The sequence below is a fragment of the Candoia aspera genome, chromosome 3 (assembly GCF_035149785.1).
Source record: "Candoia aspera isolate rCanAsp1 chromosome 3, rCanAsp1.hap2, whole genome shotgun sequence".
NCBI lineage: Eukaryota > Metazoa > Chordata > Lepidosauria > Squamata > Boidae > Candoia > Candoia aspera.
Window position 1 is genome coordinate 72,180,789 of NC_086155.1, and position 288,358 is coordinate 72,469,146.

Below are 288,358 nucleotides of genomic sequence, written 5' to 3' on the forward strand. Positions count from 1 at the left end.
GCTGTTACTGTAGGGAAAAATGTATACTTCTTTCAGCTCCTGAATGAAAGCAGGTTATAAATAAAACATAATGCTTCATACAATATACTTTATTCAGTCTGTGAAGTACTTCCTGTGTGTCACTAATTCCACAATAATCTTTAGACAGTTCTGATCATCTGGAAAATTACAGAACAGAGACTATAGCTAAAATCTCCCCTACTGCTTTCAACCCTCAAGCAGGTAATCCAGGCAGATCTATTCATTGTCATCTTTGGCAATGCTTTTTAAAAGCTCATGTGAAATCCAAAGCTCTGCTCTGAACTGCTCTGTTCAGCTCCTACTTCTAATTCAAATTGGGCTTTGCTGCATTTGTTACCATGGTGACCGTTGTGCTAGCCAACCCTGGCTATATACAAAGGCTCTTTGCCCAAACATGCCTTAAAGCTTGATTAAAAGAACCAGGAGAGACTGACAGCTCTGTTCTTTGGCTCCCACTCAGCACAGCAGCTGTTTATGGACACCCCAGGAGAAATTGGACTTTTCTGCATGGAGAGCAAATTGGTTTGCATCTGTGCACGCAGCTAGGCCTGCAACAGCAGCTCTACAGAACTGTCTTCTACAAGCTTTAACTCTCAGAATCCCTCTAAGTATTTTCTTCCCAGTACTATTTATACAATGTAAAAAGCAATCTAGTTAATAAGATGCCATATGGAGTCATTTTAGTAGGTACAATAAACTTTAAGACATCATATTCTAAGTACCATATGGAATAATTTTGGTAGGTATAACATTTTTTTAAAAAACCAACTAAAATGCAAAGAATTATCCAGGCAGCAATTTTTAAGCCTATTTTTAATACAAGCACCTATTTAAAAATTGCAACTGGCAAAAATTAGACATCTGCTCTTCTCATACAAATGATGTAAAGATTTTAATTTATATGTAACTATTAATATAATAAAATACATATAATTAACTATTAACCAGGAAGGCACATTAGGACAATGGTTAAGAAAGTGAACTCTGTTTATTGTATTTTGCCCTTGCTGCCAGTGGTGAGTACCATTTAAAATATCTCACAAATTCATTAACTCAAACTTCCCAGTTTTGTCAGTCATCTTCCTTCGCTTTGTAATTCACAGCTTCCTTAGCTTTTCACTGCAGTACCAGATTACCTTCCTAGCTCCAGCACATTCTTTTGCACCAATACAATAAATTGGGACAGATTTATGAATTTTAATCTTATTTTAAATGAAGAGTTAACCACTTTTCCACAGTAAACATCACACCTATGACATTTCAGAGAAAATATATTCTCAATTGAGCATGTTAAACACTTTCTCTTGCAGAAGGCTGTGCCTCCTATTTCTCAGTAAAAAGTAAGAATTACTGAGTTCTGTTTCTGACCACAGTGCATGCCTTTCTTTATACATTTCAACATGCCTAAGCAAATGATAATAATAGCCATTGGTACGATTCAAAACCAAGCCAACAGCAACCATTTTCAATGATTGGTTTGTAATTCTGATTGAGGTTTTCCATGCTTATAGCTTTCATGTTCCTAAGTAAAAGATGGAATTGAAGAGTACTTATATCTTTAGAAAACATTCTTTTTAGTAAAACACTGAACATCCGTTTGGAATTGCTATCAAATACTTTGCCTTTTGGTCATGTCTGCCTTTATTACACTGCATTCCAAACAGGAGACAAGTATTAAAGCAATTTTTAAATCAAGAGTTAGAATTAGATAAAAATGCATTGCAGGTAGTTTAAAAAAATCACTTTATATACTAACAACTATAGTAATCCTGTTTGAGAAGTCCAACAGTGACACCCAGAGGCTAAGAATATTTGCCTCAGCAGACAAATCCTTGACAGCTAATTTTCCTTATTAAAAAAAAACAACTCAAACTGCTCTTGCTAATCTTTATGAACTTTAGATGTGCATTAAGTTTCACACACTATATATGCATATGCATATATATAGATGCACACCATTTCATTCCATCTAGAATGTTCATGCCCCTTTGTGAAGTTTTATTCTAAACATCAATAAGCCACACCAGTTCAGCACAAGAGGCTGAATTTTTATAAATCGGGGCCTTTCCTGCCTCTTTGCTAGCTTAAGTGGCTTAACACTGGGCAAGACAAAGACTTATTAGTTACATTTTTCTACTTGTGAGTACTGTAATCAAGTAAAAACCAACAACTTACTTTATTACAAATTTTACCATTTTATAAAACACGTTTAATTATAGAGATAGCGGTATTGTAATTAATATTTTGAAACAATTGTGATTTTGAGCTTAAATTATATACAGAACTGTCATTTTTGTATGTGTTACAAAGATTGCTATATGACAAAATACTTTTCAGTTTAATTACAGTATCATTGTAAATAAGGCTGAATGAAGAATCATTTACTACTTTATGAACATAGATTGTGAATGTAATTCTATGTTTTGCAGTATACAGATTTACTGAACTTGAAAGCTGCTTCATTTTATGTGAAAAAGTACTTTAAAGCTATATTTTAAATGAATTGATTCAGTGAAATCAATTATCTTTAATTTGCACATACAGATAGTATCTTTTCCATTTTACTTTGCGTATTGACACTAACTGGTAAGGTGTATATTGTGTCTAGAATGCATTTTGCAATGCTTTATGTACATAAAAAGAATACAGGGACTCAAACAATGCTGTGCGGCGTATAGCAGAGCCATTTTCGGCTTTGATGTACTCAAATTTTTTCAGTATTTAAAAAAAGTGTTTTGAATAATATATTAAAAAGTCTATTGTATAAATAAAGTCACCTTATTGTAAACATTCTGCTTTTCAGAATAATGTATTGCAACTATTTAATTTTTGCTCACTCATAGAAAGCAAGTATCAATAATCAGCAGCAAGTCTCTTATTGGAACTTTTAAGTTTTATTTGTGCTCAGTTTCACAGACTTAGTTTTTATTTTTTTTAGGACTCCCAAGTTTATCCAAAGTACAGTTTGGAAAATAAAAGAGCAGCCTAAAGGTTACTTTTCCAGCAGCTGCCACCATAGAGAGAATATGTGCTCTCCTGGGGTTTTTGAATTGATGATCCTGTTCTAACTAATGCTCATATAGGGTGGAAAGCATCTGGCACAGCTGGGTGGGGAGTCGACAGCACTTGATGCACTAGTATATCCTTTATGCTATCCTTATCTTCCCAGCCACTAAAATAATCGATGTCTACTGCCTCACACAGGAGTACTTAAGCATACAGTACTTGCGCTGGATTAAAATGAATGCCTAGAAACACCTCTTTGATCTGTAAGAATTTCTCCCAGCATATTTAAAAACTCCAAAACATTTGTTATACAGAAAAAGCAAACAGCTAGAAGATACCATAGCACCCTCTTCACTTCTAATTGGCACGTTTTCTGTTTCTCTAAAATGAGCCTTCATTTAGTATATCAATAGCCAGCATCTAACCTCAAGACTTTGGAGAATACACCCCCTGCTGGAATAGCTGATTGGGGTAGGCAGGGGTGGTGGTGTATAGGTAGAAGCTAGAGTCAGCTCTCTTGTATTCAGTTAGGACTATCTTTCACAATCACCTTGGTTCTTGCAGGAGAAAGGAGAGTGTCCCCAGAAGCAAAGTACAGCAGCCAACAAATAAAAAATTCCACATATTACTGAACAGATAGCATTATACAAGGGATTAAAACCTCAGTCTCAACACTGGTGTTTCAACAGTAGAACTCATCAATTAACTGAACTTTTACTTAAGATTTCATGACTGGAATTTGGCAGGAACCCTCACTCAGATAGGGACTGTATATCAGAATAAAATAATCTGAAAGCAAACCAAGCAGGACACTGCAATGAAATAAGTGTATTTATCATCCCAGTTAAGAAAAAAAACGTATGAGAGGAGAGAGAACGAGGCAAGCATTTGTAGAGGGTGTTTACAATGAGGTATATGTGGGGAAAATGACGAAAAGATGGATAGAACAGAACAAAACCTCCCCAGTTTGCCTCCTACAAAACTAGTATTTGCGATTACCATTTTGCAATGATGCCTATGTCATTCCCAAATGACTACCAGACCCAAAGACTGTGGATACGGTACTGCTTCCTAAAATTTGTGATACTCTGTATTGTACATTTGTTCCATAAACATTTTTCACATTTGTAAATGTGTATAAACGCTATTTTTGAAACTGAATCTGATTTTCAAATACACATTGCATTCATGTACCAAAATAACAATGGCAACTGAATCTTTAGCTTACACTTTTATAATAGACCTAAGGCCAAGGCCTTAACATTGTATATATGAATACCAAACACCTTTTTGGTGCTCTTAAAATATATAAACAGAATTCTGAATGATCAAAAGGTAGCAAACATAAAAATAGAACACATTCATACCAACTATATTAAGTTGAAGGGGGAGGAGGCCATAGGCAACTATTTCCTTTTGCTGGGCAGGGCCATATACCACTCACCCAAATTTATGCCATACAAGTATGTACCCAAGGATAGCCTGAGTTGCTTGCAGGTAGGGTAAAATCCTTTGAGAACTTTAAAAGCAACTTCCCAGCATATGCATTTTCAAGTTATGTTTCTCAGGAACAAACGCTGCGATCTTCATTCTTCAGAAAGAAAGATGTTGCACACTTTTTAGTTCACATCATCAGCAACAGATGAAGTAGGAATCCTGCTTCTCAGATATTCAAGCACAGCAGCTGTTCCCTTAGCAAGAATAGCTGCTCGAGGAGTCCGGAAAGGATTACCTTCCAGTAAAAGTATTCTAAGAGAAAGACAGAAACCAATTATGTACTGCTGTTCATTTGGATGCAGAATTTGTAGGGATATAGAAACATGCAGAGGGAGTGGGAAAATCAGTGAAGATTGCCTGCAGAAAGCTGAATCAACATCTTCAAAATGCTTCCATTCACAAGGATTTTTCTAGATTAAACAAACATTCAACAGCAACTGAATATATGTAATCTATTTAGCTTCCAGAAATACTTTGCCACTTATTAAAATGTGTGTTTCTCCTCTGCAGGCTCACCCTTGAAATTATGTCCTCTCAGCATCTCTTTTTAAAGTGTACTTTTATCTATCTCAAAGGCAGATCGGAAATCAGCTTCATATTCTGATTACTGGTATTCCTACCAGGTTTGCTCCTAGATAGAACCTGCAGGAGGAGCCTGCTACATTAAAAGTATAAGAATTCCTAACCCATTCTAAATTCTGTAAACAAGGTCTACACATCAAAAGCATCATTTTAACCTTCTTTGGGGCTTATTTATTAGTATTTTGAGTAATAATTATCAATTTATTTAACTTAAAACTGAACAGTTGTACTTTAGCTAAGTAACTGCATAGCTATCACTTGGAACTGTCAGAAGACTGAGAGTGAGCTGTCCTCTTTTCTCCCCACAGGACAGCTATAAATTGAGTTTATTTAGACATGACATTTCCAATGAATTGATTCTGGGGGTTTTATTTGAGCTGGACAGATTTCACATTCAAAAATTTACTTATGTTTATAGGGCATAAGTCTTCTGGATTGGAGACTCTACTCTCAGTCACTCATGCCCTGAACACCTTCCGCATGGATTAACGTAATGCGCTCTACACAGGGCTGCCCTTGAAGAGCATCCATAAGCTTCAGCTGCTGCAAAATGTGGCACGGGTAGTTACGTGCAGACCTAGATCAGCACGTTACACCTCTGCTCTGCAAGCTGCATTGGTTACCAGTTGGCTTCCAGGTTCAATTCAAGCTGCTCGTAATTACCTATGAAGTCCTACATCACATGGGGCCAGGTTATTTGAGGGACCACCTCTTCCCAATTACATCCACCTACCCAATCAGATCTGGCAGAAGGAGCATGTTGCCTGGGGATCTGGCAGTGGTGGTATGGAGCCTGCAAAATGGCTATACTGTTAAGAGAGATTGATTGCACTCTCCCACAGATTATGTTTATGCTTTTTAATAGTTTCTATTGTTTCAATACGTTTTACTAGCTTTTTGGTTATTTTGGTAGTTTCTTGTGCTCTTAACTCTGTAACCTGCCCAGAGTCATGTATGTGAGATGGGTGGCTATATAAATTTAACAAATAAATAAATAAAAACAAGAGTATATGGCAGAGCATGTCTCCAACTGAAAATGTAAACTGTCCTAAGGAACAGAATATTGTCTGACAGTCCATATCCACAAATAACTAATTTTTTTTTTCAAAAGTAAAAGCAAATCAGTTGAATAGCTACAAACATAGCAATAAACCCTACTAAAGTACTAACAAACTTCTGTAATATTTCTGTACAGTATTTTTCTAAAATAAATATGCTGCTTAGAAACATTCAAAGGTCATGAAATCACCTGAGATTGACACAATTCCCAAGTTGTGGTGGAATCTGTAAGAGATCATTATTTTGAAGATCTAGAGTACTGAGCCTGTCCATCTTCTTTAACTGCTGAGGATCTAGGGATCCAATCTGATTATTTCCAAGGAGGATTACTTCAAGGGTTGGGATGTGATAGAGGACATTTGGAAATATTTTGAATCTATAAAAATCCATACACATTTCATCAGTAAATAGGGAAGCTGAAATAGTTTATGTTGACAAAAAAATCTAGTGGAAGCAGAACCAACAAATATACTGTTAAATTCTTGTGGATCACATAGTTGCTAGAAAGTAAACATGGCAAACTCTTTATTCTTTAAACACTTTATTGAAAAACATCTGGAAACAAATTATTTGCATTCAGGTAAAATTTAAACTACAATAATTGTAACTTTACGTCCTAATTATTTCAATGAGACCAAGGTGCAATTATGTATGTATCCAAACAAGTATCTTAAGGGGAGAAGGTGGAGTGTGCGTGCTTGGTAATTCGATGGACCAGCAGTGTGAAGTTGACATATAATAGCTAGAGAGCTGAACAATGATTCTCCCTTTAAATCTTATTTTTGTTGTTTTCCTAGATTTGAATCAGCCTGAAAGAATAATTACATTAGAAAATGGATTTAATTGCTCAAATATCAAGAGTCTAATACACAGGCTTCACAAAATATTCTACACTCCTTCAAACTCTACATAGTATCTTTATGAGATGAGCATATTTCCTATTACGGGGGATTCCCATTTAAATTCATAAAAATTCACAAAAGGTCTCAGTGTAGCAGAGGTACCAAATACAAACTTTAAAGGTTTTCAGTTACAAACAGTACTACTGGCTGATCTAAATTTGGCTACTGAGGCCCCAAATAGCTGTTGAAGAACTTGCTGGAAAGAAAAAGAGGTAAAGGCAATATAAAGATAGACGAGTAAGCAGCTGCAGTGAACTTCAGCTCCCAGACAGAAGACTAAAAACCATTTCAAGCTGTGCCCAAAAAACTGAACAAGGCCTTAAGTTGAACAAGTCAGTAGTAAAATGTGTACACACACTATTATTATTAGTGAGGTGAAAATTATTATTGTTAATCTTACAAATATGCAGTAGTTTATACAGATTGTAATTATCCAGGAGGTGTACTCTTGCTTTTTTGTTCAAGCCTGTTCTAAAATATTAAATACATAGTTGTTTAAATAATAGCCAATTAGTTAAGAACTATATGAAGATTATACATTTTACTACATTCCAAATTTATTCACGAATAGTGTTCTAATCTCATTTACTGGGTTCATGTATTACCAAATATACAATAAGCACCATAACAATGATTGATCATGCCCCAGTTCCATTAAATCCTTATAAACCATTTTCTTCTGGTTTTTGTTTGTTTTTTGCTTTAAAGTGTTATGAGTACTAAACAGTGAAGACATAAACAGAAGCTAGATAACATGAATTTAGAAATTATTCAAGTGTATTAGAAAAAAAATTGCTATCCTATTATAATTCACATCCCACTGACCAAGAAAAAAGATACACAGATTGTAATTTATACATGTTATTCTTTGACTCCTGAGAATACTATGGGCAGCCAAGAAAACAAACTAATGGATCATCGAATAAATCAACCCAGAGTTCTCACTCAAGGCACAAATAACCAGGTTCAAATTATCCTACTTTGGACATATTATGCAAAGACTCAGCTCTCTGGAAAAGGATCTAATGTCGGGAATTATGGAAGGAAAGAGAAGAGCAGCAGGGTGGATGGACTCAATTACAGTGGCGATGAGCACACCATTGGGAGACTTGAAAGAACAGGTTAGGATAGATCATCATGGAGAAAATATATCTTTGTGGTCACTAGGAGTCAAAAATGACTTGATGGCACATAATCAAATTATTCAATTTATATACCCAATATTCTTAAAGATAGTGAGATCACTATATAGTAAATTCTAACCTCATGATATTTATAAAAATTTTAATTATAAGGGATAAAATACATATAATTATTTTTAATGGTAAAATTCCAGCTGTGATTTCAGATGAGAAAGTCAGAGCTCCAAAGAGCTGTCCCCTCTGCTTGCAACCTTCCCTACAGACTTCCCCGCTGACTTTCTGGGGAAGCTGGCAGAGAAGATTGCAAATGGCGATTACATGATCACAGGGCACTTGGCAACCGGTTGTAAATGCGAACCGGTTGCCAAGCGCTCAAAATGCAGTCATGTGACCACGGGGGGGGGGGGTGCGATATTTCATGACAGCCATAACTGCTTTACAGGCTGTTAAGCACCCTTTCTGAGGCTGTCATAACTTTGACCAGTCATTAAGCAACTGGTTGTTAAATGAGGACTATCTGTACTCTATAAATGTGCTAAACCATTCAATTTCTATGTGAAGCAATCTTAAATGATTGTAGAATAGTGAAGAACGTAACGTAACATTTCAACATCTATGGACAGGCATTTCCACTGTCAGAAGATGGCTTTTTCGAATATGAAATCTCCTTAAAGTTTCCTGTTTCCTGTTAACTTGATACATCAGACTATTTGGGAGACCTGAATGCACAATGCTTCCAAAATATAAATAGCAGTGCTATATAATATCACAAAATGAAAACAAGAGACCATCTGTAAAAGTACTTACCTGTTAAAGGCAAGATTTATTATCTGTAGTTTTGCCAGTGCTTCCATTTCTTCTGGCAGAGATGTCAAAATGTTATTTCTAAATTGTCAAGCAGAAAAGCAACCAAATGCTCCAATTATTCCTTTTTATTATACATTAATATTTAAATTGAACCATGTAATCTAGAACATGCATAAAATGATGTTCCCCATCAAACATAAACACACCTGAGTTTGGAAGGAACATAGTTCTACTACCTGCTGGGATCAAACTACCTGCTGGGAAGAGTTGCTGTTCTCAAAACCTGCTTGTGAACTTCCAGCTAGTAGGGTTGGGAATTACTCTACTATAAATAGCCTAATTCCTCTTTCCATTCATACTTATTCTACATGGCTAGGGAAATTGATTTAAAGAGATGGGTCTCCAAATATGGCCTAGTTTCTTCTCCTGATGTTAGGGAGAGTATAGTCATCAGTATTAGCATTTTTATTTGGTATGTGCTTGTATCTAAGCATAGTACGAAACTTATATTCCCTGCCATAATAATCCTCTGTACTAGGAGAGAGTGAAACTGGCCCAAAGTCAACCAGTAGGATTCCAAGGCTGAAGGTAAACTAGAGCCAAGGTCTCTCCACTCCAGATCCAAAACCTTACACACTATAACACATTGGCTCTCATATAAGGCCAAGAGGATTAAATCCTGCATATTTCACATCTTGTAGTTCAACCATATCTCTGAGTCAACATTAGTCAGATTCACAAGGACAGGGTACAAACAGCAAATATAAACTTTGCTCAAATAAGTCTTGTCCCCATATTAAGTGGGAAAGTCCGAAGGGGACTTCTATTTATAATCATTTGAAATAGAGATTTCCATGCAACCAGTGTACTTTACTTTATCAGGAATCCCAAGACCATAATTCTGTAATCTCACTGAAGTGAATGAAGCTGAACCTTTGAAACCTTCCTGCCCGATAATATTAGCAATTTTGAGAGAAAGGCTCATTTGTAGGACCCTTTGCATCTCACCTGAATTGTTTTTATCCTACTCTGACACTTCTGACTTGAATTCTTGGTTAACACTTCAACAATTTTTGCATTTTGAAAGGAAAACCTCAGGCAGTTATAATTCAAACATACCTTAGAAAGAAAATTTTCAGAAATTGCTTACCTGAGATCCAAATGTGTCAGTCTGTGAAGCATAAAGAGCTCCACAGAAACAGAAGAGAGCTTATTGAAACTAAAATTGATATCACTCACAGATTCTTTTAGTTCCACAATTCTAGAGAAATTGTAAAAATAAATAAATAAGCAAACAAGCAATTTAATTGATCTTGTTTAGGATCTGCAGTATTTGGAGCTGTTTTAAAAAATACCGATTCTGTATTTTAACTTTTATAGTTTTATAATGGCCTATAGAGGATTTCACAGGAGAAATGTAACACCATCCAAAGTACAACGAACATATACTTGAGAAAAAAGTCAATTTATTAGCAATTTATGGGCAACTGCTAATAAATACTAGAAGCAAGCAAACAAAAATCTGAAAGCCTACATTTCACCTCACAGTGAGGTGGCCAAGTATAGAGATTGGCCACTTATCTTATAATATTAAAGGCAGTGGAGCACAGGGTGAGGAGGGCGCAGGATGGAGCGCAGGGCGGCAGAGTATGGGGTGGTGGGAATGCGGGGTGGAGCGCAGGGCGGCAGGGGCGGCAAAGTACAGGGCGGTGGAGCGCAGGGAGTCCAAAAGGGCAGAGATGGGGGAGACAGATGGGTGGGGGGAGCTGAAGCAGAGGTGAGCGTGGCAGGGCAGAAGGATGAGTCCTCGCTTAATGATGGTGTTGTTCTTGCCTAACAACCCTAACTGGGACTACTGGAACTACAATTGCTAAGTGGTGTGGTCATGTGATGTTCCTCCTAACCACCACACTGGTTAGCAATGGAAATTCCATTCCCAAATAGGGTTGTTAAGCAAGGACTATCTGCATATTTTCTTTACAGTAAGAAACAGCAATATTAAATACTACAAAAACTTAGTACCTTGCTGGAATGTCAGTCAGATTATTCTTGCTGAAGTTTACATTACTGACTGGATTGTCTCCAACTGCATTCAGAACTTCGTCCGGTATTACAGCGGCCTGTTTCTCACTAAACAGCATTTTAAAAAGTTACATTATTTGAAAGGATAAAGATGATCAGTCTTATTTGCTCTAGACATTCCTTCTTTGAAAAGTTATAAACAACACATTAAAAATTCAACATGATACCTCTATGGGGAAAACATTACATTTTTTTATCCTTATAAATATTTTCAGTGTGGGTCTTATTTGTACAATGAAACCTTGTTGTGCCAGACCAGAGTAAAATAGACTTTGCATGCAACAGACCAAATTTCTGCTGTGATTTATGTAATTTGGGCAGCAACTTCACGACCCCATAAACAAATGATGTAAATCTCCACAACATCTCACTTTCTAATTCAACTTTCCTCAATAACAGACCCTACCCACAACGGATCTGTTAAAATAAGGTTTTACTGTACTGAACTACAAAACAGATTAAGACAGGATAGCTATGTCACAAAGGGGCACTGCATATGAAAAGTGAAGCCATTTATCTAGTCTGTGCAATGAGGTCTGCTTGAGAAGGCTGCTCGTCTCAACGTACGATGATTCAAATAGAAAATACAATTCATGTCACAAAGATAAGTTGCTATGTTTCTTTCCTTCAGCTGTAATAAGAACTTTCCTAATGACCTGTTAGGGGCCACTGACTGGGCTTACACATCACAGTAAGCCACAGGTTTTGAAAACCACGTTTTTTTTTACTAAGCCATAATTACTGATTCCATAGGTCATGCTCTATAAACCACAATGGCTGGATTCATAGATAGCACCAAATTCAAACAATGTTATAGTTTATCAAGATTTGGGTACCCACCCACTCTAAAGCTGAATAGTTTCATGAATTCATTTATTTTTGAGTTTTTATACTTCTGACTAACATTTTCTTACGGTAGTTTATAGTAAAAAAAGTAACATGCAATTAATAAAAATATCAAACTAACAATTAAAAATTAAAATTAAAATAATTAACAAAGCTTGTGAATGTACTTGTACTAAGCCCATACTTATATGGAGAATCTATTTTAAAGGCTTTTTAAATTTTCAGCAAAAAGGTAAATTTCTTCAGTTTTAGGTGAAAGGCATTCCAGAGGCAAGTAGCCATAGAGAAATCTGGATCTTATAAATTGAAATATTCCTACCTATAATCTAATGTCTTCAGTGCAGTAATAGCATGCATATTAATTTTGGATTGACTTGGCAAAGTCATTGCTGTCATGGGAAATTCTCCATTTGGGTTATTTATTCCATCATCTACAAAAAAAAAATGTAGGTTCATGTAACATCTGACAAACATTAGAGATTATTTCAAATTTTACCAATTGGCTTAATCTGTATCTTAACAGAGAAGATTAAAAATATTCAACTTGAAATATGTTACATTTGCAATGCATGCTATATATGTGCATTCAAAAATCAAACTTTTTCAGTTAAATGGATTTGAAGACTCCTAATGCTGAATGGTTGTTGTAGAGATAGAACCAAATGTACAGTAAATACATTCGTTCCCAACTTTTGAGACTGTCCATCACCAAAAGTAATTGTTTCACATCAGGGATATTTTATCCCCTCGCCCAAATTTCGGCTCTGCTCTAAATACGGCATCCTTAGAAGATATTTGGAGTTGTTCTTTGCAAAACCTTCAGAACTGGTTCTTATTAGTAAAAGGATATTTCAATGTTACTTCAGTAACATTCACATTTTATTCCACCATCCAGGAAGGCAGTATGCTTATTTGGCATTCACATTTTCCAAAAAGAGTAGGCATTTCCATTAAAATTACTAAAACATTTCCAAACAAATGAGAATAGTTTATTTATTTCAAAATCTCACTTAACTCAAACTTTCTACTTTCAAATAAATTATTTACCTTGTATTTTGCTTCTAAGGTATTTCAGGATTTCTTGTGTTCCTTTCTAAAATGAAAGAATTAAAGCATAGCTAGTTTGTCTTGTGATTCTAAAGGAGCAGAAATAAGTACTATGGTATCTACATTAGGTGTACTTACTTGGAGAACATCCCTTCGGATTGCTCTTAAAGGATTTCCTTCCAGTGCTAAGAACTTCAGCTGAGAAAGGTTTCCCAGCTTACAAGGAAGACTGCCAACATAAAGGGTTTTTTTAAAGATTTCACCCATCAAACCAAGTAACAGTAGCATAATTATTTCCTTACTCATTATTTTGAACCTCATTATTAGAAAAGGTTCTCATTTCTGCAGTTTCATAGATGATAAATAACATACTTTCCAAAGGCAAAAGTATGGTTTTGGTCTTAGGTAATATATAATGAGAGCCAGCTTGGTGTAGTGATTAAGGCATCAGGCTAGAAACCTGGAAACCATGAGTCTAGTCCCACCTTAGGCACAAAGCCAGATGGGTGACCTTGGGCACTCTCTCTCAGACCTAGGAAGAAAGCAATGGTAAACCACTTCCAAACAATCCTGTCAAGAAAACTGCACAAACTAGTCCAGGCAGTCTCTGAGAATCAGATACAATTGAACAGATTTTTAAAAATCCATATAATATTTCTCCCTCAACGACAAGTAAAAATATTAAATATGCTTCCTACTTGCTAATATCATTGTTGGATAAGTCTAGTCGCTCTAACCCCTGTAGCAGAGTAATTTCATCAGGCAATGATTTCAACTTATTATCCCTTAGTTCCAACACACACAAGGAACTCAGATATTTCAGTTGTTCAGCTCTTAATACTTCAATCTGATTTTCACCAATATGCAATTCCTAGAAAAATAAAAAAGAAATCACACAGTTCTTAAGCTATTAAGATAAAATAGTCTAAGAAGCAGAATATGCCAATAAATATTTTTTGTAATTTCATATGTCTAAAAGCAGTAATATACATTAATTTATTTCAGAGTTCCTTAAATGTGAAATTGTACTGTAATTATTACAAGCAATAAAATCATAAATACTATTATGGAACTAAATCACACCTATTCCTCCACCAATGTACTTATAGTTCTGATAATCTTAGTTCTCATTTTTTTTAAAAATTCTACCCACATTCTCAAAATATGTTGCACAAAGTAACAACTTATAAGTGTATTCCTCATTTCCTTAAAACATTCTATCTGAAAACATTATGTGCATTATTATATACAGACAACTTCTAATCCTGCTGTCATCAAACAAAAATTAAATTAAAATACAATTTCAATACATAGCTATATTAACAATCAAGTTTAGCTCAGTTTCACCATTTTATATACATAGTCACTAAAATATGAGCAAGTTAACCACAAAAACTTCTAAAAATGGAAGGGATACAGAAATGCCCCTTTAATTAATACAGTGTGGTGGGGAGGGATCCTGATTATCTCCAAGACTGCCTGCTTCAAAGGGAATCTGCCCATCACTGAGAACCAGGAGAGGCCTGCTGGGGGTCCCATCTCAAAAAGACTTCCATCTACAGGGGCCTTGTATTACTCTTTTATTTCTTCTTTTCTTTAAACCAATGAACAGGAACATTCCTTTCAGTTACGATCTCAGGTATACACTCTACAAAAAAAGTGTACTTCTTGAACTAAAATAATGATTAGCAATACCTTATTCCATATTTTGTTTAGGTTCAATTGTCAAGTGCATTGGAAAGGAGGAGGATATTGCCAACTCAGTCATAATTAATTTCTTTTTCACCAACCCAGTAAATTCAGATTTATCCTCCTAGAGCTTAAGCAAACATGAGATAGCTTTAACTGTAATCTTAAACTGTAGGTTTTTAGATCACTGAATATGTTTTAATAACACTACTGTCTGCTATGGATGTCTGTAAAGAAGGCAGGTGGGGGCAAATAACAAAATGCTTGTCTGTGGCGACATCATGACACAGATTTTGTCATTTTGATAAAACCTCTGGATTCTACTGACACCTCAGTTATCTGCTAATGGGTCCAAGCATTGAAAGAAAACAAATCCTACCTTTAAATATGTACATGAAGGAAAATCTGGCAAGTAACACAATTTATTTCTCCTTAGATAAAGTTGTTCTAATGAAACCATACTGGCCAATTCAGGAGGTATAGTTTCCAGGAAGTTCTTAGTGCAGTCAAGCTGTCTTAAACCTAGAGGAATAGAGCAAATGGAGAAAGAAGTGTATCATCAGTATCAAAGTCATCATGATGGCTTATTAAAGATCACAACCATTCCAGTATTTAATCTGCTACCTCTAGAAAGCATGTAAATGTTTAAGATAGATCAGTAAGAAGTGATTCTTGAGTATATGCATGAGATGTTACCAACTTGGCTTCTTCGGTAACAGTGGTAAATGCAAGGTTATAGAAATGCTGTTGGGATTCAGTCTGATCTATATTAGTGTCTATAAAAATTATTAAGAATATTTCACTTTTGTATAGAGGTAGTCCTCACTTACCGACTGCTCATTCAGCAACTGTTCAAAGTTACGAAGGTGCAGAAAAGGGAGATCTATGACCAGTCCTTGAACTCGCAGCTGTTGCAGCATCCCCACAGTCACGTGATCACAATTTGGGTGCTTGGCAACTGACACACATTTACGACGGTTGCAGTGTCCCACGGTCAAGTGATTACCATTTGCAACCTTCATAGCCAGCTTCCAACAAGCAAAATCAATGGGGAAGCTGGCAGGAGGTCGCAACTTGCGGTCACGTGACATTGTGCTTAGCAACCGTGGGTGATTTGCTTCATGGCTGCAGCCAGAACTGACGCTGTAAGCCAGACACAGTCACGTGATGTTTCACTATGACTGCGTTACTTAGTGACAGAGCAGCCAGTCCCAGCTGCGGTCAGTAAGACTACCTACAAGCAGAAAGTATTTCTATTTACATAGCTATGCCATCATCATATATAATTACAAATAATCCCTAACACTGAGAAGTAGGGTTTTCATAATCTGCAATGAAATGTTGTGTAAGCAGACCATTTTTAAAAATTCAAGTTTTTAATTCTATTCTTAAAATCTTATTGCAAACAATCCCAGTGTGATTTACAAAAATCATAAAGGGCTATTTCAGAATAAAAACAGAATAAAGGCAGTCCGTTAAAATAACAGATGTTAGAGAGAACTTGGCAAAACATTCTGCTTCCATTTCTCCATTTACACTTGTAAGAAAATGTGTTTATGGTAAACTATTTCTACCCCTGGAATCTGTATGCATCCAGAGTCCTACTAATAACTTGGTACAAGTACACTTTGCTTGCCTGCCTAGACAACAGATTTAATCTAGTAGCTTATTTAAAATTAGCATGCCATCTTTTCACTTACAGGAAAACAAAAAGTTCCTTAAAAGAAAAGACTGATGGAAATAATGTTTCCTCTCTTAGAAGCAGGAAAATAACACAACAAAGACAAAGCAGTAATTAAATTACAACTCAATAGGTCCTTACTTTTCATTGCACTGATTTCTGCTGGTAGATTCTTTAACTGATTGGAAGCTAAATTGAGATGCACCACATTTGTAAGAAAAGCAAAACTTGTAGGGATACTAGAGATATGGTTATTAGAGATATCCTAAAAAAGAAAGGAAAGAAAACCGTTTACTTATTTTGAATAATAATTATGTGAGAAAATGTAAGCTATAATTTACAACCTATTTAAGAAACATGGACCTGGGCTAACTGAAAACAAATGGAATAGGACAATTCTACCTTCCATTTTGAGTTCTGACATCAAGGCCTTCGGCATATCCTAAAAGACTCATGTACAGGTAATCCTCGCTTAACAACTGTTTGTTTAATGACAGTCCGAAGTTACAACGGCCTCAGAAAAAGTGCTTTACAACCTGTAGTCAAACTTAGAACTGTCACAAACCATCGCACTGGCAAAAAAAGTACATTGGGAAAGCTGGATTCACTTAAAAACCACAATGATTCACTTAATTACCTGTGATTCACTTAACAACCTCAGTGATTTGTTTAACAACTGTTGTAAAAATGGTCATAAAATCAGGTCTGGTCACATGGTGACTCACTTAACGACTGCTCCTCTTAACAACCAACTTTAGGGTCCTTATTGTGGTCATTAAGTGAGGACTACCTGCAGCCAGACAGAAGCAAATTTGGTTCCTTTCATTCCAGTTCCAGCATCAGAGATCATTTTTCCCCTTCACTGTGTTGGAGAGCACGGTTGAAGAATGTGGATGCAAAGCCTTCTCTGAGCTAGTAGACACCATACCTAGCTGGAATTCAATGCTGGAGAAGTGCATCATATGGACAAAGAAGGAAATTGGTATATCCTGTATTCATTCTGTACCACCCAAATTCTCTGGTAACATTGTGCGGCTATTTCTTCCATTCATAACGACCAAGAGCCAATGGATTAATACTAATAATAATAATAATATAAACTTGTATGCCACCCAGGAGAAACAGGATGGAGATTTTTGACCCTTCCTTCTGCAACTTCCACTGCCTCCTCTTGCACTGTTACATAGGGTATCTTATCCTCTTAGGGACATTTTGGGAAACAGAAATGAAAATGACCACCTTTCCTTCAGCAAACTTTACTTGTGGGTCACCTGTTTCAAAACCAAGAAACATAAAGTACTTGTATCAATTAAAACTTCAGCAAAGGATCGTTACCTTGTCGTGGTGCTGGAGCTTGAGTACCTCAATGATGCCATGAGCTAAACCGTGAAGGGCCACCCAAGACGGGAAGGTCATGACAGAGAGGTCAGACTAAATGCGATCCCTGGGGAAGGTAATGGCAACCCACCCCAGTATTCTTGCCGTGAAAACTAAATGGATCAGTACAACCAGAGATATGTCGGTATACCATCGGAAGGTGAGACCCCCAGGTCGGAAGATGGTCAAAATGCTACTGGGGAGGAACAGAGGATGAGCTCAACTAGCCCCAGACGTGATGACGCAGCTAGTTCAAAGCCGAAAGGACGGCTAGCGGCTGACGGTGCTGGTGGTGAACGGCGAATCCGATGTTCTAAGGATCAACACACCATTGGAACCTGGAATGTAAGATCTATGAGCCAGGGCAAATTGGATGTGGTTATTGGTGAGATGTCAAGATTAAAGATAGACATTCTGGGCGTCAGTGAACTGAAATGGACTGGAATGGGCCACTTCACATCAAATGACCACCAGATCTACTACTGTGGACAAGAGGACCACAGAAGAAATGGAGTAGCCTTCATAATTAATAGTAAAGTGGCTAAAGCAGTGCTTGGATACAACCCAAAAAACGACAGAATGATCTCAATTCGAATTCAGGGCAAGCCATCTAACATCACAGTGATCCAAATATACGCCCCAACCACAAATGCTGAAGAAGCTGAAGTAGAGCAGTTCTATGAGGATCTGCAGCACCTTCTGGACAACACGCCTCAAAGAGATGTTATTTTCATCACAGGAGACTGGAATGCTAAGGTGGGCAGTCAAATGACACCTCGAATTACAGGTAAGTATGGCCTGGGAGAACAAAATGAAGCAGGACATAGGCTGATAGAATTTTGCCAAGACAATTCACTCTGCATAACAAACACTCTCTTCCAGCAACCTAAGAGACAGCTTTATACATGGACTTCACCAGATGGACAACACCGAAATCAGATTGATTACATCCTTTGCAGCCAAAGGTGGCGGACATCTGTACAGTCGGTAAAAACAAGGCCTGGAGCTGACTGTAGTTCAGATCACGAACTTCTTCTTGCACAATTTAGGATCAGACTAAAGAGATTAGGGAAGACCCACAGATCAGCTAGATATGAGCTCACTAATATTCCTAAGGAATATGCAGTGGAAGTGAAGAATAGATTTAAGGGACTGGACTTAGTAGATAGGGTCCCGGAAGAACTCTGGACAGAAGTTGGCAGCATTGTTCAGGAGGCAGCAACAAAATACATCCCAAAGAAAGAGAAAACCAAGAAGGCAAAATGGCTGTCTGCTGAGACACTAGAAGTAGCCCAAGAAAGAAGGAAAGCAAAAGGCAACAGTGATAGGGGGAGATATGCCCAATTAAATGCAAAATTCCAGAGGTTAGCCAGAAGAGATAAGGAATTATTTTTAAACAAGCAATGCGCGGAAGTGGAAGAAGACAATAGAATAGGAAGGACAAGAGACCTCTTCCAGAAAATTAGAAACATTGGAGGTAAATTCCAGGCAAAAATGGGTATGATCAAAAACAAAGATGGCAAGGACCTAACAGAAGAAAAAGAGATCAAGAAAAGGTGGCAAGAATATACAGAAGACCTGTATAGGAAGGATAACAATATCGGGGATAGCTTTGATGGTGTGGTCAGTGAGCTAGAGCCAGACATCCTGAAGAGTGAGGTCGAATGGGCCTTAAGAAGCATTGCTAATAACAAGGCAACAGGAGACGATGGCATCCCAGCTGAACTGTTCAAAATCTTGCAAGATGATGCTGTCAAGGTAATGCATGCTATATGCCAGCAAATTTGGAAAACACAAGAATGGCCATCAGACTGGAAAAAATCAACTTATATCCCCATACCAAAAAAGGGAAACACTAAAGAATGTTCAAACTATCGAACAGTGGCACTCATTTCACATGCCAGTAAGGTAATGCTCAAGATCCTGCAAGGTAGACTTCAGCAGTTCATGGAGCGAGAATTGCCAGATGTACAAGCTGGGTTTAGAAAAGGCAGAGGAACTAGAGACCAAATTGCCAATATCCGCTGGATAATGGAAAAAGCCAGGGAGTTTCAGAAAAACATCTATTTCTGTTTTATTGACTATTCTAAAGCCTTTGACTGTGTGGACCATAACAAATTGTGGCAAGTTCTTAGTGGTATGGGGATACCAAGTCATCTTGTCTGCCTCCTGAAGAATCTGTATAACGACCAAGTAGCAACAGTAAGAACAGACCACGGAACAACAGACTGGTTTAAGATTGGGAAAGGAGTACGGCAGGGCTGTATCCTCTCACCCTACCTATTCAACTTGTACGCAGAACACATCATGCGACAAGCTGGCCTTGAGGAATCCAAGGCTGGAGTTAAAATCTCTGGAAGAAACATTAACAATCTCAGATATGCAGATGATACCACTTTGATGGCTGAAAGCGAAGAGGAACTGAGGAGCCTTATGATGAAGGTGAAAGAAGAAAGTGCAAAAGCTGGTTTGCAGCTAAACCTCAAAAAAACCAAGATTATGGCAACCAGCTTGATTGATAACTGGCAAATAGAGGGAGAAAATGTAGAAGCAGTGAAAGACTTTGTATTCCTAGGTGCAAAGATTACTGCAGATGCTGACTGCAGTCAGGAAATCAGAAGACGCTTAATCCTTGGAAGAAGAGCAATGAAAAATCTCGATAAAATAGTTAAGAGCAGAGACATCACACTGACAACAAAGGTCCGCATAGTTAAAGCAATGGTGTTCCCCGTAGTAACATATGGCTGCGAGAGCTGGACCATAAGGAAGGCTGAGCGAAGGAAGATAGATGCTTTTGAACTGTGGTGTTGGAGGAAAATTCTGAGAGTGCCTTGGACTGCAAGAAGATCAAACCAGTCCATCCTCCAGGAAATAAAGCCAGACTGCTCACTTGAGGGAATGATATTAAAGGCAAAACTGAAATACTTTGGCCACATAATGAGAAGACAGGACACCCTGGAGAAGATGCTGATGCTAGGGAGAGTGGAAGGCAAAAGGAAGAGGAGCCGACCAAGGGCAAGGTGGATGGATGATATTCTAGAGGTGACAGAATCGTCCCTGAGGGAGCTGGGGGTGTTGACGACCGACAGGAAGCTCTGGCGTGGGCTGGTCCATGAAGTCACGAAGAGTCGGAAGCGACTAAACGAATAAACAACAAATCAATTAAAACAGTAGTAACTAACACCAAAAGAGAAAGCCATAAAGCTTCTACTTACCAACTCTTCCAAACTGACAAGCTGTCCAAATTCATCAGGCAAGTGATACAATTCATTGTGTTGCAAAAGCAGACTCCTCAAGTGTTTTAGCTGAGTAAGTTCTTCTGGTATATCTTTCAGTTTATTATGACTATCAGTAAAATAGGAATTGTGAAGGGCTGCATTAATATAAGATTGTTCAAAACATACTCTGCTGTCAAGTTTAATAAATAACTATGATCACGGAAAGTTTTTGCTTGTTTGAACTAACCTCAAATAATCTGCCTATAGTTTAATGATTTTTCTCTAACAGATAAGAACTGAATTAAGCACCATGTGATCCTAGAACTATTTGGTGGCTTACAATTCAGGAAGCATATTAACAGATATAATAATATTCTTTACATCCATGATTTATTTTTAATTTAAAAAATACAAATTCTCAATTAAAGTAAAATGTCAAAGCCTGTAAGTAATAATATAATAGTTTCTTAACTATGAGAAATATTCAGGATTTCAAAAACTCAACCATTTAAGAGCACAGAGTACCTCCCAAATATTGCTGTTATTACATGCTTCCGTTCCTAGGTAAAAAGAATACACTTTGATTTCTCTCCCTAACCTCTACCAGCTGCCACAGAGTTGTTTGAGATTCCAGATGAAAATTATGCCACTCCAAATTTGAATCATATTTCTTAGGGTTTGACAGTTCTTCAAATTTATTTCCAAAAAATGCTCTGGAGAGCACTAGAGCACAAATGTAGCACGTCTGCAACATTTTAAAGAAGAGGCATATTTTCCTAGATTGCACCATATGTCTTTTACCCAATTTTTCTATATGTCAGATGGCAGGTAGCAATCAACATAGATTATCCACTCAACTTACTTTTATGACCCTAGAGTGCTTATTCCAAGTTTCCATGATTTACTATGGCCAGAACACAGCCAATTCAGAACATTGTTAGAACATTACAAGCAAGGTTTTCTTCTGATGTTGAAATATACTTTTCCCATTTGGGGCACATCTCTACAGTTCAGTATACCTTCCAAAGCTGGTGCACCTTGGGAGCCATTTCACCTTCTGAACACCTTTGGTAAAGTTGTATCTCAACATAAAAACTCGAGGAGGGATGGCATTTGTTCTGACAACATAAATGATAATGGAACAGCTAACGGGAGCAGTATTTAGTCAAATTAAGTTGTGATGATTTGTGCAACAGTTTGCAGAAGTCAACAAAAGTACTGGATTCTACAGGAGCTTCTGCAAGTAACAGCAGTTGCTAGCATGCACAATATTGCTGAGCAGATTGATAGTTCAGCAACAACTAAAGGGCCACAGAGTTCTAACCTCTGCACTAGGGGAATGACATCACTAGATAGAGCCAGAGCTTTTTTTAAAAAGGTATGTAGATGCACAATTCCAGGTCATCCAAGCATGTTCCACTGTATTACTGAACACATTTTAATTATGCCAACATGTTCTTTATAAGCAAATCATCTGCATCCCTATGGTAAAGCTCATAGTAATGCCTTGAGACTAGCAAATTGAAAATAATAAGTATCTACTTTTGATTTAACATTTAACCATATGACCAATTTGAACTGATAAAGCAGCTTTTTCTATACAAAAAGCTAACTCATTTCTTTCCCAAATACACTTTAAAATTTACTTTTAAAATATCCTGTCAATAGAAAAAACACTATAGCTTGCAAAGATCTGTTAATAGATATTAAGATCTGTGTTTCAAAAAGTTCTATTTCATGAACATTCTTGTTTCATTTATAGAATGCGTTTACCTCACATTAAGTTTCTGAAGATTTTCTAATGATCCTATAGCAGAAGGGAGAGACGTAAGTTGATTATCATGCACCTAAAAGTAATAAGAAATTGTCAGAACACCTATTTTGCTAAAATATAGTATATTAAATGCTAAATTGTGCAAAAATGTAGACTTCAAAAATTACAGTAATGCTAGCCATTGTAATCTACCCTAAACTAGAAATTCTGTGCTTATTTTTGCCATTTCATCATGAAAGCAAATGGCGGGTGGGGGGGGTGGTAGAATGAAGAGCAAGGAAGAAAAGCCCTTTCACATTGAGAACAGTTTTCATATGCATGATTTGTATGTTTTGACCTGTGGTCACAATAAACTTCTTGCTTACATATATGAATGTTGGGGATATATTCAGGTTTCTGAAGAACTAGCAATGGAAATATGAGGCAAAGCCTTTTCCAAGAATTCCCCAACTTGTATTTAACAGTTTTAAAGTATAGGAACATTTTTATTTCAGGTACTAAAGTTTTCTTAATGTTCAGAATTATGAAGAAAACAGCCGACTGCATTACACAAGGACAGCAGGCCAAGGAATCCCTAGGTAGCAGGCCAGCATTCATTTTAACTTCACAACATACTGTGAATGAAATCAGTGACTGAGCTAAGATTAGGTAACAAATTGGACTTGAGCTGGGACTACTCGGTTCAAGGAAAGCTCTCTATCCTTGATTCTAGAGGCTTACCAGTGTGTATATGAGGATAAGGGAGGGAGGAAAGGAGAAATCAAGAGAGAGATCTCTATACGCCCCTCAAGATTTGGATCACTCAACGAAAACGTTTACAGTCTATAGAACAGAAGATGATTTTCCCCAAAAGTTATCAGTGCAAGATTCCTCACACAATGGCAACAGTCATTCGTCAGTTACTCACATCCAGCACAGTGAGGGCAGATAAGAGTTTGACATCATCAGAAAGACACTGCAGTTTGTTGGAAGATAAGATCAGTTTGTTGAGATCAGTTTGCTCCCACCACCGATCAGCAGCACTGAAAGAGAGATTTTGGTAGGCCTCCTCTGGAGTATCCAAATTTATCCGCCATACATGTAGAGGTACTACATACAAAAATATACGTTCATATAAACAAAGCATTCAATAACCATAATTCACACTCCACTATTGGTTTTATTCTTCTGTAAGCTAATACTGATTTTGGAATAAATTAGCAGATTTTGGATATATTCCAAAATCAGTGTTGAAGCTTTAAAAAAAATAATGTATTTCTGAAAAGAATTACATATTTTCTTAAATTTTAAAAGATGTAGTATCCCATTTTATTCATAAGTCCACCAACTACAAATGAATTACATATATTTGATTCCTAGACACTGCAGAAAAGTATGCTGGCATATTTTATGCTCTCCAACAGCTAAGCTCTAATTTGCCTCACTAACAAGGCTAGTGAGTGGTCCTGTCCTTATAACTTTACTGCATGACAATTTAAAGGAAGCAATTTGTGATTCCACTTACTATTTTCCCTCCCACCTAGCATCACAGTCAGTAGGAAAAACGAACACTAACTGTTTTCTTTAAAGTGTGGTGGGGCAGGTTTGGGAGAATGTGGATGGGTGACTGGATTGTAGGCTTTAGCCACCTTTCAAGTTGTCCAAGTGATAGTTTACTCCTCAATGGCAACTGAGGACATTAACTCAGGCCATTCCTGAACATGGGCCTACTAATCTTCTGGAAGAACAGAACCACATCAAAACATAACCCAGTTCACACGTCAGTGGGGCAGAGGAAATGTGCAATGTGATGGAGCTCACATGGCACACCGAAAGGAGCCCTTCCCACTTCCTTCAAGATTTGTCTTCCACCAACCTATCAGGCAAGGTTTTTTTGCACACAGATTTACTGGTCATGCTTACAAAGAAAAAAAAACTGTCAGCACTCTTGTGAATTTCATCCCAGCTTCCAAATATCCCTATCAATGTAATGCAAGGGAAATGCAGTACTGGCAACAAGAGGCTATGGCTGGCATCATCTGGAAGTATCCCATGAAGTGTGCAAAATGGCAGTAGGGTAGGTAAAATGGTGCCCCCCCCAAAGTAATAAAAGCAGAAAAAAGCAAAGCTACACAACATTGCCAGCAAAAGGAGTAGAAAACATGTATTCATTTGAGACAGAGCCAGCATGCAAGACACAGCTGGCAGAAATATGGCACCTTTTCCCATTTAAATTGATCTTCCAAATGGACAGCACTAGTCCAGTTTTCTGAACACAGGTCTTCCAACCTTTCAAAAGGTCACTAAGCATGTGTTTAAAAACAGATGTTAGTTTTCCAGAAAAAAATACTAGATCCATGTCTGCATAATACCTGATCAGTGCTATGCAAAGCAACAGTTCAGGCATTAGGCAGGCCAATGTCTGTAGAAGTTATGTGTCCATATTCAGCCCAAACCACAGAGGACAGTGCCCTTTGAGTAAGGGAATGGGGAATGCTCACAGCAACCAAAACTGAATCAATGGGAGCTGGGCCAATTTCAGCCATGACCACACCAGCATCAATGAGACAAAGTACAGTTTCTCTCATCTGGCAAGGCTTGTGTTGAGAGACGAGGAAAAATGAACGTAAGCTGCCTCTGTGGTGGACTGGGGATGAGACACTGAATCATGAGGACATGTCCTCTAAAAATGATTTGTAAGGCATCGTTGTTCTGTGGTTAACAGGACACGAAGATGAGCCCAATAAATCACTAATGCAGTCAGGCTTTATATTGCTCCAGCACCTGGCTCAAGAATTTCAGGAGAAGCTTTAATTCAAAAAACAGGTTTTTGTTTTTTGCTCCAGGAGCAACTAGAAACACACACTGTATCAAAACCCATAGGACAACAGCGAGTAAAGGGGAAAAAAATAGATGCAATACATGCACACGGTCATTCCTGCAGGTGGAAAAATTCCGGTGGCAGAAGAGAGGACGTGAAACACACATAACAGCGCAGCTCCGCGCGTGCAAAATGCTCTTTCCTCCGGACCGAAGGGGCAGGGAGAAAAAGACCCGCGAGCCTCCATCTTCCCCAAAGGCTGGGGCGCTGAATCCCCGCCCGTCCGGCTTGGGAACGAAACATAGGCCGTCCCTGTTTAGGTAGATATATGCTAAATGTACCTCCGCTCTTTTTTTGGGTGGGGGACCCAGGCCCTTGCCCCGCTCACCTTCGGTCAACTCCCGGCCGGACAGGTTTAACTGGCCGCTTTTCCTAGCCGCCCGAATCAAGCCCTGGGGTATGGCGGACGGGTCGGCCTCACCCTTCCCCGCGCCCCGCCTGAAGCCCGCGAGGGAATGCCCCGCGCCCCGTTTCCGCGCGCCCGACATCGCGGACGCCTCCGCTCTCCTCTTGCCGGAACTCCAGGGGCGTGGCGGGAAACCCGGCTAACCTTTGAGCCCGCCTTTGCTTGCAAAAGGAGGCTGATCACACACTAATTATATATAAATATAATATAATGTATGTAATATATAAATCCTCTTTAAACATTTTCTTTTTAGCCAAGATCTACAATGTAACAACGTTATGTGAAAATGCCACAATGTCACAATAGAAAATTAACCAGGAGTCTTTGGAAAAGCACTGCAAAGCACTTTGCATAAGATTTACAGACACCAGAAAATATCGTCAACAGAACGACCTAATGAATAAAGCATACTGCCAAGTGTAATTTCCACAGTATTCAAAAATTGCACGTTTAATTAGTCTTATGGCCAGAGGACTCCTTTTTGCTTGGAAAGGATTAGGGTTAGTTCCATTCCCTGGGCTTTGGCTCTGAGCTTCTCCAGAGCTGGTTTTCGTTTTTTTAATCGCATAGCAGTTCAGTGTTCATGCTGCTTTGCCTTGCCGGGAAATCCTTGTGAGGTCCAGCAGCCACATGTGTAGACTGTTTAGCCGTGGCAAGTCACGTTGCACCGAGTTGGGCTGAGTGACCAGCCCGAGGTCACCCAGCCGGCTTTCATGCGGAAGGCGGGACTAGAACTCACAGACTCCTGGTTTCTAGCCCAGAACCTTAGCCACTAGACCAAACTGGCTCTCGCAAGAGCTGGAGATCCAGCACGTTATACAGCAGCTAAAACATCCAAGATGTTGAGCCAGCTGCAAGAGCTGTTTTATTACAATGTAGAGAAGTTAATAAGACCACATGATTTATTTATACAACCTATGCATCGCCTCAGTTCAAATGGACTTTAGGAAGTTGATAGGCTAGTAGTATTGAGAGTTATAAGTCCCTTTGCCGAACAAAGCTAGACAAATCCATTATTCGCGGCGCCCTCAGGCACGAGCTCTTACGGAAACACGAAAAGGCCTTTATGCCTAAGCCACCGGCAGGTTGCGCGCATGCGCAGGAAGGCGTCTCAAGCAAGTGGGCATGCGCATCATACAAGTTGTGCGCGTCTCGTTTTGTCAGGCGGTCTGGTGTGAGCAGGCGTAGGCTGAGAGGTTCTTGCGTCAATCGGAGAGAGCCGCTGAGGATCTTGGGATATTGCGGCCCAGGGAGTCTGGTGGCGAAACGATCGCTCGGTGGCCGTTACTTTGCGCGCGAGGGCCTTTTTCTTGCTTGCAATAGAGCGACGGGAAGCGCTGAGGGACATACGAAGGAGGTTTCTCCCGGTTCCCCAGGGCCCTTGATCCCTTTCCCCTCGATGCGTTTGTAGTGCCGAAGCAGGAGGCAGCGTGATGGCTTCAAGCAGTGGCACCGATGTGATTCAGGTCACAAATGTCTCCCCGAGTGCCAGCTCGGAACAGATGCGGACTCTCTTCGGTTTCCTGGGCAAGATCGAAGAATTACGCCTCTTCCCTCCCGAGTAAGTTTCGCCTCTCCTTGAGAGCCGCTGGTCGGCTTTTAAAGGCCGCGGCCTAATGGAAGCTGTGGAGCCGTCGCTCGAGTACTAGGCCCTGATTGGCCGGGGTGGGGCCGGGAGCGGGCCCGAGGACAGTGCTGAAATTCACGAGCTCCCTGCTGTTGCGGCCGCATTCAAAATCTGAAGCGTTAAGCAGATCACGCGGTCCCTTCCTCGCCATCCCCCGCTCCATCTTGAGTTTCCGGAGCTGTAGCTGCTTTTCTTTGGCTCGTCACCCTCCTCTGCTTTCGAAACCGGGGGAGGGGAGGAGGCGGAAAAAAAAATCTGCGAACGGCGGATGATCCTGCTGTTCTCCTGGGCGCTGACTGACGATTTTGCGCGCAAAATTTATGTGTATGTTGTGGGGGAGATTACGGAGATTTAAAAAACGCGTTGGACGAAGTAGAGTTCGCCCTTTGCTACCTTCAGTGTGAGAGCTACATTGTGAGATGAATTGGTTTTAGTAAGAGTATTGCATGCAATAAACATCTGTTGTAAGAGGAGGTAGAGTTACGTTATGGTCGAATCCACGTAGTTGTTTCCTGTTGCCAGTAAAATAGTAATACAAAGTATTTTTTTTTCCTTGCGGCTGTAATAGAATTTGTGGTTTTTGTAATATTTTCAAGTGAATAGCTTAAATTTTCGAGGTATTTTTCAGTGAGCGTTTATGTGCATAGCAATAAGCCAAATTCTTGGGATGTGAGCCTTAATTGATTCCGAACAAGCCAGAATGATAGCCCAATAATGTGGTTTTGATTTTGAATTGATAAGGTCCACAAGAAGTAACCAGTATGAGGAAAAAGGTGTACCCTGCTCCTGGACATACATCCTCCTTTGTTGGGGGCATGTTTGGGAACTTGTGCTATGGTGGCTGAAAGATTGCTTAGCGGTGTGCATGAAATAGTAACATTGTTTTGTTATGATCCAGAACAGAGTACTGTATAAGAAGTTTTGCTGCACAGATGCAGATCAGCCACAGATAAGCAGAATGTTTTCTTTGTTTCAGACAAAATAAAATCCAGTGTGAGGAGGCAAGATTACCAGCTGCAGCCCATCTCAAGTAGATTCCAAGGCAATATAACCCATTGGCCCAACACTCTCCAATTTTCTTATCACTTGCCTCTTCTTGCCACAGCTACTGATGTCCCTGCGTAACATTTGCCACTGCCCCGACCCATCTTCCCACCACCGTTTTTTCCCTCCCTCTTCCATAGATAGAGGAAAGTGTTGGCCTTGAGAATGTACTCTCCAACAGGAAAACTCAGCAGGCTTGGCCTGTATCCCATATAAGTTGAAAGCATACTCTAGACTGGCTGTCAACAATCTGGTGCCTTCTAGATCTGTGGGACTGTAGCTCCCATCATCCCCAGCCAGGATAGCCATACTTTGGGATTTATCCTGGAACATACCTTGAGGGCTCCAGGTTAGGAAAAAAAGTCCCCCCTCAGATTGTGACTGTATGCACAAAACAACAGGAAGAACAAAGGCTTTTCCTAATATTCATATTTTCTGCATGAAGAACAAAAAGGAGCACTGCAAAATGTAATCATGTGATATTATCGAAATACAGAAGCTATCCAACTATTTATGGTTGTACCATGTATCTGTAGGCAGAAGTTTGAATAAAATTATGTATCTTGCCTAACAGATGGTTGGGATCCATCAGTCAAGGCCAACATGGCAAAAGGATTGATGACAATTATAATCTGTGATACCTAGAGTTAGGCATCATTTCAGAGTTCATAAATCACTTTACAAGGTTACATCTCAGGAAATATCTGCATATTATCATTACCTAAAACATAGCTTTGTCCCAATATAATGTTAAATTATACTAGCCGCCTTGAAATAAGGAAGTAAAATAATTTTCTTTGGAAGAGGGTTAGTGGTTAATTTCTCACCATAAGTGACTTACACAGTTCTGTCTTGGCATTTACTTTGTGGATGTAGCTGCAAATCTGGATTGTTTATTTGATTTATAGCTCTTTAATTCAGGAGCTTATGGCAGCTCACATAAAGTTACCTCATATTTTTCTCCAGAGCAAAAACCCAGTGTGGTAGGTCAGACTGAGAGTGTGGCCCAAAGTACCCAGTGAGTTTCTGTGGCTAACAGTGGATTTTCTCACCACTAATCCAACACTTCAATCATTGTACCTCACTGGATCTTATTGTTTGGTGCAAAGCTAAACCATTGGGTTCTTGGCGTTGTCTGAGCTTAGTTGTTTTCCTGCAGCCATTTTCTTACCAGGCTAGGTAACATAGCAGGAAAACAACCAGGCTCAAAGAACACCAAGAACCTGATAATTTAACTCTGTTCTCTATCATTGGAAAAGTAAAATACTCACCATTCAGAAGAATGTTTGGTTCTGGGCCATCCAAAAGTAGGTGTCTGGTGTGTGAAGTACTTTGCATATATCTCTGTAAGAGATAGAAGATGAATTGCCTGAAGGTAGATCCCTCTCTCAAAGAGAAATCCAAGCTCTCATATATTGCCTGTGATATCCTCCCAGATTTCAGTGTTAGGCTAAATCTCAAATACACATAGTAGGAACCAAGTGTAAGTTCCACATACATCTAAGTGAACACTATAGGGTTACACTCTTCATAATTTTCAAAGAGTAAGTTTATTTTACTTTTATTCACATTTATTTAAGTTTCATTGAAATTAAGTATAGTCAGTATGGCTCTTCTCCAAGCATGTGTTTAATAATTTTCCCTGTTCTATTACATTAAAAATAGTAAGAATTTTGGGAAAGTCTCTAGGGTCCACGCCCAATGCTTTTGTAGTCTGTATAGAGATATAGTTTCACTTTCAGTCAAATAATGTCTTTCTTTTGTTCATGTTACATCTAATGTTTATATTCTGATTTTTTTTCCCCAGTGACTCCCCTTTGCCTGTTTCTTCCCGTGTGTGTTTTGTAAAGTTCCAAGAACCTGACTCTGCAGTTGTGGCTCAGCATCTGACAAATACTGTATTCGTTGACAGAGCATTGATAGTCGTACCCTACGCAGAAGGTTTGTGAATTGTTTAAAGGTCTATGAAGCAATAGAACTCTGGTATTAAACCCGGATGTAGTTGAATAGCATGAAGTTTAGCATGTAAAACATTGAAGCTATTTGCATTTTTAAAACCCTTGGTATACCCTTGTCTTTGATTTCTATACAACGGAAAGCAAATGCTGTTACTCAACATTAGCTGGAACTTGCCCATCAGTCTTTTGCAAAGGCTTTTAGAATAATGTTATATTCAAGCAGCATTATTTGGTTTTTTTCACCAGACCGCCTCAAGAAATTTTTAAGCTGTCGTTTAAAAATGAAATACATAAACAAGCAATGTTGCTTTAAGTTACCTGGCATGTGTTGTCACATGATTCATTCTCCCTCGTGGAGAGTTAGTGAATACATAGTATCAATTACAAGGCAATGTTCTGCTTGTTTTAGTTGACAATTGAAAAGCAGTTACCCTCAAAATAAATTCTGGTACACCAAGGGTTTGATTATCTGTTAGTCAGAAAATACCTCCAAAGGTGCTAAATGGGCACTGGGTGTTAGATCTTATTCAACATTTTCTTGTTCAACCTTGCTATATATCCTAGAACTTCTCTAAAATAATAAACTCTTCTCTCTTATTTGTGTGTGTGATTTTTATAGTGGAGAAGGCAAATGCAAAGGCCCTTCCAGATGACTGAAACAGTGGGGTCCTCTGCAGCTACAGGGGATTCTAGACATTAACTAAAGGCCAGCAAGCACTCAAGTCCCCAAGTGTTTTCCTGGTGTAATCACTTACTTGTTAACAACATTTTTTTTCTCTTCTTTTTCTTACATTTTTAGGGTGTTACAGTAATTTGAAAAACAATGAGCAGGTTGGAAATGTAACTAAAACTCTGTCAAGAAGACTGCTCTTCTAATGAGTTCTGTTGAACTTCTGTAGACTCCAGCACAACTCTTTCAAAGGCGCTATTAACTGATAAACTAGTACTTATTTTAGATCATGGGATTACAGTAAATCACTTATGCTGCATTTCTGCATACAGAGATTACTACATCTCATTAAAATCAATGGGATTTATGCAGACTAATTGTGCTGGATTGTAGCGTATGTTTTATATGTAGTACCTCTTTTTACCCATTAACAAGGCAGTCAAATATGCCACAGGCAGACATGACTGGCAAGATCTAATTAATGTTAGGATATTCCAAACTGAAACTATAATTAAATTAAAACTTAATCCTCATTGGTTTAACTTTGCTGAATAGAACAGAATATTTTTATTGCTTACAGGTAATTCTGAGCCAAATAACATCAGATATATCTGTATCTGATTCTTACATAATTGCTGTATGTATTAGGGCCAAGCTAGATGCGACAGTAGCTGTATTTTTAAACATGGATTGGTCCCAATTTCATAGAAAGAGGAAGGGTGGGAGGCTGTCTTTTTAGAGCAAAGGGAGCACATAGGTGAAGTGTATAGAAGCCTTCCTGTGCCTGCAATTTAACCTCCTTGCAGTCTGTCTTCCTTTGTTTTTTCTTTATCTGAGTTCCAGTGCTGCAACTGTGCCAGCACCCGCAGAAAGCAACTGTGGTGAAATAAGCAGCAGGCTGGGGTAGGTTTCAGGGCCCTTGCCTCTTTGTGTTCCTTTTATTATTAAACATGGATATGCACCTTTTTATGTGATTGGGGAAGGAATACCGCTGTCATGTTCACCTTGGCTCTAATTAACTGAATCAGTAGTCTCCAATATATCTGCAAGTCAGTGTTTAAGAATAGTGTCTCACTTAAGAGCTGGAATGGTTTTTATAGGTAATATTTTTTCTCATTATAAGCATGATTTTAAACTGCTAGAATGATAGGTGACTGATACATCTGATGCTGTGATATCAGTCAAAAGAGATGACTTTTCTGAGGTTTGTTTAATGTAACTTGAGCAGCTGTTACCTATCAGGAATTCTCATTGGGTTTTTAGGATCTACACCATTTTGTAGTTGGCAGTGTATTACAATTCTGGACAAAGTGCTTTATCAGAATAATGGACCCATGGTTTTTCCTATGAACTTTGTCACTTCTGTTCTTGCAAATCTTCCTTATCTGAAAGAATATGGGTGTCACTCTTCAATTCTTCCTTTCACAAGACCCCATTTTTGCTAGTGCTTAAGCATTGCTCAGAAAGATATTTCAGGATCAGTGAAACTTTTCAGATGCATCGAGGCATATGCTTAAGTACTCTGCTGAATTGAAATCTTTACTTTTTACTATTGTGATACATTCTGATATTACCTCTCTTCAAGTATTAAAATATACATTGTGCTAATCATATCCCCTAGTATCAAGTCACATTTCTGTTCTTAGTGTGTTCATACATCTTGGTGTTGATTGTTGCTTTGTGTTCTAGACTTAACACAAAGTTCACGGTAAGGCATAGTACTATAATCTTCGTGATGAAATGGAAGGATTTGGAAGGAATGCAGATATTAACAGTGACTTTGGGTGGGTTTGTGTAGGTTCTTTGGTTAATGTTTGTTTCTTTTGTCTGTTTCTTTTTCTTCATTTCTACACATTCATGCAGTATGTCATGGTTCTAACAAAGCAGCAGTAAAAAACTCTTGACGCATGAAAATTAACTGGTGAGGGGCCTCATTGCTTTTTTAAATTGTAGTTTTATTTCTGAATAACTTTTTTCCTAAAAAATGAGAGGATCAGATGCATGACTACTTAATGGATGCAGATCTTCTGTGAGGTGTCTCAAGAGGATTTTTAGCTAGATGCCAGAAATGTTATAGTTGCACTAATTGTGTGTAAACATAAATAATATCCTCTGAGACATAATTTGCATGCAGAATTATCCCATAATCTCAATAGATATGTTTATATTGATGCATTAATGCCCTGTATCTAAATGACCTTCCCCCCTTTTCCCACCATAACTTTTGGTATTGAAATTATGACAGCTCAGTGACAGAAGAAAGATAACAGTGCTGTGTATTATACATTTGTTTATATTATCGGCACTTCTCAGTATAGGTGGAAGGAACCATTACCTTTATTTAACAGTGGTTTTTCTTTTTTGTTGTTGTGTTTTACAGTTCTTTTCCCTGGTTCAGCCTGAACTATATACCAGGCCCTGCTGAAAATACCACCCAACAGTTTTCTTCTGCAGCTTATCCAGTTTCTCTTAAGTGCCCTGTACATATTGTATGTTTTATGATGAGATGCAGTTTTTTTAATATGTATTGCAGAAACGCTTCTGGTATTTGCAAATATATAGTACAGTTGTCTTATTGAACTCTCTCACGTTGGGGGCTTGGGCACATTAACAGATTAATCCATATGTATAGGGCTTTTGCTGTTGGTTAAAATAACAACGATCAACATTACTGTTTGTCTCACGTTGGGCCTTTTGAAGGTTATTCTTTGTTCAGGGATAGGCAGTAAAAATAGACACTTAACAGGCTTCAAGCTGCAAATCAGAAGTTTCTTCTGAAAGGGCAATACACAGCAGCATTCTTGGTACAGTAAGCATGACAAAGAGTGGAGCATGTATTTTACTGCACAGGTAAGAATGTGTCACATTTTAGGTGTTTACATAAACACATACACATGGACACATATGCAGAACCTACATTTGGACCTTTGTGGAGACCTTCATATCCAAATGAGAAGTCAGCAAAAGCCCTACACTTTTTCTTACCTTCTCTTAAGTTTTACAAAATTGTATGGTAGGTGTAAAAGAAATCATAGTGAACTGTGCCATATTATTAACCCCTAAATCAAACTTTTTTTGTCTTGTGTATCTTGATTTTTCTGTGTGCTTTATAGTGAAGCAGCCGACACGAGTCGTTGTTCATAAAACAGCTTTTGAAAGTTGAGAGCACACCCCTGGAGAACCGACTGTGCTTGCTTACGTTTGGTTCATGACTTAAAAATCGAGTACAGGTGATGAAATCTTGGCAGTGTTAACAAAAAAGTAGTGTGTATTGTGCTATTTTTTATTCTAGAACTTAACCTTTTGTAGAGAAAAAGGAACAAATTTTCACACATTGAAGTTTCATTCTGACATACAAATTAATGATAAATTATTAAGAGAGCAAACATTGTATTATAGCCAACATAAGTACTCTCAGCAAACTCAGATGGTGTTTCAGGGAGACATTTTCTGGGTGTATATGTGTGTGGTTTTTTAAAAAAAAGATAATTGATGAGTATCTTCTAATGCAAAGCTGTCTCTCTGCAGGAGTTATTCCTGATGAGACTAAGGCTTTATCTCTCCTGGCACCAGCTAATGCTGTGGCAGGCCTTCTGCCGGGGGGTGGACTCCTGCCTACACCCAACCCACTTTCTCAGGTAAGAAGTACATGGTGCATAAAATACGGCACAATCATATTATTGTATTCCTTTTTTTTTTAAGGAGGTATGCTTATACCAAAATTATTGCAATATTTACAGCAGAATTATAATGAGTAAGAATTGCCCCCAAGTTATCAAAGTAACTGATCTCCTAGGCTGGCTGCCATTCTCCCTTTTAGCTTACTGGTTTGACACCTAATTCACTGCTATTTTTAAAAAGAGTTTCTGTTTCTTTCTCCATCCATAAATTAACATATGAAATGAAAACATATGAAAGACTGTGACCAGAGATGACATTTTGCCATTTCTATAGTTAGGGATGAGCCCAGTGCAAGAGGCAAGAAGAATAGGCATGCTTTCACGCAGCATAATGTTTGCAGTACTTACCCTGCTTCCATGATACTTAAAACCATTTTTCTTTGTGGAATGAAAGAATGCTTTGTAGCAATCAAGCATTTTAAAAACCATTTCTGGGTATTCCCCCCCACCCCAGTAAAGCTGCAGAGGAGAGAGTTGTGTTTGCAGCTTTCAGAAAGGTGTGTTTTTTTTAAAAAAAACTTCCAAGGTGCAGGTTTTTTAGTGTAATGTCAGTCCTATTGACTTTGGTGTGCCTAACACTGTAGAAAGTTTACCTAGATTGTAGCCTGTGAGTGAGTACTTTCACATTTGCCTTGGAACATAAGTGAGGGCCTTGGATCCAGATATTAAAATGATGAATAAAGAGCATCATGGAAACTGCATGAGAGAGAGACAACGAAGAGTATTATTCTTCTTTTCCAATATCTGAAAATATAAGAGAACACTGGTAGGGATACAAATGGGAAGCAAGACTTGCAGTGAGTATGTGAATTTCCCTTAAATGGTTTATAGTTCCAAAACTAAAGTTTAGCCAAATTTACAAATTCCCAGTAGATAAGGCAGAGGCTATTATGTGCAGATCCTCTGAAACACCTGCTTGCTTCTAATTCCTTCTCCTTTCCTGCCATGTGGAGATGAGGTGCCAGCTTAGAAGAGAGAAGAGAAATGCTTCTTCTGAGGTGCAGCCAGTTTAGTATAAATGAAATAGTTTTGAAAAATTTAATTACTGATTTCATTAATTGGGCTTTTCAGTTTTAATTAGGGTGTACATTGTGGAAATTAGGGAAAAATAAAAGCAGTGATAGTACATATTTCTTATTTGCATAAACAAACCCATATTCAGTCCTCTAATATTTGTTTTAAATAATCAGCTAGCAAATGATGATAACTATTCTTGCATGAAAACTGGATTGCTGCCACCAGCTGCTGTAGCCAGTGTGTGACTGTCCAACCTAAGGCAGCATCATTTGGCCAAACAGCTCACATTTAGTCACCAGCAGTTCTAGTTTAAGTGGACTTTAGCTGGTAGAAGATAGGAAGCCTCTGCATTGGATTCACAAGAGTTGACACCCAACTAGATGAATAGACTGAAGGTATAAAACAGCTTCCTGTATTCAGATTAATATAATATTAATAGTTCAGAAAAATGGTTACAAGCTGTTCTTGTTTTCTAGAGATTTGGAAACTGGTAGAACAGTTACAATGTGCTGTATCTGTATTTGACTTAGGAAAAATGCACAGATCATATCTAACTTTCGTTCTTACAGATTGGTGCTGTTCCTCTGGCTGCTTTAGGAGCTCCAACTCTAGATCCAGCCTTAGCTGCTCTAGGTCTTCCTGGGGCAAACTTAAACTCACAGGTATATTGCTTTTAAGTATAAACCTATCTCTAGAAAATTGTCAGTTTTAACATTTATGTAATTCAGGACCCATAGAATTTTTATTGTGGAATCCCATAGGATTCTTTTTGTTCTGTGTGGTTTTTCATATCAACATGAAACAAGTGAGTTTGTCTGAGGTTTGGTAGATTGTGACATATGATTGTGATACACAATTCTATATTTAATGCAGATAAAGCAGTTTATGTGCTGAACCAGTATCAGATTAGAATAGACTGGAAGAGGGCCAATCAGCTGAAGCTCAATACAGCTCAATATTTCTCATGGTGAAATATTTGCTCATTTGCAAAAAACACTGCATTACAATTCTCAAGCACTGATTAGGCTTTTCTTTTTGTGTCTCCTGCTTGGCTTTATCAGTTTGATGTAATATTGATGGAACAACACATGCCAGGGAAATAAACTCCTCTTCAGCATATCCTTGCCTATCTCTCAAGTATGATTCAGAGGGTTAGGGATTTCTCTGGAACATTTGGTGAATTGCTGGGTAGTGGGGATATTTCATGCTATCGACATATTGTGTAATGAGAACTCTCAGTCTTTAGGAGTTCTTTGCCAACACCATTAGAGTTCGCACTTGGATAATAGTTTCTATAATTAAGAATAGTTAGATAACCATTCTGAATCAAATGCAGTCTTCATTGTATTTGTCTGTTGATGCTTTGAATCTGGGTATATTTCCCACTGCTGTTATTTTGTGAATGGGCAACCCCTCCTCCAGTGGCAGAAACCCCAAATGATTAAGGACTCCTGTGTAATTTTAAACATAAAACCTCTTGCAAATAGTAACATAACTAACTAGGTATCAGAAATAAGCAAACAAAAAAAATTCCTGGATCTGAAAACACATTGCATTCTCAGAGAACTTACATTTACGTGAAGCCAAAGGGAGATACGATCTAAGACGTATAGTAGCTTGTGTTGTTTCATTCTGGTTAGATTTAAAGGCATTTGGATGTGATTTCCTCCTTTTGTCCAAATATCCATGTATTCAAAAGCATTTCTGGTTATTTTTCTTTACAGTCCCTTGCAGCAGATCAACTACTAAAACTTATGAGCACAGTGGATCCAAAGTAAGTATGGGCTTTTAGAATTGCACTATAGTGCAATTGTTTTTGAGAAAGAGAAGAGGAAAGGATTAAAAGGAACCATTTGTAGGGAATCTTTGGAAGTAATGCTTTTTGGTAGAATTTAGTGATTGATTATTTGGGTCTGGCATGGGCATCCTCTCTACTGCTCAGCTGCTTTTTAAAGAAGAAGCAGCTTTTCCTAGGCTTGCATGATAACTGCCTGGGCTCAAGGAAACCTATTTTTGTGCGTCCTTGGGCCACTCTAGATCCAGAGCACTTTTGTATACTTCAGATGCCAATACTGCACACCACTGATCTCCAGAATGTCTTGCTCTTTCACTTTTGCTGTAGCAAAAGCAAGGAGATGGCATCACGCAAGACTGTTTTGTTACGCTAATTTGGCTTCCTTGATTTTCTAAGAAGAGGAGACAGACAATACAGAGACAGCGCCTTCTGATCTTCTAAGCAGGACTTTTCCCTAAATGCATGCCATAATTTTATTTGCCCTTTGAATTGCAGAACAAAATTACAGAAGTAAAATGATTTCCTCTCCTTGGTAGTCTCCATGGCACTCAGTATATGCACTGAGCGCAGAGCTAACTTATTGTTGGTAGGGATGGAGAATAAGCTACTGAGGAACGGCCATCTTTAAAAAAAAAAAAAAAAAAGATGGGATTTTGGAAGATCTAGATTTTATAGGTCAGTTAACTAAGAACATTTTAAAATTACTGTTAAATTAAGGGCTGCTTTTGTAAGCTTGTATTGCCAAATATTTTTCTTTACATTCATATTTAGTTTCATGGCATTTTAATCTATATATATATATTGTTTGATTATATTATTTTGACTGTAAAATTACACATGTAAATAAAAGTTCAAAATGTGGGTGCAAATTACCAACGGCTTTTGTAGTATTACAAGAGTGGCCTTTCTCCCATTACTGTGTATGCATGAAAAGGTTCGGCTTGTTGAAAGTCTTTTCTGAAACTCATATACGTGTAGAGATAGTGGAGTCTGGACTTCGAAATTTATTTATCTATTTAGCAAGTTTATGTAACTGCCCATCTCGCATACGGAACTCTGAGCAGCATACAAAGTTAAAAAGAAAACATTCAAACAAAATAACCAAAGACGTAACAACAAAAATCATTAAAAGCAATAAAAACCAAACACAAAATCTGCAGGAGAGTTAACTCAGCGCCCCTAGCAATACAGCCATTTTGCAGGTTCCATTCCCATGTTAAATCCTAAAGCAACAAGAGACAACAGATTATTTTTACAAATTGACATAAAGTAATTTATTCATCTGTTGTGACCGGAAGAGGCCCGGATTAGTCCTGGATTGTTCTAGTTAGTTTATTGCAAAAGAGCACAAAGCCTGGTCAGCCATGGCCTTTGCTTTTCCTTTCTTTTTATATGTGTCAGTGTCGTTGGGAAATAGTGGCCTGGACTAGAATACTCCTCCCTGTCTCCTACTCTTGAAATGCAGTCTCCAGTGATTTCTAATACTTCTTAAAGAGCAGAAGCTGGAATATCCTTATTAATTTCATAATTTGGTATTATGAAAAAGATAATTACCTGAGTATTGTATGTTAAAGGACAAGAACATTCTAGACCAGTGTTTCTCGACCTTGGCAACTTTAAGATGTGTGGACTTCAACTCCCAGAATTCCCCATGCTGGCTGGGGAATTCTGGGAGTTGAAGTCCACACATTTTAAAGTTGCCAGGGTTGAGAAACACTGGTCTAGGCAGTGAGATAATCTAATAGAAATTATACACAAGGGAAAAAGAAATGGAAACAGTGGGCAAATTCAAGTATCCATTTTTGAAATTGTGTTTTAAGTAAGCTTCACATAGTCCTGAAACTAGCATGTATTTCTACATGCTTGCATTTATTTACAAAAACGTATATGTCAATGGATTCAGCAGACTCCAGGCAGCTTACAGAAAAAAATAAAAAAACTTAATAAAAATTCCTAGCATCCTACCCCAAAATGCTACTGTCCACAATCAACGCTCTGTTTTACTGAACGCCCTACAACAGGAGACCTCTGTTATTACTACTTTTCTAATGGATAACAAGAGTTAGTTAGGTGTGTATATTCTGTCTTTAATGGTCTTAAAATTCAATTTTTAATTTTTTTACTTGCTTCAGGCTAAATCACGTAGCTGCAGGCCTTGTTTCCCCAAGTCTGAAAACAGACACCTCCAGTAAAGAAATCGAAGAAGCCATGAAACGAGTACGAGAAGCACAATCCCTGATTTCTGCTGCTATTGAGCCAGGTAAAGTCACCTAAATCGTGATCTCCCAGGGAACCCCTAGTGACCTCTCACAGAACCCTGGTTGAGAAACCCTACCATAAGGTAACACTCTGAGTTCCAGGTTCTACAGCCAATCCAGAACAGTTCAGCAGAATGTCTGGAAAGTTGTGTGTGTTTGTATCAGATTCAAAATAAAACACGTTTTCCATTTCATGCACTTTCCTACTGTAAACTAATGTTTCAGTTATCAGATTTGCACTATTACATATACAAGCAGTTACTAAAGATATAGTATATACCATAACTATGGAATTTACTGCCACAAGCTGTTATAATTCAATACCATTTCCTATACCAAAGTGGTATAGGTATAGCTCAAAGTGGTTCTGGTGGGGGCCACCAACTTGGATAGTTTTAAAAGGGGGGGTTGACATATTTGTGGACATGTGGCTAACATCAGGGGCTGCTGGCCATTGTGACTAAAATGCCTTAAGGATCATGATCAGTAAGCCTTTGAATATCAATTTCTGAAAAATACAGCAATTGTGGGCTTTCTGGGAGCATATTGATGGGCACTATTGGGAATGAGATGCTGCAATTATTTTTTTTCTGATCCAAAAAAACTCTTCTTATATTTGTTCTTAGGTCTGTTCAGATGTTAATTAATATTTCAGTTGTCTCAGCTTAGAGGAAATGTGTATCATACATCCCACATCTTTTTATCATTAGCAGTATGAATTGTGATGTTCATAGTTTGAAAAATTCATTTGACCCTTAAGAATAGATCGAAATAGCAGAAAACTGCTTTTGGTACAGAAAAACTCCCTCAGTTACAGGTTATGTTTTTAAAAAAAAAAAAAAAAACTTTAAAAGCACGTACCTAATTTCTTGTGATTGTTGTGTGACTGACATTTCTGATGTTTTGATTTCAGACAAAAAGGATGATAAAAGAAGGCATTCAAGATCCAGATCACGTTCAAGGAGGAGGAGAACACCTTCTTCTTCCAGACATAGGTAAGGGTTTGAAAAATGGGACCCCTAAGTGTTCACCAAGTTTTAAGTTTGTAAGGTAAGACAGTAGTTACCATATTACATGATAATAGAAAGCAGTGCACAGTATAATCTTAAAAGAGTTGACTCAGAAATAAATTGTATTGAATAAATGGATTTGGGTTTTACTCTTAGGTAACTGGGTGGGTAGGAATACAGCCTTAATGTGTTTGAAATTTGGGTCAGAGAATGCATCCATTTTTCACTAGCCGATTTGTTGTGATGGCCCCAGTACCAGAATCTTAACTTTAGAAATTCTCCAGACAGTCCATTAGGAAGCTTAAAGAATTTATTTATTAAAATCCGATTACACAGGACAGTTGCAAAGCTCTGAATAACGTTTTGGCGCCAGAGCATTCAAATTAAATCATTCCCTCTGACATAGTCTCCCCTCCCTGTCTCACAAACAAGCCTGTTCTCACTCTTGATCTCTCCCCTCCTAGTTCCTTAGACTTAATTAGAGTTCATGGCTTGTGAAAGAATGTGATTAACAATCCTCTCTGTCTGCAAAGCTGCAAACGCTGACACAGGTTTGCTCTTGCCTTGGCTGATGCGTGTAGCAGTAGTTTCATATCACGGCAGGCGTGCAAAGTGAGCCTGACATTTGTCGGATAATACTTACAAATCATTTCTGAAACCCTGATTGTACTTTTAATATAAATAAGCTGAATATGAAATCATTAGAATGGGTGTGTAGTATTATCTTGACTAGATAGTATTGCATGGGAAAGGGGGAATCCCAGTGGGTGGCTGGTTCCATTATTGAAAAATAATGTTTCTTGCTTTAAAATGTATTAGGTTCCTTGTGTTTCATGTCTTTCAAAACTTCAAGAGAAGTTCCTGTTCTTTTGTTTTTATTATTGTGAGAACGCTAATCATATTTAAGATCTGAATCAATCATTTTGTTTTTCCATATGTTGTATTTCTGCTAGCAGTTGAATTATCTCAAGCAGTATAATACATAGCCAGCCAGTCATCAACAATGTCTAGTAGTGAAATTGCATCTTTTTCCCACACAAAGAAACCCTCAATTTGTCAGATTTCAAGAAAGCATGTACAATTTATTTATATTCTGAAGACATTTAATTCTGTGCGTGACAAGTAGTAAATTCCCCTACTGTATTTAATAGATGTGTGTCTCTCCATGTTTGCTCATTCACCAAGCTTCTTTGTTTCTGACAGCTCATACAGTATCTCTTTGGTGTGGTCTGATGCATTTTTTTAATTTGATTAATGGCTCGCTTAATAGACGGTCAAGAAGCCGGTCAAGGAGACGGTCACATTCAAAGTCAAGAAGCAGAAGGCGATCTAAAAGTCCTCGACGGCGGCGATCTCACTCCAGAGAACGTACTAGGAGGTCTAGGAGCACTTCCAAACCCAGGTACTTGAAAACTTCATATACTTCCGAATACTGTTTTGCATTGAAGGAAGTTACTATAGCTATAAAAACGATGGAAATGTGGTTTGTAGCCAGTGTTGCCTCTGGCCTGATGGAAAACTTTGATCCAGCAAAAAGCTCCATCTATGGAATGGAGAGGAGAGAACCTTCACCAATTCCCCCACACTCTGCAGTGTCCAGGGCCAGCCCTCAAGACACTGGATCACTCCACACCTGTGAAAGAGATCAGTGGTAGGAAGAGGCAGGCAAACCTACCTTCTCGCCTGATGCTGCTACCAGAAGCATCTGCTGGATCAAATGACATTGGCAGTAAATTCTGTCCTGTGACCAGGATGGCTGGCTGGATGAATATTGGGAGGGTACATGAAACAAAAACAGCTCATCCTTCCTTCATTTCGGAAGACAGTGAAAGCAACTTATCCAGGGTATGCTTTTTAATCTAAAACTGGCATTTTTTAGAGACAAAAAGAAAGAAGAAAAGGAGAAGAAACGGTCTAAAACTCCACCCAAAAGCTACAGCACGGCCAGGCGATCCAGAAGCACAAGCAGGTTTAGTATTTGGTGTAATCCTATGTTGTTCTTGAAGGCTGCCCAGCTGGGTTGTTATTCTGACTTACAGGGAATCTTAATTATTTGAATGAGGGTGCTTTCATATGACAAAAAAAGCATTTCGGTGAATTGTACTGCTTGAGATCCTAAACACTGAGATAAAATTCTTGACATTATTTGTCAGCATTTCTATCTTTGAGGGTGAGTGAACCAGCATATAGAGGTCATTTATTGGCTGGAAGTAGATCCATGCATTATAGACATCTTGCACTTTTGCCACGGTGGTTGTGCAGAATATGAAAGTTTCTCCTCCTTATGCAGGCCCTTGTCCTTTAATTTTTCAGACTAAACAAAATGTGGGTTGCTAGAAGTAGGAGTCTCGTTCTGTGTTTGCACATCTCAAGACAGTTTATCCAACACGGAATTACCAATTGAAAATCAAGGTTATATGCATTCTGCAAACTGGCAAAACCAATTTTAGCTTTATGTCTTTCTCTTGACTTTTAGTTATCATCCCTGACCTTTCACTATGCTAGCTGGGGTCACTGGGAGTTATGGTCCAAAACATGGGCTCAGAAAGTCTGATTTAATTTAACCTTCTATTTTGTATTTAGAATTTTGTCTGCTACAAAGAAGTGCTCAAGCCATTAAAATACCTTTTTTCTTGTTTAAGTATACTTTGGAGATTAAATTCATGTTTTGGGATGTTAATAAACTCAAGGAAAATGTTGATTTAGAGACACTCTCATTACAGAGAAAGACGCCGCAGAAGAAGCAGGACTGGCTCCAGATCACCTAAAAAGCCTAGGTCGCCTAAGCGAAAGGTGTCTAGATCCCCTTCACCGAAAAGGTTTGTCTGTTTAACAAATCTACTGACTTGATACATTTTTTCTTTTGGAATTCTCCTGTTCCTGTAGGAAACACCTTAGATCTTGCTCAGGCAGTATTTGTCAGTGTGGCTAAATTAACAGTGATTAAGTAACCATTCATTCTAGCAATAATTACTGGCATTAGAATCTTACTTTGCTTTGGGGAATGTGAAGTAGTTTTGAAGGTTTTCAGTAAATTGACATACCTCAATAAACATGTATAATTTAACTATTTGTAAATAGTAACACAAATTAATTTATCCGCATTTCTCATATTGGTAAACCGTTTTCATTACAGAGACGTGTGTGCAACTTGCCCATAGACACATTTTGCTTAAAACATTTCAGTAATCCTGTGAAATGCTTGTATTCTCATTCTCAAGTGTTTTTTCACCTCAGACATAAAAAGGAGAAGAAAAAAGATAAAGATAAAGAGAGAAGCAGGGATGAACGTGAAAGATCAACAAGTAAAAAGAAAAAAAGCAAAGACAAAGAGAAAGATCGCGAGAGGAAGTCAGAAAGTGACAAAGATGTCAAAGTATGCTTAAATATATTTTTCCCTGCTTAATTTGAAGTCCAGAGACCTTTGAAACATGTTTTACATGGTTTATTTTGTGCTTTGTCTTGGCAAAGCAGGTCACCAGAGATTATGATGAAGAAGAACAAGGCTATGATAGTGAAAAAGAGAAAAAGGAAGAAAAAGCTGCAGATTCCACTTCCCCAAAGCTTAAGGAGTCACCGGAGAAAGGGGGTGGTGAGACAAGGGAGTCCAAAGTCAATGGAGATGATCATCATGAAGAGGATATGGATATGAGTGACTGAATATTGCCTTTGCAGTGAAAAGAGTTGGCCACATGCATCAGTGTCATTCCTGTGTGATTCCTTTATGCTGTACTTGTTTAACCTTCAAAACTAGATGTATACAGCTCTAACTATAAATGGTTGTAAAGCTCCTAATATTAAATAATTACATCAAAAGTTTTAGAGAAAGTGGTATCTGGGTTTCCATTCTTGTTATTGGCTAAATTGAATTGAGTAGCCCAGCAGTCCTTACTAGCTTGGTGCTGCTTTTTTCCTTTCTGAGCAAAAAGCTGCATGCATCTTTGACAGGCATGGACTGTTTGTGTTGTATGATCTTTTTAGTAAACCAGCTCACCTACAATAGTGTTTCTAGAGTTTGATTATTTACAATAATAGCAAAATAGGGAATGAACTGGCTGCATGTTAACTGTGGCAAGAACATCCTCATCTCCTACAACATGGTGGATCTACTAAGGGTCTTCAGTGTAGAGAGAGAAACTAACATTAGCTTCATCCGGAAAGAAATCTTCTGATAGAGGTAGATAATATTTCTAGCCCTGTGGCTGAATCTTTTTGTTGTGGATTTGTTTGGCTTTGACAAGGTTGAAATGCATTAGTCTTTTGATGCCCAGTGTAAGGTAAACTTTCAGTCTCAATCCTTCTCAGGTGGGGTGTTTGATTTTTGACAACTTGGATTTCTTGAGATGATAAAGAGCAGTTCTGTATTCTGCAGAGACAGTTAATCTTGTGTAGTTTTTTAGAAGCTGCATTTCTCTTTGAGTATTAAAACCCTGCAGAAAGGAAAAAAGGGTAGTGCATTTTAAATGGAACTTCATAATGATTTTAAAACAAGTCTACTTGATAATGTATTTGATCTCAAGTTGTATAAACTAATGCATTTGTGTTGCAGTCACTGAAGTAGCAACCTTCAACAGTAATTTTATGTTATGCAAAGTATATGGGAATCTGTTCTTTTAGTTCTGGAAGTTTGGGGGCATATACTTTTGTGCAGGTAAAAAGCAAAAGTAGGCTACAGTCTGTGCCATGTTTATGTACAGTTTCTGAAATTGTTTTACAAGACTTTGATAATAAAACCCCATAAATATACACCTTGGTTTGTACTATAGTGTGTGTATCAGTGTTGATTTGTATAAAGCTACCTCACTTTTTTCCATTTATATTTTCATTTAGAATAACTGTTTAAATCTGTCTAGTTACCACAGAAATGTCTAGTATGTTGATAATTTGTTTCTAGGTAGATTTTTTTTTTCTTATATGTTGGAAATCTGACAACCATCATCACTCCCCCCCAAAAAAGAGGGGCAGGCCTTCAAAAGAGAAAATACTCCATATATTTTTAATATTTAATATCATTGGACAAACATATTACTTGGTGTTTGTTTTTAGAAGTTTGCAAGAATAAAGTTACATCTGAATGCTTTTTCGTTCAGAATAATAATCTATTAAAATCCTCCGATTTGTTACAGTAGCCAAAGAAAAAACATTGGAAGTTAGAATTAGTAGCTATGTTATCTGCTAGATTTTAAAAATGTAACTGAAATAATAGATTAAAACAGTATTTTCTACAGGTATTTCACAGTGAAAATACGATTTTTAGAATTTATAATCTTAGTAATAAGTATTTCCTAAATATATCAAAGTATACCAAAGCCTTTTTTCTCTGAAAAACAAGGTGTATCTTTACAGGAAAGGAAAATGAAACTTTTGGGATAATTTTGTTGATTGTATCTGTAGAAGTGCATTTATAGATGTCTCAGTTAATCTTTGCAGTTTCTTCTGATTAAATTTCAAATTACCAAGGAAGTATAGTAAATGCTGAAGCTGCTCTCAATAAATTGGGACTCCCTCATATGGCATTCTCCTCTCTTTAAAAATGGTTCTGCATTTAACATGTCTTTGTATTTAAATGTTTTGATTTTAAAAAAAAATGTAAATCAGGTTGGCTGATTTATTTTAAATATTTATATACATCCTATGTAGCACATATCTAGACAGAAGTACAATTCTCAATTCCTTTCTTTTAAAAGGAAGATTTTCATAGTGCAAACAGCACAAAACGTTTAAGAGATGCTTCTATAATTGAGGTCTGTGACAAACTGTTATGGCACAGTTGTGCTTCCTAAAAATTCATAAAGTGATCCTATGCTTAGAGGACTGAATAGATGGAATTCAACTTCTGGTTTCCGAAAACTTTACCATGGAGAGTGGCACAGATGATGAAAACTAAAGTTTATAATTCCACCGGAATGGATGAATTTGGCTACTAGATAATTTCTGATTCGTTGGCAAGACTCAGGACAATAGAAATGGAACAGCATCTTTGTGCAAAGCAAAGGTCAGTTTCCTCAAATAGGTTGGCTTTACTTTAACATATTTTTAAAATTGAACATAAATTTTCAAGAGGAGGAAAAAACCATTCCAAACATCTAAGCAAGGGGCCTATATTATTTCCCATCCTCAATCCTATATTGAATGTCCCTGAAAGTCAACGTGTCAGGCAAGAAAGTAATAAGTAATTAGCTAGGCTTATTAGATTTTATTTGGGGTTCTCTGTAGCTTTCCTGATTTTTCCTATATTTCTCCTTTCCCCAACAAACTCATATCTAGCAATTTGATCACATTTGTTTAATGAGGGCATTTTGCACCAAAACTTCTCTCAGCTGCAGGACTGCAGTTACCCTCCTATTTCAGGATAGGCACACACTGTATTAAGTTTGGTATTTATGGGTTGTGGGCAGCAAGATCCAAAGCATCCTCCCTTAGCATATGGGGAGTTTTCAGTTCAGCTAAGAGTTGAATGGGTGCTGCATAAGAAATGGAAGATGGGTGATAACTTCAGGTGTAGCAGCAAGTAGCTAATACCTGCAAAAGAAAGGAAGAGCTTAGATTCATCAGGGAAGCTAATCGCAACAGAGAGAGGAGGTGGACCCACTGCCAGAAGATGGTTAGATAGTAACAGGTGATGGGAAGAGGGCAGAGCTTTTACTGATAATGCAGAACAATTGACCAAAGGAGGGAGTTTCTGCTCAAGGAAAATAAAAGGAGCACCAGGCTATCACAAACTAATCTTCAGTCTCCAGGATGTAATCTCAGAATGCTTTTCTGTGACCTTTGAGAAATTTCAAAGGACAGATGTAATGTTTGAGGACTGAAGATGGGGAAATGAGGTTCCAGTCTCCAAAAACGAACTGCTACATGGACCAGCAGTTTGATGTTGATAATTGGTTAAGATGTGGAACAGATTACAGGTGGTACTCGCGACAGTGCTGAACAAGTGGTAGTTATGACTGGTCCTCATGATGGTCTCAGCATCCCTGTGGTCATGTGATCACTGCTTGCAATCTTCTTTGCTGGCTTCCTACAAGCAAAGTCAACGGGGAAGCTGGCAGGAGGTCACAAATGGCGACCACATTATGTCCTTGCATAAGAACCTGCAGTGATTTGCTTAACAACGGCAACTGGGACTACTGGAATTGCCATCGCTAAGCAGCACGGTCATGTGATGTCACTCTTTATGACTACATCGCTTAGTGATGGCAAATCTGATACCAATTGTGGTTGTAAACTGAGGACTTTGTTGTTTATTTGTTTAGTCGCTTCCGACTCTGTGACTTCATGGACCAGCCCACGCCAGAGCTTCCTGTCGGTCGTCGACACCCCCAGCTCCCCCAGGGACGAGTCCGTCACCTCTAGAATATCATCCATCCACCTTGCCCTTGGTCGGCCCCTCTTCCTTTTGCCCTCCACTCTCCCTAGCATCAGCATCTTCTCCAGGGTGTCCTGTCTTCTCATTATGTGGCCAAAGTATTTCAGTTTTGCCTTTAATATCATTCCCACAAGTGAGCAGGCTGGCTTTATTTCCTGGAGGATGGACTGGTTTGATCTTCTTGCAGTCCAAGGCACTCTCAGAATTTTCCTCCACCACCACAGTTCCAAAGCATCGATCTTCCTTCTCTCAGCCTTCCTTATGGTCCAGCTCTCGCAGCCATATGTTACTACGGGGAACACCATTGCTTTAAATATGTGGACCTTTCTTGTCAGTGTGATGTCTCTGCTCTTAACTATTTTATCGAGATTTGTCATTGCTCTTCTCCCAAGGATTAAGCATCTTCTGATTTCCTGACTGCAGTCACCATCTGCAGTAATCTTTGCACCTAGGAATACAAAGTCTTTCACTGCTTCTACATTTTCTCCTTCTATTTGCCAGTTCTCAGTCAAGCTGGTTGCCATAATCTTGGTTTTTTTGAGGTTTAGCTGCAAGCCAGCTTTTGCACTTTCTTCTTTCACCTTCATCATAAGGCTCCTCAGTTCCTCTTCGCTTTCAGCCATCAAAGTGGTATCATCTGCATATCTGAGATTGTTAATGTTTCTTCCAGCAATTTTAACTCCAGCCTTGGATTCCTCAAGCCCAGCTTGTTGCATGATGTGTTCTGCATACAAGTTGAATAGGTAGGGTGAGAGTATACAGCCCTGCCTTACTCCTTTCCCAATCTTAAACCAGTCCGTTGTTCCGTGGTCTGTTCTTACTGTTGCTACTTGGTCGTTATACAGATTCTTCAGGAGGCAGACAAGATGACTTGGTATCCCCATACCACTAAGAACTTGCCACAATTTGTTATGGTCCACACAGTCAAAGGCTTTAGAATAGTCAATAAAACAGAAATAGATGTTTTTCTGAAACTCCCTGGCTTTTTCCATTATCCAGTGGATATTGGCAATTTGGTCCCTAGTTCCTCTGCCTTTTCTAAACCCAGCTTGTACATCTGGCAATTCTCGCTCCATGAATTGCTGAAGTCTACCTTGCAGGATCTTGAGCATTACCTTACTGGCATGTGAAATGAGTGCCACTGTTCGATAGTTTGAACATTCTTTAGTGTTCCCCTTTTTTGGTATGGGGATATAAGTTGATTTTTTCCAGTCTGATGGCCATTCTTGTGTTTTCCAAATTTGCTGGCATATAGCATGCATTACCTTGACAGCATCATCTTGCAAGATTTTGAACAGTTCAGCTGGGATGCCGTCGTCTCCTGCTGCCTTGTTATTAGCAATGCTTCTTAAGGCCCATTCAACCTCACTCTTCAGGATGTCTGGCTCTAGCTCACTGACCACACCGTCAGAGCTATCCCCGATATTGTTATCCTTCCTATACAGGTCTTCTGTATATTCTTGCTACCTTTTCTTGATCTCTTCTTCTTCTGTTAGGTCCTTGCCATCTTTGTTTTTGATCATACCCATTTTTGCCTGGAATTTACCTCCAATGTTTCTAATTTTCTGGAAGAGGTCTCTTGTCCTTCCTATTCTATTGTCTTCTTCCACTTCCACACATTGCTTGTTTAAAAATAATTCCTTATCTCTTCTGGCTAACCTCTGGAATTTTGCATTTAATTGGGCATATCTCCCCCTATCACTGTTGCCTTTTGCTTTCCTTCTTTCTTGGGCTACTTCTAGTGTCTCAGCAGATGGCCATTTTGCCTTCTTGGTTTTCTCTTTCTTTGGGATGTATTTTGTTGCCGCCTCCTGAACAATGTTGCAAACTTCTGTCCATAGTTCTTCCGGGACCCTATCTACTAATGCCAGTCCCTTAAATCTATTCTTCACCTCCACTGCATATTCCTTAGGAATATTAGTGAGCTCATATCTAGCTGATCTGTGGGTCTTCCGTAATCTCTTTAGTCTGATCCTAAATTGTGCAAGAAGAAGTTCGTGATCGGAACTACAGTCAGCTCCAGGTCTTGTTTTTACCGACTGTATAGATGTCCGCCACCTTTGGCTGCAAAGGATGTAGTCAATCTGATTTCGGTGTTGTCCATCTGGGGAAGTCCACATATAAAGCCGTCTCTTAGGTTGTTGGAAGAGAGTGTTTGTTATGCAGAGTGAGTTGTCTTGGCAAAATTCTATCAGCCTATGTCCTGCTTCGTTTTGTTCTCCCAGGCCATGCTTACCTGTAATTCCAGGTGTCATTTGACTGCCCACCATAGCATTCCAGTCTCCTGTGATGAAAATAACCTCTCTTTTAGGCGTGTTGTCCAGTAGGTGCTGCAGATCCTCATAGAACTGCTCTACTTCAGCTTCTTTAGCATCTGTGGTTGGGGCGTATATTTGGATCACTGTGATGTTAGATGGCTTGCCCTGAATTCGAATTGAGGTCATTCTATCATTTTTTGGATTGTATCCAAGCACTGCTTTAGCCACTTGACTATTAATAATGAGGACTACGTGTATTAAAAATTCAGTCTGAGCATTCAAAAAATAATGCATTGTTTGGCAGGAGTCAACATAGATCTAACAAGGCTACATCATGCCAAACAATCTCATCTTTTTTGATAGAGTGACCAATATAGTTGATCACAGTAATGTCATGGAAATAGTAATTAATTCACTGAAGAGTCCAATGAAATTCTACCAGAGAATATAAAAAAGTGGGCTGGCCTATGCTATTATTATATAGATAAAGACCTGAATAAAAGATCATACCCAACAATTGTAACATTAATAGATTCATGGCAAGATGAAGGGAAGTACAGAGTGACATACCAGAGGATTTTCTCCTAGGCCCTGTGCTGTTCAACATATTCTAAATGACTTGGTAATGCAGGAATAATAATGATAATATAACAACAACAATCCCTCCTTTGTTATCTATAACTCAAAATTATAATCAGATTTGCAGATGACAACAATGAAAGGGACAGCAAGCAAAAAGGCACAAGATTCAGGAGGATTTTGGCAACCTGAAACAATGAGTGGAAACCAACAAACTGAATTGCGACATAAAAATGTACTGTACATCCCACATTTGACTAGGGAAAAATCAAAGGTGGAAAGGATCTGGATGTCTTGATGAATCACAAGCACAGCATGAGTGAACAGTATGATGCAGTTACAAAAGGGAAAGGCAATTCTAGGCTGCAGCTATAAAAGTATGGTGTCAAGGTCAGGCAGTGGTATGGTTCCTCTCTATTTGGTGTTGGTCAGAGATATTACAACCATTTCTGGGTACCAAATTTTAGGAAGGACGGAGTGTTTCCAGAGGCAAACAACCAAAATGATAGGGGGTCCAGAAGGAAAGGCTTATGAGGAATAGTTGGGAGATACAAGCTTTTTGCTGGGAGTTATTTAGACAAAGGCTAGATGGTCATTGTCAGCTATTTTATAGTAGTGGATTCCTGCATGACTACAGGGAGTTGGACTAGATGATCTCCAGTGTCATTTCCAAATCTTACATTCTATGAGTCTATATGCACCATGGTCTTTTGCATGAAATAGGCTGATTTGGACCAGTTGGCTGATTTTAGGAACAGCTGATGAGAGGGAAACATCAAGCTTTGGCTAAAATGTGATTGAATCTGAGGAAGCACCTAAGAATTGTTGCTGTTTAAATAAAGCCAAAGTCCAGCCAACCTGTCTAACCCACAGCCAAAACTACAGGGAACACCCCCAAGTTCACAAAGACAAAATATGTGTATGCGTTGACAGAGTAGCTTTAGGAGCCAATCTGAACAGAAAGCAGCAGACTTTATGCAATTTCTTAAATTAGATTTAATTAGATTGGATGAGAAACAACTTCATTGGAATTCAATAGTCATAAATTCTTCTCTTGATGATTCTATAATCTCAGCAGTTGGCATATGGTCTCTAATGATCTTGATTTATGTATTGACTCTTGTTTTCCTTCAGCCTTTGTGGCCAATTTCCTGGCTTTTGACCTTTAGCTGTTTACTGACTTTGTCTGTGATCGTATTTTTTCCCCGACTAAAAAAGTCTTGTCACAGAATATCACTCTGGGCAGGATGGTAGGCCATCCGTTAGCTCACAAAACATCACACAACTATACTGGGCAAAAATAAAGTAAAACAGATGGTAAATGAAGGATTTCTTCTTCGCTCACTCATTGTACCCATATTGGGGACAACCCATGGTGACTTAATCACAAGAATCACTGATCTGAAGGCAGATTTGCTGCATTTTGCATCCAATACTCTACAAAAATGTTGCTGGGACTTGGGCGGCATATAAATCTATTATTATTACTATTATTGGAACTGGAAGCCAAGATCACCAAACAAAAAGTGTCATACTTCGGTCATGTTATGTGAGCTGATTCACTCAAAAAGACAATTATGCTGGGATTGGTCAGTGGTAAAAGGGGCCACCCTAGGACTCACTGGCTTGACACCATCAGAAGGGACACTGGAATGACTTTGATGGAACTAAAGGAAGCTGTAAGAGATAGAAAGGCATGGAGCGCGTTGATCCACAATGTGACCAAGAGTCGGACACGACTGAACAGAGAGACCATTATTATTTTTAAAAAAATTGGTCTTGGATCCTTACCCCACTGCTACTGAAGAACTTAGTGACAAGGCATTTTGGGAAAGGGCACAGGATACTGATAGTTGATGCAGACGATTACAGATGGCATGGATTGATGCAATGGTTCTGATTTGTGGAACTTCCTATTTTACTCGTTTTTATTCAATTTATATAGCCACTCATCTCACCTTTGTGACTCTGGGCAGCTTACAATATGCACTCACTATAGCATGCTCCAGAATATCGATAACTGAGGTTGCTATAATAGACTAGGAAGAACAGAGAGATATTTGGGAGTGTAGCATTCATTATACTGTACAGTTGAAGCAAGATGTGGCTCATGAATGCCATCATCTTACACTGGATGAGCATGGTATCTAAGTAAGCAGTATACTCACTCATCTTTATGTGGCCTAACTCACTAGCTTAAAGTTAAAAGACTGAAATCAACACCGATGCACTGAAAATTGAGGATTTTATTGAAAAACTGACCAATAAAATGTCCTTGTGAAAGTGGTACACTGTAACAGCCTTTTTGTACATCTTAGTCTTCCTCTAATAAGGAGGAAGTACCCATGTAAGTTATAATATAGTTTTCATATATTGAGTTTCAAAAGCAAACAGCATCTTTTGGTCTTTATTCTAAGTGGTACAACCACAAACCCTTTTAGTGAAGGTGAGTTTAGATTAGACAACATGAAATGTAACAACAAAAAATGACATTGTTACAATTATAAACTGTCAAGGAAAAACTGCAGCATTATAGAAAGTTTGTTAATAATATTTAAATATAATTATCTTTAATAAATCAAAGTCAACAAGTATGTCAATATATTATGCTTCAGCTTAAGATGGGCTTTCCAGCATTGGATTATATCCACAGGTGCACTATTTGCTAGGTATACACAACTTGCAATGAATGAAAACCTGCTGTGTGGAGAGTATTATTCCTTTTGTTAAAGCAATTATTTGGAAGACCAGTAAGACTGAGTTTGATTAAGGAAGAGTTTGAGGAGTTCTTTTAAAAGATGCTATACTAATGCTTGACAGAACACTTTGTTAGTTTTTAAGAGGTCAAACCTCAAGGAAATTTCAGATGTTTCTCAAATGAAAATTTAACATATACCACACCTTTCCAAATTCAGAACAAGTAATGTGCAGAATTTATTGATACAGAAACAGATTATTCTGGAAAACTTTGCAGTACTTTGTTTCAGGGGATGATAAGCATTTTTCCAAGATAAATCCTCCAAACCAAAAGCATTTTGAGGTGTTTGGGGGATGATCTGACCCTTAAACTGCAGTTTAGTCTGGAGAATTTATTTCTGGGAATCGCTGAAGTGCCTTCCCTGGAACAGAGTGGCCTGGAAAAATTTGGCATGGTCTAGAAGAAAACATCATTTTGGACTTCTCTGGAATAGTCCATTCCCAGATCAACAAATTTTGCACATTCCTACTTAGAACACTAATACAATTTGCTTCCCAAATAATATTCCTTTTTAGACATGGCCTAAAAATATGCAGATGGCATAATCCTATAACATGGCCACTTGTGCTACATCTATAATATATTTTGCATATTTTATATGGACTTTTTTCCCATAATGCAACCACACTTACAACTAAACCCAAAATTCTTAAAAATGATTCAGGAATACTCTTGGGCTCAAGTTCGTCATTCTAATGAGTGGTGGATGCAACCAATGCAAAATATTTGCTATGCAACAATTAATTCCTCGATGTACTATGTTAGATGGTGCAACCAAAAAGAAGTCACAACAACAGATTCTCTAAAGGGCTTAATGGTCAAGCGGTAAGCTACGTTTGTTCATTAGTATCTGTTCTTCATTGACCTAATACCAACATCTTAGAACTAAGATTCCGAATGCAGTCTTTTCTCTAGATTTGGGAACACTCTTGCAGACAAGGAGCTCTCTTCATAGAAAAGTTTTTCCCATTTCTTTTGAAGTCAGTGTATATGTGCCTTCCTACTGCATGTGTAAATCAACTTCCCAAATTCATAAACTGGAAGCTGCATGAAAGCAAGAGAGCTATGAGCATATGCGCTTGGATGCAATTGCAGTGGACGCTGATTTTTTTTTACCTGAAAATCCATTACTGGAACAAAATAAAAACACTACCTTTATATCTACACCTCTTTTAAAAGGGTTGTGATTCAATATAAACCAAAACTCTTAAAATCTGCTGAAGCCACTAAGAGGCTGTTCTTTCTTTTCTTCAGTGCAAACAAGCTAAAATTTGAGGTCTTTCTTCTGTCCTCAGAGGTTGACCAGCAACTACCAAAGTAAAGCTTTTTTTCCCCATTCAATTCTTAATAGATTATGATTTATTAGACTGGACAAAAAACTTTATTAAATTGGATCCCAGATTATGGCTAGATTAGACCCACTGAAATCAGTCTGTGTTCTGCAGATTCACTGATTCCAACTGGTATCTTTGTATTCTGTATGATTAAACCTGGATCCAACCCAGTTTTTAACTATTGTGGAAAGATTTATAGATTCCATATGCTGGGCTGAGATTCTTAAGCAATTATTTTTTCCCCCTAAAACTCAATAAAAGATAACTTTGGCATTATTAACCCGATAATTTCAGATACAGGTGATGACCATTATCAAGTTCCTACCATTTGGGGGAGATAGTCATCCAATCAAATTCATACTGTTCATCATTCCCGTGAGAACGGTACTGTAAATCCCTATGCAGCATATTCTTTTCATGAGATGCCCACAGGAAAGGTAATACAAAGGACACAATCCAACGACAAAAGAGACTTCCACTCAAACAACAGGACTTTGTTCTCTTCCTCCCCAAATCTATTTTAGAGAATCTCCAACTTCCAGAGCAAAGCTGGAGGGCACAGGGATTACAGCGTATATGAAAATCACCCCCATCTCTCTGACAGAAGTTATTCTGTGGGCAGGTGGCACTAACTGGATACATCCTATAGTATCAAGCACTTTTAGACTTAATGTCTCCTCCTGATACTAACTGACAGGAAACAAGAGGATGTTTTTAACTGCATTTTATAGGCAGAGACTGAATTGCTCATAATGGATACTGGAAATAACCTGGCGTTTTTCAAAATATGGCCGAACAGTAACATACATAACACCCTAATTGGCTGCCTTCACACGTACAGCTGCCAGTCCTGGTTGGTTAAAACTTCTAACAAGTTTGCACTATTTCTGAAATTAGGCTCAATATTTATTCCCTGGTTTAGAATATGAAGCTGCAGTTTTCTTGAATTGCTTCTCTGCATGTGGTCCAACTGCAAAGCTACAACCTTAATTAGTTCTGTACCTTTTTCCTGACAGAGCTGAGGTGGCTTATGAGTCTGTTTTACTGAGCACTGTGCCTTAGAACCTCATTTCACATTTTAAAATATTGCCAGCGCTGGGTGTTACCCCGCATGGTGGTTTTCTGCAAGTCTGAAAGTGACTTAAGCAGTTTCCAGACCAAAAAAAAAATTGACTAGACTGCACAAAGAATATTCTTCTGAAAAGTATTTACATTTCTGTACACATACACATTACCAGAAGCCAAATCCCGCAATACAAATGAACATAGGTATCAACAGTTTGAGACAGTAGAGCAAAAACACTAGGTTATATTCCTGTTTCATTGGCTGGAACCACGTAATAATCCTAATTTTTAAAACTCAATTTGAAGAAAAAAGCCAAAAGTTATTCTTGTTGAAGCCATCCATATTAGAAACACCACTTAGCATTTTTGTGTGTTTTCTTATTTTACTGCAAGCCTTATTCATTTTATTAGATTTTGTCTTGGGAGAAAACAAGCTTCACCTTTGAGATTGTTACAATCTAACTGCGTATTATTCAGTATGTTCCCAAATGCTACAGAGTGTAAATGCAAATTTGGTATGCTTAAGAGTCACTTTTGTACATTTGAGCAACCCAAATCAATGTCAATGAGAATCTCTTAGCATGTTCTCCAACAAATACTGCAAGAACATTTCCAACCACCTTGAAAAGATATTCATGAAAGGATTAGTAAACAATCTTCAGTGGAGAAATCAAAAAATTGGGGAAAATATAGATAGCACCACAATGAGTTGCACTAAGGTGCTAAAGGAGGTACCTTATTCCCTGCAGAGTGAATGTTCTAGTGCTGAAATGTATTGCAATAACTAAAAGCAACTGTTTATAAAAGGCTAGCTTTTGGATCATTTATCTACAGAAAAGTAATTCCTTCTTCTAAATGCTCAGATGATGTTCAATTTGCTGAATATAACAGGATTTACAGTGTATGAAAAACAAACCTTGAAGGAAGGTTATCTTGACTCTGATGGGCGTTTAAAAGGGCTAATACCCAGGTAAGACATTTTAGTGTTTATGAGAATGGTCCAATAGCGCTTTTCATTACCAAGGGAAAAAAATATCTAAAAATAAATTATAGTCTTCACAGCAGTTATGTATGTATCTTGGGGGGCAGGGGGGTGTCACTGAGGTGCCAGACTACCATGCTTGCAAGTCTAGATGTATAAATGAATGTGATACATCAAGAGACCTGCTGTCATTGAGACACCAGATGGATGCTTGCTATATGTTACAATAGATAAAATTCACTCTGTGTTCCCTTTCTGAAGTCATTTAAATAAGTTTTATCCTTTCCATTTTCCCAACTTTCAGACACACGTCTTGAGCTATCCGCGTCCTTCTGTTCTCTTGTTTTCTGAGGCATGCTGGTATTCTTTATTCGCTGCTAACTGTCCAGTTAAGTTTAGAGATCAGGAAAGCGGCTAGGGTCCTCCTTGTAGTCGTCAGGAATTGTGAAAATTGACTCATCAAACTCATCATAATGGAACTCCTGAAAAGTCACAGTGGCTGTGATTGTTGGAAACACGGGAATGTCTGGGAAGAAAGGAACAGAACCATTAATATGTCAGAGAAGGGGGCTTGCTCTCTTTAACAAAAGATTCCTCCTGATCATTTCCATGATTTTCTCCTGGACCACCTGGCCAAGATGGGTCTTGCAGGTAGGTTCATGTAATTCCAAGTCCTTTTCAATGAAAGAGTCCAAAGGATGGTTTGGAAGAATATTGCGACCAATGGCCACTGAGATGCCTTAATGGACACCCTGTATCCAAAGTTTTTCAACAGCTAAGAAAACTGCTGGCAGACATCACCTGTAGATCTGGGCTGTGGTAGTGCCACCAATATGCAGGCAATAAGCATCCCTCTCATTCCTATCTACTAATCTTAGAAAATAATAGAGAAAGGTACAATGTATCTGAAAACAATTCTGGAATTGATAACTTAAATTCCTAGCCAGACAAAAGTAATGTTATTGAGGGAAAAAACCTAAGTTGGCCTTGGAGGGGGTTATATTCCCACTTGAATAAACATGGGCACATGTTATCAGATTAGAATGGGATGAAACTGCTATAATTTGAAGGCAGACTACAAATGCAAATTGCTGCAAAAGCCAAATTTTGATGAGAACTAGTGTCTGATTAGATTGTGTCAGTTATTAATTTTCAAGCTTAATTTAAAGTACAGGTGGCAATTTTTAAAGCTCTAAATAATTTAGAACCAGATCATTTGATCAACTGCTTCCATCCATATGAAGCTGCTGGACAACCAAGTTTAAATGGGGTTCCCCTACTTCTGAGCCACCATAAAAGAGAATCAGGTTAGTGGTTAATAGGCATGGGCCCATTTTCAACACTAACCCACACTTGTGAAATTCCTACCTCCCCAGACTCAAACTGTACTTTTCCCCCTTGTAACAGAATTGTAAAAATGTTACCCCTTCAAATCTTTTATTTTCCTGCTGCCATTGTGCTCTCTATTATTTATCATCAACTGTTTTGTTCAAATGAGACTGAAGTACATTAATAAATAAATCTTCACTGAGTCACTCAACAGCTTTAAACAACACTTTGTATTCTTTTAAAGAGGCTCAACCCCTTATTTTTAATCCACATAATATTAAGACACTGTTAGGTTCTGTTTTTTTTCCTAACTCCTACTGTCAAATTCAGTCAGCCTCTGCATAGTGAAAGTGCAATTTCTGTCTTTGTGAAAACCCAGCCGGGGTTCTATGTTTCTTTTATAACAATATTAGTGCTTATTATGTGCATTCATACCATTTTTTCCTCTGAGCAATATTTCCAAAGTTTGTATAGGCAGAGAAACTTACTAAACTTTTTTAATTAGAGAACACAATGGAATTTTAAAAAAATGGACAGATGTCATAAAGTATGTGGCTTCTTTGTTTACAAGCACTTACTTTCTATGGGCTCCGCTTCACAATGGCTGAAGTTGGCTAGCTTCCAGGCAGAATAAAGAAACATTGCTAAAAACAGTGTTTACTTATACATACTATAAAATGAGCGGAGTGGAAGTTCGTAAGAAAGGGAAAACATCTTTTAACTTGGGAGCCCAAATAGAACTCCAGCAGAAGGATGAACTAGCTGTTTACACCCCTCTACTGTCTCAGTGAAGCTTCCATGCCAGCTTCAGGGAGGGAGTGCATGCAACACAGGGAAAGGATGAAACCACAGTACCAATCCAGCAATTCTGCCAGACAGTTTCCTTCTTGCTTACAAAAAATAAATGAAATGCAACCGCACATTTCATGTTCTGTCTAGGCTAGCCCTTCCTGCTCAAGCAAAAATTTTACTTTGCATTATTATGTATTGTCCATTCAGTACACTGTGAAATGGCACATTTATTTTGCTTAATGCCCGATTGGAACCTATTGCATTTTCCCCCCTGCCCCTAGAGGGAATCAAATAATAATCCCTGGTTTTGGAAGAGTGGGAGTTGTTTTATCTGATGAAATCCATAGCTCACCTAACTTTACTGGAAAGCCTGGTGGAAGTTTCATCTGCACAAATTCCCGCAATTTGTTAAAGTGCTTGAAGGGTGCAATTACTTCTAAAACATTCAACAACCTGAAAGAGAATACATGCATGACAACAGCATCTCTTAACAGCTTCAACAATTACCCAGGTGATTTGAACAACTAAGAAGGGAAGGTATCGTTCTCACCCATTTATTCCTATAATCAGATCAAAACCATGTTTGCAAAATCAATGCTGATTGACTAAATGAAGTTTTAGTATTCAATTATTTTCTCTCAAACCTGCATAATTGCTTTGGTTGCAGTTTTCAAACATACTATTAAATTCCCAGTCTTAAAACACAATGTTTAAGTGGGCAGCCTTAATAATTTTTCATAGTAATTAATTCCAAAATTCCAGTGTAAGGCCATTCTACTATGAATGATATAAAGGCATAAACTGTTAAGGTGCACAACCACCAGCAATAGACATTTAGAAAAATACCATCATGCGTTTAGTAGATTCATCCAAAAACAAATTATTGAATTTTTCATATAAATTATATTCTCATAATGAGTGCTGTTCTTGCTTATTACAGAGTACGTGTACACAGTAATTTGTACAAAAAAATGCATCTTTGTAATCTTGGGTATCTAGTACAGAATTTGACTTGTTTTTTTAAACAAGCAAATATTTAAAAAACAACATTAATGTAGATGTTGAAAGGTTCAGAAACTAACACATTCACAGACCTTCTCCAACCCTTCTGATGGAGCTTTAATATCCTGCAGACTGTGGGACTACAGAGGAGCTACTTCCTTTCAACTGGCTTCTAATTTGGAAATCCTCCTGGACTCACAGCTTCTGATCAAGGAACAGGTATTGCTGTGGCTAGAAGGGCCTTCGCACAACTCCATCCTGTGTGCCAGTCACAACCATTCCAGGCCCTGCTCACAGTCATTTATGCGTTGGTAACCTCATGGTTGGACTACTGCAACTCACTCTGTGTGTGGATGCCCCTGAAGACCTCCTGGAAATTACAGCTGGTCCAGAATGCAGCAGCTCAAATAATTAGGATGTCTCTTGGTTTTTCCATGTGACATCACTACTGTGAGAGCTGTATTGGTTGCCAGTTGGCTTCCAGATGCAATTCTAAGTGTTGATAACCATCTTTAAAGCCCCTTATGTCTTAAGACCTGGATATTTGCCGGTTGCCTTCTCCCGGTGACTTCTACCCATCTAATAGGGAGGTGAATCCTTTGAATCTCAGCTTGAAGGATCGTTGCCATCAGGGACCATGAGGGTACAGCTTTTCTGTTACTACCCTATCCTTCAACCAAGTTCAGGTCAGCACCAACCCTGCTGGAATTTAGGAAAGCTGCTAAGATCTGGCTGTTTTGGAAAGCCTTAGTATGATGGGTTTCCCACCTTTAGTATTCTTCTGCACGTGAGTGGACATAAGATATTCCCATCAGAATGAAGTGGCCAGGCAAAGCAAAGCAAAGCAGCTGACGTTAACACTTCAACTGAAGAAACTAAGGCAGAGTGGCTAGATTTTCCCAGTGGGATGACCCCTTTGCTTCCAGAACTAAAGTCAAAAAAACTCTGCAAAGTGATATCGCTTTGCACAGGTCTGGATATACTGGAAATCAGTAAGCAACATCAGAGAAACAATTTCCTAAGTGATACATGGCTTATAGAAATTGATTAATTTGGAAGAGAATGCTTGTGACTCACCAAGGGTCACACAATCAGCCAACGCCGAAACTGAAGCTATATGGACCCCATATATTGTACAACAGAACAAACTGCAACCTCATCTGTGGAATAAAACTTTTTCTTATTCTATACATTAGAGTCTCTGGAATAAGCACAATATAATCAGCAATACAACTTCAACGTATCAGGTTCTTTCACAATCTTTTAAAATAAGCAATTGAGACTTACGATTCAATTCCTAGAGGAAATTCTTGGCTCATGGCTATTGTAGCTTTAAAAGTTTTCTTGCTTTCTTTGCAGACAAGTTCTCTACCCAAATGAGGTGCTCTAATGAAAGAAAATCAAAATGAAAATCTCTCCAAATACATAAAGTGCACAAACAGAGCATCCTGAAATAAGAATTTTGCTGAGCATGAAATAAGGATAATGGGAATTATTCAATGAAGCTTGGAAGGCTCTTTTGAGAGGGAGGGAGGGAGGGAGGGAAGCAGGGAGGGAGAAACTGACATCTCTCTTTGCTGATGTTCTTCCTCTCATGCACACAGAGATATGTAAATCTCAGTACTTTCAGAACCCCTTATTTTCAATAAGAAAGCAAAGGGTGCAATTAATTTCTTTAAAATTAGATCTTAGAATATCTTTTTACCTTAAAAATAAATCTGAGACAGAATTTAACTTAAACTGGAAACCGTTCCTTGATTATAGTTCAATACACGGATTTGCACCACATCTAAAAAGTTTCCCTCTGTGTAAGATCTGAATTCCAATTTATAGGATTTTTAAAATTAGAACAGGCTTTTAGTAACGTGGATAGAATTTACTGTAGGTCATAATTTCATTTTATGACTCATATTGTGATGGCTATAGGTCCTGATACTTATGTTCCACTAAGAGCTTAATAGTGATTTTCAAGCTTTTAAAATGATATAATACATTCAGTTATTTACCATCAATTGATGATATACAGGAAAATTATCATATCTATGATATCTGTAAATCCCTTGTTTATTCATTGATATTGTGCTCTTTTAGCCTTTTCTTTTGTTCTTTTTTGTTGTTGCTCTTAAATATTTTGATTATTAAAATAATGAAACACAAAAGAAAACAAGGACAGGCCAGAAAGAAACAATTACTAAATATAAATAACAAAATGTTTTGTGGGAAAACTTTCTAGTGATACATTCTCCCTTTCCCTTCTGTTTGTGTCCCCAACCGCTTACAGCAATTTCAATACTATTTATTTTACAGGTAGTCCTCGATTTACGACCACAATTGGAACTGGAACTTTTGGTCACTAAGTGATGTGGCCATTAAGTGAGGCATCACTTGATCATGCCTGATTTCACAACCTTTTTTGCTGTGGTCATTAAGTGAATCACATAGTCAAGTGAATCCAGCTTCCTCCATTGACTTTGTCGGAAGCCAACTGGGAAGATCGCAAATGGCAATCACGTGGCCCCAGGATGCTGCAACTGTTGTAAATACACGCTGGTTGCCAAGTGACCAAATTTTGATCACATGACCGCAGAGATGCTGCAACAGTCATAAGTGAGAGGACCAGTGGTAAGTCACTTTTCCCAGCATGGTAACTTCAAGCAGTCACTAAATGAATGGTCATACGTTGAGGATTACCTGTACATATACATTAAGGATTGCTGCCAGTTTCTGTTCAAATACTTTCATCTGTTGTTTTTAAATGGTCTCATAACTTTTTTCTAGAAACCATATTCTAGATGTCTAAATTTGCCTTGTGTAATGTGTCATATGTAAGGGAGCTTAAATCTGGCTAGACTTCTATTATGGATATATAGTGTTAATTTTATCATTGCTGGATATTCTCCAACTTTGTTCTCCCTATCTGGTATCATCAGCAATGTTCCTCTTTTCTGATGTGCCAAGTTTGTTTTTGGAGCTGTTAACTTGTATCTTAGTAAATTGTGGCATTTTTCATTTATATTTTCTGGAATTATACCTAATAAGTATGTCTGTGGTTTTAGTTCAATTTTTATGTTTAGGATTTTCTGACTATTTTGATGTATTTCTTTCTAGTACTTTTGAGGTTTTTTCATATATCCATGACATATGGTGAAATATTCTTTGTTACGGCATTTCCAACATTTGTTATTATATGATTTGTCTATCTTGGTAATTACTGACAGCATTATATACCATCTGTAAAATATTATATACTAATTTTCCCTCAAGTTTTAGCTTGAAATGAAAAAATAAAATTCATTTCTTCCATAACTCTTCACATTGTGCTACTGTGATTACTTCAAAGAAGCTGAAGTTCTGAATCCCCTTTATCATGCAATGTGTGATTTGTTCCATCTCCATGTCATATTGTTATATATACAACCTAGTAGATTATTTTGGTTTTGTCTAAGTTTCAAATTCTGTCATCTTTCTCAACGTCCCTCTTTTGTTTTTGAGGTCACTTTTTATTTTTCCAGCAATTTGTAAATACACCAACCATGGTAAATTCCTACCTTCACTGAACAATTTTTGCTGTGACTTTAAACTATTTTCTAAGTCTGGATGCACCTTACTGGCATACATGATTAAATCTTTCTTACTATAGTTATCACTGGATTAAAAAGCATTTGACCGTGAAGCTAATGGTGATGTCATCAGATTTAATCTTGTTTTTAGATTAGATTCCATATTCTATCAAACTTTGTCTTATGTCTCTGTAAAATATTTTCTTTTGTTTCCTTATATCATGAATACCTATGAAGTCCACTGGCTAAGCTGGTTCCTTCTACGATTGATCTTCTACTATGTGGGGATTTTACCCATTCTGTTATCCACAATAAACAGCTTGCAGAATATAATTTAAAATTAGGAAATGCAAGTCCACCTCTTCGTTTTGAATTCTGAAAAATTTTGAATGTTACTCTCATGAACATTTTTTTCATGCTCCATATATATCTGTTGATTGTTCTTTGCCTATCTTGCAGGTTTTGTCTGAAACTGGAGTTGGTGCTATTTGAAGTAAGAAGTTCAACTTAGGTAATATATACATTTTTACTGTCACATAGTCCTAGCCAAAAAAGTTTTAAGTTCTTCTACCATTCTAGTCTTTTTCAAATTTCGTTCCAAAATTTACTATAATTGTTCTGAAATGTGTCTTTATTGCCTCTTGACAAATCAAACCCAAATATTTCACTTTTTTTTTTGTTATCTCATAGCCAGACTCTTTTTTCAGAAAGCTGTCTTCTGTGGTTAAGTATCTCATTATTACCTTTGTTTTCTTTTCACTGATTTTATATCTGGAGAATTCACCAAAGTCTTTGATTACTTTCATCAGCTGTCTTAACAGTGCTCTGGAGTGGCATAATGGTTAATCCTACATCATCTGCATACCATTTCAATTTGTATACTTCTCCCTGAATTTTAACCCCACATATTTGTTTGTCTTTCCAAATCTTGTCTGCCAAAACTTCTAAAACTATTACAAATAATAATGGGGAAAGTGGACACCATTGCCTAGTATCTTTACTTACTGGATATCCCTTTCTTTTTTGCTCTTTTTCCTTTCATGGTTTTATATTTTCTCTAAAATGTCTAATAAAAGTATGTAAAATAAGATTTAAAGCCCAGGTGAAATTATAAGCAGATACCTCCATTTCAAACTGATCAGATTTCACTGGTCTAGAGATACCAAAAAAGGTTTACATGCTTAAATTTACACTCTGAGCTACCTGCATCAAACAAATACTTCTGAAGATAGTCAAGGACAGCTTCTTATAAAAGAACTTGAGCTGCCAGAACAAATCTCACATACTGAATTTCATAAGCATACATTTTAAACACCAATTGGACAGCAGAAGGAATCCATCTGGTTTCTTCAGGTATATCAAGAAGGCAGCATAGCAACTTTTGGGTGCTCTTTTAACGAAAACCAATCGAAATAAATAATTATGTAAACAAAATAATATGTAGAAACAATCAGTTATTCTTTTTTATCTCATGACTTAAAGTCTAGAACAACATGTATTTCTGGCTCCCAGTAATGTCAAGCACCCTACACATTTTGCAAATAACCTTGGTCACACATAGCAGGCTATATTACCATATATACTGTGTGTATACATATACATATATATAATATATATAACAGTAATACTCACTTTCCGTTTTCTGCAGATATGTATTCCTCCCATGAAATTGTATTGGGTGGTGGTGGAGTAAGAGATTGTCTCCTGACAGGCTTTTTAAAGAAAAGACACAAGAATTTATTCAATAGCCACCACATTTCTAAGCTACAGACATATCACCTTTCCACTACAGCGGACAACACTTGCCAGTCTGAAATACTGGTCCAGTCTATAGTTATACCACCGCAAGTTCAACCAATGAGTTATGGTGGACCAATCTGACATAAAGCAGAAATTTACAGTAGATCTAAGACTGGTGTTAATATTGCATGAAATAACTGTCCAAAGGCCAAGATGAGGAGTAAGGCAAGCTTAAAGAGTGTTGCCTGTACATATTTTTGACTCTTAAAGGCATACTATTCAAAGAGCTGGCAATCTATGGTATGCATACAACATGAGGATGCTGTGGCAATTAGCAGTCTGCCTTTAGAAATTACCTCCAACTTTAAATTTTTAGACTTTCACAAACAGCATCTAATTCTGTAACTACTATTACATGATGTAGAATGAGTTCTACATCAATGAATTCTAAGTGAATTTCTACTAGCTGTCAGAGATGGGGCAGCAGTCCTTCTAGGACAGTGTTTCTCAACCTTGGCAACATTAAGACGTGTGGACTTCAACTCCCAGAATTCCTGGGAGTTGAAGTCCACAGGTCTCTAAGTTGCCACAGTTGAAAAACACTGTTCTAGGGGAATGTCTCAGATGGTGTCCAATATATGACATCAACATTCCAGCTTTCCTTTAAATTCCTGTAATTTCACTTATTTAAGCACAGTGTTCTTCAATGTTTAAACAGCTCCAATTACTATCCAGCTAGCAATCAAGGATCGTATAGTTGGAAAACTTTTCTTCAAGGACAGTCATTCTCTCCTCTCATGTTCAGGCTCAGATTTGACGATCACTACAGAGTTTCCAAATGCTGACTTTGTTGTATTCTTTTATTATATTATAATATTAACAATGTACTTCTAAAAGTGAAACATTTTCCTCCTAAAAGTGAAAAATATAGGAGCAATATTTTTTTTTGCCCTACAACTATTTTCATTTCATGAGAGATTTCTACCCCACATCACCAGAGGAAATGTAAGGAGCAGGTAAGCAATAATCATTTCTGATGTTAAGAGGAGTAATTTTCCTCAATGGTTCTTGGCATCCTTTCCCAAACAGGATATTACATTTCAGCTACCAACTGGACAACTCACTATTTTGGTTTACTACAGTTTGTGGGTCAGGCTTTAGAAACATTATTTATTATTTTATGTTACCAGCATTAAGCCTACTATTAAGCTGTTCTGTGAAAAGCAAGGTGTTAAATTTTTAACTGACACTGAAGACTACTATCTATAAAAACAGGCACATGTATAGAATTATTAACATGGCTGAAAATGACAAAATGTTAACAAGTTACAGCAGAACATTAAAGATGCCAATAATATTGATATTTAAATAATTTAGGAAATATTATACTACGTCCTGAGGAGTGTGGAAGCAACTAGCACACCTGAAATATGGCAGACTATTTGGACAAAATGAAGTAAGATCTGAGAAGCATCAAAAAACTGTTAAATTCTATTTAATAAGATCAAAAAATCTACACAACTAAAGGAGCAATGGGATGTCACAGTTCTCTGTCAATTATATCAAATAAACCCTCCTTTACAAAAACACAAAAGAAAAGTTTCTCCATTTCAATGATGAATATGGAGAATGACCAAACGATCAGTTGCTAAGCTGATATCAAGTCCAAACAGTCACGGGTTATGTTCAGCCCCCCTCAATACCTTTGCTTCCCGAAGTCTCTCAAATATCACCACTGAAACTCAGGAAGATTCAGAAACATGGCAGCACAAGAAAATGTCAGAATACAAGCTTATACAGGCAGTCCTCTTTTAGCAACTACCTTGTTTAGTGGCTGTTTGCAGTTATGATGGTGATGAAAAAGTAACTTTATGAACAATCCTCACAATTACGACCTTTGCAGGTCTATAAAACAAAGGAAAGCTGAAGTAAGATTGTAAGCACCTTGACAGTTTCACTTAACAACTGCTTTGCTTAATGACCTAGTTTCTGGTCTCAGTATGAGGACTACCTATATACAAATGAAAGGATGTTCTTCGCAGAACTTAAGACTGCTGTAATGTATTTTGTGTCCTCCACCAAATATTCAGAATATTTCAAATCTGACATTAAAAAGCAATATGCTAAGCATGCAATTTAAGAAATGCTCAACTGTACCTCAAAGTTTTGTTCCATCAAATTTCCACCTTTACTCAAGCTTTCCATGATAGCCTTATTTCGAAGGATATCCTCCTCACTGAGATGTTCCCGTCTTTTTCTTGATTCTAAAACAAGCCCATTAACCAGGTAGAAGTCTGCCAAAAAGTTTCCTACCCTTTCCTGCAAAAAACATGAAACAATCTAAGGACATAAACACACAGAAAGTATTTCATACAAAAACCAGAACTGTGAGGCTTCCTTTTTATTGCCTACTGAGTCACTACCTATATCCAGGGTGGGCAAGCTGCTGGACCAGAGCTGCACAGAGCCACAAATTGTTTTGTTTTATTCTTGAAGAGCTTCCTCCAAATGTGCAAATGTGTTGCTGAAATCGGGACACATGAGTACCAAAGATTAATACTGGTACACCCACTAGAGACTTCACCCTCCCAAAACATGATGCATGTACCCCAGCCATGAAAAGGCTACCCGCCTTGGTCTACCATCTTCTCAACTTTTCTCACTTCTTCCAGTTTCAATGGAAGCAGCTTTTAAGACCTTTCCACTTCTGAGATTAAATAAAGCAGCCATAATAGTCCAAGTCACTTCATCTTCTTTGCCTTAGTGCCACCTTACTGACACAGTAATATAAAATGGATGGTAATCTTAAAATAAAAAAAAAAACAGGCTTACTGTTTTATCTTCTCTGAAAAGCCATCCTGTTTGGGCACGTGTGAAGGTAATTGATTTGGTTGATAATGTTGCTGAATAAATATCACTACTCATCAAAATATCAACTTCTTCTTCAGTTTCCATCTCTGATTCCTAAGGAAGTATAAAATTCATTATTTTTAAATAAAACAAAACATTTAAACACAAGTATTTTCTTCTCTATCCAAATTTGTTTTTAGTTAGGAGCCTCCCAATAATTATTTTCTTAAGGATGTAATCTATTTACTGTCAGGAGATATGCGCCATACCTTCTGTTGATACTATTTATTACATGCACATATTGATGTAATCTCCAAGGATTCCTGACTGGTTACTACACAGTAAAAGTCAAACAACAGTAATTAAACATATCCTTAATTAAAAACCAAATATAAATTAAATGGAAAAAATGACAATTAACAAAACACAGGCGGTGGCATCTCTATTGATTCCCAAACAAATTCTGAAAGAATTCAATTTTTACAAATTCCCAGAAGAATACAAGTTAAAGTGTGGTGTAGTGGTTAAGATGCTGAGCTAGAAACCAGGAGACTGTGAGTTCTGGAACTCCCTGAGGCATGAAAACTGGCTGGGTGACTTTGGGCCAGTCACATTCTCTCAGCCCAACCCATGACCCAGGAGTATTAGGTATGTTTGCTGCCTTGAGTTGACCCAAATAAATGTAAGAAGGTAGGATAAAAATGATAATAATAAATTCAAATCTAATAATAATAATAATAAAGGTTAAAGTAAGTATTTTGAACTGCCCCTGATAACCTTCTGGCAGCCACTGTAGGGATCATAATATAGATATAATATGGTCGTGGTGATAAGCACCAACCAACAGGCTGCCACATTCTGAATGAACTGTAGTTACGGAGCGGTCTTCAAAATCAGCCCCACACAGAGAGCACTACAGGTAGTCCTCGAGTTATAACTGCAGTTGGGACTGGGATTGCTGCTGCTAAGCGATGCAGTCATAAAATGCGATGTCATGTGACCACATCACTTAGCAACAGTCATATCCCAAGATGTGCAGGTCATTAAGTAGGAGGCAGAGGGAGTCCCAGGTAAGGATCACAGGGGTCTCACGGCGGGGGGTGGGGAAGTGAGGGAGGCCCTGAGAGGCCTGGCACAGGCCACGCACAACTTGGGGGAATTGGGTGGTGTGGCGCGAGCGCAGGGAGGCCAGGAAAGAGGGTGCAGGGTGTGTGTGAGTGTGAGTGTAAGGTGGTTGGAGAAACAGGGAGCAGGGTGCATGTGAGCGAAGGGGAGGAAGGAGAGCGTGGTACGTGCAAGTGAGGAAAGGCTGGATGGGGGACTCTTCCCTGAGCAACTTGCAACCTTCCCTGCCAGCTTCCTCATTGATTTTGCTTGTGAGAAGCTGGCAGGAAGGTCACAAATGATGATCATGTGACTGCAGGATGCTGCAACTGGTTGTAAGAGCGAGCTGGTTGCCAAGCACCTGAAGTTTGATCAGGTGACTGCAGGGGTGCTGTAACAGGTGGAACTTTGAGGACCAGTCATAAGTCCCTTCGTTCAGTGCCATCGTTACTTTGAATGGTCACTGAACGAATGGTTGTAACTCAAGGACTACCTGTACAGAAATCCAATGAAGGCCTGAGTCACCACAGTGAGATCTTCCCAATCCCATACTTGCCAAAGCTGCCAAAGGCCCTCCTGGCCATTTAGCAGTAGCAGTGAGTCTAAGAGAACCTCCAAGCTGTGGACCTACTCTTTCAGGGCTAGGGCCACCCCTTCAAGAGACAACACTGGAACCAATATAGAACTGTGATGAACAAGCAGCAATTCTATCTTCCTTGGGTTTTTGTCCAGACCCTAACCAGCTCCAGGCAGTGGAACTTTGGCAGCCCTATCAGTGTTTCTCAACCTTTTTTCACCCATGGCCCCCTTCCAACCTTGTTTTCTCCTGTGGCCCCCCTGTCCAGGTCCCATTACCGGATAGGGACATGGGACAGTAACTGGTGCGTTTTCTGGCATCAGCAAGGTAGTATTTGCAGTATAATATATGCTGCTTTTCTGTGGCCCCCTTGAAATCCCCTAGGCTCCACTGGTTGAGAACTGCTACCCTAAATGAAGCAAGTACTTCATTTTGCAAAAATCCAGCAAATTCAAAAGGGAGCAAATACTGTTCCACAGAACTATACCTTGCACATTTTAAACCTAGGTTTTTCAGTTTGTTTTGGGTTTGAGACCATGTTAAAATCATTTACTTTGTTTGAATACATAGCACCTGTACATGCCTTTGTTATGCTATGGCCTACCTCATGATGTATTCGTTGGTAAACCTTTTGTTCGTTATCTAAAACTACAAAGGATTCAGAGGGCGCAGCATCACCATTGAAAATGAAGCTCAAGTCCCCCCGTTGGCACTTCATGTCAGTAAAATCTATGAGGGTTGTATCAAGCCTGCAGAAACATTCCAACATGTGAGTTGATCCACAAAGAGAGACCTATACTGCTTATATAGAAATTGTAGTTAAACAGAATACACTGTTGGGTTCTTGGTGCTCTCTGAGCGTGACTGTTTTTTTTTTTTTGCAGATGTTTTATTACCCAGCTAGATAACACCATCAGTGCAAGGGAGAGTGGGCTTTGCTGGTTGTTTATATATAGTAGCTTGCCTTGCCAGTCCTGGTGGAAGTGTGGCTTCCTCCTTGATTAGGGTATCGTTTCTTCCCTGATTCTTCCCTAGTGCTGTTTCCTGCTTATCCTGCTCATCTGGGTGTCGGCCGCTGGAGGGTATGTGTTCTAGGTTGTTTCCTTCCTTCCTAGGCTTTTGACTGTATCTTTTAAATGGTATTTAAGAACCCAACAGTTCAACTCTGAGCTACTTATATTCTCTTCTATCAGAATAACACAGTTTTGAAAATATACCAGTTTCATAGCCACTGACAATAAGTTTTTCTATAGATTATCTTTTCCCATGTTTTTGTCACTGGTCTAACATCATATGAAGTTATTCCAAATCATGGGCTCTTGGAAGATGTCTATTCATTGATATTTTCAGAAGATTACAGAAAATACAAAGGTGATTCTAATCAAAATCTTGGTAAACATATTACATACAACCTACTTCCCAGACAGAAATGTTAACATTTGCTTTTCTTAATTATACTAAATAATATGAAAAAAGAATATTAATCTACGGCATTAATATTATAAAGCAAAAATAATAGATTAACATAATGCAGGTTGAATATTCTTACCTGATATTTATACCTTGTTTGTATATTTTACATGCATCGGAAGGCAGGATTCGGGAAAGTAAAGGCACTGAATTTGACAAAAATGATACTGTTTGACTAAATTGATCAAGTCATGTGTAATAACACCACCAACATACTTTTTTTCATTACAGCACACATGCATATGAAAACTCTTGGAATCCAAATTGATACAGTGACTTTTTTTAGAGTTATCAAATATATTGCATAACAAAGCAATAAAACCCATTTCAGTTTGAGTTCTGAAGAAACAGTAAAATACTAAAAGGAGAGCTGTGTGAACCATTTGCTGAGGTGCTACAACCTCTCAAATCCCAGTGCAGCTGCTTTTCAGGTCTCCTGTTAATGCTTTGAGCAAGGAGGTTCAGAAGGGCACTTAATGACTTTGCAAAGCATCATCTGAATGGTTCACAAAGCCCTAAAAGAAAGTAATGTTATGCATTACGAGTAACATTAAAATTACAATTCTTTTTATGAGTAAACAGTTTCCGTTACAAGGTAGGGTCAATACAGAATGTTTTAAATCAATCATTAATAGGTTACATGAGGAATACAGACTGCTGAGCTTCCTCCCTGATTACTCAAGCTTCTTTTTTTCAGCACCCTTAAGTAGCACTCTTGCTCCGGTAATTGGAATACTGGTCACATGTAGCTTTTAAGCCACAGCTAGGAGTGGGGGTTAAAGTCTGATTAGGATACAACTATAAGAGCAACTATAGCTCTCATTAGGAAAATGGGGAGGGGAGATTAAATTGGAAATTGCATGTGAAGCCCTGAGGAACACAACGCATCAGAGAGGGTAGTTAAGCATGCATGCTCAGGGGCTGCTCCCAATCTCTTAACCATGATTAAAAGATCAAGAGACAGAATAATTGCTTCAGCACAGAGATGATGTCACAATTGGAATTCTTTTTAACTCAGATCAGGAGAGAAATGTGTCCTGAGTATAGCATCCTAGACTTATACATAGGAGACACAGCAACATGAAATGAAACAACAATACAAATATCGAGTAGCTCATCCCCAAAGACCTCAACCACCTGCTCAATCTGGAATCCATCCACATAGCACCAATGTCTACAGGGGGAGTTCATATAGAGAGAGGAACACATGAAAGTTTCCCCACAACTATGAAGCTGCGTAGTTGGGATTTGAAGTTGGGTGGAAGCCTCCCAGTGTACAATTCCACTGTGAAAGGTCCCCTGTGCAAGCACCGAGTCATGTCTGACCCTTTGGGGGGATGCTGCTTTTGAGATGTTTTCTTGGCAGACTATAGCGGGGTGGTTTGCCATTGCCTTCCCCAGTCGTCACCTTCCCCAGCAAGCTGGGTGCTCATTTTACCGACCTTGGAAGGATGGAAGGCTGAGTCAACCTGAGCCAGCTGCCCAAGAATCCGGCTTCCACTGGGATTGAACTTGGGTCATGGGGAGAGTTTCGGTTGCCATACTGCCGCCTACCACTCTGTGCCACACGAGGCTCTCCACTAATCAATGCTTTTTCTCCAGTAGATTTTGGTGCACATGATGGCAGAATAGGAGCTACCCAGCAAAGAATCATGCTTATTCTGCTTTCATTAATTAGTGTAATGCCATACAAGTCTTATAATTCAGTGTATTATGTATTATAACTTTGAAAATACATTGTACAAATAATGGTATTTGGATTTCTTACATCCAACATGCTACACAAACACAGCAAGTTATTTTATGGACTTGCATCTTCCCAAGCAGAAACTATGTTCTGGAGAAATAGTATTAACTTCTTTAATCACTCCATATTCTATCTATGTGGTCACTAGGAGTCAAAAACAATTTGATGGCACATAATCATCATTCAGTCCATATATTCATTAAAGAAAAACTTACCCCAACTTTGAAAATCCCAGTGAAGTTCAAGATAAAAGTCACCTAGCTGAAGAGAAATACCTCCATCAATTAAAACTTAATACGCTGTGGGCTTTTTTTTCAAAAATGTAAACACATACCTCAAGTTGGCTATATTAGCATGCTCTTACAAAACATACTTGTAAAAACAATTCATATTAAGTTTAATTTACACATCTTTCTTATTATTTTATAAAGATATTTCATTCCATTTTATAATATGCAGGTCACATATGGTTATGATCACTGTTCAAAACAGCCTCTGCTTTCCCACAGCAGATTTATTTTTATATTACCATTCGAAAGGTCACAATACTATATAGGCTGAGATGGAGTAGTTACAGGCCTGCATATATAGTTCATAACATCTGGAATGATCCAACCAAAACAAAAACAAAAGTAACTTAGAACATATTAACTGCATCTTCTCCTGAAGCTTTAAATGGTTAAATAGGTTTCCATCAGTGCCTAATGCTTTCGGCAAGTACAACGACAGAACTTATTTATCCACAGCATTTTTTCTAAAAATTATACTACTGCTACATAACGATTCACTTATAGGTCAGCACCAAAATCTACAGGGCAAAATGAGATTTAGAAATAATAACTAATAAGAATAATTAGTAAAACTGTAACTTCCATAGCAGAATAGCCTGTTGTGAGCTATTTGCTGGTTTGTATGTATTGGGTGCAATATTCCTGGAAAGTATTTGAAAATTAATGCACCCAAACTATTTTATTAAAAATAACAACATTCTGACATAATACTCATTTGGTTACCTCTTTCAGGGCTTTTAATAATCGAGGTCGCTTTTCTTCAACACTTTCTCTAGACTGTTGCTTCAGTTTCCTTAGGAGTGCTGTAACTAAATAAATTCACTGTAAGCCATCATGTAACATAATCAAGTATCCACAAAAGTGGGGACCAGCTTACTGGGACATAAAGGCATGGAGGTGAGGGTGGGGAATAGAGGCAATCAGCGCTAATATAGTTCCACCTCTACTTCATGGATTTTTATTTACTGAGCAATGCATAGAGCTGCCGTTACTTAGGGAGCACTAAATGCTCTAACCTTACGGAACATAAGCTGACATGGAGCTTGTCATTTATACAGAAGGAAGTCCCACCAAGGAATTGGAAATACAGATGGTTTTTTAATACAGACACACACATAAAGCCTCTCTAGGAACATTCAGTGCCTTCGCTATCTTTTTTTATCCTGTTCCTTGTTTGTGAAGGGCGATTATCTCTTCTCTTACCTTTCTGGACCATTCTTTTGACTTAGCCATATTGTATTTCTAACATGCAGTCAAATGTAACACTCAACAAACCTCTAGCCAGTTCAGGTATTTCATGTGTTCCAGCTCAATCACACCTGGTGCAACTAATGAGTTGCATCAGGTGTGCTTGAGACAACACCTGTTTTGCATACTGTATGTGTGCTGTTGTGACGGATTCTATTCAGGGGGCTGAATAATTTTGAGACTGGAGAAGTCATTATAAGTTGCATTTTCAGTTGAATTTGGGGACACCGCTTGAAGCATTCGTTGTGTTGAGCTATTTCAATGGCTTTTGTTTGATTTATTCATTGCAAACAGCTGAAAGTCTGTACATTTTGACAATTAACCTGATTTGCAATGGGGGTTGAATAATTTAAGTTACAACTGTAGTACTGACATTCCCTGTACTTGGAAGAATTTCACCATTTATGTATTGCAAATATATGCTGGCATTCAATTATTTCAATATTTTCAAAAAGGTTTGAACACATTCATATGCTTTTTCATAGTATGAACAGGAGGATATATTTTTAATATAACTATATATAATTAAACTGCATAAAGCATTCTCCCATTACAGGTAAGTGTTAACAGGAAAGTTACAGATGTTAAATAAATTTCTGTATTTGTGTATTTAATTATAATACATATACCAAGCACATACCAATATATAAGTAAAAGGTAAAGGTAAAGGTTTCCCTTGACGTAAAGTCCAGTCGTGTCCGACTCTAGGGGGGGGGGGTGCTCATCTCCGTTTCTAAGCCTTAGAGCCGGCGTTGTCCGTAGACACTTCCGGGTCATGTGGCCAGCATGATGACACGGAACGCCGTTACCTTCCCGCCGAAGCGGTACCTATTGATCTACTCACATTTGCATGTTTTCGAACTGCTAGGTGAGCAGGAGCTGGGACTAGCAACGGGAGCTCACCCCGCCGCGTGGTTTCGAACCGCCGACCTTCCGATTGGCAGCTCAGCAGTTTAACCCGCAGCGCCACCGCGTCCCTCAATATATAAGTACATTGAAGAAAATATTTGCTTTAGAAATAAACAAACTAAATGGTATTTACTGGTCATGAAAGATTTCATTCTTAAAAAGGCTCTATTAGTGGTATGAATTTGAACCTTATAATTATATAGTTTCTCTTTCACAGCTTTTCAGCTGTGAAAAGCTCTTCCTGTCTTCTTGAAAAATAAAAAGTCAAAACACTCTTTCTTTGTATGTATGAGCGTATATGTACGTGTGTGTATATATACTGTAACTTTGAATAAATCAAGAGTAAAAGTGTGTGTGCATACACACATGCACACTTTTGTTCTTGATTTACTCATAGTTACAGTAAAATCTCAATTCTCCAGGGTTTCACATACTGCTACTTTAAAGACTAAATAGGTTTTCTAACATAAAACCAGAGAAATAATTCCTTACTCATTTGCCTATCTCCATAGCTGATGGCTTCTGCAAGAGGACTCCATCCCTGAGCATTTTTCACTTTTACGGGAGCGTTGTGAGCCAAAAGCAAGTGAGCACATTCTGTAATAAATTACATTAGATAAAACGATAATATTAAATTTCTATAACAAAGCACATAGAGAAAAATAATTTCTTGATAACTATGTGTGAAATTAATGGAGGATACTGTTTGCTTCTGAATCATTTTGAGTTAGTGTTTTGATACAAGTTATAAATCATGTGCTGTGGATTTCCCAGCACAGTGGGCTGAATCAAAAGAAATTAGTAATGCTTTGGTTCCAACAGAATCAAAGCTTTTGTCCTGAATAACTTGTTCCATTGATTCCAATAGGACAAATAGCAATTTCTTCTTAACCCAACTCAATATCTCTACAATTATGAAGATTAAATCTGATTGGGAGACTTTTTGAAGTTAAGGTCAACAGAATGAAACCAGAAACTTGGGAATTTCTTCTTTACCCTACAAGTTACCAAGTCTGCTTTAAAGGATCGAATATCCTTATAATTACATAAGATGTAGCAGAGAAGGTTATAGGGGGAGGAGTGAAAATTGCCTTCACTCCACAATCCACTGGTGGAAAAGTCTGCTGAATCAAAAAACTTTCAATCAATAGAGAGACACTAATTGAATACAATTCTATTTACTTAATTATGATCTTACTAGAAGGGCTCAGCTACAGACTAAGATACCTAGTTTGAAGCAGTTGTTGAACTGACATATGAAAAAGACTAGAGATTATAATAGTGTATTGAAGATGGTATACTTTTAGAAAGTATTGCATACTCAGCAAGGAAGTTAAGTCAACATAAAAGAGATTTCATTCTCAGTTTATGCATAAATAATTCTATCCCCAAGATTAAAAGAGAATGAGAAACATGAAACATGGAATCTACTATCCATTACTTGAAATTTACAACTTAACAGCTTCCATGCTTTTGTGTCACAAAAAAATTAAGAGGGCAAAAAGTGATCCTGATTAGGACCAAGTTAGTAAGCTTCAGATTCAAATATTTTCTGAACAATTGAGTACTGGTAATATAAAATTGCTTTTTACCAATGGAGAAGAAAATTGTTCCCCAAGCCATTTCCAATAATTAAATGGACACTTATCCATCTATTCAAAATATAAACAAAAGAATTGTTATGAAACTATAAAAGTGCACACTGAATGCTTGGTTTAAATAAATTCTCTGCACTGGAAGTCTTTCAAAAATGTGAAAGTTAATTTACTTATCTGCTTATTCAAAATTGTATATACCTGTACAATACGTTAAGTAAAGTTACACTAGTCTTGATTTTAGTTTTTTTGTTTGTTTGTTTCAATAGATCAGTAGGTCTAAAGCACATATAAGCTTCAACTATAGAATAATTGGCCATACATTAGAAAAAACTTGAAAATGTTTAATTAAATATCAATGAGTTCCATAAGCATAGGTTAATCATAAAAGCCGAATCCAAGCAGGTTTAGTTCAGATAAAAATGAAAGGAGTGACTGAGCTGTAATTTTCAGTGGAAATCCCTTTATTATAAAACTTGAAGGTGGACAATATTTCCCACCTACATTTCCAATAATAGGTACCAGTGTAGCCACTACTTTTCCAAATCCTATTTATCTATGTACCCCTTCTGAAGTCAGTTAAAAAAAAAATCCTCACCCTTGTCCAATTGTTGCCAAGCTTTTTGACAAGTAACAAGGTGAGCAAGTACTGAGCCTCTTCTTCCTCTTAGCCTTAGAGAGTACCCGAATGTGCAATTGCTTTTTTTTTTTTTCACCCAATAGTTCTGGTTCATTCATATACATATTCATTCAAATATTATGCTTCTACCTCCCAAAATCCAGGTTCTCTGGATAGATTGTTTTTAAAGCATGGAATATTTCTAAAACATTTCAACGAAAATGCAGTTAATAAAAGGGAGTGTAATAATACAGTACTTCCCAGCCCTACAACTATCAATCAATATACAGTAACAAGGAAGCAATACGTTTTACCAGGAGATTCCTATGAACTTGAGTGGAGTGGACATACCCAGGACATCTAGCTACTTCCTTCTCCCAACAGAAAATAGCTGATGGAGAAGGAAGAGAAATTCACTTGCACTATTCTTCTGTCACTTACTCCTCACTTTCCATAGCTAATTTTTGATTTTAAAAAATAGCTGAGAGGAGAAGGAAAGAAAGCAAGTCTTTTGTTGTTCACTCTAGCACTGTCTTCAAGTAATTTCAAAATATGTGAGGGAAGAAAAATCTGGTCTCTGGAGGCTAACTGGTGATAATGCATTTTCATAAAAACAGATATATCCACAGTTTTACCAACCTTTATTCCCCAGCATCACAGCAAGATGTAAAGGAGTATTCCCTATAAAGAAAGAATTTTGTTAAATTAACTGAAATATTATTCAACCTAATTAAATAACCTACTAATTACCCTCAGCTCATTTCGGAGGTAAATAACAATGCCATTATTTTTAATTTGATAAAAGGAAGCAGAATTAATAAAATGATATATCCATTTATTATTTACCCATTATTTTTACACCTAGGAATTTACTAGAGCAAGTCTGATAAAATGGGGAGGGGGGGCTGCTGGAAGGGAAGAGACAGAATTCTGGCCTAAATTAAGGTTTGAAAAGTCTCCAGTGTTATCACAATGGGCATATCTAGGTCACTATTCAACTCCCCTCCAAAAAATATTTATTTATTCATAGCTTAAATCCAGATTTACAAACTCTTGCTGAGCACAATAAAGTAATCTGAAATTATGCTATAGCTTACTACACAAACCTCCATGGAATAAAGAAGTATTTTAAATAAACTCCAAAGAATAGGAAAAAGCGGAATAACAATTAAAAATTATATGAGAGGATATGTTGTTTTCTGCAGTTGTGATACAACAGGAAAGAATTTGATATGCATCCAGCAGTTAGGCTCCTGAGAACATCAACATTTGTTTTTACAGCGGAGGAAAGAAGGAAGAGCGAGCTGAAAAAGGAAGCAACATTTCTAGCTGTTGGAGGACCCCAGTGACAACTGGAAAGGTAACATACACAAAATAAACAAAGGATATAATTTTTGATGCAGTTAACAGACTTGCAGAATTCTGAGTTTTGCAACAAAATGATACATACCTAGGGCTGGAAATAGATTCAATGGCAGTACTGCCAGTTTTGATCAACTGTATTAAGTTGTTACCTTTGCTAGCTGGAATCACTAACCTGAAAACTTGGGACTACATCCAACATTACATGAAGTAGATTTTTACTCATACAAGGTTCATTGCCTCATACCCTTCCCTCTCTCTATACCTTGCACTCCCTGTAATCTGCCATATCTAATCAAGTGACGAAGCCTCTTTGCACTATGAACTGTAAAGGGATACCAATCGTTTATGTGGCTACATGAAGACGTGTTTTAATATATGAATAAGCCTGCCACCAGACTATAATATACGTGTTACATTTTAATTCAAGAATTAAGTGGAACAACCCAGAAGCAAACTTTTACCCAAATTTGTTGAAATCCAATAATTAAAACACTGTCAACTGTTTCTGCATTGCCTTTAAAAAATACACTGAAATTGTAAAACCCAAGCATTACATTTCTCGTACTAACAGTTAGCATGTGAATGAATCCATGAAAAGTGAATGTACCTCACTGTAATGTTATAATCCTTTTTGATATAGGCTTATACACTTATAGCCTGAACCTAAGTCTGCAATTTTCAATCATCTAGAGTATTTATTGTTATAAAGCCTTGTAACTGCATCTCTTTCCTGATTTAATTTTGTTTATATGAAAAAATGAAGACATACAAGTAATTTAGCATATTAAAATCTGCTTCTTCAAGTTGGCAACCCTGATTATCTCAGTAAGTATGAATATACCGGATGTTTGTTTATTCGTTTAGTCACTTCCGACTCTTCGTGACTTCATGGACCAGCCCACGCCAGAGCTTCCTGTCGGTCGTCAACACCCCCAGCTCCCCCAGGGACAAGTCCGTCACCTCTAGAATATCATCCATCCATCTTGCCCTTGGTCGGCCCCTCTTTCTTTTGCCCTCCACTCTCCCTAGCATCAACATCTTCTCCAGGCTGTCCTGTCTTCTCATTATGTGGCCAAAGTATTTCAGTTTTGCCTTTAATATCATTCCCGCAAGTGAGCAGGCTGGCTTTATTTCCTGGAGGATGGACTGGTTTGATCTTCTTGCAGTCCAAGGCACTCTCAGAATTTTCCTCCACCACCACAGTTCCAAAGCATCGATCTTCCTTCTCTCAGCCTTCCTTATGGTCCAGCTCTCGCAGCCATATGTTACTACGGGGAACACCATTGCTTTAACTATGCGGGCCTTTGTCGTCAGTGTGATGTCTCTGCTCTTAACTATTTTATTGAGATGTGTCATTGCTCTTCTCCCAAGGATTAAGCGTCTTCTGATTTCCTGACTGCAGTCAGCATCTGCAGTAATCTTTGCACCTAGAAATACAAAGTCTTTCACTGCTTCTACATTTTCTCCCTCTATTTGCCAGTTATCAATCAAGCTGGTTGCCATAATCTTGGTTTTTTGAGGTTTAGCTGCAAACCAGCTTTTGCACTTTCTTCTTTCACCTTCATCATAAGGCTCCTCGGTTCCTCTTCACTTTCAGCCATCAAAGTGGTATCATCTGCATATCTGAGATTGTTAATGTTTCTTCCAGAGATTTTAACCCCAGCCTTGGATTCCTCAAGCTCAGCTTGTTGCATGATGTGTTCTGCATACAAGTTGAATAGGTAGGGTGAGAGTATACAGCCCTGCCGTACTCCTTTCCCAATCTTAAACCAGTCTGTTGTTCCGTGGTCTGTTCTTACTGTTGCTACTTGGTCGTTATACAGATTCTTCAGGAGGCAGACAAGATGACTTGGTATCCCCAGAACTTGCCACAATTTGTTATGGTCCACACAGTCAAAGGCTTTAGAATAGTCAATAAAACAGAAAGAGATGTTTTTCTGAAACTCCCTGGCTTTTTCCATTATCCAGCGGATATTGGCAATTTGGTCCCTAGTTCCTCTGCCTTTCTAAACCCAGCTTGTACATCTGGCAATTCTCGCTCCATGAACTGCTGAAGTCTACCTTGCAGGATCTTGAGCATTACCTTACTGGCATGTGAAATAAGTGCCGGATGTTAAGCACGCATTAAGAATTGGGATTACATTACCATTGAGGAACTTTTCAGTTGCAATATTCTGTGCAACACTAACTAAAAAAAATAGTGTTTCCTCTAATGTATCTTCCCCTTGGCGCTGGACTGGCACAGGTTGCAATCATACAAGACAGAAATTTAACAAATGTATGTTTTAAAAATTGGTGATAATTCTATGGTTGTTCATATTTATATTGTAAAGAAATATATAAAAAAGCATGAGAAGCAGTAATTGCTTTATCCCTTTAATACTGACTGATGAAACATTTGAAGAAGCCAGTTTGGTGTATTGGTTAAGGCATCAGGCTAGAAACCATGGGACTGTGAGTTCTAGTGAGTTCTTAGACAGGAAGCCAGCTGGATGACCTTGGAACACTCCCTCTCTCTCAGCCCTAGGAAGGAGGCAATGGCAAACCACTTCCCAAAAACTTTGCCAAGAAAACTTCAGGGACTTGTCTAGGCAGTCGCTAGGAGTCAAAAACTGACTTGAATGCACACACATACGAAACATTTTTGCAAAAACACCAGTGAAATAAAGGGGTATTTTCTAGAATTTTAAATTTTGTTTTCTGAGTTGCTCACAACTGGTACAAATATACTACTCATAACCCTAAAACTTGTTTTGATACTGCTGATGTTGGAACAAACAGGAGGATATTCAGATTTTTTTACCATGTGGTAGAAAACCTATGGCCTTCCAGTTATTTGCTAAATTAAAGCTCCCAGCATTTTTCACCATTATCCATGCTGCCTTGAGCTGTTAGGAATTGTAGTTTAGCAACTTGGGAGTGTTAAAGATTTTCCACTCTCACCCACAAATCTTACAGGCAATTAACAATGTCTATAAAGTACTACACAGATATAGTAGCCATTCTGTACTGAACACAATAGAGATGTGTGATTTGGACTATATGCTTCTTCAACCCAACTTAATTTAGGGGCAGGAAATGCAAGAGAACATGGTTACCATTTTGGGTAGCTGAGGGCTGTAATGGATCGGATAACAGTCAGAGTGAAAATGGCTAGTACCAAAATTCATTGGGGGTGGTCGGGAGAGGATCCATGAGCCACATGACATGTAATACCCATCCCTGCCTTATTTGTAATCTTTGCTTAAGATGTTGGATGTTTTATGAGTTACAAAGGACTTTTCATAAGACTTTAATAGATACACAATTAGTTGTATTACAGAAGGCTTCTGAGTTTTTTTATTTCTCACAGGAAAACCAAACAAAATTGGCAGGTTCTAAGAATTACAACAGAAACAGTAGAAATAGAATTCATTTTTAAAAAGTGTTTGTAAAGGACTAAACCAGAAACAGGAATAGAATTCATACTACAGAAAATGTTGTAACTCAGCAAGCCTGTATGCCCCTAGATAACGAGATGACTATTAGTGCTATAAAGGTTGTATATAGCTCACATTTGGGTTGCAACAGGCTTAAAAGTTTTTAAAAACAAAATCAGCATAATATTAAAGTTTCATACCATCTTCACAAACATACGTCAAAAGAGAAGGTAGGACTTAAATGCGTTTTCACTTGAAAACCCATAGTTTCTGTGATCTTTTATCTAAGAGTCTTCAACCATTTTTTATCCAGATTTTCAATGAGATGTTGGAGAAGGGATCTGCCAGTTTTATCTCTTCGTTCAGAGACATAATATTTGTCTGGCTAGTCTGGATCCAAAGCAGAGTCTTCAGATTGTTTAGAGAATGTTCATTACTGATAGGACTTAGAGAGATCCAGATTCCAAAGGAAAAGGTGAGTTGGATTGCATGAAGATAGCAATGTTACACCTGTCAGCAATTCCTTAAAGAAGCTGTGTCTTCTTCTGGGTTCACACAGTTGTACAATTCCAGGAAAATACACATTTGATTTAATTAGGTGCTAAGAGCATAACATGCATTTCTATACTCTGCCTCACTTTTTCTCTTTTGAATCTGGATCTCTGAGCAAAACTTGTTATCAGCATCTTAACTGAATGACAGTTTATAGATAGTAACCTGCAAACTACTATACATAAACAGGCAGCAAATCCTGTACTCACACTGATGTTACCTAGTTGGCTAATACAATGTCTGCAAGCAAACAACCAAGCTCAGAGAGCACCAAGAACTCCACAGTTCAACCCTGAGCTATATATATATTTTCTTGTATTAGATTAATATTAATGGTTACAGAATCAACTTACTTTTAATATATGTTATTAAAAATTAAACACATTTCTTAAGAGAGTATCACTATCCTAAAAATGAGCTAACATGGCAATTCACCAGAGATGAAAGAGAAGGGTGACATCACTATCCTTCCGGAGAAACATAACTAGTAACACTGAAACATACCTGAAGGGACAGACAAGGGTTTTTTTTCCAGAAGGGTTGCATTCCTATTCTCTTATAAGAAGGGCAGCCTTTCCTACGGACAGGTTACATACTGCTAACACAAATACTTGCTAAGTTACATAGAATTTACTCTCATTAGTGTTTAGGATTGAAGCTGGCAAGTCTGCCACTCACTGATAGATTTCATCTTAAAACAAGCAGTGATGGATTACAAAGGATATTTGTACCAGTGGAAAAAAACTATACAATAAGTACATATGAAGCTTTAAAAAAACTTTATTTGATACCTCAATGGCAAAGTTATCCTCATGGTCTTAATGATCAGTAAAAAAAAAAAAAAACACATCTCCTAAAGGGGAAGGGAAGTGAAGACTTAATTATTAAACCTACATTTCTAACTAGTATATTCTGTTTGGATTTGAGACATTGTACTACTTTGCTTAAAGCACTGATTAGGTAATAGTTTTCCTTCAACAGAAAATAACTTGCATAAATGCAACGTTAACGATTAAAACAGGAAGAGACCTCATAAAATTAGAACAGATGCTTCTCTTTTTTAAGAAGTAAAACACCCCATCAATATTCTTGTATGCAACTTGGATTTTTCAACAAGAATTTTACTTCTTCAAAAGCATAATTAGAAATATATATTTTTGTGAGAAACAATCCTTTTTAAAATAATGTTTTCAAAATTTAAAACAGCTCAAAAACGGCCATGAGCTGAAACACTACAGCAACAAAACCTTGAATTAATGCTTGGGTCCTGATAAGGTTTGGATCTGGAATTCTCAGGATGAAAATACAGTGACATACTTTCCAACAGAGATAAAAAGATTCCAGTCCTGTCAAAATACTAGCTCCCCGTGTTGATCGGCAACAGGAGGAATTTACAGGGCTTGGAAGGAGCCATTTATATTTGGTCATTCAGGAAAGTAGAAAACTGCCCCTCTCAAATAAGAGTTGGAATTCAGGGGATGGAAGACCCTTTCTTTGAACAGCTCTGCCAAATAAGACAAGAAGGGCACACTCCTAATTTCTCATGGAGATGGAGAACTGAAGGTTCCTGAAGAATCCTGGAAGAGGGCACGCAGAACTGCAACGAGTAGGTTACAAATAAGCTAGGAAAATCAAAGGGCCACGATCGACTCCCCTGCCGAAGCGACGGGGCATCTGAAGGCTCCAACTTCCAGCAGAAATGAGCAGAGAAGGGCGAGGATCGCCTCTTACCGTGAATATCCTTGTGACCGATGCCCTGCGTGCGGATCAGCGCCGACAGCCGCCTCACGTCCCCCTTGAAGACACACTCGTGCACGGGGAACTGCGTGCCCGGGGGCTTGATGGGGTCGAGGGTGGAGGCGGCGGGGGAAGAGCCCCCGGGCCCTCCTTTGAGCGGCAGCCGGTGATGATTGGTGAAGATGCGGTGGCTCGTGCTGCGGCCGCCCTTGCCGCTTCCCGCCCGGGCGCCAGTGAAAGCGCCTCCGCCAGGCGCGGCCGCTGCTTCTTCCTCGCCGGGCCCCAGCAGGTCCCCGTCCTCCTTGTTGGGCTTGTGGTCCTTGCGCAGCGAGCGCAACTTCTCTCCGGTCATCGCCAGCGGCGGCCCCGGGCGTTGGGGGGCCACGATGGGGAGACACGGCGCTGCAAATGCTGCGGAGGACTCGGGGCGTTCAGAGCCGCGGTGGCAAGTCCCGTCCCGTCGGCATTCCCCCAGCCGCGGACACTCCGCGAGCGGAGAACCTCTGAATCCAGCCGAGCTTCCTTCGAAGTCCACTCCACCTGCCGCTCCGCTTACCAGCTCGACCACGCTGCCATCTTGTCGAGGGAATCTCGCGAGACCAGAGCGCTCGGCCAAGCGAGATCACAAAAGGTATCGCGAGACGGTTACCCCTAGAGATAGCGACGGGAAGAAACTCCGGCGAGGAAGTAGGTCACGTGGTGCTGCAGGTGGTTCTCGGGGGGTCTCGGGTCTGGGCGGAGCGGCAAAGCGCGGGAGCGTCGGCGGTGGAAGGGGCGGGGACTTTACCGTACGGTTGAACAGAGACGGGGCGTGGAAAGTCCGCGTTGGACGAAGGAACGGGACGTCGGAGTCACGTGTCTGTGGGCTGATTCCAAGTACTGTAGTGGGTTGGGTATCCTCCACGACTCCAGAGGACTGGGTGGATTCGTTGCCGGGAGCTCCCACGTGGAGCTGCAAGGGGAGCAGGTGGATTCCAGATAAAATATTCAGAGGGATCGGTTGTCCTATAAATGGAAGGATCTTTCTTATGATCACCCTCCCCTCCCCGTTTTTTTTCAAAAAGGTATAATGCAGATTAGGGATGTGGTGGCGCTGCGGGTTAAACCGCTGAGCTTACTGGAAGGTCGGCGGTTTGAATCCGTGTGACGGGGTGAGCTCCCATTGCAAGTCCCAGCTCCTGCCAACCTAGAAGTTCGAAAACATGCAAATATGAGTAGATTAATAGGTACCGCTTTGGCGGGCAGGTAATGGCATTCCGTGTAGTCATGCTGGCCACATGACCATGGAAGTGTCTACGGACAAATGCCGGCTCTTCGGCTTTGAAACGGAGATGAGCACCGCCCCTTAGAGTCGGACATGACTGGACTTAACATCAAGGGAAACCTTTACCTTTACTATAGTGCAGATTAAAGGCATTATTTGCCTTCGAATCACTGTTGACCCTGGCGACTGCCTGCCTGGACTGGTCCCTGCAGTTTCCTTGGCAAAATTTCAGAAGCAGTTTGTTATTGCCTGCTTTCTAGGGCTAAGACGGTGTGATATCTGTACGGTGACCATATTCTCTTGTTAAAAATAAAGGACAAACCTGAAAAGGAAAATTTGAAAGAGGGTGATCAGGATAAAAAAAATTGTTTATGCTTATAACTTCACTTTTGAAAGGAAAATTCAAGAGCAAAACCAAAAAAAAAACTTTTCAGAAACAGGTATTCTAATAAAAGGATCTAAAACAGTATATGTAAATTTATTTTAAAAAGACAATTCAATTTCCATATTTTTCACATGAATGTGAAAGACTGCATTAAGTGGTGTCATTTGTATGGTAAAAGTTAAATGACCAAAATAAAGGACAAAAGTGAGTTTTTGAAAAATAAACAAACCTAAAGGACAGCTTTCTGAAATAAAGGGCTATCCTTTATAATAATGGACGTATGGTCACTGTAGATTGAAGGGATATAAGCCATTGACAAAATTACAGAGAATATGCAGCTGCTTCAAATAAAGGATAAATAAGCATCCAGCCTATCTCAAACTCGGAATGTTCATCTAACAGTCTCTCCCATTCATAACTCTCCAGTACGTGCCACCATTTCTTACATCTTTTTTTCTGCCGTAAATTCTCTAGCCTATTGCTCTATCATTGATAATGCTAGGAGCTAATCTCTAGTGAAGCATCCGGTCTTCCATGTTTTCTTGCACCTCTTTCTTATTTTCTTATCGGAGAAGACTCCATTTTCGGGGAAAGAAAAAGTACAGCGGTTGCTATGTGTAAAGATGCTTTAAATAAAACTTTTTTTTTGGTAAGGAATATCTTTCTGATGAAGCCAGGGACCTTTGGATTGGAAAAAGAACCTGTCATAGCACATATTTAATAACTTTATAGTAGATACCTTTTCAAATCATTTAGAAAATAAATCTTTGAAGTTATGCCAAATAATATATTTGCACCATGCCTGTCCTACCCAGTCACAAGACTCTGGATGGCTAACATATGTAAAACACCATAAAAATGTAAAAGAATAATAATAATAAACCCAGCCAGTAATGCATAGCAAGAGCATTCCCCAAAATTTACAACCCAACTATCTAGCAGAAGAGGACTGCTTTTGCTTTCCTTGTAAATGTTGGCAGGAGATGGTTGGGTGTTGGACTGGCACCAGGGATACCCAAATTCAGGTTTACCCTCAACCCTGAAAGCTCACTTTGGGCTAATTATTTCCTTTCAGCCCAACCTACCTTACAAGACTGTTGTTGGAGGGAGTGGGGCAGAATTGGGAGCAGGGCTGTTTTGTATGCTGCCTTGAGCTGAAGGAAAGGTAGGATATGGCAGAGGGAGGCAGAGATAATGTTGATGAAGGAATGCAAGAGCCATTAAAAGATAAAGGAGACTGTAAACAAAATCTCAGCTCTTGGAAAGTGGTAAACTGGGAAACTTAATAATGCTGTCTTGATTCTGCATGATATAAGAAGACAGGGAAACTCTGGCAATGTCATGTTCACTGTTTCAATGTGCACTGTACATAGTAACGTTTCACATGCCATGGCGCTGACATGCGTTTCTGTTTGGGAGGGAGCTGCTGTGAAACCTTGTACCAAGCTCTGTATCTATGTTCATTACAATGGAATGTGTTTGGGTTATGGGCTCTGTTCAAGGACTTTTCCTGCAGACCATCAGAAGCCATTAGGAACACCTGGGATTGTGAACTTGGGAAGATTCTATGGGGGGAGGGATCTCATTTGCACCGAGGGTTTTTAGTTTGCATTTGGTGCGCTTTTATCATTCTCAGCTTTCTTTGTGATCCTGCATACTATTCTTTAATAAATCAGATATCTTTGTATTCCTGCTCATGAGTCTGAGAATGTTTTAGAATAGGCAATCGTTACATAAAGCTGAGAATCACCAAAGTTGTACTGTTAGCTCCTACCAAGATCAGTTTCTTGTGAGGGAAAATAGCTAACGATGGCTGAGTCCGAGCTCACGACCGGGGGACTTGAGGAGCTGGCTAGCTTGATGCCTGAGTTGACGGTCAAGAGCGGAGAACTGAGTCTCACCCCAGAACCTTCAGATTTCCGGGAGGAATCGAGTTCCAGCCCTGAGGTGGAGGAATCTAATGATGGCGGGGAACCAGAGGAACCGGCACCTAGCAAATCGCCGGCAGAGTTGATCACCTGGAATGAAATGGGAGAACCCCAGCCAGGGATGTTCCTGGTGTCCTGGAAGTATCGGTTCCTGCTGACCCCAGACGTAGAATCTACCACGGTATCAACGGAGAGACAGCCTAACACGCGAGGGACGGAGGAATCTCAAACCCCTGAAAGGCTAAGAGTGGTGGAGGCCAAAATAGAATCGATGGAGTACATGTTAAGAAACCTGTCTCTATCATTGGGGGGGGGCAGGGGAGGCATGACGGAGGTCCCAGCTTCATGCAACCATCCCCCATCCTCCCACCTGGACCGCCGGCAGAGCGGGGCCGGAGATGGCTCCGGGATGAATCTCCACCCTGCAGAGCTTGACCACCAGTGTCCCCACCCTGAAGAGGGACAACTACCATAACCTGGGGCCCAACCACTTAAGCAGCTGCCAGTTCCGCTCCAACAGGAGTGGGGGTGAAAGACTTTTCTGTCAAGTTTAATGGGGATCCAACCAAGTTATCTTTCTAACCAATGCTAAAAGTTACATGAGGCAGTTTGGAGCATACTTCCCTTCCGAAGAGGCTAAGGTAACTGCCATTGCCACCAAGTTGAAGGGTCGAGCGGCTGACTGGTATGTTCAATTAAGTGAGGCTGACTTCCCTGAACTTGAGTATTTCGAGGACTTCATGGGGGCATTAAAGCTGCATTTTGAGGATCCTCTGGCCAAGGCAAGAGCTAAGAAGGCGCTGAAGGATCTTACCCAGGGCCAGCTGTCTGTAGCTGATTACGCCCTGGAGTTTAAGGCTTTAGCTGGGAAAATCCCCGACTGGTCTCAGTCAACCTTAATAGAATGGTTTAAAGAGGGACTCAACCAGGACGTCCTACGGTGGGCGTTGTGTAGAGATGACCCAGAGACATTGTATGAATGGATCTGGCTGGCTGGCAAGGCTGAGCATGCCTAGCATACTTTCATGCAAACCAGACGACCTGAAAAACCACCAGCCACCATGAGAGGGCCCTGAAGTGCTGCAACTGCTGCCCGGCCAGGCTATAGAGCCTGGGAAGAGGAGAGAGATCGGCGCTACGTGAGGGGTCAGTGTCTCTGATGCGGAAAGGAAGGGCATCGAGCAGCTGATTCTCCAAAAGCCAAGGCTGGAGATCGAGCGGGCAAACTGCCGGCCAAATCGCCCCCCCCCTCGCGGCGGATGACAGTAGCCAGAGGAGCAGTCGATGCTGAGGAAATCTTCTACTTCTCGGGAGAGGCTGAAGATGACTCTAAGGAGCCAGGGGAAACGCCAGCCACCTGCCATGAAGAGTGCCTGCGGGCAGGTGGAGGAGGATGGGCACGAGGATGCCATGGTGAGTGCTGACTGTCCCACTTTAGCAGTAAAAGTGAAATTGGGCTCCCGCACAAAGACTACAGAGGTCTGGGCTTTAGTTGACTCTGCGTGTTCCAGGTGTCTAATTCACCCTGATCTGGTTGCTGCTTTGGACCTGCCTAGCTTCCCCCTCCAGCAGCCTTTGATCTTCACACAGTTGGATGGTTCAACGGCGGGGGGGGGCGGCAACCCATTTCACTGGAACTGTCGCAATGCAAATGGGCAGCCACTGTGAGACTTTAAAATTCGTAGTAGCACCTGTTGGCAATCCCTTGGTAATTCTGGGGATCCCCTGGTTGACCTATCGAAGCCCATATATAAACTGGGAACACAGAACTGTGACTTTTAAAGATGGGTTTTACCAAGCTCCTACAGCGGAGAGAGCTTCACGTGTGGGGGTTGGAAGGGCTGCAATTGCCACACCGCGCCCTAGCTTGGCACATTTAGAAGGCTTGGCCGATCGATACCAAGACCTTGCAGACGTCTTTGGGGAAATGGAAGCAGATCAGCTACCCCCCGATTGGAAAACTGACTGTGCAATAGAGTTGGTTCCCAACGCTCAATTGCCCAAGCCAAAAATTTATCCAATGACTCAGAAGGAGCTTGAGGCATTACGGAACTTTATTGACAAAAATTTGTCAAGGGGGTTTATTGAACCTGCAAATTCCCCAGTTGGGGCCCCTGTGCTATTCCGGGAAAAGAAAGATGGCATGCTTCAACTCTGTATGGACTATCAGGGGTTAAATTCTGTCTCAATTTGCAACGAGTACCCTCTTCTGCTCATGTAGGACATGTTAGCTCACTTGTCTAAGGGCAAGATTTTCTCCAAGCTCTATCTTCGTGAAGCCTATTTCTGCATCCGCATACGAGATGGAGATGAGTGGAAAACCACTTTTAATTGCCCACTGGGTTCATTTCAGTACAAAGTCCTCCCTTTTGGGTTGGCAGGGGCGCCCGGAGTCTTCATGCAATTGATTAATGAAGTATTACATGATCATTTGTTTAAAGGGGTCCTGGTTTATTTAGATGATGTTCTCATTTACACTGAAACTGAGGAGGAACACGAAGGCCTCCTCAAACAGGTGTTAATCAAGCTTAGAGATGCCAAACTTTCTACCAAACTTTCCAAATGTGAGTTTCACAAGATCCAACTTGACTATCTGGGCTATAGGGTGTCTGACAAGGGCATTGAAATGGACCCTGCAAAAATTCAGGCGATTTTAAGTTGGGAACATCCCTGCACCCGGAGGCAATTGCAAAGTTTCCTTGGGTTCAGTAATTACTATTGCCAATTTATCCAGGGGTTCACTGAGATTGCCTTGCCCCTCACTGATTTACTCCGTACGGGTTTGGGGGAGACACGCAAAGTAAAAAACCCTGGGGTAGTGCTGAATTGGACGCCTGAATGCCAGGCAGCATTTGAGAAGTTAAAAACCCTCTTCACTGCTGAGCCTATTCTACAGCACCCCAATCCTGAATGCCCCTTTGTGGTCCAAGTTGATGCTTCTGACTCCTCAGTTGGGGCTATATTGTTACAAAGAGATTCTGAAAATCACTTAAGACCCTGCGCTTATCTGTCCAGAAAATTTTCTGAAACCGAATGCCCGTGGCATGTTTGGGAAAAGGAGGCGTTTGCTGTAAAAGCCGCTTTGGAAGCCTGGCGTCACCTCCTGGAAGGCGCTAAATGCCCTTTTGAGGTTTGGACCGATCACAGAAATTTGAAAGCCCTCCGCACCCCCCGGCGTCTCAGTCCTAAACAGTCACTTTAACTTCCAGTTAAAATTTATTCCAGGAAAGAAAAACTTTCTGGCCGATGCGTTGTCACATTTACCTCAAGACCTTGACCACGTGGGAGATGTGGTTGGGACTGTTCTCACTGAACCACAACCGGGCTTAGTTGCTGTGACCGGGAGCCAGACCCATGCACAGGCATCCCCACCCCCAGCTCAGTCGGGGAAGCGGAAGGTGCAAGTTCCTTACCAGTTACAGAAAGACTTTCTCCAGGCGCTGAAATCTGACACGTGGTTGCTAGCTAATAAAGACACTGTTTCTTTTGAAAACGGTCTGGCATGGGTGCAACACCACCTTTATGTACCTGAGACTTTTAAGACCTGACATTTTACAGCGTTCCCATGATGATAAACTTGCTGGGCGTTTTGGTTTTGTTAAAACATTGCATTTGGTTCGTCCTCAATTCTGGTGGCCTACCTTGAGACGCGATGTAGAAGACTATGTGGCTTCCTGTCCTGTTTGTGCAACGTCAAAACATAAGGGGGGGAAACCACAGGGGCTTCTGCAGCCAGTGGCCAGCCCGTCCCATCCCTGGGACGAGATTTCTATGGATTTTATTGTGGATCTTCCTCCCAGTCAGAAGAAAACTGTCATTTGGGTTGTAAAAGATTTTTTTTCCAAACAAGCCCATTTCATTCCATGTGCGTCCATCCCGTTGGCCCTGCAATTGGCACGCCTATTTCTCATCCACATCTACCGTCTCCACGGTAGCCCCTCCCGTTTGGTCAGCGACCGCGGGACACAGTTTACTTTCCAGTTTTGGAAATCATTTTTAAAATTGATTGGCACCAAACAGGCGCTGTCCACCTCGTCCCATCCTGAGACTGATGGATCTACTGAGATTTTAAATTCCACCCTCGAACAATTTCTTACAGCATACATTAACTACCATCAGGACAATTGGGTGGAGTTACTGCCTTTTGCTGAAGTGGCTTACAACAATGCTGTCCATCAGAGTACCGGGCAAACCCCTTTTCGTGTGGTTTCTGGTCACGACTTTGTTCTCATCCCTGAACTGCCACAACCCCCTTCCCAAACATGTTCTGCCTCTGACTGGGCTGTTAAGCTTGCTGATTCCTGGCCGGTGATTCAACAGGCTTTGGCTGATGCCCAGGCTGCTTACAAGTTTCAAGCCGATAAGCATAGTTCCTTGCAACACGACTTCAAGATTGGGGATCAGGTGTATCTATCTACCAAATTCATCAAGTCACCACAACCCTCTAAAAAACTTGCTCCCAAGTTCATTGGTCCTTTCCCTATTGTTGGTCTTATCAATCCAGTTACTGTTAAGTTGGACCTGCCTCACAATTTGAAATGCTTGCACCCTGTTTTCCATTGCAGCTTGCTCAAGCCAATCCACCACTCCTCCCGCTGGCATCCCCAACCTCCTCCTCCTGCTCCGATCATGATTGACGGCCAACAGCACTTTGAGGTCAAGGAGGTCGTTGATTCTCGCAAGCTTCACGGCACCCTCCAGTATCTGGTCCGATGGAAACTTTCCTCATCCTGAATGGGTGCCTGCTCGCCACGTTAATGCTCCTGATTTAGTTTGCCGTTTCCACTTGGCTTACCCTTTGAAGCCTGCTGCTTAGTGTTTTCTTTCTTTTTTGGGGGCAGTATGTCATGTTCACTTTCAATGTGCACTGTACATTGTAACGTTTCACATGCCATGGCGCTGACATGCATTTCTGTTTGGGAGGGAGCTGCTGTGAAACCTTGTACCAAGCTCTGTATCTATGTTCATTACAATGGAATGTGTTTTGGTTACGTGCTCTGTTCAAGGACTTTTCCCGCAGACCATCAGAAGCCGTTAGGAGCACCTGAGATTGTGAACTTGGGAAGATTCTATGGGGGGAGGGATCTCATGTGCACCAAGGGTTTTTAGTTTGCATTTGGCGCGCTTTTATCATTCTCAGCTTTCTTTGTGATCCTGCATACTATTCTTTAATAAATCAGATATCTTTGTATTCCTGCTCATGAGTCTGAGAATGTTTTAGAATAGGCAAGCATTACAGGCAAGCATTCAAGATGCTATTATTACGCTCTACCACAATAGAGTTCTAGTAGTCCTTGTGGAGTCTAGTTCCTCACCTGGCCTGTCTTGAAGGGCTGAGAGATAGGAATCAAATAATATATAAATTAATCTTTACATCAGGGATAAGGAGTTTATAAGGCTGGTGTAGCTATGGAGAAGGTAAGTTTCCTGGTCCCCACTCTTAGCTTCATGGGGCTGGTGATACATATCATGCTTTCATGATTTGAATGTGTAGAACATGCTGGTAGTATCTTGAGCATATGGTTGCAAAGATGGCCAAGACCCAAGCCCTAAAGGATTTTATAGGTGATAACCAGAACTTTGGATTGTATCTGGAAACCTATAGGCAACCATTGCAGTGACCAATGAAGAGATGTTAATTCTGATTCATCAGCTTTTGTCTGTCAGCACATAGCTGTTGCATTCTGTATCAGTTGGCATTTCCAAGTAGTCTTCAATGGCAGACCCAATTGGAGTAGTCTAGACAAGGGGTGATGACGTCTGAAATGATTGTAGCCAGAAAGAAGATAACAAGAAAGTCTGCATCTGATGCCCCAGTGGAAACAGGCAAAGTTACTCTGGGCCACAGCTTCCGCATGCTGTTCCAGCAGGAGCTGTGAGTTCAAGAGAAACCCAGATCATGGACCTGCTCTTCGGGGGAGAATGTCCCTGAAGGCGCAGGTTCATGACTTGAGGGCCCTCCTGGACGCTCAGCTATTGCTAGATAAGCAGGTGATGGCTGTGGCTAGGGGGCTTTTGCCCAGCTCCAGCTGGTACAGCCCTACCTGGAGTGAGAGGACCATATAACAATAGCTCATGCTTTACCACTATTTGCCTGGATTACTGCAATGCAGCTGTACATGGGCTGCCTTTGAGAAACATTTGGAAGCTTCAATCAGTCCAGCATGTAGCAGCCCATTATTAAAAGGAATACTGTGGTTCAGGCTCTGCACCTGCTCTCTATTACCTTCCAAGTGCAATTTAAGGCATTTGTGGCTTTTAAAGTCCTATAGAATTTGGCACTGGAGTATTTGTAGGACTGTCTTCTCAGCCCAGTTTTAATTCCCCAGGGATGCTGGGAGCATATGTTTGTCACCCTCTACTTTGTGTTAAGGAGAATGGAGTTTATAGGTATGGCTTTTCTGTGTGCCTACACTTTGGAATACCTCCATCCAGAAATTCAACCTGCCTCCATGTATTGGCTTTCTCTAAGCTATCACATATTGAGTTATTCTGGAAAGTCTTTGGGGAGCAGCTGACTTCATTAGTTGGCTGATGGATCATTGTGTGGTTACTTGTTTTTGAGTAATTGTTTTTATATTCTTTTACCATGGATTTTTTATTTTGTCTCTAGTGATGTATGTGAATCACTGAGACTCATGCAGTACAAATAAATACCTTTGGAATAAAGTTCTGAGTATGTATGCATTGGACTCCCATATACAGATAAACTTGTTAATATAAAAATGATCGGGGTTTGCCTAAAATACTTCTGTCCCTAACTTCTTAAAGCCTCTTCACCCAGGCCTTTGAAGACAATGACTGATGCCCCTTTTTCCTTTCTGTTCTCTGGGGTTTTTTTTTTTTTGCCATCGTTGTTCTTTTGTCTTGCGCTCTTTCTGTGTTTTCTGTATTCTTTGTTTTTAAATGTTTTAACAATTGTAAACTCGCTGGTAGTTTGGCAGCATATAAATTTAATACATTATTATTATTATGCTGAAATGTCTAGCCAAAATTGTAATACAATATTGCATATCCTGTTATTATATTGAGTTCAGATGAGATGAAAGCTTCAGTTTCATGAGTTATACAAACAATAGAAGAATAGCTGAGATTGTTGCTGCTTGATATATACACATGTGTGTCTGTGTGTGTGTATACACACATACATACATACATATATATAAATATAAAACAGTACTGGGAGAATAATAAGTAGCACAGAAAACATTTTACATTTGTAGTTGTGAAACCTCATTTCAACAGCACTAGAACTTTTTAATTCTGAACCTCTGAAAAAATAAAAAGTATTCAGCTACACATTGCTAAATGCCTCTTTTCAAGACTCACCACAAACAGTTCTAATACACAGATCAGGGAAATAGTTTTATATCTATTTATCTGATAAGGCTATGCAATAATCTGGATTTGAAGGAAACATGCATGTACCATCTATCTCAAACACATCTTTCTCTCCAAGGCAACTGGGCAATTTCAGGAAAACTGATAGCTGCTTTTGGCTAGTCCACTGATGTTCTGGTGATTTTTAAATTTAATTAGATTTGTATGCTGCTAATTCCTGGAGGCTCTAAGTTGCTTAGGATGCCAAGTATAGAGTTAAAAAGATCACATCATTTAGTCACTCAAATAGGGACCCAGCTTATAGTTGGGGCTGGAGAGTCTTAATAACTCCTAGATGATCTCTTCTTGATGCCAAATTCCTGTTGCCAGAATATGTTATGGATATGATCAGAGGATGCCTTTTTGTATGGGTAGATTCTCTTTGTCTAAGATCCCCCAATTAATGACAAATCTCGATAAAATAGTTAAGAGCAGAGACATCACACTGACGACAAAGGCCCGCATAGTTAAAGCAATGGTGTTCCCCGTACTAACATATGGCTGCGAGAGCTGGACCATAAGGAAGGCTGAGAGAAGGAAGATCGATGCTTTTGAACTGTGGTGTTGGAGGAAAATTCTGAGAGTGCCTTGGACTGCAAGAAGATCAAACCAGTCCATCCTCCAGGAAATAAAGCCAGACTGCTCACTTGAGGGAATGGTATTAAAGGCAAAAATGAAATACTTTGGCCACATAATGAGAAGACAGGACAGCCTGGAGAAGATGTTGATGCTAGGGAGAGTGGAAGGCAAAAGGAAGAGGGGCCGACCAAGGGCAAGGTGGATGGATGATATTCTAGAGGTGACGGACTTGTCCCTGGGGGAGCTGGGTGTGTTGACGACCGACAGGAAGCTCTGGGTGGGCTGGTCCATGAAGTCACGAAGAGTCGGAAGCGACTAAACGAATAAACAAAAAAACTGTTATTCCAGATTTCTTGGCCTCTTCACCAATGCGAAGATATTTTTTTAATGCCTATTTGAAGCTTCCTTTCCATACCAACTATAACCAAGCAGCCACAGCTGTTTTCGGCTCACTACAAGTAGGCTACTGACCTACCTAGTTACAGTACAACTATACTCACTCAGAGGTTATTTAATACACAATTAAAATGTAGCCCTTCACATACTTTATGGACTAGATCCAGCATATTTGAGGTAATGGCATTTCCCTTCTGTTGATTCCTGCATCTTTGAGATCTAAAGATGAAAGCCAAGCTGGAGGCAAGTGCCAGATTTTTCAGTGGCTGTTGCCAAGGTCTGGGGTCAATAATTAACCATGCTGTGACAGATCCAAGGGACTGCCCTCTGGAAAATGCTGTCAAAAACCATCCTCAGGCAAGCCACTTAAAATTACAATTTTTCTGTAATTCCATTTTTAATTTGTCTCTGTTATATCTTTATCACTGCAGTTTTATTACTTAATAAAACAATAATGCTTGCACAAAAGTCAGTCCCATTGATCCAATGAAGTTTACTCCCAAATAAGCAGATATAATTAATTATAACCAACTTTGATAACAGTGGTTGAAAAATGAGTTATAAATTTGTCTCATCATCATCTTGATCCAGGTCTTCAAAACGAATGCTGCAATCCTAGAATATACAGTATATCAACTCAGGAGCCCCACTGATTTCAGTGGGATTTACTCCTAGGTATGACTAATATTGCAGCCTATCTTGCCAGCTGTTTTATCCATCTCCAAGTTTAATCATACGTGGGGGTGGGCATTATCTTTTGCATGCAGAGAATAGTAACAGCTGCACTACTTGTAATCCTAAAGAGGCTTCATAGGGGCTCTAGGAAAATTAATTATTTCTAAGCAGATTTAGAATGGTTTTGTACAACTCCAGTCATAATGCAAACAAATCTCCACATAGGTTTTATTGAAGTTAATAGGACTTACATCTGGCAATATTGCCTAAGTAGGCTTACAAATGATGTCCACCAGTGTTTTTATTGCTTTTATTCCTGTGCCTTTAGCAGCAGATAATATTGCTGAAAAAAGTAACATGCTGATTTGTGCAGATCAGCCTATTATTAGCACACGAAAAGGACAGGGTTTAATTCCTGGTTGGTAAGTTTGTTGCTAGGTAGCCAACAATACATTTACTAAGTGGGTGGGAGATGACACACTATTTCTTTCAGATTATTAGATCTGGAAATGTATGCCTAAAGGAAATGTGAATAGAGAATTTCAATACATGACATACACATGCAGGTTTCTAAAAGCATTTTAATGGGTCAACAACCTGCCCGTGTTCTGTTAAATACAAACTATGGTTCAAGGTCTGATAGAATATTTGGTGACCCTAAATCAAATTACACAAGGCAAATCCATCCTGTTGTGCAAGAAGAAGAAACTGCCAACCATCCATGAAGGACATTGTTATTGTGCCAAATTGTGAGAAAACCATCACATTTTGCAGCTGGGATCTGGAGAAGGAAAAGTGGTAGCACATTTAATTCTCATCCTTTGGACAATAGAGATGACCTTACCTATTAGGTACACACTATCCCAACAGGACACCTTCTTAAAATACCACTTGTGAACTGGAGATACTCATATGCACCATTATATTGAAATCAATAAGAAATTCACACCAATCAGTATTTATTTATTTTCTATCCCAACTTTATTATTTTTATAAATCACTGAAGGCAGTGAACATACCTAATACTCCTTCCTTCTCCTATTTTCCCCACAACAACAACCCTGTGAGGTGAGTTGGGCTGAAACAGAGTGACTGGCCCAAGGACTGGCTCCTGGTTTCTAGCCTGTTGCCACAACCACTAGACCAATAACAGGTTTAGCAAAAATCCCTGAGCGCTACATTCTGGAAATAGCCATCAACTGCAAAACCGGCTCTCAGTATATGTTCCAAGGAGCCACAATTTGGTCTGTGTCTTGCAGTGAAGTAGAAGGGGTATCAGTTATTTTATAAAGGTGAGTCCAATATTTAAAAATCATTGTTGCCAGTGGTGGTTTATTTCTGATATAAAATAAGAGCAATATTCCTTGATACTGTTAAGGACCAAAGCAGATATAAAACCTTAATGCCAAGCCTCATTTCAGGGCAAAGTGTCCGTGGCTACTTGTTTCTTTAAAAACAAACAAACAAAAAAAAACACAAGTATTTGCACAATAATGTCCCATCAGTTTTGGCACTAAAATTATGGAAGATACTGAACTGTTTATGGACTTTCAGGTTCCATGGCATCATAAACAAAATGCAAAAGTAGTTTTACTACCATTTCATGAAGTTTAATATAATTAGGCTTATCTATATTCAACACATCGTGCACATTAAAAACTCAGGGAATTGTAAAAATGTAATGGAGGGAGTGATTTTCTAGGATCATGGTATATCTTACTCAGCTATCAGGAGGAAAATTGTCCTGCATTACAGTTTACAATAGGAAAATGCTCTCATTGACTCCAATGGGATTTCAGAACAGAAAAAGTCCAAGTTGCAGTGTGGGGGTGCTTTTCCTTAGAACTGTAATTGGGGAGAGAAAAATTAAAGCTCCCGTCTCCATATGCTGGAATGTCCTATGCATCATTAAATGTTTAAAGTCCCCTAACATCAATGCATTTAATACAATTAAACTAACATATACATTATACATATGCTTATGCTCTTAGCGCAGGCTCAGACTCTGTCTGGGCACTGGGCAGGCTGAGCAGCATCCTCTTTTAAGACCCCAGATGGGCTTTCCTGGCAATAGCACTGGTATAGTCTGTGGCCTTGCCTTCTAACTGGCATTTGCTTCCAGGGGGTTTCCTAGGCAACCCTGGTTGCTCTGAGATGGAGTAGCAGCTCATTAGTTGTTCTCACATGCTGATTAGTGGAAGGGGAGCTGCAGCACCCACTATTCTTGGGGATGGCTAATATGGAGATGCTTAGGGAAGGCAGGCAAGGGGTCAGCCCCAAAGGGGTTTTCCTGGGGGCCTATTCAGATCTGAAGGTAACGGCGTTCCGTGTCGTCATGCTGGCCACATGACCCGGAAAAGTGTCTCCGGACAACGCCGGCTCTAAGGCTTAGAAATGGAGATGAGCACCGGCCCCTAGAGTCAGACACGACTGGACTTTACGTCAAGGGAAACCTTTACCTTTACCTTACTAGATGCTGACACCAGGTTTGCTACATTTAACATCCTTCATAGCTGAGAATGCAGTGCCTTAACTTCCAGCTGCATCCTGTAATCCCTTGCCTAACTTGGTAGTTCCAGTCCTCCAACTAATATGTTTCCCAGATCATTCAGGGAATACAAAGCAGGAGATAAAGCCCTTCAGCATAGAAACCTCAACATTCTCCTTTGTTCAGCCTTCCCGATTTAAGGCTGCAACATCCGTCTTGTCAGCCAATAGCTGGGGAGGACAGGAGTCGTAGCTTTATTAATTCACAGACTTCTGGAATGGAATGCGGTCGCTTTTCGCCACGGCAGCCATCCATCCCAGCCCTTTCATGACCATTATTAATTCAGAGACCCACGACCATCAGGAAGAATGCATTCTTTTTTCCTTCCAGAATGCAGACTCCTCTCTCTCCAGGGATGGTGACATCATTTGTCGACGCTTGTTTGGAAATAGCCAGAGGTGAATTGCTAAAAGGGAGAAGAACCCCAAGTCCGGTCGCAAAGTGACCCCGCCTCCAACACAGCGGGAAGAGGTGAGATGCGGTGGAAGGAATTTCCTCGGCACGATCTGCCGGGCTGTTATCCATCACAGGCAGGAGCGTTTCCTCCCTCCCGTTGACCCCGAAGGATGGGAGGCGCAACGCCCCAACCAACGATCCGGCGCAGTGGCGCCAACCCTCTTTGCTGCCCGCATGCTTGCCAGTCCTTCGACCCCAGGACTAACCGGGCATCGAGCGACGCGCCTCTTTTCCGCCAATCGGACCCTTTGATTGGGCCAGCATAGGGCTGCTGGATCTCCACCCATCGCTGTGTGATGCGACGCTCGGGCCAGCCAACCCGAGCGGAGCGTCCCCGCCTTAAGGCAGTTGATCCTGCCAGCCAGAGCAAGCCGGTAAAGGAGCAACTTGCCGAGGTTATTGCGCCAGCTCAGTCCGAGCGCTGCCCTGCTCACTCGCTCCAATCCGACAGTCCTCCTGCTCCCGAGCCGCTGTTTCGCGTTCCTCGCAGGCAACACCTGTCCGCCGCGGCAGGCAGTGAGCGGGCAGAATGGAGTACGGGAAGGAGAGTGGCTCCAGCTTCCTGCCGCCTTTCAAGCACTTCGCCACGCAGGCTATCCACGTGGGGCAAGAACCCGAACAATGGACCTCGCTGGCTGTGGTGCCCCCGATTTCCCTTTCGACCACGTTCAAGCAGCGCGCGCCCGGGCAGCACAGCGTGAGTGAGGATGGGGAGAGGAAGGCGACGTCGGGTTCGAGGGGCGGGGGCGGTTTTCTCTCCCTCTTTGCCTACTTCTGGCTAAATCCACGAAGAGACTTGAGAAAGCCAACTCGCGCATCATCGCCCAAGCTTCCGTGGATTACAGTCTTGCCGTTTTTCTGACATCACATCGCTCAAGTGCCTGCATCTGTTCCTGTTAAGGGAATTGCACAATTGCTGTCTTGGGTATCTGCCGCCCGGATCTCTTTACTGCCTCCCCGATACTAATTGCATAATGCCATCCTTTCATTCTCAGTTCCTGAAATATTCTGAATTAGGGCTGTAGTATTTTTAAAAAATAGAGAGGGAGGGAGGAACACATGCTCTGTCTCTTACTGTACTCAACTACCGTAAGATAGATTGAGTCTAACTGAAATACATGGTCTGGTTGCACATTTAAAAAAATGACAGAATAGAAAAGCCCAGCAGAGTGATTTATAATCGGAGAGGAAAGATGATGGTTGGTGCAATGTTGATGTGCAATCTAAAGGCCAAACTAGGGGATTATGTGTGCATGCGTGCGTATGTGTGAATACAGTAGTAGCCCTGGTATGTGTCTGCTTTCAGTCAATCCTTTTGGTCTTGTATTCCTGATAAAAATGGACAATCTGTTTTCTTCTCCCCTGAAGCAGCTGTGGCCTTGCTTTGAAGAACAATGTTTCCAGAATACAGGACATGAAATAATGAGTTCAAAGTACAGCCAGGCAGATTCTGATTCTATGTTAGAAAGAGCATCCTAACAGTAGGAGCAGCTGTCAGTGGGACTGATTCCGCAGAGAGGTGGATGGGGTGAAGCAGCCATCTGTTAGGGATGCTGTAATTGGTTTTCTATAGCTTCTTCCAGTTCTAAACTGCAAATTTTCCATACGTTTGCAGTCCAGAACTTGCCTTATTATTCTCCTGACTCTTGCATGCTTTTAAAAACACACCCGGGGAAATTAGTTAGACTTTCAGGTCAGGGAATGTTATTCAGCCTGTTTTTATTGGGGTTAAGAACCCACTGCCTACTCAGGTTTGCAGCTGGCATACATACCTTAGAGTGTGTTTGTTCAGTGTTTAGCACTTCAGCTAAGTCTGGCGTGCCTACTGCACCCATTCTTGGAGATCCAGAACTGGCCACAGCAACAGCAACACATGCTTGAATTACATCCCGTTTCAAATCCCACTCTGTGGCAGTCTGCTTTTGAAATGCGTTCAACTGAACCAGACGACTGCAGCCAGCCTATGACCAAGGCCAATTATAGGAGCATGTAATTCTTATGTAACAACTACTATCCATTTCTGTGGAGAGTTAAAAGGACTTGCTATGACCTTTAAGATCTGATTTGGGAACCAGCTCTTCAAGAAACCATGTATTTACATTTGTGTCTGCCTGCGTTTAAGTTTCTCCTTAGAGGCCCTTCTCTGTCTCATATTGATCAGAAGTACACTTGGTGGGAATGTGGGAAAAGAACATCTCAGCTCTCAAACTTCCTGCTGGTGGAATCTAGGCTTATTCCTTGTTTGTCTGCTTGGTAGAAATACATTTTTCTTCAGATTGACTATGGTGTCCAAGTTGGCTTGTTTTAGACATAGGTTTTCATTGGCAGGTATTATATTGCCCAACAAATTAAATCCTGTTATTCTAATTATAACTTTAATTTTTAATCTGTATTTTGTTGTTAGGCATTGTAAATGCTGTTTTTAATGGAAATGTGAGACACAGATTTATTTAAAAAGGAATTTGAAATAAGAAATTGATTATATCTAGACTATTCCAAAAAATCATGAAGCGACACATTACTTTTTAAAAGTGTTTTTGCTCTAATAAAACAGCAGATTTATTAATTTCTATCTTCTTGATTTCATCTCATTTTTAATTTTTGATGGCATATTTGCAACTTATTTTAAATGAGGGTTTTTAAAAAAAAAAGTTCATTCCCAGTTCCATGTTATAAAAATCATAGTGAAACTTCCAGCTCTCTTTATAATATTTGCATATGTCCAACTACAGTAAAAGTGTTTAATCAGTGTTGAATTTCTGGATCCTTATTATTATAGTTCCGAGTAATTCCAAGGAAATGCTCACTCACTTTAACTAAGCAAAAGCTTAAGGGCAGGACAAAACAAACCTGCCTTGCTATTCTTATGCATTATTCACCACAACATGAATATTTACATAAGGCAGTGGAAACCATTCAAAGTACTGTTTTAGTAATCATGTGCCTGAAATATCATGTTCGATAAAAGTAACATGACAATCATATTTTTAAGCCTTTAAGTGCCCAAACCTTTTTCTTGGTTTTCTGCAGCAGTTTAAGATAGTTAATGTCCAAGAAGACTTTTAATGCATTACTAGTTAACTTATGAATGTTTAGCCAGGTAGGAGCAGTTAAAGCTAAAACAGAAGGATGGTGTAAAAAAATCTTTCCATGACATTTCTGCATGCGTGTGTAATGCCTTATTACTCAATTCTTTTCTGCCTCCTGGCTAATATGCAACAAATCCATTGTTACAGTTTTGCAGAAGATGTATTGAGGCTTGTAAGCAATCAATTCTGATGCAAGAATGACTGTAGATATAATTTATATAGCTATAATGCAAGAAAGCAACATAGATAAGATCAACCATACAGCCAATTTTTTTTCAGTGTGTGTTGCATCTGTAGCCAAGTAAGAAAGTTGGCTTCTGTTAGAGAAGTGCCAGAAGTTTCTTTGTTCATTTTGGCTGAACACGCAGTTCTTGCCCACTTGCTTAAAATTATCTTGCAAAGTAAAATAATATGCATGAGAGGTTTTCTGTTTTTGTTTTTTAAGTAGAGAAAAAGTATTTGTGCATTTCAGGCACCAATCTTGCTTGATTATTTATTTATTTCCAGGACTTATATGGCCGCCTATCCCATACAATGACTCTAGGCGGCTTACAACAATCCATAAAACAAAGGTACCCTTCCTACCATGATGTGTGAACACAGCCATTGTGGCTTAGTCAATAAGCCATGTGGAAACAAGCAATGGCTTAGCATGATGCAGGAACCCAAGTAAGGGTAGGATATTCTTGACGTTTGAGTAATCTAACACTGAATCCTTAAAGAAGTCTCTTCTCATCACTCTCCAACTCAGATCAACTGTGAATTCATTTATATAAAAGTATTTTTAGTTTGTAAAATTTAATCCATAAGTAAAGTGCACGAAGAGCTGCAGTAAATCTTTATGAGCTTCATGCAAATTCCACCAACAACTGATAAAGAAGTTTGACATTCTGTGCCCTCTCTTTTCTAGGGTTTTGAATATAGCCGCTGTGGAAATCCTACTCGTGACTGCTTGGAAAAAGCTGTGGCAGCACTGGATGGTGCCAAATACTGTGAGCCTTCAATATTTTTAATATGAATAGTAATGATTATATTTATTCTTGTATGAAGACTAGCTTCCTGGGAAAGCAACATAAATCTGAAACATAGATATAATCACCTCTGACATTATGAAGGAGCATCATTTCATTTGATCTGTTTTGTTAAATCCAGTAGAAATCTTGTTCTGAGATATTGATACATGTATTAATCCACATCTCCAGACTTGAAATAATGGCTAGAACTTTTGGTTGTACTTAAATCTCTTGAGTTAATTTGTGGGACCAAGCGTCTACTCTTGTCTGAGACTGTATCCATCCAACAAGCAGGTATTCCGGTTCACAGGTGACAGTACCTATTTTCTGTAATGTTTAAATATATGGAAGAATTATTTTATTAATTAATCAAATTTCATTTGCTTCTTTTTTTACTTCAGGTTTAGCATATGCTTCTGGATTAGCAGCAACTGTGAACATTGCACACTTACTGAAGGCAGGAGATACTGTTATTTGTACAGATGATGTCTATGGTGGTAAGCAATCTAGCAGCATGTGTTTTAAACATTCTTGAATGTAATATCTTATGTTGGAATGCAAAAGTGATTTAAATAAATTTACTTAAGTATGTGTATTTATGTTTATCTCTTGGTGATTGCATTATGGAGAATAACTTGACGGTAAACAGCCACAATAGGTCAAATATCTTTAGTGGAGGTGTTCGTATCACTTCTGATGCAATGTATTTTAGACAGAGAGACTTGTCACAGTCAGTTGTAAGTACCAACAGATGGTCTTGTAGCTTGCCCTTAGTCTCACCAAATTCATGAGGGGCCCTATTTATCTCTTTTTATATTGCTTATATGCCTTATGAACTATAGTTATGGGTAGCCCTGTTACAAATATCTGGATACAATAATAGTTTGGGGGTGTGGGATGGGAAAAGGTACTAGATATTCCTCTTCATAAAGACATACCTTGCAGAAAGCTTGCCTTGAAAATGGAGGGATTTTTGTGGATTTGTCTTAGTTCGGTTTTACAAAATCTCCAAATGAATGGTTTTACCAAGCGGTAGTTCTACCAAGGTTTGATAATATAGGCATCCCAGGGAGGGAGTGATGGACTATGCGTTATTATGTTACAATGCAAACACTATAACTTACATACTAGTGACAGACACTGGGAAGTAAACTAGGAAAGGATGGGGTTTGTATCATGATGGTACTGCAAGCATGTCACTTTTCCACAATGGTGCCTAGCTACAAAGGTTTATAGATGATTAATTTATAATGATTCTGTCTTCTGATCTATGATTTAAATTTTAAATGTTTGGGAATTTACAGTAAGAAGTCATGCATTTGATTTACTTTCTCATCTAATCCTTCTCTAGACTGGAGAGCTATGGGTTGTGCTTGTCTTCCAACTAGGAGAAGAGTTGGTTTGGATGACAAGTGCAAACTATACTTTGCTAGTTTGATTGAATTACAGAAAAAACAAACTTTCTGGATAAAGGAAGGCAAAAGTCCATGAACCTAGAGTCTATGAATTGTCAAGTCATGGTATGGCATTGCTGCTTCAGAATGTTTTGAAAATTATGGTTTTGTTACATGTAAATTTGAAAAAAAACCCACTTAAAGCATTTATGGTAATATGTTTACATGCTATTGTACCAAACAGTGCTGATCTGCGATCCTTCTTCCAACTAACTTAGGTGTGAGAAATGGAATCTGCTTTTAACACTGGGATTAGCTTCCCACATACTCTTCAGGAGCATGTGGGGCTTTGAGGAAGTAGAGCTTTGAGGTGGGCTCAGGATGAAACAAGTAAGATGGAAGGCTAAGGGTCAGATGACAAGAGAAGGGAGGAGATACAGGGCAGTGATTTACTTCAGAGCTCAAGGGCCAGACCCAGCAGCCTGGCAGATGAGAGACACCAAATCCTAAGCTAAGGTCTCCATTTGCTATCTGTCATTGGGTTCTGAGCATTACAGATGCTGAGATTTTGGTTGCTCAGTGCTCTTCAGGAAGGTTGGTATTCTATGTCCCATTACTTGTTTAAAGACTGGAGCATTCCTAGCAAGATCCATACCATTCTTTGCACTATGTTTTGTAAATGATCAAACTTGATTCATCTGCAGCTTTTCCACCTGGAATTTAGAGTGATTACTGTGCAATTTTAACATAGTGCAGGCAATGCATTAAATGAGGTAAGGAGCTAATTCAGACATAAAATGGCAGCAATAAAGTTTTACTCTGAACCTTTACACTTGCTCTTTGAAAATAATTACCTTATACCTAATAAGCAAGTATTGCAGATGTACATTTGTATTGGCAAAGGTCCAGATCACTTATCTTAAATGGGGGAATCTCTGAACTGCTGACCTTTCTGCTACTTATGCACAGAATTTCTAGGACAGCAGCCAAGATGGCTTTAGCCATAAACAAAATAGGTATCCATTTACTTCACAGGGTTAGTCATGTAATGTATGCCCCGTGACAGAGTGTCTCACGTAGCAATAGGAGAAGGAAAACATGTTTCCTCAAAAGCAAGCAATATGTTGGATCAATGCCACTGCTAAACATTGCTTCTCTTTTTTTGAGCAGGTGAAGATACTAATAATATTCTGGTTTTTTTTCAAAACGCCAAACAATTGTGTACAATGAGGCGGCAAAATATGAATATACATGGGGAATGTTTTTTTTTCTTTAATTCCTTCTGGAACTCAATATAACAATGCAATTTTCAGCATACATTTGTGTGTAATGAAGAGGATTAGATTTTTTTTTCAAGGAGAATCTATCAGGAGGAGTTGGTCTCCTTCTTAATATACTATTAAAAGTGCCCAAAATTTCTTTAATGGTTTATTTTCTTTATAAGTGAGTGCCATTACCTGGTGCTTGCCTCCAGGAAGATTGGATCCTATTTCAATAACAAAAGTCCTTTCATAATATCTGCCACTTCTCCTAGTTTCTCAGTTAACCTTATTGAGAGGGTGTGTCTGCTCATATACTGTATGCTTTCTAGAGTGCATTGGGATCTTTTTCCCAGAAAGCATGAATAGGTCTGTAGCTTTGAAAATATTCTTTCTGGGAATGCTTGATGACACCATGGCATGCGGACTAGAGCACTTGATACTCTGTACTGGAGCACAGTCAAGTTGATGAAAGATCCCAGACATCTGTAAAGTTGTTTACAGAAATTTCAGTAGTCCAAGTAGCTTTAAAAAAAGAAAATGCAGATTGCAATCCTAACTTCAGTACTGTCCCCCCAAAGTGCTCTCCTAAGGGTGGAGCCAAACATTTTCACCATCTTTTCTGTCTTTTGGGTGCCTTAAGCCTTTCAGGTGCTTATGATACTTGTTTCATCTCTTAAAATTCCTGAACTCTATGTGTGTAGCCCTCTATGCAGAAAGCAAAGCCTGGTTCATTCCTCCAGCACATGGAAATTGCCATCCCTGTTCTACATGTTGCACAATATTGCCAGTTTCAGATGCCAAAGACCTAGCAGGTACAGAAGAATCATGTAACCCTTCTACAGAAGAGAATTCAAAATCTACTCTGGTATTGGCTTCATCAAGTGGCATCTGCCATCCAGGATCTCAGGAAAGCTTTCTTAGCATCTTCTTCTGGATTCTTGTTATATGGAGGATGACCAGAAGATGAATCTGGGATCTTTTATAGGCAAAGCTGTAGTTGGTATTCTACTAATTGAGTATTTTTCTCTCAAGTACTTGGTTTCTTCTGTTCTGCAGTCTGCAGAGTTTCTGCACTGATCAATAGGATAGCTCTTGACACTTTTTTTTAAGGCAGGAGAGAAATATGTTAATAAGATATTAATGTAATAATAAATATTCAAATTCCATCAGCAGTGTTTAATATCAGTATTATTTGAAGCTCTTATAGTACTGGAGATGTCATTCATTCCGAACGGGTGAAACAATATAGAGTTTAGTGGCACATTCTCCCTAATGACGTTAATGTGACATGCAGACAATAAAGATGAGTCTCTTTCCATCCTAGGTACAAATAGATATTTTCGAAGGATAGCAACAGATATGGGTCTAAATGCTGTTTTTGTTGACTGCACCAAACTGGAATGCCTCGAGGCTGCAATTACACCAGAGACCAAGGTAATATTGGGAAACCAGTAAAATAACATTCCCAACATGACTGTATGGCAGCCTAGGAATTCCTGCTGTGTACACAAAATTGGGTATTAGTGTCTATTTTGCTAAACATGAAAGTCAGTATATGTCTCACAACTCTGCTCTGATCTCATGCATGTGATTCAACATACCTCCAGCCATCTACTCAGACTGGATGAATTTATTTAGGGACAATGTTCAGGAAGGACCATTTCCTACAGAGATTTGTGCTGTACCTGCAGGAATGGCTACAGCACACATGTGTGGAACGGGTGTGGTTATTTTTCCAGTTCTCATGATCAGCTACAAAGATTCTGCATCATGCATGGATAGGGTTTATGTTTAGCTAAACTGATCAAAGCAAAAAGGTAGAAAGAGATTAAGATGATATAACACACTTTCCTTTATACAGACTGTGCTGCACTAAATTCCTCTTGTTTGGTACAAGAAGGGGTATGATGTAAATTTAACAACTGGCTTCTTTGCCAGTGTTGGTAAGTACAGTATAAGCTGAATAACATTAATCTGTCAAGCTAGAAAGCTGTGGGAAAATTGCATGGTTTTTTTCCACCACCCAAATGTGTCGTAATACAAGTGGAGCAGTAAAACCTTGAGCCTATTTTAAAATGGTTAGAACCTGTCTGGATCTTCATGATCATTTCCAGGACTTTCATAAGAATCCAGAAAACAGGTGTAAAAGGAATGCCAGGCAGATCTTAAGTGCTGGTGGAGGCTTCCTAAAGCTCTTTCAAAGCTCTGTGAGAGACCATGGTGAGATTTTTATTTATTTATTATTCAAATTTAATACCGCCCATCTCCCCCAAAAGAGGGACTCTGGGCGGTTTACAATAATATCAGACTACGATCATAAACGTTAAAATCTCATAAAACCAGACACATTACAATTATTATAAAATGCAATAAATAAATATAAAATCCAAGAGGGTATAAAATTCCAAGCTGGTGGGAGGGACTCTAGGGTGCGAGCCACCCCCAAGAATAGTTACCCACTTCCTGCGCCAGGTGAGATGGCAGAACCGTCTTCAGGGCCTTCTGGAAGGTCAGGAGATTTTTAGTAGCTTAAACATTCCAGTTGAGCTGATGGAAAGGATTCTTCATTCCTTTTTAATAGGTTTGGAGAATTCAGTATCCCTTATTGCTGAGGCTTCCATGTTCCATGCAGATTCCTCATGCCCCTATTTTTTTTTCTCACAATGAATCTATGAGCTAGATTAAGCTGAGAGTTAGTGACTGGCCCACAATAGTAACAAGTGAGAACCTGGGTCTCTAGTCATGGTCCAGGTCTTGTCCCACTATTAGCTTCTTCTAGACATGATTGTTATGGGACTGTAGGCCTCATAAGAAATGATGCAGTTTGTTTACTTTTTTAGGGACCTTTGCGTAGGGAGCCTCCTCTGTGTCTTTAGCTGACAGCTTCAAATATAGAGTTTTGCCAAATATTTATTTCAGTGGGGGATACAAGCTAACTCTGTGCAGATTGTATAGAATAAGATACACTTTTTGGTTGGGTAATTTTGACTTAATTGTGGAATGGTTTGTTAGGGTAGCCTTAGTGCCTATAAGTAGCACATTTACTGTAGAACTCTTTGGGTGAAATGACTGGATGATAATTCCCCCTTCTTCCCCTGCCTTAACAAGCTTCTTACAAATCCGGAGGTTCTCTGTCATTTAGTCTACTCTAGCCTTGGTTCAGTGACTTCTGTGCAGAACTGAAGGCTGTCCCCTGTTGGCTAGTAAGGCAGTAGAACTGACACATAGATGATATCATTGTGGGATGTGGAGATAACTGGTTGTAACTTTTTGAAGGATTTAAAACATAACATTGGATGGTGTTACAAAATAAATAGAATCTTATATGCAATATCAGAGCACGCATCTGTGGAGACCACACAGGAGCAAGATCAAATATTTTCTAACTACTTTAGTAGAATGTATTCTGCACACATGGACTCACACTTATGCATACAGTACACCTTCCAAAAGTTAAGAGAAAGGGATGGTGAGAAAGATAGAAAACCTTTCTTACCTGCTGACCAATTGGCAAAAGGAGATTGCAACGAGTTCTTAGATTCGGAAAGAGGGAAGGGGCATCAGCTCCCAAGCTGCGTTTTTAAGGTAGGTAGTTTTAAAGTGCTACCTACACAAGCCAGCTCTATCTCAGGGCAATTCTAGAAAAAGTTGAAATATTTAAAAGTTATAAATATGTTTCCATGGGATCACTTGAACTGACCAATATTAAATAATAAATTTCCCAAGCTTCCTTATACAGTTTAGGGAAGTAATAATGAAATAAGGGGTCTTATATCTGAAAAAGAGAAAGTTCTTGATATTTTCTTTCAGTGTTCAATGTTTTTAAAAAAGTATGAATGGAAAATAAGAATATACTCTGAAGTGGATAATTGCAAAATAATATATATATAATATCCTTCTTTTCCCAAAATAACAGCTTGTATGGATCGAAACACCAACAAATCCAACACTGAAAGTTGTTGATATTCAAGGATGTGCGAACATTGTTCATGAACACAAAGGAGTTATTTTAGCAGTAGACAATACTTTTATGTCTGCATATTTCCAGGTAAGTCAATTTTCATTGGTTTGCTATGTCTGCTTTTATTTGTATAGCACATTTAACCTATTAAATACTTGACATTCTTTTACTCTTATGCCTCTATGATTCTCCTTTTTACAAAGGGGGAAAATAAAATGACCAGGTGAATGTTGCACAAGGGCAAAAGTAGGACCTGAAGTTGGATATACAAAATTCATTTGTTTGTTTGTTTATTTATTTGGCTTCTAAACCTCAGCTATTCTAGACAGTGCATATAAACTAAAACCCATAATAAGAGAGTATGAAGTTCTAGTTGCCCTAAGAGTAATTTTTAAAATATCTGGATATGAAAATGTCTCTGATTGGCATGAAAAGGACTGTGCTGTAGGCCTCAAACCATCTCTTTGGAGAGGTCATGACACATCACTACCAACTATAGTCACCTATTTCTCCTCACATGGTGGAACATACCACAAAGGGCTCATATGAAAAGTAGTTCTGGGGAGGCAGATATCAGAAGAGACTCTCCAATAAAGACATCAGGAATTCTGTTAATACTTGACCCTCTTTTGTAGAGTGAAGCCGTAACCTAAATACACTTTACTGAGTGAGTTCCACCAGACATGGTGGATTTTATTTCTGAGTTAAGATGCAGAGGTTGCACTGAGGACCAACAAATATAGGGCTGAAAGATGAAGGTGCAGACACTCTAATTTAGTATTTTATTGGAAAACAGGAAGTATTGTCATGGGTAGTAATAACAAGGCTACACTGCGGCAGCCTTTAGAAAATGAGGTGGCAAATGGAACAATTTTAATTCCATAGAATTAGAATTGTGACAGTGCCTGAACCTATAATCTAACCATTCTCCAGCTAAACATTCCTAATAGAGTAGCTAACATAATAGAGGGAAATAATTCCACTAATACAAATTGCTATGGAGTACTGAAGAGGATAAAATATATTTATTTATTATATCAGTTTATATAGCCTCCCATCTCACAATTGCAACTGTAGGTGGTGCATATAGGATTAAAACCAGCAAAACAGAACATTGATACTCTGTCATAACATTCTAACCTTATGAACACATACAGCCATACTTTCTGAAAGCCATATTTTCTAGGCCTAGAAGTGTTTCCATTGCTGTACTTAGCCCAGAGGTCAATCTGATTAGCACTGAAACAAGAGCTTGGCAATTAATCATATCTTACTCCCTTAGAATCTATCTATCTACCACCAGGCTTCTGACCCCCCCCCCCATGCAATATCTTTAAATCTAGATAATACATAGTGATAACCAAGAAATTGATTCACTTTGGCATGTTCCCTGGCTTCTGTCTAAACATGGATTTCAATAAAGCCATGAAGCTTATTAAACAAAGATTAGAAGACATTGAACTTCAGCATAATTATTTATTTATTAATCAAATTTATTACTGCCCATCTCCCCCTGAGGAGGGACTCTGGGCGGTCCCAGAGGATAATCTAGCAGCAATCCCCAGGTTAGATCATATCCTCAGTGATTCAAGGGAACCATAACCTGCATGCTATTTATTTAAGTCATCCTTTAGCCATTACCAGTGGGCTTTTTCCAAAACATGCTTTAATGCTCTCCCTTCTGCAGCTGTGAACAGCAGATATAAAGGAATCATAGAAATCATACTGTAGCACTTAGGCAACACCCCTGTTCCTTTGGTGAAATTGAAACCTTAGAACATGTTTTTCTGAGGTACAAGTTCTAGGCGGAAATGTGTTCTCAACTAATCCACCTTCTAATGGAAAGACTGCCTGGACACCCAATGTTATCTAGAAGTTTTCTTAAATGGCATGTGTCCTGAAATCACCCTTGTAATTGCTAAGTTTTGTGCCTTAGTCATAAGGCTGTGACATATCCAGACTTGGTAATAGAAGTACACTACATATTAAACTGTTAAAATGCTATTATGTTTTTGGATTGTACTAGAGTAGTTTTATACTGGACCTTAATAAAAAATGATGATGTAAACAGAACACAGCAAAAAAAATAAGAAAAAGTAAATGGCAGCCAAGGACAAACCCAACTCCACCCAAGAAAGACAAACTCATAGCGACAGGCTTATCTCATGCCTGAGGAAACATCCAAGACTTCAAGGAGATAGCAAAGAAGGGGAAGGTTGATTTTTTGCTTAAACACAATATAGGCCCTAAAGTGCAAATTAAGGGGAAACCCCCACATCATTTATTTTCTATGAAAGTTTATGGGAAAGGGAAAAACAAAAAGCTGGCTCACATGTACTGCAAAGCCATTATGTGCTTTTGGTTTGAATAAGGTGTCACCTTACCCACTCTGGCTTAGTATTATGTAGGAGCAGACTAGTATGGCTAAATATTTTGACTTTGCATTATTTTTGAATAGACCATAGTAGCAGTAATAGTAATGTGCCCCTCCACCCCACCCCAAGATACTGTTGCTCTGGCACTGAGCCTCTTCCAGACTGCAGCAGTTGAGGAGGGATCCACAGCCACTTCTCCCTTGCTGCTGCCACAGCAATGGCCCTAACTCCATGAGGGTCTTCCCTCACCCCTTTAGTCACTGCAAAGGGACCAAGGTCATGGCGGACTCAGTAGCAACAGCGAAGAGAAGGCCAATCCAGCCCAGTCTGGTAGGTTATTGACCCAAGAAGACTCCTCCACCATCCAGTTTAAACAATACCTCTGACCATCCACAATATGCTAAAATCCTCCCCACAGCAGATATCCAAAGCTTCTGATTAGTGCAAGAAACAAGATAATATTGCTGAGTGAAAGGATTGTGCTAAATCACCAATAGGCAAACCGAGCTCCTTGGATTATGATGCAGCAGGGTATCTGACCATCTGATCTGACCATCCACAATATGCTAAAATCCTCCATACAAGCATCCCGGCTCAGCGCCATGACAGGGGAAAAAGAAACAAGCAAAACACTTAATCTAACATCCAGGGGTGGGACTCCAGCCACCCTAGCCTAAGAGAACAGCCAGGTTTTATGGCCCTTTGGAACACCAACAAGATATTGTGAATTAGTGTGTTTCCTACTATATTGTTTTTATATTCTCTGGTGTACTGTGAGCTGCCCAGATTCATTTGGAGTCAGGCAGCATCCAATCCAATCCATAAATTGAATTTATTCCCTGCTTTGCTTTTGGGTGGTAAAATGGTCTTGTGAAAGAGTGTCCAAGAATATATCAGTGGGCCAGATTCTGAAGAAGTTGGGATCTGGAAACTGAGCACATTGTTGGGGCAAAAAAGCACTTTCACAACATCTTGTCTGCTGTTATTTAAAAGAAATCAGCTGGCATTTGAAAACTAGATACTGAGAAGCTGAAACGTATGGAGGGTACATAAGGTGCTTTGATGCCTCTTCCCTTTTTAAAGACTTGACAGGCTCTTTCATTATCAAAGACGTGACCTTGTAGGATCAACTTATTTATTGCTTTTATCATTTCCCACAATTCATGCTATAAGCTCCTGACAGCTAGTCATTTCAATTCACAAATCTGAGAGGAAAGGAAGGGTGAAGTAAAATAATGTATGCAAAGCACTTTAGTATGCTGTGTGGTTGGATTTGGATTTAAATCTGGTCCTAAGGTCAAATCAAACACCTGGTTGATAATGGCACTCTGAGTTTCTTCAGCCTGGCCCTGCATGCTGATAAGCAGGGAGATTTGGGTCACACCAGATGGGAAAAGAGAGGAGTGAATTCAGTCTTGAACTGAGAGCTGTGTTTTCACTTCCTTTCTCTTATTGTTTGTTCTTCCATAGGTGATACTCAATTTCTCCTCCCTTTAAACCTTTTCAGATTTACACTCATTGAAGTGTCAGTGAAAAATCACCCTTTCCCCAATAGGTTACCCTCTGTGTAGCAGGAATTGCTTGAAATTCTTGCTTGCAATATGCCTCAGTGTTCATTGGTAATTTGTATTGATTTTCTCGACAGAAAAGGAAATACATCTCTTATTTTGTTCTCTTTTAGCGTCCTTTGTCTTTAGGAGCAGACATTTGTATGTATTCAGCAACCAAATACATGAATGGTAAGTGTTTGGACATTATATTAGACTTGCATGTTATGCTGATCTTTATTTTGTAGTGAACAATAATAATGATGCTTTCTATACATGTCCAAGTCTTTTTTTTATACACCATCAGATCTTTATTTTATTCATTTTGAAAATGAAAATGAGATTGTGTCTTATCATGTAATTCATAAACATATAATGCATTTCCTCTTCTCCTAACATGGCATTTGTAGTCAGTGGTTGTTGCTTAGATTAATTTTCTTTAATAATATATTTTTAAATGTAACTAAAATTAGCACAAGGTGAAGATATATCTGAATATTTTTCGTATTTGGATGGATAAGTATAGTCTTCTTTTAAAGGGTATTTGAATTTTTAATTTTTTTCCTGGGAACTAGACAAATATTTGAAAGCCACATTGTTTCTAATTGATCCAGGACTGACAGAATCTTTCATATGCTACTGGTGATAATCTGGGCTTTCTTTGAACATCATCTGTGCCTCCTATGTCCAACATTGTTTTAAAAGCTTCTCTTAGCTTACCTTAGAGAATCATGTCATTGCAACCAAGTGTAAACTTTAGCTAAGCAGCTTTAAGAACATGGCACCCCAAGCAGAAATCTGGTATCATGGCTTGAAATTTCATTGGAATAACAGAATAATATCAAAGCCTGGTAAATGTGATGTGGAAACTGGTCCATGCGTAGCACCTGCAGATGCACGGACCAGTTACCACATCACATTTACCAGGCTTATTATTAAGCAAATAACACAAGAAATAACACAACCCGCTGGCTCTTCCCTCTGTGGTATCGTAACCTAGGCTAGTGTGAAATGTGAATGCTAGACTGTTGCTTTTCCCATTTGTAGAAATCTGAGAACAAGATCATAAAAAATCTAAAATCAATCAGTGGCTTTGCTCGGTTGTTTTCCAGTCAAATAAAACCATAATCCAGTGTTTGGCTATTATTCCACTTTAGGCTAACCATAGATGCTCACTAGTATCCACTTGTGGGAGAAATTAGTTGTCATGAGCGAGCATGTTCACTGTTTCATTGTCAACCTACATGTGTGATATTTGAACATGGTCAGCCATTTTATTTAAATAAATAGAATTGATCACTTGCCTGTTTGTATTTTTAGGACATAGTGATGTAGTAATGGGATTGGTTTCAGTAAATGACAATGAACTCCACGAAAAACTCAGATTCTTGCAATATTGTGAGTATGAATAGAAAATACCAAAAAGTGTGGTTTGTAGATTTTTTAAAGTACTGTAGCTATGCTGGACATCCATTAAAAAAATCTCTAGCAAAATTGATTCATTATCTCTTTAGTCAGGCCTTTATCATCCCACCCATAGTATAGAAAAAACACTGTAAATTTTACACAGAAAATTGTTATTAATTGGTGTTTACTATTTTTTTTAACACTTTGTAGTTTTTAACACTTTGATGGTGCTTGTTGGGAGGGATAAAAAAGATCATAAGAAAAAACTGTAATCTAAAAAAATAAGTACTCTAGCGACTAAAAAAAATTAGTCAAAATAGATGTGACTCTGCACACCTGAACCTGGGATTTCCTATCAGTTTTGTTTTGTACTTCAAAGCAGTTTCAGAACACTCCCTTAAAAAAAATAATCTGGGACAGTGCTACGAAGAGAGGTTAATTTTCCATTTTTGCATTTTCTCACTCAAAATTAATTTCCATCTCCTTTGACTCTACTGTTAAAGTACACCCCCATCCCTTAGTAGAACACGAGCTTGTGGATTGCATCTGATTTGGGCAGACATATTATTGCCTAATGTTGACTTGCAAATAGCTCATCTTCCCCAGATTAGGGGGCTTCGTAAGCAAGTTTGGACATTTAGTCACTTGCGACAGCAAATCCAAACAAGCCTATCTCCATGGAAATAGAAGCACAATTACAAATAATCTTTTTATGATCTCCAAAATCAACTGCCTGGGTCAGCTGCTTAACTGCCTAAGTATAGGTTCTGCCTTCTATTACTTGTTTTCAGACCAAGCAGGATGTATAGTATGTGAGCATAGAATAAATACTGGTAAAGCCATAGTTCTGATGCTAATTCAAACCTCAGAACTGCTCACAGCCACAAGGTCACCAGAACATGCATTTTTGAATCAGAACTCTTATTAAGATACAGTATTTTGAATTCATGATTTGGGTGCTTTTTAAGTTGAAAAGCAGAATAACTATTTGAAATACATCAATGTGGTTTATTCTGGATGTATAAATATATTCTGAAGAATCAGCAAAATAGTGTTTGGTCAGTTCCATCAAATATTTACTGCAGAGGTTCTCAAAATATGGGTTGGGACCATCTGGGGGGTCACGAAGAATGTGGGAGGGTTACAATAATTTTTTAGCCCTTGAGGAAGTGAGATGGGAACACTATCAAACCTCAAGCTGGATTTTGTTAGTCACTTTGCCTGCACAAGCCAGCAGTTGGGGATTGTTGTGGTTGCAAAGTCTGAGAAGCTCTGTGATATACTGACTCAAATTTAATTATTTAAAAAATGACATATTTATAGTCCAACCATAACACCAATGAAATCATGAATGGATTCGTTGGGGGAATCAAACTCATTTATCATTTTATGAAGTCACAGGACTGCAAAGTTTGAGAACTATTGACTTATCCAATGATGCTGAAAAGCCATTTCAGAATATGCTGCTTGGAAGCATCTAAACTGCTCTGATTACTGTTTTATTATTTAATTCCTTGCATGTTTTAATTACTGTATCTATTTTATATATTCCAAGTACTATTCAACCATTTTATATTGTTATTTTAATGTATAATAGACTACCCAGGGGATACCTCCATTCTAACAATTGGCATATCTTTTAAAAAATGATAAATTCATATTAAAAATGCAATATCCTGGAAAGAGAATAATATCTGTATTTTATTTTATAGCCATTGGAGCAATTCCATCTCCTTTTGATTGCTACCTCTGCAACCGAGGTTTAAAGACTTTGCCAATCCGCATGAAACAGCATTTTCACAACGCGTTGACTGTGGCCCAATACCTTGAGTCAGATCCAAGGGTTGAAAAAGTCATTTTCCCTGGTATGTTGTCCTTACATAACCCGGAAGTCTTCCTAGAAGGATTTTTTGCATAACACGCTGGGCAGGACCTGAAAAGCTGCCTGACTAAAGCTCCAATCCTTTACAATCATTTGTAAAGCCTCCTAAAGCTGGTTGCTTCCATACCCATTTCATAGTCATGATCTCCTCCTGCTGCACATCATCTTGATTCCATAAGTCTGATTTTTAAAAAAATTTTACACACTCAGTATTCCCAAAGGGCTCCTAGTGTTACAAAGCAAAAATCATTATGAAGCAATGCTCTTTTGTCTTTTTTAAAAAATAATTTTATTAAGAATTATATTAAACAGATAAAACTAATACAAGAACCTAATACAAAAATATATAAAAAAGAAAAAAATATTAAAGTGCAGAACACTCCCACAAAAAAAAAAAAAAACAAATAAAGGAGGAAAGAATAATAATAAATTTCCCCCTTTGTCCCCAGCAAGTATATTCAACATTAACAACTTATCACTATTTCTTAAAATACAACCAAATGCATCTTCATTCCTCTCCTTATTAATCTGGTGAGGAATGGAGAACTAACGCTCCACATTTTCTCAAGCAATGACCTTTTTTCAGTGGATTTCCTCTGAGGGAAAAATGAGGAAAGGAATATTGGAAAAAGATGGGGGGATTGCAGATAGGGGGTGTCATCATCCCCTAGATGCCCCCATACAGTGTGGTTGATAAGACTAGGCAATTAGACAGGAAAAGCCACACCTGGAAACATCTGCGCATGTCAGCCCTTGAATTTGTTTGTGTGAATTAAAAGTAATAATACAGGCTGGGTTGTTTGTACATGTATGATTCATTGCAGGATTGCAGTCACACCCACAGTATGACCTGATGAAACGTCAGTGCACAGGCTGCCCAGGAATGATTTCCTTTTACATCAAAGGAAACCTTGAACATGCGTCTAGATTCCTTAAAAACTTGAAGGTAAAACCTATCATTGTACACTGCCTTTAAAAGAGCAACACCACTGTCTTGTGACTTTGTCAGGATTTGTGTACTGCAGAATAAGTTGGTGGTCCTTTCTTCCCTGCTGAAGCCATTATGGATTTTGAAGATTTGTGGCAGCTCCCAAAAATGTAAATAGCCCGTGTATTTATGGGAAGTGGCAGTGGCACTAATGAAAGGGAAGGGAATGGTGTATCAGGATGAATGGGAGGTGCTCAGTCAAGCAATATGAGCCATGTAATAGCACTCTAGCAGCTGCTCTGCCATCTTCCCCCACAATTATAAATGGAACTTTGAAAGCAAAACAGCTTTTGCTGATGTAACAGTGGCTTGGTGCTTCTAAAATCTGACACACATTTGACTTCAGAAGATGCCAAATCACTGCATTGTCAGCATATATCACTGGAAAAGCATTCACTTTTAAATATAGCTGTACAATCAAATCTCTTGGATATCTACTAGTTGGGTATTGGTTTGTAGCCATTGGCTGTGGCCAGATGTGATTTTCTTTATCAGCAGTTGCTGGCTAGATTAACATATGTTTAATTAAATGTTCCTTCTGTTTGGTGACAGTATTTGTGAATACTGCAAAACCATCCCAAGAAGCAACAGCATGGAGGATGTGTATTATATTCTAATTGGGGTTGGGGCTGGTAAGAATATGTTAACAACTGGGATTTTGAGATTAAAGCACCATTTTATCTGTAATCCAGTGTTTCCCAGTCTTTCCAACTTCCAGGTGTGTGGAGTTCAACTCCCAGAATTCCCCAGCCATTATGGCTACTGTTGAACATTCTGAGAACTGAACTCCACACCTCCAGAGGTTGACAAGGCTGGGAAATCACTGCTCTAGTTATTGGATGGACAATGTGTGGCGCACATTTACATGCCTTACTTTTGTGATCCTCAGAACACTCTTAGTTCACACCACTGAACTTTGGCAGCAAAATGACAGATTTTCTGTGATGCTAATGTTTTGCTAAAATGAAAGTCCAGTGTTCAATCACTACAAGGCTTAATGGAACCATTTTGACCTTTTTTAAACCTCCTCCTCCACTGACTGAACATTTTCAGTCTCCCCCATCTTGTATTGCACCACTAGTTAAATTCTTGGAGCCAAAATAGTAGTCTTAAAAGTGTCATTCCTGCTCTTGCTCAATTCCTAGGCCCATATCAAAGTGTTTTATTGCCATTTTATGAATAAAAGTCAACTGACTATTGAATCTTATTTTCACACACAGCATCCAAGATAGTAACCTAACTTAGAGAATAGAGAGCAGGCCAATGGGGAGGCCCCTCTTTGCTTTCATGTCTGAGGTAATCCTTCTGTCTGACGGCCATGCCTGCCTTGTTGGCCACTGAAAACCTTTTGAGTAGCAGTATCTTGTTGTTCTCATATGCAGGCTGTGACAAGTTTACAGTGAAAAGGAATTTCACAGAGGAAGATCCCTGAAAATACCTGAGGTCGCTTTATACTCTTGAAAGTACCAGTACTAGGATCATAATGTGTGAGGCACTTCTGACTCTAAAAAAATAAGGGGAAGAAATGGCCAGAATATCAGACAGTGTTTTTGTGCTGTCTTGATGATGTTGTTGGTTCTACACTTTTGCCTGCAAGGCCAATATTGCCATAGCTGAACAGGCAGTAGCTGTCTTGTCTCGCAAACAGAGCCTTATTCTTCCATCAGATGAGGCCATTCCAATCTTCCATCCCTGCATGCAATGCAAGCACATCCTTTTGCATTTGATTGACTTGTCCCGGATTGTGTGGGACTTCTGTGGGATTGCATGGAGTGGGTTTGCTGCAGGCTCTTTTCTTACCAGGCAAAAGCTTTGTGAAACTGGGTAGAGAAACCATATATTGCCACCAATCTTGTCATGCAGAAAAGCATTTGTTTGGAAGACTGGGGAGAAGTACATTCTCTCTTAAATTTCATAGGTAAAAGGTAAAGGTTTCCCTTGACATAAAGTCCAGTCGTGTCCGACTCTAGGGGGCGGTGCTCATCTCCGTTTCTAAGCCTTAGAGCCGGCGTTGTCCCTAGGGACACTTCCGGGTCATGTGGCCAGCATGACTCACGGAATGCCGTTACCTTCCCGCCGAAGCGGTACCAATTAATCTACTCACATTTGCATGTTTTCGAACTGCTTGGTGTGCAGGAGCTGGGACTAGCAACGGGAGCTCACCCTGCCACGCGGTTTCGAACCGCCAACCTTCCAATCGACAGCTCAGCGGTTTAACCCGCAGCGCCACCGCGTTTCAGATTCCTGGAATTTATCCTTTGAGGTTAAAAAGCAACTTAGCATCCGTGACAGATATCACATTCTTAAACTTTGTATTTTCAAGAGAAGGTGGCCTAAAATGAAAGCAAATTTGTGCCTCTGTTTGATGCAGTATGTTGCATTTCTTGCATCTCTATTATTTATTTTGTAAAAACAGTTCTTTATGTCTGCTCTGTCCATTTGCTTTTACTAGGCTAACACACAATTAAGTTTGCATAGGACTAAATTGCATGCCTTAAAATAAATTTTTTAATCAATATTAGTTGAAATATAACATTTTATATTCCTTTCTCTAGCTTTTTACCCTGGCTGAAAGTCTGGGAGGATACGAAAGTCTAGCAGAGCATCCGTAAGTAAATTTTTCTGAAATCTCTTAATAAATATTATGCCGACATTTATCAAAATATTTGATACTTTAATATTACTGTTATTACTCCATCTAAAGAATATGAATTTCCTAACATCGTCCTTTCAGAAGTAAAGATGTCAGTTTAAAAACAAAGGTGCGTCTGACTCACACCATGGTCTTCTCAATTGCCACATATGGCTGTGAAAGTTGGACATTAAAAAAGGAAGGTAGAAGAAGAATTGATGCATTTGAATTGTGGTGTTGGTGAAGATTATTGAAAATACCATGGAGTGCCAGAAGAACAAACAAATCAGTTTTAGAAGAAATACAACCAGAATGTTCCCTAGAGGTGAAGATAACTAGGCTTAGACTCTCATAGACTCTACTTTGGGCACATCGTCAGGAAAGAACGATTGCTTGAAAAGGAGATCAAGTTTGGTAAAGTTGAGGGCCAGTGGAAAAGAGGAAGACCTTCAGTGTGATGGATTGATACAATCACAGCAACAATGGATGCAGACATTGGAACAGTCAGGCATACGGCGCAAGACTGAACAGCATTTCATTCTGTTATACATAGGGTTGCCATGAGTTGCGAACAACTCGACGGCAACTAACAACAACAACATCATCACTCTTGCAAAGTTTACTTGGTGACTATCTCTTCTTCCTTGCTCACCCTTATGGATGTTCCTCTTCTTCTCTGTGGTAAAAAAGCTACCATTCTTCAAATATCTAGAGAAGTGCTTCTCAACCTTAGTGACTTTAAGAGATATGGACTTCAACTTCCAGAATTCCATAGCCAGCATTGCCAAGGTTGAAAAACACTGATCTAGACATCTACACATATTGTACAGTATCTTTGTATCTCAACTTTTCTTGAAGGAGGTCAGAGCAGTACATGTGGCAGGGCCTTGCAAAGGTTAGCTTGCAGGGATGGTCAAAAAGTAGAAAAAACCAAAATCTGCATTTGGAGGATGTTCCACAATGCCAGCCCATGAATGCGACCTGAGTTCTTTTTTTTTTTTTTCCAAATTCAGGAAAAAAAATTACTGCCGTTTTGCAAATGGATTGGTAGTAGGAGCTCACTTTTTGCTATATATAATTCGTGGTGCTAGCTGGTGTGTTTCTCTTGTTTATAATTCTGCACTCACAGTATTTGTTCTTCTCCAGTGCAATCATGACTCATGCCTCAGTTCCAAAGGCAGACCGAGAGGCCCTTGGAATATCAGATACTTTGATTCGCATATCTATTGGATTGGAAGACTCGGAAGATTTATTGGAAGACTTGGACCAAGCTCTGAAAGCAGCAGTAAGTCACTTCATACTATACACACCTCATAATGCACACAGTATTTTATTAACTCCTTATAATTCCTCTATATCTTCAGCAAAAATAGTATTTTTTGTAATTCTGATATTCATTTGGTCAAATAAATTGTAAAAATATAGCACACTTATTCCATCAATATATATATAATTGCTTTTATTTACATGTAGATACTTAATTTCACTTTCTTCCTACTCAGCTTTACTGATTACTGTTTATTTGGGTATTCCTTAGTATCACCATTTAATTTTTCTGTCTGATTCCATGTATGGCTACTAGCCATTATGACTATGCAGCTATTTTCAGTATTAAGGCAGTATACTTCTGAATACCAATGGCTAGGAACATGATTGGAAGAATGCTATTGCTTGTGGGATTCCCAAAGACATCTTCATCTTTGGGAATCCCATAACAGAATAAAATGCTGAATTTGATAAACCTTATATCTAATCCACCATGGCTTTTATCATTGTTCCTTGTTTAGCCATTGTACAAAATTCACCTTGTGAAAACTATAATGATGAAAACAGTCCTATAGCAACACACTAATTCTGCTTTTATATGAGCTGAAGACAGAGTGCAGAGTAGCATATACTTTCTCCAGCTACTTGGCTGCAGCAAGGATTGCTGTCCAATTATCATGGAAGAGGATGTATGCTGAGGAGGGCAAGAAATAGTAAGCATCTAGAGGAGGAGTACAGGCTGAGAAGACCATTTCTGTTACTTGAAAACAAAAGATCAAGAAACCCAAAGAGAAGCAAATAGCATGACATGCATCATATAGACCTCTGGGGGCATCATGCTGAAAACCTTAGAGTTGGAATAAACATTTTTAAAAAAACACTTAAAAAGCAATCATAGTGTAGTGATTAAGGCACTGTTTCTCAACCTTGGCAACTTTAAGACATGTGGACTTCAGCTCCCAGAATTCCCCAGCCATGGGGAAATTGAGGTCCACATGTCTTCCATGAGGAGTTGAAATCCACATGTCTCAACCTTGGTAGAGAAACACTGGATTAAGGTGTTGGACTACGAGTGGGGAGACTCAGGTCATAGTTCTCTCTGGAAGCCAGCTGGGTGACCTTTGGCCATTCCCTCTCTCTCAGCCCTAATCAGTGTCAGGGTCTGCAGCAAACCAGCTGAAAACCAAACACACATCCCTCCCATTATCACACAATGCATTGATAGCTTTACTGTGTGAACTGTGCAAACACAGTGCAAAACATATGGACCCTGTGACCAAGCAGGACAAATACTAGGAACAACCACTTGCAAACCAGTCAGAATTACTTTGATGTGTACGACGATTGCCTGAAAAATAAATATTCTTCATTTTTCTATTAGAATGTTTATGATGTCATGAAAGAAAGCAGCTTGACTCTGAAAGCCTGAAATATTGTTCAATCCTTTCTGTGTTCCAAATGTCTCCTTTGACAGTTGAAAGAAAACTACTGATGCAATTTTACTTATTTTCTCTTTCTACAGATTCCTGATTACAGAATCCGTAACTAGGAGTCTTACACTTGAAGCTGTAATGGATTAATTTGCAAAGCAATGGAAGGAAGATTAATTGGCTGCTCAGTCATTCATGAATTTCCACTGGATTTGATTTATGGAAAACTGAGAAAACATTGTGGGTGCTTGTTGATATCCTCAGCTCACTGAATCTGCAAAGACTTTCAAATGGGCCATTTCCTAATCATTTGCTTCTTTTAATTTTAAGAATCAAAATATCCATCTTTATTTTTAATAGTAGCTTTCAGATTACTATGATTCACATTCAGGAATATCTGTGTTCATCTGTTAATTTTGATATTTGTTCAGCATATGCTGTTGTTACTTGGGGCTAAGATGAGCTGCAAATCAGGACTTTGCTTAATAATGCATATGAAGCCCTTTAATGATTAGAAAGTGCTATATAAATATTATGCAACAGTTTTCAAACAGTGTTGTGTCAGTGCATCAGATTCCTCCTTCTCTCTTTACTTGTGATGCAGAGTTTTTAAAGTTGATACCTGATGCAAACAAGTCACAACCCTGTTTCAGATACAACCCCCCCCAAATTTTGTTGATTTTGCAAACCTTTCCCATTTGTATTATCTCAAATTTCCATGCCAACTGAAATGCAATACCTTCTGCAATTTAGTGGCATGGTTTCCCACTTAAGAAATGTACACAGCATTGTGGATATTAAGGGCAAAGACAAATAAAAATGTGTATATTAAGAATGAGCACTCACAAAAATATATAATAACAAAATGTACTTTAAAAATGCATGCACTAGGAAGATGCATATATTTGGGGAGGTGCCCACAAAAAGAATGTATACACATTTTTATGTTTGTTATTTATCAAGTTCACAAACTGATGCAGACATGGATGGAAATAAACTTATGGTCTGAAAATGTGAATCTGAGGAAAGCTTAATGACCAGATCTGTTATTTCTCTTTACTGTTCAATACTGAAAATATGAAGCAAAATTAATTATACAACACCATATGTGTCACTTTTTAAAAGTTAAGTATTGAATTTGATTTGATGTCTCTTTTGATTATCTATCTATATATTTAATTATATTTTTGATTATATTCCTTGTCTTGAAGTTCTGAAATTCTTGGTAAGTTAGTTATTTGAGATTAAATACTGTTTCCATAAGCAATATACTACGAAGTCCATGTGCACGTGGATTATCCATGAAGTTGATTGATTTTAGGTCCAATTTACCTGAAGAGTTGTTTAGAAAAAAAAGTAGGTGTGTGAAAATCTAAAAATTATAGTTGCAGAATTCTTTTCTATGTTTGGCCTTGTTGTATTAGCTCCCTTATATTTCAGTCCTTCAAGAAATCTTGTGATGAGGTGTTGGGGTAGATAGATATTAAAATAAGAAATTAAACCAACAATTGGGACCTATCCAGGATAATTTCTAATCTCCTTGTGCGTTTTGAATTGTACTCTCTCTGCCAACAATCTCTGCAAGCTTCTGGTTATTTACACATACGCACACACACAGACACGTAGAGACATATTCAAAGATAATTCAATTAAATCAGTAATTTTATAAATACTGCAATTAGGAGATCACTAATATTGAAAATTCTGTTGGTAATTCAGCTATGGAAAAATGCTGTTCTGAAAAGCGGATGCAATTTAAAGATGTCATCACACAGACTGCAACAACTGTACTCAGACTGAAAACTTGGGTGCATCAGGACTGGTTTGATGAAAACCATGAGACCATTTCAGCAGCCCTCCAGGCCAAGAACAAGGCCTATGTAGACTGGCAGAGTGATCCATCATCTGTCTCAAAGAAAAACAAGTTTAAGCACCTGCAGCCCAAAGTACAGATGGAACTGCGAGAAATGCAGGACGAGTGGTGGCAGAGAAAGGCTGAGCAGGTGGAACACTATGCAGACATGCATGTCACCAGAGAGTTCTTCAGTGCCATAAAGCCAGGTTATGGTCCTTCTAAATAAGGATGCTCCCCTTGCTGTCATCTGATGGGTCAAGCCTGATCAAAGATCAGGAAGGACTGAAAAATCACTGGGCTGAACACTTTTCCAACCTACTCAATAGGCTGTCCACACTTGATCATGATGTGTTACAGCAGATTCCTCAGCTGCCAGTCTTGGATGCCCTAGACCTGCCACCCTCTACCGATGAGATCAAGAAAGCAATCTCGCAGATGAACTCATAAAGCAACAGGGCAGGATGGCATTCCTGCTGAGATCTACAAAGCAGTAGACCCAAATGCCTTACAGGTGTTCCAAGACATTTGGAAGACATTTGGTCCACAGAGGAGATGCCTGATGTCTTCTGCAATGCCCTCATTATGGCTCTCTACAAAAATAAGTGAAGCAAATCAGATTGCGGAAACTACAGAGGTATCTTACTGCTGTCCATTTCAGGCAAGATCTTTGCCCACAGACTTGTCACTGTCTCAGAAAGGAACCTCCCAGAGGTGCAGTGTGGCTTTCAGCCAGAATGGAGTATAGTAGACATGATATTTGCTGTGAGGCAAGTCCAGGAGAAGTGCATCGAGCAGAACAAGCCTCTTTACATTGATCTGACAAAGGCATTTGACACTGTACACAGGGAGGCTCTCTGGGTCATCCTGAGACATCACGGATGCCCCAGGAAGTTTGTGAAGTTGATTCAGCTACTGCATGACAGAATGACAGGACAGGTTCTTCACAATGGTGATACATCAGCTGCATTTGACATTTCCAATGGGGCAAAACAGGGTTGTGAGCTAGCCCCAGTCCTGTTCAATCTGTTCTTCACTTGCATGTTGTCATGTGCTGTCAAGGGAACTAGAAGTTGCAATTACTGACAGAATCCACTAGAGAGCCCTGTGCTATGAAGCCTCCATTGGCTTTGAAGACAGACTCCACCAAAAACTAATAGAAAACCATGAAAGGTGTTACAGAATAATACCCACAACTACCACAACAATGGACTTCCAGTGCCCCCATTGTGCTAGACTCTGTGCTTCCAGACTGGGACATATCTCAGCTTCCATGCCTAAGAGAGAACTATAACCTGAATCTCCCTACTTGTAGTCTAGTACCTTAATCCAGTGTTTCTCAGCCTTGGCAACTTTAAGACGTGTGGACTTCAACTCCCAGAATTCCCCAGCCAGCCGTGCCATAGTACCCACCTCATAGTACCATGCTAGCTAGGGAATTCTGGGAGTTGAAGTTTGCACATCTTAAAGTTGCCAGGGTTGAAAAACACTGCTGTGGATGTTGATTCACTCCACTTTCTAAGGGAGGTGGGGGTTTCAATTTCATTATTAAGTAGAGAAGCAAGAGAACAGAATTACTTCTTTCTTCTTCCCAACATTTTTCTTTGTCTTTTCTAGAACAGGCTACCTTAGAGCATTTCTGCTATTCTGGGCATACCCTGGGGTGGGATGGGCAAAGGAGGAAGATAGCAGATTTCTAAAGAAAAGATTATTGCCTTCAAGTCATTCTTGACTACTGATGTCTGCTAGGACAAGTCTCTGCAGTTTTCTTGGCAACATTTTCAGAAGTCGTTTGCTATTGCCGTCTTCCTCAGGCTGAGAGAGAAACTGACCCAAGGTCATCCACTGGGCTTTGTTCCTAGGGCAGGAGTAGAACTCATGGTCTCCCGCTTTCTAGCCTGGTGCCTTTAACCACTACATTTTTTTTTTTAATCGTACGGCATAGCAGTTCGGTGTTCATGCCGCTTTTTTTCTTGCTGGGAAATCCTTGTGAGGTCCAGCAGCAGATGTGTAGGCTGTTTAGCTGTGACAAGTCACGCAGCCTGGGGTGCACCATGAGGAGTCTACATGAAACTGACTCTCTTTAAAGAAATACCTGAGTTAAAACATTGTTGGCATCCCTGCCTTTTAAAGTTTGAAAGAAGAAAATACACTATATGCTTTAGATTTAGCTTTTCTTTCCAAGCCCTTCCTGCTTGTTTAAGCACAGAGATACCCTTTGTAACTTGCAGATGAGCCTTTCCAGGTTACTGGAATCCCACTGGTTGTTGCCTGTATATATCTTCTTTGTCATCTCCATACAAGAAAGCTGTTTTTATATCCATGTGTTGAACAGGCATTCTTCTTGATGTTCCAGTGCTCAGAAGTGTTCTTACTGACATGTGCTTCTTCAGTGATACAAAGGCCTCACTGTAGTCTTCATCATACTTCGGAGAATATCACTTGGTAGCCAGTCTACCTTTGTAGTGCTGGACGTTCCCTTCTGCACCCCACTTAATTGTGAAGAGCCATTTGCATCCAATGGACTTTATCTCTTTCCGTAACTGTGAGACTCTATATTTTATTCTTGTGAAAAGATTCAATCTCTTCTCTCATAGCTTGTAACCCCTTTTCTGTGTTTGGCATCACTTCACTGTGTTGCCTTGTTATAGGACTTTTCACCCCAGTTATAGGAGCACAAAGGCTTTAAGCTTTTGTCAAAATTTACTTTGTATGTAGGTAAGTGAAAACATATTTTGAAAAAAATATCAAGAAATGTCAAGAAGTAAACATTACTTCCAGAGATTTAAACTTGAAAAGGCCTACAAAAATCTGAATGAATGAATTCTAGTGGATTTTTTTCCTTCCTTTGATGGCTTGTACATAACTCTTGGTGCATTTGCTTTAATATAGTTGGCGCATTTAAATTAAGAGACGTGTGATTTTTTAATCCCTTTGTTAAATCTTCCCCTAGTTTTGAAAAGTATTATATGGCCAAACATGCCAAATCTAGGTGGTCTTTATGAAAGTCCTGCTTTACAGTATTCAATTTCTCTGTTGTGGGGCTGGAGCCATCTGGATGTCTGGGGCAATGATGTTCTATAAGGCAGATACCTTCTCTGTTGCACCACCTGCCCTATGGAACAACATCTCCCTGGAGATCCAGATGGCCCTGATCCTGTTGGCCTTTTGCAAGGCATTAAAGACCTGGATGTTCTCCCAGACTTTTGAGTTGGGAGGTTAAATGACCCCTGTTCTGTTGGTTGATTTGTTTAGTTCCAATTTTGGATTAGAAGTAGAACTGTGTTAAAAGTCAAGCATATGTTGTATTATTCACTTTGGATTTTTATTTTTATTTTCATTGTCTTGCTGTTGTTGGTTTTAAGCTTCTGCTTGACAGCCAGCATCACTCTTACGAGATAAGTGGTTATGCAAATTGTATAAATACATCTATGCATGCATATATTTGCATATCTTACACTCAGGAGACTGCTTTCTAAACATGGCACATAATAGACTTTTACAGTTCTATTGCACAGTCCTTTCTCCTTAGGTTTCAATGGTATCTCCATTTGCAAAATGCACTGGGATTTTATAATTCATGTCTAGATCTGTGAAATAGTCTAAGTTTAATGGAAAGTTGCCTCACTGAGCAAATAAATTTGATTGTCTTGATTTACTCTGCAAATGCTTTCCTCAGCAATACATAGGTTCAGTTTTCAACTTCCATTTTAATCACTCTAGTTTCCCATTAATTCCTTTCTTTGGAATCTGCCTTTTGGATTCATTGGAAGGCCAATGGCTACATTTCTTACTGGGCAATAAACTTGTTCTACCTTTCTCTGTGTCTATTTTTTGAGATAAAACTTCTGCAGGTGGTCTTGATCAAAAGTCAAGTTTGTTCTTATTTGAAGAAAACTGATAATCTCCACATATTCTGGAGGCAGACAGTGAAGCAAAAAATCTTTTTTATCAACTTCAGGCATTTTTATGTCTTAGTCCTCTATTTCCTTTCCTTCTCCCAAGAAAGACAGCCCTGGATTAATCATTAAGCAAAATAAGCATGTGTTTAGGGCACCTTGGGAAGGGGTGCATTTTATTTATTTATTTATTTATTTATTTATTTATTTATTATCCTGCCTTTATTATTTTTATAAATAACTCAAGGTGGTGAACATACCTAATACTCTTCCTTCTCCTATTTTCCCCACAACAACCCTATGAGGTGAGTTAGGCCCAAGGTCACCCAGCCGGCTTTCATGCCTAAGGTGGGACTAGAACTCTCAGTCTCCTGGTTTCTACCCCAGCACCTTAACCGCTAGACCAAACTTATTGTTTATAGTTATAAACCCCTTATAACAATTTTATTATAAAATGCATTAAAAAGTGTTGAAAAACAGCATTTTTTCTATTGCTCTAGTTATAAATAAAATTTTGCTTATATTGCTTACTGCTATTTAGTGTTAAATAAATAACAAAATTAAAATATTTAATACAGTTGTGGGGTCTGGCCTGGCTGATGACCTGGAAGAAAGCTGAATTTTTAATCTCTTATTTCACCTTCAGCACTTACTGAGTCTTAATGTCTTGTTGGTTAAACAACGAAAAGGCCAAGGGGCACCATTTTGGGGTTGTGCTTAGGGCATCAATTGGCCTTAATCCAGCCCTGAAGAAAAAGCTCATATGAGCAGATAAAACAGTTACATTTTAAGTCTCTTGTAATAAAGTTGCAACATCAAAGAAACTTGTGAAATTACTCTGCTCTGTTTAAATTCTTATAGCCTACTCTTATTTCTTTTGCTTCAGTTTGCTGTCTTTTATATGAACAAGTAAATTATCATTTACACTTAGAGAGAGATATCCCATGGCTTTTCTAGTTGCAGAATCCCATTCTTTCTTTTTACTCTATGTTCTTCCAGGACATAAGACAGCCCACGTTTACTGCAACATCTTCACTTGAAAATACTTCCTTTAGTTTTTATATATCAGCTGTCCAAATGAGTCAGTCTGTTGCACTGACTGCTCTAGGGAACAACATCTACCCAGAGATCCTGATGGCCTTGACCTGTTGGCCTTTTGTGAGGCATTAAAGACCTGGCTGTTTTCCCAGGTTGATAGGTAGCAGGAAGTTGATGCATTCTTTCAATCTTTCAACAGAGAGACAGAGAGAAGGTTGATCCTTCACTCCCTGTGACAAATGTCCATTGAGAAACACTCCCCAAGCAATTGCGGGTAGACCAAGGAAGCACTTGATGGTGTCAGTGGAGGGTGTTTTAATTTCTATTTACCAGGACTAGGAGGGTACATTTTCAGAAAGGTGTGTGGAAGAGAATAAAGGCAATATGAGTTTATTAATATGTATGTATGTCTCTGGAAAATCCTTATCTGGGACTGCCTCATTCTTTGATGGTAAAGTCTCCAACCCATTTTTCTGTAGACTTGTTTTCCTTCATCTCTTCTCAGTGTGAAGAAAAACAATACCATGAATATGAATTGACTTCTGAAAATATTCCGAATCATCTGGCATGAGGTGAGATGAGTGAGACATTACTACTGCAAGCTGATCATAACTTGTCATGCTATATTATTTTGAACAATGGAATTATAATTGCAATTGAATTGCTTAGTGAAGCATAGAAAGGCTTGCCTCTCATTCTCCACAATGTCTTTATGATTCAGTTAATATCATATTTGGAGGTATTGCATAGCTGAGTAGCATAGCATTACGTAATCAAATAAATTAGTGCAGATAGTTTAGATAAACCTCCTGATTTTATGAGGTAATGGGTGGTAATTCTGATTGCTGCCTTGGTATTTCTGTGACAACAGCAAGTACACTTGAAATTTGAAAGGGGCATATATTAGGTAACTAAAACCCAACATCCATACATTAAGTTTTACTACTTCACTAGTAGTATTAGTAGTTTTTACTTTACTCATGACATCAGACAATATTGAGTCAGTTCTGTTGTACTTTAGCATATTTTTTTGCAGACTACATAATTTTTCTTGGTAATTCCTAAATTTCTCTGCATTATATTAGCAATATTTCAGTTAAAAATAAAAGCAAATATAATTGTGGTCCCTAAAGTTTATTGCCTCCAGTGGCAGGTCACTCGAAAGATACAGTGTGCTATGAGATCTTTTCAACACCTTCCACAAGTGGCATTTAAACTTCTCATCTGCTATTTCTCATCACAGCCTTTTTTTTCCTCCTCCTGCTGAGCTATTAGCTGGATCAAATGTTGCTTACTACGACCTGGCTATGCAATGTACATTCTTACTTATCTGAAGTCCTCAGCCCTCTCTTCTGAAAATGCTTGCTTCTGTTACATAGAGATCAAAACAAAAAATGCTCTATGCAAAGTTTCCTCCTGGGCACCAAATGCCATACTAGCTAGGAACTCTAGGAGTTTCAGTCCTTTCACATCTAAAGGGCATCCAGATTGGGAGGATTAGTCTAGACACGATCCTATTTATATCTACTGGGTTACAAAATGTCCTGTTAGAGGATGTATGATCGCCTCTATCTTGCAATCTATTCACAACCTGTGCATACAAAGGTCACATCTAGGTTGCATTGTATTAAAACACTGGTGTACATCTTCAATATTCCAATCCAAGGCATGTTCATAGTGGCCTCCATGCACTGCTGATGTAGAGATATAACTAGTGAACAAAATTGTGACAGCTGGGAGTTACCAGGTTTATAGTAATTCCATGGAAACTCTTAATGCTATTCCCTTGTTAGCTTAAAAATAAAGAATTCTATTGCCATAGTCTTCTGACTATGTGACACAAACAGGTGCTTTTGTGTAGTGGAAGGGCTGTCCAGCCCAGTGCTTATCTCAGTACATGGATTATTGTTTCATGAAATGTAACTTCTTAATCATAATGCAAGAAGCAATACTGGGTGAGGTTCTACTTGCCTGCTAATCATGTGAAGGAAGCTGATGCCCTTAGTGCCTGCCCAGCTAGGCTTGAATGAAGGGCTTCTAAAATACTGTGCATTTTATATTTCACAGAATGATACACAACACTATAAAAGCAATATTTCCATCTGTGCCAATTGTGCAAACTATGTTGTAACATCCTAAGACAAGCAGTTTATATACTTGTGTGTCTTTTTCAAACAAAAGCGAAGAAGGAAGGAAATTAAGAAATACATTAATGCTATAAACCTGAGTGGACTGCCACACTCAGTTATGTTCCAGCTTTCTGTATTCAAGCTTCCTGATACACTGCACCAAAATGTAGAGTGTTTTGTGGGGGTTGAAAAGTCTGGAAGGGGCAAAGACAATATAATGTCCATCACTGATTGTCTTCATTGTACTAATCTATTCATAAAATAATAAAATAAAAAAAACATGAGGAAAAAGACATATTTCACTCTCCCTTTCCTCTTTGGCTAAGTTTTTTTCCCCTCAGATTTTGTAAGCAGATGTTCACCCTACCACAAAGAATGCTGCTGTTTTTAAACTCCAACCTACCATCTTCTCACTTAATCTCATTGTTGAAGCTAATTTAGTGGCCTGCTAGAACCACTGAAATGGAGCAGATGTCAGGGTAGCCCTTACCTCAAATAAGACACGGACTCACTTAGAGGGTCTAAGGATTTCCGAGTTTATTGAGGTAGAATGCATACGGAGAAAAAAGATGGGAATGGGGGGGGGTGGCAGGGTGCCCCGTTTATACTTTAGTGGTGGACCTTGCTCTCCTCCACCTCCCATTGTCCCAAAGCCGGGTCCGGATGGTGCTTAGCACCGGTATCGCTCTCTGATGGGCTTTCCGGGCTATCTCTGATGCCTTCTCTTTGTTTCCTTGCCTCCGTCTGGTGCAGGTGCGTCCCCCAGGGTAATGGGTGGGAGTTCCCCTGATCCGTTGATGGTTTCCATGTCCTGTTTGAGTTGCTCTTCTATTATGCGTTGATGGGTTTTGGATTATGTGTGCTTAAGGGATTATGTGTGTGGTTGATGGGACAATGGTTATCCCTTCCTCTTTCCTGATGTGCATGTTCCCCGTTGTGATGCACTTATGCCTTGCAACGGGGAACATGACATGCTGCCCCCCTAAGAGAACTCTACGGTGCTGGTTTCTCTGGATATGTTTCATGGAAGCTTTTGACCAGTCGTTTTGCTGACACGTGTTGTGCTTGGACCCACTCCGGGTGGGAAAAATGTCTCCATTTGACAAGGTACTGCAGGGTGCCCCTTAGTCTTCTTGAGTCCAGTACCTCTTTTATTTCAAAGTGTTGTTGTCCATCTATCATGATGGGTGGGGGTGGGGGGGTTCATTGTGCCATTTGGAAGGGGTGGCTGGTTTCAGCAGGGTGCAGTGGAACACTGGGTGTATGCGCCGCAAATTGTGGAGTAGTTTCAGCTTGAAGGTGACTGGGTTGATAATTTCTGTGATGGGGAACGGTCCAATGAATTTGGGTGCCAGTTTCTTTGAAGGTTGTGGGGACTTGATGAACTTAGTGGAGAGGTAGACCCTATCCCCCACTTTGTAGTTCGGTTGCGCCACCCTGTGGTTGTCAGCGAATCTCTTGTATGTAGCTTGTGTGTCTGTGAGAGCCATCTGGATGATGGGCCAAACCGTGGCCAGTTGTGCCACCCAGTTGTCTGGGGAACAGGGCAGGATGTCTGGTTGGGGTAGTTCTGGGATTGGTATGAAGTCTCTGCCATAAACTACTTTGAATGGGGTGTGACCTGTGCTCTGGTGCACTGCATTGTTATATGCTACCTCTGCAAATGGTAGCAGGTCCACCCAATTGTCCTGGTGGTAATTGATGAATACTCGTAGAAATTGCTCCAGGGTGGAGTTGAGAATCTCTGTAGAGCCATCTGTGTGGGGGTGCCAAGTGTGGAGAGTGCCTGCTTGGTGCCAATAAGTTTTAAAAATTCTTTCCAAAACCTGGAGGTGAATTGTGTGCCCCTATCGGTCACCAAACGGGAGGGGGCGCCGTGGAGTTTATAGATGTGGTTAAGGAATAGGCGTGCCAGCTGTTGTGCAGAGGGGATGGATGTGCAGGGTATGAAGTGTGCCTGCTTGGAAAAATAGTCTTTTACCACCCATATAACAGTTTTTCTTTGGCTGGGTGGCAGGTCTACAATGAAGTCCATAGAAATTTCCTCCCAGGGGCAGGAGGGCTTTGCTACTTGCTGCAGCAGTCCTTGGGGCTTCCCCACCTTTCGTTTGGACATGGCACATGTGGGGCAAGCCGCGACATAATCTTTAACGTCTTTTCTCAGGGTGGGCCACCAGAATTGTCGCTGAATTAAATGTAGCGTTTTGACGAAGCCAAAGTGTCCGGCCATCTTGTCATCGTGGGAGCGGTTTAAAACTTCCGCTCGGATTGTCTCTGGCACGTACAGGCTCTTCTGTCTCCAGGCTAGATTGTTTGTAAAAGATACATTGTTTTGGTTGTTTTGTAACCAAGTATCTTTTTTGAGGGCTTGCATGAGTCTTTGTTGCCAGCTTGGTGAAATTGACCTGCGCCTTCCTCCGCTCGCGGGTGTCTGCACTGGTGTGTGTTGGTTTCGTGTTTGGCTGCGCGTAACAGCAGGGCAGCCCAGCTGTGTGTCTGTCCACACAGTTCCCACAATGTCTGATGCCTGGCTGGCATCCTGAGGTCGTCTGGAGAGAGCGTCTGCTAGGAAGTTCTTCCTCCCCGGTATGAACTTTAATTTAAAGTTAAACCAGCTGAAGAACTGCGCCCAGTGCACTTGCTTGGGGCTGAGGCGTTTTGGAGTGCTGAGAGCCTCTAGGTTTTTATGGTCTGTCCAGACCTCGAAGGGGCAGGAGGCCCCTTCTAGTAGGTGCCTCCATGTCTCTAGGGCTGCCTTGACTGCGAACGCCTCCTTTTCCCACACGTGCCATCTCCGTTCCGTTTCGGAGAACTTGCGGGAAAGGTACGCGCAGGGCTTCAGCTGATTGTCAAAATCCCACTGAAGCAGGAGTGCCCCAATGGAGAAGTTGGATGCGTCGACTTGCACGACGAAGGGTCTGGTGGGGTCAGGGTGTTGCAGTACTGGCTCCGCTGTGAAGAGGCTTTTGAGGCATTCAAAAGCTGTTTGACAATCAGCTGTCCAGTTCAGGAGCGCCCCTGGGTTCTGTGATTTCCGCATGTCTCCCAGGCCTTTTGTCCGGAGTAGGTTAGTTAGGGGCAGTACAATTTCTGCTAGCCCCTGGATGAAACCCCTATAGAAATTTGTGAAACTGAGGAAACTTTGGAGTTGTCTCCTCATGGTGGGCGCTCCCACGCCAGTATGGCTTGGACCTTGCTTGGGTCCATTTTGATTCCCCTTGCCGAGATTCTATAGCCCAGGTAATCAATTTGATCCTTATGAAACTCACACTTGGAGAGCTTGGCGAATAGCTCTGCCTTGCGAAGTTTCCTGAGCACTTCCTTTATTAAGCATTCATGCTCTTGTTCTGTTTCTGAATATATTAGGACATCATCAAGGTAAACAAGCACCCCCTTAAATAGGTGGTCGTGCAAGACCTCATTAATTAACTGCATGAACACTCCCGGTGCCCCTGCCAACCTGAATGGTAAGACTTTATATTGAAATGACCCCAGCGGGCAGTTGAAAGCCGTCTTCCATTCCTCCCCCTCCCGTATTCGTATCCGGAAGTAGGCTTCCCTCAAGTCCAGTTTTGAGAATATCTTGCCCTTTGCCAGGTGGGCAAGAATGTCTTTTATAAGGGGCAGGGGATATTTATTGGAAATGGATGTGGTGTTCAAACCGTGGTAATTGGTACATAACCTAAGAGACCCGTCCTTCTTTTCATGAAAGAGCATTGGGGCTCCGACTGGCGAGTTTGCGGGCTCAATGAAACCCTGCGCTAGATTTTTATCGACCAACTCCCTTAATGCTGCCAGCTCCTTCTGGGTCATTGCATAGATTTTGGGTTTAGGTAGGGGTATGCCAGGGACCAGTTCAATGGTGCAGTCTGTTTTCCTATGGGGTGGGAGTTTGTCAGCATCCTTTTCACCAAATACGTCTGCGAATTTGGCATATCTGGCTGGCAGGCCCTCCAGGGTTGTTGCCTCCATATGCATTGAGGTCGTCGTCGCCCTCCCCATTGCAGCACGGGGAACCCGATCCCCTGTGGGTGCTTGATAGCGCCCATCTGAGAACTTGATTTCTCTGGTTGCCCAGTTTATTGATGGGTTGCATTGCACCAGCCATGGGATCCCTAGGATAATTAGGGGTTGGCCCACCGGTGCCACGATGAACGCCAGTCTTTCCTTGTGGCTGCCGAGCTGCAGCGTGACCTTGTCTGTGTACTGGGTGACCGGGCCCCCTCCCGCTGCTGATCCATCCAACTGAGTGAACACAATATGGTGCTGAAGTGGATAGCAGCGGAGGTTTAGCACGGCCACCAGGTCCGGGTGCATAAGGCACTTCGGACAGCCGGAGTCGATCAGTGCCCAAACTTTTTTCGTCCTTTCACCATGGGTTAGGGTGACTTTTACATATAGGGTGGGACAATTCTCACTCACCCCGAAGTTGTTGCGCCTCTTGTCGCTGTCCACCTGTCCTCTGGCGGTCCTTAGGGTAGGTGGCTGGCGTTTTCTGCCGGCTCCTCGTTGTCGGTGTCCTCTTCGTCGGTGAAGTAAGGGGAGATCTTCGGTGCGGCTTCTCCCGTCGCGACTGGCATTTTCCGGGGTGCTGGGGTTGGCTTGGTTGGTGCCTTCCATGCGCTGTCCCTCGCCTTCACTTTTGGGCAGGCCGCCGCCTTGTGATCCTCCTTCCCGCACCTAAGGCACTGACCCTTGGCGAACCGTTGGTCCCTTTCTTCCTTCCAAGGCTGGGGTCTCGACTTCGCCGGTCCTGCAGCTGTGCGGGGTCCTCTCGCTGCCTCTGCTTGCTGCGCTTCCTTCTTCGCATGGAGGAAGGTGTCCTGGGCGTCCTCTGCCTCCCCTGCCAACCGGATCCACTCCACCAGGGTGTGGGGGTTGTTTCTGCAGAGTGCCCACCTGAGTACGTTCAGTTTCAGTCCCTCCTTGAACCGCTCAATGAGGGTGGATTGGGACCACACTTCGACCTTACCGGCCAGGGCTTGGAACTCCATGGCATAATCTGCCATGGAGCACTGCCCCTGTTTAAGGGTTTTTAAAGTCCTTTTTGCCCTTTCCCTTTCAAGGGGGTCCCTGAAGTGTAGTTCTATTGCCCAGAGGAACTCATTGCAGTCCTCCAGTTCTGGGGCGCCTGACTGGCATAACTGGATGTACCAGTCAGCGGCCCGTCCTTTTAGTTTTATGGGTTTATAGTTTTACTTTGCCCTTTTCTGTCTGGAAGTAGGGACCCCACTCTTCCATGTAGTTTCTTGCATTGGTAAGAAAAAAGGAAAGTTTTGTGGGGTCCCCATCGAACTTAATACCAAAGTCTTTAATTGCCACTCTTGGTGCGCTCCAAGCCGCATCTGGGCGTCGCGATGTGCTTCGGTCAATCGGGGCTTCCAGGGTTCGATGTGGGGGTTCCCTCCATCGGGGTTCAGGTGGCGTTGGTGCGCTCTCATGCCGGCTCCCGCTGCGATCCATCCATCTCGCCGTCGGGGTGGGAGGGGGGGAGGCAGCCCATCTGGTGGGTTCCTGGAATCGGACTCTGCCTGGTGCTGTGTCATCCTCCGGACCTCTCCTCCGTCTCTCTGGCTGGCGCGTCTGCGAGGTGGGGGTGAGGGATGTTGGGCTCCTGGTGCCTGGCTCCTCTGCTCCCCGGTTGTTGGATTCTCGCGCCTCTGCTAACCGCAGGAGCAGCTGCTGCACCGCCTCCAACTTCTCTTCGAGCGCGCTCAGCCTCGCTGCCATCCTCGAACTTTTCCTGGGGCAGTTGCCGCACCACTCTCCCTTGGTTCCCAACACTGTGGAGGAGGGGATGTCCCGCAGTTTCCTCGGGACTCTGGGCGATCCAGGCGAGGAGTCCTCCGCCTCGTCGACGGTCATCCACGCTCTTTGGGACTCCCTGGTAGCGTTCGCCGACCCTTCTCCCTCCGAACCCAATCCCGAGCTCTCGTGGACCTCGCGCCGCCGGCGCCTCGGGCATCTTCCGTTCGTGGGGATGAGTGTTCTGTTGCTAGTTGCTGGGTCGCCGCCGCGTCATGGGTTGGATTCTGCCATCACTAGCTGGTTCCCTCACAGTACGAAGCTGGATTGGTGCTAGTGGTAAAAATTTTTTTTGGGATTCCCGTCTTTATGTCAGGGTAGCCCTTACCTCAAATAAGACACAGACTCACTTAGAGGGTCTAAGGATTTCTGAGTTTATTAAGGTAGAATGCATACAGAGAAAAAAGATGGGAATGGGGGTGTGGTGGCAGGGTGCCCCGTTTATACTTTAGTGGTGGACCTTGCTCTCCTCCACCTCCCATTGTCCCAAAGCCGGGTCCGGATGGTGCTTAGCGCCGGTATCGCTCTCTGATGGGCTTTCCGGGCTATCTCCGATGCCTTCACTTTGTTTCCTTGCCTCCGTCCGGTGCAGGTGCGTCCCCCAGGGTAATGGGTGGGAGTTCCCCTGATCTGTTGATGGTTTCCATGTCCTGTTTGAGTTGCTCTTCTATTATGCATTGATGGGTTTTGGATTATGTGTGCTTAAGGGATTATGTGTGTGGTTGATGGGACAATGGTTATCCTTTCCTCTTTCCTGATGTGCATGTTCCCTGTTGTGATGCACTTATGCCTTGCAACGGGGAACATGACAGCAGAGCTTATAACACAGCTGAGAAGCTGGCACAGAAAAAAGAACATTATCTTAGATAGCTTCAGTGAGCATGTCAGAGAAACACAGATTATGGATCTTACATACTCATCCCCTCCCAAGCATAAAGAATCACACGCTTAGACAAATTAGGTTAAGATAAGTAAAAGAATCTCTTACTGACTTTATTGTTGCTTCTGTTACATTCATCTTGGTGGAAAAGATGAAATTCCTTTGTTCTTTTCTTTCTAAATTTAATTTGCCCTAAACACTCAGTCCTATTCTCTGCCAAGAGCTGCGTGGAAGAAAGGGGCAGAATTCTTCATCAAGGCCCAAGCACATGGCCCTGATGAACCAAGAGCAGAGCTGTATGCTTGCTCCTTCCTGGGTGGAAGAAGGGGAAGAAGAGAGACAGGAAGTGGGAGTGGCAACAAACAGCTTCCTCAGAGTTGCACTGTGGGACAACTCAATTTACTTGCTAATTCACATGCTAATGAGGCAGGCTGGATTTGCCAGGACTTCCAACAATTGTTAGTTGCACTTTATTCTTAGAAATGATGAACATTTACTGATGGAAAACTTTCTAAATTAGAAACACAGGGATGCGTTATCAAAACTGACAGTATTTATGTTGTTTTGTCGAGCAGTAGTGCAGAGGCATCTCTCTGTCTTCAGATATTGTTGTACCATGGCTCAGCATAGCTTTAAAAAACAAAGAAACTCCCCAAAGCTCCCCACATTTAGAGATGCCAACTAGCAAAACCTTACCCACCTCTGGGGTAATTGATATAGTTTACATGCTATCAGTCTGACATGCCTTTGAATGTGTCCTAAAATATGCCATTTTGGCTGAAGTTTAAGCACTGGGTTGAGGGTTATGGAATGATCTGAGCAAATGGCTGCTCAAGCATTCACGAGAAGGAAACATCAGCGCACTGCAGGAAAAAGCAACATGAGGCAAGTTAAAACAACAGTCAGAAAAAAAAAGAGACCTGTGGGAGACTAGTTCTGGGTGACAAAAGGAGTCAGATATTTATTTATTTTTCTATTTTTCTATTTATTTATTTATTTATCATATTTTTATCACCGCCCATCTCCCCCACATGGGGGACCCTGGGCGGTTCACAATAAGAACAGTTACAATTCAATAAAATCATAAATAGCATCAATAAGCGATAAATACCAGCATAAAATACAATAAAATCCAGGTGATGGCAGATCTAATTCAACACATCAGGGGATAAGACCGGTCCCGGGAGGACTAGGGAACCAACCAACCCCAGGAATGGCTCTTCCTCTCCCCACTCCATACTGCGACAGACACAAAGCTAAAAAGGCACCACATCACTTTCTCTGTATCCCTAATGAGATCTGCTGCTACTTTTCTCAGCCTGATAACTTCCTGATTTCAAATGCTATCTCCAACGTATGCGAGGAAATGAAGACCATGTAAGTAACACTAGACCAGGGATCCCCAAATTCTTCAGCTCATTGACCCCTCCATGAAGTTTCAGATTGTTTATCAACTTCCAAACATTTATTATATGAGAAGAATTGAATAAATGCTACTTTAATTAATAGTACTATGAACAATAACAACAACAACAACAATATTGACCCCCTGGATAGTCAATGTTGACCACTTTGGAGAATCCTGCACTAGTCACTGATGTATTAGTAAGAGCTGAAAGTGAAAAGTAGTCAGCAGTTTTTTCACTGTTATATGATAACAGATCCCCATCGATGCATTTTCCTTTCAAAAATTTCAGACATCATCCAATAACTTTGAATCAGCAGTTTCTCCACTGATTAGCTTTTTAAAAAGGAAGCCAACCAAAGCAGCTAAACTATTGTGCCCCAAAGGAATATACAGTAGAAGAATTTCCCAAGATCCATGTATCAGTCATTATGAGATATGGTTTATTCTTCTTATTCATACTGTATTAGCAGAAATAAAAGGTAAAACTCAGAATTAGTTTCATGTTTACCATGGCTATCTTTGTGTTACATTTCTAGAAAGTTTTCTTTCTTGCCTTTTTTAATGTGCAAAAAGTCATCACATTAATTTAAAGCAAGAACATCAACCAAACTGCATTTTAACTGTGGTTAGCAAGTTTAGTGCTTTCATTTAGGCTCAAATGCTCTTCTAAAGTCCCCTGAAGCAGTTTCATGATATGTGTCTGGTTGCTACCATAAAGAATCATCGCTCTTTCATTGCACAGAACTGCAACATATTTTCCACAGTTTTGGAGTTTTGCAGTCTTTTGTACTGACATCATTGGATGTGATATATTAGCTGTTGCTGGGTTAAAGAAGGTCAAATTCACTTGAAATTAAACATGCATTCACTATAATCCTTGTGATGAACACTATTTTATGGCTCAGTTATTTTTAAAAGCCAGTCATTTAATTGGTGCTAAAATGCTTTTTCTGCTTAAAAAGACAGTATTAAGATACTAATTAAATGAAAGAGTATCATATTACAAGCCTAGAATGCCGAAAGCTTTTTATTATTTCTTATTAATGATGTTGCAAATTGCATTATTAACACTGATTGCAGCAATTGATCTACTATAATTTTTTTATATAGGCCAAAGTTTTCCTATTTGTACATCCAGACTTTGTTATCTGTGCAGAGCTTTGTAGCTAGTGCAAAGCTTAATGAACAACCTGAATACACATAAGAAGATATAACTTTTATTCGTAAAAATGCCTTTATCTTCAGAACTATTAGTTGGTAGATTCTACCAACTAATTGTAGATTGTAGATTCTAGGTGATCTGGCAAGTCTGGCAAGTCTGAAACTGAGAGTCTTCCAACAATGAAATGCAAAAATACCTACTCGTAGTTGGATTCTCCCCCCTGCACATCAGTGACATTACTACTGATACCTGATCAGAAATTGTAATTGAATTATTATGAAAATTTTCAACTAAACGGACCCTTGATTGCGGGCAGGGCCACCTGCTGCGGGTCAGAAAAGAGAAGGGCCATGACTCCTTTTTCTGTATGCTACAATATGTGTAAAAGAGGGATAGGGCTTTGATCCATATTTTGTTTGACACTATCATGTCCTTTTTGTGCTGTATAATATTGCCATCTTGCCAGAATATTTGAGGGATGGGAATCAGTGTTCATCATGGAAATTTACACAACTTTCTAACAAGTTTTTGATTTAGCAAAGACTTAATTAGACAAGAGACCATTTTGCATAGTTAGCAAAGTGTGATTAACTTCTTAACATTTACTTGCAGGTGTGATTATGGGGGATGTAGTGGGCATTAATCAGTTGTGCCTCTTGCAGTCCTAGTTCATATCCTGAATGCAGAACAGATCCCTGTATTTGAAACTAAAAACAGCATATGCACTTTACTACTGGACTGGCGTGTGCTCCATGACACCTTCTAATTATTTATTTGTGGGCCTCTAGGGAGCACAGGGAGAAGATGCTGGCTTTCCATTGCTACTGGCATCAGGAACCCAACAATAGGAAGCCAAATCCACAAAGAGAAAGGGAAAAAACCACATGACTTTTCCCCTAGGGAGTCTGCTTGATTACCAAGGAAAGGACTACGGCATTACAAACCTTCATAGATACATGGATACTTTGAAGTAGCACAGCTTGAAGTACAGCTATGATATAAAGGCATACAGGCTATCTCTCCATAATGTTCAGCATGTTCCATTTTCTGAGAACTGAATTACTGAGAATAGTTTTAGCCCTTAATTAAGAGCTACACAACCTGTGATCTCAGGGCCCCATGCAAGCAACCCTCTGAACTTTTCCTTATGGCTGCCCCCCAAATTGTAATCTGAATGTGAAGAAGAAATACAGCATTAAATTAACTGGTTGTTCCTGGCCCAGCCACTTTGGGAAATATGGCCCTTGAAAGACCAAGTACAAAAGTTATATTTGCCAATCAATATGAAATAGAATTTTTATTCAATTGAAAACTCACTCCTGAAACTATTGCAATGCGATCTGCATGGGGCTACCTTTGAAGGGTATCCGGAAGCTTCAGCTGGTTCAGAATGTGGCAGCGCAGGCTATTTTTGGTGCCCCTAGAAGGGGGCGCGTAACACCTTTGCTTCGCAAGCTGCACTGGATACCAGTTTGCTTCTGGGTTCAATTCAAGGTGTTGGTTATCACCTTTAAAGCCCTATATGCCATGGGACCGGGTTACCTGAGGGACAGCCTCTTCCCCACTTCATCAGCCCATCCCACCTGGTCATGCAAAGATGGCATGCTGCGGACCCCGTCTGCAAGAGAATTCCATCTGGTAGGGTCCAGGAGGTGGGCCTTCTCTGCAGTGGTGTCCGCCCTTTGGAACATCTTGCCCCCGGAGGTGAGATTAGCCCCATCGCTCCTAGCCTTCCGGAGGAAATTGAAGACCTGGCTCTGCCATTGGGCTTGGGGCAGGGAGGAGAATAGTCATACTTGGGGTTGGCTAGTGCCTTGAAGTGCCTCTCCTACATAATGACTGAAGGAGATCACAGCCATCTGGATTTTATTATATTTGGTAGCTCTGTGAAATTGTTTTGTAGTGTATTTTATATTGAAATTTTATTATATATTTATTGTTTTATATTGTAAACCGCCCAGAGCTCCTCTGCTCGGAGGAGATGGGCAGTGACAAATTCAATAAATAAATAAATAAATAAATAAATAAATAAATATCATGATTCAAATCAGACACTTGCTTCTTTTTCTCTACAAATGGTTTTCAGTGCAGATCAGCAATTCCCACGAACATGCTATAAACAAAGTGATGGATGAGAACAAGTCAGGAAAGCAGGTGTATCTTAAACTGCATTATATAACTTAACTAACAGGATCTATTTTTCCAGACTTGGCAAGATACAGTTTCACAGATGCATTGCTAATTAATCTTATTTCCCATAACACTCCAGAACTGACATTCTATGACATTTGGACTTGTCTTCTGATAATGACTCAATTAGTTACTTTCCTGTTGAAGGAAAGTCCATATCCTCCCTTTCTAATAGGAATGCACGTTAAAAAGAGCAACATAATACAGCTGTAAGAAGTGAATCAAAATGAAACTGGAAAATGGGCTCATCAGATAGCATAGTCCCCTGGGGCTATATCTGCATGAAGTATATCTGAAATATCTGGTATCTGTTTTTATGAGAAATGCTTATGTATTTTATTATCTGTTTTTATATTTTGATGTATTTCCCCTTGGAGAGCTACTGTATGTCTTAACAGTATCAGTTAAGTTTAACCATTATAGTCTCCTGCTAGTTCAAGTGTCTTCTCACGATAAGCCACAAACCTGGCACTGCCTAATGAAACATGCAGAGGAATTGATAAAGACTGACCCAAATGTATATGTGATAGTGGGTGGAGTCCACAATAACCTGCACCTTGAATTCTTCCTTCTTTCCCACTGAGATGCGTGTGGTGGTCCACAAAGGATGTGGGGAACATGATGTGAGAACAACAGGGAATGGAGGAAAACTCAGTGTATTGTCAGAGGGCTGTAACCTGCAGGCAAAAGGCCACAGATTGATCTATGCATTTATAGGAATAGTCCAATAAACCTGGCATCCAGCTGCTTAGATCACGTGGAAGGGAGAAATCTGGTAAGAGAGTCAAATGTGATTTCCAGCAGTGATGGGGGAACCTTCCTGATATTGCTGATATTATCAGGTGGGTTTAAATGCTGGCGGAAGTATGATAGAGCAGGATTCCTGCTGAGCTATTGTGGGAAAACGCACAGCAAAACCAAGGTCTGCCTTATATGCTGCACTTACTGATTTGAAGCAGGCATTTGATCATAATTAGAGTTATGACAACTGATCAGCATCTGCTTATTCTTATCTTAAGACTTACCTGAAGGTAAGATGTAGTACAGCAGACCAGAATTAGGCTCTGCTAGAGGAGGAATTTAAGTAAAGCTTTGTTATGGCTCCATATGAATTCTATGATAAATCACTAAAATAAAATAAAAATTCATAAACCAAATATTGCAGATAGACACAGTGTGATGCTTCTTGATGCACGTGAAGCACTGATCCCATCACTGCCTCCAGTAGGACTGAAGAGGGCACTCTGATCTTTATCCCTCTTCTGTAGGAATCAGCTGCTGCTATTAAGCTAAGTACATGGTGTTTTCAGAAGCCTGATTTGAATAATTAAAGGATGGAAATTTGAGCAACTGGTTTGCTTTTTCTACTCATCTCATAATAAAAGCCATGTTTATATGCAGTTCAGAGGGCTCTTTTGTATGCAGCTGTTTTGTCTTTCCTCTATACATGAGGAGATTAGTATAGTATATTCCAGTAGCCATCAAGCTTTTGGGGCTAAATCCCTAGCATATCTTCTTTATGGAGTGGAATTAGGTTTAGGAAGTAAGATACTTCTTCTTGAGACCATTCAAACCCTGTTTCTAAGGCAAGTGTTTCGAAGTGGCACTCCGTATGCACTTTCAGGGAAATGCTGGATCTCTGGAAAACAATCCTCTGTCCAGGGCTGCAACTAGTGGGGGGCAACTAGATAGTGGGTGGAAGAGGGGCGCCAAAATGAGTGCTGGGGGGGTGCCAAAATGGGCACAGAATGCACGTTTGCCCCGGGTGACACAGACCCTAGTTGGGGCCCTGCCTCTGTCAGCCAGTGATTGCAGGAGGTGGAAACTACATTGAGAGAATATGTCATTCTTTACAGAGATCAAGTCCTACACAAGGAACACAATGCAAAAAAAAAAAAATGTGGCCAACAGGGAGGTGCTTCACACCATGTCTACACAGAGGGATGGCTGACGAGGTCCAAGAAAGCATAATGAAAGGCACTGAGCACACTCTGAAGTTAATCAGCCAATTCCTATCACTCTCTGGGAGTAAGGGATGAGTGAGTCTTGAGAAGAGTTTGATCAGGACAGAAGGAAATGGGAGAGGAAAAGAGAAGTCCATGAGAGATATTTTGTGTAGTTTTGGCAGAAGCAAAAGCAAGAGGGAGATAGAAAGGATGGAAGAGAGATGGGTCAGGAGAGGGAGTCCAAGGAGGAAGATCTGGGGGATGAAGCCACACCTGTGCCTGTGAAATTGCATAGGATGAAGGTGGTTGGGGATCTACAGGATTACCTAGCTCTGTTTAAGCAGGAGGCTAGAACCCAGGGTTAGCCAAAAAGAAGTTGGATGCCTAGATTAGTACCATGTTTGGCTGAAGGAACCCTTTATGTGCTCACACAGATGCTAGAGGCTCAAGCTGAGGATTATAATGCAGTAAATGAGGCAATTCTCCAGTGCTTTGACATAACTTCTCAGGCCTATAGGCAGAAGTTCCAGGACCATGTGTGAAATATGGACCATCTTGGAGGAGGTAGCTATCAACTGGCTACAACTTGATATGCCAAGCAGAACTGTGCATGACATATTGCAACTAGGAGTGTTAGAACAGTTCATATAGCTCCTACCCAGGCCTATTCACTTCTGGGTACAGGAATACCAACTGGAAAATGGGGAGGAGGCAATTAGGCTAGCTGAAGGCTATACAGCAGCCCCAAAGGCAGAGAAAGCAGTGGCAGCAGGTGACCAGGGGAAAGGAAGGACTGGGGAAAAGAAAACCACCAAATGTTTCAAAAATGGGAAGTCTAGACATGTGAACAAAATGGAAGAGGTGCAGACAGCCAGTTTTGCAAGGCCTTGGGCAACTTTAGAATCCCTGGGCATGGTCTCAGTCAGGATCAGAGACACCACAATGCAGGCCCTAGTTGACTCAGGGAGCCACATGTCGCTGATAAGGCAGTCCTTAATGGAGAAAGTTGTCCCTAAGGGAAAAACAATCATTAGAAATATCTTTAGGGATGCAAGGGAAATCCTTGTGATCAGGAGCAGTGAGTGGAGGGCCGGAAGGTCACTACCACACTGGGAACGGTCAAGGAATTCTCGCATGATTTGTTGTTGGGGATGGACATGCCCATCACCAGGAGTATGTTGTCTGACATGTTAGCAGCCTCTCCGGGGAGCTAACCCCGCCATCCTGTCACTACTTCGGTGACCACAAGGCAGAAAAAGAAGACAGCTGAGGAACAGTCACAAACCTATGATTACAGCCAGAGGAAGAAGAAACTCCCAGTGCTGAGGACTGGCAAACAGACATGTCCCCTGCAAAGAACTGATCAGTCTTTACAAGTCTGCTGGATGGAAGTGTCCCCTAGTTGAACTGTCTGCAAAAACAAACCAATCTGTGTGGGAAAAGGAGGAGTGCTAGTGAGGCTCAGAAGGGGCCCAACCCCCAGGAAGTGAGGGAGCAGGTAATTGTGCCAGAGAAGTTCAGGGCCAAATTACTGAACTTGGCACATGAGAGCCCTTGGATAGGCCACCTGGCCTAGTGGAATACCTTCTATTGGCTCAAGATGATCCAGGATGTGGTGAGGCATTGCCAGTCCTGTCCTGAGTGTCAGAAGTCCAGGTCTAGGGCAGGGCAGGATAAAGCACCACTGCAACCCATTCCTGTAGTGCCAGTTCTCTTTTCAAGATGTGAGATGGACAGACTGGATGCATTACCCAAGCCAAGCAAAGGGAATCAGTATATTTATGTCCTTACAGATTATGCAACCAAATACCCTGAAGCTGTGGCTTTGAGAAACCTAGGAGTGAAAACAATAGTGACAGAATTAAGTACATTTTTTGTATAACAGGATTCCCTGTTGAGGTTCGGCCAGACTAGGGTAGTAATTTTCAATCAGCTCTGCTGAGACAGCTGTACACTGAATTTGGGATTAGGGTGTGAGGACTTCCCCCTACCATCCTCAATGTAATGGATTGCCAGAGAAATTTAATGCCACCCTAACCAAAATCTAAAAAATCTATGCTGGACAGGAACCAATAACTTGGTACCAGTATTTGCCATGCCTCCTGTCTGCCTACAGGGAAGTGCCCCAAACTTCAACTGGATTCAACCTGTTTGAACTGTTACATGGCAGATAACCTAGAGGTCTCCTGGATGTAACAGAGACCTGGTTAGCCAGACCTCTGGAGGGAAAGGAAAGGATAGTTACTTATATAATAAATTTGAGAGAGATGCTGAAGCGGATCACAGATCTGGCCCAGTCTAATCTAAAACCACATCTGAGAGTTAACGTAAGTTAGAATGTGGCTACATTAAATTTGGAACAAGTATACGTGACTGATTTGATATTTGAAAAGGTCACTCTTTATCTGCATCATGGAAACAGCTTTTCCATGCGACTGATGAATGAGATAATAAATATAATGCTGTTACTGTGAGGAAATGCCGTTGTAATGCATTTCATGAGTAGGAGGTGCTGTGCTTCTTGTAGGTGAAACCAACTCAAAATGGAGTCCTTTCTACATAGCCTGAACATATATCTTGTTGATTTCGCCTTTTTTCCCCTGCATGATAAAAAAATCTTTACCTGCTAATGTGGGCTGTCCTGTGAATTATGAGAGGGAGATTCATACTGGAGCTGTGTATTAGAGTGCTAGTGAATGAAGCTCTGTGTTTCTACCATAGGAAGTTATCAGGGCAATTCCTACGACAATGAATGTGTAATCATTTCAAAGAAATGAATGGCACATGGATAGCCAACATGGATTTATTATAAGCAAATCATATCTGTCCAGCTAATTTCCTTTTGGCCAGGTATCTTATTTGAGAATGCTGGAAATGCATAGCTGTATTGATATGTATTTTTTCATTTATGGGAACACGATTAAAAACTTTATCTTGTTTCAATGATCTAATAATTAATAAGGAATCCCTGTTTTTCTGAGATTTTAAAATCAAACTTCCATCTTTTAGGACAGGCAGTATAAATGGCATGGTTACCAGAATGCTCATGTCTTTCCTGTAGAACATTTGAAGCAGGAAAAGCAGACAGTTCTCAGGAAATTAAATATTTTAAATCTCTCCCACCAGTTATCTACAGGGTGTACAGAACTATGTAAGAGGCAAAGTTTTTGTCATGACATCACAACGTAAGTTTTGTCATTTCGAGAAAAACTCTGCTGTGTCCCACCTAAACTCTCCATGCTGTAGTTCTTTTCAGCTAATCTCAGGTTATGATTGCATGTACCGGTGCACATATCAACGTTTCAACTATTTCTAAATTATCTTCAATCCTTTCAGACATCAAGGGTAATGATATGTTTGTGTTGGAGGTTTGAATCCAGCAGATTAGAGGATGCGCTCCTGAACATAAAGAGGATGCTGAAAGAATACTGAGTCATTAAGAAAAAAATCAAGCTTCCCATAGAAAAAGTAAAATGCACATAATATAGTTGTGTTGGATGTTAAGTATCATCTTGGATTACCCATTAATCAATATTAATAGATATTTATTTGAAGTAAAAGGTAATTTATTAAGAAAATAGAAAAGCATTACCTCCATCTAAACTATATCTTGAAGGGAGGGAACAGGTCCAGATGCTGAGATTAATGTCAAATCCTTGGCTGCAGAATTTGTCCATAAAGGTAATACAATTGTGAGATACAATCATAAAGCCACTTCTTACTACCACTTCCCTAGCGGTATCTCCTGATTGCCCCACCTCATATTCTGGGGGAATATTTTAAAATTGTTTTGCTTCATTTGATATATTTTGTATCCTTCACTACTCTTGTGAAGCTCTCTGTAAATGTAAAATGTTTAATGGGAACAATGTTTAATGATTGATTCTGATAAGCTACTTCTTCTAAGAATGATTTGTTTAATCAATACTTCTTCAGTTTATCAGAAAGCCATCTATAAATTGTGGCAGTAAGATCTATGTGTATATTTACTCCAAATACAAGTAATAAAACCATTCAACAGATGATCAATAACCCAATGCTTTTTCATTATGTATCAGCCAAGTAAGAATATGGATAACCCTATTGGTAGAATTGCCGTACAGTACAGTATTTTTTAAAGCTTTAATTGTTTTTACTTGTGATATAGTGCCAGATCACACAATTATCAGGATAATGGGGATTAACTGAGATTACCAAGTAGGTCAAAACTGCACTTCAGAATGGGTTTTGGATGATCTAAGTGTTAGGCTGAATTTGGTCAATTTACTATCAAAATGTTTTATTAATGTACTGTATATCTCTGAATGGTTTTTAATAGTAAACTGAAATTTTTATTACTTGTCTAGATTTTCAGGTTGTGTGTTTTTTAATCACCTAGATGATATTTAATACATAACAAAAAAGAAATTGATGTCATTAAGGTCTAATCTTTCAATCAAAATTAATTTGCATTTTAAGTTTCTCATCAATGTACTTTGCAACATACCTGAACATCTGAGGTGGGGGTAGGGGAAATAGCACAAAGCCACCTGCATTTATTTTCAGATCAGCCCTTAATGGTTGAGGGTTAAACATTTCAGTTTAGACTGTTTGATGAAATGGAATGTCCATTATGGACACTATTTGGAAATTGTCTGTGAGGCTTTAATGTCAAGGAAGTTAGTAAGCTAATCCATCTAGAATTGATGTACTCACTGGAGTAGTCTGATTGCAATACTACATACTGCCTGGAATTTAAGACCTTTAAATTCTATTACAATACTTTATGCACCTGCCTGATTACACATTAAGAGAAGACAATTGCTTGCAAAATTCTTACTTATACAATTAATACTCAATAAAATCTAGTGCTTAAGTTTCTCTGTTTCTGTCTTAGGGTACCACAGTGGATTCAATTTGAGGAGGACAGACTGTCAATATATGTTAGTAATTGATTAGGCTGATTCAAGTTTCTTTTATTTACCTCTAGTGAGAAACAGAATCCCAAGTAAAACAGATTTGATGATATACTGTAGTACTTTTGTGGCTATTTTTTTTTAAACACTATACATCTGCATATACATTTTGTATTGCAACTATATGTAGTAGTGGGAATTCACATGAGGAAAAAGGTAGATAAGTGCATAATGAAACCCTCACTGTTATCCCAGAAAGCTCAGGTCCTTTTACCTGGCATGCGGGCCCAATAAACACACCAGATGGTGAAAAGGATTGAGACTTTTATTTGCAAATAAAAGGTTGCCCAGAAGCAAGTTCCAACATGGGCACACCCCCACTCAGAGGTGAACTCCCATTTATACAATTCTGAACAGCATACAAAATTATAAACCAATCAAAAATCATACATTACTGCAAACCAATCATGGAAAGCAATGTCATACATATGTGCTCATTGAAGCTATTTTAAGATAATTTTCTTTTTCTGTGCCAGCTTCTCAGCTGTGTTATAAGCTCTGCTCCACTTCAGTTGGTCCTAGCAGGCCACTAAATTGGCTTCACCATAAAGGTACTCTGTTGCACTGTTTTAAAATGTTTTCCAAGATCATTAAGAAAAAAGTAATGTATTTTAATTTATCCTTTGCATCATGAATGCTTGAGATGATTTACAGTGCAATCACAAAAATAAAATAAAATACAACAATAAGAAAAACAAATCAAAACAAAGGACAGATATTACAACAGGGCAGCTCCCTAAAATCAAAGAGCAATGTTAATAATTAAAAAGTGCTGTGACTGCCTTTCGCTGGTTATTTTCTTCATTTTATGTACTGGATTACTTCATCAGAAAAAGGGATTCATTTTCTACTTCTTAAAAATATTTTCCACAGGGCTCAGTATTCATAAATGCATAATAAAACATGCTGAAGGGTGCTGAAGGGAAATACATTTGACTAGCAAGCTGAATAGAAAACTGTATCTGTAATAGTCATTTACCTCTCTGACCTTAGTCAAATATTTGTATCAATCAGCATCCCTGGACATAATTCCCCGCTGTTCCTGAAGACATATGCCAATCTTCATCTTCCTCCTATACACCTTTGGTTTATTTCTATGCCCTTTTGGTGTCTGCAAATGACTCTTGCCTAGTTATTATTGTCTGCAATTTTGTATACAGTTTGGTGTAGTGGTTAAGGCATCAGGCTAGAAACCTGGAGACTGTGAGTTCTAGTCCTGTCTTAGGCACAAAGCCAGCTGGGTAATCTTGGGCCAGTCACTCTCTCTCAGCCCTAGGAAGCAGGCAATGGCAAACCACTTTGAAAATCTTGTCAGGAAAAATGCAGGGACTTATCCAGGCAGCCGCCAGGAGTCAACACTGACCTGAAGCACTAAACCAACCCACCCACCCAATTATAGCCTTGTACTTTTCATCTACTCCTCCCTTCTGTGTAGACGTAGAAATAAAGCAGAAGAAGAATCCATTCTGCACTATTGTTCATTCATGGATTTCTGAGTTCTTCTGAAGCTTTGTAAGGAAATGTTGGAAATTGCGTCCAAAGGTAGATATGGATACTGCTTCCCTGATGTCTATCCAGCTGACTGCCTAATCTTGGAAGTTAACCAGGCTCGGCTTGGCTCGGACATTCTGGAAATTCCAGGGCTGTTGACAAGAATAAAAACATTCTGGAAGAAGGCGTAAGTAAATCACTTCTGTTGCATTACCAAGGAACTGCATAGATCTCTCCATGAAGTCTCTTATTAACTCTTCTATGGAGAGTTTAGTACCCACTGCTCTCTAAATGTGTCAGCCATACTGATTAAAGTTGAGGAGCGTTCTAGTCCAGAACATTTGGATAGTATTGAGTTGGCAAGGCTTGCTCTGTGCTATTGATTTTTTTAAAAAAATCTGATGCTGCACCTGGTGGTTCCAACCAGTTGCAGGAGTTCAATCAATACTCCTGGCTCCAAGTGCTACCCTTCAACTGGCAATGGGGAGAAATGTTCAGACCTGTCCCTCTACTGAAATGAAACAGCCCATCTGAATGCAGAGGAATTTTGTGTAGTGCATACAGTACAATGCTCCTGGATTGTGTAGTATTGATTAATTACAGTACCATTTCATAGGAAGCAATTGTTATGGGAACATCCCAGTTATTATACCCAAACTGCAAGAAAAAACAGCTTTCTTCTAATTGAGAGTTGGGTTTTTTGCCTGCTCGGTTTCTGCCTATTTCTTAGCTGTGTGTTATCCAATAACTTTGTGTCCTATGGCTAAACTGCATCTGATAGCTCATAGAATTAGACCTAGACAAAGTATTTTAGTTACAGTAACCTTCTATGATTAAAATACCTAAATGATATATAGCATTATACGTATTAAAATACCTATTTCAGTTATATCAGTTTGCCGCATCATTAACTTTTTCGGAAATAAAGATAAGGTCATGATAAATTCATAATCTAGGTTAGTTGTAGTGCTTAGCTTATTTTAAACTATCTTCTATTTATATTCCAGTTTGATCTATGTGGGTTAAATTCTTCCAATCTGTATACTGGAAAACCTGTATCTTAACAATCAAAATGCACTATCAGAAAAGCTACGAGAAGAGAAGATGTCTGCTAGTTCCAGATGCTAATTAGGTACTTTTTTGTAGTTTGGATGAAACATCACATGAGTATGTGTGTAGAACAGGGTAATCTTTCCAGAAGCATGATGGTTATCTCCAGCTTTTAGAAAGTAATTTAGAAGGTTCTGCGTGTCTGAAACAGAAGGCAGATGACCAACAGGTTGTTCCCCATTGATGATGCCACCACCTATAAACACATTCCAAAGCAGTCCTGCAGTTACATATGAAGTGATGTAAATGTCTGAAATCTTACATTTTGCTTTGACAAAATCAAAGGAAGGGATCTCTTGAAGCACATGGAGGAAAAGACCAGTAACTCAAGGACACAGGCTATCTGTAATATGCTCATTATGCATTCTGGTTGTAAAGTTGAAACTGAACTGCAGATGAAGACTTCGCTATGAGCAATGTTTTATATTGCAGCTGAAACACATTACTTTGCTTCTCAAGGGAAGGTTCTCATGCCATACAAATGGCCTTGCTTCCCTGCAGGGCAGAGCAAGACAGTGTCTCAGTTGTCTCATCTGGAATGTATGCATCTCTGAGATAATATTAGTGGAGATGAAATATAAACAGTACATGCTACTTTGGCACATCTTAGTAATAAAACAGTAATCGAGTTTTTCAAAAATGCAAATCTGTCTTCTCGTGTGGTCATCGGTCGATGGAAAATAAATTTTGGTGCACAGTAAAACAAAAGCTACATATGCATACTTATTTATTATTTAGAACATGGTTGCCTTACCTTTCTAAATCCCATCAGTGGGTGAACCACAGCAACCAATGAGAGCTGTGTGTAAGCGTAGTGGTAAGGTGGAACTGGAAAGATCTGGATTCAGGTCCTAACCACATTGCTCAGTGGGTGATTTTAGGTCAGACACCCTTTCTTAGCTCAACCTACCTCACAGGTTACAATAAATCTGCAGATAAAATAAAGAAGGCACCAGTGTTTTCTATCCTGTATTCCCTGAGAACAGGTGGGATATAAATACTGTGAATAAATAAAATAATGGCCTGCACCCAGCACTCAGAGGGTATACTCCTGTGGGTAGGATGGAATCACTTTCTCCCTCACAATCTCTTTGTACGTGCTCTTAATCTGAGGGGTCCCAAGGACTTGGGTCTATTCATTTTTTATACATGAATGTTGATATGGCATCTGCTAGTCAAATAGTATGGTGGAGCAAACCCAACAGCACCATTCAGAAAAATATGGAAACGAAAGCAGCCTGCCAAACAAAAACACTCACATCAAAGACATCTAAATATCCTTTGGGAGAAGGATGGCTGCTAAAACTTTCTATTGTCTGGGAATGATGATGGAGACCATAAGCCATACGCTTACCAAATCCCCAAGCAACAGTGGTGGGATGTAAGACAGGGTGCTTTTTGACCATCTCAGACAATGGTGTGAGATGAGACTGTACTTTAGAGATCCTTGGGTTAATAACTTCAAAGGTTTTAATTTGCACTTTGGGTTCTCTTTGGAAAATGAACTAGAAGCCAGTGAAGTCAATATAAAATTAATTGCTTCATTCCCTCGTTCTACCCCAAATCCTGGCCATAATCAGAACTTGTATTTTGCGCACACTAGACTTTAAAAATACATTTCAGTTTTTCCAGTGCCTTTTTTTCTCACGATGGTGCTGCAGTGGATGTATGGTATGTGGGTTCACCTTTGAGGGAGATTTTTGGTATGTTTTTGATGGTGTACAAGGTTGGTGGTGGTCCTAGCTGGAGCAGTGGGTTGTCAACAACAGCTGTGAAGGTTGTCCCTATTGGAGATCTCAGCAAATCAGCATACCTCATTAGCATATAGAGGAGTTGATCCCATGATGCAATTCTCTATCTGCGAGGAAGCTGTTTGTTGCCACTCCCACATTCCTTTGTCTCACTTCCTCTTTCTTCACCATCGGAGAAGCAGCATGCAGCATGCTTTGCAGCTCTCTCCATCTTGGGCCATGTGGTTGGCCTAAGAAAAATGGTTTTCCCCTATTCCCCATGCAGCTCTTAGCAGCAATGAGGGCTAAGAATAAATTAAGTTTAGGGAAAGAACAGAAGAAACAAGGAACATCATTTTTCTACTGAAGATGGATGTAACTGAACCAAATAAATCAGTAAGACTCTTTTTTACTTACTTTTGAACCTACTTTGTCTAATTCTTAATGCTTGGGTGGGCTAAGTGTATAAGATCAATAACCTATATTTCTCTTACGTGCTCGTTAAAGTTTTTTAGATAATATTCTTTTTTCTGTGCGTGGCTTCTCTGCTGTGTTAAGCTCTGCTCCACTCAGTGGTCCTAGCTGTCCACTAATGGCTTCAGTCCAGGCTGGTGGAAGAAATAGGAACAGTGGCAGTGGAACAGGTGGCCAGTCCAAGTGACTGAAGAACACTGGCAAAACCCCATCTAAATTTCCATGGGCTGCAGACAAGTGGTGCAGCAGGTAGTATTTTCTCTATTGCAGAGAGTATTTTGTGGATAGACAGCAGGTGGTGGAATCCAGAGGCACTGCAGATCAGCTGCAGATCAGCTGCTTTTGATTCAGCTGGTAAGTGGTGCTAGGCTGGTTCCAGAAGACTCCTTGGCGCAGTGAGAGAATGGCGGGGGATCTTGAGCCTGGTTTTTTTGCTCCATCTTGGGACTACTGCTGGAGAGAGAATGAAGGTTGGTAGGGTTGGCGCAATGCAGCAAGGTGATGTTGGCTACAGCATCCTGGCACTAAGAGTACTTGGCGTAACAGAAGACTTGAGTGGCCAGGCGGCTGGTGGCAGTGGGAGTCAGAGCAAAGTGGCAGTCTTGCAGGAATATCGGCTTGTGTCCTGCAGTGGCTGCTTAACATGCTACATGGTAAAGCAGCCATTTTGATGGCTTCTTGCCTTTTCCTCTGGGGCCCCGGACTGTGGTGGCCCAGGATCTGCACTGTGATGGGGATCTCAAGGCAGATGTATTGGACTGTTATCGTGGTTGCTAGCACCTGGACTGGGGAGATCTAGACTGGCAGGGACTATTTTGTGGACTGGTTGTTGGAGCGTGGGCTGGGCATGGTTGGGCCTGTCTGACACCCTTGAGGGAGAGACAGGGTCAGGAAGAGAGGCTCTGCCTGCCAAGCCTGCTGAGTGTTAGGCTTCCCTGCTACCTGAGAGTGGGGTGGGGTGGGGGAGCTGAGCTGAAATGCAGTGAAGTTGGTGAGTTTGGTTGATTTGGTGGGAGGGCCTGACTAAGTGAGGTGCTAAATACTGAGCAGAAGTGCCAGTAACCTGGCTGGAGCCTGTTTATCCCTGTATGTTTGTGGCTGTTTGGATTCCCTTGACTGGGGTGTGTATGAGTGGGGGGTGGGGAGCTGGATTGAGGGGAGAGGTCAGGAGAGGGCATCACAGTGGCAATGGGCATGGGAAAAACTCAAGCTGGAAAACTTGACTAACAAAGCATAAACCCATCCACCCCCAGTAAAAATAAGACTACAATTAATGTGAAGACTATGAAGGTTATATAAATACTTTAGTGCAAAAGTGAAGTCTGAAAAGCTAGAATAACTAAAGTAATCAAAAATATACAGAAGAATATAGAAAGCGCATTGGCGTAATTTCAAAGTATCAGGGGAAAGACAGCAGAAAAGAAAAAATGGGGAAAGGATGACTTCGAATGGAGCAACGGTGTTATGGAAAGCGCCCCCTCCTTCCTCGCCTGCGATCTCCATAACAAATGGAAAGTATGAGGAATTCTCAGCAAATCCTCAGGACAAGTCTGTAGTAAAAGCAAAGTATGAAGTCTGAGCAACTTATTATACTTATACCCTCTTATTCAGGATGTGCGGAAGGAAAGCCTTTGTGCGATTATTTCTGGGATTTTGTTCTGGCCATGAGTGATTCCAAGACAGGAATGGCAATACAATTATGGAACAGGTGCATCATTCTTTAAGAAGAATGAAGGAGAGTAGGACTCTAATTAGATGTTCTTTCTGCTTGCTGGTAAGGACTGGATAAGGCTTCAGTCCAATGCAAATTTATCTGGGAATAAAACCTATTGAATCCACAGGACTTCCTGTCTGGTAGTCATGTACTGTAGAGAATAACACTGCACTTTCCTGTACCTATAATCTCTCATCTGACTAGTAAGAACATTGTGTATCTGCTGATGTGAAAGATGCTAAAATTAGCAGGAAGAGCAAAAACATACAAAAATAACAGTACTGGGTAATCCACTCTCAATTTAAGACTACAAGAAAAATGATTTAGATGAAAAAAAAATCAAGCCAGATTTAATTATCTTTTGGTAACTATCACAGAATTGAATTAAAGAACAGGAAATATTTTCTTTGCTGCTGCCCTTAGTAACTCTCAAATGTATAACTGATTTGTGTCTTGCGTCTGTTAGAATTCATCTGCTTGAAAACTGATGAGAGAAAAGTTAAACAGGCATTTTTTATTAATAAGTAGCAGTTGTTTGAGGTGGGGAAAAATCTGTGTCACCTCTAAACCTGAGGAATGACTAGGATAAAGAATAAAAATGAAATAGGAATGGCACAGATGTCAACATTCCTCTCAAGTAAAAATCAAGATTGTGCAATTGAGGGGAAGGTAGAGATATTGAGAAATATGTGAAGTGATTAGTTACTATAAATCTTTATAGCTGTTGGAGAACTAACCTCTATTACTTTGTTACTAATTAACATTAGACCCAGAAAAATAAGAAACAGGAATTAAACCTTGCAGTTTAAACATATTTCTTCTCATATGCAAGATGTAAGTACACAGTGGAATTTAGTTCCTGTAAATATGTTTGGGCTTTCCATCTACCATGGGATTTTTTCCTATTATGATTCCAAGTAGTACTACTTGTACAGACTGTTTTACCTATATTTATATAATATTAATAACTTGCTGGGTGCTAAACAGAACACCTAAAGGCCCCAATCAGGCATTTCTCTCAATTTTAGCATTGACTCTCTATCTTAAGAATGGCAAAGAACCTGGTGAGAAAAGCCGTGGCTAAGACTCTGGTTTCTCCTTATTGTGCAGTCCTGAAAGTGTGAAAGGAACTCTGGTATATGTACAGAGGGTCTGGTTTATAAACTGAGGTTGTAGTTCTCCACAGGCTGCATTGTAAGAAGTCCCGTTGCAGTTAGTTTGGTTTAATTCTGAATTAATACAAACAGTTAATTAGACTAGATTGTTAGTTAACTAGGAAGACCACAAAGAAAGGAAGTGGACCCATGGAAAAAAATCTGGGCTAGTGCTACGCCATGGGCATCCATTCGCTCAGAACCTGTTCTATGGAATATCTGCTTCTGGATCTTTGAGTTCTATCTGTCTCAGGAGCAGTTGGCTTTCCAGAAAGCCTAATATCAACTGGAAGAAAGCCCTTGCCTTAATTTTGTTAATGTGGGGAATTTCACTTGAAAATACACAGAAATATAGCTAATAACAGTCTATATTTGGGGAAGAAGACGACTCGAGGAAGAATATTAGAACAGTTAGAGTGTATTAATCAAGAATCCAGAGTGGCTGAAAGCTGTGAAACTGTAAACCTCTGAATCAAGATTGCTAGAAAGGATAAAGTACTTTGTTGATCAGCAGAAGCAGAGTCTGGCCATATGGCTATACTCAAACTATGTATAGATATGTATGCATACACATGTTCACACATAACTTGAAAATCTAAATGCAATTATGGTGGCCTGGCAATAAACCTACATGCAGAAGCCTTTTCAAATTTCTGTAACTCTGGCACTATAATGTTATGTCTGCATACAGAAGACCTTCCTAATAGTAAAAGTGACAGTTAAAGAAGATAAATTGCCAATATACCTCTACAAATACAAGGACCGTGGCATGCTTCTATAGGTCAAGTCATGTGTAAGCATGGAGAAAACTCCACAAAAAGTATCATCTGGAAGGAAAGTACAGATTCTTTTCCCCTAGGTTGATTAACAACCTATCTAAAGTGCATTTATGTGTTTAGAATATAGAAGTGGTGTCCACATTCTTTTCTTTGAGCCAGGAAGTGTTCCTGCCATCATATAAACATACAAATGATTATCTCCTGAAGTAAAGAGCAGAAACCTCACAAACAGAACTCTTATCTATATACTGAAGCTCCTAAGAAGGTTTGTCATGCACTTGATGTATGTTTCCAAAAGGAAGCCTATTCCCTGTAAAACGGAATGCATAAATAAGTAAATATATTTATGCTCCTGAAGTTATGGGGGAGCAAATATTAAGAAGCTATACAGATTCTTTCCAAGGCACAAAATTCAGTTTTGCAATAAGCTTTTGCTAGCTTTGTTATTTAAAAGATTCTCAACTTTTAAAAAAAGGCTAGGCACTGAAACTATTTCGGAAGGTAAAACACCTGAACTCTTTTATATTCAGAAATGAAGTGTGCACACTACTTCAGCTATTTGTTGGTGGGTTATAAAGTAATAGCTAAATTATAAAAGGGTGTGCAAGACAGAACTGATTTCCATCTTGCCCTTCCTACATTTCTTACAAGGAACAAAAAAATGTAGGCGATTATAATTTGAGGAGGCGGCGTGAAGTAACCAATCCTTTTTACTGACATATTTCTATATAAGCTATAGGGATCCCAGGGTAATTCTTGACTGGGTTCCTCACACAAGCTTTTCATATTTGTATATTTTTAATATGGAGGTTAAACAGGTTGGGCCTGTTAAGGGAAATTGCTACTTGCAAGCCATTCTTATTTTGTAACTAGACAACCCTGTGACTTTTTGGGTCATCCTTTGAAAGGTAGTGTGGTCTGATGTGACCAGAATGAACACATTTATTTATTTATTAAATTTGTCACTGCCCATCTTCTCCCACCAGAGGGACTCTGGGTGGTTTACAACAAAATAAACAATTAAAACAATACAAATACAATATATAAAAATACAATTATAAGTAGACAATAAATGTAAATAAAAATAAAATCTAAATGGCAGATGATCTAACTCAGTCCTTGTGTGCAACGAGGACATTAGGGCACTAGCTATCCCCAAACGTGGCCATTCCCCTCCCTGCCCCAAGCCAGGCAGCAGAGCCAAGTCTTCAGATTCCTCTGGAAGGCCAGGAATGATGGGGCTAACCTCACCTCCGGGGGTAGGATGTTCCAGAGGGTGGGAGCTACTGCAGAGAAGGCCCACCTCCTGGACCAGAAGAACTTATTTAATTGAATTGTTGTTTGTTTATTTATTTACACTCAAAACAGTTACAAGGTAAAAATAAACATAAAGACAAACTAACAATTAAAAAGTTTCAGTATTTAATAGAATATATAACCATCTCTAATCAAAGAGCAATATGAACTCTAAGATAGTTGTTCCAGCACAAGACCCAAGTCCTCCATGGAGCAATTGTTCCTGAATAGAATTTAGCAACCTTCCTGGTTCACACAGAAGAGAGGTCAGTTAGCAGAAAGCATTATCTTCCTCATCCAGCTGGCCCAAGCAGTTAATGCTGGGGCATTATCGGAACAGAGAGCCAAGCCTGATAACATGGCACAGGGTAGTACAACATGAGACATTAAGAACTGATTCCTTCTACTCTTATAGTAGAAGGGGGCTAACTTTAATCTTTCTATAAAACAGAGTTGAGCACACACTGCTTAACCAGAGAAACATGAACCTGCTTCATGCATCACACTATGCCTTAGCTTATTTAGCCAAACCACTTAGTTGAACACACCACTATGGGCTGGATTTGGGTAATATGCTAAACCTGGAATCACCAACTCTTCTAAGCCAGTGGACACATTTGGAGTTTTGAAAGCAAGTTGTAAGCACTTTCTTAAAGTTGCTGCCACAGTGAACATGACCACTCACAAAACAGCCACATGTCTAAAGACTGAATGACGTGCTCCTCTCTGATTCTCCAAATGACACTTATCACCTCTGCAGGCCTCTATTATTTTTATGAGCAGGAGAGCACACACTCCGAAGCAGAGCACTAGGCTGTAGCCCCCTTTCATCTTTATTTTCTAAGAACGCTTCTGGAGGATCCTAGAAGCTTCTTGGGAATAAAGATGATTCAGAGGCTGGCACTCTGCTTTGTGGCAAGGTGGCTTCTCTATTACATTCTTTTTTAACTAAAAGTACTTACCACCTGTCCACAGAAAACAATAAATTGGGTAGAGCGTGGAGCCTGCTGAAGGCCAGGGGAGCCCTCCGCAAGGAACATCTTGATGAACCACACACAAAAGCATGCATCAAAGTTACACAATCCACAATGGCTGTTCCAACACCATTGGAAGGAAAAGGCAAGACAAATGTGTTAAAGCTAGCAGAGGTACAAGCTTTAAAGTAAAATAAAGACACTTTCCTAGCTTGAATTTCACTTTAGAAAGCAGAAATTTCCATATTGCCTCTGACATTCCATGGTGCAATCCTGGAAAGATTTGACAGTAAATCTGGATACCGAGAATCACACTTCTACCCCATTTTCTGTCCTTTTTAAAATAAAACTTGAACTTCTACAGGTTTCAAGTAAAACAGTTGAGAAATAGGATTGTTGTCATTATCTGAATTCAGTGATCATCTGAACTGGTAAATCCTACATTAATTTCATGTCCCCACCCATTACATCAAGTGATAGCTTCTTCACAGTTTTTTTTTTTTTTTAGCATATTCTTTCTAGGATGTTATTTGGTGACCCATTATGCAAGAACTTTCATTTTTCTTTTTTTCTGTTTCCCAGAGCACTATAGCTATTTTTCATGTAATTATGCAACATGTTAAATATGTACTTCTGATCTTTATTTTTAAAAAGTCAATTATATCTGAGCACATAATATAAACAATCCAACAGGGCACAGTTGGGATTGTGTGAGAAAACTCACAGTTCCTTTTCACCATAGCAGGGATGTAGAGACTGTAGGCTGCAGTAGGTCTGGAGTCAGAATTGAGTATAAATGTTTAGGAATTAAAATATATTATGTGTATTTTGGCAAACTACTTATGAGAACATAGCCTGGCTTGCTACCAGTGTGAAACAGAAACTCCTTGTGGATGTTTGAATAACTCTTTACTTCGTTGTGTCCTACTTCAGAATTTAAACAGTGTGCTGTTCAACTCATGCAAGCATCTTGAGAGTACTTAGAACTGGGGGAAAAAAGCTAAATGCTACTTTGGCACGTCTTTTCTCTGTTTAAATTCATTTAGAGTTAACTGTTGCAACCTAGTTCTTTGGAAACAGTTTTGTTCTACTTTCCACATACTCTATATAGGTGTCCCTTCCTTGAAGAAAGACTGAATTCCAAGACATACTGAATTTATACTTCATAGGATGACAAAGCATGTGTCACACCTGTTGACATTTAGTGGCAAAGAGATTCAACTTTACACAAGTGTAGTTTTCATTCCCACAGCCAGGAGTAACTTCAGGCTTTCACTTACCATGTATCCTTTTGTGGAAGAAAGAAAAATGTTTTCAGTAGGATTAATGCATTCAGAAGGCTTGGACTGACCTATGACTTTCCTCCTGATTTTGTGATTATTCACATGTGGAGGAAAAACACTCATATGTTAAACAACCATTAAATGTCAGGACCTGAGCTCAACTTAAGTTGCTTTGCTAAGAGTCATACTGTTACACCTTTCATACTGCATGTGTCATATTCCATGAACCTGGAAAGTAAAAGAGACACAGTCCCAGCTGACTCAATCACCTAATGGATGGGTTTGTGATCCATAATGTGCTGTGCTTTCTTGTACAACATATTTTTGTAGTACCATTAAATAAATAGACTGAGTCAACCATATATTTGCCATTCCATGTTTGATATGCTTTACTACCTCAACTTTTCCATCCTGTGGTAATCAGTGGTTTCACTGTCAAGATGTTCCCAAATGTTGATTGAAAAGTCTGAGTAGCACACACTTTGGCATTGTAACTGCATTCTCCACTCACAAACCTTGGCTTTTGAAGATTAGTTAGCCTTCTATGGAAAAAGTTGCACTATTCTGCAAACTTCCACACCAGGGTGTTGCAATCAGTACTTGGTTCAGAAATTATTGTCCCTTCTCTTCCACTTCAGCCAACAGCAGGACTGGCCACATTTTAGCACCTGAGGTGAGGAACTCAGATAACATCCCAATGCTTGAGCCCAACATTTGCAAATTCCCAATTCTACCTTCTTCCTATTTTATTCCTCTCATGGTACAACATCTCTCAATAATGGGAAGTAATAACTGCAAATGGTTTATGCAAAATTTTAAATAACTTTCACATGTCTTAATAGCAAATGTAAATGTTCTTGTCTGTAAATACTGGCATTTTAATCAGATTGATCTTTCCTGTGTCACTGCAGAGTACAGATGTATTTTAATTAACTTCATCATGGAGAAGTTACATTTTGGCAACATATCTAACAAGAAGTATTAGCAATATGTGAAGAACAACAAAAGCAATAAGGAACAAAGTGGTCATATTTCTTATTTATTTATTAGATTTCTACCTTACATTTCAAGAGTTCAAGGCAACGTACATCATGCGCTTGCCTCCTATTTTTCCCTACAACAGCCCAATGAGGTGGGTATCGTTATTTCATTTTTTTATAGCTCAGGGATCAAGAAGCAAAAAGTTCTGGTGGGTGTAGTTTTTTTTGTCTTGCTGGACCCAAGAAGTCTGAATGTTGGCCAGGTCAAGAAGTTAGATCCTTTGTCTTTTGAACTGATATGCTAATAGTTACTATGGTAACTAATTGTCAGTAGCCTAGATAAAGGTGAACCTTTTGTGCCTGCTCTCTCTGGCTTTCCTGCTCCGGCTTCTGTGTCCTGCTTGAACAGTTTATCTCCCTGCGTGGAGAGAAGCAGAACTGTAGAAATGCTTTTATTCTCTATTTTGTAAATACAGTTTATATTTGTTGAAGTTGCTGGCATGATTTTTTGATCTCTCTCAATGGCAAAGCTCTTCTGAAATTCCGTGCTGATCCTCAGGATCAAACACACACCACCAACAGTGGGTTGGGCTAGGAGTACGAATCTGGCCCCAAATCACCCAGTGTGCTTCTGTGATTGTGGGTGGACCAGAACCTGGGCCTCTCTGGTGCTTTAACCACTATACTACACTGGTAAATAAATTCCAGAGTAGCATTTGGAAGTTATCCTGCTAAAATGTATCTTGAAAGAGCTTTCGGTTCATCATCATACAAATCACCCACATCAATAATACACATCACATCACACGTCAACACTGTCTCTAATGATCTGCACTACTGGTATCACACAGTACTCCAAACACACTGCTGTGTCCATTAACCTCATGAAATGTTCTTCAAATAAATGTAATGTAATGTAAGTCTGTAAAGGAACAGACTGTAATGCATTATCTAGAAACTATAGCACTGCCACGCATACAACCAAAAGCAGCCTTTCTCAACCTTTGGACCCTGGAGGAACCCTTTAAATATTTTTCAGGCCTTGGGGAACCCCTGCACATTTGGGCTCAAATATAGGCCACAAGCTACAAAATTATATTTGTTTCACGTGTAGGCCTGTGTATATGCATTAACAGTGTTCTTAAACTAAAAGTAAAGAATGAAACTTATCTCTTTAATGTGAAGTTGCCCAAATTTCAAATAATTTTTAAATAAATCATGATCTCCCAGGGAACCCCTAGTGACCTCTCGTGGAACCCTAGGGTTCCACGGAACCCTGGTTGAGAAACCCTGACCAAAAGTATGGATCTGATATGTAGACAACACCTTTGTCATAAGAAAAAAGGAACAACTAGAGAAGACATATGAAACTATCAACAACATCTTCAAAGGAATAAACTTCACAAGGGAAGAAGAAAACAAGAACACACTATCTTTCCTGGATATCCTCATCAGCAGAGGAAATGACAGCAAATTAGAATCACAAGTCTATTGAAAAGTGACCCACACTAACCAAGTGCTCCATTACCAAAGGAACAACCCAACTTCCCACAAGAGGAGCTGTTTAAGAACATTATTCAGATGAGCACAAATGCACTGCAGCAATCCAGAACACCAGAAAAAGGAAACAGACTGCCTATACAGCATCTTCCAGCAAAATGGATACCCATGCAAATTTATCAAAAAGTGCCTGACTGCTCAAACCAACTAAAGCCCTCCAAAACATCTTAAGTAAACCAAAAGACCCAGTAGCCCAAGAAGAAAAAATAGGAGCCATCTACAACATACAGTGTAAGGACTGTAACAGCCACTATGTAGGACAGCCAGCTAGAAGACTAGCAGAGTTCATCCATGAACACCAACTGGCAGTCAGAAGACACAATGAAAACTCCTTAATCTCACCACACATGGACAGACTTGACCATAGTTTCAACTGGGAAACTATTAACATCCTTGGCCAAGCTAAATCCAAAAACACTAGGGAATTCCTAGAAGCTTGGCACTTAGATAAATCAGCCATCAGTAGTAACATAGAGATCAACCACATTTACAAACCATTCAAAAGAGACAATAAGAAAGCTAAGAAGGAAACAAAAAGACCAGAACACATCCTCTTGAGCAGCCAACACCCAGATAAGCAGGGATTAACACCAGACAAACAATCAAGCAGAAAACAATACTGCGATCAAGGAACTACTAAAGAGACAAACAATCAAGCAGAAAGCAATACCCTAGTCAAGGAACTACCAAGGAGAAAACCACAGCCCCACCAACACTGGCAGGGTAAGTTACTGTACATAAACACAGAGCAAACTCCTCATTCAATAGTACTGATGATGTTACCTGGTCAGGTAATGAAACTCCTGCAAGCAAACAACCAAGCTCAGAGATTACCAAGGACTCCACAGTTCAACCCTGAGCTACAGATATTCTCTTCTATTGTGACTGTAATGCACAATGTAGCACCTGAAAAAATAATTTAGTACTTCTTCAGTGAATCTTATATTCTTGAATGCCTGGGAAAATAGCGTCAGTGTGAAATTCCCTCTATCAACTTCTTGAGAACATATTCAAATCCTTTAGCTGACCTCAGACTTCAAGCAAGACTTTGTTATTCTTCAGTTGTTGCATTATTTCATACGTATCAAGATTAACTCGATTTTTTCTTGCTTACAACATTTATTTCAAACAATCTGTCATGTGACAACACTAAACCACACATAAATTTGCTATTATTATGTTTCCGGTTTTATTTATTAAAACAATCTAGAGGCCAATTGACTCCTATGACTTTGGGAGATTTACAGTTAAATAAGCAGTACCATAAAAGAAAGAAAAAGTCTTAAGTAGCCAAGGATAGTTACCTTGTCGTGGTGCTGGAGCTTGAGCACCTCAATGATGCCATGAGCTGAACCGTGAAGGGCCACCCAAGACGGGAAGGTTGTGACAGAGAGGTCAGACTAAATGCAATCCCTGGGGAAGGTAATGGCAACCCACCCCAGTATTCTTGCCGTGAAAACTAAATGACATAGGCTGATAGAATTTTGCCAAGACAACTCACTCTGCATAACAAACACTCTCTTCCAACAACCTAAGAGACAGCTTTATACATGGACTTCCCCAGATGGACAACACCGAAATCAGATTGACTACATACTTTGCAGCCAAAGGTGGCAGACATCTATACAGTCGGTAAAAACAAGACCTGGAGCTGACTGTAGTTCAGATCACGAACTTCTTCTTGCACTATTTAGGATCAGACTAAAGAGATTAGGGAAGACCCACAGATCAGCTAGATATGAGCTCACTAATATTCCTAAGGAATATGCAGTGGAGGTGAAGAATAGATTTAAGGGACAGGACTTAGTAGATACGGTCCCGGAAGAACTATGGACAGAAGTTCGCAACATTGTTCAGGAGGCGACAACAAAATACATCCCAAAGAAAGAGAAAACCAAGAAGGCAAAATGGCTGTCTGCTGAGACACTAGAAGTAGCCCAAGAAAGAAGGAAAGCAAAAGGCAACAGTGATAGGGGGAGATATGCCCAATTAAATGCAAAATTCCAGAGGTTAGCCAGAAGAGATAAGGAATTATTTTTAAACAAGCAGTGTGCGGAAGTGGAAGAAGACAATAGAATAGGAAGGACAAGAGATCTCTTCCAGAAATTAGAAACATTGGAGGTAAATTCGAGGCCAAAATGGGTATGATCAAAAACAAAGATGGCAAGGACCTAACAGAAGAAGAAGAGATCAAGAAAAGGTGGCAAGAATATACAGAAGACCTGTATAGGAAGGATAACAATATCGGGGATAACTTTGACGGTGTGGTCAGTGAGCTAGAGCCAGACATCCTGAAGAGTGAGGTTGAATGGGCCTTAAGAAGCATTGCTAATAACAAGGCAGCAGGAGACGACGGCATCCCAGCTGAACTGTTCAAAATCTTCCAAGATGATGCTGTCAAGGTAATGCATGCTATATGCCAGCAAATTTGGAAAACACAAGAATGGCCATCCGATTGGAAAAAATCAACTTATATCCCCATACCAAAAAAGGGAAACACTAAAGAATGTTGAAACTATTGAACAGTGGGACTCATCTCACATGCCTGTAAGGTAATGCTCAAGATCCTGCAAGGTAGACTTCAGCAATTCATGGAGCGAGAATTGCCAGATGTACAAGCTGGGTTTAGAAAAGGCAGAGGAACTAGGGACCAAATTGCCAATATCCGCTGGATAATGGAAAAAGCCAGGGAGTTTCAGAAAAACATCTATTTCTGTTTTATTGACTATTCTAAAGCCTTTGACTGTGTGGACCATAACACATTGTGGCAAGTTCTTAGTGGTATGGGGATACCAAGTCATCTTGTATGCCTCCTGAAGAATCTGTATAACAACCAAGTAGCAACAGTAAGAACAGACCACGGAACAACAGACTGGTTTAAGATTGGGAAAGGAGTACGGCAGGGCTGTATACTCTCACCCTACCTATTCAACTTGTACGCAGAACACATCATGCGACATGCTGGGCTTGAGGAATCCAAGGCTGGAGTTAAAATCGCTAAAAAGAAACATTAACAATCTCAGATATGCAGATGATACCACTTTGATGGCTGAAAGCGAAGAGGAACTGAGGAGACTTATGATGAAGGTGAAAGAAGAAAGTGCAAAAGCTGGCTTGCAGCTAAACCTCAAAAAAACCAAGATTATGGCAACCAGCTTGATTGATAACTGGCAAATAGAGGGAGAAAATGTCGAAGCAGTGAAAGACTTCATATTTCTAGGTGCGAAGATTACTGCAGATGCTGACTGCAGTCAGGAAATCAGAAGACGCTTAATCCTTGGGAGAAGAGCAATGACAAATCTCGATAAAATAGTTAAGAGCAGAGACATCACACTGACAACAAAGGTCCGCATAGTTAAAGCAATGGTGTTCCCCGTAGTAACATATGGCTGCGAGAGCTGGACCATAAGGAAGGCTGAGAGAAGGAAGATAGATGCTTTTGAACTGTGGTGTTGGAGGAAAATTCTGAGAGTGCCTTGGACTGCAAGAAGATCAAACCAGTCCATCCTCCAGGAAATAAAGCCAGCCTGCTCACTTGAGGGAATGATATTAAAGGCAAAACTGAAATACTTTGGCCACATAATGAGAAGACAGGACAGCCTGGAGAAGATGTTGATGCTAGGGAGAGTGGAAGGCAAAAGGAAGAGGGGCCAACCAAGGGCAAGGTGGATGGATGATATTCTAGAGGTGATGGACTCATCCCTGGGGGAGCTGGGGGAGTTGATGACCGACAGGAAGCTCTGGCATGGGCTGGTCCATGTAGTCATGAAGAGTCAGAAGCGACTAAACAAATAAACAACAAGAAGCCTGAAGACACACACACACACACAAACCCCCATTCAACAAGAGTTCCACCATTAACCTACCCCACTGGGGGAATAGCTAGATCTTCAATCACTTCCTGAATGTCATCAGGGTAGGAGCCATCTGGATCTCCAGAGGATGTTGTTCCAGAGGGCAGGTACCATGACAGAGAAGGCACACTTCTTGGGTCCCACTAGATGCCACTGCTTAATCAATGGGATCTTAAGTGCCCCCACTCTGCCCAATCTCCATGGATGGACAGAAACAGAAAGAGATAGGCATTCCCTCAAAAAACCTCAGCCTATGCTATGAAGGGCTTTATAGGTGATAACCAGCATCTTTCATTTCATTTTTATGTCATATTTCATTTCCCTTTGCCACTCTTTCCCACATACATACATTTCTTGTCAAAGCATTGTCCTCCATAATGGCAACTATGGTGTCAACTATTTTCCCAATTTACTGTTCGATGGGCTTTATTACCTCTATACAACCTTCCCATTCTGTGGTATTCAGTGGTTCAGAGGATCTTCTCAAATGTCAATTCAAAATTTGCCATCATGAATCAATACAGAGAAAACATATCTATTCCAGGCTGGATGCCAGCTGCAGCTTCCAGATCATCCCCAAAGGCAGCCCTACAAGGCACATTACAGTAATTCAGCTGAGTGATGTGCAAGTCACCCTGATTTGAGTTCAACTGAAGGGAATTTTTATTTTGTTGAAAATATGAACCATGAGAGAAGGGGTGCTAGCAATTTATTTCGTCTTTGGTTAGTGTGGAGTGGAAGGGCTTTTCTGTTGCTCTAGGAGTGCCACTAGGTTGGTCAAATATTGATTGAATTATTTCTTTGCAGGCTACTAGTGGTCACCTGGAGGCACAGAACCATTGGCCCATTGTACTCTCAGCAAGTTCTCACTATTCTGAGAACAGCAGGAGAGAAGATGATTGGTCAGTCTGCTTCAGACCGCTTGGGAAAGATGGGAGTATAAAAATGGTAACATGTGAAAGTGACTAGAGTTTATGGAGAAAAGGCTTTCTCACTTGACAGTCATTTTTTTTCTTTTGTACTATGTGGGTTGAAGACTGAACCTTGATAAATACAGCAGTATTACATGTGCAGAACTACTCATGCCATCCTTTTATCTGTTCTTTTTCAGAATCCTATCTTTGCAAAGCTATCTAGTTCTGAAATTAATAAGAAAAAAGGTAATATGTGAGAAGAAAATAAGACCATTGAAACATAAATGCAATTATGGAAGTTGTATTGCATTTGTGCTTAGGTATTATTATGTAATAAAGTGTATCTATTTATTAATTAATCAAATTTATCACCGCCCATCTCCCAAAAGGGACTCTGGGCGGTTTACAATAAAAGATAGATAAAAATATAAAACTATAAAACCCTATAATACAGATACAATAAATATAATAAAAACCTCGATGGTTAAAAGTTCTTTATGATTTGCAGGCAGAACTGGGTCCTTCTAAGAAACTAACCATCCCCAGAAATGGCTACTCTCCCTCCCGCCCCAGGCATAATTACAGAATCAGGTCTTTAGCTGTTTCCTAAAGTCCAGGAGGGAGGGAGCTAATCTCACTTCCGGGGGAAGGATATTCCAAAGGGTGGGTGCTATTGCAGAGAAGGCCCGCCTCCTGGACCCCACCAGATGGAATTCTCTTGCAGACGGGGTCCGTAGCATGCCCTCTCTACATGACCGGGTGGGACGGGCTGATGTGATGGGGATGAGACGGTCCCTTAGGTAGCCTGGACCCGTGCCATGCAGGGCTTTAAAGGTGATAACCAACACCTTGAATTGGACCCGGAAGCATACTGGCAACCAATGCAGCTCGCGGAGCAAAGGAGTGACATGTGTTGATCTTGGGAGACCCAAGATCGCCTGCGCAGCTGCGTTTTGCACCAGCTGTAGCTTCTGGATACTCTTCAAGGGTAGCCCCATGTAGAGCACATTGCAGTAGTCTATATGGGAGATAACCAGGGCATGCGTGACCGTTCGAAGGGACTCTCGCTCCAGGAAGGGGCGTAACTGGCGCACAACACGAAGTTGCACAAAGGCCCTCCTAGCCACAGCTGCCACCTGCTCTTCGAGCAGGAGCCGTGAGTCCAGGAGGACCCCCAAGTTACGCACTGGGTCTGTCTGGGGCAATGCAACCCCATCCAGAACTAAAGATGACAATTTCCCAGAAATCGAGGAGCCATTAATCCACAGCCACTCCATCTTCCCCGGGTTCAGCCGCAATCCATTGTCCCCCATCCAGGCCCCCACAGCCCCCAGGCACTCAGAAAGGGTGGCCACAGCATCACTTACTTCACCCAGGATGGAGATGTATAATTGGGTATCATCTGCATATTGATGATACCTCACCCCGTAGTGACGGATGATCTCTCCCAGTGGTTTCATGTAGATGTTAAAAAGGAGCAGGGAGAGTACCAAAACCTGTGGCACCCCACAAGGAGGGGCCGTGGTCTGGATCTCTCGCTCCCTATCAACACCGACTGGGACCGACCCTGGAGGAAGGAGGTGAACCAGCGCAGAACTACGCCGCCCACCCCCAACTCCCTAAGTCGGTCCAGAAGGATACCATGGTCGATGGTATCAAAAGCCGCTGAGAGGTCAAGAAGAGCAAGGATGGATGCACTGCCTCCATCTCGCTCCCACCAAAGGTCATCCATAAGTGCGACCAATGCCGTTTCCATCCCATAACCGGGCCTGAAACCTGACTGAAAGGGGTCTGGATAATCCATTTCATCCAGAATCCTCTGGAGCTGCAAAGCCACTTTCTTAACCACCTTCCCCAAAAAGGGGAGGTGGGAGACTGGGCAAAAATTGGCCAGTATAGTAGGGTCCAGCGATGGTTTCTTGAGGAGGGGGCACACCGGCGCTTCCTTAAAGTCTGCTGGGAACACTTCCTCTCTCAAGGATGTGTTTACCATTGCCTGGACCCAGCCACATATCACCTCCCATGCTGCTTTCACCAGCCAGGAGGGGCATGGATCTAATTGGCATGTGGTAGCATTTATAGTCCAAAGGATCCTGTCCACTTCCTCGGGTTCAACAGGATCGAACTGGTCCCAGATAACCTGGTAAGTATGTTCCCTGGGTATCTCCTCAGACTCTGTCTCACTCTTGGAGTCTAACTTGGTCTGGATCCGAGTGATTTTATCCTGCAGGTGCCACGAAAATTCCTCCACACGGCCCTGTAGATGGAAGTCTGACTCCCCTTTCCCTAAAAGGGATTGGGTAATCTTAAACAGGGCTGCCGGGCGGCAATCTGCGGATGCAATAAGAGTGGAGAAGTACTGGTGTTTCGCCGCTCTTACCGCCACAAGCTAGGCCTTAATCGCATCTCTAGCTCATGTTCGGTCAGGTTCAGCTTTTGTCTTCCTCCAGCGGCGCTCAGGCATCTCTTAACCCTCTTCAAAACCCTGAGCTCCTCCGTAAACCACGGGGAGTGCTGGGTTTGAGTGGGCAAGAGAGGCCACACAGGCGCGATCCTGTCCAAGGCTCCGGCTGCCTCCCTCTTCCAGGCAGCAGCCAGGGCCTCCGCTGGACCGTCCAGGAGACACTCGGATATAACCCGCAGCTCCCTCTGAAACACAGCTGGGTCCATCAGTTGCCGGGGGCAGACCAATTGAATGGGTCCTGCCTCCCTGCGGAGGGGGGTGGCACGAGAGAATCTCAAGGCCACCAGGGCATGATCTGACCAGGACAAAGGGGAAAGCTGTAATTCTCCCCTCAGATCATCTTGCCACTGCTCCGACAAAAAAACTAGGTCCAGGGTGAGGCCACTGTCTCTAGTCAGGTCCTGAATAATCTGGAACAGGCCCATGGCTGCCATGGTAGCCATGAACTCCTGGGCTGCTTCTGAGGCCTGCCCCAAGGAGGGCAGATTGAAGTCCCCCAACACCATAAACCTGGGGAACTCCACTGCCAAACCTGAGACGGACTCCAGCAGCTCAGGCAGGGAGGTTGCTACACAGCAGGGAGGCTGGTACAGTAGCAGAACTCCCAACTGTTCTCGGGAACCCAGCTTGAAGAACAGGGTCTCACACCCGGCCACTTGTGGAGCAGTGTTTCAAATTATACAGCATGTAGTCATCCTTTCCAGGTTCAAAATCCTATAACTTAAGGCTTTTTGCCTATGAGATCTTATTTTGTAAGCTCTACAAAACACAACTTCTAAAACTAGTCTATGAAATTTGATGATCTCTTGTGCTTGATGTGCATACCCAATTCTTCTTCATTAAAATTATTTGCCTGTCAGTTCTTAATTTTACTATCTGTGGTTTTCATTTATTATATTATTATTACCACCACCAGCACAAATCAACCCACCGCAGGATGAAAGCCTCTTCATTATGGTTATGGACTGTAGTCTACCACACTGGTCCAGATGTTGTTTTTCAACTTTGTGATCTAGGGCTTAGATAGAGTGACTAGTCCAAAGTCAACCTGACTTCCATTCCTAAGGGACAACTAAAACCTGGGTCTTCCTGTTCCCAGTCCAGCACCTTAAATACTACACTACACTAGTTCTTCAGATATACTGTGATGGCCTACAATAATGCAGCTGGTTCTCAGGAAGGAGGGAACACATTCCAAGGAGGGGGGCAAGACAAAAGACAGCACAGCCCAGAGCTGGACCATGGGAAGAGAAAGAGATTCAGAGTAGCCACACCCAAGAGCTTCCCAGGTTAGGTTAGTCTGGCAAGATTCTGTCTATAAGCAACTAAGAACTGAACTGGATTGATTCCATGTCTTTCTTGGGCTAGGCCAGACATATATTGAACTACAAGTCCTGTTAGTGCCCCAGTAGTGGGTGTGGCTGAAGTCAAAAGCAAGCAGAGACACTATTCTCTTCTGACACGGGAGCAGATTATTGTTACCAAACACCTGAATTAATCTCTTGAAAAGGTATTTATTTTAATTTAGGGCTGGCTGGCTGGCTGGCTGGCTGCTTGTAATCCTACACCACAGGTTTCCTACTTCCCATGTTCTAGAACTTTGTGAGAGTGCTGTATTACACAAGCAGCAACTTTCAACAAATATTTCATGGGTGGAGGCATTGCTAGGTGCCACTTGGTTTAAATAAAACGTAAAGGGCGGTGGTGGGAAACAAAGGAATCTTGGGGGAAACCACCATCTCAAACTCAGGACATGTGTCTGTCTTAACACAGGTGCATTAAGCAGTCTTAGACACAGCGCTATACACATTAAAGACACAGTACCTACTAAATGGGCTGAATATTCTTCCCCATCCTCTAGAGAACACCCAACATCAAGAGTTAGAGCTGGGATAGTTAGGGCCACTCCTCACTGTCCTCTGCATTGCTGTTTAACCCCTCCTTCTGGGCTGGATCTCCTCCATTCTGGCCATCCAGTTTGCTTTTTTATTCCCATCTACCCTTCTTGGCTCTTTAAGCCGTGATCCAGCCCAGCCAACTCCCTGGGGGTTTTCCTTGCTGGTGAAACTTTCATTGACTCTCCCCTTCTTTTCCCATCAACTAGGCACTCTTTTTCCTCTTTCAACGTGGCCCATTATTTCCGCTTCCTCTTTTGGCTCCTTGGGGCCCACCCAATCTCTTGCTTCTCTGTATCCCTCCAGGTTCACTGCAAAGAGGGGGATTCCTGCTGAGCAGAAGGCAGCAGGGGGCTTTTGCATTCAGTTTTCCCCTTCTAGCTTCTTGCTTACTCTCAAGTCACCTCTCCTGTTTTTCCTGTTTCAGAGAAAGAAAAGACTTCCCAGCTTTTCTTCCTTATTGTTATTTCTCTTTAGTGATAGCTTTTCCCTCCCCCTCCTTCTCATAGCTTCCTGTTGCCTGGCTTGACTCCCCGCTCCAACTTCTTTCTTCCATACCTCCTGAGAGTCATTTCTGCACCTCTAATTTCATCCCTGACTCCACTCCATCTATCAGCAGTTTATTTTTTCCTCTGATTTGTACCTATTTACTTTGCACCTCTGGGGATCCCTTTCCCCCTGATTCTTTTAACAACAGCAGTTGTCTTCTAGCTTACTAATACAGACTTAGACCCTTTGCAACAAGATTTAGCTTTGTTGAAACCACCTTCACTGGTTTCAGTTTGCACTAGAGTTTTAACTCTTAAACTCCAGTGCAATTATTGGGTCGTGTTAGCAAAATAATTCATTTTTATGAATATACATGGCTTCATTTCAAAATATGGTGTTGAATTCATTAACCTACAAATAATATGCTGTAAATAATATGTAGCAAGTAAGTGCAATAAACTTTAATATTATTGTAAGAGCTAGTTCAGGCAAGATCCAGAGTGCATTGCCTAAAAACAAAACAATCTATTATTGTAACAAGAGACAGGTGGAAACTGTTCTGAGTGCTAAATGAGAGACTTCAGGTGTGATACCCTGCAGGGGTGGGAGAAAAAGGGGCAAAAAATGTGAACCTTACTTTTACTATAAATGGAATATACATGTAATACAGAACAGTCAATGGAATTCTTCTATAACAACTTCATTAGTTTTTCAATAAATCTACTCATCAGAGATTTGCATCCTTGAATGCCTGCACCTGCTTTTAGTTCTAGCATTCACTGAGAAAAGCCAGACGTTATTGTTACTGTGGAAGCCTTTTTATTTTTCACTTTTTGCCATTGATAGCAGGTGCATTACAATGTAGACAGAAAGGATCCTGCAGAACCTCAAATAAGACAATCAGCAGCATTTAAACAATATTTAGAACCTCAAATAATTTAGTATGCTGTCTTAGAATAAAGGAAAGGAATGTCAGTTGGTTTTTCAAAAGGATTGCATGTAAGAGTTCATGAGCAAAAATGACTCACTTAGGAAAATTGGCTTGTTGTCTACCCGCTCTGCTGCAATTGCTACTGATATTTTTCAGAATCCATTATGTTTATGTTGTGACTTTATACTACAAAGAAAGCAAATGCATTTAATTATAGAATTAAGTCAAATAATTAGTGTTCTGGCTTATTATAGTTCAGTTGGAAAGCCATGGGCCTGGCACTTAAATTATCTTAACACTGACAAGAAATGGGTCTGGATTAGATAGTTTTGCTTTTCTGATTTCGCACTCTGGAAGCCGTTCACATTCTTATTTCCTTGCTTCTGCAACGTCCATGATGTGCCCGTCTTTGATCCAGATTCACCATGCTCCACCACTCTTCAGACTAGAGCACTATAAGTCCATCCAGTTGATTCAGCTGATCATATTTCAGATATAGAGATGATGCCTGGTGGGAAAAATAAGACAGCCAGAGTATTTTACTAGGTACTCATAAAGTTATCTCAGAAGCAGTGGTTGCCCTAGATTAGTTTCCAGAAACTTACACCTAGGTAGACCATTTTTTTCTCTTTCAAAATTTGGTGCTGTACTTAATTGGGCACCCTAGGCAGCCACCTAGTTTGTTATTATGGGCAGGCCACCCAGCGGCTTAAGTTTTCTGATGAATGAGTAGAACTTTCCACACCTTAAGGTTTTCTTTAGTATCTGCACTTATCAATACCAACTACTTTCAGTGTATGACACTTCTGAAGTATAGTAATATTAATCTGGAATAAACTGATTATTGTTAGTCATATTATGTTGGGGTTAGGCAGATTTATGACAATTGTTGGTTATGAAATTGAATAAGGTAATTTGTAGTGCTTTCCAGAACTGTTTGAGGCTCAAAAATATGTATTAGTTAGTACCACTTTGTAGTTTTTACAGTTCTCCTGTGATTTTTAAAATTGTAAATTCGAAGTGTTCTGAGCTAGCTATGAATTAGAATGGAGGAAGTGTAAAGTACAGCATAGCTGCTGTTCCCTTCCAATCCTTTTTTCATTTCAGAATACTGCCTTCAAACTGTTCACATCTAAACGGGTCCTAGAGGATGATCTCTCTTCCTATCCATGGTCCCTCTACTCTTACGAATAAAACGCAGAAGTAATGAGCTGAAGAATAATAATTAACCAGCCTCCGCTGTTGACATAGACCATCTTGAATATAGCATGTAGCTTGAGGAACAAATAGTATTACATTCATAATTTTAGTTCCCTTAACTGTATTTTCCTTTTAAAGCAGGGGTGAGTATAAGTTAATACGCATAGGCGAACATGTATATAGAAACTGAGTGGGGGCAGAAATGTTGGGATATGACTTATTGAAACAGTTTCCTGAGGCCCTTTCCCAAATATTTGTCTCTTCCTGCTGGCTGCTGTTCTACTAAATAGAAGGCAAGGTCAGCTAGGGTGGTCAAGATCAGGCTCTGAATTCAATAAACTTACGAATGTATGGGTTACAGTTTTCTTATTTCCAAGACAACATAGCCATTTTAGAGTGCATTATATTAGGGAAGGATACCATATTCAGAGTCCCAAGAGTCCCAAACTCTTAGAAATGGCTCAGGCCATAGGTTGTCCTTCCCTGTCTTGAACTAGGGCTACTGGGGTCTGCCCCTATACAGATAGTCCTCGTTTAGCAACCACAACTGGGTCCCTAACTGAAGTAGTCACTAAGTGGGAAATCATGGGACAATGACTGTGCTTTCTGGCTTGATACTGACAAAAGCAATCAGTTTCATACCTTTGGCTTTTCACACCTCCTAACCACTCCCCCCTGCCTTTGGAATGCCCACCCCAGCACTGGATAGTTAACAAGAAGGGAATTAATGTTTATATTTACACTGGAGAGGAAGGGATTAGAAGAGAGTAAGCAATCACCCACTGGGAAATACACGTCAAAAGCAAATGTGCTGGCAGCAGTGAGCATGTTTGGCAAACAGCCAGGGTATTCCCCATTGGGTGCCTGCCTACTCTCTTCTAATCCCTTCTTCTCCAATCTCTCCACTCTGCAAAGGGAAAAAAAAGAAAACTAACAGGTCAGATACAGGGCAATGCATGCTGACTGTGTCGCTGAATGAATGGTTGGTAAGAGAGGACTATCTGTAAACTAGGACTACCATATCTGGGTAGTCAAAATCAAGACAACCACTGGGTGGCAGCAAAGCATTATAGTTTTCTGTATTTCTTTGCTGCCATCTAATGGTCCATACTTTTTTAGCCCGGCTTTGATAGCTGTACTTTAACACACTCACAGAAAAATGGATGCACTCACTAGAAGGAAGGAAGCTGTGTTTTAATCACTGCATATTTAAACATATTTTTCTGTCTTAGTTTGGTATGTTTTCTTCTTTCCCTCTGAACTGAAAGCTTATTTGCTTGCAAAATGCTTTCAAAATACACAATTAAGGATTTGAATTTCACAGTGTTGGTAAATATATTTATGTCATTAAATTTCTGGGAGTGTCAGCCCTTTGTTACTGTACTTTCTCACAATACTATACTTTTCATAGTGCCTCAGCTGACCAATTTTAAGAAAGGTCCAGAAAAATGAAATGTTTATGTTGTTTGCAATTGTTGATAAATTGATTATTGAATTGTAGTAGTAATTCTCAAAAGCAGACTATTGCCCTTTATAGATTACAAAGCTGATTCCCACAAGTTGTGTTGGAACTACAACTCTCAGAATCCCCAACCAACATGGTCAACTGAAGTCTTCAGATTATAGCCCTAGACAAGGGATGAAATTTAAAATATAAAATTACATGGGAGGGAGGGGAATTTAGAGGTGGAGAATGTTTCTCCCCGCCCCAATAGGGAGATTTTTTTTTTCACATGGAAAACATTAAGTATTTGGGGAAACATTATATCCCCTATGTGGTGTGTCATTATCTCTTTCAGAATTATGTGTTATCTTTCCCCACTACAATATATGTACTTCTGAAAGTACAGTAAAACCTCTAGGCCAGAGTTTCTTAACCAGGGTTCCATGGAACTCTAGGGTTCCATGAGAGGTCACTAGGTGTTCCCTGGGAGATCATGATTTATTTTAAAAAGTATTTCAAATTCAGGCAACTTCACATTAAAGAGGTAAGTTTCATTCTTTATTTTCAGTTTAAGAACACTGTTAATGCATATATACAGGCCTACACATTAAATGAATATAATAATTTTGTAACTTCTGGTTTCTATTTGAGCCTGAATGTGCAGGGGTTCCCTGAGGCCTGAAAAATATCTCAAGGGTTCTTCCAGGGTCAAAAGGTTGAGAAAGGCTGGACTAGGCCAAACCTTGCAGATAAGCATTTGAGACATAATGATGGTCTTCTAATCTAAGTGTTTTATATTAACAAGTATGGATGGAAAGAAATGATTACTTTAAGCCTGTTTTGTTATTTTAAACTGCAGCCAAGTTTTCTAACATTGCTCCTGCCTAGTCTGCAGTGTGTTCCATGAAAGATAATCTATTCTTTTAACTTTTTTTCCCATGGAATAGATAATGGTAAAGTTGGCAGCTTCAACTATTTTCTTTTCCCTCAAATTTGCTGATGTATTAGACTGCTAGACACCTTGAGGTCCATAAGCAATTAATTAGGGCACACACATAAAACTGTCAGTAGTAATGATATTAACATCATGTTTCTGTCTCTTGTTAGCCATTTCCTGGAAAATAGTAAATCTAGGGATGTCCCCATGGCCCAACTGAATTTGATGGAACTGTTTAATATAGCCCAGGGTCCTAATATGGAACCTTTTTATTTCCTTTTGACTTCATTTTATGAGTGAAAAAGAAACAAAAGGTGAAAACTAACAAGAAGAACAAGTTTTTGTATTGTTCAGGAATAATAACATGGATTGAGCTTTTTATCTCTGGATGTTTGACTTTGAGTAGCCAATAGTGTTGCTCAATTATATGTCACTCCTGGGGATAATTATATGTTCTATTAAAAACTTTAAAAGTTGCAAAAATTACTACTCCTGATGCTTTGATCTCTCTGTGGATGCATACAACCAAGCTTATTCACATGGCTCTGAAGAATGATGACTGCTCTCTCTCCTTGGTCTGTTTCAGCTACTTGATAAAAGAAGTATGATTTGTAGTACTCTGGACTTGCTTTATCATTTAATGGAAAGAAAAGATGAGGCTGATTCCTTGGATATGTAGCTCTAATATTTCCAATTTAACACTATAATATATGGACCAAGTTTAATCTTATTTTGAAATATTAATGAAATGCCAAGGTTCACATGATTAACAGAACTCAAACTTCTTTAGGTTGGTGACTTCTGGATGTTTTGCACTGTAATTCCCAGCATCCCCATCAGATATCTGACACTGATCTACTGGTAGACCTCACGTGTGATCAGGATTTCTGTTCCTGAAGTGGTGGGGTGTGAGTGCCTATGTATTAGGGTAGGTCATAAGGACACGCTAGGGCTCTTGTGGTGTACTGGCCACCTTCTGCCCAGCAGGTCCCTCCCTGGGGTTCGGGATCTGGTTGCTGGACTGGTGAAGGAGAATCTCCACCTTTAAGTATTAGGGGACTTCAGTCTCCATGTTACAGATACTGGGTAGAATTGGGCCCAGGAATTCATGGCCTCCATGGCAACCATGGGCTTATCTCAGGTGATCTCAGTCCCAACACCTGTAGGAAGACACACCTTGGCCCTTGTTTTTGCTTTGGGGCAATTGCTATATGGTCAGGATGGCGGGAGAGCATTACCACCAACCTTTTGTCATAGTTGGATCATTTCTTGGTCAAGATTCAGTTGACTGCCACCTCCCAGGTGGATTTATATAAGTTGTCTACCCCAGACATCTCATGGATTTGGGTGGCTATTAGTGGCCTCTTGGGGAGTTTCCTGACAATCTAGTGGATGAATCTATTGAGAGCCTGGTTCACCAATGCCGTTTTGAGACAACCCAGATGATAAAATCCCCCCGAGTGGCCTTTCTCTGTTGGCTGATCAAGGATAGCTCCTTGGCTTACTGAGAGTCTGTGGGAGATGAAGCAACAGGAGTGATGCCTAGGGTGCTGGTGGAGAAAATGAATAAATGAATCTGACTGAGCAGGAGCTCATGCCCATGTTGGGGCCTATTCTTTGGTGAGAAAAGAGGTACAACATCATTATTTCCCCACAGTTATTGTGTTAGCAAGTCGCTGTTCTGAGGTTTGTTTCAGGTGGTCAGTTTCCTCTTTGGAAAGAACCAGCACCAAGAGCACCCAGTCAGCATGATCAATTAATACAACATTTCGCTGACAAAGTCACCCAGATTTTCTGATGTCTTGACTCCATTGAGCAGGGTCCAATGATGAGGCATTGTCTTGTGTAGTTATTTCGGATTTCTTTCAAACTCAGACCTCCAATTAGGTGAATTGGGTGCTGTCTATAGTGTCTTTTGCCACCTGTTGGCTGGATCCTTGGCCCTCTTGGCTCCTTTGGACAGCTGAGGAGGAGGCAATTTCCTGAATCATGGACACTGTTAATACCTCATTGCAAGAGGGAACATTACCGGAGGTCTTGAAGAAAGCTGGGATGTGCCCTCTCCTTAAGAGGCCCTCTCTATATCTGCAGGCATTGGATAACTATTGCTGGTCTCCAACCTTCCCTTTTTGGGGAAGGTTATTGGGATAGCAGTGGGCAATCAACTATAGAGCACCCTAGAGGAAATAGATTATCTGGACCCTCTAGAGTCAGGATTTTGGTCTAGACAAGGTACAGAATTGGTTTTATTGGTGGATGACCTTTGTTGGGATCTGGATGGATGAAATGCACTGTCTTTCTCAAAACAGAGCTTTTCTGGAAGGCATTTGGGCCTTGATCCCCTCTGGGTTTGGCTATAGTTTAGTTTATTTAACTTTATTCTCTGTTTTTCATTTAACTGTGGACCTTTTATTTGTGTAGTTTTTATTGTATATTTTTTCTTACGTACCTTGCCTGTAAACCACCAAGAATCTTTAGGGATTTAGCAGTGCTGCTGCTGCTGCTGCTGTTGTTGTTATTATTATTTAGAAATGATGGAAGTCGAAGTACAACAAATCTGGAAGATGCTAACCTAAGGAAGTGTGGTGTAAAAGATGTAATTTTGGCAGACCAGCTTGTTAAGCAGGAATGAGAAAACCTATCCAAATATTAAAAGATACATGCATTCTCTCCTAATTTCTTTGAATTACTTTGCTGTACTCATGAATCATCTTTTGATGGCTGTTATATTGCTTGACAAGTATGTGCTTTTTAAAGTCATGCTGTCTTTAAATTACTTTTCATAAATAAAAATTACTTTTCATAGGGTGATTCATGCCTTAAAATGTCTGGCTTTATTGCCTTGCTCACTGAGAATTATGGGAGATACAGCCATGCATCCGGATGAGAAAGTTTGTCACGATGGGCAAAAAATTACAGTAAAGTGGGCCTCAGTTAATGACTCAGCAACTATGTCACAAAAGAAGAACTTTAAATATCTCTTATTCAAAGATGGAACCTATCACATAAATATGCAAACAATTCCATGCATCTTATGTAACCCCTCTTATTACTAAGTGACATGAGCTTCATGATAGATGGTATTTTGCAATGTACCAGAAATATTTGTCAGCAGATGCCAAGTTTTATTCTTAAGCATATCAGAAAAGAGAGTACCTAAAATTCATGATTTGCAAGATACTTGCTTTGATAAATGATATATTGATATATTAAATAGTAGCTTGGATAAGTAGACAGACATCGTTTTAAACTGTATATTTTAAAATCTCACTAGAGAATGTCTTTGTACTTGTAGTCCTCACTTCTATTTTTCTAAGGGAGGACAATTGTTTCATAAATTCTCTGGTCCTTATAGCTGATATTTATACGTTGGCAGATTTTTTTTTCTTGTTCGTAGGGTTGCCTGCCTCATTCTTTACCAATTTTTCTGCAAACTGAACTCTGGGATAAGAAACCTTACCCTCATGTACTCCAGAAGTATTTGACTACTTTGCCAACTTGCAACTTGACAAGGTAGGTTGGGATAAACCTCATTTTGCAGATTTGCTATTTTAATACAGCTTCCCCAACAACCCCCTGCCCTCACAAATAAGCCCAGATGTCAGGCTGTGGTTGACAGAGGACAATTTTGCCTATAACTTCTAAATTAACACCAGTGGTATTAGGCATAATAAGAAACACATGGAAAAGATGCCTAGCTATAGCTTTGAACAGAGGTTGAGGCTAGAACTAGCCTTCCACTTTCATGCTGTCATGTCTTATACCCAGTATCTAGAAAGTGGAAACCTTTGGGTCTAATGTCTAGCAAAGACATTTATTTTTTTGCAAATTTTATACCCTGCTTTTTGATCCCAGCTCTAGGACCAAGGAAGAGGGAGTGAAAGAGATGAGGGAAGAGAATGAAAACTCAGTTACCCAAGACCAAACAAGCTAAAATTAAGAAATGAAATAATTGGTAAAACCCACATAATCCTATAAAATGAACATTTTGTCTGGAAGCTAAGATCATAGTTCTCCCATCCAAAAAACTACTTTTGGTTATATTTTGGATTGATTGATTTAACAAGTTTGTTAACGTGTCCCAATCCACACAGACTCCAGGCAATGAACAACACAGGAAAAAAAATACACAAAAGTAAAACAATTCATCCCAAACCATTCCATTCTTGACACATTCAGTCCTATCCTATGACACACTCTTATTTTAGTGCTACAACCGGATGGGGAGGCAGAGTCATTTGCTGCTGCCTGAAGGAAACTGGCCTTTGTGATCATACCAGTAAACAGTGCAATGAAGAAACAGAAGCCTTTACAAGATTCTGAAGTGTCCAATTCAGAGGCAGAAGGTTCATTTGACCCACCTCTTCTTTCCTCTTATGGTATCCACGGTTTTGTCCACTGAAATACCAAAGACTAACCTGGGTTTCCTCCTACCATAGAACAGTTCCAGGCTGTTTGCTATTTGAAGCAGAGTCACAAAGACACTCCATACATTTTAGAGTAACTTGAAACTCTTGTCTTCCTTAAATGTCTCCTCCCCCTTTGCACTGAGATGAAAAACGGGGCATTTAACCTGGCTTCATCATGGTAAGGCTGGTCTTAACAAAGAAGATGGTAGAGAAATTGTAATTGCTGTTGCTTCATTATATATTTTAAGTTATATTATATATTAAAACAGCAAATGCCAATGGAGATAGATAGTTGGGGTATAATTAATTTCCTAGGGAAGATGCTGGTGGAAAGTATTGTCAGAGACTCCTTGACTTGAGTAAATAAGTTAATTGAATAGCCAAAGTAATGTTTAAAGCATAGCAGTCTACATGGTGTTGTAATGAAGTGGGCAGTTATCAGAGATTAAATATAATTGGATACAGTTTTGCTAGCCACATCTTAATTTACTGTAGACAAATTTGGCACTGATATGTAATACAATAACACTAAAGAAGTGACATTTGCACTTTCCATGATCATTCCAGCAGGAACAAAACAATCAGAAAACTGTAAGGCATTTTTTTTTAAATAATTGAATTTATTCATACCGTTGATTACATTTTAAATATAATTTGTAGTTAAATAGAAAATAAATAGACACAGATGGTAGCTTGATAACCCTATTAGTAACAAATGGTTATATGGCATTAGATAGAAATTATATGTTCCATTAGAGAGCCAGTTTGGTGTACGGTTAAGGCACCAAACCAGAACCCAGGAGACTGTGAGTTCTAGTCCTGCCTTGGGCACAAAGCCAGCTGGGGATCCTTGGGCCAGTCACTCACTCTCAGCCCTAGGAAGGAGGCAAGGGCAAACCACTTCCGAAAAATCTTGCCAAGAAAACTGCAGGGACTTGTCCAGGCCGTCTGCAAGAATCGGACACGATTGAATGGGGAAAAAAAGTGTTCCATTAAAAAAGAAACTCTTGGACCTTGAATTTCAGCAGGCAAGAGATCTATTTTCCTGAATTCAGACATTTGTTTTCTCCTAATTTCTTTTATTTTTAAGTTTTTTAAAATTAACTAAATACAAAAAGAAAAAAGAACACAGAAAATTATAAAAAAAGAAGAAAAGCTAAAAAAGAAATAAAAACATATAGCACATATATTTACAGAAATATATACATCAATAAAAGGCATGATTTGTTACAATCATCCATAGCTAAGCCAGTTTTATCAACTCTGCAAACCACTGAATAGTTGGAGCCAATTTTTTTTCCCTATGCTGAACAGTAAGTTTTTTAGCTATAAGTCTGTTTTCTTTGTCTAAATATCAACTCCCATGTGATGGAGAAAAACTTCAAAACAATATAAACATACAAAAATATTAAATCTCAAACTTGAATTAATGCATGCAATTGCTTCTTACCCAAATGGAACACTATATTTAAATAAAGCATTAATTTCACTGCAGCTCCATCAACATAAATGCAACAAAGTCATTTCTAAAATTACTATTTCTTGTTGATTAGGATGTAATCTAAAAATCTATTGAACTTTCTGTTGTTTTTAAAAAAGCATCTCTTTTTTATTGGTTAAATAAGACATGCCAGTAAAAAAAAGAAAAAGAAAAAAGAAAAAATACAGTACGTATATATTCCTAAAGTATTTTGAAAAAAAAGCAAAAGCAAAACAAGATTTTGAAAAATTGAAAAAGGGCATCCTGTGGTTCCCCCTCTCTTTCTTTCTCTCCCCCGCCACTTTTCTTCCACAGCTACTGATTGCTACTTGAATATTTTTATACTGTTTTCTCATAATTTCTGATGCATTCAGAAGCAAATACCAAAGGATGGCCGGGCCCAACAGAATGTAGACAAATATTAGAGATGATAATGATGGTACAACACAGTGATACAATAAGGTAAATGCAGTGGGTTCATTTGTCACCCATGCTGTATGCATAAGAAGCATGTGGCAAACATGGCAAACCATAGTGGCATGGTGCAGGAAGCACACTCAAAAAATAATCCACACAGGCAAACATTCCAGTTTGAGTTGTTGACGAGCAAACCAACATCCTTCCACCAGAGTGAAAAATGGTATTCAGTGTGAAGCCGCTGTGAACAGTCTGATTTGCATAACTTCCTCTTTCACAGATTTTTGGGAAGATAGGGACAGGAAGGACCATATACATCGAAGCCAACCACCACATTTATCTACATTACACATCACATTTGTGGAGGAAATGCTTCTCATTGCCTTACAGGGCAAGGCATTCTATAATTTAACCATGAAGAAACACCTATGTTTTGTCTATTCAGAAACTAGAACTGGTCAATTCCAGGCTAAAGGAAGTTATTATTGTTAGAAGAAGAAAGTAGACTAAATACAGTGGGTCAAGAACCTGGTTCTTGACCCACTGTATTTAGTCTACTTTCTTCTAACAATAACAACTTCCTTTAGCCTGGAATTGACCAGTTCTAGTTTCTGAATAGACAAAACATAGGTGTTTCTTCATGGTTAGCTTTCCAATTTTACTTGATTCTGAAGTAAAATAAGGTCAACAAATTCAAAGGAATCTTGCTGAAAAGTTTTCAGTCAGAGTCTTCTATGATTCCCGCCAACTGCTAACCCAAACCAGAGTGGTGAATTAATGTTCTTATGTAGTACCTTGACTATAGCATGGTGATACTTTTATTTTTGAAAATGTAAGTACAATATATTTTCACAAACCACATCCTCTGCAGTTTTCTTCAGTGTGGTAAGACCGAAACAAATCTAATGGATATCTTGGGAGGAAAAGTCTTTTCAAACATTTGATATGTCACAGATACTATTTGTGCTTTAAAGTGACAGGCGGACTTTTATAGACAAAATGGAATGTCACAAATGAGTTGGCCAGCTCCGAAGTCCATCCATCCATCCAAATATGGATTGGCCAGTGACTTTCTAGTATGACAAAAAAATACAATGTATTTTATATACTATAAACATTACATACCATTAAGTTAAAAGTCCTCTGCAAGGTTAATCTATTCTCCTTTGTAAATCCATTAGGCAGATGAGACAAGGTGAAACCAGGCTGAGACAAAAGTGTCAAAATAGGAGAAAGAAAAAGTATGTTTCCTTACTAATCTTTTCAGACTGGCAGGTGTCCCTTGATGGATTATTACTTGAAAAAAATGTGGTTCTTGACCAAAAAGAAAGATACCCTTCCCTCTGGCATACAGCAGTGACATTATGTCAACTTTACACTAGATCAGGGTTTTTCAAACTGTGACCCTCAGAAACTGTTAGGCTTTCCAGATTCTGTTGTTATATCATATAATAAGAAAAATGAGTTAAAGTAGTCCCTGTGGTGTCTGTTTCCTGACCTGGCCTTCATCAAAGGGCTAACAGAATTTCAGACCTCTGCAAAAACTTTATGGGGTTTCTTTAGAACCTATGGACAAAAAATAAAATAAAAAGTTCACTTAAATGCAGGTCCAGGGGTGTCCATTGCAATATTGGCAAGGTACAATGGAAAGCAATGAGTTGTCACATTGTTGTGACAAGCTGACATTCCAAAGCTCCACCCAGCTTCAGGGGCCATTTGTGCTTGTGATGGCACATTGCTTTGCCTCTTGATTAGGGGTTTCAGTACAGCCTGAAAAAGTTTGAAAACCCTTGCACTAAAGTGCACAAATGGAGTCAATAGAACTGTGCCATTTTTCACAGGATGATTAAAATCAAAGCATAATACCCTTTTCAGTAGCAATGGTCTCTCTCTCAAATAATGTGACGTATTTTCAGGTGTTAATGTACCTTTGCTCCAAGTGATTTAATTTTTAAAAAATAAAATTAGTTTTTAAAAAATATCTAAGACCCTATGTTACAGTGCCGGACTCCTGTGCACATTATCTTTGAGCTGTGTTATTAAACAGAGTTAAGACTTACTTTGGATTTGCCCCCGATTGCTCTGAATGACTAGTGAAATGAATGATTTTTTACAGCAGGTGACTATGGTCGCAAGGAGTCATATTTGCATGTGGTATTCAGGAAACTCTCCCTGCTGGTCAAATAGGTTTTGCAGGTGTTTCTGATGCACTACAAACAGCACCTGCATAATTTCTTGACCAGAGACAAAGGTAAGAAGCATGCTCACAACACTGGCACCCATCTCTCATTCATACTGACTACATAGCTGTGGAGAACATAAACCACATGGAGACTGTATACACAGCTCCTGGAACTTTCTCAGCAGCAAGGGCAAAAAAGGCAATGAAGTTCATGGTAGCTACAAATTTCCACTTTCAGGCCCAGTTCTTAAAAATGCTGCCTATCTGTAGTCACAGTTCAGCCATGAGCTTTCCAACATCTCTATGTGCTATTAGGGAATCCTTCAAAGTGGACTGGAGCTTCCAGGGAAACAGTTAAGAATATATTTCCCCAAAGAGGTTAAACTACATCTATCCTAATGATTCTTATAGAGGAACTTTTATTCAACCTGGCTTTCAATAATGGTACTGATATTTTATCTCTTCGTCTCTTCTATTTCTCAGTTGAAAAGTACATTTGGAAACAATTCAGTAGTACATGTTACTTGCAGATACTGAAGTCTTCTGAAGCTTTCTGTTTTCTTCACCGGTCCTAAAAGGCAAACATGTCAGATCTTTGAGAGCTGTCAAAGATACTTTTTTTAATGGGAGAAAATACTGAAGTTTTTCGTATATGCCCACTTTATTTTGCAGTTCAAACAGTTTACTAGCACACATTTATAATTTTAAAGAGTTCGTTCAGATAATTTGCACAACTCTGAAAGCAGCAGTTGTCATCCACTTGTTTATAGTAAATAAGGACAAAAGCACAGATGTGTGTTAGTTGAAACACTGAATTTTCTGAGGAAGTATGTAGTGGGAATGGGGCTGGTGAGAAAAATGAAGGGAAAAAGTAAAGAGATTAATGAATTCTGCAATGGAAAGATCACAAGTTTCTGATTTCAAAATCAATGACTGATAATAATACAGAGTAATTATAACATGGATAATGTGTAGCTGACATATACTTACTTTAATTAAAATGGATGGTATAATTTATTAACATTTTAAGAAATAACTGTCAAGTCCCAGATCAATGGCAGAAAGATGTGGTCTTCTTGGGTGGCAGGGGCTGAGATTCAAGAAATAGAAAAATACGTTAGAAGACAGAGTTATGTGTTCAGAATGGTTTGCCCTATATACCTTAACTACCCAGTGGCCTTAATGCAGTTGAGGAAATCTTTCCTTTCCCTGTCTAGTTAACTTTTATATATGAAATAAAGGGGTTCTTTTTTGGGACAATGAAAGGCACAGATTCCATCTCCAATAGTTACTGTGAAGGGCTGATACTAGGAAAGAACTACTCCAGGCTAAGGATATCATCTCACCATCCCTTCATTTTTTAAAAACTTTTGACTTCTTCCCTATCTTCCAAAGTAATTTTTCTCTTCATTCTTGCATTTCAGTGATACAGGTATATTCCCTACATATTTTCCTTGTCTTAGAAAAGATGGGCTCTAAGATCATCTCTAATTCTATGTGATTTTATGGTGGCATAACCTGGAAGGTATGGCTAAGTACATTCTAGGAGATGTGAGGGAAATGAACCAACAGTAAGACAGTATTAGCCATATGGTCAAAACTGCCAATATTGTCAATACAGTTTTACAAGTAAAGAAAAGATTTGTTTTATCTGGTTCACAGAATTAAGAAGACAAGCTTCTACTTGACTTACCTGTCATGATCGCCGGTGCAATGTTGGCGACATCGCAACGGCTCGCATGACAAAGCACGGAGGCTTACTAATGACTGGAGAGGGATGGGCGATAAAACAGGACAAAGACAGTAATGGGTCTAGGAGATCTACAAGCCCTCATCGCCCGGTAATCGGCAATTAACACCATTAGCAAGGAGAAGATCGGGGCGAAGATCGGAAGGGCGCGTCCAGATGCTTTCGAGGAATTCCGAAGCCTAATGGTAACGAGCCACTACGCAGCAGAAAGAAAGACGGAGCAATGCCCGAGGTGATTGGGGATGGACGACCTCTCACCTAGCAAAGCATGGATGGCCGGTCACCCCGTGGAACTCGTGGGGCACACCCGGGGAATGTGGGGGTGGAGTGCTAATTGGCATGAGGCTATTTAACTCTACTCTTGGCGTGCTTCTCTCACTCTCAGCTTTCTACTGGTGTGCACTCTATTCTGAATAAAAGCCAGAACTTAACTCTGCTTATAGTCTGGGTCTTTTATTTAGCTTAGGCATTCCTCACATAAAGCTGAGAGTCATCAAGAATGGACCTCACCAGCCTCTACCGGAAAAAAATTTTTCTTGCAAGAGATGCAGCTGGCGATGACTGAACTGGGGACGATCTTGGAGTCGGCGCTGCAGAGCGGAGGCACAAAAGACTCAACACGAGGGAGGGAGGCGACCAGACCGCTTCTGGAACCGGCACTCCCGAGATGGGACACGAGCCCCCTCCCCACCCACACCGCACCCCAGTTGGGAGCCTGGACCCCAGCACGGAGTGGAGGGCCCTGACGGAAGACGAAGGTGGGAGTCAACAACACTTCAGGTGGGACGTTGTTGCGGACTCCCGGCCGGGAACATCCCACACCACCTGGAGACTCCAATACCCCCCGACGCCCGAAAGGGAAGTCGCAGGACTGCCGATTGGGCCACAACCGGCAGCACTGAGAATGGACGATCCCGTCACACAGGATAGGATCAGGGCTCTGGAATCCAAGGTGCAGTCATTAGAGTACCAGCTGCAATCCCTGGCAAATGTGGTGAGTGAACTTACAAAGAATGCTGCTGCGCAGGGCGTAGGGAGGGGTCTCGGCATTCCACCCACCCTATCGCCGACCACGAGAGGAAGGGGCCAGACACGGGACTCACTCCCAGGACCCCGTGGGTTTATTCCAGTGGGAATCACTCCTACTCACACACAAGTTGGGGTCGCTCCAGTCAGTGGGATCGCGAAAGACTTTCCAGTAAAATTTGACGGTGACCCCACGAACCTATCTTTCTTCCTAACAAATGTGACAAACTACATCCAACTATATGGACGTTGTTTCGCATCAGAAGGGGCCAAAATCTCGGCTATTGCCACTAAACTAAAGGGCAGAGCCGTGGACTGGTACGTCCAAATGTCAGAGTCTGGAGCCCCAGCCCTAGCTACCTTTCACACCTTCCTGACTGCCTTGAAGCAGTACTTCGAAGACCCCTTGGCGAAGGAGAGGGCTAAAGGCGCACTGAAAGAACTTAATCAGGGGCAGAAATCGGTCGCAGATTACGCCCTGGAATTTAAGGTCTTAGCAGGGAAGATCCCTGAATGGTCAGAGGCCACCCTGATTGACATGTTTAAAGATGGCCTCAATCGGGAGGTGTTGCAGTGGGTGCTGTACAGAGATGATCCAGACTCGCTACATGACTGGATCTGTCTTGCCGGGAAGGCTGAACACGCCCAGTGCACCTTCATGCTGGCGGCTAAGAGGGACAGGTTTCCTCCCAGCGGGAAAGGGCCAGCGCCACAGCCGGGCCCAACATGGGATGCCGAAAGACGTCGCTTTGCCCGTGGGCAGTGCATCAAGTGCGGTAAGGCTGGTCACCGTGCGGCGGAATGCCACAAGGCTAGGACGGTGGATCGCCCATCTAGACCGACGCAGAAGGCTCCACAGAAACCGCCCAACCCCCCCCGGAGGCTGACAGCAGCACTAGCGACCCAGGACGAAGAGGAGGATGTCTACATCTCGGAGGACGAGTTGGCCGCCCTAGAGCAGCCGGCGGAAAACGCCTTCCACCTGTCCTAAACAGTGCTGCTGGACAGGTGGCAGAGAATGGGCACGATACCACCAGGGTGAGTGAGGACTGTCCCATCCTGACCGTAACAATTGAACTGAGCTACTGCTCCAGGATCATCGAAGTTGAGGCTTGGGTGGACTCCGAGTGTTCCAGATGCCTGATCCATCCCAACCTAGTCGAGGCGCTAAAGTTACCCTGTTCCCCGCTCCCGAAGCCGTTGCTTTTCCAGCAGCTTGATGGTTCCACAGCGGGGGGGGGGGGGGGGCGGCTACCCAGGGTACAGAGAACGTTACTCTAAAAATGGGCACACACAGGGAAACCATTGAATTTGTGGTTACCCCAGTGGGCAAGCCTATAGTGGTTCTGGGAATCCCCTGGCTAACTCGTCACAATCCCTACATTAACTGGAGGACCCGTATGATAATGTTCGAGGATGGGTTCTACCAAGCACCGACCAAGGGGAAATCCCCCAATTTGACGGTAGGGAGGGCGGAGATTGTCGACCCTCAAGCTCAAGCTTCCCCCCTGGAGGGGCTGCCAGAACAATACGCGGACTTCGCGGATGTCTTCGGGGAGGAGGCGGACCAGTTACCCCCCCATCGCAAGATGGACTGTGCCATCGAACTGCTCCTGAATGTCCCATTGCTGAAGCCAAAGATTTACCCAATGACCCAAAAGGAGTTGGCGGCACTGTGGGACTTCATCGACAAAAACCTCGCATGGGGCTTCATCGAACCAGTAAACTCGCCAGTCGGAGCGCCCGTTCTATTCCGCGAAGAGAAGGACGGTACCCTAAGACTGTGTACAGACTATCACGGGTTAAATTCAGTTTCCTTGTCAAACAGGTACCCCCTCCCCCTCGTGAAAGACATGTTGGCACACTTGTCAAGTGGAAAGGTGTTTTCCAAACTTGACCTCCGTGAGGCGTATTACCGCATCCGCATCAGGGAGGGGGATGAATGGAAAACAGCTTTTAACTGTCCCTTGGGCTCCTTTCAATATAAAGTACTGCCGTTTGGTCTTGCAGGGGCCCCGGGGGTGTTCATGCAACTAATTAACAAGGTCCTACATGACCATCTGTTTAAAGGGGTACTGGTTTATCTGGACGACGTCCTGGTATATTCCAAAACTGAGAAAGAACACAAAAGATTGGTCAGACAGGTTCTCACCAAGCTCCGGCATGCTAAACTTTATGCTAAGCTTTCCAAGTGCGAATTTCACAAGTCGCGCCTGGACTACTTGGGTTACAGGATTTCAGATAAGGGCATCGAAATGGACCCTGCTAAGGTCCAAGCTGTCTTGAGCTGGGAGCGCCCACGCACCCGGCGCCAACTCCAAAGTTTCCTGGGATTCGCAAATTTCTACAGATCCTTCGCAAAAGGGTTCGCAGAAATTGCCCTGCCCTTGACTGATTTGTTGCGGACCAAAGGAGTCGGCGAAACGCGCAAGGTAAAAAACCCAGGGGCTGTGCTCAATTGGACTCCTGCCTGTCAGACTGCTTTCAACCGGCTGAAAGCGCTCTTTACAGCGGAGCCAATTCTAGCCCACCCCGACCCCGGATGGCCTTTTGTAGTGCAAGCTGATGCCTTGGATTTTTCAATTGGGGCTATCCTATTGCAAAAGGACCCTGCCGGACTCTTGAAACATTGTGCCTATCTCTCTCAGAAATTTTCCAAGACAGGGAGACACTGGCATGTCTGGGAAAAAGAGGCATTTGCAGTAAAAGCAGCACTGGAAGCGTGGTGTCACCTGTTAGAGGGAGCGACTTGCCCTTTTGAGGTCTGGACAGACCACCGCAACCCCGAGGCGCTCCACATGCCCAGGTGCCTCAGCCCTAAGCAGATTCGCTGGGCTCAATTTTTCAGCCGTTTTAACTTTCAGCTGAAGTTTATCCCAGGGAGAAAGAACTTCTTGGCAGATGCACTCTCCCGACTGCCCCAAGACGCGGAACCCGACTCTGACGTCGTGGGGACTGTGGTCTCGGAGTCTCAATTGGGTTTGGCCGCTGTCACCCGGAGCCGCGCTCAGGAACAGCCTCCCCCCACCTTGCAAACAACTCCAACGCAGCCTGCTCCGGGCCGCCGGCAACCACAGATGCCGGGTGGGTTGCATGCAGAGTTTACACTTGCATTAAAATCTGATCCCTGGCTCCTTGCCAACCCAGACAAGGTCTCCATGGAACAAGACCTCGCCTGGGTGGAGGGTCGTTTATACATCCCTGACTCGCAACGGTCAACTATCCTCAGCTGGTCTCACGACAGCAAGCAGGCTGGTCATTTCAGGCTCCTCAAATCCCTCCACCTGACCCGATGCCAATTCTGGTGGCCCTCCCTAAGGAAGGATGTCAAAACGTATGTGGCATCCTGCCCTGTTTGTGCTATGTCTAAGCGACCGTCCGGTAAACCCCAGGGGCTGCTGCAGCCCGTGGCTAACCCTTCACACCCTTGGGACGAAATCTCTATGGATTTCATCGTGGATTTACCACCTAGTCAGAAGAAAACAGTCATTTGGGTAGTCAAAGACTACTTTTCCAAACAAGCTCACTTTGTCCCCTGTGCCTCTATCCCGTTGACGCAACAGCTGGCGAAGCTCTTTTTGGTTCACGTGTACCGCCTTCACGGCTGCCCCTCTTGCTTGGTGACGGATAGGGGCACACAATTTACCTCACAGTTTTGGCGGGCTTTTTTGAAATTAATTGGCACCGAGCAAGCACTGTCAACCTCCTGGCATCCCCAGATGGACGGATCTACTGAGATCCTCAATGCCACCCTGGAACAATTCCACCGCTCATACATAAACTACCACCAGGACGACTGGGTGGATTTGGTCCCCTTCACGGAGGTGGCATACAACAACGCAGTGCATCAAAGCACGGGACAAACCCCCTTTGGGGTGGTGTCGGGTCAGGATTTCGTCCCCATTCCTGAGCTTCCACAACTCCCGCCCCCAGTAGTGTTGGCCTGTGATTGGGGTCCTAAACTCGCAGACTCCTGGCCCGTCATTAAGGACGCTCTCAAGGAGGCACAGACCGCATACAAACTTCAAGCTGACAGGCACAGACGCCAACAGACGCCTTTTCGAGTAGGAGACATGGTTTACCTCTCCACGAAACTTATTAAGTCACCCCAGCCCTCCAAGAAACTGGCCCCCAAAATTTATTGGCCCCTTTCAGGTTACACAAATTGTGAACCTGGTCACAGTACGTTTGGATCTGCCTCATAATTTAAAGCGGCTGCACCCAGTGTTCCACTGCAGCCTACTCAAGCCGGCCGGTGACCCCTCCTGGTGGCATCCATGCACTCCCCGCCCCACCCATCATGATCGATGGACAGCACTTCGAAGTCAAGGAGGTTCTCGACTCCTGCAAGCTTCATAGCTCCCTCCAATACTTAGTGCGCTGGAAACACTTTCCCCATCCTGAATGGGTCGCTGCCCACGACATTCAGGCACCCGAACTAATCCGCAACTTCCACGTGGCATATCCCTTCAAACCCTCGGCTTGATTTTCTCCAGGGGGGCGGTATGTCATGATCGCCGGTGCAATGTTGGCGACATCGCAACGGCTCGCATGACAAAGCACGGAGGCTTACTAATGACTGGAGAGGGATGGGCGATAAAACAGGACAAAGACAGTAATGGGTCTAGGAGATCTACAAGCCCTCATCGCCCGGTAATCGGCAATTAACACTATTAGCAAGGAGAAGATCAGGGCGAAGATGGGAAGGGCGCGTCCAGATGCTTTCAAGGAATTCTGAAGCCTAATCATCCGGTAATGAGCCACTACACCACAGAAAGAAAGACGGAGCAATGCCCGAGGTGACTGGGGATGGACGACCTCTCACCTAGCAAAGCATGGATGGCCGGTCACCCCGTGGAACTCGTGGGGCACACCCGGGGAATGTGGGGGTGGAGTGCTAATTGGTGCGAGGCTATTTAACTCTACTCTTGGCGCGCTTCTCTCACTCTCAGCTTTCTACTGGTGTGCACTCTATTCTGAATAAAAGCCAGAACTTAACTCTGCTTATAGTCTGGGTCTTTTATTTAGCTTAGGCATTCCTCACATAACCTTAAATCAGGAATCCTATGAATCTGGTGAGTCTAAATATTACTACGAGTGAGAGAATGGATTTTTTTGGACTACGCATACCACAACCCTTTGCCAATGAGCATGATGCAAGGGCTGATGAGAGATGCAAATATTTGTAAGGCATTAAGTTGCACAACTTTTTTCAGTCCAAGGGCTATGCTCAGCCTTAGCTGATATGTCAATTAAATTGTCCTTTTCTGTCACATTAAAAGTAATGATTTGATAATTTTTGAAGGTCATTGGGAAAGGTCATAGGTGGTCCGTGGGTTTTACATTTTGTGACTTAAGCTAATTTATATAAAAGTTCAATTCATTATTTTAAAAACAAATGAAGAAACAGAATATTGATGTGATTCCTTTAAAACTATGTAGATGAGTAATACAGTTACTGTATCCCCCACATCACACTGCAGGCTGTAAACACCAGATATCTAGTAAGAAATAACAACAACAACAACAACAACATATTCAATTTATATGCCACCTCCCAGTGACTCTAGGTGGTTTACAAGTGTTAAAACATTTAAAACAACAATAGAAAAAAAAACAGCACAGGCAAAAAACCAACGATGGCAAAGGAAGTAAACCCAGAGGGGAACAGACAGGAAGAAAGGGGCATCAGTTGTCCTCTCCAGAGCCTGGGCAATGAGCCAGGTCTTTAAGGCCCTTTGAAATTCCAGTAGGGTTGGCGCCATTCAAATTTCAGGAGGAATCTCATTCCAGAGGGCAGGTGCTGCTACAGAGAAGGTGCACTTCCTGAGTCCCAATAGGTGGCACTGTTTAATCAATGGAACTCGGAGCACGCCAACCCTGCCAGATGGAACCTGTCAGGAAGATACTGTGGAAGACAGGCAGTCCCTCAAGTAACATGTAGGGCTTTGTAGGTAGCGACCAGCATCTTGAATCGCTCCCGGAAGCAAACTGGCAACCAGTGCACCTTGCGAAGCAGACGTGTTACATGGGCATACTGAGGCATGCCCATCACTGCCTGCGCTGTTGCATTCTGGATCAGCTGAAGCTTCCAGGTGGTCTTCAAGGGCAGCCCGATGTAGGGTGCATTGCAGTAGTCAAGTTGTGAGGTGATCAGGGCATTGGTGACTATCTGGAGGGTCCCCCGATCTAGGAAAGGGTGCACCAGATGAAGCTGGGCAAAAGCCTTCCTGGCCACAGCTGCCACCTGTTACAAGTTCCTTGTTAAAGTAACCCTTTATGGCATTAGATTTTATAGCCTAACTGTTTCCAAGGTTTAGGTACTGTCTCTTATACATCCAAAACACTATTATATGGAGAATATCACTTTCAGTATAAAGTAGCCCTCCTGAATTATATTTTAGAGTTCTACCTGGCTTCTGCCCATATTACTGAGAATGCTGCGCGCATTAAGAGTATTCTGTTTTATAATCAAATATGAAAGTAATTACTAACAAAATAGGCATGTCCATGGGGAAATACAGTAACGCGGAAGAACTGAGAAGCAGATTTGTGATCTGTTCATATGACCTTGACAGCAGGTAAGAACCAGAAATAATTCTTCATTTCTTGTTTGTAAAGCAAACATTTTTGCTTGCCAGCTTTCCCACTAGATTATAGTTAATTATTAATTTGGATATATTCTGATTCGCAGCTATGTTGTACTCATCGTTACTGCCTTGATTCTGTCTGGAAAAAGCAAAGGACTTCTCCATAGGGGCTTCTGTGGCTGCAACTGCTTCGGGAACCTGTCTCTGCCAAGAACACACACGTATTATTAGCCCTGATTCTGCCACTGGAAGGCTTCACTGAGATATGGTGCCAAAGACGTTACATCACAGTTTCTATTTGTGTGTGTGGAAAACATGGGAGAAGCGATGGGAAAACATGGGAAATTTAACAGTGGAAGACAATGTCTTCTGGACCACCACTATCACCAGAAATTCAGTGAATAAGACAGGATGATTGCATATCAGAAGCTTCCAGTGGAAACACCCTAAGGACCACACCGCATTTATGTATTTATTTTTTATTCCAAACCTTTAAAATAGAAGACCTTTCTCAAAATCACTGGGAATTCACTAATGGAAGTAGACATTTTAAAAAAAATCTCTGTCTAATATTTTCCAGATAAGAGGATCAACTTAAATTTGGGGTCATCTTCCTTTTGGGTGAATACAGCATTTGGCATTTACAGTACTAATTCTAATATAAGCAAGTGGAACACTCCGTATCAGGAACACATATGGGGTTAGAGTTAGGAAAAACCTAGTCTTTATTTCAGCACTTTATGCATTGAATTCAATCTAAAATGCACAATATTTTTTAAAAAATGGAAGGGGTAAAAAGAGTGATGTGGGGGAGCACATTCAGACAGTAGTTCTCAACATCTCTTTCATTTCATTCAGTAAACCTCCTAGTTCCAACTGATGTCTGTGGCCTGTCATTTTGAGTGTTAGGATTTTTGACAAACTGTATTTATCCCCTTTGGACTTCTAATGTCTGTATTTTAGCCAAACTGTATTTATCCCTTTTGGAAAAAACTGCTTAAATGTCTAACTCTCTCATTGGGGATAGTTCATCTTATCTTTTAATAAACTACATATGCAATTTAATTATGTGAAGTATCACAACTAGTGAAGGGTATGATTTAAAATGCTCCTCAGTGAACTAAAATTTAATTTATAAACTGAAAAACACTATACCTTTATTTAGAATAGTGAAATGCAGTTGGAATAGTGTGCATGAGTATCTAGCATAAGTATTTTTGTATACAGTGTAAAAAAAGTAAATTTTCCCTCAAGTCGAGCTCAGCTCCTTGTGAATTTGGTGGTGTAGACGTATTGTTTTCTTGGCAATAATATGGAAGTAGATTGTCACTGCCTTCTATGGCAGTGTTTCTTAACCTTAACAACTTCAAGATGTCTGGACTTCTCATTCCAGAATTCCCCAGCCAGTATGGGTCAGATATATTAATACGTGGGTCAGATGTATTAATACGTAATATCTTACGTTTCGATGGTACTTATTCCCAGATGAGTTATACAGTTGAGTAGATGCTGAAAACATAAAATTATTAAGTCAGAGCTTGTAAATCAACTTGATGCACAAGTGTGTGAATTTTAGCTATATACCTAGGGGAAAAAATACGGTGTGGGAAAATAAAACATAGCTCAGACATCAGTTGACACAATGATTGGCAAGCCACACATCCCCATGACAACAGTAAATATACTGATATAAAGAGATTAACAACTTTACTCCTAGATTTCAGGTGACATATTTAAGGTATTAAAAGCAGTGCTTGGAATTGTAGCTTATTGCCTTGGGTGCTAGTCATGGATTTAGCAGAATTTCAGTCTCCTTCCTATATAATATCTAATATCTATATAGCATTTCTGGGAGAAGTTATAAAAAGACAGATACCTCTCTTCTTTTTGTGGAAATTCTGAATTAAGAGATGACGTTAATAAAGGACTAAGAGCTCAGCCTGAGCTAACTCAACACATTGTCCCCATATGCCAGAAAACTGCACCACCAGAAAGTAAAAAAACAAACCATAAAGCCTTATGCTCCAGTCCTGGTTCATATTAGATTTCCATACTTCCTTTTATGTAAAATAGGGAGAAAGATGGCTACTAAATCTAAGGTAATGCATACTTTGAGTTTAAGAAGTGAAAACAATTCAAATACTGTAGTTTGAGGCAGTCCTGTTCAGGCAATCAAATAAACAGAAATTTCAGCCCTTTCCTCACACTGGTGATTGATAGTGTCCTAGCACCGGCCCACCATTGCTGTGCTGGTTCTGTAGATCTGTGATGAAGACAGCCACAACAATGGCTATGCATCACTAGGGAGGAAATTGCCTTAGTCCATAAAGAGGGAAAAGCAATCCATCTGAGAAGACACGTTTGTAGTTTGTGAGATCTTTCTCATCTGTTTTGGACCAAGACAAATATTTTTTTTTTTGCCGGTTCCTGGAGGATGCTGATCTAGTCACGGTGATACATGCCTTGATTAGACTATGGATAAATTGCTGCAATATTTTCTTTGAAAAATTCCCAGAAATTGCAGTTAGTCAAAATGCAACAGCCAGATTGTTAACCAGGGCCGGATATAGCTGACAGAGGTTAAAAGCTTTTTCACTTATCAAGCCTGTTTACTTATGAGGATGCTCCATTGACTCACTCTCAGTTACAAAATCTTATATGGCAGGGACAAGGGAGAAGATCTTACTGTTGCCTTACGTAAATGTTGGCATCTCTACCAAGGCAGGTTTATTTTGCCTCAATAACTGCCCTGATCTTCTGCCTTTTACTTTTATTATATGTCCATCATAATTGCAGACTCTCTAATTGTAGCTTTTATTTCTCACTTCAACTTTTCCTCATGTTTTCTGAAGTAAATATTACTCTGAATAATAATAATTTAATATAGCTGCCAACTCCAGCAGACTCTGGGCAGCTAACAAAATATAATATTGAACTAAAACAATTAAAAACAGAGAGAAAATGAAACAAGGCAGTCCAGATTAAAACAACAATTAAAACAAAGTGTGGCAGTTCCCCCTCCCCCCCCCCGCCACCCCTACACATTAACCCCAGGCCTGGGTTCAACACCAGTTTTATGGGCTTTTTGGAACCCCAGCAGAGAGGCCACTGTCCATATCTCTGGGGGGATGCTGTTCCAGACAGTGGGGACCTGTTGAAATGCAGAAAGCAGCTTTGAATGACCTGACCAATTCAGCTGTTGAAATATTTTATTTATTTATTTATCACATTTATAATGCTGCCCATCTCACACATGTGACTCTGGGTGGTATACAATAAAAACAGACCATAAAAAACAAACATTAAAAATTATACCATAATAAAAACCTTAATATTTGTTAAAAAGACTAGGAGAGAGCATCTTTGATATTATGTACAGTATAGCCATACAGTGTAGCCATACATAGTTTAAATGAATCCCCTTTTTGGTAAACACAAATGTTAATGTAAGAGAAACAGCTCGGGTCAAGCAGCAAAATTTCATCTACTATGTGGTGCAAAATTAGCCTCTCCAACACTTTGCAGAACACTTGGAAAGACAAAGAACAAACCTAACTTTCGCTCTTCCCTTCCACAGAGTGCTTTTGCTGTGCAATCACCTGCTTTATTTTACAGAGCTGGCACTTGTCTCTGTCCTGCCCCAGCTGCCTGCCAACTAGATTAAGCGTGAACACTGAGCATAACACTTGAGATAATATAATATGGATGCTAGCCAGTGCAGAATAGATGTCACACCCGTTCAGAAGTATGGCCATGGCCACTGTTCCTCAAACCTAGTGAGCAGAAACATTTCTGAAAACAGAGAAATTTTGGATTAACCCCAATGCTGTATCCCAGGTCAAGCATTGTATTGGGGTGGAAGGGTTGTGTGTGCAGCCAAAGACTAGCTCAGCTCCCATTCAGAATCACTGCGTCCAAGTAATTTAAATGGCCATAGATATGTTGTACTTTGATGTAATATTAACCTTAGGTGCAAATTATTGCTCTGCCTCTGGCAACAAAATTTCTCAGGAAAGTCTGAGACCCCAGAGTATCTGTGGTGGTGGTGGTGGGGTGTCAGGAAAGTCAAGATGGCAACTACAACTGCACAATCAAAGCCCAACCCCCTTTTTGTGCAGTACATGCATGACTCATGTAAAAAGGGGTGAGGTTTGACTGATGGGGCCTCCGTCTTGACTTTCTTGAATCTCCCTGCAGACGCCCCTGCCTGGATTCCTAACAAATTGGCTTTAATGGGATTAAAACAACATGGGTGTAATAGAGTCAAACAGTTAATAGAGCCAAGCTGTGTTATGATTGCATGTAGCCCAGTTGAAGTATCTAGCCACTTGTAGAGTAGAATTCATCAGTCCAATTGAGTTGTTGCCAATTAACAAACTGTTACTGAGAAATAAGCACAATCACCCTAAATAATGGACATTTGCTTTTAAGTTACAACACTACTGTCTTTATGCACAACATGGGATGAGCCCTAAACAATATTTCTGCTATTAGTTTAGGTTACTCTTAAGGATGGAATGTTCACTGGCTATTTTTTAATCAGGATAGATGTACCTTTGCCTTTCTGAAGAAACAGAATAAACTTAGCATGATTCACAATTTCATTTTCATAACAGCTAATGAGATTGCATTCCCCATTTCTAATTCAACTTGTTCCCAAAGTCCTTTGTCATCAGAAATTTCATCAGAAATAGACATCCACTAATCCAGTAATCCTTTTATTATTATGCCTATCTTGTCACAGTACAAGAATGGTCCACAGTAATGGACTGCTCACTTGATGCTTATCCACATACCATTTTTTACACAAAAATGGTCAACACATTGTTCGGAAGTAAAATCCAGAGCTTCTCCAAAGACTGCTGAATTTAGTAGCTGCATTTCTGCATTTCCAGAAATGCAGCCCAATCATGCACAGAGTATCGTGCATTTATGCCACATTATTTATAGGCACTATTGTGCATTAAGGGACTGGACTTAGTAGATAGGGTCCCGGAAAACTATGGACAGAAGTTCGCAACATTGTTCAGGAGGCGGCAACAAAATACATCCCAAAGAAAGAGAAAACCAAGAAGGCAAAATGGCTGTCTGCTGAGACATTAGAAGTAGCCCAAGAAAGAAGGAAAGCAAAAGGCAACAGTGATAGGGGGAGATATGCCCAATTAAATGCAAAATTCCAGAGGTTAGCCAAAAGAGATAAGGAATTATTTTTAAACAAGCAATGCGCGAAAGTGGAAGAAGACAATAGAATAAGAAGGACAAGAGACCTCTTCCAGAAAATTAGAAACATCGGAGGTAAATTCCAGGCCAAAATGGGTATGATCAAAAACAAAGATGGCAAGGACCTAACAGAAGAAGAAGAGATCGAGAAAAGGTGGCAAGAATATACAGAAGACCTGTATAGGAAGGATAACAATATCGGGGATAGCTTTGACAGTGTGGTCGGTGAGCTAGAGCCAGAAATCCTGAAGAGTGAGGTTGAATGGGCCTTAAGAAGCATTACTAATAACAAGGCAGCAGGAGACGACGGCATCCCAGCTGAACTGTTCAAAATCTTGCAAGATGATGCTGTCAAGGTAATGCATGCTATATGCCAGCAAATTTGGAAAACACAGGAATGGCCATCAGACTGGAAAAAATCAACTTATATCCCCATACCAAAAAAGGGAAACACTAAAGAATGTTCAAACTATTGAACAGTGGCACTCATTTCATATGCCAGTAAGGTAATGCTCAAGATCCTGCAAGGTAGACTTCAGCAATTCATGGAGCGAGAATTGCCAGATGTACAAGCTGGGTTTAGAAAAGGCAGAGGAACTAGGGACCAAATTGCCAATATCCGCTGGATAATGGAAAAAGCCAGGGAGTTTCAGAAAAACATCTATTTCTGTTTTATTGACTATTCTAAAACCTTTGACTGTGTGGACCATAACAAATTGTGGCAAGTTCTTAGTGGTATGGGGATACCAAGTCATCTTGTATGCCTCCTGAAGAATCTGTATAACGACCAAGTAGCAACAGTAAGAACAGACCATGGAACAACGGACTGGTTTAAGATTGGGAAAGAAGTACAGCAGGGCTGTATACTCTTACCCTACCTATTCAACTTGTATGCAGAACACATTATGCGACATGCTGGGCTTGAGGAATCCAAGGCTGGAGTTAAAATCACTGGAAGAAACATTAACAATCTCAGATATGCAGATGATACCACTTTGATGGCTGAAAGCGAAGAGAAACTGAGGAGCCTTATGATGAGGGTGAAAGAAGAAAGTGCAAAAGCTGGCTTGCGGCTAAACCTCAAAAAAACCAAGATTATGGCAACCAGCTTGACTGATAACTGGCAAATAGAGGGAGAAAATGTAGAAGCAGTGAAAGACTTTGTATTTCTAGGTGTGAAGATTACTGCAGTTACTGACTACAGTCAGGAAATCAGAAGACGCTTAATCCTTGGGAGAAGAGCAATGACAAATCTCAATAAAATAGTTAAGAGCAGAGACATCACACTGACAACAAAGGTCCACATAGTTAAAGCAATGGTGTTCCCCGTAGTAACATATGGCTGCGAGAGCTGGACCATAAGGAAGGCTGAGAGAAGGAAGATCGATGCTTTTGAACTGTGGTGTTGGAGGAAAATTCTGAGAGTGCCTTGGACTGCCAGAAGATCAAACCAGTCCATCCTCCAGGAAATAAAGCCAGACTGCTCACTTGAGGGAATGATATTAAAGGCAAAACTGAAATACTTTGGCCACATCATGAGAAGACAGGACACCCTGGAGAAGATGCTGATGCTAGGGAGAGTGGAGGGCAAAAGGAAGAGGGGCCGACCAAGGGCAAGATGGATGGATGATATTCTAGAGGTGACGGACTCATCCCTGGGGGAGCTGGGGGTGTTGACGACCGACAGGAAGCTCTGGCGTGGGCTGGTCCATGAAGTCACGAAGAGTCGGAAGCGACTAAACGAATAAACAACAAAATTGTGCATTATATATTGATTATCGGTTTGCGTTAAGAAAAGAACAAGGAGGATTTGAATACTGCTTCAGGCATTCATTAAGACATATAGGTTTGCAAGCCATAGTTATGTATGTTCCTTACTTCTATAACCAGGGTCTTAAAAAGGTATAAAAAGGTCATTTTTATTACAGTTAAAATTCTGAGGCATCATCCAAAAGAGCTGCCTTTCACTGACATATCTGCTTCAATATAGAGCCTACAACATTCAGTAAAGTTCTTTGTGTTCAGAAATACAAAACTGATTTCCATCTAGGAGAAGTAACATGGATTTTTGCCTTGCTTTCTCTGCCAAACTTTGCTTTTTTATTTAAATAAAATATTGGCACTCTTTTAAAATTTGTGAGTTCTATCTATCAGCAGATCAGCAAAAGCCACAAACAAATGCTTGTGAGGAAACTTATCTGAAAGAAGCAGCTGCAAAATTAAGGGAGTGATAAAAGTGTTCTTCACTGATAAGACTTGCATTTAGCTACATACTGGCACCCTCCGAGGAGTAAATTCCAGCTCTGCCTGAGCGTGCTCATGCATGCTCCAGGGTCAACAGCAAGGATCTCCCATTCTGGAGAACATGTAATTCTCATCAGTCTCTCTCAGTGCCTTAAATAAGATTTTGTACAAATTATCTGGAGTGAGGCATGTTGGACCTAGGTATGTGGAATGAGAATTATTCAAAGAGGTGATTGATTTGATTGATTTGACTGATTTCATTTGATTTCTAGGCCACCCAAATCAGACATGACTCTGGGCAGCATACAGAATAAAAACAATGTAAAATAATAATAAATGTAGCCCAAATATAAAAAGTGTCTGGAGAAAACAACATTAAATAGGCCAATTATCCCACAAGGGGTCTGCCACTCAGTCTAGCACAAGGCCTCAGGGAAGAGCCAGGTTTTTAAAGTTTGTTTAAGTAAGATCAGGGTGGGGGGCAGGTGGATCTCAGGGGAAATGTTGTTCCAGAAGGTAGGTGCCATGACAGAGAAGGCCTGCTTCCTGGGTCCCATCAGATTTCAAGGTTTAATCAATGGGGCCTGGAGTATGCCTATTCTGTTGGATCATATAAGACAGGTAGAAACTATGGAAGATAGATGGTCCCTCAAATAACCAGGCCCTGTGCCATGAAGGGCTTTATAGCTGATAACTAACACCTTGAATTGCACTGGAAGCCAACTGGTAATCAGTGGAGCTCATGAAGCAGAGGTATGACATGGTATGCCCATAATTGGCTCTACCCCTACATTCTGGACTATTTGCAGCTTCTAAGTGGTCTTAAAGGGCTGTCCTATGTCTTTCCTGGGCACAGCTGCTTCCTGCTTCTCAGGCAAAAGCTGTGGGTCTCAGAAGTCCAGAATTGCTAGATTGAAATGGGTGGCTATGTAAATTCTGTAAATAGGTAAATAAATAAATAAATCTCCCAAACTGTGTACCAGTCCTGAAAGGAAGAGTGTAACCCCATTAAGGACTAGATGGGACAACTCCAGGCCTGAAGAGTTCAAACACCCACAGCTACATGGACTCATCAGGGATGAGCTGGACCTGTTCCTCCCCATCCAAACTTAGAGAGCTTTCAGAGAGTGGGACAAGACCAAGAAGCTGTGTAGGCAAGACCTAATAAGCTAGTTGCCTCGGCCATGATGCCATGACCCCGGGCGTAAAAGAAGGCCAGGAATCTGACTGATAAGAAAGCTTGGTAAAAGCAGCAGAGCTGTAATGGTATGTGGGAATGACCTTGAGAGATGCGGGGAAGAGATGCTGTCTAGGCAACAATCAGATAAAAGGGGGAGGAGCCCACAACTTTTATCTGATCATTCCCTAGGCAGCATCTCTTCCCCTCATCTCTCAAGGTCATTCCCACATACCATAACAAGAGCTGGCAGGGAGGTGGATTCTCATTTCTCATTGGCTCTAAGAAATGGTTTTATTGTTGATTTTATTTATTTATTGAACAAATTTATAAGGTTGCCCAACTCACACACGGTGACTCCGGGTGGCTTACAGAATTAAAATTTAATCTTTCTTTTTTGCCTAATACTAAAACAATGCAAATAATATTTAAAAACATTATAAGCCTTTCCCCCTGACAAAAAAGAGGAGGAGGAGGAGGAGAAGAAGAAGAAGAAGGAGGAGGAGGAGGAGGAGGAGGAGGAGGAGGGAAAGCATTGCCAGCTTGAGGATTTTAGCTGTGGGTTCATGCAAAACATTACATAGTGATTTCTGGTATCCTTTTAGCTCTTTTCAGAGGCTGAGCTGGACATCAGAAGCAACAGAAAATACTGCTAGTATATCAGATGCTAAGGTAGCATTAGTAGAGAATAGAAAACAAACATCTCTGATCATATGGTGCACTCCACTGTGAGGCTGCAGAAAAGAAAAATGAGCTAGACTGGCAATGAAAGTTAGGTATGACTGATTTCCTATCACCCCAAACTTACAGCAAGGACAAAGCATCAATACTACTACTACTACTACTACTACTACTACTACTGTAATGTTTGGAGGAAAAAAAAACCAAGCCACCAGAGGAATGGAATTGATTTAGGCAGACCAAATGGATTTGTAAAATGGAAGCAATGCATAAAAAAAATTACTGAGTTATCATTTGAAGCAGTAGTGCTGAAACCCCCCCCCCCCACTTTGAAAGCACCCTCAGTTTGAAAACAGAAAATTAGGTTATTGCTTTCATTTAGAGCAGTTTACTTCTGTAAGACAAGCCCCTTTTGAGCATCATCTTCTGCTTCTGTAATTACCTTAAGTCTTGCAAGCTTGGAGAAGCATAGACACATACTGTACATAGGGTAGTGTTAGTTATATGAACAATACATGTTTCAGTCTAGATGCAGTGCTAATAAGTCAAATGATGTACCAGAACTATAAGTCTAACTAAATGTGTTTATTGTGTTAAGCTGGGATCCTGTTGCTTATGGCACTTGTAAAACTAAACAGCTGAATGCTAATCAGGTTTCGCAATAAACATGGCTCCATGTTTACTAGCCTTCGGAAAGTGTTCCTTTGTTTTATGGTTTTTACAGGGCATTTCCGATGCTCAAAGAGGCTTACATGAAATGTAAGCTCATTAAAAATATTCAGTCATTAGCATGGGTTAGCATGGCTTTTATTATCAGTATCCACAATATGCAGTTAGGTAAATGTCTCCCTTGTATACTGTCTTGGAGTTAGGCAAACAAATGCATGAGTTACCTTTTACTTTCTACTTAAACTGCTTCCAAGTAACAACAAAATAACTTACAATGATAGTATAATATGTCAGAAAATGTAATATAAACCTGATGGGATTTTAATGATAGAATCATGCTTTGCTTTTTGAGGTTTAATTAATTGATAAATTCAGAATACCTGTATGTGAAGGTCTTACCAACTGTTAACTTACTTTCCACTCTCAGGCTCACAGCTCTTGAATTACACATCAGTAATGCTCATTACTCTTTAGAAAAATGATATTTTCTATTTTACAGAATCTTAAACAAAAAGCTGCTATTGCAAAACAATAAATGTTAAATCCAAGCGATTTAGCTTCTAATCCATATTAGGCCATAAAGCTTGGTGGATGACCATAAGCCTCTCTTTATATTTCTCAAATTCCTCTCTTGTCATTTCAAACTATTGAAATATGTTTTTCTTCATCTTTTCAAAAAAGTGCCCCTAAAGAAGGATATTTCTTGATTTGCATTGGACTTTGTAATGTATGTATGTATGTATGTATATATATATTTAGAAAAGCAGTTGGACTTTTTCCTTTTTGGTGCTATTCTCAGCTGTTTTTATTTTTACCATAAAACTGTGTTCACTGTCCAATTATATCCCAATGCAATCACTCTTGTTATGTGCATGTAAGTCTGTACTGAATTGCAATAGGTATGAAAATGTCAGGAAAGCTATGTTAGAAATCGGTGTACTTTTTACCTGGATTTACAGACAGGTGAATTTGCAATGATATTCCACCTTCTGTATGAGACCTCAAGATGTCATATAATATATATGTAGCTTCATCTTAAAATGGAGGTAATCCTGAGTTGAGGATGCAGTTTCCCCAAGATTCCTGTATAGATTCCCCCAGCTCTTTGCATTTTATTCTAAACAAAATCTGGCACCATCTGCCTTCACCCAGTTGTATGAGTGGGAAGGGGTTGATAAGATATGCCAATTTTCTTTCCCCCCTCTGGAAAATCCAGTAAAAATAAAAACCTTGATTGATGAATATTAGAAATAAATCTCATTTATCATCCACAAAGAGCCGTACATAAATACGAATAGTTGAAATAGAAAAACCCTGATACAGATCCCTTCCAAGTTCTTTTACACAGAGTAACAGTAAGGGAACTCAGTGGAAATGAATCACCTTTTGTTTCTAAAGCTGGGCGTGGGCTCCTGAAGCCAGCAACCAGCTGGTATCCATGTCTACACATGCTTCTGATCAGCCTCCTTTCCCTGAGTAGCTGTTGAAGTGCTCAACTCACTGCAGTCTTAAAGCTGCAATGGACATCAAAGCCAAGGACGTACCAAACAGAACATCCAAACTCTCTTCCTAGATTGGGTCCTCTGCAGTTCCTTCTCTATCTCTGTAGTCACTGACCATGTGCCTCACATGGCTGGGCTTTGACTCTGTTATACTCTTTCTGGTCTTTGGGTCCTGGTCACTTGGGCTCTTTTGGGCTGAGCACTGCTAGAGTGCCAGCACTACAGGCATAATCCCTGCTGAGCACACTTTGTTGTAAGGAGAGAACTTCCACTCCTTTCTTGCTTATTCCCAAGTTTCCTTGCTTTTCCTCCAGCTTCAGGGAAGAAAAGACTTCCATGCTTTTCTCCTGATTCCTATTGCCTTCCTTTAAAGTAGTGTTTTTCAAACTTGGCAGCTTTAAGATGTGTGGACTTCAACTCCCAGAATTCCCCAGCTAGCTTTGGAATCCAATTTATCCTCACCCTTTCTGTCTGTAATGCACAATCTACTAACCACCCACTTACTGAAGGGGTAAAACAAATACCCGAATAACTACCAAACCAAGGTCTTCAAACCAAGGCCCCTGAACTCAAGTAGGTCTTCCTAATAGCTTGCTTAGGTGTTTGCTGGCTCATGAGTTATCTTAACAGCACTTATATTTTTAGATAGGAACTAGGAAATATCTCCACAGTAACAACCCTATGAAGTAGTTTAGACTGAAGCACTGGTTGATAATCACCTAGTGAGCATTGTGATTGAGTAGGGATTAAAACCTGGAACTTCTTGGTCCAAATCTAACATCTTAAATTGCTGCTGAACAGGGTAGGGAATGAGGTTTTAAAAATATAATTGGATATTTTCTGACCAAGCTGGTAGACAGAACATATGTGATATGCATTAGCTGTGGATAGGGAGAGGGCAAAGTGTAGCATTCAGCTATTGATTACCACTACCACAGAATGCACTTTCCTAATGACAACATTAAGAGGTGGCAGAAGAAATTCTTTTTGCATTTTATTAGAAAGTGATAATTAACTAGTGATGTTATCAGTCCATATTCATGCTACTATCTCCATTTATGACACCTGCATTCTTTATTTCCCATAACACCCATTAGCATCTGGGCACCACTGGTGTCTGAATAATGCAGTTAGTTCCTGGCATTTATTGTTACAGGTAATATATGAACAACTCTCTCTCAAGAGTTTATCTATTCTTAGAGATTGTCTTTGGATTAAACACTGGTTTTGTATGTGTAAATTTGACACACAAGGCAGATGTCATGTTTCCATTGTTACCAAGAACCTGGTTCCACATCTGATTTTGTAAAATCACAAGATACCCATGCTACAGGTAATTATGATCTTGCATCCTGAAGTAATGACAGTAAATCAGTGCATGTGCTTCAGGTGCTTATTTTAAAATTTTCTAAAATATACTTACCAGTTTTCTCACAAAATGGACAAATCAGAAATAGCCTTCTGTAAATAGAAGACTTCTCAAAAGTAACTTCTGTTAGTGAAAAACATAATTTTCTAGATTTATAGACGTGGAAAGAGGTGACTTAGGCCTTCATCTCAACCCCGCTGCTCAGTGTAGATATTCAAATTAAACCATAAATGACTGTCTAGTCTTGACTCCCCACCTCTCTTGTTATGCTACCTCATCATGGTAGGAGAAGGGTGTTCCTGGTAGGGATAAATGAAAAAGTACATAATCCAGCAAGATCATCCCAGGCTAGGGTTACCAGGTATCTGAAAAAGCAAAGGAGGACATGGACAATTCAGAAGTAGGTTAAATCGGGGGGAAAGGAGGACACATTAACTGTTTAACTTTCTTGATATCTGTTACAAAAATTACAGCAGAAAAACTCCAAAAATGTACTTAGACCTACATCTATATAGAATTACTTTTTCCAGTATCTGAAAGACTGGTTTTTCAATCACAATATTTTTCCAACAAATCTTTTATTTTCAAGAATATATGCTAGCAATAATATAGAATTGATTTCACCATAGAAATGTATGGTGAGTCATGTGATCTACAGACTAGAGTGATCATAGATTTGAAAGGGCTGGATTGAAGCTGATTGCTGGAATCAGGAAATAAATTAAATAATGTAAATCTAGGCTGTTGATGGACATGGGAAAGAAGGAAGTGGACAATTTACAAGGTCAGTCCTTCAATTCAATTTATTATGGTCTTAGACCAATACAAGCAGAGTGCTTAGTGAGTGTATATAAATCTCTCTTAATAGATAATAAATGAAATAAAATTTAAGACAAAATTAAAATACATTTATAAAACAAACTAACATCTTTGAGTGAGGTCCAGGGTTCAGTCTATATTTAACTTATAAAATAAACACTACAGTTATATAATTATAATAACATGTAAAATTACAAAAAGGTGATAATATCTAAAATTTAAATGAATTACATTTGCATAAAATGTGTTTGGCTAGTGGAAAATTGGCCCATCAGGCTCTGGCAGATCTTCTGTGCTGCTGCACAAAACCTAGCCACATGCGCTGTAACAAAAGGTAGTTCATCTATGACAGCATCTGGGCATAGGCCGAATGAGTGACCAGGATATCTACTAATCAGAGGTAGAATGAATCTGGTTCGGATGTCTCCATAAAAGGGGCAATGAAGAAGAACATATTCTGTAGTTCACACCTCTCTGGAATCACAGGGGCAAAGCCTTTCAGCCAGTAGTACTTTTTTTTATTTACCATCCAATACTGCAGAGGGGAGTGCATGACATTGGGCAAGAGAGAAGGCTTTCCGATGGCTGGGTGTTTCTAGCTGTGTAAGGTAGCTGGCAGCAATGACAATATATCTGTTGTCTACTGGTGACAGGAAGGCCAAGGCCTTCCCTAGATCTGCTTGCTGCTCCGTATCCTTTATCCTTTGCTTCAGAGTTTGTTTCACCTGATCATATTTCATCTTAGGAACCAAGGAGGGAGAGTAGCCTAAATTAGTTTCTACAGCCTTGATCCATGTGGACTGGAAATTGTCCTAGAGAGTTAATGGTGCTAGGCCTTGAGGTTAAAAGTTAAGCTTTAACCAAAGGTTTATGGAAGCTGGACACACTCTTGACTCAACTTTTATCATAACTGTCTCCAGTTGTAAACGTGTTAGAGACCCAGTGAGATATCTGGAGAGCTGCTTTGATGAATTTAGATTGTACTCTCTCTAAGGAGGTGAAAGAAGAAGCTGGGGGGCCAACCAAAGTCCGATAAAGGAGCTGGGCTCGTGGCTTCACCTGAAAAAGCTTAGGTGTGGCTGGATGTAAGGAATGCCTAAGACCAAATAAAAGACTCAGACTCTAAATCAAGTTTAAGCTCTGGCTTTTATTTAGAATAGAACGCACACCAGTAAAAAGCTGAGAGTGAGGGAAGCATGCCAAAAGTTGAATTAAATAGTCTCGCGCCAAACAGCGCTCCACCCCCACACTCCCCGGGTGTGCCCCACGAGTTCCACGGAGTGACAAGACATCAAGACTTGATAGGTGAGAAGTCGTCCAGCCCCATTCGCCCCGGGCATCGCCCTGTTTATCTTCCTGCGAGGTAATGGTCCATTACCGGGCGATTAGACCTCGATATTCCTCGAAAGCCCGGACGCGCCTTTCCAAACCTCGCCCTGATCCTTTATCAGGGGCGTCAATGGCCGATTACCGGGCGATGGGACCTTGTTTGTTCAGTAGATCTCCCAACCCCATTACCTTCTTTGTCCGGTTTATCGCCCGCACCTCTCCAGCCATTGACACGCATCCGCGCTTTGTCATGCGAGCCGTTACGATGTCGCAAACATCGCGATGGCAGTCATGACACTGGAACATAGTATCCTCCCTTGAAGCGGGATAATTTGAGGATGGCATTAGCAGACCTTTGTCCAGCAGCATATTCACAAAGGGCTCTCCTCGATCCAGTGGCATGCATGACTATTCATAAGTACTTAGAACAAGTCACTTTTTCTATTCTATGGCCATTAATGTTCCATGAATGGAGCTTCATCCTTTTGGTGAATGCCATAATCTTGGTTTTTTGATAGTTTATTTCCAGATCATCATTGTTGCAGTTTTGGACCAGAGTTCTCAGATATCTTTTAAGGCCTTTGGATGTTCTGGAAAGAGCTACAGCATCGTCTGCATAAAGCAGCAGGGCAATGCTGTGATCCCTAATATAGGAAGATGGAAATTTGGATTGTTTAAACATCTCACATATCAAAGGTTTTATATCAAAGGTTGATATAAAAATTGAAAAGCGGGGGGCCAAAATGCATCCCTGTTTTACCCCCTTTTGAGTTTTAACCGGCTGTGAGAGAAACCCTGCATATTGCACCTGACCTTCAGAGTCATATTGGTATGTAGGGCTGGGATTAAATAGAGAAGCCTAGAGTCGATTGATGAGGCTTCCAGCCTCTCCCATAATTTGGTCCTGGATACAGAATCAAAGGCTGCCTTAAAATCTTTAAAGACAGCATACAATGATACCACATTTTTGGTTGAATATGTTTCAATCAAATGCTGTAAGACCAAACATTGATCAATGGTTCCTCTACCTTCTCGAAAACCAGCCTGCTCTTCTGCTATCAAATTTTCCTGATCCAGCCAGTCCTTAAGTTTATTGTGGAGGTGCTTAGCATAAAGTTTGATGATTATGTTAGGCAGGCTAATTGGCCTGTAGTTAGCAGGGTCATCCCTCTTTCTCTTCTTAAAGATTGGAACTATAATTGCCAGGCCCCAGTCCTTGGGGACACATCCAGTGGTATCAATATAGGTAAAGAGTGAAGCCAGGATTGGAACCCACCAGTCTATGTTATTCTTCAATAGGTCTGGGGGAGTAAGGTCAGCTCCAGGGGCCTTCCCCCTTCTAAGTTGACCAATAAGGGACTTAATTTCAGATACAGATACCGGGAGCTACTCAGGTAAGTCAGCCACCATTTGCACTGGGGACTCACTAGAGGGACCTTCATTTATCCTCTGAAAATGTACTTCCCAGGCTTCAGGAGATATATAAGAGTCCAATGGGGTAGAAGTTTTGGAAACCTGGTGAGTATTAAGTGCCAGAAAAGACTAGAGCGCTTTTCCTTTGCTGCTTGAATAAGTCATTCCCAGGTGGTCCTTATATCTTTCTTGTTCTTGAAAGTCACCAGTTGCTTATATTGTTTTTTAAGGGTGAGAAGATGTTCAAGGGTCGTTGTGTTGTTCCCTGTCTCAGATTTATAAAGATGATAGGCTGAGGTAAGGGCTTTCTTAGCTTCAACACAATCCTTGTCAAACCATAGCTTTGATGAAATTGAGGGCTGCTTAACCGAGAAGTTGGGGTCACAAGCCAATAGAGCTTTTAGCTTTTGCACTAGAGTTTTGTATAGATCCAAATGATCCTGAGTAAGGTTGGACAATATGAAGGCTGATCAACACTTTTGTAGATTGTCCTCTGTCAGTGCCCTCTTCATCTTTTGGTTAAGCTGCAAGGTCCATTTAGCACAACATCTTGCTTGACCTACTGGAGAAACTGAAGGAATGAAGTGAGCCTCCAGGTGTGTCTGCTGAGTGGGAGGCTTCAAATATAGGCAAAGTGGAAAGTGATCACTATCCAGATGGGGTAGCACTTTGAAATCCTCCAAGTAGGGTAGCAGGTTCATAGTAATTAACACGTAACCAATGATACTTGTTGTGAGTCCTGCCATAAATGTGAGTTCACCTGGATAATCTCCAGCAAGAGAACCATTCAGTATGAGGAGATTGAGCCTATTCATGATTTTTGTGAGGCAGAATCCAGCATAGTTTGATCTCTTATCTTTGGAGAGATGCAAGAAAGGATGCAAGCTGAGTTGAAGTCTGAGTTGGTGGGTACTGATGAAATTTACTATAAAGTGTATAATTATCAGGGCCCAACCTAGCATTAAAGTCACCCCCCAGTAATACTGTAGCATTTGGGTATTCCAAAAGAAGGTTGCCAACATACTGTTCTAACTCCATCCATGCTACATTAATTTCAGCTTTTCTTGATAGTGGTGGAATGTAAACATTGATAATAAACAATAAGCCAGTACCAGATTGAGAAGCAGGGCCATAGCCATTTGTTTTAATGGAGGCATGGGTGTAGATGCTACTCTCAAAGAGGTAGAGATGAGGGTGCCTAAACCGTTTTTCAGCCACCCCGGCCTTCTGCCTGGAGTTGCTTCCATTTTGTATGAGTGGTATCCATTAAGCAGAAGATCATCAACTGTCCATGTTTCTTACACGAGAATTATATCCTTACTATGCAGCGGATCAGAAAAACTGGAGCCTCTATTGTGATACCAGCCAGCTAGATTCCATGTTAAGATTTTTAAAGTATTTGCCTTGTACTGGCCTACGTGCCTTCCGTCAAGCCCTTACCTGTCAATACCCACTTTATGGTCCTGATGGGTCCCATCAATAAGCATAGTTTTGGCAGATTCAGACTCAAAGTTATTAGGAGCCTGCTCGTGAATCTGGGCAACTCTAGAAATTTTACATTTTGAGGATTTTGGTCATTTCAGAGGACTATTAGAACATGAATTAGAGATGGAGAAGTCTTCCATGTCAAGCTCTGCTTTGAAGTTTTGCAGGTCTGAATTCTTCATGGCAGCTGTGAGGATGCAAATATTTGGTTCCTTCTCAGTAGCACAATCACGTTGTTTCTCAAAATGAGTTATTGTCCTGGGTAGCTAGTACAGCTAAATTTATTAGTGGCTTGGCTGTTTTACAAGTCGACATTAAAGATTCGCGCAGGTCATCTAGCCTTTTAATGATGTCAGCCTGGTGTGTATCTGACAAAGCACTAAAAGAGTTAATCAGACCTTCTTCTAGTGGTTCATTAGGCAGCTGTGAACTGTAGATTGTGCGAGTTGTTTGCTTAAATTTCTCCCTCGTTGATAAGGTGTCCTTGAAGTTGTCTGAGTGGGAAATTTTACTTTTGTGTATTAAAGTGCAAGTACACTCTTGGCTGCACTGAGTTAAAAGTGGGCTTACTTCCTCAGAATGGAAACCACAAATTGGAAAGATTGAAAAAGTACTCCTTTATGGCTTCTTGGTTTTCTGAGCAGCTCAGGGAAATGAGGTACCATTGGAGACAGCTAGAGCACTGCTGGAGGAAGACCCACTTTAAATCTGACTAGTCACTGGTAAGAGCTCATGTTTGAGCCTACCTAGTGGTGATATGGGCAGCAAAATTCTTTCATCCCCTCTGCTGAATGCTGCCCAGTTGCCCTTTTAAGGTGATCTGTCCCCGCCTAGGGAAGGAGGATTGTCAAAAACATCTGAAGGGACACTGAAGAATTCTTGTGGCATTTGGCAGATAAAACTGCTCAGATCTGAATCAAGTTGGACTATAGCTAGAACAGTACAATGCCAATGGAGATAACTCAGGTTTCATCTGATGAAGTTACCTGGGATCAGTTTGAATCTGAGAGTCCTTAGTTAGTGGATGGGGCTCTCTGTAATACCAGTTCTGCCACTTCTCAGCTAGAACTCTGGCCCTTTCGGCAGCTTAAACCTCTTGTGAGGTGACGGGATGTTGGATCCAAGCAGTAATTAATACTTTTTTGGGTGAGGGAGTGTTTCCATCTTTTCTGAACAAGGCTGTGATGCGTCCCATTTGTCAAGAAGCCTTCACTTATCTGACTACGTTGGACAACCTTTGGCCAATTTTTAACTTCTCCTTTTTGGGGAAAGTGGTAGCAGTACAACTTCAGAGGACAATAGAAAAAGTGGATTATTTGGATCCTTGGCAGTTCAATTTCAGGGCAGGGTTAAGCATGCCAGTCACAGTTGTGGATGACTTTTGGAAGGACTGGTACTGGAGTAATGCAACCCTCCTGGTCCCCCATGACCTCTTAGTGGTTTTCACTACTGTGGTATTCTTCTGGATGGATCCCAAGGGATTGGAGGTGGGACACTATTCTTCAATGGTTCTCCTCTTTCCTAAGGGGTCACTTCCACTTGAGGGAAAATAAGACATCCATCTGGAGACCACTACTTTGTGGAGTGCCCCAGGGTTCTCTACTCTCCCTTGCTATTTAACATCTACATGAAGCCACTGGGTGAGGTCAGCTGGTAGTTTGGGAGCTGGTATCATCAAGTCCCATCTTAGGCACAAAACCAGCTGGGTGACCTTGGGCCAGTCACACACACTCAGCTGTAGGATGCAGGCAATGACAAACCACTTCGAAATCATGCCAAGAAAACTGCAGGGACTTGTCCAGGCAGTTGCCAGGAGTCAAGACTGACTTGAAGGTGCACACACACACACACACACACAATCAATATGCTGATGCCAAGCAGCATATTGTAACCCCAAGCTGGGGCAGAGATGTGGTCAAAGTCCTGTCCCAGGTGTGGATGGGAGATAACAGGCCTAAACTAAACCCTAACAAGACAGACCTACTATTTATACATAGGGGGACTCCTACACCCACTTTTGTCTCTGGATGATGTTACACTGCCCATGAAAGAGCTGGTCTGTGACTTGGGATTCTCCTGGACTTGTAGCTCTTCCTGGATCAGCAGGTGGGGGTTGTGGCCAGGGGGGCCTTTGTCCAGCTTCAGCTGGTGCACTGGTTGTCGCTGTATTGAGACATGGTGACTTATGCCCTCATCACCAACCACAGTACCCTCTAAAGACAGCCAGAGTAGACCACCCAGAAATTTCAGTTGATGCAGTATGTAGTGGCCTGAGTGCTCACAGGTATGAACCTCTGTGCACATATTACATCTGTTCTGTGGGGCTAACATTGGCTGCCTATTAGATTCCAAGTGCAACTTAAGAGTGCTGGTCTTAACCTACAAAGCCCTTTATGGCTTGGCAGCAGGTTACTTGTAGGATTGCATCTCTTTGTTAGAGTTGGACTGACCACTTTGATTCTGCTTGGATAAGCAGCTGGTTGTTCCCTGTTTCCAGGAGGTCAAGGGGTCTACAACCTGGAAGTGTTGTTGTTCATCTGTCCCCAACAAAGACAAAGCTTTTCTGGAGGGCTTCTGGAGCCTGACACCATACATGGTGCTTGGTTTTGTGATGTTTTGTCTTGTGAGCCATTGAGAGTTTTGATGATTACAGTAGCATACAAATTTTATTGATAAATAACTAAAGATATGTTGATAATATCAGCATTTTTTTAAAGAAAAGACTTTTGACCTGCAAAAATAGATATAAACATTTAAAAGTAATGACCAACTAAATCTGAAATAGGCATGCTTGGAGATGGAAAGGAGCCTATCAAGATTTCTAGTAGAATTGGGACAGGAATCTGGGCTCCAATTGCCCATCTGTATTGTGGTCCTGCCTCCTCAGATGAAGAGCAGCACCAGAAGGAAGCATCCTAAGAGCTTGAGGCAGTTCTTTCAGGCCTTAGCTCCCATGGTAATCCAGTAACAAATGCAGTTTGCATACATGCTAGCCAAATGTAAAGATTTTCATTTGGACTGTGCTGCAAGCTGCCAAAAGAAGTCAGTTGTATAATGAGGTCTTATCTAGCATCAGTCAATACCAATTAGGCAATGTTACAATTTCCTCTGATATATTTTTTTCATTTGATGTTGCTTACAGAAGAGATCAAGATAGGAATGCTAACAATTATAGAGAGTCCAATAATCCAGCCTTTCCCAGTCTGGTGACCTCCAGATATACTGGATTGCAACTTCCATACCCTTCGATCATGCTTGCTTGAGGGCATAAGCGTTGTGTTCCGATCTGGAGGGCATTATGTTAGGGAAGGCTAGCACTGATTATTTGATACGTAGAAGACAAATTAAGTTTGGATACTCCTTTACTCATCACTTCTTAGAATACTATTTTTATTCTGTTTTATTTTATTATATATGTTCTTAATTATTTTTAGATTCTATTATACTTATTGTTTTTCTGCTATATATATAGATGTAAGTAACAGTTCTATTTGATATTTTATTGTATCTGGCCTTATGGCTGTAATAAACTAATTTGATCTGAAAGCAATTCAGAAAAAAAATGTTGGATTTGGAATGACTAAGTAATAATCAAGTTTCCCAGCTGATTAGTCTATTGGATATTCTCAGTCAAATTGCAGCATTGGTTCTAGATTCAAATGTACATCAAGTAAACCTATCAGTGGACTTTAAATAAATCATAACTAATTTGGTTTCAGTGAATCTCCTTTAAGAATGATGAAATATAAAAACAATCCATTACTTCTCCAAATGTTAGTTCCCTCCTTCATGGTAAATGTGATTGCCATGTATACATTATCATTACTTCAGTATTTCCCATCACAAACATACTTTAGAGACATAGGAGGTATCTCCCATAAGTATTCTGTACTTAATTTGTTAAGGAAATACATATGCTATCTGTGAAGAAGATCCTTAAGTTCTAACAACTTAAAAATTCTTAAGAGGGTTGAGAGGTACATTGAAGGAGAAAAGGTTCACTATGCATATACCAATAGCAGCTGTCCTTCAGCATTTTTGCAAAACTCATGGATCTCTATATACAATGATTTGATTTCCCCACAATCCCTATCAACAGAGGAGGACTTTTCCCTGCCAGGGTGGCATTTTCATGGAAAAATTCTTAGAATGGCATTTTCAGAGGAGAGAATGAAAGGTTTCACAAACATTAATGTATCGTGATTATGCCTGTTCTATATCACAGTATATTGTACGTTAAATATACTTATTCAGTAGGAGTATATATTTATGCATTTCTAGAAAGAAGAATACCACACCATATATGATTAGTCACATATTATTTGTTTTTGCATTCACAGGTCTGTTTATTATTTCTTTCAGGACACATTGCTTTTATAAGTCAGTTTAAATATATAAAACCTTAAAATACATTTAATGCAACAAACTGACGATCTAAACCATTTATTAAAAACAGCAACTCAACACATTTCATGCAAGAACATTAAAACCAAACTCCAAGTGGAATAAAAAAAGCTTTCAGAGCTTTCTTAAAAGGCAGCAATTTTAAAAATTGTATCTAGGGAATGGAATTCCAAAGAGACCTATTATTTACAATTGAGTATCTGAGTTCTCAAAGTTTTCTACCTTGGCAACAGGTCAAAATAGTGCAATAAAATCCAAACACTTGTTTCTCTTTGCAACAATAGTAAATAATATAATAAACATGATTGTCATTAACTGAAGTGCTGGTGAATGTAGCGACATAGCTAAATATTAAGGCACAAACAGAATGTTTGTACTCTCCTGTACAGGTGGTCTTCTTTTTGGTTGGGTTCACATACCATTCTAAATCCCAAAACCTAGTTTGGCAGAACAAAACAGTTATATACATATAACGCACTACAAATAAATCATATTTCATCTTAACATGATGATGTGGTTCACAAAATAGCTGGATTCCTATGAATGCTAAAGCATAAATCACTCAACCTATTTTAACAAATTGTGTGAACTCAGCCTTTGAGTATGTTTTAAAATGTCATACATTTAATAAGAGGCTAGTAAATTTGGGGTGGTGGTATTTGTTTGCACAAAGTGACTGGGCATACTCTTTATGAATATAAAAGTAATGAAACTTGTTTCACAATCACATACATAATATATAAAGGGAAAAATGAGCTAAGTGTCCTATGAAAACTTACATTGGAGGAAAACAATGGTTCTTAATAAGTTTTAGATTTTATTTCATTATGTTGCTAAATACATTCTGGAGATGGACAGCCTGATCCACAACCCAGTTGTTAGAATTAAACTGCCTAAACTGCCTAATATTATTCAAATGATCTAATACTGTATTAGTTCCCACATAAATGGTTCTAACAGATGTTTATGTATAAAAATAAAGGCTTTTTGTTTCATAGATGAGCATTTTAAAATTATAATCTTCTCACTGATATCTGTGAGAGATATATTTTCAGTATGTCTGGCTTGTGACTTCTGTGTTGCTGAAACTGATTGGCATGAAATTTCCAAAGTTCAGATTTAAAATTAAAACAGGGTATAAAAGCTCTCTGTTTTATAAATGGTCTTTACTGTATTCTAATCACTCAACTTGCAAGGGAGAAAACCTAATTTAACTTTTGGAGTTTTACTTCTGAGTAAATAGGTTTGCACTGTTAAAAGATGCAGAAATAATGGAAAAAAGAACCAGAGTAAACTGAAATTTCTGTTCATCAATTTCCCTTTTACAATATTTATCCCATGTCTAAAGTCTTTCATTAGACTATGTAACAAATTTGAAGCCTGTTTCTTCAGTACGAAAGAATGCATTCAATACAAAGCAGATGAAAAATGAATGGATTTTCTTTTCATTTCCATTTATTGGAATGTGTATCATTTTGTTATAAAAATTAGTAAGTTATCTCACTGAATTCAACGAAACAGGATGTTATTCTCTGGATGAGTCATTTTCTTAGTTTGAAAAATAAATATACATAGTATGGTTCTTTTTTATAGCCAATTGACCCATACTTCATTTCTTCCTGCCAAAAAAATCATAAAAAGAAATGAAGTTTGATTAGCTTGCCCTTTCTGTTTATTTCTGGTAACTGATGTTGGAGGAAATTCATCAGAACAGTGGAAATAATCATAGCTACCATAATGGATTGGATGACCTTAGGCCAGATAATCTTTGTGATCTTTACCTGGAACAATTCTATAATAGTTGTGCTTGACACTGGGAAATTAGAAAAAAAGTTTGTTCAAAAAGAGACAATTTGCATTTCATGTTTAAGTTGATCGAGTTCTTATGGAATGAAAGATATGGATGTTCTGTTTTTTCTTTAGTCAGCAAAAAACTATTGAGCCTTTAGTTGAACCTTTAGTTGCAAAAAATGGCTGAGCCTTCATCTCTTTCTTATGATTAGCTTAATGCCACAAGTAACATTTGCAATCAATGATATTTGTACATGTGAACTAAGGTGTTTTAAAGTAGAATGTGCAATAAAACATTGCATTGTTCCTATTTCAGATTTCCGCTATCAACCACCTTTTCCAGAATTCTCATTTTTCTTCCTCATTTAGTGATGTACTGTTATAAGCCTTAGGATGCTTCAGGGCTGCAACTAGGGGGAGGCAAGCGGGTGCCGTGCTGGGCGGGTGCCAAAATGAGCATGGGTGCGGAATCCATGTTTGCCCTGGGTGACACAGGTCCTAGTTGCGGCCCTGGGATGCTTCTGATCCTGCCATATATCCTATCACAAAGACTGGCAACTCCCACAAACATTGCTTAGGAAGAAATTGGATCTGCAACTAAATGTTACCGTGTACCTTCTTCGTAAATGTAGTGTCCTTGTTCAGTGTTCTGATCAGCTATTTGATCTGAGTATATTCCATTATGGTCTCCCCTATCCATTTTACTTTTCCAGCAGTCATCCTTCATTTTGTAGTTACTGATATATTCTACATTTCATCCTTATTTGAGCATGTTCAGACTTTAATGATATTTTAAGGGTGTTTTAAAAATACTTCTGCAAAGTTGCCCAAACTTGCTGATAACTTTATTTTACTTATTTGGCAGTTGCCCCGTTTTGGCGACAATTCTATCAACTGTCAGTACCCAAAATCCGCTGCTAGCCAAATAGATAGATATAATTGTTCCTCCTTTCTTCTAATCTTACAGTGCAGCCATGATTTCACTAACGAACCCTCATTTATCAATGGAAATGAGTTGAAAAATACACATACAACAATATCCTCCCCACATAAACACACACTCCAACACTAATTGTGTCACTCCCCACATGAGTTGTGTTTTGCTTCATATGATCCTATGAAGGCAACAGCTCTCTGAATATATAAAGGAGCAAGCTGCCTGCTGGTGCCTAACAGCTGAGATGGTTTATTCTGTGAAGAGATGACTGGCTTTGAGAAGACCTAGGAAGACATAACTCTGTATTCTGTACAAGGTCCCTGACAGGCTCCAGGCTCCAGTTCTTGCTCATTTATTATTTCGAATTAGTTCCTACTTGCGACAAGAATAGTGTGTGTTTACTTGAAACCTCAACTGACATTAATTTGGAATAATTGTGTAACTCTGGGAGGATGATTAAGATTGGGATTTGTTCTTCAGTCTGCAGAATACATAAGCCTCCCCAGTACTCTATTTCTCTGAAAGGAATTTTGCTAGGGAGAGCTAGAGCAGAATTACAATAGATAGTAGTTTGAAAAACAGGATTAATTAGAAAGTTTTTATAGCTGTGGGAAGTTGAACTATGTGAGTGGAGTGTCTGCCGAGTGTCTGCTAAAACACGAGTGCAGGAGAAGGTTGTTTGACTGGTTGTTGGAAATCAGAGGCATTTTCAGTCTTGCTTTACTTCGTTGAGCAACAAGCAAAACTGTTTCAAGTGTTGGCCTTTTGATAATTTGTCTCTCTTTTTGTTGCTTACCTACAGCCTATCTCTTTCTTTAACTTAGCTTGAAAGTTTGTGGTGTATCCATTTTCTACACAATCCAGAGGCTGATGTGTGAGTTGGGCCTTAGCCTCGATTCCCATATGCTTTGTCACTACCTTTGGCTAGAAATAGTGGAATTCAAGTCCAGTACATCTGGAGGACATCATACATTTTCAACATCAAAGATGATCCTAATTTGGATTTGTGTCATAGAAAATAAAATTTTCTTTTGGAAAGGCATGACCAATGCACATTATTCATACCTAAAAGATAAACATTCCCTTGAGTCAAGCTTGACTACATGGACAAATCGATCTGGTTTTCTTGACAGCAATAAAGAAATGCTTTGCCATTCTCCTCCCCTGGGATGTTTTTCAGACTTCCAAATCTAGCCTGCAATGCTGCTGTTGTTGTTTTTTGGTGGAATCCCATCCAAGTATTAATCAAGTTCAGCCTCAATTGTTTTTTGTTTGCAGCAGGAGGGGATCAGCCAAAATCAGCTAGGTATGTATTAGCAACTGTTTGTGGCACCAAGACAGCACCTGCTTCAAACCAATTTTGAATCCTGGTGACTACCATTTAGTGTTTCTTAGCAATAATATGAACATTGTTTCCCACTGGCTTCTGAATTTTTTAAAATTACTTTCATAAGTCACAATTTTACAACACAATAGAAATAGTAAAACAAATGTTTAAATAAATTAATTTTACCATTAATATAGAAAAGTACAACAGTTTATATAGTTTGGCTTTGGTTTTTTATATAATGGATTACATTCTGTCTGCTTATTACTAGGTGTTACGATTTTGTATGCAGTCCAAATTTTCTTTTTTAGCAGTAGTTTTTGGGCATAATTAAGCAAACATGCTTAAGAAATACAATAATAAAATAACTAAAATAGAATAAGGTAATAAAGAGAAAACTTGAACATTAAAAAAACCAGGATGATGCCTGGATGAAAAGCGTAACAGGACCTCATAGGTGCCATTAAAAGTATAGCTGTGAAACTAAAAGCCTTAGAAAAGGTTAAGTGGTATTTCATCTAGCTTCAGTGATTCTATATATCTGTTATAAAATATTTTATTCAGCTCAGGGAATTGAAATAATTTGATTGGAAAGTAATTTGATTTTGCCAGCTTACTTGTCTGCCAAATCTGTGAGGAACTAAAATCTATGAAGTCCATGTGTTATGCCAACATTTATGTATTATGTAACATAGACTTACCCAATTTAGCTTGCCCGGACTATTAGATTGTAACTACTGTAATGCTTGGCCAATGATTGTACTGTCTGAAGATGGGAGTTCAACAGAACTGCAGGACACCACATACAGGAGGTCTGATTAATCCACATTTTGTCTGGGTGATGTGAGATGTATCTCATATACAAGGATAATTATGTATGTCCAATGGAAATTATACTTAATTTTCCAATATTAATTTTAAAATTAATATTGGAAGAAAACATTACAAAATTCTTATGAGTATGAGTCTGTGTTAACTACATTTAATACTAAATTACATATACATGTTACTATATATGTAATATGGGTTGGATTCAGGATACATGTCTCATTTAAATACTTGAGATTTTAGCCCTGGTAGTTTTACATTGATTTCAATGGAGCATTAATGTGATTGTTTTAATTTGGATCCAGTGATCCAATACAATCAGTAGGCATATAAAATCAGTGTGCAACTTAACATAATTACTGAGGAAACTGTTAGAGGTCTTGGCAAATCCAGCATGCCTTGTTAGCATGTGCATTAGCATGTAAAGTGAGTTCATCACACGATGCAACTCTTCATGCTTCTGTGGAAGCTGTTTATTGCCACTCCCACTTCCTCTCTCTTTCTCCTTCCACCGAGGGAGAAGCAGCATGCTTTTGGCTGCTCCTCCCTCCATCTTGGGCCATGCAGCCGGGCCTAAGTAAAGAAGGATTTTTCCCCTTTCTTCCATGCAGCTCTTAGCTGTAGGACTATGTGTGTAAGATCAATAAACTGTGTTTCTCTGGCATGCTCACTGAAGTTGTTTAAGATAATATTCTTTTTCTGTGTGCAGCTTCTCAGCTGTGTAAGCTCTGCTCCAATTCAGTGGTTCTAGCAGGCCACTAAATGGCTTCAAAAACAACCAGATATGCACTACTGCAGATTTACAACTACACCATTACAATACTGTAATGGTATCATAAAGTAGGTTACACAACACACTAAAATTTAGTTGATTTAACATATTACTTTTGGCTGTGTTCTTACAATATGCCTAACCAAAGCCAGACAAATCACACATTGACAGTGCAAGGTGGGAAGCAATCACAGTGTCCAATCAGATAGTCAATCCAAGACTTTCTCAAAGTGGGATGTTTTTACTAAATTTAAAATCTGACACATTTTGCAATATTGCACAGTTACTGGACCATGTTTTTCACATCCAGAAATCATGACTATTCCCTGGTGCCATCCTGATGTTGCAGGAGGTTATTTCCATAGATGGTTCTTCCCTAAAACTGTTCAAAAAAGCAATGTTGATTAACAGAATTATCTTAATTGCTGGTGATTTCATGAATTTTGGCAGCATTTGAGAATTGATTTGCCACTGCTACCTTCTGCCATTTTTTTTTAACTTCCTAGTCTAGACTATAAACCTGTGGCCTTCATCTAAGTACTAATCAGTACTAATCAAACAACCCTTGGTTAGTTGTTTTTTTTAATTAGTGAAGATTGACTATGTGCTGCCACCCAGCCAGGCTCTGATATACAATGGCTCCTGATTATTTCTCTTAATTTCCTTTCATACTCACATGATTATGAATAGAGAGACTACAATACAATTCTGCTTGTGTTATTTGGAACAAAGATCGATACTGGAGCTTATGACTCCTGTTAAAATTCTGGTACTTGTCTTAAGTAAATAAATAACTGTCCTTTTACCCAATAGTTTATAAAATTAGAATCCATTACAGCCAACATAACCCTTGATAAAAATATTACTATGTTACTGTATGCTGGGGCCTTCTGGAAGTGATCCAAATGGACTAGGTTAATACATCAATATATAACAAGATATGGTTTGAGTGTTCTTTTTTAATTAAATAAATGCAAAACAATTTAAAAAATAATAAAGAAAATTCCATATATGCTACTGTAACTCTCTGAAAGAAAAGAACAATTATAAATTTAAATCTGGAATCAAGCTTAGGTATTATTGGATATTTGCCAAGACTCACATCATACAATGACCGACTGTCAATCATGGGTTTATCTCTTACTTTTGCTACTATATCCTGTTTTCCCGAGATCTTTCAAGATGCAGGCATTGACCATATTGAGGAAACAGAACAACATCTTTCACTTATTTTGTAGTTTCAGAAAGTAGCAAGTAGGCAGCAGGAACAGAGGTGAGAAACAAGTAGGGTCATTCAAGCAGAGGACCCTTTTAGGGAGTCTTGCCAAAGGCTCTCCAAAACCTGGAGCCAAGAGTAGATAGAAATTCATTTGGACCATTGATTATACAGTGTATTCCTAAAACACAGACATTTTACAACAAAGCTTAATTTATAGTTTATGATATATCTCTATTTGCCTCCCTTGCATAAGAATATTTTTAGGCTTTACTGTTAACATTTAAAAATCCCAAGGAACATGAAACTTTTCCTTAGTATTTGATGGATGCATTTTCATTCAATGGTTCCATTTTCCTATTATGCTTACTGCACCCCAATCTAAAAGCTGTGCTAAAAACAGAAGCAAAACAATGTACCTTCTTGTTCAAATATAATTATTTCTTTTAAAAAAACAAACAAATTACCTATGTTGTCATTGCTTTTAGACTAAGCAGATTTTCTACATTTTCATGATAACAAGGCAAACAGTCAAACACTGAGATGTTCTACAGTCAAGACACAGAATCTAACAAAGTTCATAAAGATACAGTAGGACCACTTTAATTGGTTAGAGCAAAGGAAGTCTAATTGATGTTATAATAATGTATGTGAATTACTTATGCCATCATACTCCACTTATAATAGTTTGAATAAAATCCCTACAACAGTGGAAGTAATTTCCTTCATAGTACTCAACAGTGGCAGCTAAAAACTAGGGCATGAAATGTCATCAATGAAAGCGTAAGTAGCCTTCAGATATTTATTTAGTTGGGATTAAAACAGCTGAATGTTCTAAAAAACTGCCCCAGAAGGAAATGGCACTGTGCGTTGTTGTGAATACAATATTCTCAGATGCTTCACTTCAAGAGTCTCTGTCATGCTCATAGACAGATCTCAGCTATATAGTCAAATCCATGTGGTACCTGACTACAAGTCTGAACAGTTGGTTATAACGTACACTGACCTCTACAAACAGAAGTAAATCATCTCCAAGACACCCTCAGGAACTTTTTTGGGTTTAGGGACAACAGGTCCTTTGAAGAACCATTTCAGTAATTAGCCACAATGCCACCAAAAGCTAATGAATGGTTGATGGTTAAGAATGACTTACATGCATATCATTGCACATAACTAGGTAAGATGGCAACTTCATCTTGATAGATGGAAAATGTTGAATATTGTAGAATATATTATAACATTAAGGCATGCTTAATAAGAATAGATTCACTGGCATTTAGTAAGGATTACGGAATTGTAGAAAGCATGACATTTCTTTAGTCTGTCAATTAAAGGACTAGAAGGATAAGAAATTGGATGGCAGTGCACAGGGCAGACTGAAAAAAATCTGAAAAAAAAATTCTTGAAGACTGACTAGAAACCGTCCTTCTCTGTTATCAATTTGTTGAAAACTATTTCAGCTGAGATATGCCTGGTTCCAAACTTGTAATCATTTAGATACTATGTGATTTTTTTAAAAAAAATTGCCCTAGGCATTCTAAGTTAACCAGACTGTCTTATAATGCTGATTTATGACTAATGTTGCATTTCAATTTTTGAAATATCCTTATACTGTTGAAATGAAAAGTTTTTATATGGTCCAGATTTAATAACATATTAAAGAGCTGAGCTTGCTATACATTAATATTCTTTGGAACTTGTTATATGGATTTTCTTTTTTTTCTCTTTTTTTTCAATTTATTATTACTATTATGTTTTTGGTTATATTGTTTCCTCATTTCTGCCTATTAATTTCCCTGATAAATAATAAAAATAAAAATATTGCATTTTATTTATGGCAATAAAACTTGCAACTGAACATATATAATCTATTGTATGACAGAATAATCCTTTGTATATGCCTTCCCAAAAGTAAATTTCATTAAGTTCAGTGGCATTACTCCCAGGTAAGTACATATAGGAATATCACAGGGATAGGGAATCTCTGGCACTTCAACCAATACTAAACTACAGATCTCAACAGTCTATGCCAGTGTTTCTCAACACTGGCAACTTTAAGATATGTGGACTTCAACTACCGCAACTCCCCAGCCAGCCGCTGGGGAATTCTGGTGGTTGAAGTCCACATATCTTAAAGTTGCCAACATTGAGAAGGATTGGCATAGAAATGTTGGCGGAATGCTAGTTTCTGCAGTCTGCTAGTTTCTGCATTCCTGATTCAAAGACTTATGCTTGAAGTAGAAATTTTAGCTGACATACATACATTGTGAGTTCATATTTTCCAGGTGTCTTCAGCACAGATATTTTCTTTGCTACAGACTTTATACCGGACTTGCAGGAACTGTTTTCATTTCTTTATAATTTAACCATTTCTGGCAGACAGGAACAGCATAACAATCTGGCAGTTTAACTCCACTTAACTTATAAATTCCCCACAATTAATTTATAGACAGAAATGGACACGTGCTGGATGCCCAGATTCACAGTAAGGAAAACACTGTGTTGAAGAAAAGTACTGACATGCAAGTTGATTCAAACGGCTGTGCGTCTGATTTTGTTGGATAAAATGATATGTTGCCCTTTCCATCTGTCCTGTGGGTGGCACGAAATGGCATGGGCTACCTGACAAAACTTCTGGAGGAAGAACTTCCTAAGTAGCAAGTATACCCAAGGATCCAGGATCTGATTCAGTGAAGCCAAGCGGATGTTGGTTAAGGAGAAATTGCATTCCGGCTGCTGTTCCGTAGTTTGGGTTTGGTTACAGGATTCTCTGCATTGATTCATAGGGTTTGGGTTAAAAGTCACTTTCAACATTGTCACCTAAAAAAACCAAGGGAAAAAAGTATGCTATTATCACTCAAGGCATTGCTTTAAATCCTTCCTTTATACAGCATAACAGTTAACGGTTAAGGGAGAATGATATTCCTGAGGCTTGTGGAGAGGAGCTGTTCTAGCTGCTTGAATTGGGACCACAGGAGAAGCACAGTAAGCCTGAGCAGATCATTCAGTGATGTGCTTTCTTCATGAGTGAAGTTCTTTTCTGGATTCTCTGAATCCAGAACCAAGACAGCTGTGGCTACTCAAAGTGTCATGAGTACTGATGGTGAGCAGGAGGGGGCCCCTATCCAGGGGGAAAAGCGCATGCGTAGTTTAGAGGCTTTGAACTTTCTAGGGTAGTTCAATAAACACTAGAGACCAAGTCACTGTCTCAGCGTGGTTCTTCGCTCTAAGTTAGGACACAAAGGCTTAGTATGATCTTTGATACATCAAACAAAGATCTCAGGAAAACCACAAAGGAGCTACTTGGAGCCTTCAAGCAGCTTTGGCTGTTGAACAAGAAAGGCACTTTTCAAGTTGAGAAATCTGCCCAGCTCTACCATCTCATTTAACATACTGTTCCCAAAAGGGGCGACCAGATACTTTGTATACCTTATATAATGATGGCAACAGAAGGCACACACCCTACTTTCATTTGGCAGAAAGAGACACTGAGAAATAAGTATATTGCTTCTGAAATTGGAGATAATCTTTAGCTATTATGACTAGTACCAGCAATAGCATTAACCTTCATAGATTTGTCTGATCTTTTAAAACTGGTAACCATCATTATATGTTGTAACAGTGAATTCTATATAGCACTAAGCAGGGTCTGGCATTATTATACTTGGATGGGAGATCACCAAGGCATTTCTGGGCTACAAACTATGCTGGGAAATAAAAAAATCTAGAAGATAGCAATGGGAAATCTCTTCTGTACTGTTGACAGAAATTTACATAGATGGACTCAGTTACAGTGGCAATGACTGCACCGTTGGTGCAGACTTGAAAGGAAAGGTTAGGGATAGATCGTCTTGGAAAAAATATATCTATGTGGTCGCTATGAGTCAAAAACAATTTGATGGCACATAAACAATTCATAAAGTTTCCAGAAGGTGAGCTTGACTAGAAGACTTTTTTCCCCCTTTTCTCTGTTCTCAGTTTCCTCCTTTTCTGCTTCACTAGAGGGAACCAGAATCTAATATTGTGAAAGAAGGAGATTCTCCTTATTCGTTTTCTTTATTCTCCCTTTATTCACAACTTTTCTGAACCACATACTCTTAATGACTCCTTTTTCCTCATAGGGCAGTTTTTCCAGCCCTTCAATAAATTTTGGCTGCTTTTTCTTATACTTTCTCCAGCAGAATGGCAGAAAAAAAAAGATTTCCAGGGCATGTTTGAGCCATAATTTAATTTTCAATTTATATAGCTGTCTATCTTAAATACATGACTTTGGGCAGCTTACAGCAATTAAAAAACAATATAAAAATATAAAAACCATATAGAAATCCATAGTTTTTAATATTGCATAGTTAGATGTAAGTCAGAAAAATCTTGCCAACAAAGATAATCTTTATTTTAGCTCATCTTAGCTCTGTCCTGTCACAAGTCCAAAGATTTCAGGGATACTACAATTTTAAAAAGAACAACGGTTTATACATGCATTGTTTCCATTTACTACTTTTCTCTCAATGATATTTCTAATCAAAAATATTTTGCAAGTTTTAAAGCATTATGAAAACCAGCTAAATCTGTAAAGAAACCATTGTGAGACAAGCAAATACATCAGCATTTAATCATAACCATCTTAACTCTTGGGCGGGGAATTGTCTTTTCAGTGTGAATCAAGAAAAATCTTTTAACTTCTAGCAAATTATTAAACCTATCCTTAATATCAAATTCCAGCTCATGTCAGACACTGTATAATATACCCAGGAAAATGAACATTCCCATTATTCTAACCCAATGAAGACTGAAGACTGAATATCCTACATCTTTAGAGTCAGTCCATTTTCTTCATGTACAAACCATAAAATTATATCAATTAGATATAAGCCTGCAGTTTGATTCTATTTTATGCAAACAAGGAATATATTCTGACAAAAAGCTAAGTGATATTTATTTTTCCATGAATTAGTTGGCAATCACTTTTTTACCCCTCACTAAGCTCTCTGTATTTCTCCATCTCCTTCACAAACACTGAAAGCACAGCTGCCTTTTAATTCCACATAAAAGGGATAGGGGTAAATATAACCAGAGTTCAGACTATCAGATTTTATTGTTACATAATTTTTCCATTATGAAATTTGTTACAGAATACTCTGAAAGGGCATTTTTTCCTGCCAATTCTTATGCCAGAAACTCTATATGCAATATACATGTAATGAAAACATGGAACCTGATTTAGCATTTAGCTGATATAAAAAAGTCATGTATAACTGTTACTGATTCTCTATGTGTACAATATTGAATCCTGCAGAAAATTTGGAAAAAAAAAAATTAAGAGTTGCTTTAAGAGATGCAGCTAATATTCGTCCAATTTGCAGTCATTCCACATGACATAGATAAAGAGTTTCTTCTGCCCAGCTTCTGAAAACATTACACATATTTTCTCTCAACACAGAGAAACACCACTCCAAAAAACTCTGCTTTGGAGGACAGTTTGCATATCTAGCTTAGATGATGGATCATGAGTCTGGTGGCTGCTGTCGTAAATTCTCAGTCCTGTGTTCTGGATACCAAAGATGTGCTCTGAATTACTTGCGTATATTCTACTTTGCCCCCCCACCCCCTTCCACCATTCTTACCTTCTTTGGTTGCCTCATGCATCCCTGCAGAGTTTGCTGGGGTTTGGGATAGCTCTCTATTGTTGTTTCTTAAAAGAATTTCTTTTTTTACAAGGATGTAAGAGTATTTTTCTTCTAATGGGACATTTTGTGGGGACCGGCTTTGCAGTCAAAACGGGGGTGCAAGGTTTGTCAGGCTCCCACTGAAGGGAGGGGAAGTGGGTGATGCTAAACAGGGGCTGATATAGCAGATGCTGTGTGGTGGAAGTCTGTGGAGAAGGAGTCTGATAACACTGACAGCCAGGGTGAATGGGAATTGTATGTTTCTGGGTGCATTTGAGCTTGGAATAGTGCCATTTTTTTCTTTTTAAAAAATATTTGCCTTCCATATGCACTGCTGTCTGTCTGACAAATGGGAATGGACAGGTGATTACATAAAGCTTTGCCAGTGGTCTTCTGGTGCAAGGATTTTGCTAGCATCTAGTACTTTTTGGAGAACCTGAGTAGGATTCTCTATTTCCCAAATGTAGCTTTTTGATCCAGTTAGTCTGTCTATGTGTTACCAGAGCCACTAGTAAAATGATCTGACTTAAGTTAGTGCCCAACTGGATTGTTTGTGTTCCAAATAAGGTTCTTGTGTTTCAAGCAATACCTACAGTGTGGAGTCCTTGGTGCTCTCTGAGCTTGGTTGTTTGCTTGCAGATGTTTCATTACCTGACTAGGTAACAGCATCAGCAAACAGCCAAGCTCAGAGAGCACCAAGAACTCCACAGTTCAACCCTGAGCCAGTTTGGTCTAGTGGTTAAGGCACCAGGGTAGAAACCAGGAGACTGAGAGTTCTAGTCCCACCTTAGGCATAAAAGCCGGCTGGGCGACCTTGGGCCAGTCATTCTCTCTCAGCCCAACTCACCTCACAGGGTTGCTGTTCTGGAGAAAATAGGAGGAGGAAGGAGTATTAGGTATGTTCACCACCTTGAGTTATTTATAAAAATAAAAAAGACGGGATAACAAATAAATAAATAAATAAATATTTTCTTCTGTTAGTACCTACAGTGTGTGGATTAGCTGATTTATTTTTTATTAAAACATTTATGATTCTTCCTGAAAGGGCCTCAAAGTGATATAAAACTTGGAAAACTAAGCTGATCTCTTACAAAAAACAATTTTATAACAAAACAATCAAATAAAGTACAAACCAGCTTTAAAATAGCCCAGAGATTATTTAATACTATTTAAAATCCATTAAAAAATGAGCTGAATGAAACAAAATATAAAACCTAACCTTGTTTAAAACTCATTGAAAGCTATATACCTCCCAAAAGCAATTTTTCATGGTCCATCTATAACTAGAGAAAAAAATTCGAGAGAGAGAGAGAGCTGAACTGGCTCTTTGGGGAGGGAGAATCGTAATTTAGATTCTGCCACAGAAAAAATATTAACAGAAGATGAGACTAGGAGAGAGGAAATAAAGTGCATGACAATATAAAATATGTTTAGGAGTCAAGAAATCACAACCAAACTAATAATATTTTTAGATAAAAAAGAAAAAGAATTTAGGTGCACAAAGCTGGGGAAAAAACTGAGGTATTAGCACACTGATTATAACTTGAGCCAGTACATTTACGAAATAGGGCTCGTCTGTGATGTATGCTGGTATTCCAGGAGAGAGAGATCTCTTACTCTGGGAAAGGTACAAACCTTTTCACTTCTTTTTAGATGTTTATTACACTCCTGCCATCAAACAGTGCTTGGTGGTATTTGGGGAAACAGGGAATTTGACAGCATAAAGCACTGCTACAAGGCAAGGATTTGAGCATATTAAAGCTGAGCTATGACTCTCAGCAACTCCAACATCTGGTCAGAGGTTTCCCATCTCTGTTCTATTCTTTCTGGAAGTTTCATTTTAATTGAAACAAATGAGATTTGAAACACTTTCCTATTAATCTGAATGACTGAAAGTATTACTTTTTCTACCTCAGAGTTTGACGATAGTGCAGAGATAAAGACAGGGCCACGTCATCTGCTCCAGCGCTAGATTCAGATTATGGGAATTTCTGCCCTTGAGACAAGGTTTCCTTCACACAATCAGAAAACACTTCCTCTCTTTTCCTTCCTGCCAATATTTGTCTCAAACAGATTTCAGCTGCTGACTGGGTAAGGTTGTGACTAGCACCAAATTACACAAGACTTTGCAGAACAGAAAATGAACAAAGTTAATTTAGGAGGAAGTGTCTTTTTCCATTTGGACGATGTATCAATCTGCCAAACTCCCACAGAGATACTATTTTATGTTTCACTGAGGTTCTGGTTTCTATAGTGAAAGGCAACATCTAGAGCAAATGTCAATATCCACAACAAAGGATAAAACCTTTTGATGTTTGATATGTTTAAGATTAAATTGTAACACCAAAATACATTAATATATTTTAAGAGTTTTCTTGCATTACACCCACTAGTGATTAGGTGATTCTGTGATTCAACCTATATTTTGAGAAAGAGAACAATGAAACAACTGCTTATTTGCCTGCCTGCTTGAAATCACAATGTTATATGTGTACGTAAGAAAGTCACTTCAAGAGTTTTACCTCAGCGTATGATAAATATAAAGTAACAGGCTAAATCAGGATCAGCTCAAGTCACTTCGTTCATTTAAAATTAAATAAAAAAATTTCTATCTCCAGGTCACTGGATATTGTCATATTCTGGATAGCCCAGTATCTGTAAACATGCTATCAGGTTCTCAATAGGCAATAAAACTAGAACTGTAAAGGTTCTTTCGGTGAATTAATTTCTAAGCACATATTAGGACATAAGCTTTCATGATGAAGCTGCGATGGATGAAGAATGTAGTTCACTAAATTTATACCAAACTAAATATCTTCAGCTTTAAGGAGCTGAGAGTGGAGATGTGTGCAGCAAGCCAAGATTTCATTACAGGCTGAGCCTTTTGCATACAACATCACAAGGTATGTACAAAAGTGGTGGATCTGGCACTGAAGTACAGTTTATCATTGGCTTTCTCCTTATTACCCTTGGGAGGCCCACTGTCACAAGATTTTTTTTTTACTGGTATGGTTTAATTTGGCTTAAGATTCCAAGCGTTAATCTATGTGATGTAATGCTTAAAGTTGTTGGACTAGAACAAGGAAGACCGATCTTCAGCCATGGAACGTAAATGACAGATTTGGGGCTAGTTACTCTTTCATCCCATCCCACCTTACAAGATCATTGTTGTGGAAGAAAAGAGAGAGTGCTATGTACAGTATAACAGGTTAGTCAGCATTAATGTCTGAACGTTCAAGCAAATCATTAGGTGTGCAAAACTTTTTCTGGGCCAAGAGCTGTACTTTGCCTCTGAATGGCACACTTCAAAAAGTATTTGGATGGAGCCAATCCAAATAGCCTGTCTACTCTTAAGTCTACAATCCATGTTAATTTTAATTTGTAAAGGTGTGGGTGTCATGGACAAATCACTATTTTACTATCAGCAGTGTCTGCAGGGGTACACATGTGTCAAATGAAGAAAGCAGTGTTGTTTCAACACAGTGCAAACTCTGTCCTTTTTGTATGTGTGTCATGATGTCACATAAAAATACAAAAGGGAGAAGCTTATGGTGTGATACTGCTTTTATCATTTTAATGAAAGCACTAGATTATGCAGATATCTTTGTTTATAGTCTAATCTGTTTTCCATAATTGTGCTGGGAAAAAGCAGCTGCTTCCCTGAACAACTTGGATGCTGGTCAAGATTAGAAAGCTAATACATACATATATCAAAATGAATACAAGATACTATAGAAATCATAAATGGAAAGAAAATGCCACTACATTTTGTTGTACTTGTTCATACAAATATCCCAAGTGATTATTATTATTATTTTGCTGTCCCTGGTAGCAGCAACTATTTTGGAGTAATGGGTGTATATTCAGTCCTTTCTTTGGAAAGGGCTGGTAGGCTTGGAGAAAAAGCAAAATGTTTAGTTTAATACAGATTATGGCTGCTGAACAATATAAACAGAGAGAGATTCAGATTTAAAAGCTGAGACATTTCTTTTTAGTCCAAAGTAATCTATAACTGAAGTATAGTTGAACTAACTAGCTCTGTGATTAAATTATCCACTGATTTCTATGAAAGAGAGATGGGATTGGGGACAACTGAAAATGTGTTGCATGGGATGCAGAATCGTTCACTTCACCATGCCTCATTAAAAACCTTTTCTCTGCTCCCTGTGGGCGAGCCTTCAAGACCAAAAGTAAACCCTATTAGGAATTAACAGTTGAAGACAAGCTGTTTCATGTGTTTCTTATTTATTAAATGAATATCCTTTCCTACAAATAGGTTCCCAGAGGATAAGCAGAAAAACTGCAGATTAAAATACACAATTGTCATCAGCAGTAGAAGAATAAAACAGGTGAAATAAATTGCATTAAACAAGGTTCTTTGCTTTGGTCATGGTTTGTGACCCTTAGGAGGTCAAAAAGTGGAAAGGGGTTGCAAATTTGGGGGAGGAGGGTTGTGAGTAAACCAAATCACTGTCAGAACTTGCCCTTCCTTCCTTCCTTCCTTCCTTCCTTCCTTCCTTCCTTCCTTCCTTCCTTCCATCCATCCATCCATCCATCCATCCATCCATTTATATAGCTGCACATCTCAGACTAGTTACGCTGGATGGCTAACAATCATAAAGAAGGAGAAGACAACACCCAACTTTCCCAGCAAAGAGGACAACAAAGCCTGGAATGAGTTTTGACGGGCACCCAGTGCTAATATTTGGGAAGACTGCTTGACAATTGCCTGCTTCTGCTGTGCCCTTTCGTACATCTGCAATCTTTGGAGTGTGCTGAAGTTCAGCATTTCTGCCCATTTCATCTATTCTTTTAACCATTCTGATTAAAAATACTGTTTTAAATTTGATCATTTTATTATTTACCATGAAAATATTGTACAAGTTGCAAACTGTTATCATTGTTTTATTTGACATATAGATTAAATTATTCCTATTCTTATTATATAGAACCTTATTGTTTATTTATTTAATTTTTGTCCCGCCTTTATTATATAGCTGGCCCATTCCAAAAGACTCTGGGAAAGTATTAAAAGCAAGTAGTGTATTTATTTCCTGCAAAACTTTCTTGCAAATTTTATTTGAGTGTTTAATTAATTTAAACATGTTAGGGGTTATGGCACCACGCAGTTTGAGAATCTCTGGATTAAAGTAATAACCTGTTAAAACATATTAAAGGATGTGACGGGGTCTGAGCAGTGGTTAATGCACCATTGCAGAGAGGGTGGTACCACCTGCCTTAAAGGAGGTAGTGGTGCACACCACCTTCTCAAGAGGCCATCCTTGGACCCAACCTTGTCCGACAACTTTCATCCAGTCTCCAACATTCCCTTTTTGGGGAAGAAGGTGATTGGCCCTCAGCTTCAGAGGGCACTGGATGAAGCAGATTATTTGGATGGTTTTCAGTCTGGGTTCAGGTCAGGGAACAGTACTGAGATGGCATTGGTTGTGCTTGTAAATGACCTTTGGAGGGCTTGGGACAGGTGCAACCATCCTGTGTCTCCTAAGTGGCTTTCGATACCATCAACCACAGTATCCTTTTGGACTTGCTTCGGGGACTGGGAGGCACTGTTTTGAGGTAGTTCTCCACTTTATCCATGGGCAATTCCAGTCATAGGCCCTTGCAATGTGGACTCTTGCCCACTGGGTGAAGTCATTCAACAGCACGGATACAGTATCATCATCTGCCCATCCCACCAGATTGGATAGGGTAGGCACACTCCAGGTCCCTTCCCTTAAATGTTTCCATCTTGCAGGACCTAGGCAGCCTGCCTTTTCCATGGCAGCCCCTGCCCTATGGAACCCCCCCCCCCTTTAACCTCCCAGAAAGCACGTGAGAGCTGGCTTTTCCCTCATGTGTTAAGATAGGGTTGGAGTGGGAAGAAAGTGCTATGGGCTACATTGGGCAAGATTGGTTGTGGCACCAGGTTTTTCTGTTTTTGGTTCTACTGTTTCCTGTTTTTACTGTTGTGCATATTGTTCTATCCTTTGGCTGTGAGCTCCCCAGAGTCTTGATCTGAAGATGGGCAGCCATATAAATGTTTTAATTAATTAAATATAAATGCAGTGTTGTCAGCAATGGTTGTAACCTATGAGTTAACAAAATAGTTTATGAGGCTAAAAGCCTGTCTATCAGTTGTTCAATATCCTTCCTTACTCACCTAAAATGTGTTTGAAATCTTTCAACACCCCCCAGTGTAATAAGAGTCATTGTGAGCTGCATTTTGATATGCATATCATGCCATCATTATATCTAGTCTACAGATCAATGGCTGAGCTGATATCTGATGCTTACATACCTTTTCCTGACTTCTGCTAAATTAACACAGAGTTACAAGTGAACCGGGTATTCAGTGTTGATCAGTTGGTCCTTTTCATTCTCTGATAGAATACACATTCAGGAAAAGCTTTGTGTGGTTTAAACGCAGAAATGTCTTTCCAAATTTGACTTGTACTCTATCTCCTTCATCCTCTCTAACTAAAGATACATGAGGCACCATCATATGGCAATTACTATCTTCCCGGACAGCTGAAGTCAATTCAGCTTGGTGGTAAAGCATATGTTTTGCAGAGAAAAAATCCCAGGCTCAAAGCATTGTTTCAACTTATTACAGAGGGCTTCCCTGAGACTAGAGCTGAACAAATAGTCTGACCTATTTCCAAATCCTTTCCTATGTTTCCTTTTGAAAGAACCATTGAACTTACAGAATACACAACTGCCTCATTTTCATCTCAGGTAAAGCATTTCATATTTTTCCGAAGATCTACTACAGTGCTGAGCAGAAACCTCAATAAGACCAGGAAAAAACAACAAAAGGGGGAATGCTATGACAGTTAAAATGGAATTAAGTATCTCTCCAATCACTTTTAGTTATAACCACCTTTAGCTAAATGCAATCAGAAATATGTGTATGGCTCATCTCAAGACTTGTTTGGACAGATTGAGAATTTTAATAAAGCTAAATACAAGACATGGGTTATCGAAACAGAAAAAGCACACTGACTGAAGCTGCATGGCATGATATCTAACAATGAACTTCAGATAAAATTTTGTTAAGATGCCATCTCTTTCTTTCACATTTTTAAATGTAAAGACATATTGGAGGATTGTAATAAAAATTTGGAACGTTTGTAAAAAGTTACGTACTATTACCAGTTTTCTCTAACTGGACGCTCTGCAAGTTAGACTTACTACAATTTATAGCCTGGCCTTTTGCCAACAGGCTACTCTGTAACAACTGGACACATAGAGAGAACCTACCAAAAGCGGGGACCAACAAGCAAGGAGGACACACATGATCCCCAGCAACTGGATAAAGGTTTCCATGGTAATCCTGCCCCACTGCCTCCTGGACTGGGGTGTTGAGCTCTTGGACCAGCAGCGACAGACCAGTGCAATTATGGTTGCCATGTTGCATGCCACAGTGACAGCAAGGGAAAAAAGACCCAAGAAAGCAAATGTAGATGCAAAAACTGCATTTCCCGCCCAGGAATTTTCATGATCCTTCATACTGATGAAGCACCAGGTGCCTGGCCACTGAAGCGTATACTTCCCAATGCCCATGATGGGCAAGAGAGCAAAGGCAAAGCTAGTCAGCCACACACCAAGTAGCACAGTCTTGGTCAGCTTGGTCTTTACGTGGCCGATGTACCAGTGCGGGGCCCGGATGGCCAGTGCTCTTTCCACAGCCATGGAACTTGCGATGAAGAGGGGGCAAAGACCAAAGACAGTCATGGCCAAGCCAAAGAAGTCACACAGGCCCTGTGAAGGGTCCACCGCCTGCCATTTCCGCTTGGCCAAGTACACAGCGATGACTACGGGGCTGGTCAGGAGCTGCCCGGTTAGGTCCGTCAAGGCCAGGGAACCAATACACAGCAAGAACGGCCTCTTCCGCTGGTTCTCTTTCTTCTGGTAAGCTCGGTAGGCTAACAGCATGGCCAGTCCGTTGCCCACCATGCCTGTGATCATCATGGTCAAGGGGAAAGCCACCGAGACGGAGCCGCATTCCTCCGCAAAGGTCACGGTGCCGTTGCCTTTCTCCCGGCCCCCAAGGGCGCTGCGGAGGGCCATCGCGGACTGAGCAGAGTTGAGCCGGCCCTCCCCAAACCCGCGGAAAGTCACGTTGCGCGCACGAAAGGCGAAAGGAGCACCCAGGACTGCAGGAGGGAGCGGAGCGCGAGCCAGTCCCCTTCCATCGCGGCGCGCCCGGCTTTTGCCAGCCGCCCTCGGGCCTACAAGCGGCTTCAAGTGGAGGGGGAGACAACCCGCCGCTCTCTTAAAGGCACGGAAGGCGGAGCTTTCGTTCAGCAGGTGCCTCTTTTTTTCCCGCTCGCCCGCTCGCTGAGAAAGAAAACGAGGCTCCCCAACTTTTGCATCTTCTTCCTGCCCGCCGCTTCGGTCCCACGCTCCGCCTGCTTTCCAGCCAGAAAAGGCAAGCGGAGGCACACGTAGAAGTCCTCAGAAAGCGCCCGTGACTTTCCCAGGGCGTGAAGCTTCTCTGCCGGCGAGACATTTTGCTTTTCCCATCTTCGCTTTCCCCCCCTATGCCCTGGTTGGGTTCTGGGTACGAATCGCAGGGTTTTCCTCCCTGGTCGCGCGCAGGGCCATGTAATTGGCCCTCTCGCAAGACGCCTGGACCACATTTTTTCTTTCTCCGAGCAGCGAGTAATTGAATGGCACAGGGTTAAGGGAGCGGTATAAAAGCTGAAGCAGGATAGACACTTAAAGGGACAGAATTATTGGGATGGCACGATAAATGATACCAGGTTTAACAGCTGTAATCCTTTCCATATTATGTAGTATTATTAAATGAATATTATACTATGTAGGAATAGTAGTCTACTACTCCCTTAGATTTAAGTAATGGAATATGGGGGGGGGGTATGAAATACGGTTTCTGGAGTGTGTGGGTGTTATGAAATAACAGGCTTCTCTACAGAATAGTTAACATGTTTTACATGGTTTGAGTAGTACCTTCTTGTCCTTCTAGGCCAGTGTGGTCGGTGAATTGGGATGGTTGAGAAGTGGGCGTCAGCCTGCTGGACCCTTTTTGCAAAATACAGGCTTCTGCTCAGACCAGATAGCAATAGTAGCTCTTTTAACTTTTCCTCCAGGGCCCCCTAGCTGTGTGTCACTGGTGACTGGAGCTGCTTGATTACCAGGAAATGTGTATTTTCCAAGGCACAGACTTGATGTGTATTTTCCAAGGCGCAGACTATCAAATTGAGTTGCACTTCTTCAGTATTGCCTTCATGTACCTCTCACACAACTGACTTTCTGGCTGCAGTTGTTTTTTTAAAAGGCCCATTCTGCCTGAGATAAAACAAGGAAGAAAAAAGTACAGTACAGTACATGAAGATAGCAGTAATGCCACCTAGTGAGAAAAGGTATGAGTACACTTCAGTTGTATTCACTACTGGTGGTGTTTCCCCCCCCCCCCCCATTCCCATAAACCAATGGACTCATCCCCAAGCCTCAAGGTAAGGTAGTGGAGGCAATTCCGCCAAACCTCACATATGGAAGGGATGCTATCCAACTATGCTGTAATTGCTGTGATTCAGAGTTGAAAAATGTATCAATTAAACTATAATCCCAGGGATTATTCCTGTACTTTGGTTTCCCAACACATTCTTATTTATTAGGCCACTGATTTCAAAAGGTCAGAAAAAAGAAATACAGTAATGAAATGCAGTTAAAAAAAAAGGAGGGGGGAGTAGAAGCTTCAGTGAGCATTCAGTCCCTTCACATCTTCAAAAGGCCCTACTCCACTCCCTGCACAACCTTTAAAAAAAATGCAGACATCACTCTCTGTTTGAAAAAACAGCCTGGCTTGTGTTTTAATGATGTATCTCTAAAATTTTAAAAGCCCTAGCCAGTATTTAAAGCCAAAGGGGATTTATTCTAGTTTAAGGAAAGCATCCAGGCTAGGCATATTCCAGATAGACTGTATATAAAAGTATATACTCAATGTAGTTTTCTAGAATGTTACTTGCAAAATACAGAACATATATCTCGGTGGTATAGGAAGTGGTTAAAAATCAAGTTCTTAAGTGTATGTTGTTTTACCTTGTCATAGCCAGTTGCAGTGAATGGTCTCCAAATAAGCTTAAGTAAACTCTAGCCTTTTGGCAGGTGTAGAAATACACAATCCCATTATAAGATGTGGACTAGATATATTTCATTCAAGTAAATTTTGTATTTAGGTGTATAAGAAAGGTAATGCTGTGTTACAGTCTTACTGTACGTGCAGCAGATTCTCATAGCTTCTGTTTACAAACCTCTGAGTAAATCAGGAATGTGAGTTGTTATTAGCTCCAATGCAACATTTACTCACGCAAATACACATGCTATTCATCATGCTATTCTATTTTGGAGAAAGCTGTATTTAAAACTCACTTTACCATTTCATAGCTTTCTGTCCTTGCTTTGTCCAAGGCCATTCCTTGTTTTATACCCTGCATTTTGTTCTTTAACCTTTTCACCTCTTTTTGAGAATTTTATCAACTCTATCCAACCAAGAAGGAAGATAGATGCTTTGGTGTTGGAGGAAGATTCTGAGAGTGCCTTGGACTGCAAGAAGATCAGACCAGTCCATACTCCGGAAAATAAAGCCAGGCTGCTCACTTGAGGGAATGATATTAAAGGCAAAACTGAAATACTTCGGCCACATAATGAGAAGACAGGACACCCTGGAGAAGGTGCTGATGCTAGAGAGAGTGGAGGGCAAAAGGAAGAGGGGCCGACCAAGGGCAAGGTGGATGGATGATATCCTAGAGGTGACGGACTCGTCCCTGGGGGAGCTGGGGGTGTTGACGACTGACAGGAAGTTCTGGCGTGGGCTGGTCCATGAAGTCACAAAGAGTCGGAAGCGACTGAACGAATAAACAACTATCCAACCAAGTTTCTAAGTCTTCCCTTCCTCTTAACCATTTACTCTTCCTTCACATTTTTGTTTTGCAATTCAATCCTAATTCATTCTCTCTCTGTGACCAAACCACCCATCATACTTTTGTACTGATCATTCACATCTATCCAGTGTCCATTTATTCTTCATCTTCTCTCTTGTTCTATCCCATCCACTTTTTTAGGTACCCCACTCCCAGTGCATTCAACTGATTTTAAAGTTTCTCCTGACATATACAACTCTCATTTTCATATAATAATATGGAGAGAAGCATACTGTTATAAAACCATTTCTGCTGCTTTTGACAGTCATTCCTTGCAATAGACCACATACCACTAATACCTTTCTACCAATATTTACATATCTTATTTTTTTTCTATCCATTTCCCCATTGTTTGAAGTGTTCTATCAAGGTACACAAATTCATCTGTTTGGTCTAGTTTTAATCATTTAGGCACACTTAAAAATATAATATTCCTGTAGTTTTTGCAGTTACTCTTGCTACTTTTTCTTATTTCTTTGCTTTTTTATAGGGGAATAATAACAACATTCTCTATTTTCACATACCATGGCTTTGGTCAACTGATGCTTTCACATAATACATTTTAATAAGATAGAGAAGATATGGACTAAGTCACTACTGTACTGTAGTCTTAGTCATATCTATGCTAGATGTAGCAATTCTTGATAAAGTAATGGCAGTATTTGTCAGTTTGGGCACATTTTAATCAGTATACTCCAAGCACAACGCAAGTCCAGGTATGTCACCTGTTCAATGCAAGCTAAATCTCTAATGTAGAGACAACCTTGCAACTCAAAATGCTATTGTCCACATATTATCCCCTAGGAGGTATATTCAGCTTATTGAAACATACTCAGATATATTTACCCGAGTGTTTTAAAAGGGCATTTCATTAATGATTTATTTATTTATTATTCAAATTTCTATCACTGCCCATCTCCCCCCAAAAAGGGGGATTTAGATCAATGATTGAGAAACAATTATCTGCTCTAGAATGTTGATTAATTATAAAACACTCGTCTGTGTTTGTTTCATTTTATGAGTTTTTGAATCATACACCAGACACAGCCAGAGCTTAATAATAAAACATTTTCTATAATTTTCTCTCTGTTGTTTATTCATTTAGTCGCTTCCGACTCTTTGTGACTTCATGGACCAACCCACGCCAGAGCTTCCTGTCAGTCGTCAACACCCCCAGCAACCCCAAGGACGAGTCCGTCACCTCTAGAATGTCATCCATCCATCTTGCCCTTGGTTGGCCCTTCTTCCTTTTGCCTTCCACTTCTGACTTCCTGACTGCAGTCAGCATCTGCAGTAATCTTCGCACCTAGAAATACAAAGTCTTTCACTGCTTCTACATTTTCTCCCTCTATTTGCCAGTTATCAGTCAGGCTGGTTGCCATAATCTTGGTTTTTTTGAGGTTTAGCTGCAAGCCAGCTTTTGCACTTTCTTCTTTCACCTTCATCATAAGGTTCCTCAGTTCCTCTTCGCTTTCAGCCATCAAAGTGCTATCATCTGCATATCTGAGATTGTTAATGTTTCTTCCAGCGATTTTAACTCCAGCCTTGGATTCCTCAAGCCCAGCATGTTGCATGATGTGTTCTGCGTACAAGTTGAATAGGTAGGGTGAGAGTATACAGCCCTGCCGTACTCCTTTCCCAATCTTAAACCAGTCCGTTGTTCCGTGGTCTGTTCTTACCGTTGCTACTTGGTCGTTATACAGATTCTTCAGGAGGCAGACAAGATGACTTGGTATCCCCATACCACTAAGAACTTGCCACAATTTGTGATGGTCCACACAGTCAAAGGCTTTAGAATAGTCAATAAAACAGAAATAGATGTTTTTCTGAAACTCCCTGGCTTTTTCCATTATCCAGCGGATATTGGCAATTTGGTCCCTAGTTCCTCTGCCTTTTCTAAACCCAGCTTGTACATCTGGCAATTCTCGCTCCATGAATTGCTGAAGTCTATCTTGCAGGATCTTGAGCATTACCTTACTGGCATGTGAGATGAGTGCCACTGTTCGATAGTTTGAACATTCTTTACTGTTTCCCTTTTTTGGTATGGGGATATAAGTTGATTTTTTCCAATCTGATGGCCATTCTTGTGTTTTCCAAATTTGCTGGCATATAGCATGCATTACCTTGACAGCATCATCTTGCAAGACTTTGAACAGTTCAGCTGGGATGCCGTCATCTCCTGCTGCCTTGTTATTAGCAATGCTTCTTAAGGCCCACTCAACCTCACTCTTCAGGATGTCTGGCTCTAGCTCACTGACCACACCGTCAAAGTTATCCCCGATATTGTTATCCTTCCTATACAGGTCTTCTGTATATTCTTGCCACCTTTTCTTGATCTCTTCTTCTTCTGTTAGGTCCTTGCCATCTTCGTTTTTGATCATATCCATTTTTGCCTAGAATTTACCTCCGATGTTTCTAATTTTCTGGAAGAGGTCTCTTGTCCTTCCTATTCTATTGTCTTCTTCCACCTCCGTGCATTGCTTGTTTAAAAATAATTCCTTATCTGTTCTGGCTAACCTCTGGAATTCTGCATTTAATTGGGCATATCTCCCCCTATCACTGTTGCCTTTTGCTTTCCTTCTTTCTTGGGCTACTTCTAATGTCTCAGCAGACAGCCATTTTGCCTTCTTGGTTTTCTCTTTCTTTGGGATGTATTTTGTTGCTGCCTCCTGAACAATGTTGCGAACTTCTGTCCATAGTTCTTCCGGGACCCTGTCTACTAAGTCCTGTCCCTTAAATCTATTCTTCACCTCCACTGCATATTCCTTAGGAATATTAGCGAGCTTGTATCTAGCTGATCTGTGGGTCTTCCCTAATCTCTTTAGTCTGATCCTAAATTGTGCAAGAAGTAGTTCGTGATCGGAACTACAGTCAGCTCCAGGTCTTGTTTTTACTGACTGTATAGATGTCCGCCACCTTTGGCTGCAAAGGATGTAGTCAATCTGATTTCGGTGTTGTCCATCTGGTGAAGTCCATGTATAAAGCCGTCTCTTAGGTTGTTGGAAGAGAGTGTTTGTTATGCAGAGTGAGTTGTCTTGGCAAAATTCTATCAGCCTATGTCCTGCTTCGTTTTGTTCTCCCAGGCCATACTTACCTGTAATTCGAGGTGTCATTTGACTGCCCACCTTAGCATTCCAGTCTCCTGTGATGAAAATAACATCCCTTTTAGGCGTGTTGTCCAGTAGGTGCTGCAGATCCTCATAGAACTGCTCTACTTCAGCTTCTTCAGCATCTGTGGTTGGGGCGTATATTTGGATCACTGTGGTGTTAGATGGCTTGCCCTGATTTTGAATTGAGATCATTCTATCGTTTTTTAGATTGTATCCAAGCACTGCTTTAGCCACTTTACTATTAATTATGAAGGCTACTCCATTTCTTCTGTGGTCCTCTTGTCCACAGTAGTAGATCTGGTGGTCATTTGATGTGAAGTGGCCCATTCCAGTCCATTTCAGTTCACTGATGCCCAAAATGTCTATCTTTAATCTTGACATCTCACCAATAACCACATCCAATTTGCCCTGGCTCATAGATCTTACATTCCAGGTTCCAATGGTGTGTTGATCCTTAGAACATCGGATTCGCCGTTCACCACCAGCACTGTCGGCTGCCAGCCATCCTTTCGGCTTTGAGTTAGCTGCGTCATCATGTCTGGGGTTAGTTGAACTCATCCTCTGTTCCTCCCCAGTAGCAATTTGACCATCTTCCAACCTGGGGGTCTCATCTTCCGATGGTATACCGACATATCTCTGGTTGTACTGATCCATTTAGTTTTCACGGCAAGAATACTGGGGTGGGTTGCCATTACCTTCCCCAGGGATCGCATTTAGTCTGACCTCTCTGTCATGACCTTCCCGTCTTGGGTGGCCCTTCATGGTTTAGCTCATGGCATCATTGAGGTGCTCACCTTGGAAAACACAGTCTATGTGCATAACATTAGCATATCAATGGGATGTGTACCTTGGAACAGCAACTGAACCCACAGTGTGTCTAAACAAAAATTGGGTGAGAAAGAATAAGACCCCAATAACAAGTGGATGTGATACCAGAAGCAAATGGAGGACTGATGGCAGCAGTTTGGTGAAGATCTGAAAATAACTTATTTCCCTGTAATTGCAATTGAGTGATCATCTGTAAATTTACAGAAGTAAATTGACAGCATTGCAGATACATTCTAATGTATATTATGTCTGCTTTTCCCTGAGAGATGCCTGGGTTTCTTTAAATCTCTTCCTAGTATCAAATTCTCCATCTCAAATTTTACCAATTTCGTTAATACTTTTATAAGAAGTTGTACCTGATCCTGATTTGGAGAATAGATTAAAACAATAATGACTAGTAATTTATCTAATTTCCCCTTAATAAATATGGACCTAAATTGCTGTCCTTCAATAAACTGTGCATTTTGAAGTTTAGACTAGTTTTAAATAAAATTGCAAGTCCTCTTGAATTATTAATGTCTATTGCAAATATGCTTATTGAAATATTAATCTTTGATGTTACGTATCCTATAAGTTTCTTCTAACGTAACAATTGAGGGGGGAAAGGATCTTATTCAGGATATCTAAATGGTCTACATCTTTTTATTGTAATTGCCAAACTTCTAATATTCAATGAAATAAATTTAGATATTATTTATAAAATATCATTTCTACTACTTTAGATACTTTGCATCCTGTAAAAGAAGCCAAATTTATTTGGCCTTATAAGAATATTTTGTTGCTGTTTGTTTTCTTTCCCTCCTTGATTCCCAACCCTTGTTATGCCCATCCCTACCTAAAATGGTTTCCCCTAGGATGATCCTTAAATTTCTAATATCTGTGTTGCCCTATCTATCCCCTCTCCCTCTCCGATCTCAGACCAGGAGTAAACCTGTTACTCTGAACATCTCTTGGTTTAAGGAGAGTTTTGCTGCTCCCTTACCTCCTCCTCACATAATTATATGCTTATGGAAAGAAACCAACTAATCTTATATTGTTTCAATCTATTCCCCAGTTCCCCCACATTCACTATTTCCTTCTTCCTTAGTACTTTCCTTATATACTTGTAACTTAATTTGAATGCAAACTAAGGTTTTTATTCTGTGCTAGATCCTTAACTGGCCAGTATAAAGAGTTAATTTTGTTATTATTTCCCCCATTTGTTCTTGCTTGTCAGAATCCTTTGTCTGTAATTGCCATTTTGCAGCTGTATCTGCTTAATTTCCAAGCTTTTCTTGCCCTAGTTTCAGGGGAGTCTTCAAAACCTGTTAAGAGTTTTATCCATGACTTGAATGGTAGAAATTGCCTCTTTTCCTTGTGATTTTAAAATTACGAGTTTAAATGGAAATCCCCATTTGTATTGAATTCTCAGCTTTATCTTTACAGTTCTGTTAGAAGCTTGGATGCAATTCTTTTTTGTAGTTTGCCTGATATCTTAAAAAAAGTCTCCTCCCTGATTTTCTTCAGATTTTGAGCTTCTTGAATAATTTTGTCTCTAGTATTTTCATTAAAACACAAACTACAATAAAATATCTTAGTTTTTTCAACTTTGCAAGCCCAGAGTTTGAACTCTGAGGGTTTGAGTCAGAGGATTGTATAGACTGCTATGCTGGTCTATGACGGTAATAAAGATTTGATTTGCTGTATACACTGATGCATTGGAGATTATGGGTTAGGCATCTGATTTTCTTGTAACTGTTTTTCGTTTTATTATTGTTGTGAGTCACCCAGAGTTCTGTTCTACAAGATGGGCAGCCATAAATATTTTAGATAAATCAATAAATAAACTATGTGTATGTACAATATACTTGTCAGATACAGTAAATGAAAATCTGGGAGGAGATCAAGTTTTGCTACAATATAATCTTAACATGTTCTCAGCTCTTTCATTAATACCTAATATGGAAGTTGCTTCATGTATGTACTATCATCTACAACATCTTCTGGATATATTTTAACATCCATAAGATTTTTCTCATTTTTTTTTTAAATTCTAGAAGCATTTTTAATTTTAGGCCTGGCTAGCTGTCTGAACAATGTCCAGTATTTGCTTTGACAGGGTTTTAAACTATTTCAACCATACCTGAAAAATGTTTTTTTGAAGGATTTCTCCTATTCCAGCTTCAAGTCATGTTTAAATACTTTGGAATGATAATTTAAGAGCTGCACTTTGTGTTTTGATTCTATCTTCCTCTTCTCCACTGGAAGAAGGCTGCCAGTTGCTTGTTTTAATCTCTTTCAATGTATGTTCTGTTCCCTTTTGTGTGTGAAGTCCTCTTTTGTGTTTAATTGCTTTAGAAAGGAATTCAGTTCAAATAAGCGGTTGATAATAGCTGAAAATATTGAGTAGGGGGACAGGTGACACTTTAGCATGCATCTTCAACTGAGACCTTACAAAACTACTTGGTGAGAGCACTGCTCTCTATGAATAAGTAGTTTCCCCCAAACCCTTTCAATTCCTAAGACCTACACAGCAAGCTTGCTCCTTGGGAGGAAAGCTATGGCAAACCTAGACAGCATATTAAAAAGCAGAGACATCACCTTGCCGACAAAGGTCCATATAATCAAAGCTATAGTTTTCCCAGTAGTGATGTATGGCTGTGAGAGTTGGACTATAAGGAAGGCTGAGTGCCGAAGAATTGATGCTTCTGAACTGTGGTGCTGGAGAAGAATATTAAGAGTCCCTTGAACTGCAAGGAGGTCAAATCAGTCAATCCTACAGGAAATCAACCCTGACTCTTCATTGGAAGGACAGATACTGAAGCTGAAGCTCAAATACTTTGGCCACCTAATGCAAAGAGAGGACTCACTGGAAAAGACCCTGATGCTAGGAAAGACTGAAGGCAAAAGAAGAAGGGACAGCAGAGGGTAAGATGGTTAGACAGCATCACCGATGCAATGAACGTGAATTTGAGTAAACTCCAGGAGACAGTGGAGGACAGGAAGGCCCGGCGTGCTATGGTCCTTGGGGTCACAAAAGAGTTGGACACGACTTAACGACTGAACAACACCACAGCAAGTCCAAGCGAACATGGAGGTCATGGAGATCAATGAGGATAGCAGTTTGTGTGAATTCACAGATGAGTATCCACATCATGATGTCTGATTCAAATATACAGATGAGTAACAAGTTCCTTACCTGCAGGAGGAACCTGTCATAATAAAGTAGCCAAAGACAAGGCAGTCTGTCCAAAGGCTGCAGCTCTGGGTCCAGTCCATGCTAGATGAAGGTGGAAAGCTAACCCCATTATTGTCTGGAATAGATCCAGTAGCAAATACTTCAGAAGGCTGATGGTGTCTCTGTTGCTCCTGAGCAGTGAGCAAAGGTTGGAAGAGGACACAGTTGTTTAGCCAGCTAATATAAAAACTATTGGACGATATACAGGAAGGAGGAAGCATGCTAGACATTGCTGTGTAATCCAAGGAAAAAGCAAGAATGTGACAGGCATCTAAAGTGATGTCTCTATTGGTGTTGAGGGGTTGAGTGAAAAGGTGGATGTGTCTTTGTTACAACTGAGAGTTGACACCATTTTTGAAAGGAAGGAGGTATTTGGCAAATGGGCACTTTGAAGAGTACTCATGAAAAATAAGGATTGTTCTGTAAACCACACTTAGATCAACCAACGTTCTCTCTTTCATGAAACTGAAGTGAGCAGGGGCAATGTAAGGCAGATGCCCCAGGTTGAAATGTTGGAGGACAGAGGTATACTAGGTCTTTCATGAAATGTTTTTATCAGGTTAGATAAGAAGTGCCTTCCGATGATATTAAAAATATGGTTGTATACTTTCATTGAAGACAAGCTAAGCTTTGCTGTTTTAAATGTCAGATAAAGGCTAACATGTGATGGACCTGATCTTGAAGGGATCCAATTGTATTTTCCAAACACAGCCTTCAAAGGGTTTCTATTTAGCTATACAGGAAGCTGTAGTGGCAATGTGGAAGACCATTGTATTTCAAGGAGATAGTACCATCTTTTAATTTCTCCTTCATATTAGATATAGAAGCTTAGAACTCACTCTGAGTCATAATGTTTAGCTGGCTGTTTTTTACCCTTGCTTGGGAATAAAGAGAAGGGAGGAATCTTCACACAGTTGTAGAAGGACTTCAAGATTGTCTGAGACGTTCCAAGGCTCTTGGTTTACATTCCAGGCTTCTGATGAACAGGCGCACTATCTAGCCAAGGGTAGGTCATGCAATCATGGTATCACATAGACAAAACCATGAGGTTTTGGATCAACCTCTTGGCACATGATCTAGTGTAAGATAGGAATAAAAACTCTGATGTTGCCTCTTGAGCTTGGAGCTTCGACACAGGCCAGGTACCGGGTACTGCATGAATTGGCCATCTTGGGGTCTCTCCACTGTCATTTCACTGGGGCTCTTGACAGCTGAAAGGAGATTGGTTATCATCTTGCTTGTTATGTTATGCTTTTATGTTTCTGTTTGACTAATTTTGACAATAAAGCTTAAATTGTTTCTGCTAGTTGATAAACCTTAAAATCTCCTTACTTATTGGCATGTTGTCTCTGGATCTTAAAAAGAACCAATTGTCTGGCACCTGGCCAGTGCTTGGCAATACAGAAGCCCTTGTGGAAAGCTTCCGAAAGCCAATATAATCTGTTTTGCTTTATCCCAGAGAGGTAGAAGAACTGTACCTTCCAAACTTTAAGACTGAGGAAACTGAAGCCTGAATAGAAGACTTGTCCCTTACACATGTAGATCAGGCCAGTTCAGAAGGTGGAGGTACTCTCAACTAGTGAGATTGGGCAATGAAGCAAACCATAGCCCCCAAGGCCACCAAACAGTTATGAGCATGCAGTTGGTTGAATCCCTATCAATTCAAAAAGGCATCACAGAGAGACTGGCACAGCATTAAGCTACTTTGATACATCAAAGTATGCATTTTATGAGTCTGCTTTGCTGATCAACAAAATGGTATTGCAATTCAGTGAAAGCTTCTGGACAAAACCTGTTTTGTTTGAAAAACTGATATTCCTTAGTCAAGATGGGATCTTGAGGGTAGGAAGAAGGAATAATATAGCACACTGTGGTCCTCATTTACTTACTGTTGTATGAAGCTTTTCAGCCCTGTCCAGAGCTGCATCAGTCTTATTGCTGAATAAACGATCCTCATCAAAGGAACATCCCTTAATTCTAGACTTGGCTTTCAGCGTCAACCAGCAAAGCAAGCCCAACATCATCATCATGATGAGAGGGATATAGTAGGTTTGGAATACATTCCCATCAGGACAATTACTACTAGCCTGCTTAATAAATGCCCGGAAGTGCTTTCAAGACACTACTCAGGAGTTTATCTTGCCCAAGGAAAAAGAGATTAATACTATGCCCTTCCAAAGGTAGGAAGGATTGGTTATGCATGTAGGCACTTGTGAAATGAGGTCCCTTAGGCAGTAAGACTGAAGGGTAAAGAGCTTGCAATGGAAAGACCAAATGTCCTGCCAAACAACTCTCCAAGGAATGTTGGCGAAGATTTAATGGAAATTAAAGGGGGGGGGGAAGTAAATTTAAAAATGAAATAATTTTGATAAAGCATAAGGACTATCAGAGTTTGAAGATAAATATCCTAATGCTGTGATAGTCAAAATGAACTGTGGTATTTGTGGGATTCGGTACCTAATCACACAGTACATAGAATAGAGCATCTATAAAATGAATTCTGTAAGCTCTGGAAAATATCAAACTATGCAAGCATGCAACTTTCATGTGTGAATCACAGGGTCCTAATGAATAACAAACGCAAGACCATTCTGAAGGCTTTAACATGCACTCTAACTTCTGATTATACTAGAAAAAACATTACTTTCTAGCTCAGTTGTCATGATTACAACTGAATTTAATTGAATCTAATCCCTGTATAAAGTACGACAATGAATGGAATGTCATGATTCACCATTATCAGTGCTTTTAATACTACAAGATAATTTCAAATATACCTATTTTTCTCATAACATTATTATTTCTATGGATTTTTACACCTGAAACAAAATCTGGTCAACGTGTTATAGAAAACATTCCACTGGACTGAAATTATTTCCTTAAAATTGGCTTTTGACTTTAAAGGAAATGTTGTAAGTTAAATTAGCTGTCCCTGTGGGTAATGGTGCTTCTTTATACGGTCTTCACTGCTGCTCGGCATCCTGCTATCTAAACAAGAGTAGGATTCTCTAATTTTAAAAGATCACAATGGAAAATGATTTCTCAACAGTCAGTATCATTATATACTATACAGAATCTACAACAGAAATACTGTTCTATGAAGTTGTCTTCATCTTGTTCACCTCTTTCATAATGTCATAATGTAATGTGGAAGCAAACATGTAGATTTGGAAAAGTGAGGTGCAACAATGTTCCCTTGTTAGAAACAAACAAAAAAAAGAAACAAAGCAGTAGCAAATGTTGCTTCTTCCTACTTTCACCTGCTGGTCTGTAGCCAACAGTGGTACAGATCTAGCAGTTTACAGCTCATAGGATTGGTCTTCTCATTTACTGTGGGGTGGGATCTAGACTACCCACATATTCAAATACCCATAAGACACTCCATAATTTCTATATATTTCATAATACAGTCATAATTTCTTCTTCACTGCACAGTGGATACAGGAAATTTCCTAAAATAAAATGGAGTGGAACTGGGAAATCTGAAAATTTACACTCAGTGGAAAGGGACTCCTGTGCCTTAGTCCTTTCTACAAATAGGATGCTTTCTATTCAAGGACCAGATTTATATTTTCATCTAGTTATACTTTGATCTATTGTTTAGAAATCTACATTACCATTCTGCACCCCTTTATATTTTTTTAGATTTTATGCATCATAGAAAGCGTTTATGGACAGCACCTAAACATTTATTATTCATAAAGAAGTAATTAAACCAATCAAATGAGCTATTCAGCTGGTTGGGCTTGGGCAAAGGAGGTATCAACAGACTGACTGGTGCTGATATTCCCCCATGCTAGGGATACCATTATTAGTCTATCTCTAGGTTTACTTGGGATATAAAGTTCAAGTAAATTTGAGTTATTTCAAGTCATAATATTGAAGAGAAATGAAATTAACTACAACCTATGCAACATTTGGCATTGTTTAGACAGAAAGGATATAAACCACAAATAAATGACATTTTAACTGGCATGCTTTATTTACATGTCCACAGAATTGGATCTTCATATAACTAATACAATTTAAATCCAAGCCAAGTGAAACCCATAATTTTCCCTTAGTCATTCTAGCCTATCATATGCCAAGATTAAAACTTGTTAGGTACAATACGGTAAATAAAAGCACAAGTATAGCTAACTGTTAACACGTAGCATTTAGCAAATCTGTTTTTCACATTTTTAGACAGACTTTCAAAAAGTCAGAGAGAGGCACAGTTACAAGACTATTTGTACTTGTGCAATCTATGCTACATTTAGCGCAAGAAAGAGGATACCTAAGAGGAAGCAATACAGGATTACAAGGCATTTTTTTTCTGAAAAATTTATCCAAAATATTTGCACAGCAAAGCCTTTTTGCCATGTCTTTGATAAGTCCTGCCCCCACCAAATTTAAGATGTTCATAAAAGGAAAAAATAAGATGGCAGTTCTGCTCCATTTGCCATTGTGCAGTTTGTTTTACGAAGCAGATCTTCCAAAATGCGAGATACTGAAGGCATACTGCTTATTCCCTAGACTTGTTTATTTCCCTTAACATACTTACCTTGGATGTGACTGAAGATGACATATACATTTTCCCCAACCAGTTTAAGAATGGTCAGTACTTAACAAATACATTTGATAGTAAAACAAAAGTGAAAATGAAACATTTTAAGCCATAAATTAGGTCAAACAGATTTGAGATTTTAGGATTTCTACTCCTTTGTACTATTCTCCAGATCATACCAATCTGGCTGCTTTATACATGTTAATTCACCAAGCCAGTAGTTTGTGGTTTTCCAGAGATGGTATTCTGGTCAAAACAGGTCTATATTGGACTATTGCCACAACACCACAAACCACTTCTGGTTCTGAAAATTATCTTCTGGAAAATCACTGAAATGGCAGGTTTTATACATACCTACTTTTTCTTAATAGTTGTTATAGTTTGACCAAGTAACACTAGCTTCAAGTGTGTGCTGGGGAGAGGGGGGGGGGTAACATAAAGGAGACACAGAAGCCTTGCCTGAGAGAAATACATTTCTTTCCATATTTCATCTGCAGCGGAAGCACAGCTATTAATTAGCTGAGTCAATAAAGAATGAAAGACTACAGAATCACAAATTAAATACATTCTATGTTATGTGCCTTATATAATATTCACACTACAAAACGGTGCATAAAATTATACTGAAAGCTTTGCTTTCTTTGCAAAATACCCAGGAAATAACTAATAGGTTTCTTCTCAGTCAGAAATCACAAACATAGAAGAAAAAAGTTATCCCTCTAAAGAATTATTCTACTCTGAAACTGATATACACTCCTGCCTACTAAAATGACAAAATAAACTAGACTTTTTCAGAAACCAGAGTGTGAAATTTACATGAGGACACAGCAACAAACAGGCTGGTACTTGGCAAGCTAACCTCTCAAAGACGACTAAATTAGGGCTACCTGTTAAAAAGGTAAACCCAATTAAACAAAAATAACGTATTTTCCTTTCTAGGATCAATTTATGGCTTAAAATATTTCATTACATGTTTTATGAATTAAACTAGCTGCAGTTTTCCATTAAACATGCATCTCTATTAGCAGGATGTATCATTTCTGACCAAATAAAACACCAACTTCTTTAAATTGACTCATGCAATGGACTGTTATTTTTTTCGTGTGTGTGTCTGAGTTTTACACGTTACTTCTTTTTGGAACTTGTACGAGATCCAGAATGAGAAGATCCAGATGATGACCTGCGGTTTCTGAAAGATAAAAAATGGGAGAAAGCATGCAAACAAATAAGTTTTAAGTGTTACGAATGTCACAGGGAGCAAAAAAAAAGAGGAAGAGTAGGATTTGAAATGTACTTATTAGGACTTCATCTGTGCATCTTATTAGTATGCAATAGTTCACATAAAACTTAGAACTTTTCAATTAAGAAGAGATTATACATGTTTAAAAATGCAACTCCACAAGAGTGCTGTAAGAGTCAGAACCATGTTTTCTGCATTGCCAGTTTATCATTATCTTTAAGATTGATAATTAAAGGCTACAAGAATGTATTTTAAAAGCCACAGCTAGACAGAATGAAAATGACTATCACTCCACATACACAAACACACAGACACACAGCTTAAAATATTCTGCTTTTTGTTCCTTTCAAAGCCAGCATTTAAAGAACAACCATTCTTATTCTACAAAACCCAAACCTTTCAGGTGACCGTGATCTTGTTCGCCTTTTTTTGCGATCACCAGAAGAAGATCTAGATCGACTTCTCTTTCTGCTTCTCTCAGGGGAGGATGATGAATGAGAGCTTGAGTAAGATCTTTTCCTTGGGGTTGAAGAACCCCTGATGGACCTGGAGCTGGATCTTTATTAAGAAATAAATCAGACTTAATCCTAGCATAAACAAGAGTGCAATATTCTTTAATATATCAAGTCCAAAAACATACAAATACAGATTCACAGAACATTAGTGTATAAATACTTACTGCCATGTTAACAAGGACCTAGAATTCAACCATTTTAGATAGAATCTGTCTATGGCCACATCAATTCATAGACTGTCAAAACCTGATTATACAATATAGAAGCCCTTTATGCTGGCTTGTTGGTTTTCAGCAACAACGAACTTGAATACCAAGATGAAGAAATAATGGGGAAATGAGTCCTAGGTAAGGAGCACGGGAATGCCGCAGGGGGCTGGGGGAGACCCTGGGTGGCCCAGTGCAGGTCGCGCATGAGTCATGGGGGGTGCTTGGTGCGGCATGAACTCATAAAGGCCATGGAATGCAGGCGCAGGCTGCGTGCGTGCGACTGCAGGGAGGCTATGGAAAGAGGGCACGGGGTATTCATGAGTGAAGGGGGAAGGAGGGTGCAGTGCATGCGAGCAAATAAAGGCTGGGGGGAGAGACTTACCCCAGCGACGTGCAACCTTCCTTGCCAGCTTCCCATTGACTTTGCTTGGGGGAAGCCGACAGGGAAAATTGCAAATGGCGATTATGTGACTGTGGGACGCAGCAACTAGTTTTATGTGCGAGCTGGTTCCCAGGCACCCAAATTTTGTTCATGTGACTGGGGTGTGTGTGCTGCAACAGCCAGAACTTCGAGTACTGGTCATAAGTTCCTTCGTTCAGCACCATTGTAACTTCAAACGGTTGATGAACGAATGGTCGTAACTTGAGGACTACCTGTATCTGATCAAAGTGTTAGGCTGAATTGATGGCAACAATAATTTACATACTGTAACATTGGAAATACGTTGGTGAGAGATTTGCAAACACAGGCAAGTAAAAAGCCATGTGTTTATGGCTATTATTTCAGCCTCAATAGGTATAAAACTCAAACATATAAAGCAACATTTATATAACGTAACATTTCAGATTGATTCATTCATCTGCAAGAGCTAATAGTCTTTCAGAGGAAAACACAGCAATTGTTTTTCTATTTTCTGGCTGCCAATTTCTTGACAAAAAAAAAAGGTCTGATTAGTAAAGATGGCAAAAATTGCAGAGAAAAGGACAGTTTTCCTTTTCCAAAAAAAGATTTAATAGTTTTGTGCCTTGCAGCTTTGGAGTTAGCCTTTTATTTTCTCAAAGAATAAAATGTTAACTGACTCACAAGTATTCATTAGATTAAAACAAAACAGAAACAATGAACTGAAGCCACCTTTACCCATATTAGACAACAAGTATGACCCAGTCCCTAAAGAGAGGCTATAGTGGTATGGACCGGATTCTGAAATCTCCGTAACACACTAATTTTCTGATGCCTCATAAGAAAAGAAAAGAAAAACACTTTGCTGCTAAGCTCTTGTTATCTATCAACCCTATCAGGTCAAAATTCGAACCTCAGAGTAAATATTCCTTAACTGTATATAGCTTGACTAAAAAATGTAACTAACTGCGCACAACAGATTTTAGCTCTTAATGAATATCAGACACATTTGCACACACAATTTTAGCTCCACCCCAGGGCATACTGTACACTTCAATGAATTCCTAAGTGATCAGAAGCTTATACAACCCCTGCATGGTGCAAAGTTAAAAAATGGTATCTTTCAGCAAATTTGAATTCATACTTGCTATTCATGTGCAGCTGTTTACAGAACCAAAATAAGAAAACTGTTAATATGGTAGGTGCAGAAGCTTAGCCACCTTTCCAGTTGCTTCAGTATTCCTGTTTTTACTGTAAAGTTGTTGATAAGGTACCAAAAGGTTATTAGTTTGTTAGGCCTACAATTAGCAGGTAAAGACAATTCCACAGGTGAACAAATACCCTGAATTTTCTAACTTGTCAGGTTATGATTGTTATTCTTTCTATTTGCAACAACTGTGGACTCCTTTAAGCAGCTGTCTGAGCAGAAATATCGATCACTTTTACAAAGCAAGGAAAACTATCTCTATATACTTCCAGTTAGCAAGTTCAACTATGAGAAACATTGTTAAGAAATGGAAGTTACGTTGAACTGTTAAAGTCAAGGCGAGATCTAGAAGACCAAGAAAAATTCTTGGACAGATCTGCAAAACAGAACTCACCAATCATTGCAAACACTCTTCTGAAAAGTTTAGCCTATGCTGGAAGTTATCCAAAGGTACACACTATATCATTGCTTATGCAACAATGAATTGCGTGAGTGAGTTGTCAGAAGGAAACCATTCTTCTGACCTCATTACAAAAGTCATTGTCTAAACTACGCAAAAGAAAACCTTAACAAACCTGAAACATTTTAGAATAAAATTCTTTGGACTGATGAACAAAAAAACCCCGAACTACAGAGCTACAGCCACACAAGATACATTTGCAACAAAAAGGGTGAATCATTTGAAGAAAAGAATACCTTGCCTACCTTAAATCTACTATACTTTGGGGCTAGGGAAATATTCACGTGGGAAATATTCTGTGTTTGAAAAGAATAGATTGAAGTATTTATCAACATACCCCAGATGCTAACACCCCACAACCAGTAACGAAACTGAAGCTAAAAACATGCAGTATTTCAGAAAGTTGCCTCCCATCAACCATGAAGCACTTACAGAAATGTTGATGTTTTGGTACGGCCTCCCAGTTTCCAGAGTGAAAATCTGTGGGGAGATTTCAAACATGCAGTGCAGGCAAGAAAACCTAAGAATATTTTTGAACTAGATGAGTTCTGCAAGGAAGAGTGGGGAAATATTCCAAAATCAAGAGCAGAAAAACTCTTAGCTGGCTACAGGAAAGATCTGGAAGCTGTCTGCCAAAGGAGGTGTTACAAAGTGCTTACTGATAGAATGTCCAAACTTCTGCATCTACCATATTCACGGCTTCTCATTTTGAATTTATAAACAACTGAATGTAAATAGTAAGCATGCATTCAAATTTGCAGAAGGAGTTGTGTTTAACTCTGTATCATGTAGAGATTTTGTAAGCTTCTGTTCACTTAGGGATTCACTGATACATACAGTTTGCCCAGGGGTGCCTAAACTCTGGCATGCAACTGTGTCAACATTAATTAAAAAAGATCTTCCCTATACTGTAAGCAACCATTTTAACTACATATATTTTCAGACAGATTTTGGAAGCATAAAAATCAGACTGCCAAGGCAGTACTTTACCTGTACCTGTTTTAGGCATGGGGGGAAAAGTTACCTATGGACATACATTTTAATATAACTATTATTCATTATTCTCTATTTTTCTGAAAGATAAACAAGCAACAGTAGTATGGCAAGAGCCTACTATTCAGCCTTGAATATATTACATATACCGTAAGGAAACATTCAGGGCTTCTGCACATATTTTAATTTAGAAAATAGGTAACACTCTCTAAATGGTAAATAGTTGGAAGTTACAAAGACATTATAGTTTGTTAGATTTATATCCTGCCTTTCTTCTGAAAGCTCGAAGTAATTATTACAGCACGCCTCCTCCAATATTCATAAAGTCTGCTGTAAATACCTTCATTCTCCCAATTTTTAAAGCCTTTCATGGAGAATTTGTTACAATCATTTTGCTACTTCAGTAAGTTTAATTTCATTTGCTACTAAAATTACATTAAAAGAAAGACATTTGTAGCAAATGCTTATTATAAAATAGTAGTTGATGGTGACCTCTTCATCTCTCTCTCTCCCTCTGACAAGCAGAGCTTGCTACCTCATTCACCTGGATTTCGACCCACGAGATCTAGAACGTTCTCTGGAAGTGGAATGAGACCTTGACCTTGAACTGGAAGAGCTTCTTGACCTGAAACAACATGAAGATTTTTTCTTTTGGGGGGAACAGAAAGACAAGAATCAGATGGACTCTAACTTGTAATGTAACAGTATTTCAAATTAACATTATTTTATCTCCTTTACCTCAGTGGGAAGCTTTTCACAAAGTGATTTAAACAAAAAGATGGTTAGCAATAAAACAGCTGCTTGATCTAATAGAAATAGCATAAGCTAAGTTAGCTGGACTTATTTTTATCTATCTCCCAGGTCATGTTGTAAGTTGGTTTTTGAAATATCCTTCCCAAATAATTTGTCATACATTATGTTTGACTGTTATCACAGAAGATAAGTTTATTGTCTTTTTGCCGATTTTGAAGTCTAGTCAATGAATTAAAAAAAAAGATTAAATTTAAATTACATTATCTTGTAAAGAATTTATCTTAAAACTTAAGAACGTTCCCAATGGATTTTGGTGTGTAAGTCACAAAGACAAAAATGAATCTTGTAATTTACTGTAGTAAGAACTGCACAGTTCAAAACAGAAAATGATCAAGTTAAAGTTGCCTAAATCAGAAGTCTACTACAGATGATATGTTCTACAATAGTTTGAAAGAAATTTAATGACAATTCAACAACTCTTGGTCAAAACGTAGTTGCGTGAGTCTAAATATATTTTCTCAGAAATAAGCCTGAGTGTAGACGGATTTGTTCTGTCATAATCCTGTTATATATTTAGAAGTAAACCCCAGTAAACTCTATGAGATTTATTTTTTAATGAAAAGGAGATATGAAATAGATATAAAAAGGTGTGGTTTCTTAGTGTCTTTTTAGTCAAAAATGTAATTAATTTCAATGCTAGGCATGACCTCAGAGTTCAGTAAGTTATTTTCAAGATTTATCCATTATCATTTGAGAAAAATATTTTTGGAGCATTGTTGATTTATGATATATGTAGCTTAAGCATGCATACCTTCCATTTTTAAAAACTGTATTTTGCTGATTATCCCTTATTTTCTGAACATTATTGTGACAGATTTTCTCTATTTTTAGTTTAAACAGCAGCAAATTGCAAAGACTGCTTAGATGGGTAAAACTTTTTTAAACAACTTTTTATACAGCTTGCTGTGTTGCAGGCCAAGAAATTAACACAAGGAAAACACAAATGGGTGCCTCTAGATTGTATGTGTTTATTCCAATTTTAAGTGTTCCCGTAACAAATCTTCCCAAAACAGGGTAATTCTACAATTTCATTTACCCTTAGGAAAAAATATAGTTTCTTTTAAATTTGCTGCTTATTAAGATTTAAAAACCTTATTTTAAAAAACCCTAGAAAATGTATTTAACATTCCCATTCTGGCCTAAATTTGTGATCTATCAAGCATACAAAGGTCTAGGAGCATTAAGTAAATAAATTACATATTTTCAATATGGAGCATTTTAATTAATTTTAAAAAATGGATTGGATCCAGAACTCCCATGAGCTGAGTTGGATTTACAAGATGCTCTTGTAGATGAATAGTACATTTTCGGCGATCCTTTATTTAAAATTAATCCCCCTGGAAAAAAACAATAAAAGTATCTGGGAGGACCACTATAATTGTTTGGTAAGTGGTATAGAGTAATATTGGCTGTCAGTACTAGGATATTTTCATGTCTTCCATTTTACTTGACATTATTCAAATAGCTTGACTCATTTTATTCTTGATAAAGTTGGCCGTGCTGGGAGATGGCAGAAGAAAAGACCAGTAACTGAAGAATTTGATTGCTCTCTGATTGCTAAATTCAGGAGAGGTACCTGTATATCTCTACCAATCAAATTCACAGGGATATCCCATACATTGTATATATAATTAAGAGCCATCAGTTTGCCAGAAAACACACATAAACCTATGCAAGGATCAATTTAAAGCCCTGGTGAAGGAAAAAAATAATCACAAAGCATTAGTTTAGGACAAGTTAAACAATGATAACAGTCCTAGTAGTACTCTTAACACTCTCTTTCATATAATCATAAAATGTAAGGGTTGAAGGGGAACTATCATCTAGTTCAACTCCCTATCAAAGTAGGGATCCTAATACAGCATCCTCATCAGATGGCCATCTAGACTCTTTTGTACACCTAAAGAAAAGGAGAATCTACTCCCTATTGAGCCAGTCTGTTCAATTCTTGAACAGCTCTTACCATTTGGAAATTTCTATTTGCCCACTTATAGACAGATATGCACTGGTCAATAACTCTGGGTTTTTATTTAGTACTCAGCCCAGTTTTCTTTATCCTGGGACCAGGATATTTATAACCCAGAACCATGAATCTTTTTCCATATTCATCTAAAAACCTTTCACTATATTTTACTTTAAACAGACACTTTTTCTTGACCAATCCTTGTATCCAGGTGTCTTACTACCTAAGCTTATTTATCTGCCTTAAGAAACTGAACAAAGATCACAAAAAATTAAACACATCTAGCACCATTTCCTTTTTAGTCAAGTACCTAGCTCCCATCCCATCCCTTTACCTTTACTACCTAGCTCCCATCCACAGGGCCAGAATTCTTGCTTTTTCTTGATTTGTTATTGGCAAAGCACAGTAATCAGCTAAGCTCAAAAGTTCACTTGCTGAATCAATCTCCTGGCTTTATTCTTCATTATATCTGCCAGCTCCTTGACAGCTCAATGCAGTGTCTTAAAGAGATTATTCAATGCAAGGGTGGATTGATTTAAATCACCAAGAGAAAAAACAATAGATTTAAACTTCTCATTTTATCTAAGGTTTAAATCTGTATTCCCTTCATGATTCTCTTGGCAATTAGTCTGGACTAAAAATTCAGTACTCCAATTAGTTTCTGGTTCACAGTTCCTTTTTACATTGCTGTTTTTTTGTTTTTATATACTGTTTGTGTTAGCTTCTCTGTTTTTCTTGAGGCAGTTTCACTACCACATAAGGGTCAAACAAACCTATAGTGTGTGATTTTGCATATGGAATGTTACAGATGAAGTCCAGAATTTTAAAGAAAAAGCAGTAATTAAGCTGAATACAAGACCATTCCAAAAAGATGAAAAATACCCATGCTGGGGTGCTAAGTAAGTTAACATGTGTTGAGCATCTTTAATTTATTTTATACAATTTTAATTATAGGCTTCACATAATTATAATGAAAACTATAGTAATACTGTTTTCTGTGCAAGAAAATTGGAATTTTTAAAATAATCTTGAAAAATCTTGAAAAATCTAAATTAAAAAATCCTTCTTTAAATCTACCCTGCTGGTTTGAGTTCACAATTTCAACAATCAAGTAAAAAATCTGTACCTTATGAAAAACTGTTAGTTGAAATCTTAAGCAAACTATTTTTTATTTATTTTAAAACCAAACTGTTTTGGACTCCAGGATCCCTGATCCATTAGCCCTATTATCGTTGCCCAAGTGTTGCAAAAAAAAATGTTTGGTAATGTATTTGGATGGTATCCACAAAAGGCTGAATGATTTTCCTTTCAGTTCATGGTGACATAGGATAGCTTTATGCAGCAACTTTTTCTAATCTTCTGTGAACAATCAGAAGTCCTTTGGAATTCCATTATTTCTGCAACAAACAATTCTAATCAATTCTTGTTCCATTTGTTTACAATGTGACAAATAATGCAGTTTTTCCTGGCCCGCACAGCCTTTCAACCCTTATTTCCCAGCAACATCACCCTTCCCTCTATATTCAGTAAACACTGCTGTCTCCTCTCTATCTTCCCTAACTTTAGATCAAGACATCTGGAATTAGCATACTGGTCAGTATGTCTGGCAAGCATGCAAACCAATCCATGTTCTCTTCTATGAAATGAATTATTGTTTACCCACATGCTGTTTGAGATATAGAAATGTATTAAATGTTATTATTTACCAGAAGAAATTATTCCACTCTGCATGTTAAGCTAATTAAAGTTATCACTGATTTTAAAATGTAAGCTTGAGCTAATTTTTCCTGAATTAGTGACTCAGAAAAAGCTATTTACATACAAATCAAAACCAAGGGTGTCTGAGTCTACAAGCCTGAACTCTCTTAATATGCTTTACGTTGTTTGTTAGCTATACAAATATGACATATGAATTTCCACACTATGGGGAAGATGGAGGGGCAAAGAAGCAATTAGTGATTTCACTCTTCCCTTTCTTCCAGGAAGAACCACTTCATTGCATTAGAATGTTATGTCTAAATCCAATCCAATACAGAGAATTTTGTTTTGTTCCAATAATACCATTCTATAAAAGGCACTGGGCTACATATGACAAAGTATTTTAAACTGTTGAGGATAGTATAAACATGTTTTAAGTTAATGGAAAAAAATCTGAAATATGGAGACTATAGAATTCTGAAAGCAATAAATTCTTTCTTAATCGAAGTGTCAATTTTTGTCCAACACAGTTTTTCTTTAGGGACATTTTAAAGCATAACCATGTTTGCGTTCAATGGTTTTTCATACAAAACTCTTTACGAATTTTATGAATTTATGAATTTTATGCATCATAAAACTGATGCAAGTGGAGATGCTACACTTTTTGGTAAGAAATGATGCCAAAAATTAGGCTCCTCAAGAAGTTTACTAGGAAAAGGTTAATATGTATATAGAAAGCCTTGTTTATGTAGATTTAAAGAAACTACAAATTCTTCTTTCCAAATTCCAGTCCTTCCCTTAAAAATAAGGATAAGCTTACTTTTTATATGGTTTCTGCCAATAAGCAGATCTTTAAATGGTTAGGCTAATACTTGCCGCTCACCCACCCACTGACAAAGACATGTTTTGAAGTCACACAATCCATCAGACGTAGCAGGACTATACTTGGCTGCTACAAAAATACTAAAATTGAGAACGAAATTTTTAATTTTCATGGCTTCTAAAGAAACAACTGTCATAAAACAGAATGACCACCTCTAATTCACTCAGCTTAAATGCTATTTATCTCTGTAGGCTGGATATGTAAGTTATTAGATTAACTTAAACTGCAAAAAATAATTTAAAAGTTAATCACAAAAGAGATGTAAATAAAGAAAGTTAGATACTGACATTTTGTCTGGCGTTACCCTTGACCTGTACCCGTTTACCTGGACCTAGACCTTGAGCTTGAGCGGGAGGATGAGCGAGATGAAGATCGTGAAGGCGAAGATCGAGATTTGGAACGACTGCGCCTAGCCATGGAAGATTTCTTCTTATTGGCAGAATCTTCTTCTTCACTATCATCAAGATTATATTTAGAGAGATCAGCATCATCCTCATCTTCATCCTGGAAAATAATGCTGGCAGTTATTATGCCCATTAGGAAAAAAACATGTATACTGATCCTACAATAAATGTCCTAACAACCAGGAAACATGCTGAGACATGGAACTGGTCTCTAATGTTTTATTGCTTGTACATAACAGGAATCCTAACAAACTGAAGAAGCGTGGGGAAAACCCAGACATATAACCCCCAAGGGTCAAGGCGGTCCCGATCTGTGTCTCTTTGAATGGCTGACCAATTCCTCAGTGCTACGCATGCGCTTGACAGTCTGGATGGGAGCCCCCTGCTCGCCATCCTTACTCCATCCTTACTCATGACAATAAATCTCCAGAGCAGGTCCGTAACATTTCTCAATAGGAATGAGGAAGTTTATACAGCCTGTTCACAAGATGTAATACACATGAGTATCTGGACATCTCATTCAGTTAGAAAATTGATGTGGCCGGTTACTGTTTTTTAGACTAACCTACATCAAAGTACTACACAATAACCACATATATATTACCTCTAGTTCCATGCAGAATGAATGATGTGGTTTTAATACAATCTATTAACATCATTTCTTTTGAGGGAAAAAGAAACAGTCTTTAAAGACTAAGTTCTTTTTCTTTATTCAACCAGATCAAACTGATGTTCAAAACTGCATTTAAGCAATAATTCAAGTGGCAGGATTCATGAGTGCACGCATACAGATTCATACAGGTTCAATAAATATTTAATTCACACTAGGACGACTGCTTTCTGTTATGCAATGTTAAGCTACCATATCTCACACTGCTTTTTGTTTTTCAGTATATAATGCAGTGCAATCAATTTGATCTATAAATGCCTTGGCACATTACCTGAAAGACCACCTGTTCCCACGTAAAGCTGCCTGCAAACTGACTACAACATCAAATGCATTCTGAGATGCATTTGATGGAGACCAAAGAATGGATTTTTTGTGTTGTGCTTCAAAATTGCAAAATTCTCTCCCCAACGAGATTTGATTTACTTTCCTTCTGAGTATTAAAAAATTAACAATATTTTTCACCAGGTCTTTAACCTATTCTAAACTGAAGCTGAGTGTAAATGGTTTTTCAAAGTATTCCATCAAATCTGTGGGTAGAGTAATTGGGTGGATTATTTCTCCAAACTTCTCCAGGGGAAGAATAAATTCAACAACTGCCTAAGAACAGCTCTCCTTTTAACAGTGACAGTAGCACCCCTATTAAAATGACCCAATGGCCAGAGGACCCAGATGTGCTGCCTGGAGCATGGGAGGTTGCGGACTAGAGAGAGGATTGTACAATGAGAAAAAGGGTGTTCACATATTTTCCTTGGGTACTTTATAAATAAATAAAAGCAAGAAGGCCACTGCCACCCATGGGAATTTATCTGAAATTCTTTTCTCCTCTTGCAAGAATTTCTAAAGCAAACTATCATCAAACTGAATGAGAATTGGTAGAAAAAATGCATAGCTATTTCTCTCTGCTCAGCACTGATGTGTTTTCCATTTGATTGCATATCTGCTTTCTTAATTTTTGAAAGCTCCCTTGAGGACCTTTGGCAAATTGAACCCCTTTGCTAAAAAATCCAGCATTTAGAGGACTCTGCATGTTGCTTAACATGCAGAAATAAAAGCGCTAACAGTTTCTCACCTTGCTGGATAAGGAAAGTGACCTCTGACATTTTAGAGCTGCAAAATTAAGGCCAATACCATTCTACAGATTTATCTATGAATGGAGTATTACACCTTGAGGATTTTTTTTTTTACCTCATCTAATTTATACTTAGACAGATCTCCATCCTCATCCTCCTCTTCTTCCCCTTCAGATTCCTTATCTTCAACTTCCTTTAAGATAGATGCAGGACCAACAGGTTTCCCTCTGTATTTTTTCTTTTTGCGACCAAACTAATAAAAAAACAAAAAGAAAACATTGGTAAAAGTTTAAGCTGTTAGAGCATGTTTACCTAGGAATTAAGAGCCATTGGCTTATTATCAAGAATGCATACAGTTTTCCTTCTACTTGCACAAAGGACTCTATTGATTAATATTCTCGTTACAGGAAGGAAAAAACAACCCATCTCTTTCCCACTTTACAACCCAGATTATTAGTTGAGTCAAACACTAGCTCTGACACAAGTAAAGCTATGTATTTTAAGATGAACTAAGTGGCACTTAATAGAGGGGTACAGAGGTCAATGCTTGCTGAGCTGAGATTTTTGGTCTCTCTGTGCCAATGAGCGTGCACGTATGTATGCACAGCAGGTACAGGCAAGAGATTAGTTTGTATGTGAAAGAATGGTTTGCTTTTGTATGAAGGATCCATTACGTTTATTAATTCCTTATTTTATAGGCAATCAGTTTATTAATTAATGGAATTAATACTAACTTTTTGTCCTACCCTGCCTTTCTTTGGCTTCTGGCCGATGTGAGTATGTATATTTATATACAAAACAAATGTCTCATGTACACATTTGCTGGTGGAAAAACCATCTCCAGAATAGTTTAATTTTTGTGTTTTAACCTTTTTTTCTGTTTACTCCTTCTTTTGGTGGGAACTGCTTAAATTCAACCCTATTTTCCTCTCAAGTAAACAAAGTAATTTGGTGTACACATTGACTTAATGAAACAATTGATTAATAAGGAACTTATATGGATGAAGAATCTGTAGTCTTATGCAACCCTCCCCATCTTAGATATGGTTCCACAGAGCCATCCAAGACTTGCCGCCAAAATGGAATTTTAACATGCTGGAACAGGAAAATTATGAAATATATTGTGTAATCACAGTACCCATTTTTTTAAACTAAGTAAGTTTAAATCAAATTTGGTGTTCGCACTGATCTTGTCCATGCTTTTGTGGCTTGTTCCAAGCTTTGGGAATTTATTCCTCTATAAAGATGTTAAAACTAAGCTTTGTGGGTGAAAGTAAGTATTACAGCCTATGAGGTTTCTTTTAAAACCTTCCTTGGTAATCTAAAACCAATGTATTATTTCAGCATAAAGATATAAGTGACGTTTACAGAACCATATTTCTGTATTAGGACTAAAGGAATGAACTTACTGAGTTTTCCCATCAGTATATTTTAAAGGCAATATTTCATTACAAACACATCACTCACCTCATCATATTCCCCATCTGACTCTTCACGCTCTATATATTCAACATTCTCTCTTTCATTGAAGCCCCCACCATATCCTACAAAAAGAAGTTTCCAGAAACCTCAAAAACCAAACAGATATTCTAAGGACATGACATACTACTTCAGCTGTAAATGGCTAAAAGTAACGGCAAAGACTTCTATATAGGTGCCTACTGGTTTGCATACAAATACTGTAACAAACTGAAAGAGAAACAGAAGTATGGGGGCCATCTATGTATTGCTTCATTAGTTTTAACTGTGCAGATAAATTAGAAGTATACAAAAGCAATGGCACAGTCAAGAGAACTTCTCCCTGGCAACTACCTGCAACTAACTTGAGTCAAGGCAGCTGACAGAGTGGGGCTGTGGCACAAGACTCTCTGAAAGACTCTCAGAGAGGAAGGAAAGATTGCAGAAATCCAAATGAAATCACCTTCCAAGCTCCTTTAGATGGGCAGAAACAGTTCCAGAAACCAACTTAGATGCCCATTTTTCACCCCCACCAACTCCAGTTGTTTAGACAGTGCTGTCGAAGCTATGAATGTAAATCACATCTTTAGCAGCATGCGTATAACACACAAACAGTTTGCAACAAACTCTTTGTGCTAGATGCAACATCTGCTAATTTAGCAAACATTTTCCTATATTGAAACCACTCTTCTTTCTTTTAATCAACATCTGCTACGTTATTAAAAACATTAAATGTAAGATCTACATAGCTATGTAAGTCCTCTTATACACTCACTGGGGAGCCAAAGATTCTTCCCAAATGCTGCAGTCCCTGTGGTTCCCTCAAAGCCATTTCCAAAAGTTGTAAAATTCTACAGAGTAGCTTTTTATGCAGTATCAGTAACTGCACACAAAACAGGAACAAGTTCTAGCATATAAGGAAATGCATTTGATACTGAGAAGAGCTTTCTACAAGTGCTTCTCTTTAGAACAGAGGATTCACCTTATTTATTTATTTATCTATCTATCAAATTTGTCACCGCCCATCTCCTCTGACAGGAGGGACTCTGGGCGGTTTACAACACAGAATAAATATACAATAAAAACTCAAATAAATACACAATAAAATTCCAATAAAATCCCATTAAAACCAAAACCTTAAATTTACTCGGAATTAAAATTAGCAAATTTCAGTACTAATCTGTGCTTTGCGTTAGTACTATTTTCAAGTTTCAACTTTTTCTGGCACCGCTCAAGCCTCAATTGCTACATTCTTCAGTGCTTACGGTTCCCACCTCAATCAATTTGTTTTGAAAGATAAACAGATGGACCACCAAAGAGCATGGGAAATATTCAACATTTCCCATGCTTCATATTTCGAGAGAGAGGGAGGGGGGGAGAGAGAGAACATGTGTGCATTGCTGTTCAGCACTGAATTATGATTTAAAAAGAAGGAAGAGAGGCTCAATAGTGAAATCAGATTCATCAGAAAGGAAAGAGGCCACCCTGTATATGTGGTAAATAGAGATGTGGATAGATGTTCCTATCAAATCAAAATGACATTGTATCTTAAATTATGGTAAATAAAATCAAGTAAAATGTTCATTTACAAATATAACATCCTCCCTCAGCAGAAGTGAGATGCCTGGAAAACTACTACTAATCCCTAAAGAGAATTTTGAGATCTTTATCTATGTACCAAGATAGCCTCCCCAGCTATTCTGGGACAACTAACAAATTTTTTAGTTTCCCTTTACATTCAAAATATAATGCTGACCCAAATCCCTCTGAAACCTGCTAGCAAATTTATCAACTGATAATCCAATTTTTATTAAATCAATTGCCCCTAAATTAATCTAATATAAATATGATGGCCTTTTGCCCATACACAGAATCAGGTTGATTCAATATGATAGCCCAACTCAGAAATATGCAACAAATCAGTGTGAAATTCTGAATGAATTGACTCAGTTATTTGAACTGGATCTCTCCCATGCTGCACACCTTGACTATTTTGTACAGAGGATTTTCTAAAGCATGTTTTAGCTAAGGCTATTATTACCTGTTCTTTCTTCAAGTTTGGCATACTTTGGAGTGTTGCACATATTGCATTCTGATCTCCGGGCCCAATTAACATTACCACATCTTTGGGAGGAAAAACATGTTGGTTTAAAAACTGAAAACAATACTACAGGAATTAAGAAGGAAAACATTAGCTGACACTTAAAGAACTAGAATGTTTTAAATCATTTTTAACTGAAAGACCAGAAAGGGGTTTTCTCCTGTATTTCAGATATGTTATTGTTGTTAGTTGTTGTCAAATCATTTACAACTCATGGCGACCCTATGCATAACAGAACAAAATGTTGTTCGGTCTTGCGTCATATACCTGACTGGTCCAATGCAAATACAAGAATAAATAGTATTTAAATGTCAAGCAAAATACATGTAACTTTTTTTGGCACACATACTGGTGCGGCTATATCTTTGATATATATATTTCTCCTCGCAGTTATGACTTATGACTGAATCTAAATCTGAGCAAAATACAAGCAAGAAAAAGCAAACAAAATATTTTATTTTGACCCAACAATTCATTGGTCTGTTTGGTTGATTTTTTGCAAGTGAGCAGGCTAAAGAGGTGGAGGTATTTTACAGCAATGGTACAATTCCCATATGGTATCAATGAAAATACCAATGAAAGCAAGCTCAACAAATGCTGGCAGACAATAGACAATTAAATCAAATTTAATTTAGTTAAAACTCACACTATATTGGTAATGCAAATAAATGTTACATCTTTAAAAAGCAATTCAATTGCCTTCTAACAGATATCACAAGTTGTCCAAAGTTATATGGAAACTGCAAACATTTATCAACACAAACTTTAGAGAGACTTCTCCATGATGAATGATGCTTGAATAGACTGCAGTTAAAGAATTTCTCACTGAATGTTAAATATTGTATTCTATAGCAAGTATAGAACATTTGCAGATCATTATTATTCATTAATTTCATTTTTTAAGGCTGCCTCCTTGCCAAATGATTCTTAATCAATGCACCAACCAACTAGCTGGGTCTACCAAATGACTCAATTTAAGTGCACTCTTAGATAACAGCAACAGATTATGGCTGTAAACCTAAATGCACTTATTTGGCAATAAGACCCTCTGTCTACAATGAAATATTCTGAGTAAATAGGTATAAGAACAGGTTGAACAAGTTAAGAAAGAGGAACATTTGGCTAATAACAGTATAGGTAGTCTTCACTTAACGATGGTAATGGAGCCTGGAATTTCTGTCACTAAGATATGCAGTTGTAAAGTGAGATGGCATCACTTAGCAATGGCAATCCTAGCAATTCCCCTTGCCATCGTTAAGTGAATTTTACCTGCCATTAGCCTGAGCACCCACCCCAATCCAAGCCATTCTGGGCTTGGTTCCTCCCAGCCCCAAACGCTGCCTTCAACTCCCCCCTGCCTATCTCTCCTCTATCTCTGCCCTTTTGGAAACACTGCACCCTGCCTTGGGGGCAGGAAGCCCACCTGCGCAGTGCAAGGCGTCCTGTCCTGCCCGTCTTGTCCCACGCGTGCAGGTGTGAGGCTGCCAATAGCATAAGGTGAGAAGATAGCATTCTGAAAGGAGCCATGTGGAAGAAATGATTGAGAAGCTGGGTCCAGAAAGGACTCAAAAAGGCAGGCAGCTGCTTCTGCTTCTCCCAGGAGGCTGAGTGAAAAAGGCAAAGGTAGGTGTGGGGTACTGGGACAGGAGGCAGCTGGGTGAAGGAATGCAGGCTGGGGAGGGTGGAGCTTGCTACTGGCAGCCTTGCCCCCGGGCGGGTGGGACAGGACACCTCACGCCATGCGGCTAGGCTTCCTGCCCCAAGGCAGGTCGCAGGACTTCCAAAAGGGCAGAGATGGGGGGAGATAGGTGGGGGGGAGTTGAAGCACCCCTGCAGTCATGAATGCGGGCAGGCTGCCAAGCACCTGAATTTTGATCACGTGACTGTCGGGGTGCTACAACGGTTGTAATTTCAGGCGCAGGTTGTAAGGCCATTTTTTCAGCGCCGTTGTAATTTTGAACGGTCACTGAATGAATGGTTAAGTGAAGAATACCTGTAGAAAAAGAATTAGCTAAAAATAAAGGACAGTAAGATTAAACTAAGAATAAATTAAAGCTTCAAGATCAACATACGTTTTACACTGCCAGTCATTAGCACTAAAGAGACCACGGCTCTTTTCAGCAAGTGTCTTCCCTATTTCAGTCCCTCCAGCTTTCATCATTTTAGCTTCTGTAGTTTTCTCTGAAAGTAGAAACCGGGCATGAAATTCAATTAATTTCCTGTAAGTTTAGTGTTGGAACAGTCCCGTAAAAAACCCCACAGTTGATATAGTCACCTCGACCACATCTGTTACAGCTGGTTCTTCTAGCAAAATTAACATTTCCACACCTGCAAACAAAAGAAACATTATTTTAAGAACTTCCAATGTGATTAATAGTTCCAAAAGTCTCAGCTCAAACTTGTCCAAATTAGCTCTTAACTCACCCAAACCTAATGCTTTTTAAGATGGTTTATAAACAAAAATTTGTATTCACACTTACAAAATAACTGCCACTTCCTTTTAATTATGTACTACTACACATTCTCCCACATGAAACAGAAAGATCATAGTAAGTCAGAAATTCATTTGAAACTTTTAGAAGCATGTAATGCAATACGTAAACACTTTACAAATAAATCCAAATGTAAATGGATATAGTTTGAATTTTAAATGCAAATCACGTAACATAGCTTTGAAAAGCTTTACTTTATTTCTTACATTTCGAAATTACCCAGTTCATTTCCTGTATAATGTATTAAGCTGTTAAAATATCATACAGACCCAATACAACAATAAAAATAGTCACTTGGCACATTAAAGAAAGCGTTCACTGAGACGATGCAATCCACTGCGCACTTAGAAATAAACCTCAAGTTGCTTCCGGGCAGCTCAGCACAAAAGCGTATCGCATCATCCTCTCCTCATCCTTATTTCTATTATTGTTCTAAATAATATCTTATACCGGGATCCTTCCCTGGAAATGTCAAATTGGTGGCTTCTGACCTTGCGCTGGCCGTTTGGCCGGACGGAGGCCCAGCGACGAATTACAGGGGCCGCGACAAACACGGGCTACCCCTCGGCCTCCCAAAAGATCGGCCCCACTGCAGGGGGGAAGGGAGAAGAAGAGGACAGAAGGGCCGCCCTTCTTCCCCGCAGGAGCTCGCCCGCTCCCCGCGACCCCAGGGCCGCTCCGCCCCACGGCACCGCGCCAGGCAAGGCCTCGGGACCGCCCGGGTTCCCCGCATGGCCTTGGCAGGCCAAGCCCAGCCGGCCTCCTCCGCCCCGGCTCCCTTACTTTTTGTCGGGACAGATCCAGTCCCCGTCGCTGACGCGGAAATTCTTGGTCGACATCTCGGCCGCGGGAACGGCCCGAAGCTTTCCGCTCGGCGCCTCGCGGGACCAGCACGAAGCAGGCAGCAGCTTGGCTTCGGCGGTGATTGGCTAGGACCTGCGGGGCCTTGCGGGGAATACGTCTGCCTCCCCAATCGCCTGTTCCGCCGTGCCTGGTTCCGACAGCGAAGTTGTTTTTTTGGCGGCCCGAATCCCTCGTACCCTCTCGTGGAGCGTTGTGGAAAAGCCGCCGAACGGATTCGGGAAGGAAGACAGAAAGAGGAGGCCATCAGGCATTCCATTAGATGACCCTGAAGCGATGGTGGCGGACGAAGGCTGGGAAATTGGGAGTGCGACCTCTAGCTTTTGGAGGACTTTATGGCAGGCCTGGTGACATAAAGAGTTGCTTTCTGCTTTATTGACTGTACTGCACTGGCTTGTGATTACGGAGACCGGTGTTTCTCAACCTCAGGAACTTTAAGATGTGTGGATTTCAACTCCCAGAATTCCCGGTGAGAAACACTGATGTAGTCCACAGGAAGTTGTTGGGTAGTCCCTAAATATTAAAATCTGCCTGTTGATCGGGAAGCAACAGGACAGAATATGGAGCAGCAACATGATTGAAAATTATGGAAGGAGTGTGCCATGGCTGTTTATTTAATTTATATGCATCGTGCTGGACTAGAATTAGACATTGGAATTAAAATTGCTGGAAGAAATATCAATAGTTTCAGATATTCTGATGCACTTGGATGGCTGGAAGAGAAGAAGATTCTTGCTGAAGGTGGAAGAGCACAAGAGACAGTCTGCTCTTTAAAACTGAAAGAAGATTTTTCTCAACAGACACTCGAACACAGACCCAGTGCAAAGAGATGGAGAAGAATGTGAAACAGTAAAAAATAGTAAACTTTATCTTTTTAGAGGCAAAAATTCACAGGGATGGTGACCTTAGTGAGACATTATACTGGTAACAAAGCTACATGTTATTAAGGCAATGGCTCCCCCACCTTTAATGTCCCTACGGAATGTCATCCCTCCTGAGGTGAGATCCGCCCATCCTTACTTGCCTTCCAGAAAGTGCTCAAGACATGGTTTTTCCATCAACCTTGGGGGTCCCATAGTGAGCTGGCAAAATGGTTTTGTGATGTTAAGTCATGGTTGTCTCTCCTGCTCTCTTAAGTTTTTATCTCTTTTGTTTTTCTGTTTTTACTTAGTGTTTTGGAATGCTTATTGTTTTTATGTATTGTATGCTGCCCAGAGTCACACTTTGTAAGATGGGCGGCTATATGTTGTTGTTGTTTATTTGTTCAGTCGCTTCCGACTCTTTGTGACTTCATGGACCAGCCCACGCCAGAGCTTCCTGTCGGTTGTCAACACCCCCAGCTCCCCCAGGGACGAGTCCGTCACCTCTAGAATATCATCCATCCACCCTGCCCTTGGTCGGCCCCTCTTCCTTTTGCCTTCCACTCTCCCTAGCATCAGCACCTTCTCCAGGGTGTCCTGTCTTCTCATTATGTGGCCAAAGTATTTCAGTTTTGCCTTTAATATCATTCCCTCAAGTGAGCAGTCTGGCTTTATTTCCTGGAGTATGGACTGTTGAGGTTTTCCTACTAACGATTAAGACTGCTATTGTACCTCATCATTTTGGCCGGGTGAAGAGGTTGCATTTGATTGTCTCCTTTCACGTGCTTCATGCAAATCGCCTGGGGGGAGGAACCTGCCCGGACTTGTTCCTTACTTCCTCTTTTTCTCTCTGCCCATATGTAGCAAGCCAGGAGAGCTAAGTCCTTTAAATATGTTTTGCTTTTGTTTTGCTTTCTGTAAATAAATTATTTTTATAGAAATGCTTGGTGTGTGACTTTTCTGATCTCTCCTGGGCTAAAGGCTTTCCCAGCATTCTGCCAACAGGTTATGTGCCCAGTGAGCAGCCCAGTAAAACCCAGAGAGAAAAGAGAGATCAGCTCCACACCTCATGCACAATTTAAAGGCAGGTAGCAAAGACCTGTGAAGATTTTCTTTGGAGCCACCTGGAGATTTTCCAGCAACTGCTGGTCTACAGGACAAAGAAGCTAGCTGAGGTGACTTGCAAGAGGAGGAAGGAGCCATGGCTACCTCCCAGCCCTCAGCGATGCCTCTGGAGCACCTATCAGAGACCAACTATTTGAATTGGGCCCTGAAGATGGAGATGTATCTTCGCAGAGAGAATCTTTGGCTGCCAATTGGTGAGCAAACCCCCCAAAATCCCAGTGCTGAATGGCTGAGACAGGATGAGCGGGCTAGAGCCACCATTATCTTGGGAGTTGAGGACAATCAGCTAGTCCACGTGCGAGGCATGCAGTCTGCAAAGCAACTTTGGGACGCTTTGAGAGACTTATATGTAAAGGCAACAGCAGGGAGTAAAGTTACTCTGACGAAAAAGCTGTACAGAGCCTACCTTGCAGAAGGAGATAGCCTTCCTGAGCACCTGCATTATATTCAGCAGCTGTTTGTTGAGTTGCAGGAGAGAGGAATGGAATTTACACCTCTCACAAAATCCTATATCCTCCTGTCCTCACTAAATGCAACGTGGGACACGCTGATTTGTACCCTGGAGGCTATGCCTGAAGCAGACCTCACCCCATCATATGTTACACAGTGCTTACTCGCTGAATGGGAGAAGAGAGAGGAAAGATCCCCCCCCCCCATCTCTTCTGGAAAGCTGCAACACCAGGAAACAAGGGAAAAGAAGGGAAAGGAACCTGAGGCCACAGCGCTAGCCAGCCAGCGATGCTTCCCTTGTGGTTCAGCTGGACATTTGCAAAGAGACTGTGCCATGAGACCCAAGAGTAGAAAGACAGAGAAGAAGAACACAAGGGCAACACAGAAGAAGGCTCTTCAGACAACCCAAATTGCACAGGTTGCTGAGAAGGGTAATTCTGATGTATGGGTGTTAGATTCTGGGGCCAATTGTCATTTATGTAATTGTAAAAGCTCTTTTGTGTCACTGTCTAAAACTGAAAGACAAAGTGTATCTTTGGCTGATGGGTCTGTCACCAAAATTATGGGACAAGGTGACTTGTATTTATCCTGCTTGGGAGAAACTGTAAAAGGTGTGTTGTATGTGCCAAATTTACAATCAAACCTTTTATCTGTGGCACAATTGGCTGCAACAGGGTATATCATAACATTTAAGAAAAATAGTTGTGAGATACGAAAAAATGGGAAATTGTGTGCTACTGGTAGGTTAAAAGACTCCTTGTACATTGTGCAAAATGCAAGGAAGCCAAGCTGCAAGGCTGCAGTTGGCAACACTCCATATCATGACCAATGTGTACACCTGATGCACAGGAGATTTGGTCATGCTAATTTCAAGTATATAGCACAAATGCCACAGCTGTGTGCTGACCTAAAGATAAAACCCTGTGATAAATACTTAGACTGTGTAGTTTGCAAAGAATGCAAAACACTAAAAGCTCCTGTGAGTAAGCACAGTGACAGAGTTACAACTAGACTTTTGGAAATTGTACACTCTGACATTATTGGTCCTTTTGCTCCAAGTCTTGGACAAGCAAGGTCTGCAATGACCATCATTGATGATTTCTCAAGATACACATTTATCTACATCTTAAAACATAAAGATGAGGCATTTGAGAAATTTAAAAGTTTTGTGACATGGGCAAATGGAAAATTCCCTAGGCCTGTATCTGCACTCCAATGTGATAGAGGAGGAGAATACCTTTCTCACAAATTCAGAAGGTTCCTAGTGGAAAAGGGGATAGAACAAATTCTTTCTAACCCTTACACCCCTCAGCAAAATGGTGTTGCTGAAAGAAAGGGCAGAACCTTGCAAAATGCGATGGAATGCATGCTTAAAGATTCACAATTATCTTTTAAGTACTGGGGAGAGGCCATATCTACTGCCACTTATGTACAAAACAGATTGTATAACTCTGTGATTCAGGATACTCCATTCCATTTGTTTTATGGTGTGAAACCAAAGGTAAACCATCTTAGAGTGTTTGGTAGCACTGCATGGGTTCACATTCCAAAACAGCAGAGAAGGAAAGGAGGCCCCACAACAAAGAAAGCTATCTTTGTTGGCTATGAACAAAGCCAAAGGAGCTACAGGTTCATAATGGGAGAGAAATTAATAATTAGCAAAAGCGCTTCTTTTGCTGAACAAAACTGGGGGAGATTAAATTCTAGCTCTCCAGTTGATCTGATCACAAGAGAACAGCAAGGACTTGCTGATGGTGATCTTTTGCCTGATGAGGACATTAAACCAGAAAAGCAAACTGAAGATCTGTTTGATGAGACAGATGCTTCTCAGGAAAGTGATAGGAGTCAAAATTTAAGCCCTGTATTACCTCGCAGATCTCAGAGGAGTAATAAAGGCGTTTCTCCATCACGTTTTCAGGCTGAAACAGTAAAGGCTTTTCACATATTCACAGAACCTGAGTCTTTAGAACAAGTGAATGCTTTACCACCTGAGATTGCACAAAATTGGCATTCTGCCATGCAACAGGAATTAGCATCCTTGAAAGAAAATAAAACATGGAAACTGGTAAATCTACCTCCCAATGAACGCTGTCTGGGTTGTAGGTGGGTTTTCAAACTGAAAAGGGATGCTGATGGCAAAATCCAAAAATATAAAGCAAGGTTGGTTGCAAAAGGGTTCACTCAAAGGAAAGATTTAGACTTTGACAAGACTTTTGCACCAGTTACTAAAGGTGAATCAATTAGATTACTGTTAAAAGTTGCTGCACTAAAAGGAATGTCAGTTAACCACTATGACATTCAGACTGCATTTCTCTATGGTGATTTAGATCACAGATTATACATGCAGCAACCCCCTGGCTATGAAAAAGGGGAGAATCTAGTCTGTGAACTGCAGAAGTCAATCTATGGGTTAAAACAAGCTGCTAGATCCTGGAACCAAAAAGTAGATGAAAAACTGCAGAATTTTGGTTTTGAAAAAGGAAAAGCAGATCCCTGTGTATATATAAAGAAGGACAAACAAGGCTGTATGTATCTCTGCATTTATGTTGATGATTTGCTGCTGTTCACATCAACAGAAAAACAAAGGCTTGATTTTGAAGCCTGCATGAAAAGCCATTTCACATTAAAAAGCCTTGGAATTATAACAACCTAGGTTTGGAAAAACACAGGAAGAAGAATGGTAGCTTTCTGTTAAACCAAAGGGGAGTAAAGTAATGTGAATGGAAAGACATATAAAGTTGTCAGAGAAGATTGGTTTGCATCTTAATCTATAGTGTAAAAAGGGGAGTGTTGAGGTTTTCCTACTAACGATTAAGACTGCTATTGTACCTCATCATTTTGGCCGGGTGAAGAGGTTGTATTTGATTGTCTCCTCTCACCTGCTTCATGCAAATCGCCTGGGGGGAGGAACCTGCCCGGACTTGTTTCTTACTTCCTCTTTTTCTCTCTGCCAATATGTAGCAAGCCAGGAGAGCTAAGTCCTTTAAATATGTTTTGCTTTTGTTTTGCTTTCTGTAAATAAATTATTTTTATAGAAATGCTTGGTGTGTGACTTTTCTGATCTCTCCTGGGCTAAAGGCTTTCCCAGCATTCTGCCAACATGGTCTGGTTTGATCTTCTTGCAGTCCAAGGCACTCTCAGAATTTTCCTCCAACACCACAGTTCAAAAGCATCAATCTTCCTTCTCTCAGCCTTCCTTATGGTCCAGCTCTCGCAGCCATATGTTACTATATATACATTTGTTAAATAAATTTTAAAAAATAACAGCACATGTCCGTGAAAGCTGGATTATCAAAAGGGCTGAACAAAGATCCCTTTGAATTGTGGTGCTAGAGAAAATTGTTAAAAATATCCATGACTGCAAGAAGATGTATAAGAAGACCATTCAGTGCTAGCTGATTTCACAAGCATAAATCTACAAGAGCTGGAAACCGTTAATAAAATGATGTCTGTTGGGTTATGAAGAGTCCTAAGCAGTTGAGGGACTGAACAACAATAATAGCATATGGGTAGGGGACAGGGTGAGGAGAAACAAATGCAGTGGGGAAGAGAGCTGGTGTTAGTAGCTGAGTTTGCTTAGAAATACAATTTCTACAGCCAGACAAGGAAATGGGCAAGTGTTTGGGTTCACTGTCCCAGATTACTGAAAAAAGCTACAAAAGAGAAATGAATCTGGTTCTTCTTTTTCTTTGTTCTTTGCTCTTGCAATTAGCATTTCTCAGATCAACAGCTGGACCAAAACACAATTATCCTTCTTCCAAATGCTGCGATTCAGTTTTCTGAACAATATGCTGGGGACAAGCACATTCAAACATACTTAAATTGAGAGGAGCTGGTATGTTGAAATAGCTTACAGAACTGCATAATTTTGCAGAAAAATACAAATACGAAAAAAGTGTAAAAACAAACGGGAGAAAACTACTGTACATGAAAACACACATGAATGTTCATGTTGAATGTATGTACTAACAAACTGATAAGAAAATGAGATAGAGCAAACTTAAGAGCTGAAAAAAAGAGAAACTGAATTGACATTGACAAAATTACCCACCTCTGAAATAATTAAGCCCTTTTCAGACATTGTTACAGCAGATGGCAACTCTTAGTTGACCATGACTGATCTCCAAAATGTTAAGCAGGATTGGACCTGGTTAGTACTTAGAGGTAAAAACCACTAGAAAATCTCAGAGTTTTGTGCTAGACTGGGAGGTGGGGTGGGGTGTGGGGGAAACATCCTGGAAATCAGTGGCAAATCAGTTCTGTAATGCTGCCAAGGAACCTACACAAAGATGTTTATGAAGTCATGAAGAGTCCAGCTTGACTCAGGGGAGATCTTACATTCTTACTGCAGGCATTACTAATGAGAAACACATTTCCTATGAAAACAGTGACGGACTGGATCTGAAGTAGTACACTAGCCGCCATGTCTTTTTTCCCACATTTAAACTACACCATTCTGGAGAGGGCCACTTGTTTAACACTGGGGATAATCTGAGCCCCTTGATAAAAAAAAGTTTGATGAATGTTGTAACTTTGGTCCTTCTCCTCAATCACCAAAGATGGAGCTGACCAAAGACAATCAACTTCATCTTTTGTAGTTAGAAGGCAGGACTTCGTTTTTTTCCTGTGCCATGGAGGAAACTCTCCCTTTAGCTCAGCATTCTAGAAGAAGCAATGGTTCTTCATCTTGGAAAACAGAAAAAGGGAGAAAAGAAGATGATTTAGAGTGTGCCAACTGCCTGATGCAGTTGCACGAGCAGCAGTGTTGCAGTCAGAGACCCCAAATAAAAGAGAATTCCAAACACAAGTGCCACATGACCTCTGGAGTGACATGCGGGTAGCATCTGAGTGGTGCCAGCAGAGCACCACTCAGATGCCTGGATAGAGTGGGAGTCAGGAGCAGCATGAAAAACTCCCTCTCATTCCACCCTCAATTTGAGTAAATCCCTCATTAATAAATTAGCAGCACACCCTGCGCTCTTAATGACATCTGGACAGGGGGTTATCTTTGATTTTTTCCTTTTCTTTCTCTTTTAAAAAATATCTCCAGTTTTGTTGTTTGTTTTCAGAACAATGATGTAGAAAACCTGAACTAATGCCTAGATGCTTGAAGGCACTTCTTTCTCATGTATTTGTTTATATTGAATTTTATTGCTTCTTTTTTTATTATTGGAATTCACCTTTGCATACATGTTGTAAACAAACATTACAATAAAAATTTTAAAAGCGGATATTGTGCTCCTGGGGTCTAACTGAAGAGCCATTATTTACCATCCACCGTTTTCTGGAATACAACACAAGGTGACAGAGTTATGATTATTTATTACAAGTCATACAAACTAACCAGATAAAGCTAAATCAGAAAATGCCATGAATAGTGAATTTGGCATTTTCTTTTTGTGAAAGGTGATGTTATTGGACAAAGGACTTTTCCACATTACAGCCTTCAGTGGCTTGTCTTTTGTACTGAGGTGGCTGGAAATGAAAAACACTTAAGAAACCTTTTTCTGGATTCCAGTGCCTTGTTCTTCTTTGGCCACAGTGATACGAGGTGTTCTGCCCAGATTGTAGTTTACACAGCACCTGACTGGTGGATTTTCCTGTTTCCTTTTTCTACCTACTCATGTGAGGAAAGTGAGGGCCAAGTGCTTTTCTTTTGTGGGAATGTCTTTTGAGAACTGGTTAAAAAAAAGTTTTACAGGCCTTCCTGTCATTTGGACTAGAAGGTGAAACTTGGCAAAACTTTTGTCAGTTTCACCAGTGTAAAAAACAGCAACAAAGTTAACAGCCAGCATTTCACATTTTACTGTTCCGCTGCCCCACCTATTTAAAACCAGGCACAAAGCTACAGTTTTTTTTTTCCATGCTTGTCCAAAAGGAGGAAAGGTGGCAGAACTCTTGTCATTTTCATCCAGTTAAAAAAGAAAGAGCAAAGAAATGGCTTCATTATTTAACCTGTAGAACGAGAAGTGCACACCCAAAGATCCTGTCTTTTGTGGCAGGCAGCCCAGCTGTTGAAGGTGGGGATTAGGGACTGGGAAGGTTTCCCACCAGACCATACTCCAGGATCAGAGCATTTGTGTGGGATGGAATGAAGCACGGCAGGTGGACAGGACTGGCTTTCTGCCCCAGCAGAGGGGGTAAAACATTGGATGGAGAGCCAGAAAACCCAGTTGAAGTTAAAGGTGGGCTGCAGTTGACATCTTCCATTCCTGATAACATCTTCCATTCCTGCCTTCTGAAAATGGTAAGTGGCCCATCCTCGTGCCAGGGCAAGCAGAAAGTGTGAATCAGCCTAAAGTTGTCTCGAGAGGCTGTTGTCTTAATAATCTCACTGCTTTTTAAAATTACTTTTTTGTGATAGACAAGAACTAGTGCTCTGGGGTCTGCAGATGACCAGAAAGGAGCAGGTGATGAGGGAAGCAATAATGATGCCCAGCAGAAGTATTCAAAGACTTATAAGTCACTCTAGCATTCTTTCCTGTTTGAAAAGAATTGAGCTAGCGACTGTAGGCTGTTGAACATTGAAAAACAAACAAACAAACATTGTTACGTATGTTTGTGATATCTATCTACATCTACATCTATGTTGAAAAACATGTATTTCCTACTGTGAAGTGGTGTTTATACTAAAATTATCTGTGTGCTTGCTTCACCATTGCTTTATACATATAACTGAAGAAGAAATCCAAGATTTTAAATCTTCTAGCTGCAGTGCTAATAATGGATGTCCCTGGAGCGTCTAAGATACTAACATTGCTTTTTTGGTGAAGGCTTAGTAATTAGGCCGTGTGAATCACTGAAGTGGTGTTTCATTTCAATCAAAATGTCCCATTGAGCTGTTGTGTAAAGTGATGCCCAGTCAGTATCAAAGGCTCTCTGCAGCCAAGGTGCATCAAAACAGCTGCTTGGAAACATTTGCTGGTCTTCTGTGTATGTATGTGAGGAAGACAACTTCTGTTGGCACATTTGTAAAGTGGAACATCTCCCCAAAGCACACAGCCTATCTCACTGTCTCAGTTCAAGGCGGAGGTCTCACTCCTTTGACTTGAAACCCTACCTCAAATCAAATCTCTCCTTTGAACCAACTCAAGGCAGCTCCAGGAAACATAACGCTGCATTGCACAAGTCTGATGCACCATTGGAATCATGGAATTGTATCAGAAAACAGAACATATGCACAAGAATTGGGCTGAGATTAAACAAACGAAGTCCCTATTGCATATTTTATATGGTCCTCTCTTCCAAACCTGGCTTGCTAGCAATACCTGTACTGTTCTTGGTGATACAGTAGGTGGCACTTTAGCCACACACAAATTCACTATCCAGTGTTGATGGAATGCTACCATGGAGGCTTACCTTTTATAAAAGGTATAAAAATAAATATTTTAAAATATAATTACCAGTCCTATCTGGAAAAATATAAAATGTATTGTCTCTAGGCATTAGTCATACTGAGGTTTGAAATGCAAAGTTAGCCAATAATGCTGCATTCTGGAATACAGGTATGATAAAATATATCAGACTACTTCGTGTGTTTGCCTGTTGATAACATATACCATTGATTTGACTCCTGCAAGGCAAGCAGGCAAGAGATTTAAAAAGTATCTTCAGAATATAATTGTCAAAAGATGGAAACGCCAAGTGCCTCCGTGGAATAATTACATTTTTACTGTCAATTCATATTTGCTTTTACAATAAAGTAGAACATTTGCATTCAAAGTGAAACTAAAAAAATACCCCACATTTCCATCTATAAAAGGGCTTAAAGCAGTTTGTCAGCATTTCTTGCTGAGTGTAAACATTTTGTACACATATTTGTTAGGGTTGGAGCGTAAAGCATATGTAAGTGAAGCACTGTACTTTAGACAGAATTCAATTCCATTAATTCCTTTTTATATCATGCTAAGCACATCGCTCCTCCAAATGAGATCCAGACTTGTTCATGCTTAGAATAAACCAATTAAATCAATGAAACGTGTTAGTAATGACTAAATTAAGTTTCATTGATTTCAGTGTGTTGACTTTAAGTATGACTAAGAGAAATACAATTCAGTACCTGTGCAACAGGGCTGGGTTTGCTGCAGCCCCTCACCCCAATTTTCAAAGCTCTTTGAAATCCAGTGACTCAAACTTCTAGTAAATGCAACCTCTCCTAAGACATCTGACAGGGAGGGAGATAGGCAGAAAAGAGGGAGTCAAAAAAAAATCAGAGATATTGATTTACTTAAACCTTACCCACCACTGAAGTATGGTCTCTACTGCTAACCCCCAGACTGTAGTCCTTGTAAGGAAAAAAAAAAATTGGTCCACTTCTGTAAAGTCTTCAGCTATGACCTGAAGTAAGGGCTTTATATGAGATTAATTAACCCAGAATAAGAACTGTAGTTATGATTTGTATGTGTGAAGCACAGAATCTTCCCATTGTTTTACCTCACTGGAAAACCACTGTAATGAATGTTAATGCTTCTGAGAACCTTCAGGAGTAATGGAATTCAGTGTGAGTCGGTGATGTGAAGGAACATATGAAGCTTTTATTTAAATCTTGACATAAACTAGGAGCGGGGAACGTGTTACTTTCCAGACGATATTGAATTACAGTTCCCAAATTCTTAATCATGTACATACTAACTGGTGTTTGTGCAGGTTATAATTTAGAAATGACTGGGGGCTACAGTATGAACATAATGGGGTGGTGGATGAAATGTGAGGGAGGCCTTGGAAGATAGAGGGAAGAGATGCTGCCTTGGGAATGATCAGATAAAAGAGAAAGGAGCCCGCAACAGAGTAACGGTCAGAGGAAGAAACTTAGGAAGGGTCCACCCTAACTACTCTGGCGATAAATAGGGAAGGCGGGAAATTTGAACTTTTAGACTTGCAAGATTCTGTTAATGTAGCCTTACAGTAAAGTAGAATTAGCTCATCTTGTTGTGTTTCCTGTCTGGTTTACCCTTGAGGGCTGACATCCATCTTAGAAGTCTGAAAGTACAAACCTTCCGTCCTCCCTATTTACCACCTGAGTTGTTAGGGTGGACCTTTCCTAAGTTTCTTCCTCTGGCCGTTACTCTGTTGCAGGCTCCTTTCTCTTTTATCTGATCATTCCCAAGGTGGCATCTCTTTCCCCGTCTTCCAAGGCCACCCTCACATTCCAGCACAGGTGGATTCAGACCATTTTATTTGCATCTTATCTTTTGAAATCAACAGAATTTAGATTAGTGATGACTAATTTAACTTCCACTGAGTTGATGGGATTCACTGTTTGGTACAGATCCCCCAGGAGGTGCAGCGCATAACTTTAAAGAAATTTCATCAACAAAAAGAGTGTTTATTGTAAATAAATTATTTTAAATTAATCTGTGGGTTAATGACTCCTTAGTTTTAATTATGTAAAAAAAAGCTGGACATATTGTAACAGATGTACCTTATTACTCTGCTGGGGTACCAAGAAAAAGTTGTTGTGATAATAATTTGCTGGCTTGCCCAGAATGTAAGATACTAACCATAAATGAATAAAATGAAAGTTACAAAGGATAAACTTGACTTTACGATCAAGATGCCCAGAAAAACAAAACTTTAACTAATACTGAAATAAGTGAAGTAGTACTATACAAGCATCACTGCAGGACATTTTATGGCTCTGATGTCAATACAGAAAAGACCCTCTCTTACTTCAGAAAACATACTTATCAGGAGGTTCTAGATCAGGATTCTCCAAAGTGGTCAGTATTGACCTCCAAGGGTCAATGGGACTATCCATTGTTGTTGTTGCTGCTGTTGCTGTTGTTGTTATTGTTCATAGTACTCTTGTTAAAGTAGTATTTATTAAATTATTTTCATATAGTAAATGTTTGGGGGTTGATGAACGATCTGAAACTTCATGAAGGGATCAATGAGCTGAAGAGTTTGGGGACCACTGCACTGGATAAATGGATGAGAGGAAACCTTCAGGGACCTGCTCCTGAGGGAGAAGGCTCTTGAAGATTGAAACCATGATAAAAATATAGCCTGGATAAGGATCGGGAATCACTGAAGATAAAGAA

The 288,358-nt window shown here is 39.8% G+C and overlaps 6 protein-coding genes across 16 annotated transcripts; 2 read left to right on the forward strand and 4 right to left on the reverse strand.

Annotated features, from left to right (window-relative positions):
- Window positions 1–2,196: 2,196 nt before the first annotated feature.
- On the reverse strand, window positions 2,197–26,139 carry LRRC40 (leucine rich repeat containing 40). 3 transcript variants are annotated; one of them, XM_063298111.1, is made up of 15 exons: window positions 25,919–26,139; window positions 23,638–23,819; window positions 22,730–22,803; window positions 20,954–21,083; window positions 16,503–16,626; window positions 15,060–15,202; window positions 13,690–13,862; window positions 13,130–13,220; window positions 12,992–13,037; window positions 12,264–12,375; window positions 11,039–11,146; window positions 10,167–10,277; window positions 9,017–9,094; window positions 6,367–6,541; window positions 2,197–4,776 (listed from the first exon to the last, which is right to left on the reverse strand). In XM_063298111.1, exons 1-15 carry the CDS (start codon window positions 26,076–26,078, stop codon window positions 4,756–4,758), a joined length of 1,728 nt encoding a protein of 575 aa, XP_063154181.1. In that variant the 5' UTR covers window positions 26,079–26,139; the 3' UTR covers window positions 2,197–4,755. The 3 variants fall into 3 exon arrangements, with proteins under 3 accessions (XP_063154181.1, XP_063154180.1, XP_063154182.1); XM_063298110.1 differs by having other exon boundaries at window positions 6,356–6,541; window positions 25,919–26,135; XM_063298112.1 differs by having other exon boundaries at window positions 6,356–6,541; window positions 23,638–23,752; window positions 25,919–25,944.
- A 1,064-nt stretch (window positions 26,140–27,203) lies between these two features.
- On the forward strand, window positions 27,204–45,801 carry SRSF11 (serine and arginine rich splicing factor 11). 9 transcript variants are annotated; one of them, XM_063298113.1, is made up of 12 exons: window positions 27,204–27,557; window positions 30,475–30,608; window positions 34,824–34,933; window positions 36,562–36,654; window positions 37,717–37,766; window positions 39,920–40,047; window positions 40,959–41,040; window positions 42,326–42,457; window positions 42,935–43,024; window positions 43,779–43,874; window positions 44,293–44,431; window positions 44,527–45,801. In XM_063298113.1, exons 1-12 carry the CDS (start codon window positions 27,430–27,432, stop codon window positions 44,713–44,715), a joined length of 1,371 nt encoding a protein of 456 aa, XP_063154183.1. In that variant the 5' UTR covers window positions 27,204–27,429; the 3' UTR covers window positions 44,716–45,801. The 9 variants fall into 9 exon arrangements, with proteins under 9 accessions (XP_063154183.1, XP_063154184.1, XP_063154192.1 ...); XM_063298114.1 differs by having other exon boundaries at window positions 27,205–27,557; window positions 44,530–45,801; XM_063298118.1 differs by lacking the exon at window positions 27,204–27,557 and adding an exon at window positions 33,159–33,216 and having other exon boundaries at window positions 30,513–30,608; window positions 33,676–34,933.
- A 7,685-nt stretch (window positions 45,802–53,486) lies between these two features.
- On the reverse strand, window positions 53,487–85,900 carry ANKRD13C (ankyrin repeat domain 13C). The gene is made up of 13 exons (XM_063298123.1): window positions 85,297–85,900; window positions 78,869–78,910; window positions 76,508–76,612; window positions 74,582–74,667; window positions 73,784–73,829; window positions 71,901–71,967; window positions 70,956–71,100; window positions 68,653–68,784; window positions 67,978–68,139; window positions 65,713–65,792; window positions 61,808–61,906; window positions 59,871–59,971; window positions 53,487–57,923 (listed from the first exon to the last, which is right to left on the reverse strand). The coding sequence occupies exons 1-13, from the start codon at window positions 85,652–85,654 to the stop codon at window positions 57,793–57,795; spliced, it is 1,554 nt and encodes a 517-aa protein (XP_063154193.1). The 5' UTR covers window positions 85,655–85,900; the 3' UTR covers window positions 53,487–57,792.
- A 15,337-nt stretch (window positions 85,901–101,237) lies between these two features.
- CTH (cystathionine gamma-lyase) lies at window positions 101,238–126,677 on the forward strand. The gene is made up of 12 exons (XM_063298124.1): window positions 101,238–101,610; window positions 104,913–104,994; window positions 105,417–105,512; window positions 108,996–109,105; window positions 111,588–111,719; window positions 115,689–115,746; window positions 116,875–116,952; window positions 118,674–118,826; window positions 119,668–119,789; window positions 122,387–122,439; window positions 123,610–123,748; window positions 125,252–126,677. Exons 1-12 carry the CDS (start codon window positions 101,443–101,445, stop codon window positions 125,276–125,278), a joined length of 1,218 nt encoding a protein of 405 aa, XP_063154194.1. The 5' UTR covers window positions 101,238–101,442; the 3' UTR covers window positions 125,279–126,677.
- A 100,813-nt stretch (window positions 126,678–227,490) lies between these two features.
- On the reverse strand, window positions 227,491–242,199 carry PTGER3 (prostaglandin E receptor 3). The gene is made up of 3 exons (XM_063298125.1): window positions 241,060–242,199; window positions 230,654–230,953; window positions 227,491–228,259 (listed from the first exon to the last, which is right to left on the reverse strand). Exons 1-2 carry the CDS (start codon window positions 241,867–241,869, stop codon window positions 230,666–230,668), a joined length of 1,098 nt encoding a protein of 365 aa, XP_063154195.1. The 5' UTR covers window positions 241,870–242,199; the 3' UTR covers window positions 227,491–228,259; window positions 230,654–230,665.
- A 13,664-nt stretch (window positions 242,200–255,863) lies between these two features.
- Window positions 255,864–276,076, reverse strand: ZRANB2 (zinc finger RANBP2-type containing 2). Its single transcript, XM_063298126.1, is given in 11 exon segments — window positions 255,864–257,635; window positions 258,083–258,227; window positions 258,229–258,244; window positions 262,015–262,095; window positions 267,153–267,331; window positions 269,087–269,224; window positions 270,439–270,515; window positions 272,471–272,553; window positions 274,603–274,711; window positions 274,806–274,858; window positions 275,806–276,076. Coding segments are annotated over 11 exon segments (1,008 nt in total). The 5' UTR covers window positions 275,862–276,076; the 3' UTR covers window positions 255,864–257,564.
- Window positions 276,077–288,358: the final 12,282 nt, after the last annotated feature.

Excerpts from the sequence above, each read along its gene's own strand:
- SRSF11 (XM_063298113.1), top strand. The coding sequence starts at position 27,430 with ATGGCTTCAAGCAGTGGCACCGATGTGATTCAGGTCACAAATGTCTCC. Across the intron at positions 36,655-37,716 it reads GGGCAAACTTAAACTCACAG|TCCCTTGCAGCAGATCAACT; the intron begins GTATATTGCTTT and ends TTTTCTTTACAG. Across the intron at positions 43,875-44,292 it reads AGATCCCCTTCACCGAAAAG|ACATAAAAAGGAGAAGAAAA; the intron begins GTTTGTCTGTTT and ends TTTTCACCTCAG.
- ANKRD13C (XM_063298123.1), bottom strand. The coding sequence starts at position 85,654 with ATGACCGGAGAGAAGTTGCGCTCGCTGCGCAAGGACCACAAGCCCAAC. Across the intron at positions 76,613-78,868 it reads TGTGATGCTGGGGAATAAAG|AATGTGCTCACTTGCTTTTG; the intron begins GTTGGTAAAACT and ends AATTTATTACAG. Across the intron at positions 71,968-73,783 it reads CTGGGATTTTCAAAGTTGGG|TGCCTTTACTTTCCCGAATC; the intron begins GTAAGTTTTTCT and ends TGTCAAATTCAG.
- CTH (XM_063298124.1), top strand. The coding sequence starts at position 101,443 with ATGGAGTACGGGAAGGAGAGTGGCTCCAGCTTCCTGCCGCCTTTCAAG. Across the intron at positions 101,611-104,912 it reads GCGCGCCCGGGCAGCACAGC|GGTTTTGAATATAGCCGCTG; the intron begins GTGAGTGAGGAT and ends TCTCTTTTCTAG. Across the intron at positions 104,995-105,416 it reads ACTGGATGGTGCCAAATACT|GTTTAGCATATGCTTCTGGA; the intron begins GTGAGCCTTCAA and ends TTTTTACTTCAG.
- PTGER3 (XM_063298125.1), bottom strand. The coding sequence starts at position 241,869 with ATGGCCCTCCGCAGCGCCCTTGGGGGCCGGGAGAAAGGCAACGGCACC. Across the intron at positions 230,954-241,059 it reads CTTGTTGGTCCCCGCTTTTG|GTGACAATGTTGAAAGTGAC; the intron begins GTAGGTTCTCTC and ends TGGTTTTTTTAG.
- LRRC40 (XM_063298110.1), bottom strand. The coding sequence starts at position 26,078 with ATGTCGGGCGCGCGGAAACGGGGCGCGGGGCATTCCCTCGCGGGCTTC. Across the intron at positions 13,221-13,689 it reads TCCAACAATGATATTAGCAA|TCTTCCTTGTAAGCTGGGAA; the intron begins GTAGGAAGCATA and ends TTATGTTGGCAG. Across the intron at positions 4,777-6,355 it reads GGGAATTGTGTCAATCTCAG|AATACTTTTACTGGAAGGTA; the intron begins GTGATTTCATGA and ends TCTTTCTCTTAG.